This window comes from Mastacembelus armatus, chromosome 11, assembly GCF_900324485.2.
Source record: "Mastacembelus armatus chromosome 11, fMasArm1.2, whole genome shotgun sequence".
NCBI lineage: Eukaryota > Metazoa > Chordata > Actinopteri > Synbranchiformes > Mastacembelidae > Mastacembelus > Mastacembelus armatus.
The window spans coordinates 14196748-14481029 of record NC_046643.1 but is presented as its reverse complement, the minus strand read 5'-3'; the positions used below and the strand labels follow the sequence as shown (position 1 = coordinate 14481029).

The following is a 284282-nucleotide window of genomic DNA, read 5'->3' as shown; positions in this document are numbered from 1 at the left end:
TTGTAGTGAGGACAGCATTATTAAATTTTGTATGGTTCTAGTCACTTGCCATACTTGGTTAAGGTTTGGATAAGATTGTGGTCTGGTTTAATACAGAAATAGTCCATAGTGACACAAGGCAAAGTTTTAAGCCTCACTCTTAAATTAAGAGAAGGATGTTCAACTTTAACCTCAGAATGACAATAAAAAAACTGCTCAGTAGTGCTGAATCGAGTCTTAGAGGATATGGAAGATTCCACCAGCTCCACTTGCTGAAGTAGGTCAGGCAGACGCCTACAGTAAGCAACTGCAGGTTAAGTGCTTGTCTTTGTATTCAGAGACAGTGGAGGTCCTGCTTGGCTTCTGGTGGGAGGGGGGTGGTCTATGTACTGTGTCTACCCACAAGAGGGAGACAAGTCCACAAAAATGCCTAGAGTGCAGTTGGTTAGCCAGTCTCAGCTTTAACTCTTCAGTTCCAGCAGCATCACAGTATGAAACTTACATTTTTGAAGATAAATTCTTTGTTTTTAAGAAATACTTTCCCAACGTGTTTTAAATCATTTTGTTTGGAAAAGGAGATTTGATTTCCTGCGATAAAGATAATATTTTAACATTTCTTAATATGCAAAAAAAAAATATAGTGATTGTGTCAGTCTGAAACAGAGCTTTATGATAGCTGTATGAAATTGTAGATGAAAAGAGAGGTAGGGGTGGGACATTTGACCGACGGGGACAGACAAACATAGACACAAGCAGAGGATAAGGAGACTGTGTGGATGAAGAAGCGTCCCCAGCGTTGACCTGCTCCAGTGCTCTGCAGTGTGAGGTAGTTGGTTGTATGGTTTCGCATAATAAACAGCCTGGAGATAACTGTACAACCTTCTAGCTTTCCCTGCGGTGTCACCTAGACTTCACATAAATGCCCTCACCCTATTTGCCTCTTGGAGTGGTAAGTATGAAGACAGACATGAAAAGGACAAATAGTTATAAAAGTCACTATCTTTTTACAAGGATATTTGAATATAGGAAAAAAATTATATATTTTTTACAATTTAATATTAATGTTTTATGCTAGTAATACATAAAAGTATATTAGTATCTTTTTTAATGCTATCAGCTATACTGTTCACGACAATATTACAAAGTTGGCCCTAGTTATACACGATATAGAGTTTATTCAGTATGTGTTCTGCTTAAAGGTCTGCTGGCTAGACAGAAGAGATGCAGGGACAGTCACTAGCATAGAGACTGTTTACACTATCGGATATAAAATAATTATACCATTCTCCAAGCTACAAAACTGTTTCTGCACTGAGCTTAAATCTAGTACATCTGAAATACTAATCAGGTTTTGTTGTCAAGGTCCAGCTAATCCAGACATCAATATACCCACCTTGCTCTGCAGTGCTGTTTGCTTTTTGGTGCAGTCCAATGGGGTATAGAGCCAACTAGCAATAGCTGTTTGTTTCTGTCCTTTCTTAGCATGCCATAGAATGGCATTGTGCTGGGATGTACTTAGCAATGATAAAAGCAGAAAAATTCCCATTTGGAGAATGCAGATTTGAAGTAACTTCATTGTGAGCCAGAGGCATTTTTCTGACAGTAAACTAGTGTTAGCTTGTTTGTGTTGTCCTTGTGGTTTGGTTCATCCACTTTGATTTTGTTTAAAAGCATAAAACTACAACCGCAGCATTTGAATTTTTATTGAACACTAATGTAACTAAAGTAAGTAAGTAAGTATGAAGCATTTTATTGCAACACACGTCTCTGTTTTGTTTAATTTTGGAAGCTGTTTTTAGTTGATATAAAAGTTCTCCGTACTAATGGTAGTGTGTCTGGTGTGTCCTGAAATACGGGGCTGTATGTGAACTTGCCAACCGCCTCCTTCTCCTTCTTCTCCTTCCCGTGCCCCAACCCCCCCCCCCCCCCACCCCCTCCTTGCTCCCCACCACCCCCAGCCCCACCCCCCTCTGTCCCCCAGTGTGTCTGGCTAGTGGCTCAGACACTCGGTATCCGCATTGCGTTGCAGTGCTCGAGCGAGGAGGGGAAAAAAAGAGCACATATCAGCAATCTCTGCCGAGCACTGCTCTTTTCTGTACTCACACAAAGAAACGACCCCCCAACATGTTCCAACTCAAGAGAAAATACAACCAACACAATACAGCTGCTCGTCACCCGCTATTTTAAAAAGGTGATGATTTCTGCGTTTGTTTTTATATTTAATGCTGACATTTCTACTCATTTTTATTCCTATTAACAGCTCTGCTGCCTTGCTAGTTGTTTGTTAGTTTATTCTTTTGTAATCCAATGCACCACTTCACACCTACGTGAACTTGCATGGAACGGATGAAACTGAAATGAAATTTGAAGTTTTAAATTCTCACACACATAAAGTGTTCTGGCAGTTTTTCTCCTAGAGGAACAAAGTTCAGCTATGTGATTTCACAATTTACTGACAGCTTTTTTTATTTCTCACCATATGATAATGGATATATGGGAATTTCTGCAACAAAGGCGCATAGACTAATATGTGATAAATTTTGTTGATAGCAGATTGCTGTGTTACTGCAATATGGAATAGAGCAGCAGTGTTGTGGTCAGAACGGCTGGGAGGTTAATCACCTTTGGGCTTGCTGTGGCTTTGATCCTCATGCTGTGTAAAATCCACAGCCTCCGTCTGTGAGCTCCCTCCACCTCCCCCTGTTCCCTCCCTTCCTCACACACACACACACACACACACATACACTCTTCATTTCACACAGATGCGCGTGTGCACGAGCACAAGCCCACACCTCACACACATGCGTCTCTTCCTAAACACGTTGAGTCGCTCGCCTAAAAATGCACGAACGCAGCAGTGCAAGTTTAAACACACACAAACAAACGCAGAGTAAAAGACACCCGTGTAGACAGACACAGCATCGTGCGATTGTGGACTGCAAGATGGGCGAGACGGGACGTCACGCCTGGAAAAAATGTAAGGGGTGAGAGTAAGAGAGAGGGAGAGATGGGGAGAGGAGGGAAGGATGAAAATGAGGGGAAGGGCTGAGACCGAGCAGGGGGAGGCGGGGACAGAGTGATAGAGTGTGTTCAGGCAAGAGAAGAAGAAAGAGCGATAACCTGGAGATACTGCATGCTTCCTTAAGTGTGTGTGAGCTTGCATGTGTTTGTGTGTGATGTATGTAGGTGACACAGATTTATGAAAGGAGGGGGTCATAGATGGAGGAGCTGGTTGTTGTTGGGGGTTGGGGGAAGTCGAGGGTGTTGGTACAGCACCAGATAATGGAATCAATGTAATTGTCTGTGTGTGTTTTACTCTGTATGTGTCTCTGTGTGTGTGCAGCATACCTGCCTCATAGACATCGCTTACTCGGACTCTAATCGCCTGGAGAATTAGTGATGTGACTTGGCAGAGGGAAACAGGCACAAAACAGAGCCAGGGACAGCGCCTGAGAGAGGGATAGAAGAAGAGGAGAGACAAAAAGAGGAGAGCGAGAGATGGAGGGGTAGCGAGAGGGAAATAGCTTTTCTGTTTGCGCCGCGTGCTGCACTCAGAGAAAAGGGAGACAGAAGATGGGACAGGATAGGTTTTATCAAGCGTTATTTTCTTTACCACTGGATTAATTGGTGCTTTTTTTTTCCTCTCAGAGAGAAAATGGATCAATAACTCATCGTAAGAGTGCATTGTGTTATGTGTGTGTGTGTGCGTACCTGTTTACTGTACACGCACTTGTATGCATGTGCACACGATCATGAGTACAGAGGTGTGTGTTTGTGTGTGTTCATGTAAGGAACACCAGGCAAAGGCAAATGGTGAGTTCAAAACGACTTGAACGGGCCGGATAACAAATTGAGACGACAGTTCGACTGACCACATCCACCCGCCATCTTCCCTTCATTTGCGTCCACCTTCATGTTCATTGTTTTTGGCATAAGTTATTTTTACATGAGAATATTTCACTTCATTCTCCCTCGTAGCCACTGGTTTTCATCCTCCGGTCTTTGTCTCTGGTGCTTTTGAGTGCAGAAGAGGAGCTCATAAAACTGGGACAGAGGAAAATATCTCAAAGCACAAAGACAAAGAGGAAAGGCAGGCAGAAAAAGGCTTCATGTTCTGTGTGCCTTTATTTGTCTGCATGTGTGTGCACCTGGACACAGACAGATTTTGTAAGTCAGGGATGTGTTCTGGATTGTTGGCAGGCGATAAAGCTGCTGTCTGCACAGCCTTACATGGGATGCAAATGGAGCTTTTCAGCTGTGTACCAGTTATTTGAACCCTGGCTCATATTCCCCATGTGGCATCTGCAGTGTCAGGCTTGTGTGACATTTATTTTGTCTGGGGAAGAGTAAATCAGTGTTGTTCCCTCAAGGCTGAACATCTTTGTCATGGGGGAGTGATTGCATAATCCTGTGAAATCACAAGGCCTGTAGGAAATGTAAGACGACAGTGTTGTCTGCGGCTCCAGGCACAGCTGTCTGTGGATGTTTCGTGCATGTGCACAAGCAGAGTCGAGTGTATCTGTGTGTCTATGAACTGCATGACCGCTCTGTTGGAGCTTAATGCGCATATAGTCCAGGCAGCCATATGTTCATCCTGTATGCAAATCCTGATTTATACATTAAATTTGAGGATTTTCCTCTGCATGCGTCTCTGTCTTCAAACGCTTTGTCCATCTGTCTGCCAGCAGGGGGCATTTTGTTTAAACATCTTACTGCACAAACCTGCACTGAAGAACAGGCGCTGGCTATGTCAGGAGGAAAGACAGTGAAAGGGCCCTGAAAATGAAATGAAACAGATCAATAACACTACGAGAACTGGAATTTATATGTCGAATGATGTATTTTAATATCTGTCTCCTTCTTTTTCAGGGTGTGATCCAGTCCAGTTATGCGGACGTGTCGAGACGAAAACGTTTCATGTCGGGCTTCATCGGTAACAAACAATAACTATCATATATAACATATAAACTGACTCGCACATTAGTCTATTGCTGATGCGGTGGAATATATCTATCAGTAATTAAACGTTATTGATATGTGGGTTTAATGTCTAAAGTTAATTGAATTGTTAAATCTCCATGACGCATATATACGTCACTGAAATATATATTTTTTAATCTTAACATTTCACAATTTCCATTAGAATTAAAGAATTTTAACTGTGCACGAAGCTGTTTGAACAGTTGACGGTTTTCAGTCCAGCAGTGTCTGTGGGTGTGTTTCATTGTCCCTGAGACCCTTAACCTGTGATGATATGAAAGGTCACAGGTGAGGTCCTTGGGAACAAAGGTTCATGCAGCTGCTTCTGGAGGTTGACCAGAGAGAAGGGCAGACAGCAGTGTTATTTTATTTTGAAACATGAGTCATCACACACATCAGATCAGTGTAAATCTGTAGAACAGTCAAACTTTCCAGGCATCATGGAAAGCCCAGAGGAAACAATGCAGTCCTGTGGAAGGGGCCGTATACCTCTTGTCTGACACTTCTGAAAAATGAAACAGTTAAAGGTCGTGGCCCCAATATATGATTCAGACAGGATTTTTACTGAAAATTACAGCATTGATAACCTATAGTCAAGACAAGGAACATGCTGACAGCTCTTTTTTTTTTAAACACAGCCAAGTGCCATTACTTGGATTTTTATTCAACTGCAGAAATTTTACAGGTTCTCACTGCAAAAGAAAAGATATTTGTTCTAGATAAACCTTAAAGAATTTATGTTTTGCATTTTCATTGAGTTTCATGTCACTATAAGGATAATCATTGAATAATCTACCGATCATTTTCTCAATATAAAATATAACCAAAAAGTGGAAGATCCCCATCACTATTCCCTAGAGTTCAAACTCATGTATTCAGATTATTTGTTTTGTGTGACTAACCATCCAAAACTCAAATAAAGTGTCATTTTCTATCAGATAAGAATCTGTAGCAAATTGCAGCAGATCAAACTAAAAATATAATAAATGTCAGAAATAATATGTAGTTGCTGCAGCTCTACATTTACATAATTTCTGTAGTTGAATGATTTCCACATTGATGTTGTTGTTCTGTTTTGTTTTGTTTTTCCAAATATAATAATAAAATGCAAGAAATGGTGAAAACGTGTTTTGTTTTTGTTGAATACCATGTCCAATCAAAAAAAAAAAAACAACAGATACACACAATGAAAATGATTTTCAGACAGTGAAATCAGCTGTTTTCTTTTAATGACCTTGCTGGTGTTTTGTGGCACCTAAGCAGCTTAGGATGCATTTTTCCTCACCCAGTCAGAAACTTCATCTGAGATCTGTGTTGCAGGGATCAAGGAGATATTAGGCTCTTACAGAGAGCATAAATGTAACCTGCACCTTTTTGAGCACTTAACCAAGTTAATGCCATAGTTTGCATCTTTCAGGTGAATAATTGAAAGTGACACAGTCCTCTTTCAGACTCTTGCCCTGACACTCAGCCAGGGTGGCTCAGTGTTCCCTGGCTCTTAGCCCTCCATGTATTTGTGCATCCCAGGACAGTTGACATTGATTGTGCAGGAGACAGACTGAGACACATTAGTACCCAGCTCGCTCCTGTCGCTGAAAAACACATTAACTGGCTGCATTGGGAGCCCTGTCTGGTAACCATGGCAAAACACACAGGGAGGAGGGGCAGGAGGACGGTTGAGACGGGGCAGCGGGTTCAGCGCAGTCTCTCAGGGGTTCTCTTTCTCAAACACTCCTTTCCTTTCCTTCGGCCACGTCTGTCATTTTCTCTCAGCCTCTCTCCGTCTTTTGAACTGACTTCTGTCACTCTCACTCCTTCTCATGAACTTATATACACACAATTTGCATATTTTTCTCCTCTTGCATTCTTCTCATTGATACTGACCTCATCATGCTGTCTTACTTCATACTCCACCCCCTTATCCAAAAACTCTGCAACTAATCCTTTTTTTTTTTTCTAAACTTTCTCTCCCCAGTGCCTTTTCTTCCATTGTCAGCATACATCCCCTCTGTGGAAATGAACAGGAAAGGCAAGAAGAAGCTAAAACAATGTAAACTCTGGCATAAACTACTCATAAAATCAACATATATATTACTTTTGGCTTTTTTAAATGCTTCATTTTATGCATATGCTAATTAGGAATGACAGGTCTATTTTAGTCTATTATTAATTTATAAGTTAATCATTTATACTATGCATCTGTTGTACTTCTGCCACTGTGACATTAAATTTCCCTGTGTGAGATCGATAAAGTTTATCTTGTAGGTTGATCACATAATCTTCAAATAAGAATTAGGCCTGTGCTAAACTAGCTGAACAAGTTTTAACCCATTTTTAGATAGTCTCTTCATGTGAAGATATTGAAAACCATATATTTACTTAATATTTCTTATCTGATGGTTTTGCAAATTAAACATGCACTCAACTCATACCGATTATACACTTCTTAACGTAATGCTAAGAAATGTAACTTTTGCTGAACTGCAGCCACTGTCGCCTCTAGTGGCAATTACAGGATAATGGCACTTAATGGTAAAATGAAGTGCAATAGTGGATCAAGAGAGTATTTTTTTATTAATGAATTATACTTTTCATTTGTAAGAGAAAGAATCTGTCATTTCATTTCTCAAAAGTCACATCATCTCACTAAACCAAACCATTGTCCTTAAATAGACTGTCAGCCCATTATTGACAGAATTTTCTCTTGGTAACTGTAAATCTTAGGCCTCATGTAAAAATATATGCACTTAATTGAAACTGATTTGAATCAAACAATAAATATATCTAAACACGTATATCACCTACATATATTTACTTGCATGCTATTTGTTCCACTACTGTACATTTCAAAGGCTAACAGATTATTAAAATTACAGAAAAAAACATTACAATAGTGTGAAATGCAATATAATGCTGTGACAGCATCCGGCACTCACAATAAGCAGAGATGAACCAAGAGGTAGCTGGAATACATTTTACATTTCTCACTGTAAGTCCAAGCTCAGTTTTGATAGATTTTTCAAAATGAGATGTTAATATTTTACAAATATTTAACAAATCTGAGTGGGTTCAACATGCTCTGATTCACAAAAAGTAACTGAAGACAAACACACACTTCTGCCTTACATCCTGGGTAAGTTATAATATAAATATAAAAATATATATTATAAATGTATTATATCTGATGTATCTGAAGCATACTACATGCTGTAACTAGTCTTCTAATGTGATATGTGATATGAAATGTTTCAAAATACTTTTACAAAGCAAGTTTTCAGTGAGTTTGAAGAGCTCACTTCAAATTCAGGACTATGGCTGTAAATTATTAATCTTCCCTCTTATCTGTCTCTTATTTTGTGAGAGCATCAGACCAAACATAGCATCTTCAATAGATTTGATTAGAGACATTTGTCCACATATCTGTGCTACACACCTCAGTTAAATTTTGCACTTTACTGCAGGTACTTTTCTTAAATCTTACTTTGACCATACTACAGCACATAGTGTTTGCAGGTATTGTTTGGAGCACTGTTTTAAATTACCGGATATGAGTGGGTATTCAGTCCTGTATCTGAGAGCGTGCAGACATGGGCCTGTTTCAGATTATGACATAAGGACTGTAAGTACATTTCGTTAACATGAATATTATACTTATCTTTTTTTTCAACCCACACACAGGAAATGAGTGTGATAGCATCAGATGCTGAAAAATCGCAGATGCATAGTATATTCAAAACAGAAAAGAAAGGTTTCTAATTACTATACACAACAATAAAAAATGTACCATATATATATATATATATATAGATAGATAGATAGATAGATAGATAGATAGATAGATAGATAGATAGATAGATAGATATACACACACACATATATATGTATGTGTGTGTGTGTTTGTATTGAGCTAAAAAATAAATACAAAAAATAAACTTGAGAAAATAGAATTTGTTGGTGTCTTTGGTCAGCAGATAGCTGTGTGAACGGATTAACTAAGTGCCTTTGCAAATGTGGCTAAAAATACTGTATGTGGGCTACAGTCTATGTGAATAACAGCCTGGCATCAGCGGGGATGCTGAGGCGGAACTTAAACCCTGCGCTGCAGTTTCTTTCGGAGCCTTCTAAACGTCACGGACGGCCGGAAGCGGTCGCAAATTTAAACAACCATCATATTCAACAATAAACGCGAACTTTGACTTTTAGGGGCTCTCTGATGAATCAGTATTTTAGGAAAAAATAGGCTAAAACCGTACAGAGGATTTCTTCAAGGTGAGATATACTCTCCGTTAATTGCAGCATTTCATTTGCTTTGAACCGCTAGCTGCTCTCTCTGTCGCCCGTCGGTTTTGAAGCCGACTATGTCCTGGAAAACAATTTGGTCCACAGTCATCGCGACGATTAAGGCCTGAAATGTGTTGAAATTATATGTGACAACAAAGCCCACCGTGCATGGGCCTGTGTGAATTTTTTTTAACAAGTTGCTTATGTTTCAGTAATATGGAGAATAAAACACCAAATTATATAATTTCACGCAGCCACGTAAATTGTTCACGTTATTCCCGCCGCTGCACCATTGCAGTCCAGAAAATAGACCGAGCCGTAGAAACCTATCTTTAAAGTAAAAGCAGCAATAATATCAGCATGCTACATGCATGAATTATTTTCCGAATAATATTTAAAAATATACGCGTGCTGCATATGTATAGATTATATTTGTTCAGTCTGTTTTTTCAGGAAAAGATTGATAAAATGAATTTCTGAGCCAAAAATGTTTTTTTTTATCAGTATTTTTTTTTTCTTAGATGGATTATGATGCGTCACTAAAGCATTTTACAAATACAACCCTTATGCATAGATAATGTGCAGACTTATATAGAAGCCTAAGCTTAAGGCTTTAATTCTTGATTTCAATTATAGGTAATCATTGTGCCATGATAAGGGAATTGATAAACATGTGCATCAGTACTAGTGTTTGTAGACACAAATTTTAAAACATGTATGTAATATATATTATTATAATGGTCTAATTTGTTACTAAGGCCTATATTACCTTTTAAACAGAAAATATGAAGTATTTTCATTTTTCCTGGTGACTATAACAATGACTCCATTTCTTCTTTTGTTTTTACAAAAATTAGGATGGCTGAGACAGAACAAGGAGATACTGTGAGCAATGAAGCACAGTCCAGCATACAAATCTCCAACAACAGCCCTACTAAAAGAGGAAGGGGAAGATCACAGGGTTCAAAGAAGCTAAAGGTCTGTGTTACAGATGTTAACCTAATGGAGCTGGTTTCAGGCATTTCCAATGGTGGGTCTACACTGTCCCAGAGTGGAAGAGTGTGTCCAGAACTCTCTGGCACTCAACAGACGACACACAAACGATCAGATGATAAACATGCTGATAATTCTGTGCAAACCCATCAGGGTGAAGGGAGGCCAAAAGAGTCAGAGAAACAGGCCAATAATGGAGACTCTCCTCTGACAGACCATACTCCCAAAAAAAGAGGCAGGCCAAAAAAGTCTCTCAGTAAAAGTACCGCTGAGAAGGGTGCTGCTGGAGACTTACCAAATGGTGGCTCTGACACACCAAAAATCGGAAGGGGCCGCCCAAAAGGATCCATTAAGCGCAAGTCAGAAAGTTTAACAAGTGGTGATGAGGATGAAGGCAGTTCTGTAAAACCTAAGAAAAGAGGTCGACCAAAAGGCGCCCTCAATAAGAAACCTCGGCTGGAGAAAGAGGTAGAGAGCGAGGGGGAGGCAGAAACTGATGGAAGCCTAAACACATCGAAAAGGGAGGAGGTGGAGGTGGATGGCTCCGAGGAGTTGACGCAGGAAGCATCAAATGGCATCTCGGACACACCTCGGAGAGGGAGAGGGAGGCCAAGAAAAAGTGTTAAACAGAAGAGAAGAAATCAGCGAGAACTGGTCACAGAGGGATCCCAGCCAGAGGTGAAGAGGGGAAGAGGTCGACCTAAAGGATCTTTGAACAAAAAACCTCCTGCATATAAGGTGCATGGTAACATGGGCCGGACTTGGAAAGTGCAAGTCCCGTCCACACTAGGGAAGCGTGGTCGATCAAGAAAACAACCAGGTAAAAGGGGAAGGCCAAGGAAGTATCCTCTGCCGTCACCTGAGGAGCTGAAAAAGCCAAAAGTATGGAAGCCACTTGGAAGGCCGAGGAAATACCCACGTGTTGATCCTCCAGAGGGAGTTTCACCAGCTCCTCGCAGAAGCCGCGGTCGGCCACGCAAGTCAGAGTCTAAGAAAGGCGCCCACTTTCGCAAAAATTTGCCCTCTACTCCAAACTCAACACGCAACCCTACTGATGGACCCCAGAGAAAGAGGGGCCGTCCTCCAAGTACTACAAAAACTGAAGATGCTACCCCAAGAAAAAGGGGCCGCCCTAAAGGTTCAGTCAACAAAAATACCACCGTAAGTAAAACACAGCTCGACAGCGCACTCCCTGACCATTCAAACAAAAAAAGAGGTTCATCTCCTCTTGGGCTGGAATGTGAAGGAGAGCCAGCAGCTAAGCAGGCGGAGCATGATGCGCAGACGATACCCGCCAAGGATGGAAACCATACTGAAGCAGCAGCCGTCAAACAGCATGCAAGCCTCGAAGTTAGTAACCAGGCTTGATGACCGATCCTGGTCTGACCAAAAAAGTTGGCAGTAGTTGCTGTTTAAAGTATAGAACACAGTCTTGTCAATGAAACCATGTTTTTAACATCTTGTCAGTCGGGTAGGCTAGATATTCAGCAGATGCTCTGTTTTCCTAACTTGTCCATCTTGTTTATTGTGCTTGATTTTTTTTTTTTTTTTTTTTTTTTTTTTTTTTTTAGAAATACTTGTCATCTGAGTAAGCAGCAGTAGTACTAATAATCTTTTAATCGAACTGGCATGTAGAGTTCATTATTATAGACAGTTGCTGTTCTCATTTAACTTTAAGATGTAGTTGTTTTTTGTTTTTTTTTTGTTAGTTGAGATGTGACAGTAAAACAGTAGCTGGGGAATGACTTAATGGGGGAAGACCAAACAAATGTTGAAGAGATGAGATAGAGAAGAAAAAAAAAAAAGAACAGTGAAACTATAGAGAGCCGAAGTCCTGGTGCCTTGTCCGGACTGTGGCCTCTGTTCCATGAGCTTCTATCCGTCTGTCACTGACTTGTTTTCATCAAAAAAAAAGAAATATGTTCTACAGCTTTAATTCCCATTTTCTAGGATGAACTGGCAAATCACAGCAGTACGAGGCTCAATAACATTTAGAAAACATTTTTTTCCCCAACAGATATCGGAAACACATCCTTTTGTAAATATGTATATATGTCTTTGAGTTTAAAATGAACCATCACTAATATTCTTATGTTTTATAGGAAGAGAGGAGTAATCATGTAAAGATACTAAAAACATTTTTAACCTATATTGTACATCATGTGCCAATAAATAACCTAAAATGGACCAAGTGACACTTCGGCTCTCTATTGAGTAACTGTGGGGAGAGTTTGGAGGCTTCGGAGGTAAAATATATCTAAATGATGTCACACTTCCCTCCTTACATTTCACAGTTGATCACGTCTTTGTATTTGTTTTTGCCTTAATTGCCAAAGCTTTGAATGTATCATCAGTTTCTCTGACTTCAATCGATGAGTTGTCCTGCACAAATCAGCCTCTCAACTTTCGTTACTTGCATTCCCTGACCGGACAAAAAGCTCTACATCCAGTTCCCTAAAGACGTCCTCCTCCACTTACGCCTTTCAATTTTTTTTTTTTTAGTTTCTGCTGCTGTTGTTGCAGTCGTTTCACTTTTCACTAATGTGTAGCTGTGAAGCCTTTTATGTTTTTTTATAACTTGTGACTTTTATGAGATTAAATTCAAGTGATTGAATTAATTTCACAATTTACTTGTTTTTGAGCACCTTCTGTAAAACATTGTGTGACGAGTTATCAGTATTACTGATATTAACACAACTTAATGGTTGAGTCAAGAAATTGAAGTTTCTAAATGCCAAATTGTGCTTCTGTGTGTCCAGTTATAAAAATGTGAAATGATTAAAATGGAGACTAAAGGTTTTAAAAATCCCATTGAAATTTGAGTTTGGCTTGTGAAGTAAAATCATTTTAAGTGGAATCTTTGAATTTTATGTGTTTTGAAGAAGCTAATAATTTGTGAGATTATAGTCTTGAAATAAAATGTTGATCTTGCCGTTTTATTTTCCAGTGTGCTGTGATGTTTGGATGTGGTATGACTTGAGTTCCTTTCTATCCCTGTGTGGGACTGTAGAGAGCAACCCCAGACCTCAACACTAGACCCAGTCACACACGTGAACATCAAGTGTGGCATATACTGTACCAAGGTGGTTCACACCCACAGTCAGATCATCGTGAGGACTACGAGGGGGTACGGATACAAGTTCAAGAGTGGAGCAACCATCAGCCACCTCTATGTGGATGACATCCAGTTGTATGGCAAGAACGAAAGGGACATGGACTCACTGATCCACCTGATGAGGGTCTATAGTGAGGACGTCTGGATGTCATTCACACTGGAGACGTGTGGCCAGATTATAGTAAGAGGGAAGATGGTAAAGACCAGTGGATTAAAACTACCAGGGGACCACGTAGCAGCACTTCAGGCACGGAGGCTTCCAGCCAAAGTCCAAATTCCACAGACTGTACACCAGGAGGAAAGAGGATGGACGGGGACTGGTGAGCGTCAAGGCCACTGTCCTGCATGACACCGAGAGAAACCAGGAGCACATCAGCAAGATGGCACCCAGAGATGAACTGCTGAGAGAGAGTCTGAGAGCAGCAGACAGCTCAAGTGCTGTGGCATAATTAAGACCCTGCAAGATGGCTGAGGTGGCTGAAAGAGATAAAACAACACTGATCATAGCAGCACAAGGTCACTATAATCAGGGATCTACCAAACTAGACAGGTGTGCAAAGAGGCCTCACATACAATCCAACATATAAAGGTGCGATGCAAAACACAGGCACAACTAAGCGGCTGGCACTGTGTACAAGAGGGGGAGGAAGTGACGCTTTCAGTCCTTGGAAATACGCGCGGAGTGATACCTCTTCTCTGTTTCCTCGTCTCTGATTAAAGACTAGACTGAGCACCTGGTCTTACCTGCCAGGTGACTTCTGATTTCACCAGCCAGACAGGTCGCGATTTAAAAACACATTTCTGGACACGTTCGATGATGTGGCCGCAGTAAAAACAGGTGAGTTCATCATCAACCCTGGTTTGTTTTCTCTGTTGAAAAGTCCAAAAAAAAAAAAAAAAAAAACAAACAACAACAACAACAAAAAAAACCCGGCGCTTAACGTGGAGTCGCTAAAGTTGTAGCTACAGCCTGAAAGTGGATTGTTCACTGGTGTGGATAAGGCTCCGTGTCTACACGGCCACAAAGTGGTTTGACAAAACCTCAATGAAGGTTTTCAGGATTTGTAAAACACTGGGTGGTTTTAATTTGTTGGACTGATCAGAATAGGCCGAGTAAAAATAACAAACACTGAGAAGGCCCCTGTTGTCACTATATGACAAATGAAGCCTGTGTGTTTGTGCGTGTGTGTGTGACAACTGCACATTTATGTAAAGTCTCGGTCTGTAACAAAGTCCAGGCAGTGTCAGGAATGCAGCCATGTTTGCATAGTTTCGTGTGTCTGTTTATTAGTCACAATCACTTCACTTCCTTATCAATGTAGCAGGTTTTTAATGGAGTGTTTAATGTAGTGTTCATTTTCTGAAAATATTCAGTTTGTTTTAGAAAACAGGCTGTTCAGATCTGAAGTGTCAAATATTCCCTCCTGAATTTTCCATGATGATAGTTTGGGGTTTTAGTTTTCAAGAGAACTTACTGGTTTTTAATATTAGGAGGTAAAAGTTGCAGATGCTGCCCCGTAGAGTTTGTGCAGCAGTCATATAGTTATGTCTAGTACAGTATGTACTTTGTGTGAGTTTTGAAAACTCTGTTCTGTGATGTTTTATTGTCTGTGATTTGTACTTTATGGATCTGGCACTGCAGCTTCCCTACTTTTTGTTTTATATGACCAGTCTCATCAGGCTCTGGGGGCCCCCATGGCTGTTTCTCACAGTTTTCTGACTTTATAAAGAATCAACTATTAAAGAATCATCAAAGTATTTAACACTGATGCTCATTGTTAGTTTCAGCACTAACTTATATTCTTTTTATATTTCAAAATATTCAAAATTTGGACTGCCCACAAGAAGTTATCTCCTTCGCATCCCTGCATGTATTCCTCATATATCCACAAATTTACTCTTATTGGATAATGTTGTTTTTGGTTCCTGTCTTAAAGTTGAGCCATGCAGGTGTTGGTTTTTTGCAGCGCTGTAGCATATGAATGGTTTTTAAATCGTATTTGCCTGATCTTCTGTCTCCAAGTCAATCAGTCAGTACTGACAGCTGCAGAAACTCAAAATGTGCTCTAAACACTGTTGACCTTTGTTAGGGGCAGGACGTGCCACACAGGCCAGCACACCCATGGCAAACAGTCGACTTTGATTGTTTTCTGAAGCTGAAGGCAGCGCACGATGTTTTAAATGTTTCTGCAACTTTCTTTTTTTCCTCTCACAGGGAAAATCAACACATGCGGCTAAAAATGAGTTTCAGTAACTGGAAAAAGCTTCGTTAAGTCAGATCCTTCACTGCAACAGGTAGTGACTGAAAAGAGAGAATGTCGGGTCTTGGTGATTTAATTTCAGGGTTACTTGACGATGGGGCACTTTCCTCTTCTTGTCCGATTGCTGAGCCACAAATAGCAGGATGTAAAAAGGCCCATGAGGGCAACAGTGCTGAAGGTAGAAACAAGAATACCAATGAGGAGGAAGATGAATTAAAGGGGGAGGAAGATCAACAAGTGGAGGAAGAGGAGGAGGAGGAAGAAGAAGAAGTGACCAGCTCTGGTCTTGTGGAGCCGAGCACGTTACCGTGGCCCAGAGAGAAAGACAAGATTCAGACAGAAAGCAATGATGGAGACAGGTCAGAAGATGGAGCTTCAGAGCCTGAAGAGAGGGACACTGGGTTCAGTGGAGGAAGTCTAGACCTGTTGGAGGAGCAGAGCCAGGACGAGAGCGACACAAAATGTAAAGCCAAGTGGAGGGAGAGCATGCCTGAGGGCGAGAGGTGGAGGGACGATGAGATCGGGGTGCAGCAGGACAATAAAAGGGACAGCACACTGGCGGATGAGGAAGTGGAAGGAAAGTCATACTTGATCTCTGAGAAAGCTGCTCTGGGTTTCACTCCACAAGTCAAGATTGTGCATCCATCCAGCAAAGAGCTTCCTGAGGGGAGCCAGTACCTCGGGGAGAAGGATGTGGAGAAGCAGCCGCAGGTTGAGCCCGACTCAGCGGGGCAGTTTTACTCTGAGTGGCAGGAGCACGAAGAGAAATACTGTGAGTATATGACACAAAGTGGACTTTATTGCACCTGGTGTAACATATGGTGACTCACTCCTACTGACGTGTACTAAGCATCATCACATAATGTTTGGTCTGAGCAGGACCAACCAGAGACATGGGTTGACCTTACACACCTGCACATTACCCAGTGTTTTAAACAACAAACCCCTACATTTCCTCAGTGATGTAATTCTTCATGTTAATATCTTAACTGTGTATTTTGTTAAATCTTTAATTTTCACTTGATATAACTTAGTGGGTATAATTGCAACTACTTTGTTAATCTATGAAAAATCCCCATTGATCACAACAAATGCAAATCACTTATACTTAGCATTGCCCCTTAGAGTTCTCTTACCAGCTTTTTTTCATTGATTACTTTTCTTTCAGGCAGCCATTGTTAGTGCACAATACAATTAACTGATTTCCATTTTCGGTCTTCACTTGACAAGCTCGCCGCTCGAAAAAGCCATTTTTAATATTTTTAGTAAAACCTGCGCTTTTCCTACGAAGTTAAAGTGTGTGCTGTGGAAAAGGCCCATTACCATAATGATTGTAATATTAAAAAAAAAGTCTGGTTTGAAGTATTTAGGGACATTTTAAGCCTTTATTAGTAAGACCATTGTGAGCTGACAGAAAATGAGAGGAGAGAGGTGGGAACAACAAAACTGGGGATGCTGTGGTTCATTATTGGTTTTTTTTAAACCCTCCTCCCCCAGGCCACCAGGGCATCTTAAAATTCCAATTTCTTAATCCCCTAATCCTTCCCTACTAACTGTTTACTGATTTATTGCCCAAATACTGCCCGCTTTCAACAGCTAATGCATCTAATTAGGGCCAGGACAGGTAAGATTATCATTAAGACAGAGGCTCACAAAGTACTCTGAGAGGAGACATAATCTCCTTGATGTAATGTTCAGGAACATCAGAGCTCGCATGCAGAGAGGTGCAGTTAAGGTTTTAAGGTAGATGTTTACTGTAGGTTTGAGAATATCAGAGAGATGAACAAGTTTAATTTAATAGGTCAGATATTGGATTGTTGCAGCAGATTTTCACTCTCTCAGCCTAGTAACAGCATAATGATCCCTTTTCTCCTTAATCAGATATTATGATGTCTTTAAACGAATCATGCTTTAACCTCAGTGTCCTCCATGTCACCTTCTTGACCCATTAAAACACAAGTGCAGGTGCTGAAAAAAAAATCCTCTTCCTCTTCCTCAGACGTGTGCAAGCATCTGTGCAGTGAGAGGCTGAAACTGGCTGTAGCGACGGTGGCGGCAGGGCTCCTCTTCCCTCTCCTGGTGTGGGGAGGCTACGCCTTCCTTCCCTTTGAGTCCCCGCTGCTAGAGAGCTCCCCCCTCAGAGTGGTGTACACACTGCGCTGCTCCTTCTTCGCCACCATCCCAATCCTGCTCGGTAAGACCTCAGCCAAACGAACTGTCCAAATGATCTAAAATGAAGGTAATAGTGACGCTTGCCTCCCTGCAGGTGTGGTGGTGCAGGGCATGGCCCGGCTGCGTTACAGCGCGCTGAAGCCCCTCTACCAGAATAAAGTGGGCAACATAGAGGTGGCCGTGCATTGGCACTACGTCAACGAATCGCTGGCCCTCTTCCTGTTCTACTTCCTGCAGCTAGCCGTCATGGCAACCTACATCAGCCAGGACCTGGTGAAACTGGTGCCGCTGCTCACCATCATATTTGTTTTCGGCAGGTATGTGTACCTGCACATCACACACATATTGTTCAGTGTTTAGGCTCTAAACCAGGATTGGTTATTTAAAACTTTATTAATGGCCGTCATCATTGTTTCTGAAATTCACTTTCCTTACTGGCCACATACAACAGACTTGTTATGGATAAATGAAACCAATACATTTCACTTAAAAAGTGTTAAAGGGAAGAACAAAAGGGCAATAGAACAATGATAGAAATCACAGCTAAATTATATTAATAGGTTTATTAAAAAATGTTTTTGCTCCAATGCTTGTGGAAACCTGCAGAGGAAAAATCTCCAAATTAAGTAAAGTTAAAATTATATCCTGATCCTTTCAGTAGTTCTCGATATATTTCACTCAAAATCACACATGACAGCACTACAAGAAATTTCAGATAATCTAGAGAATCAGTCGTAAGGATTCACCTGCTCGATGCCAAGACATTTTTTTATGTCCTAATTGGTGGGTTGACCTGCCACCTGCCATTTCTAGAGCCGTGCTGCTAGACATTTAAAATTCCCTGCAATGATTGAATTACTTCTTGATGTTAATCAGTTTTGTGGTGTGTTTTCGTGCTGCAGGCTGATCTACTGGCTCTGCCTCTCTCTGGGCAGCAGCATGCGAGGCTTCGGCTTTGGCTTCTCCTTCTTCCCCATACTGGTCATGCTGGGCGCCAACCTCTACTACGTCTGCTCGTCGGTCGGAGAAGGGGCGGTTTTTGATGTAGCACCGCCCACTACACCACCTCCTCCAAGGCAACGCTGGTGGGGTTAAACGGCAACGTCCAGAAAGCGGTGAGGAGCAAAGAGACACAACTTTAAACACCTTTTAATATCAAGGCAAAAAGACACTCAGGCAACTTGGTTCATTAACTTAGTGGCTTTTAAAGTTGTAATCCTTCAAATTTAAGTCAGTGTATCTGAATTGATTAGAACTAAAAAATTGAGTTAATCCAAATTTCTGAATGATCTGATAATGGAAAAATATGCAGAAAATTGCTTTCTGGTTTTGTAGGCACACTGTCTTGATTGACTCTGTTCTATTCATAATGTGTGGCATGTTTCCTGTGGTTTTGTTTGCCAGGTTCGTCTTAAATTTGCATTCATGTTTAGTTTCCAAGTGAATGCCTGGTCTGAATTTCCTGTAGGAATATCAGAATAGACCACTGCCACAGAAGAGGAAATTTCTGAATGAAGAAAACTTAAATGACAATTGCAAAAATGTTGAATAGTCTTAAAGATCTACTGTAATTATTTCTTTAGGCTTTAACATCAAATCAATAATATGAAGTGAAGCTCACATGTTTAAAATGGCTGCAAAAAGTATTTACATGCAGGAAGTGTCATTAGTCATAAGTGTAAATACCTTTGAAAAGCTCTTATTTAAATGCAAATTAAAACTCTGCACAAAATATTTGTTTTCTCGATGTATATTTACTGTTTCGGCATCATTTGTCTTCCATTATAAACACTGAAATAGCCTGTGGTTTCAGGTGACAGGAAAGTGAGACATAAAATCGGAAAACTGTCAGTAATCTGCACAAAATACACATATCAGACCTAAATGTTTGAGGGGAATATTAAATTGGAGAAAGTATTTTTAGGTACTAGTTGTAATCTTTAAACTTTATTGTTGTACCTGAGATGGTTAAATGGGTTTTTTGTTCTTGATGTTGCTTTAATCAAAGGGTTTCATGGTAGTTTTTTTTTTTTTTTGATCAGTGTATGAATTTGTATTTAAAAAAATTCCAGATGAAAAATGTTTCTTAGTGATCATATTTTAGTTTAAAATAAAGTTATAACTGTGGTAGGCTGTGATCTCGAGGCAAGTTTCAATAGCTTCAAATAGTCGGTGCCCAAACTGAAACCCTGAACAATGCAGTCCGTCTAGAACAGCAACAAACAGACGAAGGATGAACCAGCAGCGTCACAGTTGAAGTTGACAAAGAAAGATAAATATCACAAACATGTTTCATCAAAACAATAACCCTGCAGCAATTCAAAGACCTTCTGACAGTCTTGGTTTCCCACAGTTAGGATTCATTAATTTGAAAAGAGCCAGAGCATAAATACACCCTACAATGTTGACCTTTCACCACCCACTGTTTTTTTTTATTTTTTTATTTTCAGGGCCCTGACACTACAATGCCCTTTAAAGGCTATTAGTGCTATAGAAATTTATATATATGAATAAATAGATTACCCCTCTAATCTTCAAATCTGTAATAATAAAATCAGAACAAGATTTACACCTCCCCATTTGGACTTTTCTCCTTGTATGTTTAGGATTTTAGCAGTAACTTTGGAAATGACAAAGTGAAATACATGAGCAGTAAAATTCACACCTGCCTAATTGTTGCAGCCTGACTTTATTTGGCATGACACGTAGCTAAATTTAACATTTAGGATATTGTTTTGTAACTGAAATGGCCGAGTTAGTTCACTGTTTCTTTTCTCGGGTCTGATGTATTTGTATTCATGTACACGCCCTTAAGTTGATATCAAAATGTTGACTCAGACATGTTAGGACCTGTGCAGGAATTCCCCTGGATTTGTTTCAGAGTAGAAAGATATAGTGAAAGTTAAAGCTGCAGACCCAAACTTCTCTCATCTCCTTTTATCCTTCATAGTTTCCTGAATTTTTAATCTCTAAGGATGAAGGACTAAGGCTGTCAAGATTTTCTTTGTGCACAGTTACCATGGTTACTGGTGTTGTGACACTGACCTCTCTCTCTTTGTCCGCAGTGTTTGATGGCAGGAGCTACAGTTTCTGATGGACAATCTTACTGATCTTTAAAAGTTACAATAAAATAAAGAATGCAGCTAATACCAAAGAAATGGCACAAAGTGTAGATTTTTGATTTAGGCCTAGAGTTTGTCTCCCTCCAGTGGCCAATCACTGTGTAAGCCCTGCCAGAGCTGAAATGTATAGTTCCTTGTTTTATTGTATGACATACTAGCTACACAATGTGTGACTATAAACCCATTACAAATAACAGCAAAATCTTAAGTCACAACAGTCCGGACTCACTCTCCTGTTTGGTGAAGTATCACTTCTTACTTTCCTTCCATCTTTCAAGCCCTTTATTCAAGGAATATTCCACTATTCTCAGGATGTGTGCCCCTGCCCACAGAGCAGACCCATAACCACTCACCTATCAGCCAGCTCTAGGCAAACAGTGTATCTGATGATCTGATGTGACGCAAATAGTGTGAGGACTTAATAAGCACATTTTCAGTTTCTGTCCTGTCTGATCAGGCCGATCACTGAAGTGGATGTCTGTGTTTAGATGACGCAGCTGCTACTGATCATCCATGCAGCTGTATGGGATAGCATTTATCTTTTTAACTTAAATTTATTTACATTTTCATACAAATGTTTTGCAGATTTAGGCCTAAAAACATTTTTGACTGTTTAATTTCATAATTTTGCAATTGTCCAACTGCTGGTACTCGGTTTTATAACCAGGTTTGCAGTCAATACTTATAATTTACAAATTATTTTCTGTATAATGTATGCAACATACACACATATATATATATAAATACATGTTAAGAAAATAAACCAGAGATTCAGTTTAATTTCACTCAATTTGTCTATTTAATATATAAAATATGGTAAAACATACGCAAAAAGGATAAGGATTCAAGGGACTTGGATACTTTGGTACAACAAACACTTTTTTTGTAAAAGCGGTATAGAATTTCAATAACATATCAGTGCATACTTTGTATATGAAAATATACACAAATTGTATATCATTCTCAAAAAAAAAACAAAACGAAATATTTTCTTTACAACAAAAACCCAAAGCAGACTAGCTCAGCACAATATATTAGCTATAAATTTCATCTTTAGTATTTCATATGCTACATTATTCTGAGTTGTTTCAAAACTCATTTGTGATGCATGTCCTTTATCATTACTGTATGCAACATAAGTTTTGTTACCTGTTTCCCATGCATTTACATTTTCAAATTTCATGAATTACTAATTTCCGTTGTTTCCCATTTTTATAAATATATTCTATATCTTAATTAAAATTGCAGCATTTAACTGGTATTTCCTTCATTGCATTTGCTAATACCACAAAAACCGATCGTGCAATTTTCTGCAATTGTTTCAACAAAGGAAACCAGTACTATGTTTATGATAAGGAAGATAAAATATACGAGAGAAAATAAAAACAGTTGGCTATCCTACACAAAATAGCAATAAAATAAAAGCTCCATAATAATATCATTATAATAATAGACAATGGAACTGTCACCAGCACAAATTAATCCAAAAATAGTGAGATTCTAAAAAACATTGTACACAACAAGTAACAGGTGCAGGTTTTCATTTCTCATATAGATTGTCTCGTGACTACACTGCTAGATTGGACAGAGAACCTTTTTGTACATGAACAAACCTGCGAGAGGCAGGATGCTGAAGTGTGGTGTCACATTTCAGTCAACCATCAGAGCCCACAAACCCAAAGCCTCTCCACTGAAAAATGGAAATAACAGCGTTAGCTGGCACTGCTCACCAGCTGAGCTCACCAGTACTTAAAGTAATTGACGTTTCGGAAAGTACTTATTCACTTAATTGCTGAGAGTTTAGATTAGAAGATTGCTACCACCCTCGTGTCTGCCCACTTAATGTGAGGCTTTGGTTAGCTGGTTAGCTTAGCATAAAGACAATAAAAAACAGGATAACAGCTAGCTTAGCTCTGCACAGGCATAAAAAAAAAAAAAATCTTACCAGCACCTCTAAAGTTAAAACTGTTACATCTTATTTCTTTAATTCCTAAAAATAAAGCTAAGGTGTAGAAATGCTAGTTTGTGGTGTTACAGGGCCTATGTGTGGCCCTTTTACTTGGCAAGACACTAACAAGTCTTTCATAGCTTTATGTTGCAATGACAATGTCAGGGAAACCTGTTATTCCACCTGCAACATCAGATCAGTGTGGACGGATGATGACACTAACATTTGTCAAATTCAAACATGAATGTTATTTCTGGAGATGCTGATTAGATGGATTTTTATTAGCATTTAGTCAGAGCCAGGCTAGGTTTTTCCTGCTAACCAACGACTGCTGGATTTAGCTTAAAATGTACTACACACATGAATGACTCTCATTCTGGGTAAGAAAATGAATAAGTTTCCCCAAAATGCCAACTATCATTTAAACAGTTCCAAGGACCAGGGCTTATTGAAAGAGGCAAAACAGTATTAACCTGAAAGTAGCAGAGTGAAAAGCTACGCACATCAATGTTGAATTAAAAAAAATGGCCTGATGATGGAAAACAACAATGCTGGTGGCAGACATGCGCCATCCTTCGTGAAAATGTCACACAGCACGGGGATGTTTGTTCTGGACACTCACCACTAACCCGGCAATGGCGTCAGACACTGGTTTCACACTCTGCACTGTGTGCTGCGAAATCTCACCAAACAGAAACAATTCACACGGCAGCCGCCTGAAAGTGTGGGATTGTTTAAGTAGATAACAGTCAGCAAACAGCAGCTGACAAGCCAGTCTGCACTCCAAACTGCTCTCAAGGGAAAAAAAAACAAACAAAAAAAAAAAAAACAAGCAATCACAAAACCCCTTTCTATTTGTAGACTATAAACAACCCGTGTACACACACTCATACACAAACGTGAAATGGATCAGACAACTAATTTGTGCTAGAAAACATACAAGTAAACACAAACACAGCACTGGGTAGCCAATTTCTTCACTTAATGTCAATGTGAAAAAGGCATAATCTGTGTCTGCTTAATGTGGAAAAAAGTTTACATGATTCTATCAATCAAAAATATTTATAACTAAGTGATTTTTATCTCTTAACTACACTATAAGCGAACAGCAATGTCCTAATAATAATGATTTGATGTCAAGATGGACAATTTTACTTTGTGGGTTATAAAAATGTGTGGTAAGAGAGAATATGACGACACCACAACCAAGCAGGCCTCTGTGAGTGAGGGACAGAAAGTGCACACACCATCAACACTAGCATACAATAGGTTTACTGAAACAAGTCTGATCCACCAGCACTTCTTAGTGTGGCGTAACCCCTGCACCGTAGCTCGAAACATATCAAATTCACACTCATATATGCAAACAGATCCACTGAGAATCAACACATTGCTTGTTTTTAGGGATACCTAGCAAAGTCTATGCAAATATATTCATATGTACATACACGTCGTCGAAGCTGAAAAGCTATTTTACTTTGTCGCCAACTGAAGCGGTAGAAATATAGAAAATGTATTTTTCCTTTCACGTTTTGAAACACAGCAAAGAGCTAGAGAGAGCTAGAGAGGACATCAAAGCTTCTGTATAAGGAGTGATTTTTATACAAAGTCAGAATTTCTACTTCTGGACCACAAACAGACCTTTAAAACAGATTTTTAGAATACCAACAGATAAAGAACACTTGGACTTAGAGAACCAAATACTTCCCTACCCAAAAAAGCCACGACGGGGTCAAAAAACTCATCCTAGGCTTTTAACTGGATGGCATCTACTCCTGCTAATAAGCTAACTGACTGGCTGGATTTCTGGTGCAACAATTTCCATCCATGTTCCAGAGGAGATGAGGTGAGTGGACGGGAGGAGCACCCAGTCTGAGGAGAGACTGACGACAAATTCAAAGCCTGAAAAGCATCGACAGTTTCTAGTTCTTGTCATTTTCCATGATAGTGCTAGTGATAATTTCTTAGCGTCCCTGCACCGCGTGTAAGAGGAATTTGGCTTTTTTTTTTTTTTTTTCTTTTTTTTTTTTAATTGATGAGAGGTTGATATTGGCACTCTGGCAAGGTGCTCGACTCCACAGCTGCAGAGGGCCTCCTGAGGGCTCGGACATGCCTGTGGGTGTACGAGGTTGGTAACTGTGGCAGCAGAAAGTCAGATTCTTGGTTAGGTATCCTTACCTAGAACAGCCTGTTTGAGTCTGTTTGTTCAGTGCCAGATAAGTGCTTAGTCCTCAAACATGTCCAGATAAAGTTATTTCCAATAGTGCAGTTTGGAAGTGACTCATGGAAGAATGGACAGCATACAATCCAAATGACACTGGATTTCAAAGAGCAGGGAGGTGGCGAGTCATACAGCAGACGTCCCATAATGTTGACAAGCCACCAATCACACTGTGAACAATGTAGCAGAGCTCAATGTAAATACATGAGGGTGATGCAGAAACCATGTGAAAGTTAAATGTTTTTATGGTTTTGTCATATCGAAAAAGGGTCAACACCTTATTCCTACCAAAAGAAACCATTATATGGGAGTTCTTTCAAGCAAGAAGGCTTTAAATATCTACTGTCCCCCTATTCAAGGGGCCTACCTGGGATAAAAAAAAAAAAATCCAGCTGCGCAGTAAACCATCCTCCCATCACTCAGAACGTGATCCCCAAAGATCTGTTTTATTTTTTTATGTTTTTTTTGTTGTTGGCAAAGCCTCATTAGTCTGTGAGACGCAGCTGAGTTGTACAATTTTGGGCAGAGGCAGATGTGTGATGATAGTGTCACATGGCAGTGGGGTCAGGGCAGTGGGGGTGTAAGGATGAGTGTGGGTGTGTGGTGGGTGTATAAGTGTCACCAAAACTTCCTGGGGGTGCCACGAGGTGGTGCTGGCGTCTCTATGTGACCCAGGTGTCCAATCTCATGCGTTTGACGTTTCCTCCCTCCTGCTCGGGTTCGTTCGACGCCCTGAGGAGCTCGGCCGACGAGCCGAAGTCAGGCGGCACAGACTGGCCCGCGGAACGCGCAGCGCCAGTTGTACTGCCGCCGCCGCCGCCACCACCTCCTCCTCCACCGCCACCGCTGCCAGCTGCAGTGGCGTCATCACGATCGCTGCCTTCGAAGGAGCTGGCATTGCTGCTCACGCTGTCTGCAGGTGAGCGGCCAGTCGGGGGCTCCAGGCACAGCAGGGAGCCAGGGTACTGCGGCGGAGCAGTCAGGATGGTTCCTCCTGAGTTCAAGGATGGTGTGGTGGAGGAGGGAGGAGGACAAGGGGTGCTCCGATCCCGGCCGGGCGAGACAGGCTCTGATTTAATGCTGACGCTGGAGTTTGTGTTGACGGTCAGCATGGCGCCTTGAGGTATATGGGTGACAGGCCTGAGAACAGGGTCATGGACAACAGAGAGAGGAAGAAAATGGATGATAAGGGACAGAACAAAGAGGAAAAGCAAGAAAAACAACACAAATGATTAGCAGCTTGACAAATGCATATAAGAAACGAAGACAAAAACCCACATTACAAGGCACAGCACCAACAGGAAAAGCCACACTCGATTATTCAACAATTCAGTCAATTCGGAGCCTTTTCAAAGCAACAACCCCACTGCTCCCAAAAGACCAACAAAACAGCCCAGGAAGCATGAAATGATTTGTGTGACAGGGTGGTTCGCAGTGAGTCAGCAATGATGTGGAGAAACTACACATGATAAACAAAAATAATCTCGGGTTAAGAGAACATGGCGGAAACCGGAACTACGTCTCTTTCCTGTTTGACTGCAGACAGCACCAGACATGCTTAGGGGGGAGCCAGCCAAAAGCGCACAGACACACAGGAAAAAGGAAGTATGATACAGTACCGGCCCAACCACTCATCTCTACCCAAGAGCAGGTTGGACGGAGAGCCAACACTGTGGGGAGAAAACAAAACGTTGGAGCCCAAACCGAAGGGAAGAGGTGGATTAAGAGACGTGTGGAGAGAAGTGTGAAACATTATTGCAAGCAAGGTTTCTTTAACAACGGCAATAATGTTAATAATGTTGCAGCATCAGAAACACAAAGACCCTAAATCAATGAACTTTTGTTCCAGCACAGTTAAAAATCCATAAACATGATTTATCACGCAAAAATAAATGTCAGTCAGGACTGTTTTTTGCTTCTATTAAGCCACTTGAGTTAGGCATTAACTTATAGTTAAATTAACTATTAGTCTTACTGAGAAAAATCTGCCTCAGACACTGTAAATATCCAAAACAGCAGCAGAAATACAGATGTTTTCCCATTAAGGTTCCCATCAAGATAAAGATTGAAAAACATACAAGTCATGTGGTTTGTGGTTTGATATTTACACAGTTTCTAATTTTGGAGCACATTAATCTTAATATTTATGCTTTTCTCAATTTACTGCAGAAAAAGCATCAACTTTCTGCTTTATTTGTGCTACTAGTCAAATAAAAATCTAAAATACAACAAGACCATTTGTTTGCCCTAATAAAAATATACTAAAAGGCCTGCTGTGCCTTTAAGACAGTATATACTCCATGCAGTCTGTTTTAGATAGAAGCCCTTTATATATAACAGACAAGGTCATGACATTACACACACGCACACACTAATAGTGGCTGTTCACCTCAGATTGGCAGCCAGACTGGACACCTGGCTAGACAGCTCGCTGCTCTGTTTGTCCACGCCCCACATGCTGTGGACAAGAGGAGAGAACACACTTCAAGGATCTGGTGTTCATGCTACCAAAAACCCACCCGAACCCTGCAGCGCTCAGCTCAAACAGATCCTTTATGCCACTGATATCTGATGTCTAATAACCTTTGTCTTACAATTAAACATTGGTGTTCGCAGTGCAACCAAACTTTAAAGGAACAGTTCCTTGAATTGAATGCCATTTGTTTCTTGTTTCTATACAGTTAGACAACAAAACTGAAAGTTGCCATTAATACACATTTATACATGGTCAAAGTAACAAGTCACCAAGTCAGAAAGCAACAGCCTGCGTGTAACTGTAGATATGTCTAAACAACATGAGGATGTGACTCATAACGCAGACCATTTATTAGCTGTCAAAAGCCTCTGTGCAGTAGTTTGGAGCCACTGAGGCAGACGGTACAGGCTGCACCTAGGCCAAGCTGACATTACAGCTTAGACTTTCAGGAGAAATCCTTTAAGTCTTTTTTTGGTCTGTGTAAACATGACCTTAAAGGTTTTAAAATGCCTTGTGTGTAAAAATGTTTTTTGATACGCAAGTTCAAATATGTTGATTTGTCACTGCAAAATAAATTTGTAACGATCTGATATTACTGCAAAATCCTTAAGACCAGCTCTAGGTTACTGTGTTACACAGTATTACTCTATTAAAATATTAATTTCAAATGAAATTACAGCACAGTAAAATGTGCAAAGAGAGATAGGGTCAGTTCTCTCTTGTCCTCCCTCTAAACACTGCACAGTGTCATTTTTCTGGAGAGCTTAAAAAACTGAACTATGTTCAGACTGATGTTATGAAGAGGCTGAGATGGTGAGATGCTGGTGAGAGACCAAATCACTAAAAAAGGAATGAGTTGCTTGCATATAAGGTCATGGTATGGATATCATGCAAGCTGCCTGAGAGGGGCAGTGGTTAATAATTTCAGCATTTATAAAGTTATCACTAAACTGAAAGTGATTACACCGAGCTGTTTAGCAGAAACATCTCCATCCTGCCATCACCATCAGCCCCGACACTGGGGATGGAGGACGTTTTTGGAAACCAGATTACGTTAGAGTCGCAGCGCCAATGAGAAAATAAAGAAAGGACTTACACCAAGTTGCTGAGTGATGCAAGACTGAGTTGCTGTTGCTGTTGCTGCTGCTGCTGCTGCTGCTGTTGTTGCTGTTGCTGCTGCTGTGGTTGCTGGGAAACAGCCTGCTGCTGTTGCCATGTGGACACACTGGTTGGCAACAACCCACCAGGGGATGCCAAAGCATGTAAAGCAGTTATGTCTGCACTGGTCAGCTGGTACTCTGAGAGAGGACGCAGGATACAAAGGTCACAACAAAAACTTATTTTCTCTGTTTTGTTACCGAGGAAACAGATTTCACTCTGTTCTACATTTACTGAACAATGGAGGGAACAGAATATATTGGTTCTTGTTCGAGGCTGCTCTGGCTTTCTCCTTCTCTCTTTTGGTGTAATATCATATTTTGGCTCCCTGAACTCCCCCAGTATGTTTAGTTCACCTGTGTTGTATGCTGTGGGCATGGCGGAGAAGGGCAGCCCCTGTGCCAGGAGGCTTGGTGTGGCTACAGAGACCACTGGTGTGGTGAGGGTTTGTGCCACCTGGGCTCCGGCTGCCAGCCGCTGGGCGTTCTGCCAGAGAGGACGACAACATGTTAGTCACAGCAGAAACGAGGCACCTCCACATGTGGCCTAAAGCTAAAAATCTGACATGCTGGGAATGAAAATGTGCATGTGGCTGGACTCATAATGACATAGTGAGGCAAGTAAATCTCAAAGTCATGTGGATTTACTATCAGGAGGTTCTTGATGACATGCATCAAAAACTGATTCCTTGTTTTGAGTGAGCCAGAGGTGCTGTAGATGTATTACATTAAAGGCAATTTATTCAACCCTCAGTTAGATGCGCTTCAGGCTTCCTTTTCTTTTTTTTTTTTTTAAAAAAAAAGGTGCATTCCACTCAAATTCAGTGTTTCAATTAAGTTTTTGCGGTTTATATAATTATGCTAAAATCTCTCATAAACAGTCCCAGCAATACATCTCAACTGTTTTACTGTCCTCTATGTGCCTATTATATGATTCATTTGATTAATCATTTCAGTAGTAATAGTATCTACTGTACATGCAGTAGTTGCAGCACTACTTTCCTGAGATCGACAGCATTTCTAAATAAACCATTTGATAAAGTAAATTATAATTGTGCTATTCTTAAGTAGATTGTGACCAAGAGAAGGTGTGACTTTTTGCTTAATGTGCAGCTAATCTTGTATTTCTCCAGTGGATGTCAGTAAAAGCCTAGTTGTTAGCATTCAGAGGTTTGTGGTAACACATACATTTTACTCTTTAACCATTCACTTTAGGAGAAAGCTAATGGGGTTCAAACCTGCTAACAAAATATTCCGTTTTTCTAACAGGCACAACAAACGTGCTGCTACCATCTGTGAAACTGCTACCATGAGGGTTTTATTGTTATATACCTACAATGAAAGGTGCAAATCTTTGAAGAAGCACATCACCAGAGTCCGTTTCAGGTGAACTGTATCATAGTTAAACACATCTAATTCAAAAAATAAAAGGTCCAAAGATCCAATAATTCTGCTCTGGAATTACTCTTCAGTTTTGTGAGACTGATCATTCTGAGAGAAAACATTCAGCCAGAGTTATGGCTGCAACAGCGAATTTACACAGAGAGAGGGGAGATAGACCGGAGAGAGAGGCCAGATTCAATTAACTGCCTTTGTGAAGAAGTGAGGAGGGCGGCAGGGTGAGAGTGATGAAAATGAATCACTGTCCTCTGGAAAATGAGATTCTTGCCTGTCAGCGTTGAGTGGAATTGTAAAAGAGGGGGAATGACAATCACTAGGCACTAGCTGCAGAAACCATCCTTCTCTCTGAGTAAATTCTTAAAATCAATCTTAAAATCAAATTTTATATGATAAGTGTCCAATTAGTAAGTTGTGCTTTCATTTTCTATGTTACTTTAATAAATATAGAATTTTTATAAATTATAATCCCCACATTTGAGAACTAGATAATATTTGACAGTTTTCTGTCAATTGATCAATTCACAATTTGTTTTGCCATTTATCATCTGGTTTCAAATTAAAATACAAGCTTCACGAAGGCAAAAAAAAAAAAAAAAATCCTGAAATATGAAACACTACAAAGTTGTTGGGTTTTTTTTTTTCTTTCTTTGGAGCTAAATTTAGGGATGTGACTGAGGAAGAACAGAGAAATGCCTTTAATGTAATTCCAGTTAGTTTTTTTTTTTTTTTTTTTTTAACAACTCTAATTGACAATTTTGGCGGAAGGTGAGAATGAGAGTCAGTGTGAGTGTCAGTGAAAAGGGAACATGCTTTGCGGCGCCTCGCACCACAATGCAAAGTGAAAAGACTCCCATGCTTCAGTGGTATCATATGATGAAGAAAATGGGCCTGGTTCAAAACTGACAAGATCACTCACTGACAATTCTGCTTTTCTACTATGAACCTCTCTACACACACAGTTTTCTAGATTCTCACACAGAAGTTCATGATCCCAACACTACAAAAATGCTTCAACAACACAACCATGAGCGCTGAACCACATGCAGTCAGGTGGGAACCACCCAAGAAATGTCAGTGGAGCAAGACCAAAACAATAAGAAACTCCTGTACAGTATTGTAACCATGCTAGTAATGGCCGGACTGTAGATAACCATCGACTCATGCGAGTGACTGGCGTGGGAAAAATCACCTCGTTTACCAATTCCAGCTCATCCTCTGTCTGCAAAGGGTGGTAACAAAGAGGGTTACAACTCTGGTTTCAGGTTTGTAACTAAAAGTGAATAAAGTCATCGAAAAATATGAAAACAAAACTTCTTACTGCAATATGAGAGACTACCTTATTGATCTTACTGGTTATTAAGCAACACTTACCATTAAAAAGCCATGTATGCTGTTAAATGTGTCAGGCCTACAGTCAGAGGAGCTACAGCTGTTCCTGGAGCTTTTGATTGAATCACATGCCTCTTCAGTAATTCTGTACTGTTTTAATAATCACAAATAAGCTTTAAATTTTGAAGCAAACAGGGATAAGAAGTATATAAACCCACAATATAGTTAAGTTTTGGGACTGTTAGAAAACAGTTGCCTAATTAAAGATCAAGCATGTAACAGCATTAGCATTAATTTGGAGTCGGTCCTCTGTCCACCTGATGGATGCACGTTCAGTATCTACTCTTTTAGGTCTGTTTGAATTCTCCATCAACTCCTGAGGGAAACCATTTGGGTTTATGGTGGAGCATTTAGAAGCTAACTCACCAGCCAGCTGTAAACTTTCTCTGCCAGTTGCTGTAGCTGGCAAGTTTCCTTTGGTTTTTCACTACAGGCGACATGCTTCACATACTACATAAACTCTTTTGTGAATTTCAAAATGCTCAGAAAAATCAGAATGTGTACATCTGCAATTCATGACAAGTAGTCAACCTCTGCTTGCTGAAGAGTGTAAGATATGAACAAAAGCTCCGGGACAGCAATGAAATTTACCTTTAAGGCAGATGATTTTTATGAAGTACTTTCTAAGCTCAATAATGAACTTCCATCAATGACTTACAACTGTCGGTGGTTAGCATACACTGTGAGATGTGGCTAAAGCAAATGTGGGTTTGTCTTGAGTTCAAAGACAGTTATGAAAATATTCACTTATGAGAAATCTCACCAGTATGTCAGTGGGAGTTCGCTGATTCATCCAAGAATTTAGTAACTTTGCCAGAGTAAATAATGAGATGTTGGACTTCAAATTGGGTCTCTACTAAAAACATAAGAAATGACAGCAAACACCCTCTGACACAATGTTTATCTTTAATCTAATTCGTGAATTTAACTTGATACATAAATATAAATTCCCTGTGCTTTTGTGTAATTTTCCATCTGCTCATTTTTACCATGGAAAGTATGCATTTCTGAAATAAAATAAAAATAATTTCTGTGTCATGTTACTGAACAAATCTTCTAGTTTTCAGAATCCTTTATGTCTTTTGAGTTGTTATCCTTAGTTTTAAACAGTTCCTCTTAATTAAGCTTTTCAATTGTGGTTAGAAGAATCACACCATATATAGTGTTATTCTTTCAAGGTTACAAATGTTAACTAAAAGCATCCAGAAAGCTCAGGTTCAGTTTGGTTAAGCTCACCATCTGCATGAGGCTCTTTCCGCCCTGTGAGGTGATGACTCGGAGGTCTGGCTTGCGGCTGTTGACCATCTGGGGGCTGGGAGGTGGGGGTGGAGACTTGGCTGGAACTACTTTCCCCAGACTGTTGCCGTTGGAAACTGTGAGGAGGCCTGGGGAGGCCCTGGCACTGGTGTATCCATTAGCTGTGGGGAGATAGAGGTGCGAATGGAGAGAAATCAATAGGAAAATCAAACAGGTGAATGCAGGCTGCAGGGTACCAACAGTGTTCACACTCAGCATTGAGTCAATTCTCGAAAGGTTTCTCTTCTATTCTGAGTCTCTGATTTAAAAACCATGTCAGTGTTGAAAAGCCAACGTCTTCAACGTCATCATCGTATCTGAGACTTAAATAGATGAGAGAACCTGTTTGTCTTAGAGACAGGTTATCAAGACAGATTCATATTTATCCTTCTGCTAAAATCTTATGCAATCTCTTCTTTGAAGCTCTACATTTCTGAAAACCACAAAACTATATATCACTTTTCCTCTAAATATCATAATATGTGAACATTAAAAAATAACTAAAAGGAATGGGTGCATTTGTGTTGATGTGCTCTGAGCACTGTAACATCCTCTGATCCCTGCAAGGCACAATCATGATGGTGCAGAGGAGGAGAGAAGAGGATGGAAAGGCTTTATGATGAATACAGACCAGAAGAGCATTCGGTGAAGAAAAAAATAGCTAAAAGGATAAAGCCAGCTCAGTTTTTGAACAAATGTTATGGTACTCACGAACTGGACTTGGGCATCCTCCATTTGAATTATTCAGGTCACCTCCAAGAAGGGCACCTATTGATTAAAGATAAAATCAATAAAAAAAAGGCTCCACATTTTCATATTTGTGGTAAGGTCTCAGAAGCTTAAATCTATTAATTTCACTGTGAGACAAATGGAAATATTTATATTTCACAGGTTATAAACATGTTTTTCTTAAAAAATGGCTTAAACATTTATTTATTTTTTAAAACAATTATTTTCTGTCTAATCGACTAATCATTGCAGGTCATCTAAGAAATAAGGCAATGAAGTAGCAACAAATTTTGTGTTTTAGCTGAAATTGTCAGTGCAAATTTATTTATGACATTTTATTATTTCAACTACTACTATTTTTTTCTTCAAATTTTTATTTTCACTCTTACTCTTTATTGTACTCTCTAGAGCATGCCCTTATTATATTGGGGAAAATAAATAAATACATTTTAAGGTAATTGTAAACCACAGTTATTGATTCCAGATGTTCAGGGTTGAATATGTGTTTGTTACAGCTATAAACTAGTAATTAAAAAAAAGTCTAAAGAGAAGTGCAGCAAATGCCACACACAGTAGATTAGTCCAAAGCAGAGGAATGTACACTACTCCCCAAGGAATTAAACAGCTCATTACACATAATGATAAGGAGCTACACACATCACTATCAACTGTAGCTCTGTGATTATCTAACAACACTGACTAACACTTGATACTGATACAATCATTATTATGTAATTCCTGAGGAGGTAAACATAAGAAACATGATTGAAAATTACTGAAATAAAGCGTCAAATTTTATTTTGAAGCTTTACTGACATCTTTCAGGAGGACGCTGAACAGAGGTGGTTTTCAGGCTGTTGCTGCTGATGTTTATTAAGTGACTTCAGACTTCAGGTGACTTCAGTCTTGCCAAGCTCAGCAGAATATCACTCACTTACCTGCACTGGCTGGTCGCTGTGGCAACCCAGGAGACACCGTGTTTCTCTGAAGAGCCGGTTGCTGTGGCGACAGGAGGTGGGTATCCGTGAGCGATGATGAGGTTACATAGGAGGTAGTTACCAGTGCGTTGCCAGGGTTACTGAATTGCAGTGTGCTTTGATTGGATGCCTGGACTGTAACTGGCATGGAGAAAGTCTGGGGCGGAGCTGCTGACTGCTGCAAAATGGAAAGAGACAATTTTACTTTAAGTTTTAATTGTTTAAAAACTCCTGTATCACCTACATATGGTTTTTGCCTTTAAAGCTGCGATAACTGAAGACTCTTGGGGGCAAGTTGTGAAAAATAAACATTGGTTTTCTCTCAGCCTACACCTAACTGGACCACCATATTCTCACAACTCACTTTCTCTAAAATATCTTTAATTTTTCTATATTTTGCTGAAGGATGTCTCTTGACATAAAAGCACAGTAATAATTTAATGCCACTGGGTCAGTTTGATTTAACTGAAATTATACAGGGGAGTGTCATCAGCATATTGAGGTTTAAGTAGAGCCTTCTGCAAAAACACCCCAGTGAAACAAATGTAAAATAACTGGTTTGAAGAACTTAACATCAGTGGCCAAATGCTGAATATTGACAGAAGCATGTTTGACCAAGAAGTCGTCAGAAGCAGAACAAATAGTAAATGAAAAATATCAGAGCATTAATTATCAAATGCAAGTTACAAAACTTACTCCATAGCGTTTGAAGAGAACATCTAGGTCCTCTGTGCTCTTACGGTACTTGTCATCATTTAGGGGACTTTGGTCAATGGAGTCCTCACCATCTGGCTCTGGACTGTCACAACCATTGAAGCCTTTCTTTCTCAAAGTCTGTGAAGTAAATTAAAAAGGTGATGACTGAGAATAGTGCAAAACCAGCCAGTTCTGAGGATTTCACAGTTTTTATAAAATATACACAATATTAGAAGGACAATCTATCACTGTTTCCGGTGCTGGTTCTATTGTTCTATTTTTCTGTCCTCACTGGATCAGTTTTAGTTAAGCAAGTTCTCAGTTGTCATCCATATATTGGTTTGGCATCTCAGCTCTGTTTTAGGGTTCAGCTTCCCTGAAGTTATAAACATGGCCAAACTAGGATTTACAGAAAGTTGGTACTTTGGTTCCACAAACCCTGCTAATGTAATGGGTTTACCTCAATAATGTCTGCATTGGTCCGGCTCTCGTGAGGCTCGTTGTACTCTGTGTATTTGAGCAAGACCTTGTCCATGTCAGTGCTGGCATACTGGAACAGCTTGTTTGCATGGTTGAAGATGATCAGGGCAATCTCACAGTCGCACAATACGCTCAGCTCGTAGGCTTTTTTCATCAAGCCAAACTTTCGCTTTGTGAATGTCACCTAAGAGAAAGATGGTAACAGGAAAATGGGAAGAGGGTGGTAAAAGAACCCAAAAAAAAAAATGTTTTGAAAAACTGCCATACATTGTTTTTTAAAATCAAAAACTCAATTTTTTTTTAAACCTCGTCCTTTGTAGAACGTTCCGTGATCACATTTCAATATCTTTCAGTTTTCCCAATGGAGAATGAAATGTGTGCACTCATATTACTGGCAGAATCATCAAGTAACATCCAACATTAGTATTTTGCAGGCTCTTTAGCTCTCCAGTCACTGAAACACAGTGGAGTGGTGTTTGTGGATTTTTATGACTCATAGTTATTAGTATTCCAGTAAAAACATATTCTTCAATCTCTAACTCTTGCTTTCAATCAATAAGGAAAAACTGATCATTATATATTATTCTCACTGAACAGCCTTTCTGGCAGTACAGCCATTTATATGCAAAGGAGCTGCTCATAAAAGTTTCCAGTTGTTTACATTATTTTTGGACTCAATTCTCTAATATTAAGCAGTTTTTTAAGCTTAAATGCGAACTATTTAAAACAAAAAGCAAGGACAAAATTTTAAAAGCAACAAGGACTGATGACTAACTTCTCTCAGCCCTGCTGTTCCTACCATCACTAGATGTGGTCCATGTAATAATTTGACTGAAGTCTAGTTTTGATCAGTTTAATAATTTAAACTGGAAGATGATCAGTATTTATTGAAAGAAAGATCCCAAAATCTGTCTGCAAAGTTAAGAATCAGAGCTGTGAGAGGATGGAATTCAATTTAAAACTCCAAAACATTTCTTGGTGGCTCAGAGAACCAGTGATAACGGGGGAAAGTACCCTAAAAATACCAAATTAACATTTTTGTACAATTACTCATCTGGCCGGACTGAGCAAACAAGAAGGATCTCAGTCAAGAAGAAGAGGACAAACCTTAGTGGAGCCGCAGTATACCTAACTGTGATTATGAATTTATACAAAACAAACCAATCAGTGCAGCATTTTATAATTGGGATCTGTATGGCTACATGTGGGAAAAAAAACTGCCACACGACAATATGGTTAGATATTAACAAAAAATGTGGGGAGTGAGAATATGAAGCAAAATACTCTGTGCTGTGACAAAAATGAAGCTCTCAGCAGCGACACAAAGCGCTCTGGCAGATGACAGATCCATCACCCACCCAACACCATCCCGGCTGTGAAGTCGGGTGTCAGAGTCATGCAGTGTAGAAAAAAGGAGAAAACAAATGGAACAGAAAAAAGGCAAATTCTTGATGACACTGTGTTTTAGAGTACTTGAATACTTCCACTTCAGACAAGCACAATATTGGAATGGGACAGTGCCACAGGCATAACGCTAAATCAACAGGAGAGCAGCCATTACCTGACACCTAGAGAAAATCTATATTATAGGGGACTATTTTATATATATATATATATATTCACAGCATTAAGTGCTGCATCAATTTTGACACTGTATTGCCCAGAGGTGTGTAGATTAGTAATCACAGAAACGTGACACTACTTATAACAAGATTTGTTTAAGTCTCAGAGGGAACATTACTCTGAGTTAATCAATAAAATTAATTTTAGCAGCCCTAAGTCAGCATACCATGGAAATATGTGGTATTTTCTTTAATACTAATACACATTGGTGCATTGAGCAAATAGTTCACTTTGACAACAAAAAAAATTCTAAACAAAATCAAAATGAACATGGATGAAAAAAAGTACATTTGAAAACATATTTAGGAGATTGTGTGATACAACTTACAGCTCAAGAACAGTCACAGTACAAACCCACCTTGCGGACAGACAGGATATTTTAAAATCATTGTAGAAGATTGTTGAGTATAAAAAAATCTGCCATAACTAATACTGTGGTAGGGCTGAGTATTATCTGAAGTTTTTTAATAGCAGTGGTAATAATCAGACTGAAATTCTGACAAACGTCTTGCAATATTTTGATTTATATTACGAGGCATGTGACTCAGGATTACAAACACGTGTTTTGAAACCAGACATTCAGTGAAGACTTTTTAGTTTGGTTTTTTGTTTTAGTTTTTAAAACCTGATGCAATGGATGCACTGTATTTAGGCTGAGGTAAAAAAAAAAAAAAAAGACTGACTAAGAAAGATACATTAACACTCACCTGCTTGTTCCTTTCGTCTGTGATCCGCTGGATCTGAATCTTTTTCCTACCCATGATTCTTTGCAGTTGAGACAAACGTTGCAGTCAAGTAGAGTAAGTGTTTCTCGGAGGGTGAGAGATGAAGTGCAGCCTACGATCACTTATTTCAGCCCAAAAAACAGTCAGACACAGTCGTGCATCTGAGGATACACGCACACAGACATTTCTCTGCCGAGGTGTGGTGAGACAACGTGGTTGACGCCTTTTACTGATGAGCAGCGCGAAAGAAGAGAGGGTGCTGCAGAAATGCGTGAGGTTGAGAAATGGAGGAGGTCCTCAGTTCATCACTGGTTCAACAGGGACAAAAGTGACAAACTTCCCTGCAGCTGCTGGGGTGAGGACGTCACTCCTCTCCTACATAAGACAGAGAGAGAAAAAGGCAATTCAAATATCATATATATAATCCTCACACAAACGTCAACAGTGTGAGGGAGAACAGCTCATGATAATGTATTCATAAAGAAATAAAAAAGCACGATTAAGGTATATATTAACGCTTTGTAACAGAATCAAAGGTAAAATTCAGCCACTCACTGTCCAAAGCTGTTTAAAGCCATGAAATATTTCTATCAGTTTGATACCAGTTTAATAATCATTCATCATCATTAAACAGCAAGATGTCACAGTTGATTTTTACTTGATTAATGATTTAAATGAGACATTCTCATTTTCACTTCAGGATTGTAGCCTGATGGCACAACAGTGAGTACTGTCCCTTCACTGCAAGAAGCTTTTGGGTTTGAATCCCATTCAGTCTCTGGAGTGTGTGTGGAGTCTGCATGTTCTCTGGAAGTACTTCAGCTTCGTCCCACAGTTCAAAGACCTACAGTTTGAGGTTAGGTTAATTGGTGACTCAATATTGTTTGTCTGTCTCTATGTGTCAGGCCTGTGATAGTCTGCCAATCTGTCCAGGGTGTACCCAACCTCTCGCCCAGCGTCAGCTGCGAGTGGCTCTAGCCCCCCATGACCCTGAATGTTCCAGAATAAAATAATAGATAGATGGACAGATGGGTTGGATTCAGGTTCTTGTAGAGCACTGTGCAGACAAGCAAAAAAAAAAAAAAAAAAAGTAGTTACCTGAGTCTACAAGATTAAAATGAAAATTTACTTTACATATGGTCACCTAGCTAGCATCATGCTGACAATTAAGCAACACTGGATGAAGAGGGAGGCTGGTCAGAAATGAAGGAAGGATAGACTCAACCAAATACATGGAACTCCTTGAAGAAAGCCTGCTCCAGAATGCATGAGACCTGAGACTGGGGTACAATTTCACCTTTTAGCCCACGAATGACACGAAAGTATACAGTCAAGACATGGTCTTCAGGAAAAGTCTCTGAGTCTCTTTGAGTACCTGAGCCAAATCCCAGACTTAAACCCCACAGAACATGTGTGGAGAGACCTGAAGACGGCAGTTCACAGATGGTTCCCGTCCAATCTCACGGAGCCTCAGAGGATCTGCCAGGAAGATAAACTCCCCAAATGCAGGTGTGCAAGGCTTTTAGCTATTTAACCACTAAGACTCAAAACTGTAACTGGTTCACAAGAGGCTTCCACAAAGCATGGCATTAGGGGTCTGAACTCTTTCAGATTTCAATTTTCGAGTTTCATAAATTTGCAAAAATTTCAAAATTTTTTTTTTCAGTTTGTCACTGTAGGTTATTGAGTATCAGTGCAAGTAAGTCAAAGATAATAGAAAAGATGCTAATGTAAATGATGCTACTTGTATAACATATATATATATATATAAATAAAATCAACATTTAAATTGAGCTCTGGTAGACTGTGATAAGCAGTGGTTATGATTTATTTCATAGCCTAAATTATTACAAAATGACAAAAATAATCAATCAATGGTAAAACAAAAATCACTGGAACAAAGACTTCAATGTTGAGTCATCAGAAAGCGTAAAAGAAAACAGCCCACATGCCTTTCCACAAACATAATGTGTCAGCCCCTTTAGGGCTATTCAGTCAACAATCAATGTTTCTCACTGAAGGAAAATATCACAGCAGGTTTCCATGAGAAGGATGTCAGTGGACAGGACTCCATACAGGTAGCTGAGACTATTAATGGAAATCATGACCGAAAGGACAAAAGGACAAGGTCTCAGATACAAGCGGCTGAAATGAGCTTCCTCCGCAGGGTGGGAGGGCACTCCCTTAAGAGATAGGGTGAGGAGCTCGGTCACCCGGGAGGAGCTCGGAGTAGAGCCACTGCTCCTCCACATCGAGAGGAGCCAGCTGAGGTGGCTCGGGCATCTGTTCCGGATGCCTCCTCTGGGTGCCTCCCTGGGGAGGTGTTCCGGGCATGTCCCACTGGGAGGAGGCCCCGGGGAAGACTCAGGACACGCTGGAGGGACTATGTCTCTCGGCTGGCATGGGAACACCTCGGTGTCCCCCCGGAAGAGCTGGAGGAAGCGTCCAGGGAAAAGGAAGTCTGGGTATCCCTGCTTAGGCTACTGCCCCCGCGACCCGGCCCCGGATAAGCGGAAGAAGATAGATGGATGGATGGATGGATAGATAACTGCAGTAGCAACAGTACAAGTCAAGGCTGCTCTCAAAGCTGTGTGAATGTTTCTCCTGAGCTAAACTGGCCAAACAAATAAAAGCACTTTTGATTGAGGAAGAAGAAAATGTGAGCAACAATCTAATTCATGGATATCATCACAGTACAAGTGTTTCTTTGACTCAAACATTGCACTAGAGCAGTGAAAATGAATGACTATAGGAACTTAATGCATCTCTGTAGGCTGCGCTGGAGGTTGGTTTGTCCTCTTTGTGTGCAGCTTGAATCGCAGTCTGTATATTAGCCATATGTTGAAAACCTCCTCTTCATCTTTTATGTGCAATCTGAGAGTCATGAATAAGAAATGAAAGCTAATGAATAAGAAAGCCTTGAGAACTCTGCCACCTCTGAACAAGCTGGAGATGAAAATGGTCACTCTCGGTCAAGAGAAAAACTCCCTCTCCCTGTGTGTGTGCGTATAAATATATAGTCATTTTCCCGCCTGTATGTAAGAGGCAATTATAAGTTATAATTTAAAAACATATTCAGATTTAATATTCATAAACAGCATACAGTAATATTTAGAAATGAATATATCGCAGGAACAGTGGTTTATCACCCTCTCTTTGGTCAGTTATGTCAAGTCTAACATCTTCAACATTAGGACAGTGCACGCAAAAGATTTGTTTCTGAATTTTTGTTATAAGATATACAATGCATTCAGGTTAGTGCATTAGATCAAACCTTTAGTAATTTAGTAAAGTCAGTGTTTTAACCATTGTCTTGATGCAGCCTCTACACTGATACTTTGCAGTGTTTCTTTGTTTTACACCACTATAAAGCAAATATCTGGTATGAAACTGTAACTGTTTTCTAAAAGCAAATGAATTTGATTGGATGCTTGACAATATTATTATTATCAGTTTGTTTCAGTTGTTTGATATGTGTGTGATTAAAGTTGTTAAGCGAAGGAGAGGAATAGAGTCTGGTTTGAAATAGCAACCACACCTCAGAGTGAAAATGAGACGGTGACTGCAAATGGATCCCAAAGCAAAATGTATTCCAGTCTCACAGCTGTAGTACAAACTCACAGTAAAGTGTGTTAATTATGCGGATGAAAGAGTGACAACTGACAACAAACTAGTTCTACCATCATTTCACACTGTCTACATCATCGGATCTTTTTAATAAACCAAAGCTACACCTAGAAATTACATTACCAATAAAAATATATTCCTCTTCCTACACAAAAGGCTCAGCCTGTGGCAATTGTGTTAAGTTTTCCCTCCAGTCTTGACCTTCCGCATCTATGCTTTCCTGTGGGATCGTTGTTAGGACAGACGGAAAAAATGAAAACGCCACTGGAGTGCACATGAGGCTTCCACAAACCACATTTCAACACTTCAGAGTGTCCAGCTTGAGAATTAATCAGAAGTTGTAATAAAATCCAGCATATTAGATTCAACTCTAAAAATCTCTGTGTAATTTATCTGTGCCATATATTACGTCAGTTGCAGCATATAACGGCTCCAAAAATACTGCAGCCTAACACTGTTGGTGATCAGGTTCAAACAGCAGTAGGTGCTTTAAAACTTTAAAACCAACTTTCCCCCTCAGGTTTATCAGACAGGGTCAAATACCTTGGGTTTGGTCTCTCTCTCTCTCTTTTTTTTAAATTATTCTAGGTCAAGTTTGCATTTGACCTACTATCACTTTGAATGGCACCAGGTGAGTTTTCCAACCATTTATCCATTATTTTTAATAATCATTTAGACTGTTCTGGTTCTGCCTGCTTACCAAATAGTTTTCACTGATTCAATGCACTTATTTTAGCATCAATACACCAATTATTAATTGGACTGGTTGTCAGCCAGGGGTTGACCTATGAGCAGTAAATATGGATTCCTTGTCAACATCATTATATAGTGTTATTATAGTGTTTTCACTTTTCAGTCACATTGGGCTGTCAGTGCAGTTTTTAGCACCACAACAATCCCTGAACTGATGTTACCTTATATAAAAACAACTTTAATTCAGTCAGGCACACAGATATTAATTTAGAGAAAAACAGAAAACCGGCATCAGAGTGTTACTCTGCATCGAGTTGAAAGGGGAAAAAAAAGTTGGATTGGCGCATCTGTAGTTTTCACACACTCACTGATAAACTGTGGTTGGTTGGAAACATTGCGGGTTAGTGCGACAATAAGGGCTGCAACTAGAGCTGAACAATTAGTTTAACTTAATGACAGAACTATCGGCAACTATTTTAAGAAAGTAATTTTTTAAGAAAAATGCTTGTTCACATTGTCACATGCATTGTCAGGTTGCAGCTTCTAAAATAGGATTTGGTGCTTTTCTTTGTCACATAAGTGTAAACTGAATAAAGTTTTTTTTTTGGACTTTGTGTTGGGCTAAAACATAAGATCGACACAAAGCAGGGTTAAATGTAAGCTATCTGAAGATCTAATTTTAGGCATTGTACAGTCATGATTGGCATTTTTCACTTTTTGACATTTCACATAAACAATGTCTTATCTAGATCTAAATCGGTCACAATCTCCCAGAGGCCATTGTAATGTTTTCAAATGTTTTTTTTTTTGTGTGTGTTTTCGGGTTTATCAGTCTAAAACCTGAACATTGCATACAGACCATTAACTCATTTGGATAGCCTGCAAAACTAACATCATATTCTATTACGTAGTTTGTGCTGTGCCAAGGTGAAGCTTTTTAGAAATGAAATCTGTGCATCACTGTAGATCATTCATTAGCTGTAATTGTAAGGCACCAACTATAAACAATTACCACAACAAGACGTGTAGAAATATCCCACTGCTACAGGGGAAAATAATAAAAAAATGCTCTTCCCTATGGACTCTACTAACTCTGGCACTGTCAGGCTACAATATTATCTTTGATTAGCCGTGAACAGAGCAGAATGGGGCTACACTGCAAGGCTTCTGTCTAGCCTCCCTCTCCCTGACTGCCCTCTGTATGGCTGCCCCTCATTACTGTAATTGACACGCTCATCCCTCCTCTTCCCCCTTAAGGCGCTGATGGCTCAATTAGGAGCTGGCCGGAGGACTGGTTGGACGCCAAGATAATGAGGTCGCCGCTTGGCTAAAACTGAGCCCTGCATCCAGTCAAACCAAGCTCACTCTGTGACATACAGGAGCTCAAAAGAAGAAGAAAACACATCAATCTAAACAAGTCAATCTGCAGACAGACGCAAAACCACTACACTGAAGAGTATAATGGTGCTACGGCAAATGAATGGCTCTTAGCAGGACCAGGTATGCCTCATTATCTTCAGAAGACAGGCATTTGGTCACTCCTGTAAAAAAAATGAACCACACATATTATTCAAATCATCCAAGTGATGATTATGCAACCCTTGAATATTCTTCTGATGAAAGAGAGTGCAATAAAGTTCAGGGTAGGCATCTGTCTGTTTTGGAGTAGTGTAATTAGTGGCAGTGACCTTTAGCGGATTATGCACTAGCCAATGAAATGTGCCAAGGCCCTCAGATAAATGGCTGGCGCCTCAAACATGGCTTGCAGTGGGGTTAGCCCATCCACAGCTCTGAGACAAGGGTTTAGGACGGCCTTTATGGCTCAGTCACTGCTCCCTAAGATGGACAGGATCGATTCGCACACATGTAATCTTGTGACTCTGCACCACCTTTAAACAAAGAGGAACATTAAATAAAGAATAATGTATTTATGTTGTCTAAAAGGACTACACTCCTAACAAGTTGATTGTTTAACAATTCCCAAAACACAACACATCACAATATATACATGACGCCTATATATAAAAATATATATATCCTTATATTTGAGGAGCTGAAATCAGAGAACCATGAGTCTATTTTTGCTTGAAAAATGTTTGAAATAATTCTCACAATAATTACCGAGTTATTTTCCATCAGGCCACATGCGAGCTCTGCTTACCCCCACACAACATACAAACTTTTGCTGAGATTGGTACACGTTTCAAGAGATCACCTGAAAGTGTTCCACACTGCAGATGATGCAGTTTGAGATGCAAGATCTGTCTGATGGAACTGTTGACTTTGAGAAAACCTTAGTATAATTTTGTTCATCTTGGCAACCATTCACAGTTCTGTCAACTCAAAGTCCTACCCAAAGGAACTGAAAAATTCAATAACACTGTTATCTTTGGCATTTTAATAAAACAGGTAAAGGTTTTGGGCAACCAATATGTTGATTTTCCAGTGAGACCAGTAGAGAAATAGGACTTCTGCTTTTCAGACAATAAGACTACAGTTTATGACCTGCAGTTCTAATTTTAACTTTTAAAGAAGAGTAACTTTGTGCCAAATTAAAATAAAATATAAGAAGATGTTGTTGGTAAAAATGAAGATGAAATGTGTCATCTATGCTCACAATCAGCACGACTGTCCTACCTGGACTGTACTAGATGTGAGATCAACCTGAGCTCACTCACTTCAAAACCAAAATCAGTGCCACAATTTGGGTGACTAGGGTTAATATTAAAGCAGCTTCATGTTAAAGAAAACAATTAGACTTACAGAAAATAAGGTCACACACTTCACACTTGGCATTTGCCATTAGCATTATTAACAGTTTTCAAAAATCAAAACTGGAGCAACATCAAAATATCAGCAGGTCACCACACACTGGAACTTCAGAAGTGCAGGAAAACACTATCATTATATCCACACAGCAATATAATACCTCTGGTACATGTGCAGCTAGTCTGTTTTCTTCAAAATACCACCAGACTAACATTAGCGACCATGTGGATCTGGTATGTGGAGTCCACAAGATGTTAACACGACATTTTTTTTTAACAAAGTGGGAACAGGACTCAGCTGTATCCTCTAAACATGGTGACAGATGGAGGCGAACTAGGCCCACTGACGACAGACAGACAGGTACCCTACAGGATCTAATCTGACAGGCTGGGAGCTGAGACTGTTACCAAATATTTAGCCCCAATTTTACCAGAACAAAGGCACTACTTTAAGGCACCATAACCGGGGAAGCTGTACGGAACAGAGGACGAGCTTCACCACACGGGCCATTTCACATTTTTCTTGTTTCGAGTCCGACGGACAGCCATTACCTTCCTTACCCTCTCCATATTACTCGGCTACGCGAGCTACAGCACGCACTACTTTAAATCACATTAAGGACGTTTCGTATTCTAATGCAGACTGTGCTTAAGTGTGATATAAATCTGCGCCGTGCAGTTTGAGTATTTGCTATATTTAAGAAAATAAACCAAGCAAGTCTGCCCCTGTGCGAGGAAAAAAGACGCAGGAAGGAAATGTATCACTCCACTTACCCTGAAATATTGCTGATAAAAAGCGAAAATGTGCCAGCCACCGCCCGCTCCAGAGGTGACCTGTCTTAATTAAGAAGTATTAATAAATTACGCTGAAGCCACGTCTCTATTTACATCGATCCACGGCATTTTATTCCATAATGTTGAAGTAACTATACTGTCCACCCAGGCGAAACAGCATACCCAGCGTACGATCGACGTCATTAACATTAGCCCGTGATTGACCCGTGGGAAATCCAATCAGCAGCTGACGTGCGAACCCATCGTCCAATCAGAGCGCAGTGCTGCCGAAGTGGGCTGATCTGCGAGAGAGGACATGACGGAGGTGACGGCCATGTTCTGCAATAGTGTTTGTATCCCTCCGCCTCAGTATTTACCTTTTGCATGATTTTGCATGTGGGGAAAATGTCACTGTGCCTGCTTTCCATAAGGGAGCCCGCTAGGCCATTTGTTTTCCCCGTCTGTAATCACCACCACAGCGGCAACAAAACACCCGCTAAGGCCTGTGAAGGTTGGTCAAAGACAAAATAACATGTTGAGAGGCCTTTACAGTACACATGATCAAATAATAAGCCCTGAGAGATTTAATAATGTGTGATATGGGCTGCAACATAACTATACACTGTAACAAATAGCCTCCTAGAATACAACAGACTAGCACTGAGTATAACTCATTAATAAGTGCTCTCTGCTGTCATATAAATATCATCTACATATACAGTGGGTACGGAAAGTATTCAGACCCCTTTAAATTTTTCACTCTTTGTGTCATTGCAGCCATTTGCCAAAATCGAAAAAGTTCATTTTATTTCTCATTAATGTACACTCAGCACCCCATCTTGACAGAAAAAAAACAGAAATGTAGAAATTTTTGCAAATTTATTAAAAAAGAAAAACTGAAATATCACATGGTCATAAGTATTCAGACCCTTTGCATTGACACTCATATTTAACTCACATGCTGTCCATTTCTTCTGATCCTCCTTGAGATGGTTCTGCTCCTTCACTGGAGTCCAGCTGTGTTTAATTAAACTGATTGGACTTGATTAGGAAAGGCACACACCTGTCTATATAAGACCTTACAGCTCACAGTGCATGTCAGAGCAAATGAGAATCATGAGGTCGAAGGAACTGCCCAAGGAGCTCAGAGACAGAATTGTGGCAAGGCAGAGATCTGGCCAAGGTTACAAAAGAATTTCTGCAGCACTCAAGGTTCCTAAGAGCACAGTGGCCTCCATAATCCTCAAATGGAAAAAGTTTGGGATGACCAGAACTCTTCCTAGACCTGGCCGTCCAGCCAAACTGAGCAATCGTGGGAGAAGAGCCTTGGTGAGAGAGGTAAAGAAGAACCCAAAGATCACTGTGGCTGAGCTCCAGAGATGCAGTAGGGAGATGGGAGAAAGTTCCACAAAGTCAACTATCACTGCAGCCCTCCACCAGTCGGGGCATTATGGCAGAGTGGCCCGACGGAAGCCTCTCCTCAGTGCAAGACACATGAAAGCCTGCATAGAGTTTGCCAAAAAACACATGAAGGACTCCCAGACTATGAGAAATAAGATTCTCTGGTCTGATGAGACCAAGATTGAACTTTTTGGCGTTAATTCTAAGCGGTATGTGTGGAGAAAACCAGGCACTGCTCATCACCTATCCAATACAATCCCTACAGTGAAACATGGTGGTGGGAGCATCATGTTGTGGGGGTGTTTTTCAGCTGCAGGGACAGGACGACTGGTTGCAATTGAAGGAAAGATGAATGCGGCCAAGTACAGAGATATCCTGGAAGAAAACCTCTTCCAGAGTGCTCAGGACCTCAGACTGGGCCGAAGGTTCACCTTTCAACAGGACAATGACCCTAAGCACACAGCTAAAATAACAAAGGAGTGGCTTCGGAACAACTCTGTGACGGTTCTTGACTGGCCCAGCCAGAGCCCTGACCTAAACCCAATTGAGCATCTCTGGAGAGACCTGAAAATGGCTGTCCACCAACGTTCACCATCCAACCTGACAGAACTGGAGAGGATCTGCAAGGAAGAATGGCAGAGGATTCCCAAATCCAGGTGTGAAAAACTTGTTGCATCATTCCCAAGAAGACTCATGGCTGTACTAGTTCAAAAGGGTGCTTCTACTCAATACTGAGCACAGGGTCTGAATACTTATGACCATGTGATATTTCAGTTTTTCTTTTTTAATAAATTTGCAAAAATTTCTACATTTCTGGTTTTTTCTGTCAAGATGGGGTGCTGAGTGTAAATTAATGAGAAATAAAATGAACTTTTTTGATTTTGGCAAATGGCTGCAATGACACAAAGAGTGAAAAATTTAAAGGGGTCTGAATACTTTCCGTACCCACTGTATATCCATAGAAGTACCTCTACATTTGTAATCCATGCAATCCATGTCCCTCACAGCCCTTATAATCTGTATTATAACCCTTTACGTACAATACAAAGTATACACAGTACATTGTTCTCCAGCTCTTGCCTGTAATTCTGTGCATGTTTGAGTCTGATTACAAACTAAATGTCTGTATTTGTAGCTTCCCGCATGTTTTTTCTCTGCATTATGGAAAGCTGCTGAGAATTGGTGGCAACTTCCAATAAAAGCTGATTTAGAGTCACATTGAAAACATAAACGGTGAAGGGTTTTTTTTGTACTGTATGCTACTACAACATCTATGTACTCTGTGTAGGCAGAGTCACATTATAATAAACAAGGAATTTGTGTCATAATACCAAAAATCATTTGCATTGTTTTAGTCTACTGAGATAAATATTATTATATTGTCCACTTTGATTCAAATGGACTCTATTTGCTGGCAACAGTGTTCGTCCTATCATATTCAATGAGCAACAATGACAGGTACATTAAAGTGGTTTTTCACAATATGGCAGGTCGATTAAAGAGAAACCTAGTAGTACTATTCTTGGTATCACTGTTGTCTCCCTGAGTTTTTTAAAACAAATAAATGACACTTTAGGAAAGATCAGGATTCTTGTTATTAAAACAGTGAACATTAACTGCAGATCTGTGATAAAATGCAAACTCTAGGTTCATGCATGCAATCCAGACATGCCACAAACAAGTTCACCACCTCAACCTCAACCTTACTCTCCATTTTGCTATACAAAGGGCACATTGCTTCCTGCAGAAGCACATAACACTGTCACTGCGCATGAGCCCATTTGCAAATTGTTGCCCTGAGGCCTACGAACATGTTAACTTGGTCATGGCAGTTGCCCATCATACATGCATCAGTGAAAAAGCAGCCAGCAGAGTTCATTCTGTAACTCAGATCGCACTGATGTGCACTGACTTTCCAAGGAGCTAAAAAAAACAAAAAAAAAACAGCTTTTTAAAACGTCACCTTTCTAGTAACATGCTGCCTACATTATTCTTCTTTCCTCTGAGTTTCTAGGCAGCCATGTGTCCCAGTTTCATAACAAATGCAGTATCAGACCCAGCGCTGTGTCCTACTGGGAGCACAGAGGCTGACAGATAAAACGCATGACATCTTGGAAAAATGCCTCATGAGGAACATCTTGGATTAGAAACACTGTATCAAAGGCTGGCTTGATTTGTTGTTTCAAACCCATAAGTTAGGCATGAAGATGAGTCTTAGAGACATCAAGCTCAGTAACAGATGCCATACAAACTGAGAGAACAATTACAGAATATGTAGATGCAGGTTTCCTCTTGTGGAGGGAAGACAGCATGCTAGAAGGACCTGAATGACCCCAAGTAAGGCAGTTAAAGATTGCATGAATCCTGTGATGACCTGTAAGTTTTCAGAAGTTTGTAGAAGTCATTTGGATGAAGTCCAGTGATAAGCAAAAACTCAAAGTCTGTAGCATAATAGTGTCCAGAGGCATAAATAAAAAATATGAAATGCGGGATACAAAGGGCAGAGAGACCAGGCAGCAAAGGAATAAAAAGTTCAGCTGAAGAAAGACAAGAAAAAATTGGCCTCAGGCTTCTTTACAGAACAGAGTCGACATCTGTTAAATGTCCTAAACAAGCTGAGGAAAGCGATGGAGTCAAACAGTTTGAACTCTTCAGTGTGATGGGTTTAGATTTGTTGGAAAAGCAGGTTAATTGCAAAGCTGGTGCTTCAATTTTTGAGATACACAGACCCCAAACTGGAACCACTATAGCACTTTAATGAATGCATCTTCAGGCAGTATGGTGGTGTGGTGGTTAGCACTGTTGCCTCACAGGAAGAACAGTCTGGGTTTAAGTCCCATTTAAACCTTGGGCCTTTCTGTTTTGCATGTTCTTCCTGTGCCCTCATGAGTTTTCTCTGGGTAATCTGTCTTCCTCCCAGAGTCCTGGACCTGCAGGTTGGGGTTAGGTTAATTGGTGACTCTAAATTGCCCATAGGTGTAAATGTGAGTGTTTGTCTCTGTGTGTCAGCCCTGTGATAGGCTTACGATGTGTCCAGAGTGACTGCCTCTCACCCACTGTCAGCTGGGACTGGCTCCAGCCCACTGTGACCCTGAATTGGACTAAGCAGTATAGAGAATGGATAGATGGATGTGTTTACCAAAGACATTTGTTATGAAGCTAAACTGCATAAATCATAATTGAGAACGTGACTGCAGAGATTGGATACTTTTAGCAGCTAAACAGTGATGACAGCCAAATAATTTCTTCACATAAGACATGATTAAATGTTAAGATTCACAACTCATCACCTACAATAAGTAAAATAAAAATGTGAAAAAGGAAAGACTATAAATCAAGAAAAGATATAAGCCTATAGCTTCATTTTTCCTTTTTCATTACTAGAAAATGAAGGTGGCTGAATCACATGCTGACAAAATGTCAAGGATGACCCAATAAAGCTCAGACTTAGGTCCTGAGTCTTTATTCTCTTTACAGAAAAGCAATTGAAGCTGATCTCAGAAGAAACGTGTTTCCTGAATGAAAAAAAAAAAAAAATCTTGATAGCTGAAGAGCTGCTTGGCAGTATACACTGGACCTACAGTACTGTATAGGTGTATTGCTGTAAAATCCAAATGTAAAGCCAAACCAGAATATCTATCTCTATAATCTTACAGGAGCATGAAAATAACATGGCATACAATATTTAAATTATTCACACAACTATTCATAATTAAACACAGTCACTAAGTCATTCGGTGCATGTGTAACCTGAACAAAGTGCAGCATAACATGCAAGCCTATTGTTTGACAAATGTGTTTCCATCACTCTGACTAAATCTGAGGGGTCATCATATCCCATCTGCATGCCTGGAAATGGGCTTTACTCTCACAGCGGTAATGATAAAAACAAGACAAAGTGCTCTCCATGCAGGTCTACCCCACTCTGCCGCCTACACACACTCCACGCTACCTCCCACATACACTCCACTCTGCCATCATGTTACTCTTTTATGATCTCATTTTATCGTGGAGACTATAGAGCTACTTGTCACTCTTATTACTCACGAGGGTGCTCTGTAGCACTGGCCATTTTTTGAGAGTTTCAATTACTGTAATGATAAATAGGTTAAAGTATTGGTTTCTTTCTTGCTGAGAGATATTAGCTGTAGGTTATATAAATACTAATGTGACCATGCTGACAGTGACAATGCTACTGTGCTGATATTTGGCAGCACTACATAACTTAGCATGCTAAAATGCTAAACTAAAATGGGGAACACAGTAAACATTACACTGGCTTAACATGAGCATGATATAATTTTCATTGTAAGCATGTTAGCATTAAGACATTAGCATTAAAACATGCTGCAGCCTGTAAACTGTTTGTGGATATGTGCATATGTTTAGGTCAGTGTAATAAAATACTGCATGTGTTGTGATCATTCATTAGCTCTAAAGAAGCAGATTTGAGCAATAATATATAGTAATTTTACCAAAGTAATCTCTGACATCACAGTCTGAAAATGTTCTGAGAGATTGACAACTTGACACAATGCAATACAGATTTCAAATTTCCTTTTTGTCCCTGTGTGGCTTTTCCTGTTCTGGTCTGTTGCCTGCTCCCCTGGTTGAAGAATGAGCCCCCAACACTCTGTATATTGTGTTCCCTCGGTCGGCTTTCATTCTAGTACTGCAGGGAGTCTGTATTTTTCATAAATGTGTTCTCACTGATAAATGTGCAGACTTACAAAAAGACAAATCTCATAATTCAGTTGTGAGAGATTTCACAGATCAAGCTGCAGTGTTTGAATTTTTTAATCTGGACAAGATAACATGAAGCAAAAATAAAACAAGATTACTGACGAGACAACCAATCACAAAATATGATTTATGTTTAAACATCAACTTTAATATTTGTTGCAATGAACCAGTGTCAGTATAATGGCCTTCCTGTACCAGACCTGCTTATTTGCATATTTTAATGGTACTGGGACTTCAGAAACAACTTATACTTTTAACTATCATAGATAAACTAATAATAAAAAATAGTGAGATAATTAATTTAATAGTAAACTGAATATTAGGCTGTCTCCATGTAGAGACAGAAAATTTTAGACGTGTTAATGTTTATTGAGGCTAATTCTGATATTTTTAGACTGAATATGATTAAGTTACACTTATTTAAAATGTTTGGCAAGGCTTTGGAACTGAATTTAGACTCAAGATCGTCATGTGGCCTTTGTCACACATTTCTTTACTCTGATTTGAACACAAACATTGTACAGTGCACTCTTCAGTCGCTTGGGGCAGCAGATGGTTAGGACTCAATAATCCTCAGTGATATGGGTGTAATACACAAAACGTACACACGATGGAAGCAGTGTAATATGGGAAAAAAATCATCTGGCTGTGACGTTTTTGGCCTGATCTCAACTAACTGGTCCTTCACTGATTCAACCGTGGGGCCAAATATCTCACTAATATTTACAGAGATGCTGAGAGATCAGAAGGCTCCAAATTTACCAACGTGACACCCGCTTCTTAAAACCTGTTTATGCAACTGTTACAGCCTGTTTTACCCAGACCAGACCATTCTGCAGGGTGCGGACAAATACGCATAAAATTTTGAAATTATATCCCAGCAAAGATTTTTTTGACGTTATATTTCCTTAAACTCAGATTCGTCGAGAAGAGATACGCTGGATTTGAATTATACAAGACTGAGTTGAATAACATACAGTAGCATCCTCGGTGAAATCTTCTCTAACCTTCTCCATGATCTCCTTAGTTGGACATGTAGACTGTGTACAGTAAAAATGCATCATTTTAATTTGTTTGGTTTGAATTTTTAAGACTTTAAAATAATCATAGCCTGAAAAAAGCTCAAGCATCAATTTTAAGAACCTGAAGTGCTCAAAATATATTTTTAAAAATGTCTTTGTTTTTTTCCTGCCTCTTTTCAACCTTTGAAACTGAGCACCATAGCTGGAAGCATCCCCCGAGTCTGCTGGGCGTCCTCTTATACTCATTCAATTAAACTAACACAATTAACTTCAGTAACATTGAGCTTTCTAACTTTTTTAGGGCTACAAACCAAAAACATCAGTAATTTCTAAAAGTGAACTACGTGCTAATTGATAGATCTGGATGAAGCCAGTTTTTCAGCGGTGCGATGATAATGCTGACTGAAAAAAAGCATGTTATTTTTGAAAAACCTAAAGAATATATTTTTACCTGAAAGTGAAGATTTGTTTGATCACGATCCTCAGTCGGACATGCAAATAATCAAAAGATGAGTGAATTCAAGGACGTTATTTCAATGTCTGTTGGAAAAATGGGGGGGAAAAAATACCTGTAGCTTGTAATTAAAGGAAACTCTTCAAACGCCAAATGAAGATTATTCACACCCACTTACATATATGGATTTTTGAATGGTCACGTTAATACACACATAGTGTAACACCAGTTAATATGTTATTTAGACTAAACGTGTCAAGTTTGGGTCCATAATTATCCAAAAGGGTCTTCTGGTATGAGTGTCGAGTCAAATCCTGCCCGATAAAGGAAACACTAGAAAAACATCCAACTGGATTTCTCAGTAAAATCACTGAATTTCTTTCATTCGCTGTGTGTTTGTCCTTCCGCTATCATCTCTATGCTGCATTGATTTTATCTATGTAAGTCTGCTGGTGTTAAAAAACAACAACAAAAAAAAAAAAACAAACAAAAAAAAAAAGTTGGCATATTCCCAGAGCGAATGGGAGCAAGACAGAACAAATGAGATTTTGGTTTTAAAATAGTATTGCCATTAATTTATTTTTTTGACTTTTATAAACTAAATGATTTATTGCATTTGGCAGAATATGGAACAGTTATTTACCTATTTATTTTAAGTACTGACCAGAACACAAATATCATAATCTAAATTAATGATAAAATGTATTAATTCCAATGTTCATTGAAGAGAGAAGTGTGCTGATCTGAAAATCGTCCTGGTTTGTATTTTTAAACAGTTTTATAACCTACAGGTGATTGATCCATAATGAAAACTAAACCCTGGACATTATTTGTATTTGTTTGTGCACTGACCTCACTGTGATAATAAAATACTGCAGATCAAAATGATTGTATTAGATAACTATCTATGGAGCTCTTATAATCCCTGTGGCCTTTTTTTTTTAAATCAGCTCCAGGATGAAAATAACGCGGCCACGTTGGTCTGGGCCTGTTTTAAAACCATAGTCACGTGTCCATCACTGGCACCGGGAGCGCTCTGTAAACAGCCTGTGTGAAGAGAAGGAATGATTTCTGGCGGCAGAACATATTTCATATTTAAAGACTGTGAACTTCTTACATTTCAGGTTAACTCGCAAAGAAAACTTCAGATTCTTTTCTAAGGAAAGGTGAACTTTATCAAAAGACACGAGCGAGAAAAGACAAGAAATCAAGTTAAAGAGTCACAGTCTCCTTTTGGACTGATCCTGAAATAGCGGCTGAAAAATGATCAACTTTTGGGAAAACAAGAACCATAATATAAAGTCATCACTAGAGAAACTGTCAGATTTGGCATCTCTTCGTATTTTCAAACTCATGAAGCAGCGCGACCATGAACATTTGACTGAACTGTGCTGCAAGAAGAACATTATGTAAATACTGCACCATATTTGACATGACAAGTCCTCTGACCCCAGGAGGTGATGGGAACCTGGTGGTGTTCATCTTGATACTGATCAGAATGAATCTCCATTAATATGCAAAAACAAAACTCAACAAAAAAAAAACTCCAGTAATTTTTTTTTATTTCGTGCGAAAACAACCAGTTTCTTTCTTAAAAAAACGCTTTTCTATAGATCTGAAATAACTGTGCTAATTCGGCAGCATGACTCCAGTCTCATGAAGTCCCGCTTACCTCCAGTTATTATACACCACCATGTCTCATTAAGCTCTTATTCAAATCAGAGGATCCCACTTTGAATGTTGGCGCGACGTGGGGCGAACGGGTGCCAGGTCTGAATGCATTCATGCATGGGCACAATACACACACACTGATTCCTTGTGGTTGTGCAAAAGTATTACAGCTCATATTTACAGCAATAACGGGGGGTTTGCATATATCAGTTATACTGACTGCTATATTGCTCGTCAGGGTGCGTAAAAGCTGGTGCTGCCGCTGCTCACCGACGGTCTACGGTGTCTGGGCTGGCAGCAGTAAAACAATGGAGGATGGTGAGGGTGGTTTGTTACCATCAGGGGCTCTGAGACAGACTGTGACCCAGCAGAAATAAAGACCGTCTGCTTCTCACGGCCTGTGGTACGCGTTAGCAGCAGTAACAGAGATAATGGCATTACTTTTCTCCACACACAGCTTTAAGCGGCACAAGTCGGATTATATTGTTCTTACCAAACACCTACTAAAACCGCGTCTTCTTACAATGAAGGAAATCCAAGGAAAATATTTTAACAGACATTGGTCACACCAGGAATAAATTCTCAGCATGTATTAGAATTAATTATTAACTCCATCCTGACCTGAACCTTAAATAAATCCACTTGGCCTTTTGATATTTTAAGTCAGTATTTGAAATTTGACAGTGGTTATTGATACTTTTACTTTAAATCTAAGCCCCTGAATGCATTATTGAAACTCTATAGCTTACACTGCAGCCTATAATTTACATGTTGATTAGGCATAGGTGATTAATGATATATTGTAATTTTGGTAGCCTATTTTGTAAGCCAAGTCTTGGTATCCAAGTCATTATGTTTTATTTTGTATTTTTGCTTGGTTGTAATGTTTGTAAAATGTAGCACATGAGCGAATGCCTCAAACCTCAGCATTATAGCTTAAGGCAGTTTGTAACACCCATCCCCACATGTTTAGGCTGCTTCTTCATTTAATTAGATCACCATTAGTTATAACCATAACCATTAGTTATAGTACAAGCATCTTAATATGTCCTATATGAGGGATACCTTTCTTCAGTTTGTCCTCCTGTGGTTCCTCACATTTCCAGCCGACAGTGGGGGGAAGTAATTAAGTACCTTTACTAAAGTACTGTACTTTTTAGCCTATAGGTTTGAGGTACTTTACTGTTTCAGACTTTGACTTAAGTTTTCTGATAAATGCAGTGAGTAGTTACTTTTCAAAATAAGATTTATAATAATAATGATGATGATCAAACGCCCAGTAGGAAATTCATAAGGTACCCAGCAGTATGTAAAGAAAATCAAATTGTAAGTGTCAGTGAGGATTAATATTAGCTCCACTTTTATTGGCTGTAACAGTAAAGTGATAAGGAAGAGTGCATCAATAATCATAATCTTGTAATATTATATAACCTACATTTATACATATGTGAAATATGCCATACCTAATGGATACTTTTACTTTTCGTACTTAAATGCTAATACTTTTTGTACTTGTACAACTCTACTGCTTTTACTGTGAGTATTTTTACACTCTGGTAGTGCTACTTTAACTTCAGTAAAGGATCTATAGTACTTCAGTCCAGCACTGTTTGTCTGGTAACACTTTATGTGTTTTTCCCTCTGAGGTCTAAGAATAACCAGTTGATTTTTGTCTCTAATGTAAATTTGGTCTGTTTGGTTTGATTAAAGTTGCCTTAGTCTGCAGGAACAGCAGTTTAAATCCTCAGACCGAGTGTGACCTACAGTTCTCTAACTTTACAATGTAGACAAATGAAATAATGTTGACTTTAAAAGAGGCTAAAACAGCCTAAATAACAGTCATAAATGTGTTTCTGTTACGTTTCAGACCGCAGTCTATCAGCGCGTACAATGGTTTCCGGGCAACGCGGTGCGCGCATGTGTGGTTGTGAGCGCGCCTGTGCGCAGTGGCCACGACCTGTCTGTGTCGGTAATGAACTTGAGTTATCTCAGTACAGCTCAGTAAAAGTGTCTGGAGCTGGTTCCCAGGCGTACAGCTGGAAGAAAAACGCCTCGATTGTTCCACAACCCTCGACTCATCCGTGTGGAAACAAATCCTACTGGTCTGTAAACAAATGTGCCAAACTGGACTCGCACTGGTTTCCACTTGACGTTAACTTGTGTCAGGAAGTGCCACAGCCTTTACAACAGAAATATTTCTTCGTTGAAGAACATATGGGCAGACTGTTAAGCCACAATAATGAAGAAAGGCGAAATTATTTGTTAGCGTTGTTCTATTTCAACATATTTGTTTAATTTTATAACAAGCCACTAGTTTTAAAGTTTTATGCCATGAATAAGAACAAATTCTGGTTCGCCAGGTAGAGAAAAATCCCTTGCACTGATGCAGTGGTAAAAAGTACACTCAAGTACTGCACTGAAGTACAACTTTCAGGCAACTTACTTGTACTTTACACTTTAGATTTTATTCCACTTTTACTACTACACTTCACTCTTTAGCCTACTACACTTTATTTATCTGACACATGTTACTTTGCAGATTAAGATTCTTACATAAAAATGATATGAACTGTGATAAGATAAGATAAGATACGATAAGATAAGATAAGATAAGGATAAACTTTGTTAATCCCTGAGGGGGAATTCAGGAGGATGATGCATTTTAAAGCTTAAACTACCAGAATATATAAAAAAATTACTTCAAATCTTCTTCGTCTCATCCTTTTACAGAATTAAAATGTTAAACGTATAAATTAGCAATAGGTATAGAAACACATATTTAACTTACAATATTCAGGCTAAATTGCTTATGACTGATAAATCTTAATTATCATTTATCCAAAATGTGTTCTTATTAATGGTTTATAGCTGCTCTATAAAGTATTATAGATATCATTTAAACAGACTTATAGCTAAATCCTTACCAGAGACTAAGCTCAACTATTGACCATTTAAACATTCTTGCAGTGTGTGTGCAAAAGCACAGGCGTTTCCACACACTGAAGCAGTCTAGACAGATCACCATGACTGACTTCACTTATTTAATGCAAATAATGAGCACATCTAGGCTATGCATACACACAGATTGAGACCCTATACAATAATGTTTGAGAAGGATCCGTCTTTCAGTGCACTGAAAAGATTTCTGGTGTGATTATCATGATAATTAGACAAACCGGCGCGCCTCTCAAGTCTGTCTACAAGTTTCAGCTGCAGACACCAAATCTTAGAGGTAGTTCAAAGCTAGATGAGAAGTTAAATTGAAAATATACGATTTTTTTGCATATAACCATGAAAATCATAAGGGTTTTACCACTGTAAGGATGCACAACACCAGTGCACTGTACAGCTAAATGTCCACACAGGCCTACTGACAACTTTATAACACAGATAGCCTACTATTGCCTGCAAATAAAAGCGTAAAAAGGTTCAAATCCAGAATGAGGTCTATGATGTTGGGGGGACACGTGATACGAGCAGCTGACAATCATGAATCTTTAGACTAGACATACAAAGAGGTTCCTTGGGGTATCACAAATTCTGCTATAATTTAGGTAGACTTATACAATATCCATTCACACTATTATGTCGCTGGACTACATAATGATATTAGCACAGAAACAGAAGGATAAAATCACACGGATGAAACATACGAACTGACTGTAAGCAGAAATTAGACAGTGACGTTTGGTGGATGGATGAGTGATGGTGCCACCATGCACTTCTGCATGCGTCTGTTGGGGGGCGTGAGAGGCGCTGCATAGGTCCTTATTATAATTACATCGGCCGTCTTGCATAATATCAAAAATCTCAGAGGGTGGGAACAGTGTTACCTCACTGACTCATAAAGGGGGTGGGCCTTGGACGGCATATATGATTTTGGACAAATGAGATGTTAAACCATTTGGAGACAACGGTGGTGGAGATGTAGTCATCCAGGCGGACAGCCCCAACTCCCCCGTTTGGTGAGGGGAGGACCGGGGCTGTGGATGTGGTGGACAGCAGTGTGACGATATGCGAGGAAAAGAACAAGAGGACCCGTTAGATGAAAAAAATGGACGGGGCCGACGGGACGTCACGATGCGCCGTCGCCACAAAGCTCAATACGCAGCTCGTGAATGCGCTCATTTGGCTCCCAGCATGCCGCACATCCAGAGGGACTGCCGGTCACCAGGAGCTCATCCAGACCCAATGCAACCCACCCTGCTGCATCTGAGGAGCGAACAGTAAGAACCGCCTGTTTTACTATAAGTGATTTTGTTGCACATGAGTCTGAGAGCAAACAAAAACCTGCAGGAGAGGGTTTCTGTCGAGCTTAGGCGCGTTTGGGCTGTAACGTGCTGCATTGTGTGTTTAACCCTGTTGTGAAACTAGTGGGGGTTTATAGCCAGAGCAGCCGTTTCATTTTTGTCCAATGAGCCTTGCTCTGTTTTCAGACCAGTTTCAGATAAATGGAGGGTGCGCAGCAGCAGCAGCAGCAGCAGCAGCATCTGAGATAAAGCCTCAGCCTCTCCTCATGGCAGCAGCACAGACGTGTAGTTTCACTTGTGGCTGCAAACACTTTTGTTTGGCACCAGCCGTGTGTCCAAGAGGGTTTGTTCAAATCTGACCACGGGAGAATGAAGCAAGTGAGCAACTTCAGAGCTCAGTGGCCTTTGACTTGTCCCAGGCAGGTCCCAGGCTGGTCCCAGGTGATCTCGGTTCTTTCACAAAGCATTTTGATGAGTTTTCAGCAGCATTTCTTGGTATTAATATTACAACATACGATAGAACGAGGATCTGCTATTGTCCCATGAAATCCCTTTCTCTCGCCTCTCTCCCATCCCTCAGGCCATTTAACCTACATTTTACTAATAGATGACTCCCAGAAAATGCCCCACTAATGAGCAGAAGGTCTTTCCTTTAAATGCTGCTTTGGGAACATAAGTTTAGTGTCTGTGGTGACAATCAAACAATGATCACTTTAAATTTAATTCTGAATCTTTTCAGGAATGCTGACCGCGGATCAGCCATATGCTCTATTGTTAATTTCCCAATTATTACATAAGTTCCCGCTGCACCATTTCCACCTCTGTAGTTCCCCAAATGAGAAAATATTAATATACACCGCTTTTCCTTCCATAACTCACTGTATGTTTTATGAACTGTGATCATAATGTTGCAGTGGGTCTGTAACGCCGGCCTGTGGTGGTGGTGGTGGTGATGGTGGTGATGGTGTCAGTGGCCCCGGGCGGTGCAACCTTTCCCTGCACGGTGTTGTCTTGTGTTGTGTAGGGGCTGTTTGCTGTCAACAGATTACACAGTGAAAATGCTAAACAGCGTGTAAAAAAGTAAAGGTGATTATTGTACACGAACCCAGCAGCGTGCGGCTCTAACACGGCTTCCTGCAGCCTGGGATTATACACTACGGTGCCAGCATAGCGCACAGCATGGGGAGCTCTTACATAAGGCCTGCTTAATCTGTGTGAGTGGGAATCAAACCTCCCTCTCATGGGTATAATTTTATATTTGTTCTAATTATTACTTCACGCTTTTCTAGTATTGAGTGGCCTATATAACTACAGTGAAAGTATTTATGACTGTTGCGCCATGCTGCTGAAGGAAAGCCATAAAAGAAGTTTTTGGCTTTAATTAGTATATTTTTGGACTTTCTCTGTAACATGACTGATGCAATACGACACACGTACAAAGGACTACTGATTGTATTTTGTGCCATCACTGAGGCTCTGGACAGTTTGACTCACTCATATAGGTCCAGGCCAAATGACGCACAGACGAAATTTTTCAAGTCCTCCCCCAGAATGAAGAGACATGGGGGAGTGTAATGTGCAGAACCCAGCCTACGTGCTGGGATGAATCCAGGTTTAAAAACACAAACAAACAAACAAAAAAAAACACTGATAATTGACCTCGCCTATTAAAGTGCACCAACAGAGAAATGATTACATGAGTCAAGTTAGAAGACCTGTGGAGACAACTGGGACTGGTCTGTGAACCACAGGTCTACATCATGATGTATAGCCTGTACTTTGAAATGGTTCTGCAGCAGCATCTCTGAAACCTCACTGGTGCAGAGTCAGTGAAGCTGCAGGTGCAAAGCTCCGAGTGAGCGGCCCTGCTAAGCGACACAAACTGGACTAGTTTGGGGGGCATCAGTGACCTAGTAGGCAGTTTTCCCAGGTAGGGTGTTTTCCAGGGATTTTCTAGAGAGAGGGAGGTGAGATTTCATTCATGTGGATGAGATGCTGAGTTCATGTGTTACTGTTTCAGCTTAAGTCCACAGAGTTTTCTTACGTATCTTTAAGCATTTTTTCCCCTTTTTTCCTCCAGAAACTTAAACCCAAAACGCCATAAATGAAGATCAAAGCTTCCTCCACATCCCAGGTATAAATAATTTTACTTTTGGTTTGTTATGGATTCATGGATTCCTGTCGACACAATGACCGCGTGTGACTTACACTGCCTTGTAGCTCTCACTGCGCTTCAAGAAAATTAGGGAAATGTATACAGGACAGCTTTCTCTCTGCCTCTCTCATCCATAGGCTACACGCAGGAAAATCAAGCGACCACGCAGCAGCAGCACGCTGTGTGGAACTAATTGATTACTCCTGGAAATCATTTTAAAATCCTTTCGGGATCCTTTTGTGGAGGCGACTGTTCCGCTTAAATTTTGCACCATTTACAGCAGCCTTTTATGATCCTGACAATCTATTAAAGAAGATCATTTTTCACTGTATTGCTGCCAAGTTGCTTAAACGAAAACTTCAGGGTAATTTGCCTACAGGGAGTAATGGTCAGCGGTATACCTCTAGACGTAAATTATATTTTAAATTATTATTTCTGATGTTCTACAGTATGGAGCTTTTTTTCCCGCTATGTACTGGTGTCTGCATTGTTCTGGAAATTCATTACAGAAAAATACAGTTTTAATATAAAGTGTAGTCTCCCACTTTACAGCCAATGCCTAGTTTTTAAGTTTCTTTAATTCACAAATGCTTTGTAAATGTTTAAAATTACTATTGAGATCTGAAGCACAAAAAGCAAACAATGAATAAACAACTGCAACAGTAATTCTAACTATTATTAAATTAAAGTGGCAGAAACATAGGGCACACAATAAGAAATGAATCCCACAGCAAACCTGTCAATTTTTAGGCTACATCACTATTATTTTGTCCATAGCAGGTGCAGTCATCCACCACAAATTTTATGCAATTCAAAAAATAAAGTGCAATTGCAGGATTTTGAAAAAAAGCACACACACATATACACACATTTGATTGGGATAAATTTCTGTAGCCAGAGAATTGAATACATTACAACTTTATTTATCCCTGCAGGCTATAAATGTATCTGCAGCAGCCACACAGATCTAAAGGCGCGCAAACACACACACACACACACACACACACACACACACACACACACACACTCTCTCTCTCTCTCTCTCTCACACACACACACATACATACATACACACGCACATTAGATATATAAAAAACTAACATAAAAAAAATTATAAAATTCAAAATATGTAAATAGGGTTGGCTTAAAACCATATGTAGAATAAAAGCATTAATAAATGCGTAAAGGCTGCCTGTACGCGGGGTGAAGTCAGTAGGTGTGCACCTTGTGCGTGTCACGGGCCTGCAAACGTAAAACAGCAAAGTGAGCTCCACTTATGGGTGTTTTTGGCAAAAACCCAAAGCCTGTGTATAATTCATCCTTCTCTGATTTACGCAGGACCTTTCACAAAGCAGCTATAAAATAAAATGTAACGCACGCACTTTTGTGTAGACTACATCTTTATCCGTATTTTCCGCGCTTTTAGAGGCTTCCTGCAAACAACCCGCAGCACCAAGCCTCCAGTGTTCATTCAGTGGAGTGTTTTTTACTGACTCCCATGTGTAGATGGAGGCAGTGGTGAATTTCACGATGTTGCAAGAGAAAAACCATCCTGCGCATAATGGCACGTTTGATGTGTGTGTGTTAATTAGACATCACACCTCGCTGCTAATGCATTAATTGAAACCCAGCCATGCCTGTGACGTCACTCCCTCTGTCCCCCTCTCGCCAAAAGTCATTAGGAAAAAAAAAAAGCCATTTATGGTGAAAAAAATAGAGAAAGGCCATTTATAGATCATTTTCCAGAAAAACACATAAAATAATATATTTGGCTCAGTAGCTACATAACTCTCTTTTTTCACACATTTGTGTATTATGAAAATTGTGTCCTTATATTAAACAAACATGTGAGCACAGTACTTAACTACAAATACAGCTGCTTACATAAATACTTTACACAATTACAAACTCCTAATAGAAATGACCAGATTTCTAAAGTATTGCTTTATAATCTCAATTAAATTAGTAACACAAACATAACCACAACTGCCACAAATAAATTACATTCTGCTATAAAGTTTATACATTTTAAAATTTAATCCATTTTTCTGCACAGTTAGGATGAAGAATTGAGTCTCTTGTAAAGTCATTGTAAGTTACACATCTAGCGTTTTTTTTCTAGCTGTGCTGCATCAGAACTGAAATGTTGCAGTAAAAGATAATTTTCATTTTTTAACACTATGTGCAGGGAATACTCTGAAAATAGAAAAACGTACGCAACACTGACATAATGTTCAGGGTGACAGCAGAGCTGCAGTTTAAGGTGTAAAGACAGAGGAGACTGTAAAATGTACGTTTAAGAATTATAGACATGATTTAAAGATTTATCTGGCTTGCCTACTTTACAATAGACTCAATACCATATAGTAATTACCTACTGTAAAACAAATGCATGTGCTTACATTTTCACAGCTTTGCCTTTTACATTCTGCTATAATATTTTCTTTACAGGAATACTGTGTAAATTATTCCCCTCAGTGCTATTTTATCTCTAGCTTCTGATGCCCTCATAAAGATCTTTATTATTGTTGTCTTTAGTTCACTGGATAGTTGGCTGTAATGCTTTGTTTCAAGTCCCTGTAAGAACCCATTCACATTTCAGTCATATAAAAACACTTAATAGCTTGGAAAATGTGTTTTCCCAGCAGTATCCCCTGTGAATCTTTAGTCATGCTTGTTTTTCATCTCATTTCACTGAGGCATTTTTAACATCATGTGATAAATCATTTGCATTAACACTCCAGATATATGATTATTATTATCATTATTTCCACTTCTGGATCATGTGTGAAATAATATGTACAGTACATTAGTTTTGATTAGGTGAATTAGCTCTTTAAGGACTTTTCCCTTGTCATTGTTTGCCCTCACAGGTGTATCTGAGATGTGTGTACCGGTGGCAGAGATCTGTGTTTGCAGGCCTGAGGGGTTGTCTGTTATCTTTGGTTATCTAGCTGTATGAGTGACGTACATTCTTCATAAAGCTAGATAACCGAAAGTAACAAGAATCCCATTACACGCCTGCATGGAAGAAGACAACAAAAATTTGAAATAAGAAGCACGAAAAGAACCAGCAGAGAGGAATGGACTTGGGCGATGGTCGTTGCTAGCCGATGACGTGCAGGTATGATGCTGTGTTACATAAGGGCTAATTTTACAGGGAGGGGAGGGGTTGTTGTGCTGCTCATCGATGATCTAATGTGCACTAAAAGCAACAAAGACAATCCATATTTGAACTGTTACATTACAAAACATTACAGTTTTCAAAAAATACAGCAGATCTGCTTGTTGTCTATACAAATTACAGTAGTAGCACAGAAGTGGGGTAGCGATTGCGCTGCTGTGTGGATTTGTGTACACTGTGCAGGTGGACAAGATGATTGTGTAACATGTAACATTGTTTGAGTGTATGTGTTACTGCAAACTGCTCCTACAGCACACCGGGTCAGTCAGGTTATCTTTGCCCGTCCTAAATATCCACTTCAAGTGCAGAATGACTGATGAATCTAATAAATATGTACACCTACTCATATTTAAAGATGTACTACAGAAAATGACAATATTAGTTTTATATTCAATATATTATATATGTGCTTTTATCTCACACAAAACACACAATCTTGGTGACTCTTAACAGAAAAAATGACGCCAATCAATAATATCAACACGCTGTCTATTGTCTTACCAGTTTGAAAAGTTAATCATCTTACAAATTTATGAAATTATGAAAAACGCAAGTTAAGGTGGAAAATTCAGAGATGAAACCGCACATTTCACAGTGTCTAGTACAAAAAAAACCAAAAAAAAAAAAAAAAAAAAATCACACAAAACTGATGTTTGTGCGACTTTATTCACTATGCCTCAGATATTTATGCCTTTCACCTCAACGTGTCTTGTATGATTTTTTTTTTGTTTAGAGGCCTCTCAAATCAAATCTGGTTTCTCATGAGGACACTAAGAAGTCCTCACCTGGGTGGTTTCATTTCTGAGCAAACCTGATTGCTTTTATTTCAAGTGTAAGAAGAATAAAGGAGTAGAGGTTCAAAGGACTTGAAATATAAATGTCATTGTTACCTATTTTTAAAGACAAATCTTTGATTAGATTTTCAGATAGATTTTAACCTTTTGTATACTGTAGGAATCTCCTATTTTATTATTCCTCTCTCCCTCTCTCCCTCTCTCCCTCACACACACACACACACACACACACAGACACACAAATGAAACGCGCACACACACCCTCCATAGTACACTGAGGAATTACTTCATCTAATTGCATTTTGTTTTAGGTAAGAATTTGGCCCCCAATCTGCTGCTAATTAGCCTTTTTTTTTTTTTTGCAATTTCAGCAATACCTGCTAATTAGCTCAATTTTGGTCTTAGCTCCGTTTACTTGCCTGAATCCTTTTTTAGAAGGGAAATCTGTTTGCTGTTGTTAGACGAGGTGTGAAACACAATTTTACGACATGGAGCTCGAGCCCATGTATCTCACATAAAAGCTATCTCATATATTCTACATGTATTTTTTTTAAAGCATTAATTTGGATCCAACTAAAAGACTGATCAGTGTTTGGCTTCTTTGTACACAGAGAAAAAAAACAACCATCTCTGCTATTTTTTAGTGAGTTTGGTCAATATGTTTCATTAAGACTGATAATGTGCATGCAGCTCTTCTGGGGCTTAGAGAGCATGTCCTACAGAGGCAGTGGGGGTGAGAGAGCTGAAACAAAACAAAGGACACCTTGAGAGGCAATTAGCAGCACTTTGCCATCATTTGGAGCATCTCCACTCCAGTTGATGCTCTTCTGCAGTTGATTTTCTGCCTTTCTTGCTAAATAGCTCAATGGACTTTGTCACAAACAAGGCAGTTTGGCATCAGTGGGACACAGGGAGGCTTTCAGAGTGTGTGTCATGCATCATCTCATTTCCCATCCTTAGTGCAACTTTGTCGAGCATAAGCAAAAAAAAAAATCTTTAAAACTGGGCTACAAAATCTCGTCTCAGACCTCTTAAACTCAACCAAGACCACATGAACAGCAGGCTAACACAGTCCTTTACATTCATGTATTATGGCTATAAGACTTTTTTTTAAGTCAAAACTTCAAAATTCTGCTTCCCACTTATTAATGTCTATATGTTTGTTAGCGTTTCCTGCAGTGTAATAGAAATTAATCAAGTTTAGGATATTTTTTAAGCTTTTTGATGCACAAAGGATATCTGTCCTAATGAAGTACTTTAGAGTCTTTTTTGTGTTGACCATGTGTTCACATGATTTTTGCATCTTAAAGTGTCACTGTACTTTTTCCACACATACACTTCCCAACACGCTTCTACTTTCTTTTCTGTTTTTTCCTCTCATTCATTTAATTTTATTCTTTTCGTTTTTTTCCCAGCTTGGATTCTCAGATGGTTGGTTCTGATTTGTATACATTTGCATAATGAATGTCATTTGCATGCTCAGGGGCAGACCATACCATGAGAACGGCTGTGTTGGTTGTTTGTGTCTGTGGCATGTGTGATCATGCATGGGCACATATGTGCGTTTGTATGTGCGGCATATATTAAGCACATGTAAATTAGATGTTTTTTACACAAACAGACCATCACAGGGTGCTGTGTTTTGCACCCACACTGTATAAACACTTTGTTCTTCCTCTCTGACGTGTGTGTCTTTGTGTGTTCATGTGTGGGAGAATTCCTCATCTATGTGTGGTGCATGTAGGGCAGCAATCTGACGATCATGCCTCGTTCTGTCTCTCCGCCTCTCTTTCCCCTGTCTTGGTAACTGTTCAGCAATGCACCGACTAGAAGAATAAAAATAAGAGACTCCCCCCCTCTATCCCATAATCCTCCTCTTCTCCGACCCCTCCCTTGCCAGTTTGTCCTCCTCTCCCACATGGCAATTCACAGTGCTGCCACCATCTTAGGTGTTAAGACTGGCACAAAATGGCAGCTGAAAAAGGGGGAATGTGGATAGCCAGCGCTGCACCTTCCCCCACTTCATGTTGGCCCCGATCCTTTCCGCGCCATTGGTTGCCTCAAGACAGTGTTAATTACTGCCAGTGTGTTAATTGTAGAGATCGCCCCAAGAGACATGCAGGAAGGGAAGAGATAGGAGGAAACCGTGGAGCCAGTGGCTTTTGAGTGTCGACAAGCTGGCATTTTTAAGGGCAGCTGCAGTTCCTGCGTCACTTTCATCGTGCCCGTCATCACGGTGCAGATGCTGGCGATCGACCATTTTGTGCATTTTCAAGAAGCTCAAAATGTTTTCGACCACCTTATTTGTACGACATTAGATTGTTGTGATGGTTTTAATTACAAAAGCTCCAATTTGCACTACTGGCATTATTTCTGCATGTGGAGCATCCATCCGGTTTCTATGCGGCACCGATGTGCAGACAGCTTTGTTTGATGATGCGGAAAAAAAAAAACACCTACATGCTTCTTGACAAGCACAAGAAGCCATAATTAGCAACACAGTGGTCTTCATAAATCTCCACTTATCACACTTAGTTTTCTCACAAGTACATTTACTATTTACTTACAATAAAATATATTGCCTTATAGAAAATTTAACATTATCATTATTCTTTGGAAATTAAATACACAAACACTAAAACTGACTAAAATAACATGTCGTCACATCCCCTCATTTCTTACCATTGCAAGAGAATCCTTTTCCCACAGGTCAGTTTTACCACCTATATTTTTAGATGTATGAGCTTGCATTTTGATGCCAACCCTTTGATTTAGATATTTTTTAAGTTTTAGGGGAGAGTGCAGTCTTTCAGCCAATGTGAAAACATAAAAATCCATAAAGTTATCGTGTAATTCAATCAACTGGGTATCATTAAATTTCACTGACTTCAGAATAGGTGGAAGGTCTAAGCTTTGATTTAAGTAACACTTACATAACCTAAAACCATATACAGTCACATCCAACCAAGGATGTCTTAACCCATACAGTCCTTCAGCTGGTGTGAAAACATGAAAAAATCACCTAATCTGGATGGTTTTCACACAACAGTGGCAATGTTGCCAACCTCCAGGCAGGGATAATGAACTGAGTCGGCTCATGTCCTTCGATGTGTTTTCTGACCTGACCACATTCGCCACAACCAGCAGAAAAGGAGGAACCCACTTATAAGTGCAGGGGAGAAAAACTCTACAAAGTGAATGAGTGAGAAAAAAATTGAAGGAGGAAGGAGGGTGGGAAGGCGCTGGGGTGGGGGGCGGACAGACAGGGAGAGGGAGTCTGCGACAGTGAGATCTCAATAGTGAGAGGCCTCCTTTGTGTTTCTGTGTGAGGTTTATTTTGGGGGGCGCAAGGGGAGCTAAGAAAAGAGGGGAAGAGGAGAGGGTGGGGATCCTATCCTGGGCCCTCAGACAAGCGGCACATTGTCCTCCCCAATGTGTGGCGGCACTTGTGGCGTAACGCCATTATTTAGGCCAGTGGAGGGAACGGGGTCTGGAGACCAGCTTAACCAAAACGCCAATTAGAGCCGGATCGTCCTGATTAATGGACGAGGGAGATTGGTAAACAATGCCGGCCATTGTTAACGTATCCCCCCTTCCTCACACACTCATATACAAACTGCTACCCCACTGATTTCTTTCACACAGCAGACCCTCCATCCCTACAGCCTCCGACACACACACATGCAAACACACACACAATTTGTGTACCAGTGCTTAGAGGCCTGCCATTAGCATGCTGCTCTGCTTTGTTTTACTTTCTACATCCTCTATGTAAAGTTTGGGATAGTACTCTCATGCATAGTGGCATAAATATGAATTATTATTCATATCACAGATAAATGTCATTATTTTGAGTAATTTAGCAGTAAAAATTTATTAAATTGAGAACTTGCTACAGCTCAGTTTTCACAATTACAGATCAAACTCTATTTATATCAAAACATGCACATAAGATTTGATTAAAAATATAATACTTGAGTCACAAAAATTCCATGTTGGTTATACATGGACATAAAGATGTAACTAAGGCATCTGTCTTCAAAAGCAGAGCTGGGCTCATATGTTAATTACACACTATGCGATGCTTGGCTCTGCATTTCAATATGTCCTGCTTTATTGTTTTTTTAAGCATATGCACTGAATAATTAGCCACCACATACTCCAATCAGGGGCATGCCAATGTGGGGTTGCCATGGCGACCCCATCAGTTCTTTACCCCCCCGTCACCCCCTCCACCCCCCACCTTCTCCTTCTACTCCTCCTGCCTGGCTGAAAACAGGACGGAGAAAACTAAAGCGTGGGAAAAACACTGTGGTGGCTCAGACAATGATGGTGGGGGTGAGGAGGAGGAGGAGAGGAGGTGGAAAAAGAGGAGAGGAGGTGTGATGCCAGTGATTGACTTGTTTTGGAGTTTAGTGGTTTTTGGGGGTTGGGAGGGCATATTTTACTTTGTCTTGGTTGTTTGTTCCCTCTGTTATCTGTGTGCCATCCTCGGCCAGTGAATCCGAGCTCACAGTAAATTATTAGAAGGTGATACAGTAACACAGAGCTTTAAGATAAACTACATCTGGCTTATCTCAGTTTCCCACAAATGTTTGAGTCTGTGCACATGATCCAATCCAATGAAGATCTGGCTTCAGTCCTACCATAGAGTCGACATATTTAGTAGTCTCTAAGCATACATGCTGATCAAAAAGGCTGACCGTTCCCAATATGAATCCCATACAGTATACGTGTGTCATTAATTTCATACAAAGATGCAGTACTTGTTTAACTAGGATGGCCTCTTGAGATCTGTTTCTTTTGTCTCCAGTCGCAAACTATAAGTGGTGTAAAGTAGAACACAGTGGAATCAGGGCAGCTGGGGAATTGTATAGATTTAAGCCTCCATACTTGGACTAACCTATGGTGTTAAAAATGCATATATATTCTGTTACTCCACATACTGTATTAGTATTATTAGTAAGTACAGAATCCAGAATCTGTAAATCTTATCAGGGCATTTATGACAAAACAGTAATGATTATGTGTTTGGCATCACACCATGTTTTGGATAACTGTGAATAAATATGGTTGTGCTTTATTTTTTTAACTAAGTAACTGAATCTTTTTAACATCTCCTCCATCTCTTCTCTTTAAGGTTCTGATCAGTCTGGAGTTCCCCTCCTCTTTGGACTGCGACTTTGAGTCCAGTGAGGACTACATCACCATTAACTGCTGGAGGACATTGCTTAAATACATTAATTGAGGACAAGTAGATGTGACCTACAACCTGACAGTGGACAGAGTTAAAATCGTCAGGTCTTAAGATTGGTAACGGATACAAAAAAAAAAAAATCACCACTGCCAGCTGCTACAACACGAATGACGACAGAAATAAACTGAAGAAATTTGAGTTGGAATAAGAAATTGACTTCTGGCCATTGTGATGCTGAAACTGTGAGAGTGAAGGACGGCAAGGTGGATTTTGTGTGGGTGTGTTGTGCATGTTTTTGTCGGGAACTGCTCTGCACAGCTGTTCAGGAAACATCTGCACTAGATTTTCATGTAGGTCAGAGCTTAGATCATGCTAAATTTCTCTCTCTCTCACACCACACGCACGCACACACACACACACAGTTAGATGATGACTAAAATAAATGAATTACTATTCATTATTATGTGAGATTTAATGGTAGAAGTTTCTTCTATGACATATTTTGACTTTTATTTGTTTCTAAATATTTTAGCTGGTAATTAAATTTGTCTCATGTAAACTTTTTCAATCAAAATGTTGACAATCTGTGTGACTGAATTACTTGAAACATTTGAAATTATTTTCCTGTAGCAATATCAAAAATGTTTTACAGATTGTATGCACTAGATGTGATTTCTTCAGACAGACACGACAGTGAACTGTACATTTTTAAAATGTCATCATCCTGTCATTGTATTTGTAGTGTTTGTTTAGAGTCTAATGGTTCTCAAAAGGTTTTTTCACTATGCTACTTGATTTGGATTCAACATATTGTGGCTCGTATTTGGTCTTTCTGATTAGCTTCATCACATTTTATCATGTATTTTACGTACAGTACACTAACATTTAGGAATAGATCCACAGAAACATACAAGCAAGAGAGTAGCTGTAACTGCAGGAAATTTTCCAATCAAAACTTTATAATGTTTACCTTTTCATCTATGCAATAGATAATTGATAGGAAGTCCAAAATTTGCACTATTTGTGTTTGTACACAAGCACCCTTGCTAGGTTTGCACATTAGCAGCTATATGTAAGGGTTCAGTTTGTGTCATTTAAAGTGTGTTGGTTTACTAATGTGCACTATAAGAGCACAGGTGCAATATGTGTGCAGTGATGTTAGTGAATTACATGTTTTATTTGGTTTAGTTATTGAATACAGTCCTTGCTAGAATAAATTTAGTCGGCCCATAGATTTAATCAGTAATTGCACTGTCAGTTTCAGAGAGTAAATGCTGAATTTATTCTTCATTTCATTTCCTCTGGCTCTATTTGAAAGCTTGAGATTTTATTGTGAACTAATATGGTGCAATAGTTTTTTTGCAGCTTGTAAAACTATTCAGAGGGAATGACGTGACTGCATTATTATGCACTATGATCGTATGTTTCAGGAATCCTTTAAAGCTCAATTTGCACATGAGCTGATGTGTCCCTACTATGCAACTGTTTGTACTGTATTTAACATAATCAATAAAAGTACTAATGTTTACAATGAGACAATAACTGTCTAAATGTGGATTTATTATGTCTATCATTTTATGTCCTTTACTGTGCATTATAGACATTAATATCAAAATGTCAAAAAGGATACTATAATGACAAACAATTAATACAACAACATTTAATAGTGCAATCTGTATAATTCTTAATACTGGACCATCAAACTACATCTGTACTTGAAAAACTGCATCATGTTTCCTTCTCCATTGTTCACATCCTGAGTTTATATAAGCAAGCTGTAAGAAGTCACAAGTTTCAGTAGTATATTTACATGAACCTGATATGTTCTGGTTCATCGTTCTGCCTAACCTAAAATTTCCTACACCTAAAAATACATTTAAAAGGTTGATGCTACTTAGTTCACCCGCAATGGTGAGTGATTCAGACAGGTAACGAGTGGGTGTTAGTCAGGATAACTGAGCCTGTTCTGTTCATGTTTAGTATCAAAAACATTTAAATATTCAGACTGAAGGTAAATTGCTGCTGTTGAGATACGAACCCCTTCGTTGTGATGCGTGTCATGCATGGGGCTTGATTTACAGAAAAACTGAAAACACTGATTGCAGGAGGAGGTTCCTTAAACGCTTTAGATTTGATGTGGATTAATTCCCTGTGCACTGTGCTTTATAGGGGTACATTAACATGGACCTGGCTTTAGCATAATCCATCTTCTGCTTTTGTTTTCTATCAGTTACTTGTAAAACTTCAGAAAATGTGTTTGTGCTTTTTCAGCAGTAACCTGACGCACTGTCTCATTCTGTTACACAGTCATTTTCTATTATCTCTCAGCCACATTAAAGCTCGACTGCTGGTGGTTTACTGCCTTGCTCATTGGCACACAGTGAAACTCATAAAGAGAACTTACTTTCTCGCTCTCCTACCCAGCTGTTCTCAGCAGGTCTGAAAGTGGAAGATGAGACTTTACTTTGCTCTGTACTTTGACCTAATCGCCTAATGTGACTGCACTTCGCTTTAGAAGAATCATTTTAATATGGACAGGATTCAGATGCGTCATTACCTCCAATTTTGTTAAAATCCGATCTTTGTTGTATGTGGTTTTGTGCTTGATGATAGACAAATGCCCTAAAGAAATGAAGAGTCACTCTTTTGGAAATAGAAATGTATTTTTTGATATTTATGATAATGCTATGCTAATAGCATCTTGTTGAAGATGACTCCCTTTACCATTACACCCAAGTACGAGACTGGAGAATTTTAAATTACATAAACTTGATATATTTAATGAATAACACATGAGCTAACTTAGAAAGACTGCCTTTGTGTATATTTAAAGATTGGGTTCATTTCTATATATGAGAATTTAAAAATACAAAAAGTTTCAGGGGGTTAAATGGATCCATTTGTAATAAACGAATGTGTTAGTCAGTTTTTGGAATTTGAGTAGGCGCAACTCAGTTTTATTGTTTGTTAATTAATTCAGGATAATTATGTGGTTTTAGAGTACTGCAGTTAAACTAATGTGTCTGACAAACACATGCAAAAAACCCTCAGAAAACATCTGGGGGTAGAGCCAAACACACAACATGTTCATATCAGCACTAAATACTAAACACAAACACAATGACTGATCAATGTTTACACGCGCCGTACACTTACAGAGAAAAATCTGTGTCACATCTGGACGATGTATTGTGTCTGGGACAATGCGGCACAGCTGCTCTTAAGGAGGACCAGACCAAAGAATCCATCTGCTGCTGTGCATGCAAGCAGCATCTGGATACATCTGGATGGATGAGCTCCTCAGTTTACAAACACTCTCGGGCTAAAGGTCACATCAAGTAAAAGATTTTAAAGTTTTAGTTTCATGCATAAGACACATAACACATATGAATTATTGATGTCTTCATAATTGTTTTGTACTAAATGTTGTACTTCACACATTTCTAAAATGAAAAATAAAAACCATGTTATTTTTTTACACTCACCATATATACTTCGGCTGTTTGCGTCATTAGTGACTGTCCTCTAGTGTCAGGAATGTGCATACTAGCTGAACAGTCTGTGACTTTGTTGGATTATACCTTGTCTTACAGTTGATGCCATCACTGTCCACACCTTTTAATACGTATGGACTTAACTGACTTTTACCTATTTCTGCCCTTTAGTCAGTCACAATTTAAAAGCTTAACAATGAATAGGTACTTTAAAATTGAAAGGCACAAAGATGCTGATGGTAAATATCAGCTCAGTTATTACTCTTAAGAATTGAAAGATATTCTTGGAGAAACTGCCAAAAAAAGAAACTATTGTACTTGAATATTTAACTGTGTAGAAGACTGTTTTTGTTGTTAATGCTATGGTCTTGTGAAATAATCTATAATGTTGGCTATAAATCTTAACTAATAAACTCTAACTTGAAAATAACTCCCAGGGTTTGTACCTTGTTTATTATTTCATGAACTGATTCTGTTAAAAACTGTTTTGTTTCTATTCTCCTGTGTGGCCAATCTAACAGATCCTCTATGAATAAAAAGGTTCAATACAGGCAAACACTGGATTTGAAAAGACTGGCAGACCTCCTGGTGTGAAAAAAATACAGCTCTTTAGTACAGCTGTACAAATTATACAGTATGTTGTCTCTTACAGTATGATTTAATCCATTTTCACCAGGCTAAAGCATTTCTCAGTCGTCTTGCTTTCTAATGTTAGGGTACGCTACAGTTTGACAGCTTGAAGTTTAAACATAAATATTTAGGGTGTCTGAATCGATTTGCATTACAGCAGAAAAATTTAGTACTTCTATTCAAAGTCCCACTGTTACTGCAAGCATGAGTACAACTACAGTTGCTGTAAACATGGGAAAGTGTAGACAATGAATGAGAGGGGCCATATGACAGGTAGGCCCTCTGCCGCAGTCAGCGCTGCAGACCGGCCTCCAGACAGCAGGAAAGTTACGGGAACCGTCTGATTATAATGGAATCAATAACAAAACAAAAGCTCATGTCTGGGAGGAAAATCGTGGGAAGTGCCGCCGAGGGCCTGATTAGCATTCTGTATTGCGAGTCCCCGTAGGCTGTCTCCTGGAGCCCCCCGACCCAGCAGTGAAGAATGGCTGCACGGGAGGGGAGGGGGCAGAGATGGAAGCGAGGTCGCAAAGGGCCAGACGGGGGATGCGGAAAGTCAAGGAAGACAGTTTCACAAAGACAGGCATGGTGCTAAAGGGGTGGGGGGCAGAGGATGAGGGAGGTGCAGGAGGATTTGTGGCTGCCACTGTGAAAAATCAGGCAGAGTGAGGGAACTGGGTTCAAGTTCAGCGGGAAATCCTCGACTGTACGATAAGGTAATGAAGACAAAATGTCTCCCAAAGAATCCTGCCTGACTTTAATTATATCTACAACCCATCTGACTTGTCCTACCTCGGTCCATATCTACCTGTTACTGGTGTGTAGTGTTCTCATCTGACAAAAGGAAGAAAATATCATGTGGTGGCTTCCTCAGATTAAACAACAAAATTAAGTTCAGAGGAAATGGCATGCTGTAAAATGTTGTTTTATCTCTGAATATTGTACTGAAATTAATAAATACACACTACTGACATTAAACAAAAGTACTGCAGCACTGGAACTAACAGCTCCGCAGTAAGCGCTTCATTTACAGATTAATAATGTAGTGTGTAAAGGGTCAAAACCCAAAGACATTTGATTTACTGTCACAGAAATAACACCTCACATCTATAAAGTGAAAACAAATCACTGGTTGGCACTGCTGTTAGAAGAGAATTACTTAAATATAAATAGTTAATCAGCAATATAAAATGTTTGTTTCAGCTCTAAAGGAAGAGGCTACATGTGAAAGACATCACTAGGTGAATATAATCATACAAGTGACTCAAGAAAATTAAACTATTAAATTTGATCTGAACTACACAAAATATTCCCCAGCAAGATGTAACCCACTCATCCTTACAATTAATTATTTACAATACATGAACATTTCTGACAACAATCAAAAGCTGTGAAATACTCTATGCAAAAGGTTAGCAGGGGATTTGTTCTATTGTTTACTTATAAATCCAGTTAGGCAAAGATCACATGTTGAGACAAACACAAAATACTGGATACGTACTGCTCAGCAGAAGTGATGATGTGCTGCTTCTTAGTCTTTACAAAGTTTGTTTGGATATTATTATACTTGAAATTTCATAGCATATATCTTTAGCACTAATTACATTCTAGTAGCTGATAGGCAGCTCTGTAGTTGCGTAATTATTTCTCAGGATTTGTTTATGCAATGTTCATTAGGGTAGGGTAATACGTATTATGAAAACACCTTAAAATATAATAAATAAATTAAGGTCTTTGGCCTGTTTGAGGTCAAAAATTAAGTGTCACATGAAAAGCTCTGGTGGACAATGGTCACTTCCTCCCCGATTTACCACCTCTCTACAACTGACTGTTGTGTGTGTTGTATCTGTGATGCATGGGACAGCCTGAAGGGAGGAGGCTGCTCTGCGTGACCCTTGTCGATGGCCTTTTAAATCCACAAGTTGTTTGACCTTTGATCCCTTTAATTGTTGCTCTGTGTCCTCACAGCCATTGGGGATTTTCTCAAAGACACCTGTGATAATCTGCTGTTTTGTTTTCATTGTGACACACCCTCCTGATCTAATGCCATTAATTCTTTATGAAATGGACTAGAAGAATTAAGTCGATCCTTTGCTTAAGGGAGTCATTGTGCCAATATAAAATATTACATTACTAGTAATACTCCTACATTTGACAACCTATCTATCTAAAAATATGGAAATATTACTAAACAAATATACTTACAGTATCAAAATTTGAAGTATTCAGAAAATTGCCCTCCCTCATACATATGTTATTAAATAGCCTATGACATAATTAGTGTGTTAATCCTGTATGTGTAAGAAGTGTTTTACTGTTGTAGATGGTTGAAGTGGCTCTATAGTTTTAATTATTTTATATAATGTAGAGTCCAGTGGTTCACCAACTAAGCGGCTGGGCCAAGTCCACAGTGTCACACAGTAAGTCTGATGGGTTGCTCACTGGGTAAGAATGGGTTGGGGTGATAATCTGCTAAACTTCATTCATTTTTTGACTTGTTTCTATTTTTTTTTTCTTTTTGTGTGACATGTTTAGAAAGTCAGTCTTTGGTAGAATTGCTGTGTGACAAAATGTGACAATGAGCCTCATCGGATGATGCTTTTTGTTACAGTAAAGTATCACAAGCTAAAGCAGTTAGGGACCTCTGTCTTCTCCTTTCTTAATAAATGTAAAAGTTTTTTGATATATTTTTTTTTAATGTTAAAGCCTAATCTGAAAAGAGACTATAGCTAACAGGTAAATGTGGTGATACAAAAAGTTTAATATTAGCCCTTGAAATGCATTAACTGTAATTTAACATTATGCTCGAATAAAGCAGAGATGTGTCAGAAATCAGCAGTTGAGAAAACACATTTAGATACTTCTCACCACTGTAGACAATAATTACAACAGAAACAAAAACACTATGAATTTACTCACTATTTTGGTGACGGTAAAAAAACAACAAAATCAGAGTCTTTGGAAATGTCAGAAAAACGCTCCTGATTTCAATCTTAAACTGGGCTGGGGGTGTATGGGTGATCAAAGCTGGATAAAGAGGTTGTTGACCTGCTGGTTTGCTGAGTTTAACCTCTTGGCCTCGTTTTGATGAGAGCTCAGAGGTCGTGACTCAGTGAGGAGGGGTCAAGGGGACGTCTTCCATGGGTGGCCAGACAGGAGGATGAAGTGTGTCGTCCATCCTCGGCAGGCTGTGGAGATTTATGTCCACACGTGCACACTCAGATGGACACACACAGCTAACCTAACAGCTAATTTTTAAATCTATGCAAGAATGCACAGGCAGTGTGACCACACAGGTTTAAAGGAATCTCTTGACTTTTCGTTTTTTGTCACATTACCACAATAGCTCTTAAATGTGTGACAAAAAGATCATGCATGGGAATGCTCAGCTGAACCTCTCTCCACAAATGTACATTGTCTGAAATTTCTTCTTCTGTCGAAAAGTCATCCACTCACTGGTTTCCCACAAAAACAGTCTAGTGGGTGCTATTGAACATTCTGCGAATTATCCCTCAACTTTCTCAGACCACTGACAGAGGGGCGCCAGGCTCAATGGGAAAACAGCATCTTATAGATTGCGATATAAAACCGATCCATCCAGACAAAGACAAAGGCACAAAACATGGCTAGAAATCAGCCATGAGTATGTCATGGCACGCTGGAGGGCCTGACTGCTTAATTAGACATATAAAAAGGCTGGGTCAGACAGAGCAGACAGGCAAAGAAAGGCAGGCGAGATGAGGCCCTTCAAACTGTCTGCATCACACTGTGGGTGTGTATGCGTGTGTGTCTGGATAGTGGTGTGAGAACGTGTGTCGTTTGCATGTCTCAGTCTTGACTGTGCAGGTCTGTGCTTAGGAATGTGTCTGGCACATGTGTGTATTGTGTTGAATTGTGTTGAAGTAATGAATAAACATGTTTGAGGTGACTGGTGGTCCTCTGTCACGGTGGAGGTAAACACGGTCACCTGAATCATTGAAAATGACAGAAGCTTTAAGTCCTGGAAGAAAATCCTTCTCTGTGCCAGGTGCTCCTTTTCTTCATATTACTTATACTGGAATAAAAATACTGCCTGTACTTTAAACCAGAAGCCTAGAACATACATGCAACACAGAGGGACATCAAACTGTCAGATCTTAGTCTTTGCTCATTTTCACAACTAAAGGTTAAGATGTTAAAGTTGTTAACATCCCTAAATTAAAGTTCTCCGTAAAATTGTTCATATAACACAATGTCTGAACAAATCATTGGTGAAAGGGAAACGGACGTAGACAACAGACATCTCTTTGTTTTAAAGGTGAACACTGATTATGTGCATTTAGTCTGTTCACAGGCGTGGTGTAGTAGTACTGCTGTCTCACATCTGATAAATCTGGCCCATATAAAATTAAGATGAATAATCTGGCATAATCTTGGCAAATAACTGAACCTGCTCTACATCCATTCAGCATTGGCATTATTTAAACTCTGAAACAAAAATGCCTGTAATGATTGATATTCTCTGTATTTATAGTCTTTTGCTGAAAACTAACATGACATGAGATGTATTTGTCACCAGCTTTTATTTATTCTCATATTTTGACTGTCACTTCAGCAGAGCACCCTCTGCAGGTTAGTAAATATCATATGACTTCTTTCCACTGCAGTTAATGAGCTTTTATTGACATTTCAGAACCTTTCCCAGCATGAAATATCTGCACTGCTGCATGGGGTTTTTATCTGTTGTTTGAACGTTAATCTGCATGGATGTGTGTATGTGCACATGCTGCAGACACACTGGTCTGGCCTACTGTTTAAACTATACAAGTGCACAGGAAAGGATAAAGAATGTGTCTCAAAAAGTCATTAATGGTGAAAACAAGTCAGAGCCACTTATAATAATCACTTATTCTTACTCACTCATTGTTGCTTGTGAGCAGACATGTCGCAGTCAATCTGAAGCGGAGTCTGAGGGTGAGAACCGACTGGGAGCCCTCCATCCCAGCTGCAGCTATTTGTTGTCTGTGAGACACAGAGAGGAGGTCAGAGGTCAAATAAGTTCACAGGAACTCAGGGCTTTCACATGTTAATGCTTCTGAGCAGCACAAGAAAAAAAAAAACCCAGAGAGGTGATTATAACGTTGTCAGGACACAGTCACAACCTCATGCTTGATGGACACATCTACTTAACTGGTGGACATGAGGGACGTTGGCCAAATGTTTAAAATTATTAATGTCCTTCAAAATGACATGAAAATATGGACATCAGCAAACACTAGTGACATGGAAGAGAAAATATGATCAACCAATTGAGTCCAAACTCACCCAAAGCCACCAGAGCACTGGAGAGGTCAGCTGGCTTTGTCAAAACAATTAAGATAAGATATAATTATGGGCTGAACACATACCTCGTGTACAGTGCTAAAATAAAATTTTGAGGTGCCAGTGCTTTGAATATTCAAATTTAATGTTACAACATGCTTTTCAAAGGGAAATATTGTTTTTTTTTTTTTACCCTACCACATTTATCTGACAGCTGGAGCAACTAGCTACTTTACAAATTAAGATTTTACAAGTAAATGCATCTCATAAAATCTTATTGTTATGGATGAAACTACCCAACAGGATCTAAAATAGTTAACACTGGCTTCACCTCAACCTGCTACAGCACTAAAATACTAATTAAAAATGAATGCATCCATATTAACAATCCATTAGCGTGATATAATATGATATGAAGCATGAAATGCTTCTACTTTCAATACCTCCAGTACATTTTGCAAATATTCCTCTGCATAATTAAAATTTCAGTTAAGATTTTAAAATCCAGAACTTTTTTTAATATATTTTCTTGTAAGAGACAAGCATATTTTGTTTTATTGTTTAATCATCTAGTGACAACATGTGTCACAAGGCATTATGGGATGTTCTCGGAGTTTAGGATGCCGATCACGTAATTGCAACACCTCAAGTCCGGGTTTTTACCAGGGACCTTTCGTGCATGTGATAGGCTATATCTCCCTCTCCTCATTTCCTGTCAGTCTCTGCTGTAGCCTATACAATACATACAAAAACGTCCCCAAAATGACACACACGGACACACACGTCTTACCCACATCTGTGAGAGATAGTCTCACAAAAACATGGACAACACAAACACTCTACAATCGTGGAGTTTTGGCCACAATGTTTAATCACATGAACTGAAACAGAATCTGAATTTGCTAAAAGGAGATTCCCATGCAGTTGATTTGAAGATACAACTTCAGTTCAGAGTGCCCCCAGCTGGAGCTCCACAGCACTGCAGGACAGGGGGTCCGACAGAAGCATCTTGATGCTTAGGGTTTCATTAGATCTCCTAAAATAATCAAATCTAAACAGATTTTTTTTTCAACCTATTTAAATAAGTTTTGAGTAGAGAAAGCTTATGATTACAATGACTTCTGAGTAGAGTTTTAGAAATCCTGACATTCATGAAGTCATAATTCTCAAAGCTCATAATTTGGCTGAAACCAACATTTCCTGGCTTTCACAAGCAAGTCAGTATGAAATAAACAGAGAATATTAAAAACACTAATAATATTAATTGTAAAATAAAAATGTGCTTAATTTTACCAGTTTTCATTAGCACTGGTTTACACTATTACTGTTACACAGAACTATATTTATTTTTTATTTGCTGTAATTGTTTTGGTGAAATTTTTGATCATTCCTCTCTTCAAGTCTCAAAGTAAAATAAGTAGAGGTGACTCTGTAGGTGACCTGCTCACAGATCAAATTAAAAGTGCGACAACTTATCACTCAAAAGACAAACAGGTTGGGAACCACTGCATTGGGAAATAGTGTGATGTGATCTATAAAATATAAAACAAAAAAAAAAAATCATTAAGAAACGATCAATGCATTAGTTTAATTTCCAATGTGATCAAATGGCTCCATTGTTTCTTAGGTTTGATCATATGCTGCTGAATTACGAGAAAACCCATCAGTTAATCCTATTCCCACGATTGGTTTCCAATTCAAGAGCCATCCTCCATATTGCCTTTTGGTGGGTTCAAATTATAAACTATTTGTCTCTCTGTTTTCACACGCCTGCCTGTCAATCAGTCCTCCCACCCCCAGTGCAAATTGGTGCAGTGTGAAAACAGCCACTCCCTGTGCCCTGTGGGTCTAATTGGCTCAGATTAAAGAAGCCATTATATCGGTGGAGCTGATCTGAGAGCTGGGCTGCTGACTGCAGGCAGCCCACACTTTTATCATGCTGAGAAACCGATACAGCTGCATCCAGCTGCTCCACCTTCCACATACACTCACTTTTTACAGAGATTTTTCAGTCATGGCAGAATTGCATTAAAAAATAAGTATGTGAGAATGTAATTACTGTTTATTACTGAATAATAATTCTATTTATTACATATTAACCAGTAACCAGTAATGTAATCTATGGAGTTTATAGATTAAATTACAATGATACCTGCACACTATAAGTTGCTTTGATTAATTGGTTCAGCTGATTGATTATGGTACACTGTAATGTGTATCACATGTGAGAAGACAGAAGAAGAAAAGGAAAGAAGGAAAAAATAATAAAATTCATATATTTAAATCACAAATCCTCTAGATCTTCACACAGTGACACCCTCTTACTACAGTTATGTTCTTTACCAAAATGTTTTGTTTATCAAACAAAATTTTTTTCAGCTGATGAATGACACAGTATCTCGAATATGATTGACAGTTCAGCCTATTGCAAACATAAACATCCTGTTGGGCTAGAAAAATAGAGCACCGAGTGATTTGTTTATTACTAATCCTACACTGCACATTTATTTTTGTTCTGCTTAGTGCTTAGTCTGATGACAGTTTTTTTAATACACATTTAAAGCTACTATTTATAATGTATGTATGTATATGTATTATTTGATTAGAATACTTGATTAGGTTTAATTAAAAACAGTCAGGCTGTAAGCTAATCTGAAAAAAAGCAGTACCCACACTACTTTGTTGTTCCCTCTTTCTTTTGTAGAGAAGTAATTGAACAGATAACCTTTGGTTCACATACAGCAATCACTGGCAATTAAAGATGTTTGTAAAAGGAAATAATTTTGAGTTCCTTAAGCTAATCTTATCTAGGGCAGAACAAAGTTTTTTCAATCACACACTTTATTATGAGATTGATTACTAGATCTGTGATCAATGGATAATGAAAAGACCAATGCAACACAATAACACCTGACAGTGTGTCCTGTAACTCCTGGTCATCCACAGGCTTTGTAGTAATTTCTTTTTTCATTTTATAAAAATATTAAATTTTATTTCAATATCTGTTTAAAGCTGTTCCTTTATTTTACATAAATATATATTATACATATTTGAAATATGTTAAAATCTCTAAGGAATTTGTCATGAGGATTTTTAAAGGCAAATTAAGTATAAATCTACAAATGTTTGCATCTCATACCATTTACTACATAAACGTAAATACAAGAGCCATCATTTTTTAGCAATGGGAAAACACCTATTCTACTATGTTTAATGTATTTCTGGCACTATGGACAACACATATACACACACATACACACACACATACACACACACATACACACATGGTACGCGCCTGAATATTGTCGAAGTAATACCAAGGGTAGAAGGGGGCACCGCACAGACTCCAAAGGCACAAAACACTCTGCGTTTGGTCAAATTGGAATTCACAACAGAGAGAAGCCACAAAGGTTGTTTGTATCCCAGTGAGCGGAGACGTTGGGGTGAAGGGTTGTGGGTAAAGCTTACTGCTGAGGTTCCCAGCCAACTTGGCACGCCTTTCCAGCTTCTTCCCAACCTTCTGTCTTTTCACTGTGCAGACAAACAGAATCTTGTGAAATCTTGAACTAACTATCTAATTATTACTAATATGTCCAGTCCAAATCATCTTCTCTGAAAATCTGGCAGAAGAATCACAGGATATCCAGTCTCTCTATGTAAACTGTGTACCACACAACCTGGGAAAATTTGTTCATGTCCTAATAAGATAAACAAACTTGCAACTGATTAGTCGACTGACAAAATTAATTCAATTAATTAAAATTAATGTCCAACCATACTGATAACAGAATAGCCATTTAGGTCATTTGTCAAGCAAAAATCTCCTGATTCCATAGCACCCTACACTACTCCAGTCATTATACCATTGTACTTCGAATATATTTGTTATGGGCTGTTGCTGAACAAACCGTGCAATTTGAGCTTGTGATGGGTCTTTACATTGTTCTGATATTTTATGAACTGATTAATATGTGACAGATTAAAGGAAGACAAGAATAATTCTGCTCACTCCAGCTCACATTTTCTATATTAAGACATTTTTTAAAAATTACCTATAAAATAATACACAGTGAAACTAAAGCATTGGTTGCATCGAGCAACAAAGCAAAAACAATTACACCTCATTCCCTTTGAATCTCACCTCTCCCTGCAGTTCATACCAACGGTCATTTTTGGGTGTCACGGACCTTGCACTTGGGATTTGGGGAGGTGGACCCTCAATTAGCAAGCCACGTGTCGTTTGGAAAAAAGAGGAACTCCATGAGGAGTCCTTAAAGACTGGCCTCTGCTCTCTCTACTTTGACCCTGTGACCTCAGGGTCATGGGCCACAATAAACTCCCATCTGGAGCTGTGTTATCGGCTCTATGACAAATGGGACGGACACCAACCTTCTGCATTCAGACTGAGCTGCGTGACGCTATTGAAGGCCTGAGAACTATGGTCCTGCTCCAACAGGGACATCTCTTTGAGCATCCACCCAGCTTTATGAAATCACCCTCTGATCGGGTCTGATAATGTGGATTCTTTTTTTTAATTGAGCTCGAACAGAAGGAAGGAGGGTTGCACACATATACTGCACACTAGGGGAGCTGCCTGGAGCAACTACAATCCTGCATTTTTGTCCACTAAAGCAGCACTAACATGGATCTGTTTCAGGCTAAATGCCTTGTCTGCTCCAATGAAACAGCTCTCACACGTGTTGCATTCATACAAAACTAACATACCAGTTGTGGAATGCTGTAAGTACAAATAGTCAAATAATATAGTTAAATGCAATTCTGAGGTACTGAAACTCAGATGTAAATACTGAACCTGTTATATTTATTAAAAAAATGTTACTAACGATTATATGTTTTATTAATAAATTGAACCTGCAAAAAAAATTATAAGGTTTTATCATAAGTTCACATAAAATAAGACTTTTTAGGCCACAGGTATAAATAATTATAGTATCCTCACCTGTACCAACTGCAATATTAAAGTGATGCACAAATCAGTGTGCTGATAATCAGAGTTTAACAATATACATTATTCTAAAATGGGCAATTCTGAATAATAAGTACTTTTAGTACTCTATATATACATTCATGCTACAATGTCTATTTGAATTTAAGTATTTTTTATAATGCATGATGGTTTCTTAACGACAGAAAATAAGAGTACGCTATTACATTTTGGTATTTCTACTTTTGCATTTTAAAAGATCTGAGGGATCATCACTAACTTCAAATGAAGGCTTAGATAGCTGCATATGGCAGGAGATTAGTGCAGGTCTTCTTCTATGTTTAGTCAGCATATCCTAAAAGTGTTCCACTGAACCGCATTGTTTAGGAATTAAAAGTTTGACGAACAAAAACAAAAAAACAACATAGCATAGACAAATTTTGTACCTGGATAAAAATGCTGCTTGAGAATAAGTAAATTTACAATAAGTTAACAGAGATATTTTCAGGTTACAAAGACTAAAAGCAAAGTGTGGGCCCTTTGTTTACTATTGGTTTTTCCAATAGCATATGAACAGAACAAGTAAATTCACACACAGAACTGCAAGAGTCAAAGCTGAAGCATCCAAACAACATTCATACAGAAACAACTGCTCCTGAATATCTCCAGTCCATCAGACATCTCACTAAGGACCATATCTTGGTAGCAGCTTTGTTTGTCACAGCCTCTCGGGTTGCTAATATGGCAGTGATCAAAATATTTTGGAAGGCCTCAGCTGTGATACTTCACTGTTACCCGACATTTTGCCATGTTTCCAACAAATCACGGCACAATGATGCCATCTGGTGGCTGAATGACTGTGGCTCTGACTTCTCCACAGCCTCTTACAGGAGCAGCTACTGATTTGAAACTGTTATTAGAGTAAAACACTAATTCAAATTCACATACACACAGACAGAGCACAAAAATATCCCACACAGTAACAAACACTCCTCTGTTAGATGTTTATTTGTCCAAGTTAAACAACGTGTTTGTGTTTCACTACCGGCAGGTAAGCTAGCTCAGTCACCTGCGCCAGGTAAACACAGGTAAACTCTATATTCGCATTGTTTTTTCCTGTTGTGCATTATCTGAAGACTTTACATGCAGGACATTGACAACTTTGGCCTCTAAAAACACATATTTACAAACATATATTGACTTACTTTCTGTGTTCCTTTTCTTTCTTGCAGGTTGTTTTCTCTCAAGTTTCCGGCGGCGTGACCCGACAGTGACGTAACAGGTGTCAGTGGTCACGTGATCTGGGTTGCCTAAAGTTAGAAAAGTTAGAAAGACCAAAGTGACACAGTCCTGTTCAGTTTGATTATCACTTTCCATGTTAGAGGGAAAATTAATTGCACCGCATTGCATTATTGTTATTGTTTTGAAGGACTGAGTTGCAGGTGGATTGTTTATTTATTGTTGTTAATTGTTTATTTGTTAGTTTGACTTTGGGCTTTTTGTTTGTTGTTGTGTGCATATCACTGGAGGTGCTAATGTACATAGGCATAGCACTATTTGAAATGACGCCCACACTCAGTGCTAAGGGTAAAATAAACAAAACAATTTATTCTTTGCTCTGTTCTACAAAACTTTATTACAACATAAAGCTGACGAACAAAACAGTGTCTGCTGAAAAAGTATGGTTTCTCAGAAAAATACGGATGGCAACAACAGGTATGAAAAGTAATGTAATGAATGTATAGTACTTATTGACTGGTTCCTAAAGTTGATGTGCTTTGGAGTTGGATTCTTTGAAAGAGCAGTGACTTACACTACTCCTACAACACACTGGACACAAAAATCTGTTGGATACAAAGGTCATGAAGACATTAGCACCATTTCATTTAAAAAAAAAAAGATCTAAGAAGGAGGACACTTAACTTTCTGAACAGCAATTGATTCTTTCTTCTTTTTTTTTTTTGCCAAAATGACTCATCAAATAATTAAAGTGTTGTTAGGTCTGCCAGTTAAAACAATAATCCTTTAAAATCTTCTTAAATATAGTAGATATTTAAAAATAATTAAAGTACATTAATGTTTAACTCCCTAAAATAACAAAGACAAAGGCTTTCTATGCACTCAGGCTTCTTGGCTAACATGATGTTTAGCTTGGCCCTCGTCTCTTTGCTTTTGTGGTTTATTTTGGATTGTTTGAGCATTCACTGGTAAAAGCACTCCTGTTTTTTTTTATATATATATATATATACTTTGTCACGTTACAACAGCAGAATCTAAAGAAAAAAAGACCAGGAAAGTATGACTTAAAACTTGATGTCCCAATATTGTGGTGTCTCTTTAGTAGCTTCAAATTCGTCTTCTATCACTGCAAGGTTGTTGTTGGTTGGAGATGTCACTTCAAGCTGCTGAATTGGGCCTCCAGCCTCTGAAAAGAAATAGAATTGATTAAATCCTCAGTATTTTACTGTGTGTCATATGTAAATCCTTAAAAAGTTATGCATAATATCCATATTTTATTTACTTTTTGTCTCTTGCCCTTGTTGGACTAAATTTCTGTTTTTTGTTTTGGTTTTCTTGTTTTTAGGACTATTTGTGCAGATTGTATGTGACAGAATAAAACCAAACCAAACTAACAATAAATCATCCACATACTACACACTATAAATCCAATTAATAATCACTTTCATATTAGACATAGTGCACAGGAGAATCACTGATGATTGGTGGTAGGAAATAAAGACTCTAAAGGGTAACCTCAGGGTTAAAATATTCTCTTATCTTACCAGGGATGCACAGGATTTGGGGCCTCTCCCACCTGCCTCCAGACAGACATCTGATCAGAGGATTTAGTCTCTGTTGGAAACCACTGCCACAGTAATAACGCACCACAGCACTGGTCTCATATCTCTGGCGTATTTTTCCAAATATGGAGGCGTTTCTGACTTTTGGTGGCAGACCACAAGAGGCTGTTGGAAGAGTTCAGACACTTAAGGTCCTTCTCAGGGTTACATAAAGAATTGCTTGTTCTAACTGGTGGAATATACTGAAATTTGTGGGTGTACGAGCCCCGACCACCACATGGGGGAGTTAAAACCACACTGAAGCATAAATGATGAACCCTTAGTCTCTTTCATATTACTCACAGGTGCCTTTCTTGCAGGTGTAGGCCAGGTGATAGTTACAGGGCACATCACTCCAGCGCCCGTCATCGTGCCACACCATCACCACACAGTCCTCTCCAGAGAGAAAATAGCTGTCTGGCTGCCCTCTGTACCAGTTCTCATATAGCTGTAAACATGGAGAAATTAGATTTCCAACTCTGTGGCACTAATGTTTGACTAAAATTAGTTAAGCTTTGTTTTTAGTGGAATAATCTCTAAAATATTAAAAATGGAATCAAATCAATATGTGCCAGTCAGGGTGCAGGTTTTCTCAAGGCCTTGAAAAATGAATATTATAGTAAGTGTGTGTGTCATCTTGCTAAATGTTTGGTAAGGCTTTTAATGTTTTTCATAATAAACTTCTGTTTGGAAATGCTCCTCGATCTGAACAGTGTTGGTCTGCTGTGATGCACTGTGCAGTGTTTGGTGTGGATTTCTTTTGGACGAGCTTCATCATGCTCCTGGATTCTGATATTCCTCACCAGTGGATTCCCATCAGACCAGCGGAAATCATCCTCGATGGTCTTATCATTCAGACCAGTCCACTGATATTCTTTGTAGTTGCCTGGCAGCCATGACAGAAATGCATTATATAAGAATCCATAATTTAATTTAGCTCAATATGTACTGGCTTCTGCTGTCAGGGTGAACCTACTGTTGATGTAACTTTGTTCCTCAGGGGTCATGATGGAGACCAGATGAGCTCCCTGCATGCGACAGTGCTGCTCTGCGACCTCCCAGCTCAGACGCTGGCTGAAGTGACGATAGCAAAAACCGTGAAACTTATCCCAGCCTGGTTCACATCGCTCCAGGTCTGGAAGAAGCACAGAGGAGGAGAAAGGAGGTAAAAAAAAATTAAAAAAAACATACTGTAACTGCAAACATAAACATGTGAACTGCCCCAGTGGTGATTTCTCTAAGTAGGAGCATGGACAGATTAATGGTCATACCCACAAACTCACCAGTCTGACAGAAGTCTCCTCCATATGTTGGCAAACAAAGACATTTAATCTGTCCCCCCTGGTCTGTACAGGTGCCTCCATTCAGACAGGGGTCGTCCACACAGGCATCTGAAACAAACAGAGGGCAGGATTAAATTATTTTCCTGCAAGTATAAATAAAAGCAAGAAAAAAGGTGGATTTGGTGTATCAAAAATATTCAGTGAGGAATACATCAGCTCACAAGACAATGTTATTGTAAAAATAATGAAATTCTGTAAAAAATCTATTGTATATACATATTTATATGAATGTGTTTATGTTTAATTAAATGTATTTGTGTATGCAGAAGAAAATAAACATGAAGAAAAACACAATCCAGGACACATCTTCAGATTAAATACTGCCAAGGCATCATGATCCACAAGCCCACAGACGCCAACAGAGGCCAAACGTCACGGTGTCAGAGTCTTCAGGTCCAGCTTTTGCAGCAGGTTGTGGTGGGTTTTCCCAGGTCGTCTTTTTGTCTTCGTCTTCCCCTCTTCTATAATCATCTTTTTCTTGTGTAGTATGGAGCATTAAGGATGTCAAATGATGCTACACTGTGTAACTGGGTCCCACAAGTGAAAAATGACCTAAAGGGACACGTCATCCAAAACATAACTCAACTTTTATCATAATAAACATAGTTTCAGTTTGAGTTTTGGTGTTGCATTCTCTATTTCACCCTTTAGTGCATAACACTAAATAGTGTGTTTATCATGTCAACACATTAAACTTACATATCCCAACACTGTTTCTTTGAAAATGTATAATTACACACAATAATCAACTAAACATGTTGTGATCTATTGTGATATTAATCTCTATCAAGGTATTTTGTCTGTTTCTAAACAAACAATATTTGTTTTGTGTTTTGGTTAAAGTCCTAAAGAAAAAAAAAAGGGTTTGAGCTCCAGACAAATTTTCTAAATTTGTAAATCAAAATGGTGGCATGTGTGTTCAAAATGAAATTGAAACATTTAAGAAGTGGAATCAGTTTGTCTGTTTCCTTTGACACACCATAAACAAGAACTCTGTGGTGTCTGTCATTATACTGAACACTCACATGCTGCTATTTAGACAGCTCTTTCTGAGACAGTGTGTGTTTGAATCAAAATAACTGCTTTGCACAAGCCTAATGGCAATAATATGCACCCAACGAAAAACCATCCACCAGCTTTGCTAAGAAATACACAGCTGGAGTTTAGAAAAACTTTACCCAGTTGTCAGAAGGAAAAATGAAACCTTGTGCTCTTACCCATGTTGACATTTTTAGAATAATCAAAGATTTTCCAGGTTTTTCAAGTTTGGAGAAATTCTCAGACATTCTCAGATGTGTTATGTATATAAATAAGATTCCCTTGACTCGTTCTCTTTTCTATATTAGAATGGTGACCGCTTTCCCCCAGTCCACCCCTGCTAACTACCGAGGGAACAATAAATATACATTATAAACTAAAAAATGTGAGGCTGAGGGAAAGCAAAATCTCGGACGTATAAACTGATGGCGAGACAAGAAGCAAACGTCGATAAGTTGATTTTATCATTCTTAAACCTAAAAAACACAATACTGTACAAATTGTGAATGGTTGTGGTTAAACAATAAACCATGATGTGACTATGACACATTAATGACTCATAGAGAACATGAAAATATATCATTATAAGACATCAACATTTATCACCGTCTGTGCTTTCACACATAACATTCCTCTGTGTCATACAACTAAAGTCTTCAAATCTGTGAAAGAGAATTCTTGATAATCTGAAAGTTGTGGACTACATATAAAACATTATTGCTATTGCATTGGTCAGTGCTATTACATCCAATGTAAGTGTTGTCACAGAAAAAGTCCTTTAATCATTTTACTACAGAGTATTGCAAAAAAAAAAAAAGAGTTCTGACAGCAGGAAGAAAATGATTGTGAAAAGAATCATTTCTGCTTGTTTGATGAAGAGAGTCATTATCTGAAAGTAAAATTTACTATGAAAAGATTTATCAGTGCTATAACCATCCCTCTTGCAGGAAAGCCTTGTAGAGTAAACACTGAAACACTCATTCAAACATAACAATATATTAGAGTACTTCACAGAAGTCAATCTTTGGATGAAGAGGAGGAAAACATCATGCACAAGACTGGATTACTGTCAAATGTCAGATGGGAGTTGTCCCAGTGTAAGTATCTTGAAGGGGGGTTGGGATCACAAAGAGAGAGGTGAGTGTTTTAAGGTGAAAGTGGAGGAGTCAGAAGGGTGAGTGGGCTTTCTGAGACAAGTGAAACAAACGTGGAAAGTCATTTGAAAAGGAGGGGATGTGTTTTACAGAAAATGAGGCAAAGGCAGGTTGGGGCAGAAGACAGACCAGGAGTTTTAGTGCATCATTGCGTCGAGCAGCAAGAGGACGGATAGGCTGATGAGAGTGACTTTAACATTACCTGAAGCTTTCCCTGCACCGCCTACAGCTGCCCTCTCATTGGGCAAGATAAGGAGGGTGGGTGGCTGGGTGAGACTAAACTCAGCATCCAGCAGACCATGATCCACTCGTGGTATGTGGTGCGTCACCTGCTGAGGCTCTGCCGTCTTGTGGAAAACAGTTGGTGTTGATGTGGTTGGGCTCCAGGTGCGTCTGGACCAGTGTGTGGTAGTCATGATGGTGCTGAGGGCCATTTTTGTGGTAGCAGCATCGGACTTTGTACTTGAGAAGTATTTTGGACCTGCTGTAGAGGTAATGGAAGATGTTTTAGTGCTATACTCAATATCATTCAGAGATTCTTGGGGTCTGTTTGTGGTGGTCAACAGAGCCCAGTTGGATATTGTAGAATGGAAAGGAAAGACAGTGAAATCTTCCTTATGGGTTGTGCCAACAGGGGCAATGTTGGCATTTTCTGCTAGAGTGGGAGCAACGTTAACATGTTCTTCTCCAGTTGGGGCAGCATTAACTGTCTCTTCATGGGTTGCGTCAATGTTAGCTTCCTTTTCAAGAACAAGAGTTGGGGCAATGTCAACTTCCTCTTCAAGGAGAGGATCAACGTTAGTCTCGTCTTCAAAGGTTGGAGAAAATGTAGTTTCTTTAGCGGCAAGGTCTGGGTCAACATTAGCCTCTTCTTCAAAGGTTGGAGAAATTATAGTTTCTTTAGCGGCAAGGTCTGGGTCAACACTAGTCTCTTCTTCAAAGGTTGGAAAAATGGTAGTTTTTTTAGTGGCAAGGTCTAGGTCAACACTAGTTTCTTCTTCAAAGGTTGGAGAAATGGTAGTTTCTTTAGGGGCAAGGTCTGGGTCAACATTAGCCTCTTCTTCAAAGGTTGGAGAAATGGTAGTTTCTTTAGGGGAAAAGTCTGGGTCAACATTTGCTTCTTCTTCAAAGGTTGGAGAAATGGTAGTTTCTTTAGGGGCAAGGTCTGGGTCAACACTAGCCTCTTCTTCAAAGGTTGGAGAAACGATAGTTTCTTTAGGGGCAAGGTCTGGGTCAACCTCTTCTTCAAAGGTTTTAGAAATGGTAGTTTCTTTAGGGGCAAGGTCTGGGTCAACATTAGCCTCTTCTTTAAAGGTTGGAGAAATTATAGTTTCTTTAGGGGCAAGGTCTGGGTCAACACTAGCCTCTTCTTCAAAGGTTGGAGAAATGATAGTTTCTTTAGGGGCAAGGTCTGGGTCAACATTTGCTTCTTCTTCAAAGGTTGGAAAAATGGTAGTTTCTTTAGGGACAAGGTCTGGGTCAACCTCTTCTTCAAAGGTTGGAGAAATTGTAGTTTCTTTAGGGGCAAGGTCTGGGTCAACATTAGCCTCTTCTTCAAAGGTTGGAGAAATTATAGTTTCTTTAGGGGCAAGGTCTGGGTCAACATTTGCTTCTTCTTCAAAGGTTGGAAAAATGGTAGTTTCTTTAGGGACAAGGTCTGGGTCAACCTCTTCTTTAAAGGTTGGAGAAATGGTAGTTTCTTTAGGGGCAAGGTCTGGGTCAACATTACCCTCTTCTTCAAAGGTTGGAGAAATGGTAATTTCTTTAAGGGCAAGGTCTGGGTCAACATTTGCTTCTTCTTCATGACTTGGGAGAATGTTAGCTCCCTCTTCAAGAGTTGGGTCAATAGTGGCTACCTCTTTGAGGACAAGGGTTGGGGCAACTTTGACTTCCCCTTTAGTGAATTGGCTAATTTTAACACCTTCTTCATAGATTACAGTAGCCAGACCTGGTTCCTGCCCACTTGCCTCTTCATAGGCTGTGGTTGTAGTATCCAAATACACTCTGTAACCTGAGTCCGAAACTGTCAGATATTGTGCTGTGGAATCAGTAGGCAACTGAGAAGTGTTTGTGGTCTCTGGAGACTCAGTGGTATTCAAACCTGCTCCAGAAATTAACTCATCTTCAGACTTTGTTTGTTCTTCCTCACTTTCCATGCTGAGAGTGTCATCACTTTCTAAGCTTGTACTTCCTTCCTGTCTAGAAGTGGAAGACTCCCATGATTGTGCTGCTGTGGAGATGATATCAAAACCTGGACTGTCAGTATTTTGTGGCATTGATGGGAGTGTGGGATCTGGAACAGCAGTCTCTGACTCAATAGAATAGTTGCTAGCTGAAGCCGAAGGTGATGGGTGAGTAGTGAAGCTGGACTCTGATGTAGAGATCAAACTGACTGCTTCGACATCAAGGTCACTTTCTGGAAAATAAACATAACATATGTTTGGAAATGGAAGTATGAAAATATCACTGAGCTGCTGATGTGGCTGCAGAATATTAGTATTGTTTATATAATAATAACTCTATACCTTGAGAAATATCTCCAGACCCATCAAGATTGAGCCATAGTGAAGTTGATTTATTGATGGGAGATTGGGTAGTTTGTGTAAGAAGTGCTCCTTCCTCTCTTGGTAACTGAGTTGAGAGAGACATATGAACAGTAGTTCTATCTTTTGCTGCTGCCTCCTCCAGCCTCACCTGGAGCATGTTGTCAAGGGCCATTGTAGCAGACTCCAGGAAAATCTCCTCCTGAGTTTGGTTCCTGTCCGACTGACTAAAATTTGCTTGTGTTATGTTTAAATTCAAGTTCTTTGCTTGTATTTCTTGGGAATCCTCACCTGATTGTGTATGCTCTTCAGGGGACGTGTCTGGTGCTGTGTGGGTTTGTATGTGAGATTCGTATGTTAGATTAGGAAACCCTGATGTGCTTTCAAGCTCAGATTTTTGAGCGGTGAAGTTCTGATGGGAGTTTGTCTCATTATAAACACTGGGCAGTAATGATGTGTTTTGTGCCAAGTCTGAGCTTTCTGTGCTGCTGACAGTGCTGTTCATCTGTGCTGTAGGATGCTGGGAGTCAGAGTTCATTTCTGTAGGCAATGAACTTTCACCAAACGGCTGAATAAGGTCAAGTGTGGATGTGATGTGGAGAGGAGACTCTGTCTTGTCTGTTGGGTATGTGGCAACAAGGTTTTCCTCAGTGGAAGGACCAGAGGAAAAGGGAAAAGATACAAGTTCGCTTTGAGCCTCTCTCTCCACTTGCTCTGCATGTTCATGTTGGCTCAGTTGCAGCTCTTGATCTGTCTCCATAAAAATAACATCTTGTCCAATGTCTTCAGGTTCTGTGGCGACGTAGTCCACAGGAGAGTCAGTGGGAGAATTTCTGTAACCTGTAAAAGGCAGATAATTAATGAAAAGAAGATTTTAGATTTATAAAAAAAAGTTGTGTTTCTACCTCTCTCTAACTCTGATCAGTGTTCACTGCAGTCTCCTGGTACGTATTTGCCCAAATGAGTAGTAATAGGAAGTTCACATGCATGTCCAATGTATTATACCGATGCAATTTAAATTCTTCTTCATGTGCAATACACCTTTCTGACATAAAACACTCACCTTTGAAACAATAAACATCATGAAGGCTGGATGGCTCTGGGAAACCAGTTTGGTTGCTGAAGCGATAAAGGGTTTTGACGCCTGCCTGAGGCCCTCCACAGCGCTCCCTGGGGGTTGTGATAGGGTAACGCACACTGCCATCAGACAGCCAGCCGGGGCTGCAACGGTCCAGACCTTCACTCCATGCTAAGTACAGCTGCGCAGTTGTAGCGAGCGATGCCTCTGCAGCTCTGCAGTATGACTGCGCTTCATAAAATGACAGCTGCTGTGGGGTGGAGTTATAGAAGACCACTCCTACCAAAACAAAAATATTTTTAGTTTCATTATTTCTTGTTACAATATCTTTTAATAATCTTGTCATGGATATATAGGCTAAAAGTGATACATTGCAATGACACATATTATTAGCCTATTTTTGTTGAACACATATATAACTGTTTAAGTGGCATACCATACTGTATATGTGGTGGCTTCTACAAAACAATAGCTGCAGGACAGGGATACCCAAGATAAAGTATGGTTGAGGTAATTTAGAGGCACTATTATATAAATTGCCCATGTAAATTGTCCATCAGAAAGTGAAATTCATTTTTCACCAGTAAAATTTCTATGGCTTACAAACAATTCTCAGAAATACATATAATTTATACCGTTAGTTTCTTCCACATAACAGTAAACGTCAAAAAGATCATCTTGGTCCATTGTTCCATAATTTCTCACTCCTGGTTGCCCGTCCATGTCTCCATAGCAACCTTCACGAGGTAACTGGATTGGGTACCTGCACCAATGGACACAATCAGCATTTCTTATGTAACAGTGATTACAAACTCATGCCAGGTAGATAAATCTACAACCCACAGAAATTCAAATTCTAGTGGAGACTCTGCAGTTTGTTGGGCTGACGTTTGGAGATAATGGGAATCAAAGAATGAACATTTTCATGAACAAGTTTCAACACATTGCTTGAACAAGCAGATGAAGAAGTGATGTGATATCTTACCTGACAGACTGGTCTGCCAGCCAGCCTGCATCACACTGCTCATATCCATCATAGTAAGCTGCCAAAAGCTGGTCAGGAGTGGCTATTTCTGCTCCGATGGCCTCACAGGCCCTCTGGGCCTGATGGTAGGAAAATGCATACCGGCCAAAGGCATCTCTATAGTGGAAAACAACACCTAAACACATAACCATAGTCATTTATGTGACAAGCAACAGCATATAATATCATAAATGCCTATTGTTACAAAGTTTTTGATTAAAAAAATTATGAAACTAACAGACAATATAACTTAATTTGAAGAATATTAAATAATATTTGCTTAAATTCTTATAATCCATAGACAGGCCTCTATTAGACCATACTCAATAACAGACTCTTGACATCACTTTTCAATATTTCCAATTCAAGCTGAGCTGATCTCATTTTACATCAGAAGTAGCAGCCAGCATATTAAACCTATGGATCAAACTGTATCTACAGAACTACTGACCAATTTCCATGTGTGTCAGACACTCATTGTTTAAAATAATCTGTACTGTCATTTTAATAAAAACCTAAAAAATGTGATTTTTGCAAGTGGAATTTGTCCCTCAGTAAACTCCAACTTATCAAATCTTATGTATTAGGAAGATTAATTAACAGTGTTGTATCTTTTAACAACTAAAAGTCTTTACAGTCCTTTAGTCTTCCACGTAATTTATTTACCTTTAACCTTTACTTGAACAAGGTCACTAGTGTCCTCCAGGCCCTGCTGCACCTCACAGCGATAGTATCCCGAGTCACTGGAGCGCAATTCTCCCAGCCAGAGGGACAGGTCATCAGGGGAGGAGGTGTAGTTGAGCAATGCAGCACGGTCTCGGTATACCTCACTGACCTTCACCCTTTGACCCCTCGCCACCAAGATCTGTGTTTCCACACCACCGGACACCACAGACCACTTGACCCGTGGTACAACAGGGGAAGAGGAGGAGGTGGTGGGTGTGGATGAAAGAGACACTAGGCAGGGGATGGAGATGGAGCTGCCCAGTGGGGCAAAAAATGCACCAGGGTGGGGGATGGTCACCTGGAGAGACCGGACGTCATCTGCAGAAAAAGAACAGAAGACACAGAGCGTGAAGAACAGAGCGACTCTTGAAAATCATCTCAGTACTTGCATTAAATGCACCTTGGTAACTGAATGACTACATCTGATATTAGAAAACTTATATTATTTTGTTTTGTTTTTTTTCTGGTCCAGATTATTTAGGACATTAAGAATCATTATTATTCCCATTAAAGGTAAGAGAAAAAAAACACAGTCATACCATATGCCGATGGAGTTTGAGTGGGGAAGGCCAGAGTAAGATGGCAGACCACACACAGAAGTGATAGTATCTGGACATGTCTATGGAGATAAAGAGGCAGTAAAAATGAGATATATCTTGACAGAGATGAAAATTAATAAAGAACTACTCAAGTAAACTCAGGGAGGAAAGGTCACAAAATGACAGATTATTTTTCCTTTCCCATTTCCAGTTTCCAATTTCACACATATTTAACCTTTAATAGGCAGAGCAATATCAGATACTGTAAGTCATGTATTATGTTGGTTCAGCTAGTCAGGGGAAACACGCTCCATTGATTTTAACAAACTGATTACTGTAATATTAAAGGTCACAACCTGCACACCATCATTCTGCAGTACCAGATCTCCTTAGAGTTTTACCCAGGTACTGATGTGTACCTGGGTAAAAAGACAGTCTCAAGGTTACCCTGTAATGTTCTCAATCTTAGCCATTTCTTTTTTGCTATTTTGTGATTTCCCGACTATCTACAATTTGCAAAAGGTTTTAGACTCTTATCCATCGTGCAGTAACATCAAGGACGTGTCTGATCAGTCTCAAATTCCATTTCTGTAACGTGACAGCAACCTGCAAAAAATACAACCAGAGTCATAAAGAACTATCTTCAGTGACAAGAACAAGGGGTCCTGTAATACATGGTCTGGCCCACGCAGAACTGGAGTCAGTCTGGGGTGACAAGTTCTCCAAGATGGTTTGAACAAACTACCTACCAAACACCTGGAACAACTGTTTTAAAGACAATGGATGGTCACACAATTATTAACACGATTTTGTTTTTATTGCTCTTCATATAGAGTTAAATAATGAATGAGAAATACTACATATCTATGGAGCCATGAGCAGAAGAAGGTGTTCCTCATATGCTTAGGTTGTTTCAGAGGAGCCATTTCGGCTTTCTTTGCTTTAAACAACCCAGAGAAATGCTTCACAAAGAAGTCCCAGACCAGAGTTTGACTGCTGCCTCCAACACAATAAAACTCTTGATGGGCAAATGTTAAAAAGAGCTACCAAAGAAATCAATATCAAAGCACAGAGAAGGTACTGTCTGTGTTATGTGTCAGCCTTGTTCCGTTTTATATGAAGATGATGTTTTACAAAAAAAGACATAAGATGTGTAAGTTATGAGCCTCTGAGCCTCATACTCAAACACACAGACGGTCATCAGAATGTCCCCACATTGGTACAGGAGCTGAAACCTGAAAAAACAGAGTAAATATTACCCAGATCAGAGCCTCTGGAGTGAGTTTAACAAGCACAAATAAAGTCAACTTTTACTGCATCTGCAAGTCAAATTCGTCCTTTGCAAGGAGTCGGCACAAACACAGCTCACTAACTTGTGTCAAATGAAATAGCCTTCTTTGATGGCAGAATAATTGTTGTCTGTTTCCTGGCCAGCTGGGCGGACTCCACAGGGCTGGTATCACTATTAGTATTCTTGACAAGAAAACGTCTCACAAAAAGCGAGCAATGGGCCAGGAGGACAGCTGCACACTGTGCTTTCACTTCAGAACGGCTCCCTTACAAAAGGCTTCAGGGAAAATTAAAGGACACGGCACTGGCACACTTGCTTGCTTTTTCTCCTTCCTTTCTCTCGCTGTTTTTTAGAGCTGGAGATGGAACTTTTAAACCACTAAGAATTGGTCTGGAGCCGGCTCCATACAAAAGGAACAGCTACATTAGGGCACTGAACACTATTTTGATTAATGGCAGAGGAGCTTCTGCTGGTTTCTACTCCTTAGTTTGTGACTCTTTAGTTTGTATTTCTCAGTCTTTGCCTTCACCAGGCGATCTGCAGTTCTGCTGTTTTTAATGAGGGTAACAGCAAAGACAAGTCAAGCTAAAATCAATGCCACCCACTGGATTCACAGGTCTAAAAACTGCAGTCAGTGCACTATCCACAAGCAGAACTAATCCAGTTGCCTCCCCCTGCAGACACAGATAAGTAAGCAAAAGCAGGTACCAAGTCATTGTGTCGTCATTAATAAAAGATGATGATCCAGACACCCCTTGTGCAGACTAACATTTTGGTCATTAGTAAAAAAAGAAAAATACAAAGTTAAAGAAACATAAAGAATTTTAATTGTTGTGAGACATAACAAAAAACAAGAAGCATAGAATTAGATGCTGAGACTCCTGTTAATGTTGCACTGAAAATAAAGGTTTGCTTATTGTACCTTGTGGGTGGTCTCTGCAGCAAACTGCTTCAAGGTCAAGTCAGGCGTACCTTGTCTCCACCAACAAGCCAGAAAATGACTGCTGGTCCCAATTTAGCCAGACCAAACACGCAGAAAGACTGGTTGGACTGATCTAAGCTCTGTGGAGAGCTGAGCTGGAACGGACTTTGGCACTAATGAGTCTACAATGAAATACAGTAGAGATCTTCCAAAAAGCACACTGGGTCTTTGCAAGGTAGGTTTGTCATTCATATAGGTTTTGTTGCGTTATTCTTTTCTTTTTCGTCTCTAGCGTTTTCAAATATTAATTTTTAGACTAGAGACCTATTACTTCCTATTACTTATACTTAACATCCTCAAAATTCAACATGTCATTTCACAGGCAACTGTCGTAACAAAGACAGCAGACTGTCTGATCCATCAGTTTTCACTAACTCCCCTTATTCTTCAGCTTATTTACATTCAGTAATACACAGACACCATCTTATACCCGCTTATTCTTTTTGGGGTCACAGGGATCAGCTGGAGCCTATCTCAGCTCTGTTCAGGGGAAAGGCAGGGGTACACCCTGGACAGGTAACCAGTCCATCACAGGGCCACACAGAAACCTGCTAATCTAAATCTAAATTCAAAGGTTGGCAAATGTGGCTTAAATAATGAAACATTTGAGACACAATAAATTTACCATTTAGCATTTGGCATAAATTTTTAATTCCTGCTTATCTGTATCTATGTGAGTAGAGGTTGAATCTCTGCCCAACAATCAGAGGATACGAATTTACCTCGGACAGATTGTTTATTTTTTTATTTAATTTATGGATTACTCCTTAAGATGTACTATCGATTAAAAGTACTGGCTCCCACAAGAATCAGATCCTGTTCCAATCTGTGTCAATCTTATTTAAAAAAAAGAATTTGCCAAACAGGCAATCACCACCAGAAGAAAGTCCACCATAAAAAGTATCTCAACACAAGAATAAATTTAGTGTAAACTGAAGCACCATCTCTGTGAATGATTCTTGATATCCGGATATTGTCCTTTATGTTAAGAAAAAAGGTTCGGGTGAATCCAGAAACACCCAGTGATGTGGACTTTCAGGTAAACAGTCATCTCCTCACTATGGACCTTAACATAGTCTCTGTGTAGTTACGCTGCCCCTGGCTGACCCAAGTCAACTATTTACTTAACACCATTCCTCATCAAATGTAACATGTCTACACATCCAATAGACAGAACTTATTCACCCCGACCTTCTGCACTTCAGTACACAGACATCTCCGATATGTCTGGCTGGTTGGGAAAAGCATATGATTCCTCACCCAGTGTTCATATAGGAAAAAGTCACAGGGCATTTCAAACAAACACTCGGTCTTAGACCTGAGTCAACCAAGCCACAGACAGACCACAGCCTGTGCATGTCTAACCTATGATAGTGCAAAGGCCCACTTGATTGTTAATTCTGTGCCTCCCCAAGAACACTGGTCCTATGGGGACAAAAACCAGTTTCTTGAAACCTCCTGACATGATTAAGTGACTTTGCTGCTTAACGCTCATTTTCTCAGTTCAGAGAAAAAAAGCGCCAACAAAAAAAAAAAAAGCCAAGCAATCAGCTGGGTCCAGTCTTAGTCCCTTGATGTGTTGCTGACAATAAAACAATAAACTGAGTTGAATAGAGGCAAAAAACAGAGAACTGAACTCCATTTTCCAAACAGTAGCTCTTTAATTTGAGGCTCATAAGCAGTCAGCTATTTCAACACCAGCATACATTCAGAAATTCAAAATCTGTGTCACTCCCACAATTCAAGAAGTGTCTGCTTTCTTGAGGATTTGGTGTTAACCAGACACATTTGTGCGTCATTACATCGGGTCTGGTCAACTCTTAACACAGTCTAACTTCTTCACCTCCTGCTTCTGCTGCAGACATTTAATTGTGTAGATGAATTTCCATCACACACTTTTAGCACTTTTCTTTATAGACCATTAGGGGTTATTAGTGTTATTGTGTTGCCCCACCTGACATTACTAACTTGACTCAAACCAGTGTCAGATGCAACAAATAATCCAGTGAGATTTTACTCAGAGGTTTTTCTGCTTCAGGTTTTGATGAGGTCGTAATGACCAGCACTGATTATTATAAAAACAATTTGTCATCATGGGCCACACTTTGTAAATGTTTGGTCAGAAACAACTATTTCCTCCAGAAGCAGACACTGGACCATTAAACATTGAGACCAGTCTTTAAAAACGCTTTTTTTCTCTCTGTCTATCTCTCTACCTGTCCGTTAATAAGATCCCCCTCAGGCCTGAGCTGTTCCACAGAGAATGAACAGAAGAGGATAATGTGCACTTAAGAAGAAAAAAAAAAAGTTGTCTCCCTTTGTTTCCTGATGGGTGCAGCATCCATGCTTGTCTCTGAGACAACAACAAAAAATAAGCATTTAAAATGAAAATAAAATAACTTTTGGAGTGATCTGAGAAGCTTATTTTAGTACATGTCTTTCAGTTTCATGGAATTTGCACATGCAAACCTGTGTGAAACATCTTTGGTGCTTGACAATGATCAGAATGTCAGGAACAATAAAGAGACAGTGGAAGTGACTAAGCCCTCTGGAAACACATCAGTCAGTAACGAGGGCTAAAGTGGTGGGTTTTACAGAAGAAGAGCGAAAACACAAATTCTATGAGAAAAAGTTTGACTTAACTGCGTCAAACATGATATTTTCAGCCAGTTTCAGGACCTCTACTGAGGACAGCAATTATTGCAATGCAATAACCTGCAGATGAGGGAAATGTTGTTAAATGTTACTATAATTTAGCACGTTGTAAATCTAAAATAACTTTAAAATGACAAAACCGCATCGTCTGAGCAGCTATAATTAACACAACAGCCCTTAACCTACCGCATTCTTAACAGCATTTCAGCTGATGCAGGGTGGACCGACTTCTTGGATGTAAAAAGTATTTCCCTTCAGCTCCTCTCAGGTTGCTGCAGTGCGACTATCCTGTCAATGGAAAGTGGCTCTGGATGCTCTGCGCAGGTATACTGGAGCTGGGACTGCTGTCCGACCGGATCCGAGGCTCGGGAAGAAAAGGACGGAGCTGAGAGAAAGTGAAGGCAGATATGACATCCTGAACTGCCCACTTTTTCCAGTCTGGATGGAGATGGCGCATGCCTATCGAGGGGGACTGGGAGGGATGGCATCTAAAATAACCACTGTTAGATGCTATGAAGTGAAGATGACATGACCTATATGTTGGTTTTTTCCCCCTGCAGGGAAACGACAAATGCATTGAGCGTCATTTGGATAAACCAGACTGGGTCGAGTCAGCGCAGCAGCTGCTGATGCTGCAGGTACTGATATTGCAGCACAGTCGCCTACAACTCTCTCTCTCTCGCTGCTACATCACATAAGTTAACTACTGGGCTTTTTAAAATCACACTGACTTGCTATGCATAGAGTAATGAGCGGTTTGCGACATCTTGCAGAGGAACAGTCCTTATGTGACAAACCGCAGCAGCTGCTCGGCCATTTCCAGTTTATTCCGCAGGGCGTGATAAAAATCTGAATACAAACACAACATAGAATATCGTTCCATACTGTAGGACTGCCGCAGGTAGATTACCTGTTTTGACTGAATGAACTAACAAATAGGTTTATATAAGTGGTGCTGAGGGCCAAAGAAGTCTGCATTAGTGGCCCTGTCCATGGCTGGATTAATAAGCCTTCCAGCCCAGGGGTAAAAGATGAGCTGTGGGCCCCTTTGACCACACCACCCCCACAGTTTTCCCTCCATGCATTAGGCAGAACAGAGTCTGCACCAGCTTACTGTCCCTTAATCTCCAGGTATAATGTAGAATATGTTGTCCAACTAAGGGAAACATGGTTGTTACAAATGGCCACACTCACTGGCAACGAGCCTGTTGTTATTGGCAGGGGTGATATATGATTAATTGTAAAATAATGGGAAAAACAAGAAAAAGACTCTAGAGTCCTGTTAGCAGCTCTGTAGACTGTACTCAGGTACAGCAGTGCTTTGAGATAACTGCTAATGCTCATTATCAGTGTTATCACAATTGATCTCAAAGAGCAAGACAGGTCAGTACTGCATTTTGTGGAAAGCCACCCAGGTGTCAAGGTGTTTCACCAAAAGCCAACAGGCAGCGTGAATGGTGCTTTGTAGTGGTCATGAATCAGCAGTTGGTGCTGTACACTTGAGGAATCTGACACCCAGATACCAGCAGGACGGTCTGGGAAGGAAATTTCAAAGCTCAGAGAGCAGACAAAGATCAGAGGTGTGCTGTGATCCAGCATTATGTTTCAGCTATGACTGACTGCCACAGTGACCAGTTTGACTCAAGTCCAGTCAGCAGTTTTGCTAAATGTAAAACATCATCCTCTCTACTGGTTAAAGATGAAGACATGTCAGGTCTAAATAATAAAGTATAATAAATAAAATAAAGGTCTAAACTGGGCTTGTTGTTACATGTTCATTTCAAGGCCATTAATGAACCTTGAACTTCAGCTTTTACTGAGACTGAAACTTTTCAAAGAAAACATGACACATTCTTCCTTTATCAGAGGTAAAGTTGGACAGATCAGCAATTAAACACAACGTTGCACAGTTAAAAGTAACTGACCCAAAAATGTTGGGAAAGGAAATGTTTTCTTTTTTTTTATCCTGCAATTATGTTGTGTGGCCACTGTTTGCCCAAAATTACATATTCTGACATTTGGCCAAAAAGATGGAGAAGTCATTAAAGTGCTTGGAAAAAATGGAAATTTGAACATGTCTGCTGGGCTTCATCATCTAATATTATGTTTGAAAGCTCTAGAACAGCTACTAAATGGAGTTTGTGTTGGTCAGACAGGTTTTCTAAAACAGTCAAATCTATAACAAAAAAATGAACCTTGAAAATGTCCAACTAGATACAAATTCAACTTCCATACACTACACTCTAAAATAAGCTCCATGTAACAGTAATATAACAACATAGCACAGGAAGGGGCATTTATACATAATCTAACAAATGAAAAAGCACTTGTTGGACTCCAAAAGAATTCTTTTTCCATTTATTGTAATTTTTTCTGTTATTTCTTGAATAACTAAAGTTATTTCACTTTGACTTTATGACTGGTGTCTCTGAGCAGAAATGAGACCAAACATTTGATATTTATATACATAAAAATATATTTAAGAATATGATTTTAAAGTTTGAAAGCTTTTCGGAGTATGCGATACAGTTTAGATCTATATACTGCAGCTTTGCAAATGAAATTAATTTAACTGAACTCAAATCTTATAAATCAAGTCTGGAAAAGAGAATTAAAATCCAGTAGCAACAGTAAACGCACCGATTTACATTTTCTTTAAGTTCTAAACTGTAACCTATTGAGGTCACACACAAGAATCCACTGGGAACAGACTGAATTCAACCGAACACAGTTAAACATACATGCAAGCCATGTCTCCGACCTGCATACAAGCTAATGTTACATTTTCCAGCAGCCTTCAAACATCCAGCCTATAATTAGACACTATCATTATATTGCAGCTGAGTTTAGATCATCATGTGAGTCAAGAGCAACGCTCCAATTAAGTTTTAAAGTGCCTTCAGATGTACTGGTGATGTTCAAGTGATTCTTTCGTTTTCTGTAAAGCAACTTATGAAGGAGGAGGGTATTTTTACAATGATGCTTTTTATGGGCAAAAGTGGCACAGCACATTTGCAGCCAGCTCTTCATGCAGAGAGAGTGAGAGAGAGAGAGAGAGAAGGAGAATGAGAGCCAAGTGATGAAAGTATTTGGGGTAGTTTTCTGATGAGGAAACAATAACGCTGTTGTTGCAGACCTCGACTGACACGTGCAGCTAACGCTACCAGGTGGGAGTCATTAGTTTAGGTGACTGAGGAGCAAACATGACTCAGCTAAAACACAGGGCAGAGTCTGCAGTTTATTTTTATGTATTGCTAATTCTGCTTGAGTCATGTTCAGTGGTTTTCTTTAAATGGGTTACCAGGATTGCTGTCAATTTACCACAAAGTAGAAATTACAGGATGAGTATTCTTAAAACTTAATCTAGCCTGCACAAGTTGAGAAAGCCATAAATCTTTGCTTTGTGTGTATAAATGGAAAAAGATAAAGACAAACAAAGCAAGACAAAGGTTCCACTTCAACGTTCACATTTTACCTTGCTGTAATCCCAGACTAAAAACTATACAATACTCATGAGGTGCCAGAAAAGATGAGATGACCAGCTATTGAATCATTTTTCCTCCTATAAAGGCAAAACCTCAAAACCCTGTTTCCGCTGACTGGTTGCTTTTATTCCCTCTTGGATACAGAGTAGCAGCGGCAAACTGGTTCAAGAAGGATGAGTCTGGGAAAGCTGCTGCACTCATTGGCCAAACCAACAGCAAGATGTTACTTCACTGACCAGAAAATTGGGTATAGAGAGCCACTGTGACATTTTGATGCAATTATATAATCTGTGCCACATCATTTTTTGTGTCAGTGCCTGAAAGTGGTGCTAGTTGCTTCTGCAGCTGGAGGTCTGGCAACATGTTAAATCGGTGTTCCAGTAAATCAATACTTGTGGTTAAGCAGTAAGGGGAAAAAGACACTTCATAACTTCATACAGACCACCTCCCTCAAAACCTACAGCTCAAGAGTGAGCTTCAGTAAGACTGGGTGTTTTATCATTACATGGATAAAACTAGATATTTAGCGCTGTGTGTATAGGCCAAATGACTTCAGATCCTCTAATACAACCCCATGTGCTAAATAAGTAGTCCCACAAAAAAGCAATTCTGTAATTCTTCATTCATTAAATTCTTCTTCACACTCCCAAGATGTAATTCTGGATGAAAAAGACTGCATTAATTAACTATATATTTTAATTTCCACCCTCAAAACAGCCCATTTTAAATACATTTATTTCTAAAAGATATAAAAATATGTATATAGAATAAAGACTTGGAGGGTTAAATTCTTTGTGTGTTCTTGAGTTGATTTGACAAAAATGATGCAGCTCTTTGACTTATTGCACCCATGTCAGTTTTCATAGTGGGTCATAAACTCATAGGTTAAGTCACATTTAAAATCTGAGACAAAAACTGTTTTAAAAAACTATAATAACCTGCAGTGCCAACACAGAAAATGTCAAATGAGGTGAGTGAGAACTTGGTTCAAACTAGCCAGTCTGTATGGTCTCCTCCCAGGCCATTTCCTTCACACAGTTTCCCAGACACTTTGGAAAGACGGACTCATTTGTCTAAAGGTTTTGAGTTTTGGAGAGCAGCATGTCTGGACCTCTGTATAATAATATGACTATTTTCAGCCTTATGAGTGATCCAAACAGCCTGCCGTCATTGTCATGATTAACCCTGTCAATACTACAATAACTGATTTTTTTTTTTCAGTCATACAGATGCATGTTTTTTTCTGCAACACTAATCAGCAACTATTTTACTTTCTCTTGGACAGAAGCTACTGTTTTGTGTTAACTTGAATGAACATCATGTCAACCAGAATTCATTGCTCTCCTGATGTTGGTTTTTTAATTACAAGCTTATTTTACTTTGTCATCCTTCACTAAGTTGATGCTTACAGAATCCTCAGATACATGTTAACGCCCATTTATATCCATTCAGTGAAATTTATTTAAGCGCTTTCATGGGTATGGGATTTTTTTTTTTTTTTACTGTTCTCTTGCAAATTACTGCTCTGGCCATATCAAGGCCAAACTTGTAGTAAATGAAAATATCCACTGGGCTCCACTGCTTGTGAACTGTTAGAGCAAACGACATGCTTATTCAAATTTTGTACCGAATATCATACCTTGTGCTGAAGTATGTCCATTACACAGTACAACACAAATCATTAAAATTATTGGTTTACATGTGACATTTATTCATAGTACAACAAAACAACCATAACAAAAACTCTGATACCTCTGCAAATAGAGAGTGATACAGGAAACATTTAATCTGGTCAGTACCAGTACGACCTTCGTTGCCTTCTGGTCTCCTGAATACCTAGTTTCTCCATGACCTCTTCCCCCAAGGTTTTCAGTGATGGTACAAAGGTCTTTGCTAGAGTGTCCTCGGGACTGGTGTCTTTAGGACCATCTGTAAAGGCAAAAATGAAGGGAAGTCACATGCAATTTACGAAACAGATCATGAAAAGCAAAAACAGTATGAGCTTAAGGAAAATTGCTAGTTAAAACTAGAACATCTACCATAACAAGCATGTTCTGAGACTATTTTATAATTAGGCAATTTCAACATGAAACTGACAAAGGTAAAGACTTTTTTTGAGCAAACTACTAAATCCCAGTGTCCTATTGAACTTAACCCAAAATCTTCGTAACAGAAATGATGTGTTGAGAAGTTGTAGGGTTGCTCAAGATTTGAAAATGCCTGTGCTTCCCACTTGTCTTCTAATTCAGTATACATTTTTCTATTGTAAAACAAAGAAGAATCAAACTGCAGCAGTCTGAAACCAAGCCTGCACAGGGTGGAAAAACACAAAATGGCCAGTTTTATGTCCTGACTGCAGGTGGAATGAACAGCATCAGTTTGAGGTGCTGAGAAGAATATGCCTCCAACCAAATCCATACACAGACACTTACCTTTCCACTGCTCTGGCACAATACCATCTCGTCGCTGTACAACAGGTTTCGGGATGATTCGACCCGTCCTAACAGACACTCGTACTCTCTCACCCTCTTCTGTGAATTTCCACTCTACTTCAGTGGGCTTCCTGCAAGACCAACACAGTTCACCTATTGTTAATGCCATGACCTGCGATGTGCATATGCTCCACTTTCATACAGCACTATAATTCAGGTCACTATACCTGTCTGAGGGGTCAATGAGGGCAACATGATCGAGCAGGAGGGGAGCCTCGCTGGCAATGTAGGTTCCACGGTAATCAGGAGTTTTTCCAACATACCTGTAATGCTATGAGAGAGAACAATAGTTCACTGTGGCTCAACTGGAAAAACTAAACTCGTCATGGTCACAGATGTGCCTTGAATCTGCCATGTTCTATCAGACATCTGGCTCCATCTGGTGGAGCTAGAATTTAAATACATTGTATGACTCCGCTGCAATAGTAATTAACATGAAAACATTTGAGTTAATTTTACATTGTGGTGAAATAAGAAAATAGGTAACGCCATCTTGATATGCCCAGAGTCAATGTAAACCAAGTACAGTCTCTGTAAATCAATTGCTACCGCTTATCCTGGAATATACAGAGTAATAAGACAACTACATTTTTATATATCTAGTTTCCTCTGATAGAAATATTACTCCCTTACTGTGTTCAGTCCCTCCAGGATGACCCAATTTCTGTGTCTGAAGACCTGGATCACTTTCCCCTGCTTCCCTTTGTCCTTCCCTGCAAGAATCTCAACCTGGGAAACACAAAGAACAGGCAGTTAAATTGAGAGTTCATTGTAGAGACACACAGATTGTATGCTACTTATTAAGATTTTAACACAGTGCTTGTTACCAAACATTTATAATGTAAAAAAAATGCTAGCCTGAACATGTACATTATAGTGCAGTGCAGTACAGTGCAGTACAGTGCAGTGAAGCACACTAACTTGTAACATCATTATCAATACAAAGCACCATTATTCCTTGTTTGCAGAGACAATTGTAATTCCTGGTCTATTCAAAATGACTAGAAAGTTGCTTTTTACTTGGCTTTCTCCTCTCGTGGACATGAAACATGGCTCAAGTTACTTCGTTTCCAAATAAAGTTGTGTTCAGTCTCTCACCGTGTCCCCTCTGAGCACAGACCAGTCCTCGGGTGTTATGGGCTTGACGAACACCTTTTTCCTTTTCTTCCCCGGAGGATTCAGCCTCTTAGCAGCCACAGTCCACGGTCTGTTGGTGCCGTATCGGTAATCTCTGGGCACGACAACCCTGGCTGCCATCGACAGGAGAGCGGTCAGCCTCATTGCGCTGCAGAAACGACATAAAAAGTCTTGTTGGTTAAGTTAACGCTGTTTCCACTGACCCAGGCTAGGCTAATGTTAGCTTGCAGAGTAATGTTAGCTCGTGAATGACAGCGGCTCAACATTCATCGTTATTTCCTTAAACACCTAAACATACAAACTGAGACTAACTATCCTATAAAATAAACCCCCCAGCTAAAGGACCAGCAGAAAAGAAAACAGTGAATGACATGCTGAAAAATCCTACCCTCGCTGGATTTCAATGTCACATGCAGAGGCAATACAATCATCAGCACGCAGCGCCACCTGTAGGACTGGAGGGCGAGGCCTGGCAGCACGCATGCGCAGTTAGAATTTATGAGTCCACATAGCACTAAATCAAAATGCCACAATAAGCATATTCGAAATTAACTGCACAAAGAAAATTAAGCTTTGATAAATCCCATCTCCGTTATATTGTTTTGTCTTGAGGTATAATCATTGGCTTTATTATAATAATGCATTTTATTTGTTGGCGCATTAAATGGAGGCAGGCAGTTATCACAAGCCATACAGTATTATTGTGCTACTGTGGGAAGGTTGGGACATATTTATAGCACTCATACCACAAGACAAGAGACTACAATTTCTGAAAGCCTGCAACTGAACATGCAGGTACAAGGACAGGATCATTCATCTTGTGAAGAAGATGTAGTGGCTGTCCCATAGAGCATTTAAAAATCAATACTAAAAAAAAAAAAATACAAAAAAGTTTCAGTGCAGCCTTTTTGGAATATTACAAAAGATGAAATGAGGGTGGATTTAAAACAATTTGTGTCTACAGCCAAACAATATATTTAAAGAACTCAAACTCAACCAAACCCCTTGACAAATTTAAAACTGTCAGGACGTGTTACATAAGACCAAAACTGGTTCAGTTACTGCAGCCTAAAGACCCTAACTGTGCCGCAAGACTCTCTTGGGAGCAAATTATTTATGACAAGTGCACACAGACACACACACACAAAAAGGTTCCACAGTTCATTTCATACATTTGTAACACAGTGAAAAATGTGATGCGAAAGAAATTATGTCTGGTTGGTTTGAAAAGTTAACTGGAGGTTTTTCTCTGCTTAATTTTTTAACTGGGGAATGCACACTATAAAAAGTAATGTACGACTCAATCACATTGGCTAAATAGAATACAATGACTAAGATCTGATTGTCTTTAGTGCTTTACACATAGGAAATGAATAATCTGCAATAAGCAAGCAGGGCTAAATGTATATAAACATGACAAGTTCTTTGTAATCAACATGTTTATTAAATGGACTGGCAACTACAATAGTAAACTAAGCAGCAGATCAAGATGAGTAACAGCTTCTGAAAGTAGAGAAGGCTAAACCAAGAATTACACTTTAATACCAAATGACAAAGATGGAATTAACTCCATACCTGAGTGTGGCGCTTTGAGTTTCATTCTTTTCATATTAGTGGTGTGGTCATTGGAAGGTGGCCATCTTAATCAGAACAGTCAAACATGTCACTTTTAAAAATCAGTGATTTCCCTTAAATTCAGAATATTGATAAACTCTAGGCTCATGTTGCCAAATAGAGGAAAGAACACTGAAGCAATGATTATAACATCTAAGTAACATGGTGAGAAGGCCAAGTTGAAAGAAAAACAACTGAATTTAAAAAAAAAAAAAAAAAATCAACTGTACTGGAAAATAACAATACCACGTATTGACCAAAATGTTGTCAAAACATGTTTGAATAAAACACCTTTAAACATCACAACTTTGTTTCACAGCCAAAATAATAAGACCATTGAAGTAAAACAGAATGATATTCCAGTTAAGAGGGTCAAAAACCAAAGTAGGAAAACATTTTACAGATGGTTCACTCTGTAAAGTCTCCCCCCCCCCCAATTTAATTTATTTATAAATCACAACTTGTATACATCATATCTTGGCATTAACAATGTCAGTAATACATGTCAGAGCTGAAAAAGAAACATGTGGTACAACCAGTTACTGACTGCAATCAAGTGTTTTCACAATTACATCTCCAGTATCAAGCAATGGCAGCATAATGTTAGCTAAATAGAAAACTAGAATAACACAAAATTGAGAGTTGAGGTGATGGATTTAAAATAATTTGCCAGAAAATTTCCCCAGAAAAAGTGGCAACTTTTAACCCCCCCCCCACACAAAAGTCATTACTCCACCTTGACTTGAATAGTTTGGAGATTGAGCTCAGATACAACATTCAGGAATGTCTTTCTGCTTTCAATACCACACATGATCACCTAAAGTTAGGGGTATGCAAAGTAACTGTTTAAATCCTAAAATAACTCCTCTCAAATGGGGATTACATACTAGGTACGCTCAAAAGCCAAAAAGGCCACATTTGGGATCCTGGGAAATTAATTACATAATTTGGTCACCTGCAACAAAGCATACACTGACTACACCAAAAGCAACAAAATCTGTGTTGCATAAAACATCTTACAGCAAACTAGTCAATGATTAACGGGGCAGTGGATAAAAAAATAAATTCTCAAAAGTGCAACTTATCATGTATCCAATGACTGAATAAACAATTTATATGATGCTGAGAAGCTAGGTGAAACAAACAGAAGTAAAACATAATGAAGTAAAGCTGAGAGCATATATGGAAAATTTGTTCTTGCTCCTGTTTTAAAACCATCAAATTGGGAGTATCTGTCAAAGTGTATTTTTTGTTTTCCTGTTTTATTTACTATATATATATATTCAGTGTTTATTACCTCTAAACTGAAAAATGTTTGACACCTAGCATTCAGTCTTTGTAATTATGTAATTGCACTTAGAAATAAAAAATATATACACACCAAAATCCCATTTATAAATGAGCCTTAAAGTGCTCAGTTCAATTGTTTGAAATCAGATTAGCAAACTTTTTGTTTCTGGGATATATGATATCCCAGAAATGGCAAATGAGAATTTGTTTGTCTCTTAATACAAACATGTAGGTTTTTAAAACTCTCTATTAATCAGGTGAAATCTGGCATCCTGCAGGTCATCATGTTGATGCTTAAATTCCAGAGAGAAATGTCAAAGCTTCTGGGATTTCTTCTCCGAGTTGCTGTTAAGCACTGTCTGTCGCAGGCTGCAGGGTGGACAGTGAAGAGCAATTAAAGGAATCATTACACGCTCTCTTTTAAACTTAGTATTACTGATGTCTATGTTTTTAATACCACAGCTTCTGCCATGCAGCCACTGTTCTTTTAGTGGGACTGAAAATTAACTTGCTGTAGGCTTGAGATAATAGATCAGGGTGAACACCATGCTGCCCTAAATTGTCAGAAATGGTGCTTGGGATGTTTGTCTCCACAGAACTTTTCTTATTTCACTGCCATAAACGGGATATACAGCTGGATATCGGCATTGCTCTGTAGATTCAACACCATTTTGATTCAGAAAGTCCAGATTTGATTAATTTTGGGTTGGTTACATCAGAAAAATGCATTGTACTGGCAATAACAAAACCAATAATGTGATGTTTTCCAGTTAAAGAACAGCAACAAAGAGTGTCTCACCTTATCTGCTGTTAGCTGACCTCCTGCTGGAACATTGTCCTGGGCCTCTGGTTTTGACTCACTCTGTGAGGAGGGAGTAGTTGGCTTGGGTCCAGCCACATCATTCAGCTTGGCCTCCGTATTAGACTTGCTGCTGTCGATTTTAGAGTCACCTTCAACTCCTGTATCCTTCGGCCGCTTTGGAGATGCCTTCCAAAGGTTTGAAGTGTCACAGAAAAAGATACAGCTCAACCTCAAAACCTTCTATTTGGACTGTGTTCAACTGAAAAGCTCAAAGCTTACCTCTGTGGACTCCTCTGCTTTTCGTTTAGTTCCTCCCCTCTCGTTCTTCTCGTCGATGACCAGGGCCCCTTCATCTTCATCACTACTGCCCTCGGCATCTGCTTTCTCTGAGCTACCTGTATCCCCTGCTCCTTCTGACGTGGCATCCTTCTTCGAAGACTACAGGCAGAGATGTAAACAGCAAGAGGAAAGGACTATAAGGTCTAGAGTGAAACTCAAAGACCACACAGAAATGTCTAAATGCTGTTTTAGGATAAGGCAGTGTTACAGACCAATTCCTAAAACTGGCCTCTAAAAAATAAATAAATAAAAACAGACAGACAACCCACCTCATGGCCTTCATGTGTGACAGTGGGGTTGTTCTCAATCTCCCAGAGTCCCTCAGCAAAGCCTTTCCTCTTGTTTGCTTTTCCAAACTTCTCCTTACATTCATCATATGGGAACAAATCCTTGGCCCCCAGAAATGCCCTATAATGGTCAAAGAATACTCAACAAATTTTCTCAATGTATAAAAATGTTTCAAGTTTCTGCCAACAATTAGGCTCTGCTGCACTCAGACTGACAACATTATCACAAAATACGCACGTCTCATGAGTTCCAAAGAAGAACACCTGGTACTTGTTCGAGGGGGACTTCACGGCTCCTTCAGGTAACTCATCAATCTATAAATTAAGAAAACAGCTTTTTAAAAAAGGATGGCAATCTTTCCAAAAGAACGTTTTTCTAAAGTGCTAACTCTGTAAGTAACCAAAACACATACTGTATCAGCAGTAAAGAATAAAATTTCTGAGGTCCAAGTTGTCCATGTTTTTTCTAATTATCGACTAACCATATAATCTATAAGCAAGAGCAAAAAAGTGAAAATGGTGAAGACAAGGTTATCACGATCTCTGAAATCTTAAGATGACATGTCTTGTTTTGTTATACCAACAACCCTCTACCCCCAAAATATTAAAATAAAAGAGCAAAGAGCTGAAATGTTTCAGATCTGAATGGCTTGGACCAGAAAATATTTAGCATTTTTAATTGGTAAATTACTTAAACAGTCATCAATCAATCATCCAAATTACTGATTAAAATTGGCAAATGAACTAACAGTAGCAATCCTAATGCTAAATTAGAACTATATGACTGGACAGTCATATGACACTCATCATTGCTAACAGAGGTTTCTTACCAGCTGCTAGAAAACCCCCTCTGATTTAACTCCTCATGTGGCCATGACAGCAGAAGTCACTGCACTTTTTGCTTCCCTTCTCATGTTTGACATCTCTGCAGTCCATGCTTTGTCTCTGTCACGCTGCCTATGTTTATTTGTGTTTTAAAAAACAGCCCAGTAGACACAGAGGCACAGGAAAGCACTATTATGATGGCTGAGCATGACGCCCGTTTGCCTCTGCCAGACCTCGTGCCACAAAGGCCTTTTGGCATTTCCAGATAGGGCCACTGTGTCACGAAAGGTGGGGCAGGGCCTGTGGCCTCCTGTCACAAGGCTTTGGCTGATAAGACTGAGAAAAGATCAATACAGACACTCACCTCACTATTTTTGGGCTAGTATACAGATTCATTAGCCAGCTCTTATTTAGATGCACTCTTAAATGAAAAGTGAGTTTTTGTACAGATGCAAGTTGCATAAATTCCTTGTATGATTGACTGCCAGGATGGGATATGTAAGTTAGATTAGATTTATTGGTCCCACGCAGAGAAATCCTGGTGTTACCGCAAGCAAGGAAATAAATAAATCAAAAAATTGTATAATAGAGCATGGAAACACATTCATTTTACCTGCCTGGATATTTTACGTTTCTATAACGGGAAATCTCAGAGACGTTGCATTTTAGATCAACACCAAATGTGCCTTAAAACTTTATGGTTTCTCCCACAGTGAAAGATTAGGAAACACTGACACCAATGTTAGGTTGGTGTGTATTTACGGAGCGAGCAGACATTACGTTATGGTATTATACCACTGTTTTTATTAGCCCGGGCCTCATTTAAACGTAATGGAAGTAACGTTAGTCAATGTGAACTTCACAGGCAGAAACACTTAACTTGTCGCAACAAGTGTGGGCAGACAGGCATGTTTACACCGCACTCCTGAAGCACATATATGTATTAATAGCAATGCCCCCTTTAATGAGTAAAATAAATTAAACCGTATTTAGCCGGTAGCTGGATCACAGTCCGTCCAACTTTGACGTTCGCTGCCGGCCAGAGGTGAACGACGTGACCGTTAGCTTTCCGTTAGTTTCCCAACCGCGTTTTAACGGTCACCAAAACCCTAAAGTTGGCATTAGCCTAACAGGCCCCCCTCCCCTCCCCTCCCCTCCGGGAGACTAAAGCGGCACCGGGAGAGGCAGCTAGCAACAACATGCACATTTATTTAGCCGAGCAGGGCAGCGAGGTGTCTGTCTGCATGATGAATCACCCCAAAGACATTTACAGCTGGCTGGCTGTGAGTAGATGCTGGGTAGCGTTAAGCTAGCACGGCCGAGCTAAGCTAACTCATGGTAGCTAACTAGTGTTAGGCCTCGCAGGTAAACAAGTGATAAGAGCAGACAGTCAGATTTAACGTTAGTGAAATTCACACCAAACCTTGAAGCTGTTTAGAAGAAATCCAATGTCTGGTGCTTACCCGTGCAGGCCAGTGTGGATACCCCTTCATTTTAGCAAATACCAGATCTCCAGGTTTGTATTCCTTTTGCCTGTTGGACCTCGGCATGTTTCTTGCAGAAATGGCTTGTCAGATATAACTAATGTTATGTGTAATTAAAACACAGCGGTGGTTTAATTTGCTAATGTGTGCGGATTGTTCAGCACCTGCAACAAACAAGCCAAGCGTCGGTTTGTCATCCACATTAACCAGGCGCGGAAATCTGGTGCGAAGACGCGGCGAGCGACTTTTTCTTTTTTTTTCGCGGACTCTGTGGACTGTAACCGAATAACCACACCGCGGTCCTTTATGTCTGAATAACGTTACAAAATGCACGACAAAACGCGATCTCTGTTGGGCTAACCGCTATCCCACAATCCCTTGGCTCGTCCCTCGGACTGTTTGGGTTTGAAATTGAAACCCGCTTCCCTCTTTACAGACGCGCCCCCAGAACCTGATGAGTTTGCAGAGTTGGCGCCCCCATTGATAGAAACATCGTACTGACAGCACATGTCCCAGGTCAAAAATAATAGCAACAACTCTAGGAGAGAATAAACGTGTTAGTGAATCGGCTATTAACTTAGTTAATGACAAAGTTTATTTTATTCAGAGGGAGATTCAGTTTAACCTCTTAAATATTTACTTTTAGTCACTTAAAGGTGAACCTGCCAGGGCGCACCTGGCTGATCTGCCGGGTCCATTTCTTCCTTCTATCTGTAAACACTGGACCAAATTCAAACAAGCTAACTTAAACATTAGTTTAGGAATAGGCCTATGCAACAAACATAAAGCTGATGATACATAAGCTGATCATACAATTAGATTTGAGCACTTATTAAAGGACTTTAGGAAATAAATAATTGCTTATCATGTCAAGTCAAATTGTGCTTTCATGCAGATTTTCAATTAAAATCCAAATTAAATCAGAACAAACTACTTAATAGCTTTTACATTCTCAGTTTCAATTCATTGTCCAGACATGTTGATGTACCAGATGTTAGTTTATAGCTATAATAATGTAAAAAAAATAACTAACCTGCAGGCTCAGTGATTTAAAAACTGTAATATTGTATGGGTGAGGAGTCAAACCAATTGTGATTCGTGCTACTGCAAAGTTCAAGGTGATTTTTAGTGAAGTAGTCTTAAATTAACCAAAAACATAAATGCAATGAGGTTCCTTTGGAGACATATACTCAACAGGCCATATTGTAAAGGTCAGGCACTTAATGAACACTATTCCCTAAAATGCTCCTTTGTTTATTGTTTTTTTGTTTGTTTGTTTTTCTATCAATCACATCTTTTGCCAAAGAAATATAGGCTATAATTGACAATTTGCAACTCTAAAGTCACTGCACAAAAAACTGCAGAGACAAATATTCTCAGAAATATTGTCAGTTTCAAAATCCCTAACACATGTGATTGTTTAACATTTAATTTCTAAACCATGTCCATCAGTCTGCTGCTTTAACAGCCTCATGTCCTTCTGGAAGTCTTTCCACAATATTGTAGGACCTGGTTACAGGGACTGGTCAGCCTCTTTTGTTTGCATGACAAGACTTGACTCATAATCTGTCTTTCAGTTTATCCCAGATTTGTTTAATAGGTTGAGGACAGGGCTCTGTGCATACCAATCCAGTTCTTCCAAACCCAAAATAAAACCATTTCTTTATCAACCTTGATTTGTGTACACAGACACTGTCATGTTGAAACAGGAACAGGTCTTCCTCAAACTGCTCCCCGAAGGTTGTGCACATACTGTGACTAAACTATTACTCTAAAGTGTAGCACAAAAATGTTTCATTACAGGAGAGGCCCCAGGGTAAAATTAACTCTAGGCCCCTGTTCAGTCCCATGACTTTCCCCATCACATTTCAACATAGGACTACTCTAATTTACAGGGCCCCAAGATTAAGTAAAAATGCAGCAGTCACTGTAAAACCTCTTCTGTATCAGTTTATATTCATCATTTCAGCAGTTTTCTAAGTTATTAATCGAGCTTCAGGCCAACTGTACCATTGAAAATACTCCAAGACCAAAACGGACACAAAAGTACGGTACACTTGTTTTGGCTATATCTATACAGTATCAGAATTTGTGTGTCAAACATGGGTGGACAATGAAGACAGAGAGATGACTTTTGGATTTTCTATGGGTAGCATGTTAGACAATTATTGTGCTATGTTGCTTAATTTGTTTTCTGAAGAAAATAATTAAATTGTATTTTTGAATCGCCTTTCAGTTGCAGATTACTGGGGTGGGTCATGACATTTGATAGTTACCAAAACTGTGATTGTTAGGTGAGTACTACCCTAATGGTTTGCCATCCTTAGAAAATGTATAAAGCAAAAACAGATTTTTAAAACTCTGGGATTTGTCATGTATTTATTTCAAGTAGCTGTTCAGTTATTCTGTTTTTCTGGTATACTGGTCTAAATGGTGATTTCAATCCCTCTCCACAGAATAAAACTATAGGGTATAGAATTGAAGTCGCAATACATTTATGATTTTGTTGGTTTGAAACTAGTCCCTTATAAACATGTTAGTGTATCTGCGGCTCTAATAATTAATTTATATACAGTCTCGGTCCGCTGGGGGCGTAAATGCCCTTAGGCTATTTACCAACTACAAATAAACTGAAGAAGAAGAAAAGGCTGCGCAGAAAACTGCGCAGTTGTCGTTTCTTCGATCATGAATGATGGAGGCGAATGTTTTGATGGAGTCCAGGTACTGACTAACTTTAGCTTAATTTGTTGGCGTAACATCGCACTGAGATCCCTCTTCAGTGATGTTTTATGTGCAGTGACAGCTCCGAGGCCTATTTAACTTGGCAAAACAAAAAAGCGTTAGTTAGCCATCATCGTTAGCGGCGGTGGCCTAGCTAACATTAACGTTAGCTTTGTGAAGTTGGGACAGTAGTTTAATTTTACGAGGTGACTATTGGGCCCACTTTTACCCGCTATGCTCTCATGCCTCTGCCTGTCTATCTGGAATGACTTTATCATCAGTGTGGCTAGAAAGTTATTGTACCTTTAATTGACCTCAGCTCTTCGAAAAGCCAGTGTGAGTGCGGCTTCTTGACACCAAATCGAGGAGAAGTGGTTATCCATGTCCACGAGTTACTCCCGATTAACGACCTTTAATAAGAGAGGTAAACATGTCTTTAGTCGCCTATGGCAGCAGTGATGATAGTGATTCAGAAGAAACCTCGACCTCTTCCGTCCCGGAGAGCAAAGTAAGCACAGGAGGGCTCTTCTCGCTCCTGCCTGCTCCTAAAACGCTTGGATCGGCAGGAAGGGTCGATAGACCGAGTAGGGAGATAAAAGAGGCCCCCTCAGCAGCGGACAGCACGTCACACGATGACACGCACTCTCTGCCACCTAAAGGAGGCTTATTTTCTGCTCTGCCCAAGCCGAGGAAGCGAACAGAGACTGTCAAGATCACTGTACCACAGATCCAGAGACACGACGTGAGTACTGAGTCTTATACACTGTGGCTCCTACGCTGTGCAGTCACGCTGCAATTCATAATCTATGAATTCTTGTCCATAGTCAGACTCTGACGACGATGAACCGGCAAAGAAGAAACTACAACCTCAGGTAAGAAAATCTCTCACTATTCACAGATAGCAGAACTGTTGTCCTTATCCTGATTTGTTTAATTATTATGTCAGGAAATCTCAAACCTGTTTTAAATGAGTTACTACATAAACTTATTCCACAAACATCAAAATAAACTAGTCCCTAACCTCTCTGTCCCAGATAATGCAGGAATAAATCAGTTGTCATGTCTGGCCGCCTTCTGGATTGTCAACATTATATGATGTTTATATGCAACTAACAATACTGAAGTGCCATTCAGAATGTTTTGCATGTAAACACTGACACACCTTAGAGAAAGGGCAATATATGCGAGACACGCCAGTTTAGATTTAACTCTGCCACATCCCTTGTTTTTGTCTCCACTGATGTTCGCCTTCAGGGTGCAGGTTCAGGCCTGTCCTCCCTTCTTCCACAACCCAAAAACCTGACAGTGAAAGAGACTGACAGAGCCCTGATTCCTCACACACTCACCAAGCGACAAGAACCCAAAGGACCTAAGCCTGGAACCCCTGCTCCGGGTCTGCTTGGTTCTAGTGCGTCTCCCTCTGCTATCAAAGCCGCAGCTAAGTCGGCTGCCCTGCAGGTGGCTAGACAAATAGCCACTGATGACCAGGATAATGAGGAGGACATAACTCCACAGAACTACTTTTCCCTAGGCGAGAGTTCCAATCTCCTCCCCGCAGTGGTACCTAGCTTAGACCCTGAGCCTGGAGCCCTCGCAGAGCCTCGAGCCCTTGCAGAGCCTCTTCCATTAGCACCTGCTGATGCTCCTGGTCAGTCAGATGCTCCTGGTCAGTCAGATGCCCCGCTTGACTTTGGGGGGAACCACGAGGGAGCTGCTGCATGGGGAGGAGGTCAATATTCTCACTACCAACAGCCCATGACAGTCCCAGAGGCTTTTCCTCAGGTAACTATGATTTATATAGTCAATAGTACAAATACTTCTGAGTGGCTTTAGACTCAGATTAAACATTTCCAGCTGTCAGGAGTGTAGATAAACATGTATGAGCATGACAGAAGAGAAGCAGAATCACAAAAACACTTGCTCTACTTCACAGGGATACTATAATGAACCATACTACATACAAGATCCTGACCCTGGACTGGCAGAGGCTGAAGAGCCTGGCCACTCCGCCATGTTTGATGATGAAGCGGTAAGAAAGTGTGCTGCTTTTTGTTGTCATACAACTGCGTACTTCATGTTCTTTCAAATTTTACTGCTGTACTCTGGTATGTTGTGCTTGTGTTTTTGTGTCATTTGACAATACCTTCGAATGTAAAAAAATAAATAAATTTGGCTGTATCACCATAACTTCATCACCTCTTATTTCCCCTTTGCTTCAGTTTATGCGGCTGCAGGGGAAAAGAAACCGAGGCAAAGAGGAGGTGAAGTTTCTAGAGATCAAAGGGGACGACCAGCTGAGTGGCAACCAGCAGTGGATGACCAAGAGCATGACAGAAGAAAAGCAGAACCGGCAGTCATTCAGCAAGGTAACCTAACTAAATGTCTGTCTCTACAGGCTCAGAACTGAGAGGTTTGGGTGTAATCTCCTTTCTGTTGGTTCATGTTCAGCTTTTTGGGCTTAAGTCTTTAATTTGAGAAAGAGGAAGATGGTATAAGTTTGCCTACCATTAAATACACACAAACTCTTCTCAACGTTTCTGCAGAAAAAAGGGGAACAGCCTACAGGACAACAGCGGCGTAAGCACCAGATAACGTATCTAATCCACCAGGTGAGTGCTGCTAAAGCTCAAATTTCACTTTTTGCTTTTGTGTAAATTTGATCAGAAATGCCTCAGCTACAGTGTATACTGGCGCTTACAGCACAGGAATGATTTAGCAAAATTCAAAATGCAATAAATGATTTTCACTTGGTTTTGAAGGTGAAGCAGAGCAGGAGTCAGTTCTGTACCAACAAATCAAATGCTTGCCAGTAGCTTCTATAACTTCCAAAGTACTGTGCTATTGAGTAAATAATTCTGGGGGTTCTATCACCCAGCTGGTTTTGTGTGTGCACACCACACATGGTATTCAAAGTGTGGAAGCGCATGCAGGGAGGGGTTTTATTTGCATTGTTGATCTAGTTGTTATTCAGAGCTCAGACTGTATTGAGGAGAGCTTTTCGCCTGATCCCTTTAATTGGACTTCCATACAGATACAGATGCCACATTAAATTGAATGAAAACAGATTAGGCCAGGTGTTTTTTTTTTTTTTTTTTTAATATCTATCTAATTAAAAAATATCAAGTCAACATTTACTCATTTGGAATATGTTATTTGTATGAGATTTAGTCTCACAAAAGCCTATGAAGAAGTTTAGTAGATGTTTTTTTTTTTTTTTTTTTTTTTTTCCTTCCTCCTACAGGCAAAGGAACGTGAGCTGGAGCTGAAGAACAACTGGGCTGAAAACAAGCTAACCCGTCGGCAGACCCAGGCCAAATATGGTTTCTAAATGTAATGATGTGGACTCACATGTGGAAACTGCATTAGAAAATAGAGTAGAGCTTTCCTGACTTCCCAAACAAAGGTGATATTGTGTTTAGGGGGTGGGGTGGGGTAATGTATAATGTACAAATACCTTAATACAGTTTTTTTTCATCCTCTCCCCCCCCCCCAACCAAAAATTCTGTATTTGTATTGTTAATATTCAGTTGTTCTTTTGGTGAGCTGTTCGATAAGGCGTTACTCCTACATCAAAACTCCAATTATACACCTGTTAAAACTCTCCTTTGACAGTAGTAAATAAACATCATTCTCACTTATTTCTAAACTGGCAATGAACTATGTAACTGTTTTTGAGGTACCTTTATTACTACTTCGTTCAAATATCTGAATCACTGAATTTTTGCAGTAGGGTTAAGAGGAAACTAACTATATTTTCTTCTGCTGCTCCAGTTTTCAGAAAACTCTGCTGTCAGATTAGATCAGGATTCCTGTGTATGTGGCTGCCAGTGTGCCAGAACATTTTAAATAAGCCGTTAGGGGAAACTCCATGAACTGTACAAAGAGCTGAAACTAAATACTGGGATTCTCTTTAGCTTTGGATATAATTGCAGCTTTCTCTTTCCTTTAGAATGACATAACAGTGCATCTTGCTTCAAACTGCCATACTACAAAATAAGCCTTTTTTATAGGTTTTTATTGAGGCACTGGCATCAGTGTTAAGTCTGTTTTCCTTCATGTTTATCAATGCAATAGGTAGATAATCCATCAGTATTCTGCAAGAAGAGTAATGTGACCTCATGAGCCAAGTTGTCTTTATATATGATATTACTTCATGCACACTGGATTTTGCAAAGATCTCCATATGTAAACTAGGGCTAGGCAGCAGCTCACTGTATCAACACATGCACAGTCAGATTGGCCTCAAATCCTAATCTGATGTTTGGCAGTCGTAAAACTAAATGCAGACAAACAGACCAGCGGTGCAGGTTTAATGACAGTACAGGGCCTCACCTATCTTTTAAACATATCTTTTGTGAGCTCCACTGGTTCCTTTTTGTTGCACATTATCTACGGCATCCCTTAAAATGATACAAATGTTCGTTTTAAAACCCTGTATAAGTAGCAGACATCTTTAATGTAGGCTGATCTTAGTCACATGCACACTGAAGGAAACCTTTCGGTGGTTTTGGATAATTTAATTCTTACAAATTAGTTGGCTAATTCTACAAAAGACCATTTTGTTTACCTGATACTTATTACTTCCTACTGTTAATGCATGCTGTGCAGTAAAAACTGATGAATAAATATTTTCCTGGCTCCATGCCTGTAAATGCAGCTAGTTAGTTTTTGTAATGTCTGGTGTCACAATGTTGCAGCTATTCCATACAATTAAAGATCATTTTATCCAAATGTAATATACTTTAGTTAACCAACCCTGCATCTTCCCTCATTTTTTGCCTCCTAACATTATAAGAGGTGAAGCTACTGGAAGATCATTTATTTTTAACAACACTAAACACTTTGCAGTGATCCAAAATCATATAAAATAAATTCTTACACATTAGCTTTTTGTTTTAATGACATGTCCAAAGCCTCCAAAGGAGAACTCTAGGTTCAGTGGCAACACAGTGATCGTTGACTAGCTAAAACATCTGCTTTGTGTAAACGAAATGCAAAACACTTTCAGAACTACACGACAAATGTTTTAATGTAAGTATAATGTGTGATGAACGTAAACAGAACCCACTGTAGTCACATGGACGTCATCACCTGGAGTCTTTTAATCTTTTTTCGAGCTGTCACTTGGTGGTGCTGTTGTGTCCTGAGTTTTCTGTGTAGTGGCCACTGTTTCATCCCTAGCAGAGGCTTCTATTGAAGCTTTAACTTGACTCACGGAGTCTTTCGCGACCTGAGCGTCTTCTGCTGCATCAGAAACTGCCTTTACAACAGCTTCCTCCTCCTCAGCAGCCTCTGAATTATCTGCAGCTGCCTGCTTTTGTGCTTTCAACTGCTGCAGATAACCTGCGGACGGGTCATATGGTTCCAGTGATATGGGGATGCGAACTGTGTCCAATCCATTAACCTGGAAGAAAAAGATGTGAAAAAATAAGCAGTGTGCTTTTTGGTAAAATTATAGCCAGGTTTCTACTACTTAATAAAACACAATCTAAAGCTTAAAGCCACACTTGCTATGAATGTTTCAGAATAAAATTATACATGTGACGCACTTTCAAATGTCTTACCGTAATTTCACACCAGTAGTCACCTATGTCCTTAATTGGCTCAAATGGAAGATTGAGGGCTTGAGGTGGCACAACAACTCCCAGCTAAGGAAAAGTTTATTAAAGTGTTCAGCAGGAGCACTTAATGTCAAACAGGACACTATTGAGTGTTTGAAATTGATAGTATTATACAGGCAAATAGGTAAATAAGGACAAAGACACTCAGCAGGAGTCTGTCATACCCTCTTGGCAAACTGTCTGCAGACGACCTCTTTAGTGAGCTGGAATTCATCGGATGTTTTGATTATCCTCAACTTGGAGCGTTTAAGGAACTCCACTGTCTGTAAAAACACCAGGAAACCTTTGTCAGACAACTGACAGCTTTCAGTCGGTCGTTTCTTTCTTAATGGCGCCTCAAGCACAACACCAGCAAGTGAAGAAAGTCTTTGAAAAATGAAATCTTTTGCCAGGGTTTTCATTATATGACATATAAGACTCACCAATTGTCCCGTGCGAGTTTGGATTCTTTCCTCTGGCTTCCCTTCACGTAAAAGCTGTGGATAAAAATGATGACAATGCTCATGGATAATCATTGCTAACCCATATGAGTGAATAAATGACTTATAAAATGAAATACACACTCTTAACTCCTCAGCAAACATCTGTTTGTTCTCTGGCGAGGGATACACTGCGAGGCCTTCAGGAAGCAGTTTATTTCGGCCAACAGACTTTTTCACAAACACAGTGTCTCCTCGTCCACCAAGCCCTGCCAGAACAAAGTAGAATGTGATTTTAAATTGCTATGACAACTCTAAAATCAAAAATCCCAACTTTATGTGACCTTTGAGAGCACCTGAGATACCCACTTGGTACTGTCTGAGTCAGGATGAGCTCCATCTTCTCTTTGGGAGCATGTTTGGTGTCTTCAACTATCTTGTAGATTCTGTGTCTTCGTGGATGAAGCTTTGCCGGGCTGTCTATTTTGGACAAGGGGACTTGCCACCATCGCTCCACCACGACTGTGTTCTGTGGAAGCATCAAATGCCCAGAAATGTGGTCTGTCATGTCAGTGTGAAAAACATGTAAGTGACTTGTATCCTGTGAACTGATGAGGTGCAGAGATGAGTTTTTTCCACCCCAGTACTTGATATTTAAGTTCAATTCTGATCACCAGCTTAGTTGTGTAGGTGTCTTAGAATAAAGGTGGGTGCCAAACAATTTTTAGACATGCCAACCTTAAGATAGTTGTTTTTATTAACACCATTTTATTTATTCTATTGCCAAGTCAAGAGTTGTATCAGGTAACATGCTGCACTCAGAAACACATAACTCAATGTGGGATTTCATGTCATAAAACAACATCGCAATCACATCATATATTTCTAAAACAATAAATTTCCAGTTTATATAGTCAACAGCCAATAAATACATGGTACATAAATAAATAAAGTATGATTTAAATATTTGATTCAAATGCAGAGACACTGACCTGAGCCGGAGTCAGACAGAAACTCCTGACAGAAAACTGGCTGAATAAATCCTGAAGGACACGGCGGCCTGAGCTCCACATGTTCATTCAACAGCGAAAAGCAGCAACCTCCAAATATTTTAGTCACACGACTCGCTGTGACGCTCAAAACAGTCCTTGGTTTAGTACCGACAACTTTAAATGACTCCCGAACCACCAGTCAGTTCACCGGAGCGAGCATGCTGGCTACAAGCTAACTAGCGTCGCTGCTGTGACGCAACAGGACCCCGCTAACCGAAATAGGAGTCCCGAAAAGAGCCTGACTTAAAACCACTCACCTTAGAAAATCCTAAAATCTACAGCCACTTTTGTCTCAACTAACCATGCCATGTTTACTTCCAGTTTATTTAAACTTTAATCAAACTAAGTTATTCTGTATGTTTAAAGCTATTTCTGACGCAGTTCATTCAAGGTTAAAAGATTATTTTGCAGGTGATGACTATTAAAGTATAAAAAATAAAAGAAAACATTATCTATACATCTTTATTCAAGCTCTCATCTCAAGCCACGTCATATTCATCTAATACAACATCAAATTGCTGACCACACAACTCTTGCATCCAGGGTTAATTAAACACAAATGGAATACAGAATTTTGAAAGCTGGTGTTAAAATAATTTTGCTTGGAGCTGCCTGCAAGTTTTATCTATTATCTATTTTACCACAATAATAAAAATAAATCCTCAGCAGCAGGGGCAATATCAGCAGCATTACTTTCAAAATTTCACTCTTTTAAACTCCATTATAAAGTTCAATTCCTTGTTGAAAGACATAAACCAGGATATAAATCAAACATCACCAGCTGTGGGTTCCTCAGAATCACCTATCCCGCCGTAGAAAGTGGTGCGATTTGGTATCAAGCGGCGTCTTGCTGACACAGCCTTACAGCAGGTCAGTAGAGCGAAACAACCACCACAAACAAATATCAAAGTCACAGTGATCCACACCAGGGTGGTAACAACAAAGGCAAACTGGTAGGTTGTCTTGTGGCAGTACTGATCTGTTTCAGGTGAGTACGTGGGAGGATATGTAGAATAAATCCAGGCACTGCCTACAAGAAAGAGACAGAGCAAATGAGATAAAACTTCACAATAAAACAAAATTATAGGCACTGAGAACCCATTTTCTCAACCAGCTTTTTAGTGTCAGTGATTTTATGATGGAGTACTAGAGTAAATGTATCTACTTCTTATTAATGACTGATTTCTGCAAGCATGTGGAGTCTACAGAAATGTATTTTGATAAAAGATGTAGCATGTATCTTATGGTTCTCCCACCTGCAATGAACCAGCCAAAATTAAAGAGGTGCAGGATGGTCATACAGGTCGAGCTCAGGATGTAGACAACACCCTCTTTCCAGCTGCTCCTGATGTAGGTCAGTGACAGAGAGAGGAGGCTGCTCACTCCCATCACTATCAGATAGATGGGGATGTAGGGCTGCACAGGGCAGCGGTTCAAATGAGTAGCCCCTATGAAAAGAATTTGAATATCAATGAATATGAACCTTTTTATTAATGTTAAATGACACTAACATAATGTTTGCTGTGAAAAATCACAAAATAATAAACATACCCAATCCAATGGCTGCTATCATAACCATCCACCAAATTATATTCACCACAACTACAAGAAAGAGCAAGGGACAAGGCACAAAGGAATATAACAATAAGACAGATTTAAAAATGTAAACAGAAGACATGAATATGATGAAAACATCTAACCAATTGTCGAAATCAGCACGGCACTCTGAGGCCTTAATTCCACCTGTGGAGACGGGTTCATATCTATAGTAAAAAAACGAACAAGTCTTGTCACAATTATACACAAACATCAGCAAGAAAAGGAGCTGCAGTAGCAGTGTTATACTCTACCTGTCCAGCTGTGAGTAAAGATGTTTTAAAGCCTTTTATTTCCCCCAGTATTCACTAATTGCAGAACATTAGACAACTGTTAAAACGGCGTTTAACATAATTTGCTGCTTTGACAGGATGTTAAGACAGATTGTCTCAAGCCAGAGAATTTCAGCAAGTGTTTCGAAACGTTCTCTTAGTCTAACTAAGAGGAAATGATCAAATATTTTACTGTTATCTGATGCAAACAATGTGCATGCAAAGTTGCCACTCATGTGGTTTAACTATTATTTCTTGCAAACTGCTTTTTTTTCTGAAATTTTAGGTAATGCAACTCCTTAAACATGATCAATACATTTTAATAGGATTGCATGGTGCAGAATATGAGCTCAATTACTATAATGCAGCACAGGACAAACTAGTGCTCGCTTCACACAGGAAAGGAGTACTATCAGCTCTCATCAATGTGGTAGTAAATACAGCAGGCACTTTCAACACACATTTTGCTATCTAACATTTTCTATAGAGCAGTAAATAATAAAAAGAGTGCACCTGCTTATATTTAGTTTTGATTGTATTTGTAATTAAATAACAGTTTTATACAACAAACAATATTCAGGAAAATAGAAAATGTTTTTGAGTGTTGGCTGTGATCTTTTTCATCCAGCAACTCAATATTGCACTTCCAGAAAAAAAGTATCAAAATCTATGCAGCATATTGTCTTTTATTCTATGTATTCCTTGTCCTTGTCAAAGCCTATTGCCTACATTACCCACAACGTATATGAGCTCCCCAACACCTCTAATCAGGTGACTGATGTTTAAAATCTCCTCCCTATAATTAAGTAAATATGCAGAATGCCCCTTTAAAAGTGTTAAAGGTATAAAACACTTTTAAAAAGTTAAAGTTTCTACTTAATCATAATGAAATAGCAGTGTGACAGTTGAATTGTGGTTGTGATGCAATGGTTCACACTGTTGTTCCATATCTGGCTGGGCTGGTCACCACCCCACATACTAATGAGCAAGTAGAGGATGTTAGTGCCAACACAACCTGATGCCAAGCACCTCAGCAGTGGCGTAGCTACAAAGAAACAGAGAATGTGACTGCTTACATGTTTCCTGCCAATAGCCAGTCAAAGACACACAAAACCGCAAAGCTTTCCAGGAACCTCTTCAGTGTCAATAAACTTCTATGTTAGGTGTTGAACCGGTGTTGTTTCCCAGCTGAAATGGTAAATTGTAATTCATTTGACTTATTTTGGCTCCTAAATTACCTAACTGGTGACGGTTATTCATAAAATGTATGAAAACAGCAATTTTAACACACTGTAACTGTTTCCACAGCAGTTTATTACTGCACAAAATTCTACATGTTGACACTTATGGTTTATTTTCATGTGACTTTTATTTTGCTCCCAGTATCTCTGGTGAATTACACAATGCTGTGGCAAATCATGGCAATTTCAGTAAAGCTGAATCTGAAGTACAACTGTTGTATTTGTTGTCCATACTGATGCCTCGCTACCTCACTTGCTGTCACTGACCAGTCTGCACCCTCAGATCAAGTACATGAGCATGACGTTGGCCCAGACAGTAACATTAAAATGTTTGGTCATATCAGTTTTCAGTGAAGAAATTGTTTGTGTCCAACTTGCCTTGCTAGAAACTGGGTCAAAGGCCTGTCGTCTTTTAATGACGTCTATGAAATTGAAGTCAGTGATCATTTGAATAATGGGAGCAGCAGGGAAATCCATGCATATGATTCCAAGGCGCTGGTTCAGGTCGGTCTTGGCTCTCAGGTAGTCGTACAGCTGTGCATTAATGCGCTGAGCGACAGCTCTTGGAAACGCAAACACACCAGCTCCACTGCTGTAGGTGAGAAAGATCTGGGCCTTGTTTCCTTCAGGTGCAGCCTCCAGGTGTTCGTAGACATTCTGCCATTTCTCCCCCACGTGCAAGAGTGTGGGAATCTACAATAGAGCAGCAAATATTTAATTACTCAAAAGCAGACAAACAAGCTGCAGTTGTGAGCATTGTTACACTGCAAAAATCTCCATCATCGTCTAAACTCTGGCTGGAGGATGTAATGACACAATGTGTTCTGTTTGTCCTTTTCTCCCTATGATTTGGGCTCAAGGTCGTGTTAGTGTGTGTATATGAGGGTTTTCATACCTTCCAGTAATCTGCTATGTCCAGGGAACGATATCGCATCCCCAAATCTGGCCCAGAAAAGTCTTGCAGGATGATAAGTTTCCCTCGAGCTTCACCCATGGTTGGCACAAGCCGACTGTGCCACAGTAGGTCCCAGTGAGCGTAGCCCTGAATGTAGTCGACCACAGGACTGTAAATATCATTCGTCTCACTGAACTCTTCCTTTACCCGCATCAGCACTGTCTCACTGGGATACTCTCTCAGAAAATCAACCACACCCTGCAACACTTGGCCAAAATGAGCCTGCTGGTAGGAAACCCCATGGTGGATGGTGAGGTTTCCATTCACGTTTCGCACACGGATGTCGAGGAATCGGACGCCTGCTCGGAGCTGAGAGGGCAGGCTCCAGGTCTGGCATTCAGCATACACACCGCCATATAGGGCCATGGAGTTGTGGGTCCCAGCCATGGTGACCTCAGATAGCGACTGATCATCAGGGATGTTGGTCATCCAGGATGGGTTGAGGAACTCTGGGTTGCGGGTGTCATCATAGTCAGGCCTCTGAATGGCACCATAACTCAAACCAAGTAATCTAAAAGATTTGTCAAGATTCGATTTATCAAGTAAATGCATCAACCTTCAAACCTCAGTCTCCTTGCAAGATGTTTGTCCAAGTTAAGAATAAATTGAAATCTTAATGCTTGTGACTTAGGGTGCAATAATAATAAAAATAAGAATTTCATATGAAACGAGCAAGTGTCTTCTTCATTTTAATCTTGTGCACATCTTCATTACCTTATTATTTATTAATTGATTCCACATATAATGCTATTGAATAGTGTTTTTCTTTCTCCTCCTTTATTGGGTATATTTATTGGTTGGGGTGGAGAACAGGTTTTTGCAACTGCACTTGTAAGGATACATAAAGATGTGCTGAATTAAATTAAAATCTAAATTGTGTTAAGAGTTATGTGTGTGTCTGTGGCATGATGTCAAACTACTCACCCCAGCAGGACCATCAACTCACTTAACATCTTGTGCATTTTCACTCGACCTCCTCTGATGTTAGCCATGTCTGATTTTTCAGTTCTGACGACAGGGTCTATGACCAACAAAAGAATAATAAGACCAACATTAATTTCAATGGAATCAAAACTGGCCCATAAGATCATTTGATTAACCTTTTCAATAAAAAATAGACACTTTTTACAGCGTATTTTCCTGATGAAATGTAGATAGATTAAGATGTTTAAAAATAAAACTTTGTCTCTCTCATGCTCCCATGACTTTTCTATTCTACACTCCTGAGTACTGGATTCTTAGTTAAAATAAAATGTCTAAAATATACAGACAGGAACAGTAGTGCAATTTGACTAGAACTTAATGTACAATAATATTTGTTCAATATCTGTTGAGAATGAAACAGATTAGATAGTAAAACTCAACTTTCCCTGACCACTATGTCTCTCCCAGACAAATATGCACCTGCATATTACTAACAAAGAAAAAAACAACAGTGGAAACAATTCGATCCTGATCCAAGCCGAGTTCGACCTCAGCTCACCCCTCCAGGCAAATTCAATGGCAGGCTTAAACCTTTCAAATGCCAAAACTGAACCCACTGCTGTGTCAGACCTGCTGATGTGGCGATGTGCTGATCTCATCTGCTCCACTTCATACCTGAAACCAGAAGGTGTTTGGCGTCCTTAGTCTGGTCCGGCAACTTAGGAATGACAAAAAGAGAGAGGGACAGAGAGAGGAGTGAAGGGGTGAGAGACAAAATGAGTCTGTGTGTCGACCAAAAAAACGAGAGGCGCAGCTGAGTTGTACATTAATGCACTGGGGCGGGAGTAAAGGGGTGTGTTTGTGTGTGAGGGTGGGGGGGTTTGAATGCTGTGTGAATTATTCTGATCAGGTTCCTCATTTATTTTGGTTTACAAACAAAAAGCATCATTAACTTACATGTTTTCCTTAACCAATTGAAGTCAAGGAAAGGATAAAAAATATTATCATGTGAGTCGAGTCTTTAGTTTAGGATGTAAAAATAATAGTCACACTTCACTTTGTGACTTTGTGTTGGCCCTGCTGTAACACTTCCATTGTACTTTAATTTATAGTTTGTGATTGACAGAATGTTGTGCATTTGTATTATTTTTCTGTATTTGTTGCATTAAGAACTATATAATATTGACTGAAGTAGTAGAAGATGTACTTAAATCAGTAATGTAAATTTGTAATATTCAGAGTAACCTATTAGTGAAAATGGAATATAGTTAGATTTTTCTAGATGTGTTGTCATTAGTGTATAATCACTGCAAAATACCAGCTGTTGCATTTGCTTAATCTTAGAACAAGAATTTGAAATCTACAGGATCTCCTTTCACAGAGGTTTCCTTGACCCCTCAGAAGACATCATGCTCTCTGAGTTTGTGTCCTCTAAAGGAATGAGCTGTACTAAGATAAATTAATGAAAAAAAAAAAGAAATCAATTTAAAGTATATTAACATGTCATTGTTGTGCTGCCATGTTTCTAGAGCAGCCCAGAATAGACACATAAAACACCACAAGATGTCGCTAAATCTTTCACATTTACTCACATTTAAGTAAATATACCACAGTGTAAAAATGTACCATGTTTAGATTTAAAATCATACTTACATATAGGCACTGGGGTAAAAAAGAAAAGAAAACAAATCCATATATCTGCTGGGTATAAGCAGATTGATGGGTGACAAAAAATAAAATAACACCACCATGAAGTGCAAGTAGTGGCTATTATATTATTCAAACATAACTGTATGCACTATATTTAAAACTCTCAACCTATTGTGAAAGCAGTTCAATAAACTTTAGATCACATCACTGACTTAACCATCTGCCAGCAGCTACTGAATTAGACAAATGCAAGGCAGCACCAGACCTTGGTGATCCACTGCTTTATGAGACATGTCAATACACTTTAAATTGATTTTTTTTCATGAATTCATCTTAGTACAGCTCATTCCTTCAGAGGACACAAACTGACACAAAAGAGAGCATGATGTCCCCTGAGGGGTCAAGGAAACTCTATCTGGGCAGTGTATGTGACGATACTTGGAAAAATCTGCAGCTGTTTCCCAGTTTTCTTTCACGTCACTATGTGGGAAGTCAAACATTACACAACAGACTTGCCCTTGTCCTGCTGAACAATATTTATTTAGCTGTAAGTACTGGTTGTATACTCAGAGTGTAGAGAAAACAGCATTCCTGCAATTTTTATTAAATTATCAGAGTTGGTAAATCCAGGTGAAACCCCAAAAATGTTTTCCTTAACATTTACCAAATTATTGCAAACTTCCAGTCCTTTTATATACTATACATTAAAACTGGAAAAATGCCTAAAGTTACACAACACTATCCTCTATCTTGCTGTCAGAATTATGCTGACACTGAAAAATGATTGTGTATGACGACTTACTGTTGTGCAGTCTCTAGTGAAGTCAACATGAAATGATAATGCAATGCAAAATGGGGCCCGATTATTCACAAGAGACAAGTGCAAATTTAAGGAGCTGAGATGGAGAATATGCAATAACAGAAAACACTGCCATACCTCTGTTTACATCACCTTCATTACAGGAGCAGCAGTGGCTGAAACCCATAGAGTGGCACTTAGATATATATATATATATATATATATATATATATATATATATTTCAGTTGCTCCTGTTCGGGGTCACCACAGCAACTGATCCTGATCTGCATGACTGATTTGGCACATGTTTTCAGCCAGATGCTCTTTCTGACAAAACCCACTGGTCTTCCAAATATATGTGTGTGTATATATATATATATGTATACATATATATATATATATATATATATATATATATATATATATATAACCGGCCACCTGGTTATGGCGTTCCATGTACGCTCTGCCTGCTAGCATCTTACAACCTGCTGTTATGTGCTGGATTGTCTCAGGGGCATCTTTGCACAGCCTGCACCTGGGGTCCTGCCTGGTGCGGTAGACCCCGGCCTCTATCGATCTTGTGCTCAGGGCCTGTTCTTGTGCTGCTACGATCAGTGCCTCTGTGCTGTCTTTCAGTCCAGCTTTTTCCAGCCACCGGTAGGACTTTTCGATATCAGCCACTTCTTGTATCTGTTGGTGGTACATGCCGTGCAGGGGTTTGCATCAGGCTTCTGTTGCCTGAGATATTCACTAAGTATTCCATCGCTTGGGGCCATCTTCCTGATGTACTCATGGATCTTGGTCGTTTCATCTTGGATGGTGGCTCTGACGCTCACCAGTCCCCGGCCTCCTTCCTTCCTCTTAGCGTACAGTCTCAGGATGCTGGATTTGGGGTGAAGTCCTCCATGCATTGTGAAAAGCTTCCTTGTCTTGACATCAGTGGCTTCTATGTCCTTTTTTGGCCAGCTTATTATGCCAGCGGGGTATCTGATGACCGGCAGGGCGTAGGTGTTGATGGCTTGGACCTTGTTCTTCCCATTTAGCTGACTTCTTAGGACTTGCCTTACTCTCTGTAGGTATTTGGCTGTGGCTGCTTTCCTTGCGGCTTCTTCTTGGTTCCCATTTGCCTGTGGGATTCCGAGGTACTTGTAGCTGCCCTCAACATCCGCTATGCTGCCTTCTGGGAGTTCAACTCCTTCAGTCCTGACAACCTTCCCTCTCTTTGTTATCATTCGACCACACTTGTCCAGTCCGAATGACATTCCAATGTCGTTGCTGTATATCCTGGTGGTGTGGATCAGTGAGTCGATGTCTCGCTCAGTCCTGGCGTACAGCTTGATGTCATCCATGTACAGGAGGTGGCTGATGGTTGCCCCATTTCGCAGTCGGTATCCGAAGCCAGTCTTAGTGATGATCTGGCTGAGGGGGTTCAGGCCTATGCAGAACAGCAGCGGGGACAGAGCATCTCCTTGGTAGATGCCGCACTTGATGGAGACTTGTGCTATCGGCTTGAGGTTGGCTACTAGGGTTGTTTTCCACAGTCCCATTGAGTTCCTTATGAAGGTTCTTAGGGTCCTATTGAAGTTGTACAGTTCCAGGCATTCCAGGATCCATGTGTGAGGCATTGAGTCGTAGGCTTTCTTGTAGTCAATCCAGGCGGTGCACAGGTTGGGTGAGTGATACAAATACTGGAGTCATACCGGCTCGGACGTCGCCCGGGTCAACAAGGTCCGCGCCAGGTGCTAGGGGACCAGGGCAACCTGATGAGAAATGGGCTACTGGAACAAGACACTTGTGGACGAGGGCTGATATATATATATATATATATATATAAATATATATTATATATATCTATATATATAAATATATATCTATATATATAAATATATATACATATATATATATCTACATATATAAATATATATATATTTATATATATAAATATATATATATACATTAGAGCAACATTATTTTGATATTTTGTTTGTTTCAAAGTATCTGTAATTTTGTTCCCCTCTGCTCCTCTGTGTTACGTCACTCACTCTGTCAATTAAGTACTATGCAACAAATAAGCCTGATTTCATTATGGATTAATATTTTTGTTTCTGTCAGTGTATGACGTACTGACTCCCACACCTTGATACTTCTGTGTTGACATTCACTGGAACCCAATCATGTTCAGCATAACTAAACATACTGAGCATACCCAAAGGATATAATTACTCCACCTATCTTTGATTTAGACTTCCTAAGAAATTGAACTGGTGTGAGTTACTCTGGACCCATAGAGTGGCACTTAGATATATATATATATATATATATATATATATTTCAGTTGCTCCTGTTCGGGGTCACCACAGCAACTGATCCTGATCTGCATGACTGATTTGGCACATGTTTTCAGCCAGATGCTCTTTCTGACAAAACCCACTGGTCTTCCAAATATATGTATACATATATATATATATATATATATATATATATATATATATATATATATAAAAATCCCGTCTCACCCCTATGGGTGGTGTGTCTTCCTCAATCTCGGGTCCTCTACCAGAGGCCTGGGAGTTTGAGGGTTCTTCGCAGTATCTTAGCTGTTCCTAGCACTGCGCTCTTCTGGACTGAGATCTCTGATGTTGTTCCTGGGATCTGTTGGAGCCACTCTCCCAGTTTGGGGGTCACAGCCCCGAGGGTGCCGATTACCACGGGGACCACTGTTGCCTTCACCTTCCACATCCTTTCTAGCTCTTCTTTAAGCCCTTGGTATTTCTCCAGCTTCTCGTGTTCCTTCTTTCTGATGTTGCTGTCACTTGGGATCGCTACATCTACCACTACGGCTTTCTTCTGTTGTTTGTCCACCACTACTATGTCCGGTTGGTTAGCCATCACCTGTTTGTCGGTCTGTATCTGGAAGTCCCACAGGATCTTAGCTCGGTCATTCTCCCTCACCTTTGGAGGCGTGTCCCATTTTGACCTTGGGACCTCCAGCCCATACTTGGCACAGATGTTCCTGTACACTATGCCGGCCACCTGGTTATGGCGTTCCATGTACGCTCTGCCTGCTAGCATCTTACAACCTGCTGTTATGTGCTGGATTGTCTCAGGGGCATCTTTGCACAGCCTGCACCTGGGGTCCTGCCTGGTGCGGTAGACCCCGGCCTCTATCGATCTTGTGCTCAGGGCCTGTTCTTGTGCTGCTACGATCAGTGCCTCTGTGCTGTCTTTCAGTCCAGCTTTTTCCAGCCACCGGTAGGACTTTTCGATATCAGCCACTTCTTGTATCTGTTGGTGGTACATGCCGTGCAGGGGTTTGCATCAGGCTTCTGTTGCCTGAGATATTCACTAAGTATTCCATCGCTTGGGGCCATCTTCCTGATGTACTCATGGATCTTGGTCGTTTCATCTTGGATGGTGGCTCTGACGCTCACCAGTCCCCGGCCTCCTTCCTTCCTCTTAGCGTACAGTCTCAGGATGCTGGATTTGGGGTGAAGTCCTCCATGCATTGTGAAGAGCTTCCTTGTCTTGACATCAGTGGCTTCTATGTCCTCTTTTGGCCAGCTTATTATGCCAGCGGGGTATCTGATGACCGGCAGGGCGTAGGTGTTGATGGCTTGGACCTTGTTCTTCCCATTTAGCTGACTTCTTAGGACTTGCCTTACTCTCTGTAGGTATTTGGCTGTGGCTGCTTTCCTTGCGGCTTCTTCTTGGTTCCCATTTGCCTGTGGGATTCCGAGGTACTTGTAGCTGCCCTCAACATCCGCTATGCTGCCTTCTGGGAGTTCAACTCCTTCAGTCCTGACAACCTTCCCTCTCTTTGTTATCATTCGACCACACTTGTCCAGTCCGAATGACATTCCAATGTCGTTGCTGTATATCCTGGTGGTGTGGATCAGTGAGTCGATGTCTCGCTCAGTCCTGGCGTACAGCTTGATGTCATCCATGTACAGGAGGTGGCTGATGGTTGCCCCATTTCGCAGTCGGTATCCGAAGCCAGTCTTAGTGATGATCTGGCTGAGGGGGTTCAGGCCTATGCAGAACAGCAGCGGGGACAGAGCATCTCCTTGGTAGATGCCGCACTTGATGGAGACTTGTGCTATCGGCTTGAGGTTGGCTACTAGGGTTGTTTTCCACAGTCCCATTGAGTTCCTTATGAAGGTTCTTAGGGTCCTATTGAAGTTGTACAGTTCCAGGCATTCCAGGATCCATGTGTGAGGCATTGAGTCGTAGGCTTTCTTGTAGTCAATCCAGGCGGTGCACAGGTTGGGTGAGTGATACAAATACTGGAGTCATACCGGCTCGGACGTCACCCGGGTCAACAAGGTCCGCGCCAGGTGCTAGGGGACCAGGGCAACCTGATGAGAAATGGGCTACTGGAACAAGACACTTGTGGACGAGGGCTGATATATATATATATATATATAAATATATATTATATATATCTATATATATAAATATATAAATATATATTATATATATCTATATATATAAATATATATACATATATATATATCTATATATATAAATATATATATATATATATATTTATATATAAATATATATAAATATATATATATACATTAGAGCAACATTATTTTGATATTTTGTTTGTTTCAAAGTATCTGTAATTTTGTTCCCCTCTGCTCCTCTGTGTTACGTCACTCACTCTGTCAATTAAGTACTATGCAACAAATAAGCCTGATTTCATTATGGATTAATATTTTTGTTTCTGTCAGTGTATGACGTACTGACTCCCACACCTTGATACTTCTGTGTTGACATTCACTGGAACCCAATCATGTTCAGCATAACTAAACATACTGAGCATACCCAAAGGATATAATTACTCCACCTATCTTTGATTTAGACTTCCTAAGAAATTGAACTGGTGTGAGTTACTCTGGCCAGATGTAGCTCTATGGACCTTTTTCACAACAGACATTTTCACTTGTCGCAATACAAAAAACACACTGAAAATCAAAGAGATGTCCTGTCCTGGGGGACGTAGGACAAGACAATTGACATGCCAATTCTGGTGTTCTCTGGAGAACACCAATCAAACTGTGTGGTGCTGGGCTTGATTCTGTGCTGGGAGACATAGCATGTATGTATCTGATAATAACTAGACTACTTGTGCATCCTGATTGGACTCCAGGTACAAGCCTTAAGGAGAGAGCATTTGTCCCCCCCCCCCCCATGCCAAACCATGCCTGCTGTGGTGGTTGTCTTGGTTTTGCAGGTGAAACGTCTACACAATTACTTGTGCTTCCTAAATGGACAGATTGATGTCCCTGAAGTTTAAGTGACTCGTTACACTGTGATGTTTAAATGTGCGTAAAATCAATTAAAAAAAAGATAACTTCTGTGGTATCTCTCCACCCATACCGGTTTGGAAGGTCTGGGAAGCTACAGTAAAAACAACATGATAAAAAGGATACCCTGCCAGTCACTACCTGTGGTTGGAGCTTGCAGCTTCAGTGCATCTGGAAAAACCACCCTCATCCAATCAGCAGAGAGCATGCGTGAGTCACTTCCTCGTGTTTATTCCCTTATTTGGCAGGAAGGGGCAGTCTTCTGTTGACTAAAGAAGAAAATGGTGGAAAGGAAAGTCAGACGGCTTCAGTAGACAGAGGGATACAAACAGATTTATCTCTGGTGAGTAAATAGCTGTGGACTCAGTGTTTTCTTATCTCTTTTCTGAAGGATGTTTGAATTCTGGATGATAGCTGAGTCATAAACTGAAAGTGGTAGTAAGTGAATGATTGTGTTTACATATGTCTGTGTGTGTGGTTGGAAATCAGGAAATGACAGAAACGAGCTCGAACATACAACAGCAGCATATCCTCAGATAAAGTTAAAGGTATCAAAGAGACGTTGTAGGTTGTTTGAACTGTTAAAAATGACAGCTGGAAGGTCACAACATGTAATCTTTTGTTTATTTCAAGTCTTTCCTGTGTTAGTATCAACGAAGGCACACCCACTGTTGCCCCTGAGTAATTTTTCCAGCAGGACAGCATTGAGAAAGATGATTAATGTCGAAGCTATGAGAACGATGCAATACAGCTGGATTTGGGTCTGTGGTCTCAGAAACTAGTAGCTGATGGTTGCATATTTCTTAAGTGCTTTATTATAAACAATACTCTAATAAGCTTTTAAATATAAAGTTTAATCTAAATATTTTCAGGAGTAAAAGTTGCTTTTAAGCTAAAAGGATAAAAACAAACAATGTTTATTTGTTAGCTGGGGTCTGATGGGAGTTTTATGATGAAAATAATTTTTACAGTGCAAGAGTCCCCCTGTGTATATCACTGCAAACATTGCGACCTGTTGCACATAAATGCTGGTAACATTAGAATGTAAGATGACACCTTTGCAATATGGCATTCAAAACCAGCTGGTGAAATGTGAGCTGTAAGCCCAGCAGCCTGAGAGTTGGTCTTCAGCTTCATTTTTAGGGCAACACAAGAAGGAGTAATGTGTTGAGCTAAAGCTCTTGTTTAATATATCTAGGAGGGTCATGGTCAAACGCTCTCCATAGAGAGTATGGATTCAGTTTTACAAAACATATTCTGTTTTTTTTTCTCTCCAGACTCACTGTGTGTGAACTTTAAAGAGGCAGAAGAAAAGCGGCAGTGATGGCTGATGCAGAACAGGTTAAGAAAACTGCAGTCAAGGTGCTGTCCTGTGTGGAGAAGGTGTCCTCCTTTGCTTCCTCCATTGACCCCATTTTCGGCATTGTCTCCTCCCTGGTCGGGGTGGCTCGCAAAGGTCTGATGGTCGAGGAGGGGAAACCTCTGGACAAAGACTTCCAGGAAATCCACAACAAGCTGGAGATCATCTCTGAAAAGAACCAATATTGCCTGAGGAAGATCCGCATTGATGAGGTGAACGAAACCCTTGGCAAGTATGAGGAGTACATCAAGCACCAGTACAATGCATTTAATGAAATGGTGGCACAGGTGAAGAAAGATCCAGACAACCCTCAACGCTACATGAGGAACTTTGAGAAGATTTATGAGAGAGACAAGAGTGACATGAGTCTCAATGTGTACTACCGCAGTGTGATGGGTTCTGGCACAGTCTTTGGAAGACCCCTGCTGAAGGTGTACCTGGAAAACTGCGATCGTGACCGTAGGATCATGGAGCACCACTGCTCACACATCACCCATCTGTTCCACATGGGCCTCATTGCACTCATGGCATACACAGCTGTTACAGAGGATGACGAAGATGAGGTGCGGGAGAAGTGGGCTAAGAAGGTGGAGGACATCCAGCAGAAGATGCAGGAGGTGCTGAGCCAGTGCAAAGACTAGTCCTCCTAAACATGAACCAGCAGAGAGCGGATGTCCTCTTGGCCTGAAGACAACAATATTGGGAACAGTGTCTGTACTCTCAGCTGTGGACCAATAAAAAAAGACAAATTATGGAATAACATAAATATATATGGAATAACATAAATATATATGTATATGTATACAAAACCAAAGCCATACTTTCATTTGGGCACTTGAGCTGTATCTGATATTCCAGCATTTGTTATTGCATTGATATAGTATGTTATTTTTTTTGTTTCAAAGAGACCAATATATGTTTTTGCTGCTTTGTGTTGTAGTACATACCAATAAATGCTGACATTTTATACAATTTCTTCAAGTAAAAGGTATAAATTATTAGTTAAGTTGTATAGTTGTGAAATTAATTTCATCTACATTAAAAACAACAACTTGTACATTAAAGCTCAGGCCATCGTAGTTAGTAAAATTTGTAATGAAGCCTGCCATGAGGATATAGGTCTGAAATGTCTTACTGCTTTATCTTCATACAGCACACACATACCCGTCTGCTAGAAAAACCTGCTGTCAATAGTTTGTTCGAAAATACTTGTAAACGAAACAGAAACTGTTTGGGAAATATTCAAGAAACAATAAACCTGAGCTCATAAAACCATGACAAAACATTCCATTACTTTAATGATTGCATTGTTGATTGTCCATTATACTGTCTTCATGTAAGGAAATTATTGAAATGATTTTGTTGGTATGTGAATACTAAGGAAGGTTTCAACCAAGGATTGGATTGGGCTGACCAACCTCTTTGACCTCCAGACAAAATAAAAAGGTGGGTTTGGCAGTGATGTCACAGGACGTTTAAGGCTAAACAGGTGCCAGTAAGAAGTTGCTATAATGCATTAAATTACTTCACAAATTGAAATTCTGGTAATAAAATATGTAAATTAGGGAAAGTAATTCATCCTTTGCTTTCTGGTGAGCCTGTAAAAAAACAAACTGCATAACTAAAAACAGGCCAAATCTCCAAAACATCGGTTTGAATTGTAAAGGAGATCCTTGTCAGAACTGCACAGACATGGTAATAAAAAAGCTTGAACTTGCATCAAATAGATTTCAGGCTGAATTTTTGGAAAATGTATGAAAACACTGTAGATGATATTATACTATTAACTTCACTTACTATAGAGGTAGAGCATTTAGTATTAAATAAATAATAATTATGAAAAAAACAATAAATGAATGGGACAAATATACAATGTTTAATAGGCTATACTGCCTTTGCTTAAGCAAACAGCTATTTACATAACTGGCTCCATGTTTGTCTTGACTCACTGCCACTATGTGAACAGTGGCAGTTCTAACTAAAACTATCTTTGAAAAAAAAATAAATAAATAAAACTTCCTTTGAAAAAAGGATATTTTGCAGTATTGACAACTGACACTGAATTTAAAAAAAACTTTCTTCTGGGTATAATGCTCATTCTAGGACATTTTATTTTCCTAAAGTCGTGTTTTTCCAGGCCATTTTAACATTCTTACTCCTATTCCCTTAATATTAAATAAATCTAAATTCAAGTTAACATCCTAAATACAGCGTTTCTCTGCAGCCCGCACTGAGTCCCCCTCACCGCCAGAGTACTCTGTTTTCCAACCGCAGCTGCTGCACTGAAACGTAACGTGATTCCCCTGTTTGTCTCCGCAGCCCTGCCCCAAAGGCCTGCGGCCACTTCAACACAAATATCTGCCCTGGACGTTTACCTGGCGCCGTGTGCCGCCTGCAGACTGTTACTTCTGACACAGCAAAGAGGCTCTGGGAGCTGAGGAAAACTGTTTGTCCTGCTGTCGTTAAAAACAACCTTAAAGTCGTTTTCGGTGAGTTTCATCTGCTCAACGAGCAGGAAAAAAAGCGGTGGTAATAAGTGTTTTTCGTCCCGGATACAGCGGCGGATTTAGTCTATAAAGTCCAAGTGTTTGGACAAGAAAATGTATTGACGCTACATATAACCAGCAGTTTAGTGTGTAGTGTAAAATACAATATGTAAGAGACTTTGTGGAATAATTGCATAAAGACAACACAGCTTGGTTTCCGGGGCGTAACCTTCCTTTGAACTCAGTTTGTGAACTGATGGTTAAATAATCTGACTTACACATATTTTTCTGTATATTATTCCGTTATCAGTGTTGTGTGTTTTGCTGACGGCCTTCAGATTATTTTGATTTTACCTGCTCTCTTTATTTGTCTTTGTTCATCGACTTGAATGTAGTACCTGAGTAAATTCAGTACATTGTTGTACCACAGATAGTTTCACTGGACTTATACATTATGCATGAATGTTAAGTAGTGCATAAACTGTCCGCTGCTGGGTGATTATTACCATGAAGTAATAAAGGTAAAATACCAGTTAAGCATCTTTAATGTGCCATTATTAACATGACTTTTATTTCTACTGTATCAGGAATCCTGCATCGAGATCAAATTATACTATTTTCTGAAGGTAATGTCTGTGGCTGTTTGGCCACCATAGCCAATCTAATTATATATTTCTGAGACAGTGAAAAAACAGTCAGCAAACGTTAATATTATAACATTAACTAACCATAAATAAAGCAATAATGATCAGCCAAGAGGTAACAGTTGATAGTCATGTATTCTGTGTCCACTCAAATTATATATAGCCTATATATATATATATATATATATATATATATATATATATATATATATATATATATGTGTATATGTGTGTATATATATATATATATATATACGTATATATATATATATATATATATAAGGATCTGATAACATTTGTTTTACCTGCGACTTTCTGTTTCAGGGATGCCTCTCCACAGCATTTGGCCCTTGTGTAGAATGTTTTGTCAGGACTGAGGAAAAGGCAGCAGGATGGGCAACGAGGACAGCCTTGAGGATGTGTTTGTTGCTGTTATTCGCCCCAAGAGTCAAGTCAGTCTGAGCTCAAAGGAGTACAGAGCCAAAGCCTATGAGGTAAATGTGACGAGTCTTGATAATTGGTCTCCTGAACATCTGCTCACAAAAGTACAGGAAAAAGTATTAAATGAATGAAATAAGAATAACGTCACTACTTGTTTCCTCTGGTGCTTGTAAAGATCCTGTTGATTGAAGTGCCTCTGGAAGGGAAGGAGAAGAAAAGAAAGAAAGTCCTCCTGGTGACAAAGATCAAAGCAGGAAGAGACAAATCCAAATCCATATTGGATTATGTCGATGAAACAATCAGACCGATATCCAATAATCAAGGCTCCTTAGGTGAGTCACTGACATTTACTTTCTTGGATATGTTGAAATAATGAAGTTCATTTCAGATGCAACACTGCTGGGCTCATTTAAGCCTGTGGTTTGCTAGATTTTCGGTTTCACGAGTCGAACATGTCCAAACACTGGCATTACCTTGTGTGTTTAACCTGAATAGTTTTTAGAGGTTTAGGAACCACTGCTCTAAACACAGTCTTGATTTGCAGGAAAGCGTGTGGTTCACATGAAGAAATTTCGTCTTGATGGAGACAATGAAGGAAAAGAAGTCTCACTTTTTGTTGTGCCAGTCAGTGTTAAAGGTTTGTCAAAAAAAAAAAAACGACATCTTTTACTAAACTAACCAAACACATTTTGTAAAACATAGTTTAAACTGTGCATGTTGTGTGACCTTCTTCACTTTTTTTGAACAGACAACAGCAAGTCTGTCTACAGTGCTGGGAGTCCCAGCTTCTACTGCTTCCAGGATATCATGCGGGTCTGCAGTGAGACCAGCACTCATTTTTGTTCCATCACCTCCAAGATGCTCCTGGCCTTAGACAAGTGAGGACATATTTGGAAATATGCTCCTTATTTTGCAAGTAAATGACAATGAGATGAAGCTTTAACTTTGCCTCTTTGATGACATCAACAGGTGGTTAGCAGAGCAGCACACGGTGCCTCACGCCATTCCCGCTTTGTTCCGGCCAGCACCCGTAGAGCGGGTGAAGACCAATGTCAGCAACCCAGCTTACAGCAGTGAGGGCAAACTGAGTGATGAGGGTCTGCACATGGGCTACACTGCCCTGGAGATCAAAAGCAAGATGATGTCCCTAGAGAAGGCTGACATGTGCATCCTCAACCCACTCTACAGTTCTGATCTGCAGTACACCAATCGGGTGAGAGACAACATCATATATTTGGGAGACAGGAGGTGTTTACAGATCAAGTGGATTTTTTTTTATACAAGACTCGAAACTCTAGAAAATCAATATGATTGATATTTTTCTTAAAGACTGGTTACTTCAGAGGCTGAAGAGACAGTGCATTTCCAACTGTTTAAAAACTGTTCTTTTGATAGAAACATCTCTCTTCCCGCTTAAACTTACACCACCTTTCTCCAGGTGGACAAAGTTATCATCAATCCATACTTTGGGCTTGGAGCACCAGACTACTCCAAGATCCAGATCCCCAAGAGAGAAAAGTGGCAACATGGCCCTAACTGTGTGACAGAAGACAAGTGAGAGCTTATTCTAAAATGAACCCCTTGCTACATAGTGCCAAATCCTGCTCCTCATTTCATCTCAAGAATTAAATGTATTGAGTTATACAAAACTTTTCATAGGGATCGCCAATGGGTAGATGACTTCCCCCTCCACCGCAGTGCCTGTGAAGGAGACACAGAGCTACTGTCTAAGCTTCTGGACAGTGGTTTCTCAGTCAAGCAGCTGGACAGTGACCACTGGGCACCCATCCACTATGCCTGTTGGTGAGTCGCCTAAAGAGAGAAAGTCAAAAGTATTCATAAGTTGTTATTTTATTTTGGTTTGCCTTGTTAATGGCAAGAAATAAGTCTGGGTTAAATTTTGTTTGGTCCCATCTAGGCATGGTAAAGTTGAGGCAACCAAGCTCTTGCTACAGAAAGGTAACTGTAATCCAAATCTGCTGAATGGCCAGCTCAGCTCCCCTCTGCATTTTGCAGCCAGAGGAGGCCATGTAGAGATAGTCCAACTCCTGCTGCAGCACCCTGAGATTGACCGGGTATGACATACCATGATCATGTTGTGTTTATGCTTGGCTTTCTTCCCCTTCTTTGTTTTGCAAAAGCTGGAATAGGCAATATTGAAATGGCCTTAATAATTTAAACATAATATTGGTGCCATTAATGCAGCTACATGCACAACTTTCCATCTTCCAACACATGCATGGATGTTGATGCATGATGGGAGGTTACACTGTAAATCTAACTTGCATAATAACTGTGTTCTATATTGGCCATTTATACATATATATATATACATATACATATATACATATATATATATATATATATATATATATATTGATAATGACTGTGAACAACAGCACATTGAAGACCAGCAGAAGAGATCACCTCTGCAAGTGTGTGAGGAGAACAAACAGAACGAATGGGAGGAGACAGTTAAGCTTCTGCAGCAAGCCAGCAGCAAACCTGTGAGTCACACATTACACACTGATTACTGTGTATTGTAATGCACATATTACACCAAAGTCAATTATTATTGAAATTATTGGATTTAGAAAGCAAACCAGTCTCATGCCTGTTACAAGTTTTTTTTTTTTGTTTTTTTTTTTTGCTGATGCTGATCCCTTGAAAGACAACTAGACAAAATTTGTTTATTTAAGTTATTGTATGCTGTAAATGTGTGTGGATTATTTTGCTTATGACACCAGGTCAGGCTTTGTGATTTATATTTATACCTTTGTATCTGTACACTTTGCCCAAACTGTGCTCAGTTTGTCTACTTCTAAAGGACACAGTGTGAGTAAAGAGTGTTTTGTGATTATGTTTATGAAATTAAGTTGGATTATGAGAGGAAAAGAGTATAAATAAATATTTAATGTAGGACTGTGGTTATACAGGAGGGATGTGATATTAGCTTTTGACGTTTCCAATGCGGTTTAATCTGCTGGTCACTAGAGGGTGCTGTTTATTCAAGGTGTGCACCAAAGGTTTTTGAAGTTTACATTTAAGAAAGAGCAAAGCTCTTTTGTTTTGTTTTGTTTATGATATGTATGTACGTCTGTGTATAGTACGAGAAGGTCCGTATCTACCGCATGGACGGCTCATATCGCTCTGTGGAGCTGAAGCACGGCAACAACACAACAGTGCAGCAGATCATGGAGGGTATGCGTCTTTCTCAGGAAACCCAGCAGTACTTCACCATCTGGATCTGCTCCGAGAACCTTCGTGAGTCCACAATTGTGGCTGCTAGATGCAGTTTTAATTCAGTAACTAAAAAACATATTTATAGCTTTTATAGTATAAAATATTTTTTAAAATTTTGACACAAAATCTTTTCAAAAGTAATTCACTTTATATATTGTCATTTTTCTTTTTATCCTGCTGCCATTTACTAAATCCATTACAACAACAGGATGTTTGTGTGTGTATTGTGTGTCAGACCTGCAGCTGAAGCCGTACCACAAACCCCTGCAGCACCTGCGGATCTGGACAGAGATTGTGACAGACCTGACAGTGCTAGATCCTCAGAGAGAAACACCTCAACTCTTCCTTCGCAGGGATGTGCGGTTGCCTCTAGAAATTGAGAAAAAGGTAGCTGACATTTTATAGGAAGCTACTAATTTCTGTCTCTTGTGTTTGAGAATCAGTCCTCATTTTGCTACTTACTGTTATGTTCCAGGTTGAGGATCCGCTGGCCATCCTCATCCTTTTTGATGAAGCACGTCACTGCCTTTTGAAGGGCTTTTTCCCTGCTCCAGACAGCAAGCTGATCACTTTGGCCAGCCTCCTCCTGCAGATCATCTATGGCAACTATGAGAGCAAAAAACACAAGCAAGGATTCCTCAAGTAACACTGATTTCAAAGTCTATTTGTACATCAATAAAACATTTTCTATGTTTGTATGTCAGGCAAAGTAATACACACCATCTTTGATTACATGGCGTAGGTTTTTTTCAAGGCTGAAATGCTTTCAATGCTGCTGTATTTCAATAAAGAAAACCTTTTTTTTAATTTCAACAGTGAGGAAAACCTAAAGTCAATTGTACCAATTTCCAAGGTGAAAAGCAAAGCATACCATTGGACCAACAGGATTCTTCATGAATACAAAGTACACTTAAGGTTTTTATTATAAAAATTTCTTTCAGCCTTTTCTATGCAACCCAGCTGTTTCCTAAACTAATTCAATGTACATTCTGACAGGCTCTGAGCACCAGCGAGGGGGTAAGCAAAGAGATGCACCACCTGCAGCGACTCTTCCTGCAGAACTGTTGGGACATCCCAACCTATGGGGCAGCCTTCTTTACAGGCCAGGTCTACACCAAGGCCAGTGCCAGCAACCACAAAGTAATTCGTGTCTATGTCGGGGTCAACACAAAGGGGCTGCACCTAATGAATATGGAGACCAAGGTATCAAAGCATGTGTTTAAAAACAATCTTTAGTTGCATGCCAAATTTTTCTTCAAATGCAAAGGTGATAACTTTAACTGGAATGGACAGAGGTTCCCATTGACTGTTGCAATTAGCCAGAGACCTTTTATGTGTACAGAGCTAAGACATCCCATTCAGCTTAAAAATAAAATTCAACCACTATTTGCCCATATTTTTGTTTATATATATGCAGGCAGAACTAGCATTGTACTATGTAATGTTTTAACCCCTGTTATTGGTAATTGCATTTCTTGAATTATATTTAGGGTTGGGTTAATGCATCATTATTATTATAGATAATTTAAACACATTTGATTTGTAGGAGTGGTTAGCACACGGGCATGCTTTAATTAAATGTGGAATGATGTTCAGTATTTGTTATGTGTTCTCTCATAGGTGCTTCTAATCAGTTTAGAGTATGGCATTTTCACGTGGCAGCTTGGACACGCTGACCAGTATTTCCAGATATACAGCGGTGACAACAAAATGAACTTCATTGTGCACACAAAACAGGTAACTATTCTAATATGTATCCGAAACATTTAATTGGTTCTAGGTTTTTTAAAAAAATATTGCATTTTTGGGAAGAATGTTGAAAGTAGAACTCTAAAACCTGCCACAAATAAACACTGTAACTTTAAGTTAATTTATAAAACTTAACATTTTAAAATATTTTCATATTCAGCTAAAGTTTGAAATGTTCAGACACTGAAATTATTAACATCAAGTTAAAATATGAAACACTATCTCACATTCATTGTTTCCTCACAGGCTGGCCTTATTGTGAAGCTTTTAATGAAGCTGAGTGGACAGCTGACTCCAAATGATAAAGCTGTTACAGACAAATATGCTTATGGCTGAAAATCCACTGAAGAAACCAGAGCTGCCAAAGATCCCAGTGCAGGTCCTTACTCATTATTATACAACTGCAGTAACTCTGGCTGAACAGCAAATCAAGCCTCTCTCCAAAAGCCTTATTTTTAATATTAGGCTTACTTTCCAATATCTTTCATTTTCACATTGTGTGTTGTAAAAGGTCATATATTTTCCTTGCATGTAAATATGTTTATTATTTAATGTTTTGTTTTAATAAACTCATTGATGTAACAACATGAATTCAATTTTATTTCAAATTTTTAAACAACATATGACGTGTGAAACATATTCAGTTGCATATGGAAAAATAAATGGTGATTATTAGGGCAAATAGCTTTAAATTTAGTAAAGAAGAATATATGATTGTTTTGTATCATCCAGACATTTAGAAATTATTTCAGGTCCTCAGCCAGAGATGGCTTTTGATTTTTGTGACATATTACATTATATAATTTTGTGGTAATATAGAGGTAATATATATTGTAATGTTGTATTTAAATACTACAGGAATAACATTAGCTAATACCCTTGTAGCAGTGTTACTGAATATATTTAGCTATGTGTATAATATAGAACATAAGGCTTATTTTGTGACTAATAAGGCTACAAATTAAATATACCCAACAGATGCACCTAATCTAATTAGCTACAAACATGAAATTTAAAGTTCACTTAATCTATGTAACGTTAGCTCAACGACTTGACTCTGAAATACTGTTTAATCTACAGTTTATTTTTTTCTACGGTTAATTTGTTGAAATAAAAATTATTTTCCTACTACTTAATTTTCCAATTTCCGGTTGCTTTTATTAATATACAACTGCTAATGTCATAAAATATAAGGATATCTCTTGATTAACGTTAGCTTGAAGTTACCATTGCTAACTTAGCTAAAGTTAGCTAATTTTCAACAAAAAATTATCAGTTTTACTAAGTTAACTGTTGCTCTGGACTATTTCGGTACCTCTGTGAAACAAACGAAATACATGAAATTATTAACCCGCCCGGGCCAATGAGCTTTAAAGAAAACGACTACGTTGAAAGCAGAATAAAAGTTTTTATAGTTAAATTCTCTCAAAAATCCTTAAAACCAATGACACCGACCATGTTCGTCCTGCCGCGGTGACATCATATAGCAAGATATCGGTTCAGGTACCGTCAGCCAATCAAAGCGGCAGCTGCTTGACGGAAACGTGGTTAGCAGCCAATAAAAAGCCAGGATTGGTCAGGCGGGGGCGGGACCAGTGACGGCAGGTACAGACAGGGACATATCACTAACGGTCCTCACAGTGAGCGTCAGATTAACGCGTTTTTCAGCTGGTGAACCTTTGAAGAAGTGAACATTTTTTGCGATAAACGGAATGTACCGGCTGTCTAACTAACGTCAGAGTAGTATTTTGTAGTGGGCGAATAAATTGTTGATATATATTCAGCCGAGGAAGTTAAAATGTCGATGCATTTGTATGAAATGAGCAGTAAACTGCTCGGAGACACTGTAGGTAAAATGAATGATAACCTGACTTCTATAGTCCTGGCAGCTTCTGTCATCACTCTGACTCTGGGATATATGTCGAAAATGCTGCTCAAACAGTCCTCTGATCAGGATCTGGTAAGTTAACATAACACAATTCTGTGTCAAAAATTGTTCTTGAAATGCTTTATGACTTTGTATTGATCATTTATTGTTTCTTCTTACAGAAACATCCTCCATACATACCCTCCAGCATCCCATTCCTAGGTCATGCCATTGCATTTGGGAAAAGCCCCATTGAATTTCTTGAAAATGCTTATGAGAAAGTAAGTTAAATATTACAGTAGACCTGAAACTTCTTGTCTGCAAAAGACTAATGTTAGTTTGTCATCAAAAAAATTACAGCTCTGAAAATGGGATTATTATCTGATCAGTTCAAGCAAAAATTCCAAAGATTTGCTGGATTAAGATTCTCAAACATGACGATTTTCTTTGCATACATTATATCTTGGGTTTGGGAAATTATGGCAATAATTCACAATTTAAAAAAACAACAGTAGGAGAGTTAGATTATTTAGCATTCTTGCATATTTTTTTTGTTCTTACCTCCAAGTACTGTATCTCTTGCTGTATTCCTGCAGTATGGACCTGTGTTCAGTTTCACCATGGTGGGGAAAACCTTCACCTACCTGCTGGGCAGTGAAGCTGCTGCACTGATGTTCAACAGCAAGAATGAGGACCTGAACGCTGAGGATGTCTACTCCAGACTGACCACTCCAGTGTTTGGCAAAGGAGTAGCCTACGATGTGCCGAACCCTGTGAGCATGTCAGAACGATCAGAACAGATTCAAATTAATAACATCAGAATGAACCAATGCATTTTTCTATTATACTTTAATATATTTCAGATCTTTCTGGAACAGAAGAAGATGTTGAAGACCGGCCTCAACATTGCTCGATTTAAGGAACACGTCAAGATTATCGAAGCAGAGACCAAAGAATATTTTCAGAGATGGGGGGACAGCGGGGAGAGAAGTAAGATCATTTACAGATCATTTTATTTAAACCAGGAATATTAGAAAGAGTTTTACAGTTGTCAGACGGGTGTTTATCATTAAACTCAAAAGGTTTTCTTGCCTGTGTCAGACCTGTTCGAAGCTCTGTCTGAGCTGATCATCCTGACAGCCAGCAGCTGCCTCCATGGGAAGGAGATCCGCAGCATGCTGAACGAGGAAGTGGCACAGCTGTACGCCGACCTGGATGGAGGATTCACCCACGCCGCTTGGCTCCTCCCTGGCTGGCTGCCCCTGCCCAGCTTCAGGTAGGGTGGAGCTTAAGATAAACATCTGAACACAGTCAGCACCGTATCTGCTACAAGCTGAGAGCGAATTTGATTGCGAGACAAATCTGAAAAGACATTAGTGAAGTCAAATATTTCAAGACCAGAGAAAAAAACATTTCCAGGTAAAGATGTAGCAACTGCCCTGTAAATATTAAACTCTTTGACTTGTTTTGGTTAGAAAGAGAGACAAAGCTCACAGAGAGATCAAGAACATCTTCTTCAAGGTGATTCAGAAGCGCAGGAGATCTGGAGAGAAAATGGACGACATCCTCCAGACTCTCATTGATGCTACTTACAAGTAAGACACCTTCAGTCTTTCAAGAAGTTCCCTCCAAATATAAAATACCTAATTTACCATATGTCATTCACAGCGGTTGCTAAAATTATTGTCAGAAGCAACAAAAACCTAACTGTACTTTTCTAACCCTGAAGATTACTTTTCTCTTCCTTCAGAGATGGACGGACCCTGGACGATAATGAAATCGCAGGAATGTTGATTGGTCTCCTCCTGGCCGGTCAGCACACGTCCTCCACCACCAGCGCCTGGATGGGTTTTTTCCTGGCCAGAGACAAAGCTCTGCAGGAGCGCTGCTACGCAGAACAGAAGGCTGTGTGTGGAGATGACCTGCCCCCACTCAAATTTGATCAGGTAACAAGTCCATTTGCATATTTTAGTCCTTGACGCAGATGGACATACTCCAGATAGTGTACACATGTTGTGGAATAAGTGAGGAACCTTTTGGGCTTTGATGTAATTACAAATGATTCCTACCATAAATAGTCCTAACATTGTCCTTTTGGTGTGTCTAGCTGAAGGATCTCATTTTGTTGGAGCATTGTTTAAAGGAAACCCTGCGCCTCCGCCCGCCCATCATGACCATGATGAGGATGGCCCGCTCGCCTCAGGTAAGAATACAAGGATGAGTTTACATATGTCCCACATTTGTACCAGTTACAGGTCCTCCATCCTAACCAGTTGTATTTTAGAAGTGCTTGATTCTGTTTTCAAACATCCAAATAAAGTAATAAAAGCACTAAAGCATTTTCTGTTTAGACTGCAGCAGGATATACCATCCCTGTGGGCCACCAGGTGTGCGTCTCCCCGACTGTCAACCACCGTCTGCATGACGCCTGGGTGGAGAGAATGGAGTTCAACCCTGACCGCTACCTCGGTGACAACCCTGCTGCAGGGGAGAAGTTTGCCTATGTGCCATTTGGAGCAGGTAAGAATAAAAACTTCTAAACAAAATATTTTGTATAAATGAAATCCTATCAGAGCCAAAAAAAAAAAAAAGAGGTAAGCACTGAAAGACAAACTGACTAAGATTGGATTATACATATTGTGTAAGTTGTATTGGTGGTACCTTACGATTCAAAAATGTACAATGCATTTTGCTGCTCACTGGCATCATTGAAAGTGTATAAATCAAATCTGAACTGTACATCTCTGTTTCAGGCCGTCATCGCTGCATCGGGGAGAACTTTGCCTACGTTCAGATCAAAACCATCTGGTCTACTTTACTACGCATGTATGACTTCGACCTGGTGGATGGATATTTCCCCTCAATCAACTACACTACAATGATCCACACTCCTCACAACCCTGTCATCAGATATAAGAGGAGAAAACAGTGAGACAAGAAAGACAACAAAGGATTATAAGAGCAAAGACATAAGTGAACAGTGAAGCTCTAATTTCCTAAAACTTGGATTTAGGAAACTTCAGATGAATTCACTTTGCTGTCTAATGTCAAACCAGTGCTTTTATGCTTTTCTTCGATTTTGTCCACAGTCCAGCCCAGTGTCCGTATGTCAACATAAAGCAGCATTAACATTTTTAGATGCCTGTTTCCAGAGAAATACTATGATTATGTAGACTGTGACTTGAACACTAATGTATATTCACAATGTGAATACAATCTGAACTTTTATTAACCCTGAGGTCAGTTTTGATCTTGGAAAGAGAAATTAAAAAAAGGGTGCAATTAGCCAAACAAAGACCCCATGTGGGTGAGCAGGGTCTTTGGATTTAAATTTAAAGCAACCCGATTAGACATTTTCCAGCTGGACATCAATCAGTTAAGCACAGTGACCTTCTGTGTGTCACTATTTCAGTATTTCATTGCATAAACTGGTGTTCATAGATCTGAATGAAAGCAACACTGTGTGCAACAGCATTTGTGCTTTCCAAAATGTCCTTATCCATATATATTTAGATTTTCACTTTTAGTAAAATATCCACGTACAATGACACCTACCTGAAAAATAAACTTTCAAAAGTTTATTTAAGTTTATTGCTCTTTTGTTACATTGTACCTGAGCCAGATCCTAGAAACCAATGCAATAAAATAAAATATGTTTTGGCTGTTTGCAAAAAAAAAAAAAAAGAAAAAGAAAATGCAGACAAACCCTCTAACAAATGCTGAGTGATCTGAAACTCTTCAGTGAGGTGAACTGGATGGAGAAATTGACCTTTTTCTTAGAACTGCATTATAAACAATATGTAAAATACTAGAAAAAATGGATTATACAAGACCTAAAATATTTTTTTAGCCAATTGGCGAACAAGAAATTAAAATACAATATTATTTCAAATAATGTAGTCCTCTTTATTCAGTTTTTGACAAAATACCCAGAAAATTCAAAGCTCCTACGCTTTACAAAAATACGCTCTCTACAAATGTCCTCTGTAGTCTGTCTGGCCTAAACAAAACACAGTGTAGTGTAGGATATCCAGTAGCAGCCTCCTTAACAATAGACCCAAACATTCTCTACGTAACGCTCCATCCATACGACACAAACATAAATTAATCACAAAGTTTTAAATTATCATTAGACAAATATACATGATTGTAGCTCATCCACAACAAAGAGGCAGATTAAATTACAAACATAGCTGTTTTTCAAGTGCTGGCGACAAAAAGCCTGAATACAACATGTCGTACACTAATTAAAAAGGAGTTTTGGTCCACATGGAAAGATACAGTCCACACCAGAAAGATAAAAAACAACAGAACGCTCAGCACATGAAAAGGCAACTGAGTTTCTTCAAGCCAAAGTAACTTGTCAGCATCTATCTTCTCAAGCCAAAGTGCAATTGGGCATATGAAGAAGCACCTGCAGAGAAAAGAAAAGTTAAATGTGTAAAACAGCAGGAGTGCTGGTAACAGTTTTCATCCCTTTAACGTTTGAATATTAAAAACAACAGTCACATGAAAACTCTATATCAAACCTATGATTTCTCCCTTGACTATATTTGAAAATAGTTTTCATTGTGCCTGAATTTAACAAGCAGTCAAAAGATAACTGTGGAAAATGACTTATTTAATTATTGAGTAATATGAGCTACTTAATGTCAGTGTTAGTTTAGTCTTATTTTGAATTAAGTCATTTTACACACACATGGCCAAGAATTAAATTCTCCAGATGAGAAATCAGGTTTCTCTTTTCTCCCTGCCCTGATTAGAAACAGTTTTCCATATAGAAACATATATGACGTTAAAGAACTACAGAGATTCTTGCAGAAAGATGAGAGTAACCTATTTACTAAGAGCATGTAAACCCAGTGTATGTTTAACCTGATGTCACACTCCCCAGCCTCCTTTGCAGGGCCTCCAGTCTGGAGATGTAGTCAGTGAGGGCTCGGTCAGGGTCATAACTCTGCAGGTGGGAACAGGTGAGAGGTCCATGGTCTCCAGCCAGGTGAAACCTACACAACACCAATTCAGTTCTTATTAATTATTAATTATTATTATTATTATTGTTTAATTGTTACTAATGATCTGTTTGAGTAGTGGTTTATTCCAATCTGCTCATCTATAAGTTCTGTACAGTTGTAATTAACAGTATCTATTCACAGTCATCTCTATGTCAACAAGAATAGTTGATTGACAGAAATGTTACCCAGTTAAGGGTTAATTATTAATAAAACTGTGAAACATTTTGTTGCTTTTTTTGTGGTTCTATTTTTGCTGTTTTGACTAAAGATGGGCAAATAAAACAAAAAAAAATTGTTGACACATCAGTTCATAATAACAATAGTTATTTGTTGAACCTCTACTGCAAGTTGTACCTTTGCTGTGTGGAGGAGTGGGCTGATCTGGGGGATTCACGTCCACTTCTCCCCCTGTTGCTGGAGACGCCTCCTCCTCCTCCACTTCCTCTTTCTCTGTACATGTCCACACTACCTGGGTGAAGATATGGGGAGTCCCTCATCTCTGTACCTGAGAAACATTAACAATAATATATTGACAGTCACTTCTAAATTATATTCAACATGCTCCATAGAAGTTATAGAACATGAAATGTTTCGGTTACCTGATGTCTGTCCTACTCCGTTCTTGTTCCCGCTGCAGGAGGCTGTGGAGGTCATCCCTGTCGCCTTGTGCCATCGTTTGACCAGAAAACGCATTCTGGATTAACGTAAAAGTAAATCATTTTAGAATAAAATACAGTAAAAGCTGCAATCTCTATTCAAAAATTCAATAAAGAGCTAAAGAGAGCGCTAAAGTCGCCTGCCTGGAGAGGGCGATAGAGACTCTGACAGCAGAGCGGAAGCGCATCAGCCCACGGCGACGCTGGCTGAGGGATTCGAGGCTAGAGGGCGATGGCCGGCCACCCATCCTGGACAGCAGTGAGAGTGTGGCTTCCTCACACTCCTGGAAGCCACCCAGTAGCAACAGCAGATATTTCTTCTGGTAGATCAGCGCTTTGCGGAAGCTTTCTGACCTCAGGTACTTCCCATACATCCTCTGGAAGGGAAGAGACAAAGGGAAAAGAAGTGAGAGGATGAGCTTGGTCTGCCATTTATCTACGTGTCCATGTGATTCACGACTATACAAACTACAGTGATTGTTTGCGTGTGCTGTTATTAGCTGACCTTCAGCGCAGCATTGTCAGCCCCAGGCCCGCTGATCTCTCTCATGGTGTCGGACCTGATCTCTCCTCTGAGTTGGGCCACCTGAGCCTGAGCCAGGCGCAAGGCTTTCTCCAAGCGGACCTTCTCTCGAGTCCAAGCCTCCCTCTCCTGGGACAGCAGCATATCTGCTGAGTCTGCTGTCAATACTCCTCTCCTGCTGGTGGACTGCAGGAAACAATAGAATTTTTATTTTAAGTACACTACATGGAATGACAGGTGGTAAAAACTGACAGGAACCTACGTAAGCTAGTTTGAAAAACTGGTTACTTTGATTTTTACATAAATAAACAATTTCCTACTGACACTGCAGAGCTTTAAGTTCCTGATCTAAGAGCTGGTATTTAGTCTTGGGTCTACCACTGTCCTACTGTCTATCACTCACCCTGTCTCCTGAGCCCAGACCAGCCTGCCGGTAACGTCGGAGTTCTTCTTCCAAGCGGAGTGTGTGGTTCCTCAGGTCGTTCTTCTCTTCGGTAAGACGGCTGACGAAACCCGTGAGTTCAGCATTCTGCCTCAGCAGCCGCTCAGTCAGGGAGCTGGAGGAGCCTCCTGTGAGCAGGGACGCACTCTGTGGGAACCATGAAGGAGACTGACAGGTCAATTTACTGGAAGAACAAACCAGTTGATTTTTGCTTAGCAGCACAGTGAACATTTTTCACTTGGCCAGAATACCATGACTGAGTGAACTAAACAGCGTCATATATGTTTTTGCATCAGTTTGGCCTTGCATCCAGAAATATAAGACAGATTTAGTGTGTAGCAGCAACAAGACCAAAACCAAAGGAAGATTAAAAAAAAAAAAAAAAAAATAAATAAATCAATCAGACCTCTGGGATGGACGGTAGACCTGGGGATTCCTGCAGCATAGTGATGACTTCATCAATGCTGGACTGCACCCAAGACAATTCTTCACTGTCAACCTCAGCAGTCAGCCTGTGCAGTATATATATATACAAATTACATGATCTTCCATATTAAAATCCTGCATTCTGTTCACACATTTATATTTTCTGTATATAAAGATAAATTAAATATGACTTAAAACTTATTACAGCTGCTTTAATTACCTGCCAGTGTTCTTGTTTGCCATGCTGCAGACCTTTGAGGAAATAAGTTGGAGTTGTCCCACAATCCTGTCAACTGTGCGCCAGGGACCATGATGTGGTCCACTGGTGTGAGCCATTGGAGACACCTGGTGAGAAGACATGAGGGAGCGAGCCGATGGAAGGTGTCCATGTTTCTGCTGGAACACCCAGTCTTTGGTGCGGTCTGTGGACTCACCTGGCCAGGCGGCCTGCTGTTTGAATAGACAGTAACTAGATTTAATCCTGAAACTATGTGTCATTAACAAAACACTGCTCAATAAAAAGCACTATAGAAAAGTTACTACAAAGTGAGTGAAAATTACTCATGACCTGTTGAGCTAATACTCACACTGTGGCCGTCAGCCTGCAGAGATCCACTTTCCTTCCTCTCTTCTCCCGGCTCCCCTGTCTGGTTCAGTCTTTCCTCCAGTCTTTCTTTCTCTTCTTCCAGGCTTCTCCTCCTCTGCAGCTCTCTCTCCAGCTGTTCCTGGGCCTCTGACATTTGTGCTTCCAAGCTCTCCAGCTGAGCCTGAACCTCCTGCAGCTCCTCCTTGTCCCGTCTCGACCTCTGATTCGCCAAAGTCAGCTCCTCCTCTTTTCGTACCACCTCGAGTTTCTGGGCCTCCACCTGAGTGAGGAGATGCACCACCTACAGACAAAAAATACAACTACAAAGTATTAGGACAAATTGGTTCAACATGCTAATTATGTTTTCACGTCTACCTTTAGGTTCTCTTGTTATTGGAGTGACAAAGCTCCAGTAACAGCAAATGAATGATAATCCCTGATTGTTGACACTAATACAGATCATATATAAATGTGTACGTTGTCTCCCATCCTATAAAATACAGAAAACCACAAACATCCCACCTGTGCATGCTTCTCATCCAGCTCCCTCTGAAGTCTTTCTAGCAGACTCTCTTCCTGTTCGAGCCCCCTCCTGTTCTCAACTCTCTCCTCAGTGGAACGGCTGTGGTTGGAGGAGGCACCAGTTCGTAGCTCCCTCTCTCTCCCCAATGCAGTGCTCATCTCCTGGGCCTTGGCTCGCTCTGTCTCCAGCTGGACCTGGAGCTCCTGGAGGCGACTGTGAAGACTCAGGCGCTCCTGCTCAGCTTGCTGGGAGAGTTTGGAAGAGGCCTGGCGTTCCTGGTCCAAAGCTGAGGTCAGCTCTCCCACACGGTTCTTCTGCTCTTCCAGAGTGAGGTGAAGGTCCTGGAGGGAAAAATGAAAAGACAATTTTAGACACGTTGAGATGGTTATGGTAACACTTACACAATAAAATGTCATAAAAACTAAAGTGGTTCCAAAGTAAATGCCCAGTATTTGGTCCATTTTTACCTCCAACTCCTCACGGTTGCGCTCCTCAGTTCTCCCAGTTCGACACTTCTCCTTCTCCGTGACCCACTGAAGATCTCTGCATCTCTTTCTCTCCTCCATTAGCTGGTCATTCAGTGCATCCACCTCAGCAGCCTTCTGCGACACCTCGGCCCTATAGACAAAGACAATCGCAGTGAGACGAGGCCTTATGGTTACTGTAGTTAAACACAATGAGTTTAGGTTTGTGGAAGACATTTTTGATGGAGTGCAAACATTCACTAAGGGAGAAGTTCAAGGACTGTTTCCCTAACAAACAAAAGAGATAAATCTTTCAGGTCGCCAGATCATTAAAGCACAAAGTTAATATGATGTTTTATCATCTGTGAACAGTCAATCCAACCTGAGCGTGTCCAGTTCTTTAAGGTGTTTGTGCTGAGCCTTGAGTGTTGTTTCCAGCTCTAGTTTAGTCTGGGACAGTTCACCCTTCAGCTCCTCCAGCAGCAGCCTGTCAGCCTCTGCTGCTCCATCAGCTCCTCCTTCTTCCTCCCTCTGCTCCTTCATGCTACATTCACCAGCCAAAGACATGGTAGGCTGGCCACCTGAATAGCAACAATTACAGAAATCTCAAGCCCAGGATTTCCTTAAAGCATGTGACTCAGCCATGTGTTTATAATACCGGTAATAAAATATATCTCGACCCCTCTCACCTTGATGAAGTTGTTCTAGTTGACCACGGAGCTGATGAATCTCAGATATGAGACTGGCTCTCTCTGCGGTGTGGAGTAAACCCATTGCCTCTCTGTGGTGGGCGTCCTGTATCAGGGTTACAGAAACATCTGCTTTTTAATCAATTTTTAGGGAATTCAGGGTCAGATGATAGATTCAGTTGTTGAGTTTTGAACTGACCAGTTCAGCCAGTCTGCGCTCCAGCTGATTGAAGTGGATGATGGCATCGCTGGTGTCGAGCAGGTCTAACTGGTTGTAGAGGGCATTTTTTAGCACGCTTCGCTCCCTCAGAAACACCTGCTGCACTGCATCCAAGAGCTCCCCACGCCAATCCACACTGCCTGGTGTCTGCAGGATGTCAGAGACATGTAGAGAAGAAATAAGAACAGACAGAAAAGCAGTCCTCCATTTAACATCACTGAAATAACAAGCTGACATTTAAATCGTGCTTTGATCCTTAACATTTTTGATTTGCTGAGATAAACCATTGTCAAAGCTCTTCCTTCTACCTGTGTTTCCCTGCGTGTCTGCATCTGAGTGATGAGGCCTTTGAGAGACTCCACAGTTGCCAGCAAAGCGTCTCTTTCCTTCACCCAGCCCTGGACGCTGAACTGGCTGCCCGGCTCGCTTGCTGAGAGGGGAAGCTCCGACAGAGAAAGGACCTGCATGCCCTCCTGGTGAACCTCACGGAGCAACGTCTAAACAAACGTCACAGAGAAATGGTTTTGGAATTAGTTTTATTCTTTTTCCAATTTAGAAAAAAAATAAATAAATAAATAAAAAAAATCAGGGCTTTAATTAGGGCTCAACGTTTAGAATAAGTGGAGGTTGTACCTTGATCCTGTCAGGCAGCGGGTCATCAGTTTCTCTCCTGGCGCCCTCTGGTGTTGTTCTGAACTCCTGCTGCAAGCTCGGGAGCTCATACCCGGTCCGCTGGCTGTAGTCTGAGCTGCTGTCTGCAGAGGACAAAGACTTTCTTGAAACTAAATACTGAAAACAGTTAATGACCACAGAGCACTCATTTCTGTCTGACAAGGTAACCTAAATATTCAGTGTAAATACCAAAAAACATTTTAAACACGTGTCAGTTTAGTTTTGCTTTAAGTAACAAAATGAATTTCCTCCAGTATAAGAAGCAGTTACTAAAGTAAACAGAGCAGTAATGAATGTGCTGTATCGTACCACTGGTGTATCCATCTTTTAACTGTGGCAGAGGACGATCTTGTCTTGATGTAGAGCCCTAAAAGGAGAAAATATGACTTACATTATTCTGTATTATAGATAAACACAATGTAAATACAGTCATTACTTAAAGACCATTAAACACCATCTTTTTTATTTTACTTCTCTCACCTCAGTACAACGCAGTTTGTCAATAATAGCCTTAAGGGCTTTACACTCATCCTCCAGAGCCTGTGTGTCCCTCCGCAGGTTCTCGCTCTCCGAAATGTGCCGAGCCTCCATGTCCAGGATTTCTGCTGCATGGAGCTCTTGCATCTGTACGATCTTCTCCTGGAACTCTCCGATCACCTCCTCCATCTCCTCTTTGGTGGCAGACTTGGCTTCTGGACTGAGATCAGACAACTGGAGAGGTTCGGTCTGTGTGAACGAGTCTGTTACAGCCACGTGTTGCTGCTCAGAGCTGCTGTTCAGCCGCGAGCTGTGAGATCTGTTGGAGGACTGGCTGGAAGTGGCAGAGTTTTTCCTGGACACAGATGATTTATCTTTGGCGTTGCTTCCCTTACCCGTCGGCTGTTTGCCTCCTTTCCTTTTGGGCTGGGTGGTGGAGGAAGACGAAGGAATGGACTGAGGTTGAGGAGATGGAGAAGGAGAGGGAGAGGGAGAAATAGATGGAGGACCACAGTCTGCTGTTTTTGTCAAGGCTGTCCGTACCTCCTGCAACTCCTCTTTGAGCTTAGAAATGGACAGTTCACGGACGTGCAGTTCGTGCTGCAGTTTCTCATTGTGTAGCCTGTAGCGGCTGAGTTCTTCTTTGGTGGTATCCTCAATATTTATCACCTCTTGGAGCTCCTCTTTGAGTTTAGAAATGGAAACTTCACGGACTTTGAGGTCTTCCTGAAGTTTCTCGTTATGCTGCCTACAGCTGCTGAGTTCTTCTTTGGTGGACGCCGCAGCGTTTCTGACTTCCTGGAGCTCCTGGAGAAGCTCTGTCATGTCCGTTCGGTCTTCTTCAGCTTTTACCTGGTCGACAGTCAGGGAAGGGATCAAAAAGTGCACATACAGCCAGGTATCATAAAATTATATGAGGTATTCATAAAAATCTAAATCATACCAGGCGTTGAGAAATATAATTACATTGTTAATACTGTACATCAAATTTCAATGTATTAAACTGAAGTTAAAACATTTCTGACTTACTTGGCAAAGTTCTCCTTTAAGGTGAGCAATGGTCATTTCCCGTTCCTTTCAAAAAACAATCGCATTTAATTAAAAGGTACTTACATACGTACACATAGTCGGTGAAGTTATTTTTAAATATGGCAGAAATAAAACAACAGTTGGACTGTCACAATAAAGGTATGATAAATATGATGCTACAGCCTGCAGCCAGTTAAAGACTGACAATGGGAAAACTGCTGACTCGGCTCTTTTGAAAGGTAATGCAACCCACTTACCAGTGCCTCTACAGCTCATTAATTAAAACATTATATGTTGCTTGTTAAATCTTTGCAAATGAATGAGTCTTGTGGTTTCAATATACAATCTTCAGTTTTGAGATTTAGCAGTAGGTAGAATTTTTGTTTTGTAACCTTTGGTAACCGGTTCCAATTACAGATTCACCGTACAGATAAGAAAGTGTCAATGGTCTCAGTTAACTCACAACAATCAGGTGAATATCAAGTGTATTTCAGAAAACGTTAAACAATTCCTATGAATTTAAGTTACAAAAGTTCAAAATATCAATTTCAGTGTAAAATTACATTGTTGTTAACACAGAAAAAACAAAACTGGAAAGAAAAATACAGAGGATATGATTCTGAAGATTCTTAATGCCCATCTAGCTCTGTACCTGCAGCAGCTCCTGTAGCTTCTCCAAGCTCTCCTTGCAGCTGCTCAGCTCTTCTTTGGTGGTGGATGCCTCATTTTGAGCCTGCATGAGTTCTCCTAGTAGCTGGGCCAACTTAACCTCTTCACTGCCACTATGTGATACCTAAAGTGACCAGATTGTAGCATTAGAAAAGACTTGCCAGTTTCCTTGCTTCTGTCTAAACACTGGCGACTGTGTATTCCATCCTACCTTCTGAAGTTGGTCTTGTAGTCTCTCTATTGTTACTGTTTTTTCCTGGAAGGAAAAGCAGATGATTGTCAAACATCACAAATACTACCACCAGAAGCATGAACATCGAGAAGTAGTTTAACATGTCGTACTCGGAGATCCTCCTGGAGTCTGCTGCAGCTCTCTTTATAGTTGTTGAGCTGCTCTTTGGTGTCCGAGGCCTCGTCTCTGACCTCCTGCAGCTCCTGAAGAAGCTCTGACACAGCCGGCTGGTAATCAGCAGAGGAGGCCTGATAAGAAGTTAGAGCAAAGATTCAGACCCGTCAGAGTCATATTTCGCAAGAGACAACGATTGATTGACTGCACTGTGGTCAACCATTGGTGGTAAATCATTAATGTGAGCACAGGTAAAAGTAGGCAGCGCTCCAGTTCAGAATCAATTAGCCAGACTTTACACATAAACACAAATATTGCACTTCCTTGTATTTCAAGATGTCAATCCAATGAGGCACTGAGGCCCTGGGATATATGCTTATTTCCAGGGCGTTGTCTATATAAGTTACCAAGAGTTAGTTTTTATTATTGCCACCCAGATGACATTTTGGGATGTTATGTGTGACCGAGCCCAAAAGGGCAAGTATGATCAAGTCTTACCTCCACTGTGGAAGAAGTCCTCTCGTGAGTCTGGGCCTTCATCTGACTGAGCAGGTCCATGAGCACAGCGAGCCTCCTCTCATACTCCAGCACCTCCTCCTCAGAGCTGGAGAGCAGCTGCTTCTGGAGCTCCTGGTCTTTCTGCATCCCACTGAGTCCCACCTCCAGCTCCCGAAGCTTCTGGGTCAGATGGACCACCTTCTTCATGGGAACTGGTCTCACTTGATCTAGTGCACTGAAATTGATTTTAGGGATACCAAAGTCACCAAAGTCATAGTCATGTGGCTCCACATTTGGTTTCACATGTGGGTCTGCATGTCCCTGCAGGTCCTGGTTTTCTCTGGATCTTTGTGACTGCTGTTGGACGGCCTCCAGGGTGGCTTGGCTGACCAGTGCTGCAGCCACTTTCGCTCTCAAATTTTCCTCCAGTGTTGAGACCTCTTGTTGAAGACCGTCGGCATGGCTTTGTGTCTGCTCCACAAGGAGGCGACAGCGGCTTATCTCACAGTCCTTTTCACAAACCAAGTCCCTGAGCTCCTTGATTCGCAGCTCTAATTCTTCCACTCGGGACATTGCGCTCTGCTCTAGAGCTTGAACTTGTGCCTGCATGACTAGAACACCTGCGGTTTTCTCCCTCAAAGCTTCTTCAAGCTCCAGTTTTTGCCTCTCAGCTGAAGCTTGTGTACTCTCTTTCAAGATTAGATATGTGTCTAGCAACTTCCTGTGCTCTGTTTTCAGTGTATTAAACTCTATGGTTGCCAAGTCCATTTTCTGCTTTATTTCGTCATATTCCTCTTTGCTTGGCGCCCACACGCCGCTCTCTAGTCCTCCCTTTGTGTCCTCGTCTTCCTCTGCAGCCTGTTTCTGCTCGATATTGGCTAGTTCCTGCTGAAGTTTGTCAATGACTGCATTCAGCTGGTCAAGCTCCTCTTCATTATTCCTTTTCAGACGTTCTTGTTCACTCCGCAGGCACTCCACCTGGGACTCCAGGTCTTTTATCATTTCGTCCCTCTCATCAATTTCCTAAAGGATAAGACACGGAGATTATTACACCATAAAAATAGAAGCTTGAGGGAGCCCAGGGGTGTCCCACTCTGTGGTTAAACCTCAGAGTCCCTGCAGTGCTTGGAAAGAGTCTTTGAGTTTGCATTGGCGTTTTTATTGAAAATTTCCAAAGTTGATCAAATTGAACACACTTCACAGAGACTCTGAGGTTTAATAAGCCACTGTACATAAGCAAATGAATGTCTCACAATCACAGATGGAGCTGGGGATCTACTTACCAAGACAACCAAAAAAAAAAAAAAAACACAACCCAAAAAAAAAAAAAAAAGGCAATGAAAACAATAGGGATGGGAAACCAGAGAACACACACACTGATGCAATACCACGGAGCTATGCGTATTCGAAACCAACTGTGGTTCTATTTCGTATACGCATATTGTGTTACCTTATTATCAGAGGCTGTTTCCATGTGTTGAAGCTTAGTGATCTGTTCATTAAGAAGTGCTATTTCCCTGTCCTTCTCCTCCATCACCTTCAAAAGTCAGAGATTATAATGTGGGGGCTATTAATAAACATGTCACATGAAAAAGTCCACTCAGAGTCAGCCTGGTGGTGGACTTCTGTAAACTCAAAAACTGAATCAAAGAAATGTGTCGCAGCTGCAGTGAGTCTGTCATGGCAATCGTGTGCAAACTGTCCTAAATATGTGAGAACGAGGATACAATACAATACAACTGATACCAAATAATTAACCAGACAAAATGATTCCTGGTTACAACTGACGCAAACTTTTCTGTTGTATTATTAGGCCAAAACATCTGACACATATTACATTGCTCAATAGTTTTAAAGTCACTTGTAACAAGTAGTTACAGTTGCAAATGGAAAAGTGAAACATAAGATTAAATATAAAACACATCAGAATACAGGAAATGTAAAATGTACAATTTATTACTATAATGTCTGACTATATCTCAGTCTGATTCTGTCTAAACTGCCAAACTTCACAATAATAATCTTTTCTTATTTACCTGCAGTAAGCTGTCCCTTGTTTCTAGGTACTGCTGCTGAGTGTTGATCTCCTTCTTTTGAATCTCCAGCTGCATGTGAAGCTGCTGCACCTCCTCGCTTTTGTTCTCCAGATCCTCTCTGAACTGTTCAAGCTGCTCCTCCAGGTTACGGATCTACAGTGACAGATAAATATTTTTGGTTAGCTACTAATTATTTATTATTCTTGCAATTAAACAAAAACCCAGGCTTAGACTGCATAAGTGCAGCAGCAATGGTTGGCTTTATTCCTTGGCGATAGAGGAGGGTAATAGTGCTTTAGAAAGATTCTTTACACGTGCAGTTTAATTTTAGCTTTTGCAGAATTTATTTATCACACTACAACTTACAGAAACAAATATACAAGCATTTCTACATTTATATGTTTGTATATGGATATTATGAGATGATGTCTGTCTCTTTAAAAGGTGTTTAGCAAATGTCCACACATATGACTGTTTCTTACCAAAGATCTGATCACGTAAAGTGAAAACTGATATAAAAATAACCTCATTGGCTGCTTCAGAAATAAAATATAAAACCCTTCAAAGCTCAATGTAAACAGCAAACTACCTCTTTCTCTTTTCGCTCCAGAGCTTCTCTCTCTGTTTGTAACTGAGCCTCGAGTGTGGAGTGTGTGGCCTCAGTGATGGATGCATGCTGCTTCTTTTGTTCAACCTGCGACACAAACATAAAAACGTGAACAAGGAAGAAAGAAACTATTTAGCTCAGCAGTAAGTCACAACATGCACAAAAGCACGAGTCTTGTAAATGAACAGATTGTTAGCAAAGCTACACATGATTAGCTTTAAAATAATGTACTTTATCCATATTGTCTTCAGTATCTTCTACTTCAGAATTCAATTTGCAATTAGTCAGCTGAGCAGCAGCCAAACAGGAGCAATTCCTACACTGCTCTTTCTGTTCACTCACCACAGCCCTCCATGAACACTGGGGGGCAATCTTGACAGTTGCTAGCCATAGCTCAGTGTCATCACCAACAGAAAACTGCCAGAGCGGCTGAAGTAGACACACCCACACATTGTTCTCCCTCTTTGTGTGTCCTGTCCCTCCTCCTGATCCTCCACTAGTTTTCCTCTCATCTATATGCTCACACACACACACACACCCTCTGCCACGCTCATTTGCTATTGTTCAGGTTGTCCTTTTTTGCTGTCTCTGCTTCAGTCTCTAGCATATCCTTCTCCCCCCTCTCCCCCCTCTCCCTCCCTAACCTTCTCCAGGGACTCAGCGCTGGCCAGCAGGGCCTGCTCCAGCTCACGGATGCGGCTCTCCAGCTTGTCTATCTCTTCGTCGCGCTCTCCCAACTCACGACGCAGTTGCTCTGTGCTGAGCAGCAGCTCACTGCACCAATCCGCCTTCTCCTTCAGCTGGGAGGTCAGCTGGTCCACCTGGTAGTGAGAAGGAGAGAGAGAGGAGGGGAGAGAGGAGGGGGAGGCATCGTTTTAATGAGATTCCTTCTCAGACGCCACTCGCTACAGCATAGCTGGTACATGTACAGCTGGAAGGTCAGCTGATCCACCTGAGAAAGGAGGGGGCCAGGAATGAAAAGAGATGCAGGGACAGAGGGTGGAGAGAGATTTCATTCAAGGGGACACAAATCACAAAGTACATTGAGCAGAAAGACGACTTGCAGGTATCTGTTCCACCTGTGAGATGGGAAAACATCATTTCAATGAGGAGGAGGAGGAGGAGGGTCAACAGGAGGAGGATTTCTGTAGATTGAACTAAGACCTAGGAAATGAAAATCATATGTTTTTATTGAAGAAACAGTATCCAGGTGGGAAACTGTTCCCCCTTGATTAAACAAGAAAATATCACTTCATCAAGAGGTGAATGATTTTCATGAATAATGTTGCATTAAAATGCATTTTAAGGAGCTCGTGCCAGAGAAAACCGAGATTCCATTCAAATCAAGATGAAACTGCAGATGAAATACATCCATTCATTGGCAGCACCTCATTAAGTATTAATAGGAACAGAGTGTAGGATGGACTCTTCATGAGGGACAGCAGTGCTAAATGATCTATTTATATTGGTTTAAAGCTACACATTATACAAATCTACTCTGTGGTTCAGTTGTGAATGGATTTAACCCATTTTCTTTTCTTTTCTCCACAGACACTTATTTAACCAATTTTTTTAAAACTATGTCTAATTTAACGATACTGTCTGAATAACAGAAAAAACGAAGGAAAAAAACTGCTATTGTGGCAAACAATGTTCTAGCAACAAATGAATGGACATCTTCTCATTTGATTGGTACACTTTTTTTTTTTTTTTTTTTAAACATAACTTCTATTTCATATTGAACTAAAACTTTGCACAGCCCAGACGAATGCAACATCAAAAAGCTTAGAAAACATGGTCTAATTGTGACAAAAGACAAGGAGGAGGTTTGTTCACTTAAGGCTGATCTGCATTACATTTAAAAAAATTCTCTTGTATTTCTTTACTGTTTTGCTGTTGGGTTTTACATGGGGACATAGGTGGTAGACACGAGAGGATGGAGAAAGGATGATGTTTTGAGGTTCGGATCAGATGAAGACGTACAGTAGAGAAGTGCCAAACTGGAGAACAGAGAAAGAAGGGGGTGCCAGAGATGGGCAGGCCATTAATCACTACAGGGATTACTAATTGCTCTCTGGGGTACACTTGACTCTATGTGTAACTAGAAGCAATACCTTAAAGGTTACGCCATCCACCTGCAGGAGCAATGGGAGAAAAAAGGCAAAGGCAAAAAGGGTCAGAGGATGGAGAGATTAAGGGCAAAAAAGAAGGAAACGGGAAGAAAAAGCACTTGTGATGAAAATGTGGCAGGAGTCCTTGTATTAGGGAAATCGCAGAAGAGATTTTCAGGGTGTTTTAGCCTGTGGGTTTAAGGCAGAATACAAAAGCTATAAACATAAAACTGCAATGAAAAGCAAACTATAGCACAAATCAAAGCTGAAATCACAGACTGTACTCTTTAAGTCTTTGTCTAATGTGAGAGGGAACATACTGGTTACTCTGGCCTTTACACTGGTCTGTTCAGGCAGGTCAAAGATAATTAACAGCTAAGCTAAAGAGAAATGTCAAAGAGCATTTGACCTACAGTACTTTGTCAAATGATGTTTCAGATTGGGCCAGTGATCCCAGAACAAATCTACTTCTGAAGAACTGTTTTAATTGAACAGTGTAATGTATTTATTATAAACATGGTGTCTTATTAATACACAGTCAAATGAATTTGTAGTGTGCGAGTATCCAATCGATGGTTTTAGCAATAATTAACGTTGTAATTCCATGACTGTGCTGATCAAAGCTAAATTCCACCTTGCCTGGGGTGAAGTGGGGGCCAGATGATGATTGGATAGAAAAATGACAGTAAATGACATAATTCTTGAGAGGCCAAACGGACAATAGCACCACAGGCACAACAAACATGCAGCATTACATGAAACTGATGGCACTTACTGATGTGATGAACGCACAAAAAGAAATGTCACTCTGCTATTTGACAGGATGACACTGAAGACTTTAAAAGGCACATTAACAATTCTGTTACTGCTCCTCAGTGAGGTGAATTAATAAACTGGGAAAATGTTACCATCCAAATTGAGGACAGGATCAAATGTCAGATATTTTAGTATTGTTGACTAAAATGCTCTGGACCTTATCTTGACTTGACATCAATGATTACATCAGTGACTAGCAACCATATTTGTAGAAACTAATCATTAGTTCAGTTTTAGTTCTATATTCACAGAATACTGTGTATCTGAGAGTCACGTTGGAAATAAATCCCACTATTACACAATTTACAAAGGATCATGAGGACAAACAACTCTGCTCCCTCTTTTCTCACCTGCGTAACACTCCCCCATATTTGGTATCATTTCTTAGGCAGTAGAGGTAATTCTACCAGCCATATTGTTCTGCTACGTGACTCTGAGCTCAGTGCTGTCGCAAAAATAGTGTTATATTCAGAAAATAAGCATCTCTATTACTGCCTGGTCCTCTGGCAAGATCAGAGATTTCTCCTGTTACCTCTTGGTTTCTTTGTTCAGCACTGCTCAGAAGCTTCTGTGGATTCTTCAGCTGCTGCTCAAGCTTCTGGATCTCCTGCTGGAAGAAATCCCTCTCATGTTCTCGATCCACAGCTTGTTCCTGGACAACGAAATAAAGACACCGATACATAAACAGTAAATACCCCCCATAAACATAAATTATTATTTTAGCTTTTAGCTGACTAGGGTTTAGCCTAAACCTATTTTTCACAGTTACTTAATTCCTGTTTCAAAATATCAACCTGCAGGTTAACAGTAAACCTTTATTTCCCACTGTCCAAATCAGATTTGCACACCTGTAAAATAAACTTTTTACACTTACACTGGAATCATAGAGGTGGTGGTACAATAAATGATTAGAGGTGTTGCTTCCAGTATAGTTAGACACAAGAAACATAATTACTTTGTTTCATGTCACTATGATTATTTCCAGTGATGATGAGGGACAAGAAGCTACAAGACAATCAGATAAAGAGTCTTCCTGCTTTTTTTCAAAGAGGAAGGACACAGAGAAGTAGGGCTGCAACTTACAGTTGTTATTGATTAATCTTTGGTCTAACGTAGTGAAACATAAAACAAAGTGATGGTTTTTGATTGCTTGTTCTGTTCAGTCTAAAAGCAAGTAATCAACAAAAGAAAAGTAGATTCACATTTAAGAATCTAGAAACTGATTTGCCTTATGAACGCAAGAAATGAATTTAATCAATTAGAAAAAAATCATAACTTTTCTTTTTGTTGGCCAAGGATGGCCAAAGATAAAAATAATTATGTTGTAACTAATGTCACATATAGAGAATTTAAAATGTTCCAGACAACAACCTCAGCCAGAGCTACATGACATCAGAGGCCATTTTTCCTCTCACTTACATCGAGGAACCTCCTGTTCTTCTCCAGCTGTTTCTCCAGAGCTTGGATCTGTTGTCGGAGATCTCCGCTCTCTGTCTTCTGAGTGTGTTCCAGCTCAATCACTTTGTTGACCTGCTCCTCCAGCTCCACCTCCAGCAGCTTCACCTGCTTTAGGAGATCTGTGTTTTCTTTCTCCGCCTGGCGCTGGACCTCCACCTTCTCTTTCATCAGCTTCTCCGTCTCCTCCAGCAGGTCTACAGGATACCATGGAAAAATGAGGAGGGGTGTTACTGCCTCATACTTAAATGTGCTTGAATTTAGTTATTTAGTCATTAAGGTTTGACTTTGATGCTGAGATGGATCTGAAGAGTGTGAAGTCTGAGCCATGTGATGAGGCTTAATGTTAATTTAGCTTTTTCTCTTCTTGCATTGTATATGTTGTGGCCAGGTTTACAGTTTCATGTGAATAAATGGCTAACCTCAAACTCTTCTAACATCTCAGTCAGCTTCCCAACATATTGCCCAGTTACCAAACATGATCCCCCATCATGATTCCTCTTTGCCTTTCTGCTGCCACCAGTGAACACCCCCCACACCGGTCCACCCAGGATCAACCTCCTCAGGATTAGTGCAAAAGTACCAAGGTGAGAGAGTGCAGATGACAGATCAAACACATGGACAGTCCAGACATTGCAATATCCATGCCCAGTCAGCATTTACAGGCAGGGGAGAGGATTTCCTGAATCGTCAATCATCTCACTCTGCATCTGAAGATCTAATACACATATGACTATTAGAAATGCACCTTAGCTTAGAGTTAAGATGATTGACAATTAGGAAATAATGATTGTATACAAATGTCAGAGGATTATTTTCATTTCATCATGCTAAAATGAGAGCTACTGTAACACTGACTCCAAGACATTAAAAATGACAAACCAGGACAAGAATCAATCAAAATGAAAAGCCAAAGCGACGGTTAGTGACTGAACTCAGTGAGTGTGTGAGGCCATAGCAAGCAAGCTCCAAGCTTTGCTGGTGAGTTGCTGGATTAGGGTTAGGGTATACTGTCACTCCAGTAGACAATTAAAAGGACATATACAGATATGACTGAGCCATGCTCAAAGTGGACACACCTGCTTCAGGTGCTGCAACCATTGCAGCTTCAACTAGGCCTACAGGAGAATAAGAAAGCACAGGAATTTAACATGCTTTTTGTTTATGTCATTAGCAGGAAAACTGGAGAAAGACAGAAAGGTGACGATAGACCGGCAGTGCTTTTCTATCTGTTCCACAGTAGGAGGTGAGGGCTGCTGTGAAAGGAAAAGGTTTCTGAAATAGTCTGATTTGGTTTATTAGACACAGAATACTCACCATTTTATCAGTCAGTCTACTCATGGGATACCTTTTTGATAATACAGATGTCATTTAGTGAAACATTAACAGATGTAGTTATCAAGCTCCATGTTTCCGGAGCACATCTTAGAGAACACCTCTACATCTATGACTTGTGTGGTGAGTAACAGAAGTAAGAATTAAAGAAATGTAAGAGTTGCCTCAGCAACGTTACTCTGACTGAACAAACACTAAAAATAAACATTTTATTGACTTTTTGACCGTAGGTTTTGATGTCTGTCACTGACTTAGCTGCCCAATTACCATACTCATAAACAAATCTTTATCATGGCTAGGGCCATAGTGTAACGCTACATAAGAAATCACTGTGAGGCCCAGTTCATCTTTAAATCAAAGCTGTATCCCTTTCCAAGAAACCAATACAGGTTTAGATCTAGGAACTGTATACTGTAAATACACTACAGTAATATATACAGTACTAAAAAAAAAAAAGAGGTAAAAACAATATTAGTCACAGTTACTGTCCGACTGATACTGACTCTGGGTTAATATTTCACACAAACTGACAGTGTCCTGTGTCATTTAACAAACAACTTGTGTTCCTAACTGTGGTGAGTAATTTAGCATACTCATATTTTGTATTTAGCCATAAACATTCCCCCCCCCCCATTCTTAAAGGAACTCTGGGATACATACGAAGCTCACGGGGCCCGGCGTGCTCCCTCATGGCGTCCTGTTGCCGTGACAGCAGCTCTCTCTCCTCTTGCATCTGAAGCCTCTCCTGCTCCAACTCGTGCAGCCGGCTGCTTGTAACCTGCAGGGAAAAGGATATTCATTCAGACTATGGGAGAAACAACCACCAAAACCCTGGATATGTACGTTACATGATGACAAATGACCATAATGCTAAAACGCAACAAAACTAGGTAATATCTTTTAAAAAAATGTATTTTACTTTAATATATTGAGGTTTTTTTCATCTGAGATTTAAACTGGAAGGGAACCAGAGCTAAAATTAGTATAATTAACATATGACGCATTACTCACTACTATACCATGCTTGAGGCAAGATCCAGAAATCTTCGCTGAATGTTGTCAGATCATGTGCTGTCTCGTGAAACAGTAATTATTTTTCCTTTAGCTCTACAGCTGAAATGCCTCACCTGCAGCTCTTGCTCCAGGCTCAGCTGGAGTTCTTCCTTCTGATGCAACTGCTCCTCCAACGCAGCCCGTTCACCCGTGTAGCCATCAATCAGACCTGAGTGTGGACGAGGTGAGAGGAGGACAGTTATAAAAATAGAATAAAGAATAAAGAAATAGAGTAATAACTTAGAATATCCCTTTCATAAAGTTTTTTCATCTTCCCGATGTCCCTTTCACACAATCACTCAACAGAAGAATTTAGAGGAATGACTTCAGGCCTTGCTGTCAGGCTTCAGTCACACACACACAAACACGGCATCCAGATGAATGAGCACTTAAGAGAGGGATACAAAATCCAAGGTTACCAACAACAGAAAAGCAAAAACAAACAAAAATACAAAACAAACATGCATACAAATACAGAAACGGATACAAAAATACAAAAGAGCATATCTGACAAATGTTGGTTAAAACAAAGCAAAGATTGGGCTGTAAACACAATAAAGAGCTCTATGATTATTGTACTGCTCAGTCACAGGTCATCGAGCATTATGCACCAAGATGGCATTCAGTTCACACAAAGGAGGCGTGAATATATTAACATAGTGGTACAAAACCATTAAATCTTGTGCTGCAACTGCACTGGCATAACATGAGAGCAACTCTGAGGTAAAGTTTTTGTTTTCGGACTTGATTTTGCCTGTTTGAAACCTGGGCTCATTTACTGTAGCTCTCTGCATTTCCTAAAACTGAGAGGGTGGCAGATGGTGAATATCACCTGTAGTGTCTTTAGATGGTTTTATTCAGACATGTGAACAGGACCTAAAGCTGTTTGTAAAGTTTACCTAAGGAGGGATCCCTCTAAGATACACAGCGAACAGATGCACATGATTACAGCTTTAAGCAAAAAAAAACAAAAAAAAAAACAACCCCACTGTCCATTAGCTAAATGGTGCTGTCTTTGACCTATATCACATATTCTCTACAGCAAAAAAACATGTCAGTGTGACATCATATCCACCTTCTCCCTCACTGACAGAGAATAAAAGCAGATTTCATAGCCTGTTCAGACGTCTTGCTGAAACAACAGTGCCATCAATCACTGAAGAGAATGTTTTTCCAGGCTGAGCTTGTCTCTTGAGTTGTTTCAAAACCTGTTTGAAAAGGCCACACCCTGAGTTTTTAGCTGCATGGATCATCAACACAATAGGAGATGAATTATTTCTCTTTCACTTCATTAGGTGTATGTCCAAGACACACACAGGCTTAGCAGATTTCAAACACTCCCTCAAAATAAATGAAGAAATATGCCACATGACCAGATAGGAATGACAGCTCTGTATTTATTTTACATGAAACGACGGGTTGACAGCTTGGGGTGTAAAATTGATTCTCTATTAGCGTGCAAGATTAGTCGAGCAATCAAGTAGCAGAGCCACAAAAAATTAATCAGAAATCAATGAATGTCATATTTTATGGTTTTACTCTCTAAAATGTGAGGATACCTATAACAATAACTTAATAATAATAATATGTTTTTATCTCTACAGATTAAATGATCAAGAAAATACTGGCATCTTAGTCTTTTATAGAAATTATAGACATATTCTCTCTAAAGATGTTCTTTCATTTTTACAGCTGGCCATATGGTCTTCCTCTTCAATAGCCAGTCCAATAAAACTATAAAGCTATTTTGTGACAGCAAATAGTTGCTATTATATGTCTAGGCTTAAGGAAGCCTAGCCCATCAACATGACATACTAATTAAATAAAAGATAACATAAGATTATAAGTGACTAGAAACTCACCATTGCTGAGTTTGCCTCAAAAGTCAGAAAATCAAAAAATAACTGTTGCAGACTTGACAAATTCTTTGAAGAGGCTAAAACAGTCCAGTCAGCTCAGTTTGGTGTGTGTGTGTGTGTGTGTGTGTGTGTGTGTGAGAGAGAGAGAGTGGATGTGGCTCTAACAAATCACCCTCATGGACCAGCTGTCTCTGACATGGATGTGACATTGAATTATCTGCCTCCCAACAAAATCTGTTATATTTAAACTGTTCAAGGGGCGAAATTTCCCACTAAGAATAACATAATAATAATATTGATAATTAAAATATTTGACTTTGCTCTCACACAAATATCTTCATCTCTTTCTAGACACCCACATCATTTTGTTGTCACTTTTGCAATCAAATGTTCACAAACATATCAGGGACAGACACACAAACACTAATTACCATTTGTCTACTTCTCACCACAGATGGTCCTTTACTATTCCTTTCAAACAGCTGATCTCTTCACTCCCACTAACACCCCCTTCCCCCAAACACATGCACACATGCATTTCCAGTTCAGTTCCTCATGTTCTATAATGCAGTGCTCTGTTTTCTGTAATCATCCTGACATACAGACGCACATTATCAAATCACCAATTACGGTCCATAGGGAAATCGTGGGTACATTTCTTCCCATAAACAGCCTTATTTGATGGTAATATGTTCTAGAAGGCCTACAAACAGAGGAGGCTGGTGCTATGGAGACATTCTCGACCACACACCAATTGACAGAACTCAACTTTATACTGTTATTTTGTAAAAAGCACCAATTCCAGCAATTATTATTTCACATTTAAAAAAAATTATGAAAAAAAACTGACTCTCAGCGCGGTGGAGCTCCAGGGCCAGCTGCTCCCGTGCCTGTGCCTCCTCAGACAACCTCTCCTGCAGCTCCTCCTGCTTCTGCAGCAGGTTGGTTATCTCGCGGCTGTGGTGGAAGGACTCCCGCATCAGCTCAGTCTGGGTCATCTGGGCATGCTCAAGCTGAGAGGAGAAATGGAAAGAGATGGTGTCATGCAAGCAGAATTTGGAGGGAACACCAGTCTTTGCATTAAATCAGTACAAACCTTATGAATCTTCAACCAAAAGAATATTTTTACCCTAAAGGAGCATTCCACCAACTTTAGACATAATGCTCAGTTGAGTTGTTCTCAGGAGAAGTATTAGGTTGCAGCTGAAGGTGTCAATAGGTTTTCTCTGCTGGGGCAAAACACTGTGCATTTGCAGAATAGTGGACAATGCACACAGTATTAATCAATAATGACATTTAGCAAAATCAGTGTGAATGTGTTGTAATTGTTTGGATAGTTCAATAGTTAATTTGCACCAGTCAACTAAATCTGTCTTTCACAACCATTAGATTAGCCCTATACATCAGTCAGTTGTCACACCAATTGTCAGGGCTGGTAAAGAAGAGTACAGCTGCACTCACCTGTCCTCTGACAGAGGAACTTAATCTTTATTTCTGTCAGTCTGCCAATAGAGCTAGGTAAAAATGAATGGAATTACTATAGGTCCAATCCTTTTGAGGCAATATGACCATACCATGTTTTATTGCCCACAGAGAAACACAGCTCATTGCTTTCAACATCTATTATTTTAATGTGATATATATAGTTATATATTTATTTCAACCAGATCTTCCAGCCCATTCAGAAAACAAATGTTTCCTATGTAATAAATGAGATGAGTTTAATATGACTTGAATTCACTTAAAGATTGACAGTAATGTTTAAAAACAGATGAATCAAGCTAACTAAGTGTTTTGCTGTCTCATGCTTTCTTTTGTCACCTTGAAGGATATACAACAATTAGACGTGGTTTGACTAAAGGTTTTATGCATCATGTGCAACATCTCTGCACAAAAAAGGAAATGTGTATAACTGTTAATAACAAAATGAGATTATGTGTAGGTTTGACAGAAATGTAATGTATTGAACTGTAATGTCTATTATGATTATGATTATGTCTAGTCAGGTGACAGGTGCCATCTTTTCCTTGTGGAATGGCTGGTGGTTATATCATCATTATACAATAAACCAGAGGCACAGTCACAATTATTTTACAGTCAGTCTCTATCGATTTCAACATCTACCTGAGCAAAGGTCTTATTGTAACATTATGGGAACCAGGAAATGGTAAAGTGACTCTGCCACACATAAGTCATACAATCTTTCACCTTCTCATTCAGAAGCAGCACAGAAAGTGCTGCCTTTTGCCACCACGAAATGAATTTAACTTGCATCTGCATATGGACAATTAGAAAATATACCTATAAAATATGAAGCAATATCAAGTTTTTAAAATTACAAATGATTCTTAGTGTATCAATTTAAAAACCGTCCAGTGCACAGTACAGCTGTTGGTAAAACTTACTGTGTAAGGAGGGGTGGGCAGGGATATTTTGGAGATGACCTTAAGAAGGTGACCATTACTCCTGTGATTGACATGTGAGATCTGTGTCTGCACCACCACTGCATTTTTCTCATTTAAGGTGCTGGAGAGTGGGAAAGGTCGGGGAAGAGGTACACGAGATTCCACCTCGTACACATCCTGGTCCTGCCCCTCCACCCACAAGCTATTCTGTAAGCTTGAGTTCCAGTAAGAGCGGTAGGAATCCATGTTAAGGGATGGATGAATGAAGGGAGAACTTCAAATTATGTTTTGTTAGGCTGGAGCTCTTTTCCTTGAGTCATCAAAAAAGGTTTCCATTAGCAATGATCCGTCAGGTTTAGAATAGAGTCCAGTGGGGAATGAAGCACTGAGCAACGCTGCGATCAGCTCCAAGCAACAGTTTCTATGTGTTTGCCACACACACAAGAAGAGTAAATAACATTCAGAGAGGGTGACATTCACGTCATCTTAATCACATGCTGCCTGGTTGAGGTAGAACAAGTTCCGGGTAAATATTGAATGAGAAAATCCTCCTATAATTCTGAGAATTTTTATGGTCCTAGCAGAGAGTGTCATCCTCGGCAGCAGGTGGAAGCCACATCTTTGACGAGCAGCTTAAAGGACATTCCTGGGCATGACTGCAGGAGGTATGAAAATTCAAGGGCATGCATTTCTTCAGTTTCCTCTCCAGCCCTCTCTCTGTGTTTTTTCTGACCCTCTTTCATCAGAGAAGAATCATATCATGCCGCTCTGTGAAGCTCACACCCCCATGTCTGCTCCAGCGCTCTCTCTCTCTCTCTCTCTCTGGAGATTCATTAACAATACTTTGCCACCGTAGCAACCCTGACCTGCAGGGAAGCCTCCCAGGGGCCCCTTTTAATTGTTTAGTCCAAGCAGCAACCAGCCCATGGTAAAATGATAGTGTTTGGATCTAAAGTCGCTCCCTCTTTCCTTCTTACTTCCTCCTAGAACTGGCATTTCTTCACCACGCATGCTCCTTGCTCATACTATGATATTACTCATTGACGCTGGATAGCTCTCCTGTCAGGCGAGGTTTACTTACCCCAGGCACTCTTCTGTAACTCTCTTACTTTTGGTTTCCCGCTGTGTAAAAAAGATTAAATCTCAGACTTCCAGGGCAGTTTTTACCACTCAGACAAGGTGATATTTCTTCCACTTCCTACATGGCTCGCACTCAGCAGGATACTGTTTGGCTACAGTAGGAGGGAAGCAGGTGTGGCTTCAGTGGGCCAGGTGGATTTGCACACAGATCACACACACACACACACAATAACTACAGACAGAACACACCCTCTACACAAAAAGTTGTCAAACTGGATTCCCTTCCCTATATAGCCCCAGAAAGAAACAATTAAAGCATCCTGACATGCTGCCTCTTGGTCCCGCCTATTCTTTCTGTTTGGCATGTCAACCGTCACACTTGCTGCACATGAACAGTTTCCACGTCTCACTGAGGCGTCTCACCAGCAGATAATGAGATGTGAGCAGCGAGTGAGCAAACACCGTCGCACTGTCGCAAATAATTTACAGCAGTAGTTCAACAGAGACACTTAACATTCCTACCCAGAGTTACATCGATCTACGTTTACGATGCTGCTTCACAGGCAGGACATGACGATCCAACACTCACGATAAGACTAATGTACATCAGATCAATGGCACTGGACAAACCATTAGACCCTTTAGAAGTTTATTGTGCCGTTAAGTGTGTACATGAAAGAGATGTGTGTGACATCTAACCAGGTTGTAGAAACTAGAGTTGTTCCTTCCCCATAAAGAATCAATAATTAAATGCCAGAAAATAATAAAAAAAATGTCCATCACAATTTCCTAGAGCACATTATTGCATATATGAAGTGCTTGTTTTGTTTAGCAAGTATTTCAAAACTCAAAGTTAATTTACTTTACTACTATAGACAGCAAAGAAAACAAGCAAATATTTATATTTTAAAAGCCAGAACCAATGTATTTGTCTGGTGTTTTTTTGCTTAAAAACAACCATTTAAAAATTAAATACAAATCAAATCAAATAATTTCTGCTCTATTCGTTGCAAACATGATTTGCTAAAATATTCACAGTAAGTAAACTATATCCATGACTTAAATAAAGTCAAAAGAAACCAATTTTAGGCTGCATGGGAAAAACGCTGTTTGGTAACAAATGGTTCAATACATTTTCTAATCCACCAGCATTCATCCTGTGGCTTAAATGGATACTGGAACAACACTGATGTCATGCCTGAACATTTTTACAGGTATTTTTAGATCAACAAGATAAAAACCCATCTCAGCATGAATAATGCATGAATTTCAGCCAATGGGAAGATGTGCTGTGCACTCAGTTACAGTAACACATTCAATGGCCTAGTTTAACTGGCCCGTTCTCTGTGGGCTGGCACTGGGCACAGTGTGTGCACTACATGAATAACCTGGGGGAGGGAGGGCGGAGTTGTTCTGTACAACTGGATCACGATAGGCTGGTCGGCCAGACAAAAGCAAAGTGTAAATACGGCTCGTATCTACAGGCAACCACTGGGAATGAGAAAGCTCTTTTGTGCGTGAATTCTAGACCACCACAGATCTAGGCCAGCTCCAAGAACAGGAGTAGAAACCCAGTGTTGAGTACAGGCATTTAAATGTCTTGACAAAAGCTAAATGTGTCACTAGAGCTGTGAGGCACTGGCACACACAGTACACATACTGTACAGTCATAGGAGTGGCATCACTTACCTCATCAGTAAGTAAATACAATAAGCTTGTTTATCAAAATGTCCAACAATTCTTTTTACAGTAGGCAATTTGTTATGTTTTGCAGAATAAAGTATTTAAAAAAAAAACATTATTACTGAAAATTATCATTTTTCTTCCTGGATATCCAGCCCTACTGTGAATATTATAAAATACTATCAATTATTTTGTATCTTACAGTAACATATATATTTATAACCTGACCACACTGAATTTATACTTTAAGGGACTTTATTCATTTTTTTGTTGTTGTTTTCCTGTGACTTCATGTTATTTTGTTATTCATTACTATTTATTTATTCTGAGGCAGTCTCACATCCAACTGATACAATACGGGGTGATATGTTAAGTGTAATGTTCCTTCATTAATAGTTTCTGCAAAAACATAATTTAGTTTACATTTTTAGATTTAACACGGAAAGAATTTGTCAGGGAGTAGAAAAAATGTCTGTACCTGGTTGGTGGTGTCCGTGATGGCCATCAGCATCTTCTTCAGGGCCGTTTGGAGTCGGCTGCTGATGCCCAGCACATATTCTTCGTTCTCTAGCTGTGTCCCTGCCCCCAGCAGCAGGTTGTCCATCATCTGCTGCGCCACTTCCAGACCCTTATCAGCCTCTGCCTCTCTGGACCACACATTCACATCATCTTTGCTGGTTTCACTGCCCTGGCAAATCTCTGTGGAGTGACCTGATGTGACCAGGGGAATAGAGAGCAGAAACATATCACACACAAACGTTTATCACCAAAATCCACTCACATATTTTGTGATTAACAGGTTTATTACAGCTTCTTGAGGCACCTGCAGGTACCAATCAAAAGTGTGAACATGCTTTGTTATTCAGTTCAATGGGAAAGTGTCGGTAGAGGACAAATGCAACCTGTCCAAGTCCTGCAAAATAAATTTAATAAAAAGAGTAGACGTTGATTATTACAGAATTGATTTTTTTTTTTGATTTGAGGAATAGTAATTCTTTATGCTTCTCTAATCACAATAGTTACAATATTAACTGGACAATTTTAAATTAGACTTTTTTTAAAACTTGTGAAATAAACAAGACAGGTATGAGTCTCATGATCAACATCTCATGTACACTGGTCTATATGAGGCGTACAGTTTTGTGGCAACAGTGACACCTCTGTGTTTGGTGCTTTTGTGTATCTTACTGGAATATTGCAGCTTAATGTCATTTGACTTATTTACATAAAAACACATGATAAGATAAAAGTCCTGCCACTGCTGCACATACAAAACGTTATGTAGGTCTACAGTTCAATTAGCACCAACCACTTACATATTTATCAGCAATTTAAATATGAGCATGTGATAAGACCAGCAATGACCATCCCCACGGCCTCTATGAGTAAACTGCAATCCACTGTTACAGTGGAGTGTAGATATGGTGTGTGTGTGTGTGTGTGTGTGTGTGTGTGTGTGTGTGTGTGTAGCACACTGGGAGATACAGATGTTTTAGATAAACAAATAATTGGGGTTTAGTTTCTATAAAGGTATTTGTACTACATGTAATGTGGCTGGGACTCAACTACAGTTTCCCAGAATAAAACTGGCACAAAGGATAAGTATAAATGTTTGTTGTCTCTAGCTTCCATGGAGTTACCACATTCAGTTATGTCTCATTGAGACTGCAGGAAGATCTGATGTGTTTCTAACATCTAACTTAAAAGTCTAACTGTGTGCTCTTATTTGCATGTTTAAGTTGAACTTGTTCGTAACCACTGTAAATGTGCATTTGTACACTATGTCATGGTGATTTTTTTTTTCATTATTCAAATTCAATGAAAAAAGAGAGGTGGATCCACTCTGTTTATGGCACAGTATTGCTTTGTTGCTCCACACAACATTAGCAGATGTGAGCTGTCAGTGTTGTGTGTAGTACTGTGATGTGTTAAGTAACTCAAATGAATTTGAATTCCAGGATTTCTGAATTTAAATGCTTCTAATTCTGAGATTAAAACTGGCTGGTTTTCATACATTGCTACAAAGTATAAAAACAAACTGAAACACAGATTTTAGATGCCAGTTTGAGAGTAGCACCGATAAAATCAACTGCAAAATGTTTTAGTTGTGCGGGGTTTAAGTTATTAGGTGCACTCTTCAACATGTTGCCAAAACATGAAGACCTGTATCTTCCCAAACTTCAGATCAACTTCAGTGTTACTCACCTGCAGGATAAGGTTTGACGGATTGTGTGCTTGCTCTCTGTGTGGTGGAGTGAGGCATTGCAGCCTGTTGTTCTCCACCGGAAGCATCCCGCAGACTTTGCATGTGGAGGCCCATAGTTTCCTCTGCTGCCGCCGTTGTCTTCAGCACGTCAACCAGCACCTGACGCAGCCTTTGGTTGGCCTCACGCAACAGGTTTCTAAAATCGTGAGAAATGTATAATTAATACTAACCACAGTGTAGAACAGTTATCTGAAGTGGTATTCAAGGTTAAAATTACAATAATGACACACTTCAACCTTTGACAGACCACACCCTACAAACTTAACATACTTTGGCTTTAACTGGAAATCAACATACATTTTTTCTAAGTTGTGTACAAAAATGAAAGAACAAACAAACATGCAGCAAGTTATCATGGACAAACAAAGCATAGCTTGAGTATGAATGTTTCTTGCCACTACCTTTCAGTGTCTTTATCCAAAGACTCTCCATCATCCTGCAATGACAATTTGCGTCTACCGGCCTGCTTCAGTCCTGGGCCACCTGCATCTTCATCTTTGTGATCTTCTTCTTCTTCACTGTCTTTTTCTGTTTTTAAGGGCTGAACAGGCAGGAGAGAGAACACAGACAGCAGTCCCGTCATTGCAGAGTCGCAGCTGGATAAACAGACTCTCGAAAACTCTCAACAGCAATGGACAGTGTGGCTTTTTGTGCTAGCATTAGTAAAAGCGAATTCAAATAAGGGACAGCAAGACACACAGAGACACACTGCCCTTTTACAAACACACAGGCACACATTTCTAACTCCCTTGGTGCTAAGAGAAACACTACTATCCTTGTGCTGCTATGGCAACAGGTGCACCTGAGGCACAGACTGACAGAGACGACAGCTCCACCTCCTGTGGAAACAGCAGAAATGCAGCTAAGCTTATGCTGTGGGTTCACACTCACAGATACACTGTGCAGAGGTCACAGTGTATGAGTGAGACTGCCACATATTGAGTGACAGCTTTAGAGCTTTCGTAACAGAAAAACATTCAATAGTTGAGACTCAGAAACTAGAAAAACAAAAACTCCTCTGAGGTATAATCTTGAGAGAGACTTCTGGATTTCTGTTACCTTCCCCATAACAGCCATAGTAAGGTTTTTTTTTTTTTAATGTAGAAGCTCTGCAGTGTTCATCTTATAGTGGTGCCTGTTTACATAGAAATTATATCACTTAGTTCATTTTAGGAGAAAATAATACACATGAACATCCAAATGATTGTGGTTAAAGAAACTAAAGTGGGATTTAAAACTAAATTATTACCACCAAGAATGTGTTGGAGCATCTCATCTCACAAAGAACATTGAACCTGACAGTCCCTGTTATCACACAGTTAAGGTTAAATCAGGCATTAAATTGTTAGTGAAAGCTTGGCAGGCCCTGGGATTAAATCTTCAAGGAGTGCTTTGGGGAAAAAAAAAAAAAAAAATCCCAAATCAACATGAGGAAACCAGGGCGTGAAGAGCAGACACATGAAAAGGTATACATGATCGATAATCTAAAACATTATTCTTCGACAGCAGCGGACAAACAAATGTGCTGACAAAACACTTCTCCTCTGCTTTTGATTTTTTTATTGTGGTGTTACTGTTAAATCTGATTGAATGTATTTAATACCTGCATTGCGACACTGTGCATCTGAAAATTGATGACACAGCAGCAATGAAGTCTCTCAGATGAAATGAATGGTGACATAAGGAGTGGTGACAAAGGAGAGTAAATCAACACATTAGGTGTGACAGCTCAGTTAGCGACACTGACCTGCTCTGACGCCGTCTCGGTTTTCTGCAGCTCCTCCTTTAACCTTATGATCTCAGCATTCCTCTCCTCCAGCTCCCTTTCCAGTCTCTCCTTCTCCACCTCCTCCAGCCAGGCGCCCGTGCTGAGAGAAGCTCTGGGAGTCTGCTCCTCATTCTCCCTCTTCTCCACCTCCAACCGGGTCTGCATGGAGGTGCTCGTCTGACAGGCAAGCTTGTTGATTCGAGCCACCTCAGACTGCTGGGCAAACTCCACAGACATCTGAACTATAGCCTGTCAGGAAATATAGATCCAAATAAAAGCACTTTGCAATAGCCCAGATTTTCTTTAAATGTCTGAGCTACAGTTCACCAAAGTTTATCATCACACAAATCTAATAAAAACAACCAAATATTCATATTTCTGAAGCTAACTTTGGTCATTTTTGTCAATAAAATTATTTATTAACAGATTATTGATGTTTCGACTATTTGTTTTGGCTCCGATTGTATCCTTTTACAGTATATTTTTCCTCAGTTTAACTATACAATTTACCAATATTACCAGATTTATTAATACTTGCTACAGCTGAGAGTTATATAAAAATACAACACATATCCTCCTACCTTAGCCACTTCCTCTTCCACTCTCTCCTGGTGTTGTTTTCCTTCCAGAACGACCTGTCTGGCTGCCCCGAGGCTCTCAGTGAAGCTTCCAGCGGCGTTGATACTGTTAAGATCCTGCTCTCTCTCTCCTCGCTGTTCCTGATGCTGCTCTTTTTGCCTCTCCTGCTCCCTTTCTTCTCTCAGTCTCCTCAGCTCGCCGCTGTGCTGCTCTTTGAGAGCAGCTACTTCTTGGACATACTTGTGGTAGAGCGCTTTCCTCAGCGCCTGCAGCTGTGCTGTCAGGCCTGTAGACCTGGCAGGCCAATGCAACTCAACACCTCCCTCTGACAGTTCCTCCTCATCAGAGTCCTATGAAGAATGGACAGGGTAGAAAAAGCTACATGTTACAAAATATAGCAGATAACAGTAGCTGTAGCAGCTGTTAAAATGAGGAACATAAGATGGTAAGTTGGGGAAAATTAAAGTTCTTCAAGACTGTTTCTAAAATAAACAGATCCTCTTTACTGTAGCTAAAAGCACCACCCACCACTCTGACCAGTGATAAATACACCGTTTTGTTCTCTCCACCCTCCAGTGCTGATAAAGAGATGTCTTCCACTACATTACAGCTATATTTTCCCCAAACACACTACAACTCTGTCTCGTGATGAATCCCTGTCTTGTCGGTTTAACAGTCATTCAGCTTTTTTGGCACCGCTCATCTCAACCAAACATAGAGAGAGCGAAAAGTATATCAGTGTACCCCCCCCCCCCTTAAAGTTCGCAGATGAGATAGTGAAAATGGCAAGCTAAATACTTAAATGGACTGCAGTTCATTCACGCAAGAATCCTCCTTTCATGCAGCCGCCAAGATCAGGGTACATTCACTTATTCAGGAAAAACATGCTACACTGGCAGGTTATGTAATGTCCAACCCTTTCAATTGCTAGATATACTGTAGGTTCGCTCATGATGCTGCTTCTGGAGCAAAGCTGGAAATTTGGGGCATGTTACAGCCTAAAGGCTCTAACTGCCCCCCTCCCATCCGCCTTTGCTGTCATAGCATCTTAATACGAGTACATGCGTCAGCCCATCCCAAGATATGATGCATGTGACATTGGGGGCTTAGATGAGGAAAAAAATGTAGTGGCCAAACCTTTAGTTTCCCGCTGTGCTCTTCCATCCCGCCAGAGCTGGACTCTACATCACTAGACAGGCTGGAAGACAAAATGCAATGTCAAAGTCAGTTATCCTATAAACTCAAATAGGTTTTAACGTTTTCCTTCTCTTTCAAAAATGTTTCTTAGTAGCCACAAGTGTTTTATTACCATTTTAGAACTGCCTGTTTAAATCTCAATTCTTAAATAAGACTGTATCATATTATTACATAATGTATGAGAGAATCAAGAGGATTTTTTGTCACCCTTCTTTAAAAACAATTGAATCACTAATTGTGTTATCAGTTGCAGTGTGACTAACCAATTAACTGTTCCAGCTGTAAACATAACATCTTATCCTTAAAAAAAAAAAACTGCATGAATCAATGGACAAAAACATAAAACACATTGAATATAATATAATATAATATAATATAATATAATACATATAATAATGATATATGTGTCACATGTTCTTTAGGTCTGGGAATCCTTTTCTCCTTTCTTCATGGTCAGATTTGAACAAATGGAATTTAAAAAGTTCAGTCCTAGAAAACACACACTGAGCTGTATTTACAAAACCAAACCATGGAGGGCAGCAGCATCTCACTTTTTGTAATAGTGGGACTCAACTTCTCTTCAGCTATGACAAAGAGTTCGGCCATAATAAAATATTTTGGAAGGACTTTATGGGTATTGTTTCTGTAGCAGTTCACCCACTGACAAGAAGCCTGAACCTGTTTTAGAAAATATACTGTAAGTTCAAATATTGTTGCATCAACAATCAGCATATGAGAGATTCAAGCGGTCTCAGTACTTATTATTCAATGCAGGTAAAAACTCCCATGTTGTAAATTTCTATCTTCAAACACAGAATATATGTGGGTGATACACACGATCAATGTGTGACACTTGAAGAGAGTCATCTGTATAGTTGAAAAGGTGCTTTTAATGATGCCTTTATAGTCTGAGAGCTAAAATCTTGAGTATTTCATTAGTTAAGGCTGTGTTACACAGGATGTACAGACCAGTAGCAGTAGATCAGTCTGCTCAAATACATGCACTACACGAATAAATCACATGAAGAACTATTAACATGAGATCTACCAAGTTAAACTGTAAATGGGAGACATTTGAAAATGCCCAACAACAGGAGGTCACATGGTTCTAGCAAGAGTGCTCCTAACTGGTTAATGACGGATTAGGCAGCATTTGTAGTAACATCCCATAAAATTTCACATTGTCATCACCTGTCACGGCTCTGAGTTCCTGTGAACTCCTGCAGTCGCTGCTGCAGCAGGTAGAGCTCTGTAGCGTAACGCTCCTCTGTCTCTGTGGCCTGCTGCTGGTAGTGAGCCCTGAGGTGCTCCATGTCCTGTCGGTGACTCTCCTCCAGCTGGAGCTGCTTCCGCTGAGCCTCGGCCTTCAGACTCTGCAATTCCTTGGCAAGGGAGCTATATGTCGCAGTAGCATGCTCCTCCGTACCTGACCAACACGGAGGAGATTCAGTGTGCTCAACTGGAAAGCATTTAAGATTAGAGTCAATCAGTTGAAATGTTAATGTTCCTCCTGGAAAACGGGCACCTAGTAAATGCTGCATGAACAGAAGGTAATGACAGAAACAAGTAAAAACATACAACAAAAAGTAAGAACATTTCACAGTTCTGCATACAGGAAACTTTGTCGGTCAATAAATGCTGGAGGACTAATGGCTGAAAACCAAGTTACTGTCAATTTCTATTTATAATTAACCTCATATACATACATTGCCAAATACACCAGCAGAATCTAGCGCCATATTAAACATATATTATTTATTATTATGAATATTTTAGTCTGTAATTTTCTTTTGGTTTTTCACTCAGTCACCTGACATCACTCTGATTTTTTTTTCCTAAAAATCTTCATTAGACAGTGTAACTCCAGATTTACCTTTACTTGTAGAGGGGCTTAAACTGGCAATCTGTATGTGCAAGTCAGAGATCTCCTTCACACTGCTGCTCTTCAGTTCATCATATGCCTTCTGCAACTCCATCATCTATGAGACCAAGAGAGTTAAAGAGTTTCTGATTTACCATCTTAACAGTGTCTCCATTTCATACTATATATGAATGCACCCAATATATATACATCTGTATACAGAGACTCTTATTTTGGTATGTGGTATGGGGCATATACCTGATGCCAAGTGAATTATACTATTGTATCTTTTAATTTTACTAGCGAATTAGTGTCTAATATGTAACTGGGCTATAGTTTATGTCTACAGATGTGTAAGTTCTCACCTTGTTGCCATCAGCTCTCAGCAGAGTCTGGCATTGTGACAGCCGGTGATGTTCCTGCTCAATCCTCTCCCTCACCTGCTGAAGATTTCTGTAGAGCTCTTCAAAGAGAGAAACAAGTTTATTTTTACATTACATGAAATTTTACTGACAAATATTTCTGATTTTTGAATTTTATTTGAGATTTCTGTACATATGTTACTGGACTTTTGAGTTAGATATTTAGACTATTAGACATTGGATAAAAAAATACTTTAAATACAAAGTGAATATTTTACTCTCAGTCAGGTTTTATTATCTGTAATAACTGTTTTATATTATATTTAATTATATAAAGTGTGTACCTCTGGCCTCCAGTAAGACAGAGGTGGATTCACTAGTTTCTGGTCTGAAACTGAAGTCCACTGTAGGGACGGGACGGCCCTCTGTAAGACTTTCCAGAAACTCTTTGCCGAACGTTTTCTGAAAAGACTGGAAACAGAATAAAAATGTTGCATGATATGCTAACATACCAACAAATATTGATAAAATTCAGTCTGAAATTTTCAACTACAGTATTTGTCTTCAATAATTACCAGAATAATCTCACTGCATTCTTCTGACACAACTTGTAACATGTTCTGATATTTTAAGATTTTGGGTTCATCTATAAAAAAAGCACAAGCAGAGAAGTATACATGATTAACACAGCCAATTACACCAAAGTACACAACCACTATTAGATTTATTATCCGACAAAAATACATCAGGAATGAAGGATTAAAACACCCAAAGTGACCACTGCTTTGCTTCAAACGAGAATAAAAGACATGCACACACAAAACGCAACCAAATATACATCTGCCCACCCAGGTCACCACGATCTTTCTGGTTGTGCAGTTTCAGCTCCAGAGATTGAGTGTGGGTGACCGTGTCCTCCTGCAGCAGCTCGAGCTGGGCAGCGTGGATCTGAGACAGGCTGATGCGCTGGGCCTCCATCTGCAGTCTGCACTCACCCTTCCCAGAGACAAAAGGTATCATCACATTAACTTGGAATAATCCACAGAAAAACAAGCCTTTTCCTTGTACTGTAACTTTATATTTGAAGGTTTAATATTCCTAAAAACATCATCAGCACAACACTGATTAAAAACACTGGAAGAGTTTAAAGCATTAGATACATAATTTTTAATTAATTACAAACTTATTATTAAATTATGCCATGTGATATTTTTATTTGCTAAACAGAATAATTCTACAAATCCCAGTTCTACGACACAACAGTGGTACAAGGCGTCTGTGTTCAGGATGAGAGGTCTGCTATTATCATTTCTGTAACGGAGAACAAAAGGCACATAGCGGGGCCTCTTTTGCTAATTACTATATGCATTATGCATTAGCACAAATCTGTTAAGGTTATGCAATTGTGAAATTGTGATTCTGTTACCTTTGACGTCAGTTGTTTTTAAAGTGCACTCTACATTTTAATTAGGCTGCGCTTAAAATCCTTTGTTATGATCCAATCTCCCTATCCGCACTACATCTGACAGAGTAATGTGGGGAGTTCTTTCAAAGCTGGAACCACTCAGATGTTGCTGCTTAAAATATGCAGATAAGAGACAACCAGTTACTAACAAACAGATGGAAACTGTGTTATCACTGGTCCAACTCACCAACAACAAATTTAGAATTACTCCGAAGATAGAAAATTATACCTGTTTACTCATATACATAATCCTTATTGAAGAAGCAGCACCTACAACCTAAACTCATGCTCCATTTATTGGGGCCTCATGCAAGAATCCCTCTCACAGATTAAGTGGCATATTAAGGGATTTAAGCAAATTAGTGAAATTCACAAGTTGTATAAATTTACGTCTCATTTACAGTGGTGATACTTTACTTTTCCCCACAGCAGGACAAAACTCTTGAATTAATTGTAACATCTAGATCTGAAAGAGCTTGGAGATTAAATACAACGCAGAAATCAACTAGGATATATAAATATAAATAAATATGAGACAAAACTGACTAAATTCTCTTCACCATGAAAATTATTTGGTTCAAATTTTGGCATAGCAGCTTGTAGAGTTCATTATCTGATTCCGACTGCTAGACAAGCTCTTCTTTAAATAGTCAGGTCAGATTTTGTGGGTGAAACTTGCCCAGCTTTATATGAGGAGTTGGGGACACTGTTTACAGAAATACGCAAAGCTCATGAACAAACGAAATGATCTCGCACGAGGCTCACTGCATTTCAGCTGTTTGAGCAGCTACTTATTGACCTTTCCACCACGTTGTATGATATATCAAAGCATCTAGTGACACTGTAAAAGCAAAGGGCAGGATGTGAGCTTAGGTGACATTTACATGCTCAGTAGTCTCTCCTTCTTCCTCTGTCCGCTGACACATAACAGGCTCAGTGTGGCCATCTGTCTCATGTCTGGTCACCTGAAAAAAAAAAGCAAGCAACAAAACATACTGTACTTTTTGCAACTGTCTCAAATATTTCACTACAGATTCTGACAAAAAAAAAAGAAGAGACATTTGTGGACAGAAAAACAAGTTGCACCATTGTGGATCACTTCCTGAGAGGGAGAAAATTAACTCTGCCCTAAGAACGTGTTATTTAAATGGTCTAATATATTTTGTAATGAAAGGATTCTGAGTCTGTGTTTATTAACCTCTTGTATAAGCTTTATAGGAAGTTGTTCATCATGTACGTTTGATTACATGCGGTACTTCATTTTTAAAACACATGCTTTAAGTTCTGGCATTTACTGTACCAACATACAAGAACATAAACGGAACCTTTAACCTTTAATAATTCAATATTAATCCCCCATGTTGAATCAATTACAATTTGTTTACGTTTGGGGGTTTTTGGTCACATCCATAAAAAATAAAATTCTTTAACATGTAGTTTCCAACCCAGGAGGTGCAGTAACAATATGAAACATAGAGGTGAAATGGCAGACAGAAACTCTTTTGCCTAGTGTAACTGAGACACAGATTTGAAGAGACACAGACACATAAGTGACTGGGGTAAAATGGCTTCTCACCTCAAACCCTTCACTCCCTGCAGGATGGAAAGAAACTAGAATGTACACATTTCTACAAAACATCAATGATTCATAGCTATCAGAGGACTGTGGGTGATCGTTTTGAGCCCTTTACACAACCAACATTCAATTTAGATTGAGGATGAGCAGCATGAATAAAAGCAGATTATAAATGTTACTACAGTGGAATATTGGCAAAGTTGTGACATATTGCTTTGCTATGTTTTTATTTGCTCTTTCAATTTTTTTCCTCACAGCTCCACTAAAGATCACTGAAAGCTCTGCAAAAACTTAAAAAAAATTATGACTATCTTTTAAAACAGCAGTCTGACTATGCCAGCTTTGAGACCAAGCCCACAAACGTTCAGCTAATTTGCAATCATGACTGTCACTAGAGAGAAAACATGTCTGTGCTGAAATGGCTCAGTCATATTCTCCCCAATGTTAATCCAACTATAAATGCAGCCTGTGCATTTTTGATAAAGCTCATAACAATATCCAGCACAGTATCACGTTCATGCTCATTAACATAGGCGTCATTTTAACTACACTTGCATTTGACATGTAGTTTTCAATCCCTCAAACATGTAATTTGCCTTCAGGGGTTAATGACATTTATCTTAAAAAGGCAGAGAAAAAACTGTGGTGTCGTTTCAGTGAAGAGTGATGCAGTAGTTGCATGTGAGTGCCTACCTGTTTGTTGTTGTAGTCTCTGCCTCTGTCTCCCTGGTGTCCATCGGTGGAGTCCTCCTTACCGGCCCTCTCTTCTGAGCATAACACAACCTGGCTCTCCATCTGAGCCTGCATCTCCTGCTCTGCAGCACTTGTAGCTCTCTCTTCCTCCGTCACCCCCTCCTCTTCCTCCTCCCTTGGTCTTTCTTCTCTGCTGTCTGAAAGAGAAGCGCAGAGTCTGCGCTCCTGCTTCGACCTCTGTCGTCTCTTGCGCCTGCTTGACCCTGAGGCTGTGGACTTTTGTGGGGAGGATCGTTCAGGTCCCTCCCCTGAGGACAGGATTGCTGCTGGAGATGGAGTTAGAGAAAGCCTCTGGAGCTCCAGCGTCTGCCGCATGCTGTCTCTCTCAGCTTCAGCTGCCTGTAAGATGGACTGAAGAGCCTTTATCTCTTCTTGCAGAGATTGAATCTGAAGGTGATGATCCTCAAAAGAAGAAACTGCCTCAGCAACTTGTTCTTCTTTCTGGAGCTTAGCTTTTCTCTGGGCACCCTGCCCTCTCATCTGCTCCCTCATAATCTCTTGCTTCCTTTCCAGTTCTTTTCCTAGGCTTTCATTTTGAGCGATGACCTTTGCGTTTTCTTGTCTCAGTTTCATCAGCTCTTCTTCCCGTTGTCCCACTTTGCTCTCCGCGAGCAACAGTTGTTCTGTAACTACAGAAAGCCTCCCGGCTAGGCTTTCCTTCTCACTCAAGGTAACATGAAGTTTTTCCATTAGCTCAGTTGTATCTTTTTCTATTATGGTTGTACCATCTGTTTTTGGGTCTTCCATTTTGATATCCCTGCTGCTCTCCTCCAGCTCCCGAATCTGTGACTGAAGGCTGGCAATTTTCGCCTCAAAATCAAGTGTCTGCTTCAGTCTCCTCTCTTCTAACTGCGACTTCGCCTCAACGAGACACGTGTACTCTTCTTTCAGCTCCTGATAGTTCACCTCAAAATTCTTTTCAGCAAAAGAAAAAGTAGTTCTCTGCTTTTCTGTTTCCTCTCTAAGCTCAGCTACTTCTTGTTGTATTTGATTGTTCTCTGCTGTGAGAGCCTCAATTTTCATAATGTTTGAGCGCAACTCTGCTTTCAAATTGTCATTAGATTCTATTAACGTCTTCTTTTCTGATTCCTGCTCTTTCCATTTGTTCTCCCAATACTGTTCTTTCTCCTTTGTCTGGTTTTCAAGCACCTCTGTCTTTTTTAATAATGTCTGAATTTCGTTTTCCATTTTAACCCGTTCCTCTCCTCCTTTTCTCAGTTCCTCAAGCTCCAGCTGAAGCTCTTGGAGCTGCTGGACAAGCTCGTCTGCTTTGGAGCTGTGCAGAGCTAGCTTTAGATCCTCCTTCAGCCCAAGAATTTGGTGCAAAAGCTCATCTCGCTCTGTGGAAAAACGTGCCTTCTCTTTCTGCAACAAATGCAGCTCTTCTTCATAACCGATACGCAACTCATCCAACATTCTCTCATGCTTGATAGCAGCTTCATTGAGCAGGTTTTCTGTGTTCAGGAAACTCTCCCTCTGTAGTTCTTCCCGCAGATGAGTGAGCTCTTCCTCGTGACTAAACAGAAGCTGAGTCCTCAGCCGTTCCAGCTCTGCCTCCTGTGACTCTGCCATGCGGTCAAGCACGGCATCTTTCTCTCTCTCCAGCATCTCCAGCTTGATCTTGTAATTGGTTATTTCGGATTCGTGTTTTGTTTCTGCCTCTTGTGCAGCTTCATGAGCAGCAGCCAACTCACTCTTCAGATTCTCAATGGTCTCCTGGAGGCGGTGCAGTTCACCCTGTTGGCTTTCCTGAGAGGTAAGATTGCGGGAGACCAGCTCCGTTTTTTCTTTAAGAAGCTCCTCAAACCTGGACTGCAGGTTGAGCTTCTCTTGGGAAACTTGGCTTAGCTCATAACTGGTTTTATCATGCATAGCTTTGGATTGTTTTAATGTCTCCTGAAGCTCCCTAATCTTAGCATTAAGAGAGTCCTTCTCAGCAGTGCTAACAGCGGCACTTTGAGACAGCTGTTGTGCTTTCAGATGCTCGAGTTCAGCACAATGTTGCTTGGTCATTTGCTCCACTTTCACTACATGTTGTAAATTAATCTCCTGCTTCATCTGGACAATTTGCTGGCCATACATCTCATCCAGCTCTGCCCTGAGAAGGTCGAGTTTCCTCATGCTCTCTTCCTTGACTTTTTGGATGGTGTCACTCTCAGACAGGCTGCCCTGGTGACAGCATTTTTGCAAGTCCTCTACTGTGCCCATGAGTTGCATGATTTCATTAGATGACATTCGTTCTTTTTGTCTGGAGGTGGCAAGCTCACCTTTACAAATTTCTAACTCCACCCGCTCTTTCTCCAAGTCTAATTTACAACTGTCCATTTCACTTATACATCTTTCTAAGTCAGACTTAGTGTTTTCCAAATCATCCAGGCATCTTTCAATTTCTGCTTCTTTTGTGGCCATTCGCTGTTGGAGGTCACGCAATTGTTTTTCAGAGGACTCCAGCTCATCCTCGAGCTGCGTAAGAGAGCAGTCACGTTCTGAAATGACTCTCTCTTGCTCTGCTATAATTAGGTCTTTCTCATCTGACTGGTGTATAATATTCTCATCCGTAATCTTTCCCACATGAGCCAGTTCCTCTCTGAGCAAAGTCAACGACCGCTCGTGTTCTGTGATTATTGCAGTTTGGTCTGCAATCAATTGATTTTTCTCTTTCAGTGTTTGTGCAAAAGACTCCTTGGCCACTCCAAACTCTGCAATAACTTTTTCTTGTTCAGTAATCAGCAGGTCCTTGTCATTTATGCTTTGGGTATGTGATTCTTCTGACCGTCTCCCTGACTACAAAAACAAACAAACAAACAAAAAAATAATGTTAAACCAGCAACACTAAGAACAGTATGTACTCACCTACATTTAACTCTACTAAAATATATGTGTGACAATCTACTGTACAACTATAGCACTAACTTCTCACCATCTCCATCTCGCTGAGCTTGTGCTGGAGTTGACTGACATGCTCCAGCTGCTCACTGTTTCTCTCCTGGTGCTTCCTGACCTCGACGTTCATTTCCTCCAACTGTTGCTGGTAGTGGATGAGCTGCTGTCTGGCCTGAAGAAGATCCGCTGCTGTGCTGCTGTGGCTCGTGTTTCTCAGCGCCTCTCCCGCCTGTAGCTGTTTGTCAAATCGGAGGGTAAATACGACACAGAAAAAAAAAAAAAATTACTTCCTATTTACAGTATGCAGTATTTCATCCCCCCACACTAAAATATAGTATAGTACCAAGAATTCCCACCTGTTGGAACTGAATTTGTAGCTTTTGGCTCTGTTCAGTCAACTCCAGGAATTCTTTCATGATCTCATCTTTCTCTTCACGCGCCTGCTGAAGGTTAGCTGTGAGCTGGGTGATGATGCCATCTCGCTGCTTTAGAGCAGCTTCGAAGTCCTGGAGCTATAAATGTAAAATGGAATTAAGTAAAACGACCTCATACGCTACTTGGTTGGACAAAGCCATTATAAAGCAGCAAGACACGGGTATTTTAAAATGGTGAAATAAGTATCTTACTCTGGGTATTTTTAGAATTGTAGCCTTAGTGTACAGAAGAAGGGGAAATGTAAAAACCCAAAAGTATAATCAATAATACAGTAATAAAACGTTTACCTGTTGTATTCCATCAGGGCCAAAGGCTGCCCTGACCTCCTCAAGCTCTGGATTGAGCTCCTCCACTGGCTGGGTCTTGGCGGTAAGTGCATCCTCCATATCCTGCATCATACCTCCTTCCCTCCCCTGTTGCAGGAGCTCCACCTCCTCCTGCATAGGAAAATAATAGTAAGAGCTAGAATGGCATGTACAGGGTTTTGTCAAGGGATACAAGAGGTTTCAGGAGCGAGCTTAGCACGTAGTCACCACCCAAGGAAAAATGGCAGTTAGTTGCAAGAGCCTGCAGCAACACTGGAGTCACATGAACGTGCAGTAAATATGTTATACATGGTTCCCATATAAAAATGATGGATGTTTGATTGAAAAGAGGATCACTCTGGCCAAAACCAGCTTAACAAATATTAGTTAAAACACACCACTGAAGCCCAAACCAGTTTAGACAACGTGCGTCTAGTAAGGTCCTAACAGTGGAAGTTAATGAGGCCTACAAGGTAACACCTTTAAATTCTTACTACTATCAATAACAAAAAAGTGAAATTGTAAGTCCACTCCAGTTAAGCATGTTCTTGAACAAAACTGCTATAGAGTATTTTAAAATGCATTTATATTCTTGAATTTTGCATACTACTAAATTAGATCAGCCTCTTCTAAGTAAAAAATAAGGAAATCAAAGGAGCAAACTTTGAAATTTGACATTTTCCTCTTGCAAAATAAACGACTGTATTGAACATAACGATTTACTAGACTGCAAATTTAGCACAGCTAAAACTTTGTTATAAATTCAATGTTGTGACTATAACTAAAATTTGTTCTGACTTAACTAATGCAGGTTAATGCACTAATACTCAACCCTAACAACCCACTCTCACTCTAACTGCAGTTGTGTCACTTCAACCTTTTCTAGATTGGCTCCTATCAGAACCACCACTGATCCTGGTTTCTGTCCCCTCTATACAAATATCACCTCTGAATCTGAAGAGAGCACTTTTTTGTGTAACACCTTCTGTCCTCTCTCCTCCTAGCACTTCAGTATACTCTCCCTCCTGTTCCATCATTTCCCTTACCTCACTTCATTCTCCTCCAGCGCTGAGAGATACTTTATGCCTCTAAAATGTCACAAAGCCCTGCAAAAGACTAATCTTCTGATCCATTTGTGCTTTCAAAAAGGTAATTTATCTTCAAATAACTAACGTGTACACAGGTATATAGTCAGGTAAGTACAGCAGAAAACAGGCATGATTAGTGAGATACGGGAAACCTTGCAGAAGAATATAATGCTAAGCAAACAGAGTCCAGCAGGCAGTGGGTTTGCTAGCAAAGGCAAAAGCAGAGGCAAAGGAACCATTTGGTTGTTTTACTGTACCCAGATAAAATCCTTCGAAGACATCATTAGATTCTCTGTCATCTCATCAAGGAAACCATTTACCTGTTAATTCACAATGCTGTCAGTAAAACATTAAGGTTTGGGGGGGAAAAAAAAAACCTACATCATTTCAGAAGTCGTCCCTGGGCAGATTCAGGCACTTAGTCTGATGGTTTGTGTGGTTTATTGTTATTAAAAAGATTGACTAAACTCACATTTAAATCATCCTGTGCTGTCTTAATTTTAATTTAGATTTCTTGCCTACTCAGAAAATATTTTTGATATTTTAACAAGTAGCATCAAGTCACCTGAAGGAACAAAGCAAAAACAGATCTGGAAGAAAAGAGAAATATAGATGATACCACTTTTATCTTTGGTAGTTTCATCCTGTTTTTATTTGACTGGTTCACAGCTTAACAACAGAAAAGGTTATTAATAAAACAAATTCTTTCAACACATGATAAAAATATCACATGTGGTCAGACTCAGCAAAATCACATGATGAATTCATGATACCAACTACACTGATCTGCTTCCATCCATCCCAGACTCCAGCACCATATGCTGCCAATTTAGTTAACAAGCTACATGTAAATTGTAGGTAATCAGCCACATGTAAAATCTTCCTCAGTCTGTAAAATTCTGCAAAAATATTCTCTGGCTTTCAGTCCATAAACAATCTCAGTCACAGAATCATGATTAAGACTTTCCAAAACAGAGCACGAGCTGCAGGTGTGACCATAATTCCCCTATGACACAACCACACTGAGCAGCCCCATGGAGAGATGTTTCAATATGGATCGTAAAAAGTTCTCTCACCTCTGAGGAATAATCTTCAGCAGTAGTGGATACTTCACTTTCTGGCTGCAATAGAGAAGAATATAGGAATTTCATCAATACAGCATATATAATTTAACAACAGGTAGTTACAGATAGTTACAGCATCACATTGAACAAATATAATCACTTAATTCTCCTTAAAAACTCCGTCCTTATGTCCTATTTCAGAAGGCAAATATGGCTCTAACCTACTTCTGTCAAACTGAATTTAACTTTCAGATTAATTCTTAGTTCATAAATTTAAACTCTATGTGGGACAGAACATGAGAAAAATGACATACATCCCTAGACAAGACTATGAAATGTTTAATATACCCTCTGTGATAACAAAACCTGCTCCAAGTTCCTGCAACTGCTGAGGTATCAGTGAACACATCTACTCCAGGTGGCTGTGATGGACAATGAAAAATTTTGATGCTGTTGTGCTTCTACAGCAAACAATGGAAGGTTTAAATAGTTAATAGTTTATCTATATTAATAATTTACACATACTGCCCTGTACAGTCTCTGAATATATGAATTTCATTTGTTTGTGTAACAGAAAAGCTGCCAGTTGTTTGCTGCAGAGAGGATGTGGGTCACTCCCAAGGTGAAAAACTCGCCTTGCAGCAAAAACATTTATACATTCAATCAACCTTAAGGTCCGCTGAAAAGTGTTTCAAGGCCACAGGAATTGGTCACACAGACTTATGCATCTCAGCCTGTTTAAAGGCAATGGTCTGTTTCCATGGCGACCGGTAGTTTTGTGGGCATGTACCACATCAAACGTACAGAGGGATCAAGGACAGAGCGGTTGCACGGTGATGATGAAAAGGCATGGAGAGGGCTCAAATGATGAATAAAAAGGTTTAAGGGCCCTCAGACCTTTGAATATTTTCAACTGTGATTTTCCGCTGACTAATGTAACAGACTGAATATTTATTCATCAGAATCTTTACTGAGACAAAATGTTCAGGCTGGAACATGGGAATTCATTCATCTATGTTTGTTGTCCTTATACAACAAATACCAACTGAAATTTCTAAAGTTTTGATAAGAGGAAAAAAAAAATACAGTTGCTGGTCCTTTTTTAATCAAAAGAAGCAGTGATTCAGGGCATGTCTCATCCTTGTTGTCTAGTGTCAAATAATGAGGATTATATATGTTAGTGACATGTGTCAGCTGCTGAAAGTCTGATCAACCCCTGGAAGATAACATAATATAATATGTATTGCTTTTTTTAAATGACCAAGAAGCTGCAACCTATTGTAAAAACACCTGTGAAAACTATGAAAAAAAGAACAGCATCTTCATTATATTATATAACTACCAGATTTAGGGTATGCTTTATCTAAAATCTCTGCTTATCTTATGTGTTTGTGTAAAAAATGAATAATATCAGGATTAGCCTTAAAGATCTAGTTCCAACCTCTTAGTAAAATCTCTCCAGATGCAGTACATCTAAGGCTCTAAAAATCTCAATATATGTATTAAATGTATTTCAAAAACTCCACATTTTCATCTTGAGGTGTCAAGTCATGCTCAACAACAATATGGTGACATCGGAACAAAAATGACAGGGAATTTGACAGGATGGGAAGAGGAAGTGAACTGAAGCAGAAAATCAGGAAAACAGCAGGAATTCCCTACAGATTGAGAGAGAAATGATCTTTCTCATAAACTTCATCCTTCAATAATGCTACACAAATGAATCCTGCAATTCTTCATCTCTACCAGGACTGTGTTCATTTAATAAACACCAACTTTCTGAACGACCTCAGGTAACATGTATTTTTTTATTCATTCTTTCTTGTTGAAGGCTGCTCTGTGCTCCCAGCGAGAATAGTTGTCATGACAGCTATAGAGGCTCATTGAGTGCCAGGAGACAACAGAAACAAAGGCTGAAGCTGATCTCAGCCAAACCTGGGTGAGAGACGGGGTACACCCTGGACAGGCTGCCAGACTACTACAGGGCTATACACCCAACTGACACTTACGGGCAATTTAGAGTCACCAATCAACCCAACCTGCATGTGTCTTGACTGTGTCGGACAAAGCCGGAGTACATGGAGAAATCCCATGCAGGCACAGGGAGGACATGTAAATTACACATAGAAAAGACCATGGGACAAACAGGATTCAAACCCAGAACATTCTTGCTGTGAAGTGACAGCGCTAACCACAGCTCCACCTCTTCCATGCTGCACCACTTAAAAAGTACATATTAACAATAAAACAAGTGAAATCCATAAAATGGATTAATTAGCTAAGCCATCTGAGGAATGCTGATTTCTAAAAGATCAAAGATATGTCAGAAAATAACCCCATCAAAGTTACTGACAGTTATGAATAAATATTAAAAATACCTGTAAATATATAATTGGTTTTTGCTCCGTATTATTGAACAGGGATTCTATATGTGCCAATATTTCAAGGTTTAAGGTAAACTTTATTATCCCCTGAGGGGCAATTTGATTTACAGCCAGCAGCAAACACAAACATGGAGAAACACACACCATTAAAAATATTACATATTATTCACCAGATTAATAGCAGCAGGAATAAATGACCTCTTAAATCTGTTTGCAATAATCACTCCTGATAGTAACATAGTGTCAATGGAAAGTGTTAAGTATGTACCTCTATGGTGTAGGTCTGGTCGTGCTTGACAGTCTCTCCGCTCCGCAGTGTACTAGCAAAAGTAAACTCTGTGGTGGGTGGAGCTTTATTTCCTTCTTGCGATGCATCTTGTCCTCCACCTGAGACCTCTCCTGCTCCCGCGGATTGATCCGGCTCGGCCTCCACCCTTCCCTGTGAATCCCCCTCCGAGTCCTCCGAGGTCTTCTTTTTCTTCTTCTTTTTCTGTTTCTTCTGGGAGTCCGCGTGAGCTTTTCTCTGGCGGTACTCAGCCAGCTAGAGAGAGAAGAGGGAAACAGGTAGTGTTAGAGGTAAAAATCAAACAAGGTCTTTGGAAGTTTAAAAAAAAAAACAAACTTTAGCAAACACAGACAGCCCTTCTTTCAAATTTCTACATCTACAGTTGTAGCTTCCACTTAAATCTTTATCTAACCCTAACGTTCAGCCTTAAGATAAAGAATCACCTAATGCACAACTTCATTAGTCTACCTATAACAAAGACAAAAAACGACCTACTCTGAAGCTACACAGCTTGCTGAAACTCAGGCGCAACATTGTCTGCCCACAAAGGTGTCTTCCCTGCTCCCAGTGAATCCTCCTCCATGTGTCCATCTGACCTGACACATGCCTCTCGCTGTGCCAAGCGCTAATCCCAGCTAAAGGGATTATATATTTAAACTATGTCAATGATCCTAAAAACAGACATTAACATGTTTTCCTGTTATTTTATAATGAGCATTAATGATTAATAATGATGACTATATTAATTTATTGTAATATTTCACCAAATGAGACTGTAGTATCCAACTACCAAACCATATTTTATATACTGTCATCATCTCATTTGTGTTACACACACACACACACACACACACACACACACACACACACACACACACACACACACACACACACACACACACACACACACACACACACACACACACAGAGGGAAATAATCATACTAACAACATAGCCTGGACACTCAGTACAACTGGTATCCATTATGTATGAGCAGTCTGGGACAGCAAAGCGGTGGCACAGGCAGCTGATCAGTAAGAAAGCAGGGACTGCAGGTGTCACACCACAGGTGCTGCATGGATTGCCTTAGAAGTACTGTAGATGAGCTGTTGCCAAGGATACAGTGTTCATGCCAGCTCACCTGTCTGGAAACTGTCGCCGTACGCCTCGACTAACCACACACATTACAGATTAAATGACTGGTCAGTTACTCACCAGAAAATTCAGCTGTTTTGAAAATCATGTAATTTTTCATGTCAAACATTTGCTACTCTAGTTTTGTTATATGTGATAGTAAAATGAATCTCTTTTTCACATTTACATTAAATCACACTAAAAACAAACCTTGTCATGAAGTATTTTGCTAGCTAAACAATAAAATAAGAGAAATAACAACCTAAGAGACCTAAACAGAAACTAAACAGATAAGGAAACTCCACAGGGCACCTTTAAGAGCAGTCAACTTATATAAACTGATTTTAAATACTTGACTCTAGATCTGCAAAATGATTGATTAATTAATAATTATTTTCTGAATTAAACTAGTTTTTGTCTATCAGATGTTATAAAATAGCAAATAAAAAACTGCAGCCCTGCTCTGCTCTCACTGAGATTCATTGCAGATTTTATGTGCCTCTCTAGAGATCCCCACTCCTGTAGCTGCAAAAGCAGCACAGAAGATCTGGTTTGGCGATACTGTACAAATAGTTCGAGGCTGGCACGACAGAGCTGGGAGTGGGTGTCATGGTCACACCCCCACCTACAACACACAGCTCAAAAGCTCAAAGGGCTCCTGATCTGCGCCTCTGCACCTCCACAAGTTCCACCCCTCAACCAAATATACCCACATATTTGTACTTTCAAAAGAGGTATACCCATCAAATACCAGGGTACGTAGAGTGAGATATGAATGAATGCCAGTCTGACAGAATAGGAAATCTGTTTGCTACAATGACAGAGAATTTCTAAAAACACAACAAGGCTGATTATTTCTGACCTAAACCGAGTAAAGCACAAGCAATAGAGTGTGAGATGCAGAGAACCTGCCAGCAGAAATCACCCTGAGTATCTGAAAAGTCTAAGGAACCTCAGCCCTTCTTTGAGCTGCTTATCATAGCTGGCTGCCCTATTTGGCCGGGCAGAACAGAGCGATAGCTGAGCATATGGACTACTGGAGCCTGCATAGCTGCATCACCATCTGGGGAACAGAGACTACGTAGGTGTATCACCATCTGCTGTCTGAAAACATTCACACAGGCATTTTTTTCCCACTGCTATGTATCTGCATCTCATAGTAGCCGACTAACAGCATCAACAACAACATTAAAAAAACTGTGTAGGATCTTGTTTACTGGTGGTAAGATCTGACTGTCAGATTGAAGGCTGAAGTATATCTAAAGCTTATGTAACTGGAAACTCTGGGGACATTTACATTTCTGCAGAATATGTTTCAGTTTAAGGACATTACAACAATAAGCAAAACATGTTTTGTAACTAAACCGAGATCCCTGTAAAATAACGCAAAAAATGTTTTAGCACTGCTGAAAAGTTCACTGATGCTAAGAGGAAGCTCACAGCCTCCTATGTTATGTCATGTGTCAATGACAGTGCCAGAAAAATTGTGTTAGTCATCACCGAGATAAATTCTCCACCTTGCACACACAGATTAAAGCTGACGAGCAACAATAGCTATTAAAACAAAGAAACAGCTACTGAAGCTTCATCTGCCGCACCTGGTTCATCACCAGTACAACAAGGTGGAGTTGCATCTGTGAAATATTCAACAGACTCGGGACACAGATGCCACAAAACGTTCAGCAAAATCTTAAAGACAACAGATGAAAGATGAAAGCTGTTTTGACTGGTAAGGACGGATATTCCTGTGGTTTCTCCTGTAGCAGCAATAAATCTGTGTGTACTGTTAGTCAACAGCGTGTTCAACTCGGTGGCAAGAAAATAAATCAAGGGCAGTCAATACAATACACTGAGGCAAGGCAGTGCAGCAACAACACAAGGACAGCAAGGATGCAGCTTCATCTAAAATCACTATAAGACATATGTTTTCATTGTTCAAACAGGTAGAAGTCCTCCAACACATTTTTCCCTGCCTGATGGGTCTTTTAGGAGATGTGGTGAAAACTTCCAGCAGTGTGAAATGGGCCTCAAATATATTTTAATACAACTCATCCAACTTGATGCTCAGTAAGTTCAACTAGATGCTGAATTCAGCCTCTAGGACAATGGTTGTCCCAAAACTCCTCATCCACGCAACATATCCTAATGTTGTTCTCTGTTTGTTCAATCTGTTCAATTCGCAATATCTATTTCCAAACTGCAGTTCATCTGAAGGACAATCGTCACTTCAATCTTTAAAAATGTGTTATTTTGTGCAAACCACAATGGCATAAAAAAAACAAACCTGTAGTACGTGACCAAACAAGTCAAACTGAAAAACTGCAAAAACCATAAAAAGCCTTCTGGTGTGAAACATTTCAAAAATAAACTCCTGATCTGAAACAAACAAACTATTGGCACTAAAGCTGTGATGAATGAGCTATATTGGGCAAACAGATACTAGTTTCTATTTGAAAACCTCTGACAATGAAAGCCAGACAGGCTGAAACAGTATCAGTTTTGGTGTGCAAATGCAGGTTCTGATGTTTCCATGCTTCTAAAGGTTTCCTACAAGATCCTGACAGCAACAACAGTGAAGCAGGTAAAAAACAACTTTTGTATATGAAAAAGGGGTAAAGCGCTATTTCTGTCAACATGACTCTGCACAGGAAGTTGGATTCGAACGTCATTCAGGTCGTACCTAATTAAAATTGGGCAGCTGTTAGACCATCACATTCAATTAATCACCTGGCAATCCCTTCTAAAGCAGTACGCCATGACATTAGAGGGTTTCAAACATGCTCATTCTTTTGTCACTGAATTACAGATGATAAATACTGTAGCCTTAAAGTAAAACGCTCACATACCAATGAAAACAGTTAATTAGCTACATAAAATGTGGTGGTCACTGTCGATTCAACACACAGCAGAGCTGTGCAGGATATGTCCACTACAGTCAACTGTAGGATTAACTAAGGTAAGTAGATCAACTGGTACCTTGCTGGCCTTAAAACTGCCAGACTGTAACACTGACATTTACAATATCTACCAACCCTGAGAAAACCTAATTGTATTCTGAGCAGTTTTTAAAGGTCTCTCCAATTTGGGGAGAATATATCTTCACTCTTGGAAATGATTTGTTTAAGGCTATAATATATGGCAAAGCAATTTGTACATAATCACAATGAGGCACATTTTATGCATCATATTTTTCTGTTCAAAAGCACAAAAGCAAGTTCAAAAGTAAATCATTACAAATCTATGAGAATGTGCATCAGATATTCACTGCACTAACATATCACATTTTGAATAGGCAGAAAGTCACATCAACTCATTATATAAATAGCATGTTTCAATTAGACACATCAAAGAAAGAAATAAGCCTACCATCCTCCATGAACGATGTCTGCACAACATGAGCCAAATGAAACACACACTTCAGTGCTCTCACCTGAGCCAATCAGTACGGGCAGCCAGAGGTTTTTGGACAAAAAATATTTAAAACAACTAAAATGGCATCACATTCCAATGAAAAGGGAGAATAAAGCCAAGCAAAACACTGCACTAGACAGTTTACATGATTTTTTTTTTCAGTAAGAGGAACAGTTAGGTGACTTTACACAGTCTGGGTTTAAACAATGTCAGCCCAAAAGAGGGAAGAGGTTAGTGAAACAAATATCAAGAAGAGAGAGTGTTCAAATCACAGATAATTGCAATGAGTATATGAGGTTCTTTGACCTAAGGCAAAATCTTGTACCATCTTCAGCTCAACACAGTTTCAGAAGATGAAACTCATGGGCGTATCTACCATGTAACAAGAGCCTGAGTCTTGCACAAGTAACTCCATAATGCCAGTAATGCAGACATTAATGCGATCAATTTTTCCACAGAGAAAACAACAGCATATCTGCAGCTAATAGCTTGGAACAGTAGTCTGGCCACACCAGCCGACATTTTGCACTTCGCTCATTGTCTGGTATGACTCCATAGTCACATGCATGGGACAGACATCATTTTAAGCATACCTCACAATAGATGACAGTTTTGCCTTCATTCCAACATGAACATGAACATGACCCTTAATATACCTGAGATGAATCATTGCTTTTAAAGATAAAATCATTCATTGAGCAAAAAGGAAAATTACAGAAAACTATAAAATCTTGGAAGATCTTTGTAAATTATTTAAGTTTGAGGGAAAAACACAATATGAAGATTTGGACTCATGTATTATTTAATATGTATATGAAGTTTAAATGTTTGTTTTTATAGTTTGTGAGTTTCAAGAGGCACTGAGTATAAAATCTAAACATGACTAGTTAACTATTTCAGCATATATCTACTTATCAAATTCTGTGACGTTTTCCAGACATAAATCAATCTATACTTAAACCTGCCAGATCCATTCTGATTATGTGATTTTACTACACTATAGGGGTTTATTTCTGGGTTATCCTGGCCAACCATTATCAGTATGTTTTTATTGTGAAGTTTCTCCCCTGCATGTGAAAACACAGTGGCATGGTACTGTGGAGAAGACAGTACTGAAAACCTCCCGCAATACAAAGAGACCTTATAAAAACCAAAATACCAAAGCCAGAACTAGGGAGATGGTCTTCCTTAGTCTCCCCCACTGAACAGGCCTGAAAGCCAGAGCACCTGGATCACTTAAAACCAGGAGCAACCAAACACACCATATCACTAAACTGCTACACTGCAAATACTGTATGCTCTCTCTCTCTCTCCCTCTCTCTCTTTTGGAAATATGCCTGATCTAATTATCCACATGCCTTTAAGGTTTTTTTGATTATCATATTGTGCATTATCTGCTATTTTAAAGTGGAGGTCAACATGTCGAACACTGGTCCGACCAGCTTCACCTGATTACATGGTATGTTGTTAAGATTTCCTTGCAGGCATGTTACTGACTTAATTCATGCTCAGGGTGTTTGGGCACAGAATTATCAGTAACTGGTGCAAGGTCATGAAATATCTCATGATCACATGGCTCACACAGAGCAGTGTACCAATGTCTTTCGTTGCTGTTTATCACACAAAACAAGGCCTCCTTATATGAATAGGATAAACAATTCATTCAGGTCTACAAGGCAAAAACGGAGCAGCCTGATCCTGCTGTTTTATATTCATTAGTGAATGGACTGGGAAGGGGGGGTCTCTTGACCTCATTAATGATGCTGGTGGCTGATAAAGAGGCACAGGTTTGACATGTGGGTCAATGTTTGGTCTGTCTGGGGGGGGGGACATGTCCTGAAAATCCTGTTACACCAGCCTGTCAGCCTCACTTCTGGTGGCGTTTATAATCCTTTAATAAAAATGAGACAGCTTCAGTTGTGGGCGATTAAGTCAGCACTACCTGAGCACTGCTACACGCCAGGTAAAGAAAAGTAAAAGGAAAACTGTAACGTTTCAGACCATGACAAAGGAAGCTAACAGCTATGCTAACCCACCCCCCTGTAAACCAATCCCAGCTGTCAGAGCAGGGCGCATGTTTGCTGACAGCTGAAAGGGGGATCTGAAGGGAGGGGGTAAAAACAGCTGACAGACCAAGCGGAGACAAGTTGTCCACAACATTAAGTCGCCACCTCACACCTCTGCAGCAGTGACAGTGACTTATGCTGACACAAAAACTGAGGATCCTACCTTTGCTTTGCCGGCCTCCAGCTTCTTTTGCCTCTCCTCGTCTTCCATCTCCGCAGTTCCTGTGGCTAAAACAAGAGGTAAACTGCTTCATACGAAACAGCAGCGATAAATATCCCAAACCTGACGATTTTATAGGTCTAGTCTAGTTTCCAACTCGCTGCAGGAGACTTCCAGTAGGTGCTGTCTCGTTGTTGCTAGTCTGCCGCCATGTTTTCCACGTAAACATGAGACCCAACTATGATGACGTCGTCTAGGTGCCTTCACGGCCACGCCCCTAACATCCACTAGTGGTGCCTTCACGGCCTGTCAGAATTATCGGAATTAATGCAAGTTCACCACAGTGTAGAAACTGTATCTGTGAAGTATGGAGAAGTGGTGGATGAAATATTTCTTGTATTGAATAGTGCTGCATTTATAAAACTACGCAAAGGATAGGTTCACATTTCTCAACTATGTGTCAAAACAATATTAAGATGTCCCGATAAACTAAAGGGGCTTTTCCTTCTGCTAAAATTCCTCCTTCCTTTCATAAACAGAAACATTCAAGTAAAGTACAAGTACATGAAAACACTTAAGTACAAGTACAGTACTTGAGTACATGTACCTAGCTACATGCTGGCTAGTTAAATCTTTAGTAATCCATCATATTTTAAAAGCTCATCTATGCCTATTTATGTAAAGTCCTGACTCAAAAAGTAACTATAAATGTTAAAAATATTTCTAATATTGATTTCTAAAGTATATGTATAAAGTGCGCTTAAATTGAGTTACATACAAAAGTGTATAAGTGCTTTTGCAAATGTACTTGCAGTCTAATGATTGACAATTGTTGTCTAAACCTTCCTACATTTTGTTTTGTTGTAATCACTTTGTCTGTTTTCATGTTTTAATCCCTGAGAAAGAAAAAAAATGAATACAGTCTTAATGTAGAGTAATTTTACTAATAATCCTTAATATAATGAACACATCTAATGATAATACTTTGCTTAAATTGATAAATTCCCCCATAAAATGCAGCCTGAAACGTCTGCTCAGTTTCTATGGTAACAGAAGGAAAGGTTGCCAGAGCTGTCCCAGTTTAGAGTTTTCTTTTTTAACGCTAAATGTTTTGAAATCAAAGCAGTATTTTCTCCTGATAAAGACTTCACATTGAAATGTAAGCCCTTAAAGAGGAAATATTTGAGCTGTCTTGGCTGAATGAGAGAGCAGGTAACATGAGAGACAGGATTCAGTTTCTAGGACAGATGGAGGGTGATAAAAGAAAGCATGGCCAATATTCTACTTACAGTATGTACTCCATGTGGAATTGATCTGAGTCTACAAAAAATCTACACATAATTAAAATGGGTCGTGCCGTTGTATTGTCAGATTGTGATCATTTTTTTAATTGTTTTACATAAATCAGTGAAGTACTGGGAGATGTGAGCAGCAAGCAGAACGTTTGCAAGGCTTATGTAACTTTTACTAGTTTTTCCTTTGTGTAGCTTTTAATGTGTTATGTGTAAAGGATAAAATACACAGGCTTTACAAATAAACTTATTACTTTTTGCTTCCAAAGAAACATGTGAGCTTAATTATTTCATGTACATTTTAACAGAAACATTGTTATTATAAACAGCTGCTACTGAATACCTTTTCGTGTGTTTTGTTTCCCTAAAAGCTGACATATTAAAGAAACTAATTCTAAAAAACACACAGGATGCAATGTATGTGTATTTGTGTATATACGACATAAACTCCCTCTCAGGTTGTTAAAACATCCAAGTTCACCATCATTACTTTAAATTAAAGTACTTTCCAAGACCATAATCCTGATGCTTTTGACTCAACATGATTTGTATTAAATATAACTTTGTCAAAGAAAACACACTAAAGTTCCTAAAATGTTAATGTTTGTGTTCTGCTTGTTAAATTGCTGATTTGAAACATACCAGCGGCTGCAGAAGGAGAGGATGCTCTGTGTCTTCGGCTGACAGGAGCTGAGCAGCTTATTGTCTGGCAGATCTTGAATTCCACCCATCTTCTTTTAGACATACTTATCTATTTTCTCCCACCTGTGAACACTTGCTGTTTGTGCACCAGCATCTATAAGCGTCACTGAGCATTTGAAAGTTTTCGTCAGTTTCTAAATTATTGATTCACTGATGGAGTACTGTGTCAGCAGTTACCCAAGCAACTTTACCAAGACGACCACAACAAATGGATCAGAACAGGATTTAATGTAATATTAACACAACAGCAGAAGAATTTTTACAAAAAATTCAATAAACATTTCCAAAAGGTTTAGAAGGAACAAGAAAATAGATTCATTATCACTATAAACTTCAGGCTTACAGCTGTTCTTCTTTCTACTTTTTATTGAGCAATTTATTTAAAATTTTCCACATAAGTACATGACAGTATATGAAAGTACATACATTATATTGTCATAACTGATGTCTGCTTGGGGGATAAACAAAAGATGCATATAACTAATTCCATCTTAGTGCATTAATTTATCAGCATCTACATAATAAACTGGCAACTGTATAATTGTGGAGCCCATGAAAAGTTACTAAGTGGTAAGATAAATGCTTTGTTGATGGTTCATTGTCTTTAGTTAGTGTTCAGGGTCAAATTCAACTGCAGCTTCTCTCATCATTTGCTCCATGTGCAAGATTATTAAATCACACAGCAGCTTGGACCATAAGAGTTGCACCCTATCACATAATTATGCCAAAAGTCAAAAGTGTTTTGGACATGTGTGATAAATATGAAACTGGGCATATAAATGAGAAAGAAAAGTGTCTTGTTGATGACTGGGACAAAATAATGAGTCACTTCAGTCTGAGAGCAAAGGAGTGAAAGCTCGTCTGTATAATGAAGATATGCTTTAAAATATTCATAAGTGGTGGGACTCATTGGCACAGAGAAGCAATAGGTTAGTTTGGGTTTCAGTGCTAAGATGTAAGCCACAGCATCTTGCAAATGCTTATTTGTATGTAGTGAGCAAATATAAAATATCAGCTGTGTCTGACATGAAATTAAGAATTACTGACTGTTATAAAAGGGATGAAACATCCTATTACACTCTCAGGTTTTATACACCTGCTGTTCCAAACAACTATGCAATTATTCAGGGTCTTCATTTTATATCATTAAGTCACGGTCGCCTATTAAGCTGGTAAGTGCAGCCACGAACAGGTAGAAACGTGTAAGTCCTTTGCTTCCACCTGGTGTTTGTAAGTGAACGGAGAAGCCATTTAAACTCCAAACCTGTAGATGGCGGTAATTAGCAGCACAAAGCTTCGGGAAGTTCTCAAATGTCAAATATCGCGAGATTTTCTCAAAGTTTCATTTTCCCGGTCGTGTCATTGATGTCCACAGCAGAAATGTGTAGTCGAAAAACAGAGAAACTAAATCCAAACGGTAAGTAGATATGGTGTTTTATTTCATTTGTGTAAGATGGTAGTCATTCATTACAAATGCACAGGGTTGTAACTTTTAGTGGTTACAACCGTGTGGTCGTTCTGATTAGTCATCTGGTGAATGTTTTATGTAGTTTAAGATTTCGGGGGATTTATTTAGCCGTGTTGTTTGTCAGAAATATTTCCTATATAAGTATTGACCAGGAAAGCTTATAAATTATCTGGGGCATGGTTCTGCCCCAGATAATTTGAAGTTAATGCCTTCAAATTCGTGTGTCACAGTTGTGCTAACTTAAAGCTTGTAATCAGGTGAAAGTGAAAGAAGGTCTGAGTTTGGTTAATTAAAATTATGGTATAATTTGTGCTACAGCGCTGAAAAGTAACGTTATTGTTTTTATTTAAGGAGCCTGATGTTTTTGCATGAATCCTAAATCCTTAGCTTCATTAATAAAATATTCAGTTTTGTGTCTTTGACTAAATGTCTGTGTTTATGTTCTTTTAGATCCAGTGGCTCTGGCAGTGATGTTACACTTTAGCCCTCGTCACTGAAAATGGCAGCAGTACCCAAAGTGAGGGCTCTTTTCAGCCTCTATCCATCAGTGACATTGCTGCGCAGCTTTTGTCTAATTCCAGCAGAGTTTACATCATCCTCCCTCCACAGAAGCCTTTGCTTTGTTACAAGGAATCACGAACCAAACCCACAGGTGAGCTCAGAGAATGAATCTCTGTTGGAGAATCTCAATCTCATGGGGGTTGATGTGAAGATGGCACGCCAGCGTCAGCCTGGGGTGCTTCGAAAAGTCTTCACTAATGAGCAGGGCCTTGCTCAGTTTCTGCAAGGTAAAGGAGCCAACCGTAAAGTGATCGCCAGCATCATATCGCGCTACCCCCGTGCTATCACCCGCTCAATTGACCACTTGGAAAAGCGATGGCAGCTGTGGAGAAACATCTTCAAGACAGATACAGAAATTGTTAGCATCCTGGATCGTTCCCCCGAGTCTTTCTTCCGCTCAAGTGACAATGGAAACTTGGAGAAAAACATAGATTTTCTGATCTCACTGGGACTGAACACCAAAGACCTTCACCGGCTGCTGACCACAGCACCACGGACATTCTCCAACCGTTTAGAGCTCAATAAGCAGATGGTTGAGTTTCTGGAAGATATATGTGCAGAGCTCGGTGGGGAGAATCCAGAGCAGTTTGCTAAAGCAGTCATTTCAAGGAACCTCTACATTCTCATCAGAAGCACAAAGAGAGTCAAGACAAACATTGAACACCTGAGAGCTTACCTAAAGTTGAGTAATTCAGAGCTACTTGCTCTCCTTCAGGGTCCTGGGGCAGAAATTCTGGACCTGTCGAATGAGTATCTGAAAAAGAATTTCAACAGCCTTCAGCAAAGGATGACTTTACTTGGCTGCCAGAAAAATGACACTAAAAAACTAGTTATTAGCTATCCAATGATTTTATACATTGGGGCAAGCACGTTGAGCTCTAAGCTGGACTGTCTTCTGAAAGGAGGAATAACAATAAATCAGATACTAGAGAAGCCCAAGGTCTTGGAGTACAGCACACAGAACATTATGGGGCGACTAGAGGAGTTGAAGAGAGTGGGCTATGACTTCCAGACGAATGGCATCAACATCCTGGACACTAGCAGAAAACGGTTTGATGCAAAGATGGGAAAACTTTCAGCCCCACGAGATGAATGAATGTAGTTTGCCTGCCTGTAATGTTAGACTCTGATGCTGCTTGTACTTGAACATGGCTTAAGGAAAATCATTTATTTTGGTTTTTGCATTTATTAGTTCATCTTGTCCTAGAATGTACCTTCTGACCTCTCTGATGTGCAGTATGCACTTGTTTGTTGGGCTGCATCTTAGAAATAGTCTCTTATTAGTATATCTACCAATACATTTTCTTTTTTAACCCTTAGGTCTCTGACATATCAGAAAAGTGAAAAATACTTAAAGGTACAGGTATGACATAAGACAATGAAGGTAGCAAATCCTTAAAATGAGGATAGGGACTGTGGTATTTTTACCTGAAAAATAATAAATAATAATAAAAACAGTTGTCAATTAATCTTCTGTTGAAAGACTAATTGATTTAGTTCTATTATCTAGTGGTGCAGTGATATTTGTATAATTGATGACTGCTCCTCGTTGTGCTCATTAAATACCGCAGCATTTCTTTTACTGGTAAGGGATATGTAAATTACTCTCCATGCTGGAAAAGATGCTCTTGAATCTTCTGCAAAGAAATAAAAGTAATATGCAAACAAACCCATAACGAATCTTCTGCAAAGAAATAAAAGTAATATGCAAACAAACCCATAACGTGTGACTATATGTTTCACTCATAGTTCCAGTTACTTCTGTGTTCAAGGCTCATAAATCTCATACATTTACCAATAAAAGGTATTGCTTTTGTTTGTTTGTAGGAATATAAAATGAATCATGTTACGCATCTTCTTTTAACAAGAATAACCGGAGTGTATTTTATGAGCTACAGAAAATTCAATGTAATTCACTGGTCAGACTGGGGAATGTGTTTCCCGTTACCCGGAACCAATGTTGTTTGTTGAGTTCATCACGGACCTTACCGAAGAGCTGCACAGTTGTTTCCTCACGCTGCTGGTTGCTGTGCATATTCACCTGTGAGTGAAGCATACATGTAATCCAAGTTAACAGTTTCCCTTTGGTTTTTAACTTTATACGATATTTTAAATGGTTATAAAATGTGGTTAGCTTAACACGTTAGCTAGCGACAGCTTTCGTTAGCCATTAGCTTGTTAGGAGGAGCATTGATTTCATTTCACTGTTTAAAGCAAAGTATGCTGCTATGAATTATTCAGTTCCACACGGAGAGTTTATACGGAAGTTAGATATAGTACAGATAAGGTTAAGAACTACAGTCACAACCCGATGTATGGTCATGTTTCAGAAAGAGCCTGTGAAGGTGTGATGGAGAACACGACGGATGGCACCACTGGAAAGGGGACAGATGTAGCTGTCAAGGGTGAAGCTGCCATCAAGCCAGAGTGAGTAACGAGAGAAAAAAAACAGTCACACTAGAAACAGGTGGAAATCGCTGCTAACATTGCAGCTGTCAAAAAACACTGGGCATCAGTAATCACATCACTGTCTGCTTTTCTCAATTGCTTGATTTAATCTTCACTGTTAAATGCATTAAACCCACAGAGGTTTAATACATTTTTTGTTTGTTTTCAGAGACCATCCTTGAACTGTCCAGCATGTCATTTGTACATTGCTTTGTGGGACAGTAATATTCATTAAGTGTCATTTTGTTGTCTGTATACACTTTATACTGAAAATGGAAAACCACTTTCTTCAACGTTGTGTTACACTATAAAACAGGTTTTATATTTTTTCTCTCTGCAGATTTCTAACAACCAAAGAAACATTTCATGGGTTTATAGACTCTGAGTGGCAGGGCTCCAAAACAGAAAATGCTGGGGAAAAAGACACAGTTGAGACAGAAGAGAGTCTGGAGGAACCTGAAGCTAAAAAGCTCAAAGTGGAGCCTGAGGAGAAGAATAAGACAGGGAAGCCCGATGGTAAACGTCTTCGTGGACAGAATAAGTCCAGACCACACACAAAGCCCACCACATACGACGAGAAACGACTGTGTCTCTCTGTTATTCGGGTATAAAAACTAACGCACCATGCACAAATGCTACATACCTTTTTCATGGCTTATTTCACCTGAGAGTTATTGTCACTATGTCTCCCAACCATTCAGGACAACAGAGAATGTCCCTTTGGAGACAAATGCCACTTTCATCATGACGTGGCTGAGTACATGGCCTCTAAGCCCGCTGACATTGGAGAGACCTGCTACCTCTATGACACATTTGGGAAATGTGCTTATGGTCTTACATGCCGCTTCGCCGGGGGACACACCACACCTGACTTCCAAACCATGGAGAACACAAATCTAGTTCAGGCTTATGAAGGCAGGAACCAGGTGAAGAACAGCTTGAGCAAAGAACTCCAGAATCGTCTGAGGAAGCGCTCGGTGGCCTTCGAGAAGTCAGCAGAGTACCTGAAAACACTTTCAAACAACAGAGATAGAAAAGAATTGCAAGCGAACGGTAAGAAAACTACAGAGGAGCTGGGGTTTGTCAGCAGAACCAATGTCTTTACCCTTAATTTAACAGCTGCTATGTTACTCTGGGATGCAGCTTATTAAAATGCCTTAGATTTTTCTTTTCAGACACAGATATATTCAATCAGTGTCATTTTGTGTAAAATAAAATGTGAAATTTGAATTGATTTGAATTTGATTTTAAAATCCAGTCTTGTGACACATCCAGGTGATGCCTGTGCAGCAGAAGTATCTTCAGATTCAACATCTGGGGAGCAGCGTGTGTCTACAGGAGCAGAAGCACAGGTACAGTACAAACTTTTACTCAGAGCACTACTTGTCATTTCTGCCAGTCAGCTGAAAAAGCTAAATGGTGTGTGTTGCTTCGTGTTTTGGGGAGTATTTTGACATGGTTGTTTTTTTTCCTGTTTGTAGTCTTGCCCAGATAAACAGCCTCTAGTAAAAACTATTGGCCCACTGACTGATGCAGATGCCATCAAGTTGCGCCAATGTGAAAAGAAGCAGGTATATGTCAGACATCTTTCTTCCAAAATTCTATATTTCCTGTAGTAGTTTAGTAGCTAATTTTAATTAACACTGAAAATTATGTAATAATTTTTCTTGTTATGTGCAAGTTAATAAAAGTCAACTAAGAAGCAGGTATTTGTACAAATTAAATCCTGCCAGTAGCATGGGTTAATGGGTGAGGAATACATTTTTGTGTTTTTATGTTTAGGTGGACTTTCAAGACAAGCTCTACCTTGCTCCTCTAACAACTGTAAGTAGTCCCAGTCTGAACCAAGCACCAGAGTTTAATGTATTATTGATCAAAAAAATTGGAATTTCTGTCATTCTAGACAATCATTTATTAAAAACCAACATAAAGAATCAGTAATATACCATATTATATTAACTACTACATTTTGGACTCACTAAAGGATTCTGTCTGTTTCCTCAGTGTGGGAATCTGCCTTTCCGTCGTGTTTGCAAGCGTTTTGGTGCAGACATCACTTGTGGAGAGATGGCAATGTGCACAAACCTGCTGCAGGGGCAGCAGTCAGAGTGGGCCCTCCTGAAGAGGCATGAAAGTGAAGATCTTTTTGGCGTCCAGGTCAGGTCGCCATAGACTAACTTTATTAAAAGCTTTCAGAATGCCGCAGAAATGTAGAGTGACTATTTACATTGCTGCAAATATGGCCTGTGGATTTTGGTACTACTTCTTCTGCATGAACGTATGTGTTGGTGTGTGGCGACAAAGCCCCAGTTGTGAAGTCTGAATTGTGTCTCCAGGTGGAGGGCTGCTTCCCCGACACCATGACGAGGTGTGCAGAGCTCATCAACAACAACATTGTTGTTGACTTTGTGGACATCAACTCTGGCTGCCCTATTGACCTTGTCTACAAAAAGGTAAAGCTCTTATCAAAACAAGATTACAAGGAAGTTCCACTGTATTTCTCACTCCTTCACATTTTAAATTCTAGCAGCTTTACCACGTGTGGTCCAGGGTGAGATTAATGAGTGTTTCCAAACATTTCTGTGTCCTCATACATAATAAAACCATATCTCCCTACAGTGGCTGAGACAGAGTCAATAACATGTGCAGGTAAATAATGGAGGCCTGTTAAGGTGAAGACAGTATGCTCATGGCTGAGAGCTTGTGTTGTGATGGTGCTAGGCAGGAAATAATAAACCTCAATATGACACTCACTGACAGGTGGTGTTTATTTGATTTCCCTCACCAGGGCGGAGGCTGTGGCTTGATGACCCGCACCAGAAAATTTGAACAGATAGTCAAGGGAATGAACTATGTAAGTCTGGGGGTATCTAGTTAATGTAAAGCATTTATTCAAAATAAATTGCCAATATATCTCTACCATGAAACCAATATGTTCTTTTTTAATTAAAATACATATATACACGTTTTTGCTCCCAGTTTACAGTTGAATTAATTTTTTAATTTTACCTCAAGGTCCTCGATGTCCCGTTAACTGTCAAGATCCGCACTGGTGTTCAGGAGAAGTCCAACACTGCACACAAACTCATCCCAGAGATGAAAAACTGGGGCGTTTCCATGATCACAGTAAGACCTGCAGTAGTAGAAGTATAATATTCAAAGTTGTTTCACCAGTAAACTGCATAGTGAGGCATATTATTTATAATTTAAAACATTGCATAAAAGAACTTAAGTTAAAAATGGTTACTAAAAATAAAAAAGGCACAGTCTAGTGATGACACATCACTGATTTTCTTGTTTTCTTAAAGTTGCATGGCCGATCCAGAGAGCAGCGCTACACTAAGTTAGCTGACTGGGACTATATCTCTACCTGCTCCAAACTGGCCAGCCCTGTCCCACTTTTTGGTATGTGGATTTTTTTTTTTAAACATTGTACCTGCATGTCAAGCAGATTATTTTAGTGGCACAATACAGAAAAAAAACAACCTCTTCTGTTGTAAAACTCAATTCATGCAATTAAAAAATATCAAGGTTGTAAAAGGCTGCACATGTTGTACAGCAGCCTTCTATCAGTCAACTATGCTGACTTGTTTTTATTGTTGCAGGTAATGGAGACATTCTTTCCTATGAAGATGCCATGAAAGCAAGAGACACTGGAGTTTCTGGTATTATGATTGCAAGGTTGGTTTCACTTAAATGATTATATTCACTTTAAACAAACTGGTCTAGCTCTCAGCATTTGAGGGTAACACTCATACTTGCACGCAATATTCTTTTAAAAATACAATTTAACTTCACAGAAAGCTTCAGAGAAAAGATTTTTACCATTTCTCTTTGCCAGTGCATATTTAGATTTTTAGCTATGATGACATTTTTATGTGATGTTTCTGTTCTTTTGTCCACACTTTTATTTGCTATGGTGCATCTGCAGTGTATTTCTTTTTCTCTCTTTTTTTCTTTAGCTAATAACTAAAGGAATAGCAAATCTACAATAGGATCCTGACCAGATAATTTACCAGAGATTAATTCACGTAGTGAATTTTAGTTTGGAAATTGAACAAACTGTTAAATCAGCGTTGGAGGTTTGACTTTTGTTGTTGCTGGCTGTTTTCAGGGGTGCTCTTATTAAGCCCTGGATCTTCACAGAGATAAAGGAGAGCAGACACTGGGACATTTCATCCAGTGAGCGCCTGGACATCTTAAGGGAATTCACCAACTTTGGGCTGGAGCATTGGGGCTCTGACACTCGAGGTGTGGAGAAGACCCGCACCTTTCTACTGGAGTGGCTCTCCTTCTTGTGCAGGTAGGCACTAGCAACAACATGCACTTCATTATATTGTATTTTTCTACCATAGACAATAACAGTAAACAGTATTCTTATATCCATTACTGAAATATAATCTGGTTATTCATGCTGGCTACTTAATATGTGGAGTGGAGACAAATGCAACATCATGTTCTTTCTTCCTCCATGTTTCTCTCTCTCAGGTATATTCCAGTAGGCCTGTTGGAGCGAGTGCCTCAGAAGATCAATGAGAGACCCCCATACTACATGGGTAGAAACTACCTGGAGTCACTGATGGCCAGTCAAAATGTTGGAGACTGGATCAGGATCAGGTGAGGAGACAATTTAACATCAAGCTACATTAATTATAGTGCTAAATTAATCTTATTCATCATTATAATTTTTTACCCTTTCTACATTCCAGTGAAATGCTCCTTGGACCTGTACCGAAGAATTTCAGCTTTTTGCCCAAACATAAAGCCAATGCCTACAAGTGATTTTTCTTTGTCTCACTACTTAAAAGAAACATCAATTTTTTTTGTTTTATTTTTTTCTCATAGAATCTGAAGAGAATGATTTAAAGAAAATAAAATTTGTTTTAAATGATAAAGGCTATTGAATGGTCTGTATATTTGATTTGTGGTGTTGTGATACAGCACATCAGCATTTGTGTACTTGAAATATATGCAATAAAGTTTTTTGCAACACTACAGTATTTCCATTTTTTTTTAAAGTACAATTTCCTACCACTTACAGAGAGATTGTGTAATTCATGTTTTGCCCTTATTAAAAAGTCCAATGATAATCAGGATCTATTAAATGTCGACATGTGATATCACTTGAAATTCAACAGTGAGAGGCCCTACTGTGACTTCACAAAACACAATCAAAAAGGTGAAAATCTATAAAGTCTGGAAAATACACTCAGACATTTTGGTTGGTATTTGCTGCATGTTTAAAATCCAATGCAGTTTAAAACAAGCTTGACCACAAATTCTGTGTATATCAGTTTTGACTAACAAAGACTGAAGAATATAAGCTCCTATAAGGAGAAATACTGTATGTTGCAGAGCTATTGAACATTGGGGGAGTGAAGGGTATGAATAAAGTGTTTTTGAGATGGTTCACATCATATCCAGAAGACTTTGGAGCCTCCATGATTGGCAGCACATCATGAGTACCTTGAGAAGGAAAATAAAATAATAAGTTGACAACATGTATGCACCAAAAATGAGACTTCCAAACCCATGAACTTACCCAAAACTTTAACATCTATTAACTGACCCCTCAACAGAGTTATTTGGAAGCCAGATTCACTGCAAACAAAATCTAGATCAGTAGTACTCTGACCAGAACTGTGGGACTTGCTCCTTGGAAGGGCATCTAGAAATTCCACTTGGAATTCATCATCTGCGCCATTGACACAGGCTTCTGGACTAAACTTGTAATCTTCCACTTGGAATCCATGGTGAGAAAAAGGGTAATTCATTCTTCAGGTGTACCTAATAAAGCGACCAAGGACTTTTATATTTTGTTTCAGTTTTCAAAGTGTCAAAAAATGTGCATAGTAGGCTATGTGCCTATAAAGTCCTAACTTTTGCCATACAGTCAAGCTCCAAAATAATAAATGTACAAAAAAAAACACCTACAGAATGAATTGTTGGTCACATCATTTATTTTAAATAACATTTAAGAAACGTGACCTAATTTTGGTCTAGCTCTCTCCCCCGAATCAAACTGCGGGTGTCAGTCTCTGATTAGTGCCAATTAGCAGCTGCCAGGTGGGACTGATTAGCTCCAGACCAGGTGTGACAAAGAGGCTGTGCACTTTATAAGGCTCGTGCTGAGAAGGTGGAGGAAGACTTGTGCTTGGAGCCATGGCTGAGCGCCGGCTATGGCTGTTACTGATGCTGACAAGAACTCTGATGGTCTCAGTTTGTGGTTTGGCTCAACTTAATGAAACTCAACTTTTAAATTCTTATGAGCCAGGTAAGTTGCTCCCAGTGACTGGAGGTGTGTTTGGTTTTTGGTTACATGCTAACATTTGAGGGAACAAATTACAAACTACTGGTTAAAGTGAAAAGAATCTGTAAGAAAAGTTAACCAGGGTTTCGTTATTGTGAATGTAGTTGGTCTGGTGGCTAACTGGTCCTTAACTTTGATGTTTGTGCTTTAAGACTCATGTTAATTGAGGCTGTATTTGTAATGTATTTACCAATAGCTTGAAATGCCTTAATGTGTTTGAATCAACTCATTGTCATATTGATTAATCTGTTTTAAGTTCTGTGAGTGACTTAAACCTGAAAGAACAGAAAAACCTCAGTTTCATGGTCTGTTTTATTCAGATATATTATAATTTGCTATGGCTATCATGGGGGAAGGGTTTTTGTTTAAGGACTTCTCTAGTCGTTTTGTTGCCCAGTTCTACACCAGTAAAAGTTTAGTTTAGTCTCTGACATTAGGCACATCTACTCCTCTATCCCACAGATCACCTTGTTGACTCTGATGGTGAAGATGGTCCTGAAGTGGAGGGTGGGGCCACCAGTGACAAGCTTCACCCTTTTTCTCACCATGGATTCCAAGTGGAAGATTACAAGTTTAGTCCAGAAGCCTGTGTCAATGGCGCAGATGATGAATTCCAAGTGGAATTTCTAGATGCCCTTCCAAGGAGCAAGTCCCACAGTCCTGGTCAGAGTACTACTGATCTAGACTTGGTTTGCAGTGAATCTGGCTTCCAAATAACTCTGTTGAGGGGTCATTTAAGAGCTGTTAAAGTTTTGGGTAAGTTCATGGGGTTGGAAGTCTCAATTTTTGGTGCATACATGTTGTCAACTTATTATAATTTATTTTCCTTCTCAAGGTACTCACGATGTGCTGCCAGTCATGGAGGCTCCAGAGTCTTGTGGATATGATGTGAACCATTTTGAAAACACTTTATTCATACCCTTCACTGGCTGCCATGTCAAACATGTAATTGGAAAATAATTCTCTAATCTTTATTAAAGCCCAATATGTAATTGAATCCTCCAGTTTTGATTGCCTGGAGGTCAGTGCATGTTTTATGCAAAATCTGTTTTTAATTTTCAGACCGAAGGCTACACTGTGAAGCTGCTGTACAGTTTGCCTGGTCAAACCAGAATGGCTACTGCATCCTGTGTGGGAAGTCCGGACTCTGGCCTGTTGCCTCACTTAAGTAGTGAACTAAAATCCAGGTGCCGTAAACCATCTAGGACACCACCTAACGTTCCGATGCAGCCGTCATCACTTCCGCCACTATCAACATCAACAACACCACCACCAGTGCTATCATCAGCAATACCAGTGCTGCCGCCATCATCAAGGCCTCTTCCTGTGCTGCCGCCGCACTTGCCATCGCTACAACCACCAACACGACGGCCACTACCAACACGTCCTCCACACCCATCATCATTTCCAGTGTCGTCGCTCTCGCCATCGCTACAACCACCAACACGACGGCCACGACCAACACGACGGCCACTACCAACACGTCCTCCACACCCATCATTTCCAGTGTCGTCGCTCTCGCCATCGCTACAACCACCAACACGACGGCCACGACCAACACGACGGCCACTACCAACACGTCCTCCACACCCATCATTTCCAGTGTCGTCGCTCTCGCCATCGCTACAACTACCAACACGACGGCCACTACCAACACGACGGCCACTACCAACACGTCCTCCACACCCATCATTTCCAGTGTCTTCGCTCTCGCCATCGCTACAACCACCAACACGACGGCCACGACCAACACGACGGCCACTACCAACACGTCCTCCACACCCATCATTTCCAGTGTCGTCGCTCTCGCCGTCGTTACAACCATCAATAGCACAGCCACCGTACCCATCTTGGCCGCTTCCAGTGCCACAGCCGTCGCTCTCACCATTACAACCATGGCCACCAGTCCCATCATGGCCACTACCAGTGGCGTCACCAAACTCATCATGGCTGCAACCGCCTTTCTCACCATTACAACCATGGCCACCAGTCCCATCATGGGCACTACCAGTGGCGTCACCAAACTCATCATGGCTGCAACCGCCTTTCTCACCATTACAACCATGGCTACCAGTCCCATCATGGCCACTACCAGTGGAGTCACCAAACTCATCATGGCTGCAGCTGCCACACTCACCATCAAAACATCCACTACAGCCACCATACTCATACCCACCATGGCTGCTTCCAGTACAGCCACCACTCCCATCATCACTACAGCCATCAACACCACAGCCACCAGACCCATCATGGCCACAGCCACCTCTCTCACCATCAAAACTGCCACCCCAGCCAAAACCACTACAGCAACCATACCCATACCCACCGTGGCTGCTTCCAGTACAGCCAGCAGACCCATCATCATCATGGCCGCAGCCACCGCTCTCACCATCAGAACTGCCTCTACAGTACCCATACCCACCATGGCTGCTTCCAGTACAGCTGCCACTCCCATCATCACTACAGCCATCAACACCACAGCCACCAGACCCATCATCAAAACTGCCACCCCAGCCAAAACCACTACAGCCACCATACCCATACCCACCATGGCTGCTTCCAGTACAGCCGCCACTCCCATCATCACTACAGCCATCAACACCACAGCCACCAGACCCATCGTCACAGCCGCCGCCCTCACCATCACAACCATCAACACTGCCACCACAGTCACTGTACCCTTTGCCATGGTGGCCACTTCCAGTGCAGCTATCACGGCCATGGCCACTGTATCCATCACCATTACGGCCAGTGCCACTGGCAGTCTCACCATCGCTACCACCACCATTAAACCCATCAACGTTGGTGCCACCACTTGCGTCGCCATCACCGACGCCACCTCCTCTGGTGTCAATCACACAGCGTGAGTGCAAATTGTCAAATAAATGGGATGAATGCAGATGTTAGAAGGCATATAACAAAACTGAAAAAAATGCATGAACATGGGATATTGACACTTTTTTAAAATATACTGCACTTATTTCAGGTTGTGCTGTCTCAAAGAAGGAGCGGGTGAGATGTGGTAAGCCTGGAATATCGTCCTCATACTGTAAAAAGATGAGATGTTGTGTGGATTTTCAGACCTCTGCTTGCTACTATCCACTGGATGGTAAGAATTCCCTTTTATAAGTAACTTAGTGTTGCATTTCTAACTTGCATGTTCCAGACTACAGGTAACTCATGTGATATTCATAACTGTCTCCTCACTTAGATTGCACTGTGGATCAACACTTCGTTTTTGCAATTCGCTACGACTCTACATCTGTCCGTGTCGACCCTACCAAACTTGTTATTCCTGGGAGTCCAAAATGTAAACCAGTCATTGTTAATGACAAGGTTGCCATCTTTAAGTTTGGAGTCACAGAATGTGGAACACACTCTTATGTAAGTTATCTCCTGCTTCACTCCAGCTGAAGTGGCAGAGGTTTGGGGAGGGGAAAAAAAACTTGGTCCTTGCTTTGTTCATACCCAGAGCTGGATTAAGGACTGATTATGCCAGACATGGAGGTTCTGACTAGATATTACCACTACTTATTAAAGGGAAATGGTTTAATTTAATGCTACAGACCTTGACTGCAGTTTCAGCATCCAAGTGCATAGATGAAATTTCCAAACACTAGAAGACATGTTGAAGATCTATGAAGACACTATGCATGCTGACAGTCTTCGTGCCTTTTTTCACCTAAGAAATGACTCTCTCTGTAGGTGGTTGGTGAGACAAAGATCTACCTGGCTGAGGTGCAGACTGTTGTCCAAGCTCTGAAGCTCAAGTATGGTGTAATTACAAGAAGCGATCCACTTAGGTGAGTTGGTTTAACTGTGCAGGCACAGCTCTACTGAGGGATTTTCAATATAGGCCCTAATGTTAGTTCTAGTAACTGGAATATGCTGTAGATTTGTTTTGTAGTAATTGCTTTTATCACTTGTATGTGTGCCACAAATAAGCAGTATGTCTTTTGTAGGTTCCTGATTGAATGTCGCTACACCATAACTGGCACCCCAGTAGCTGATCCTGCTCAGCAGTTTCTGGTCAGTGTTGGCTACATGGTTAAGACCCCAAGTTCCAGCTGGCCATCGGCAATCATTTCTGCTGGCTTATATGGTGTTCAGTTGAGAATTGCTACAGGTAGAGTATTCATGCATTATTCTCCAAACCACATGGACTGTGTAAAACCTTGTTTGGCTACACTGAGACTGAATGTAAGTAGATGTCAATGGTAAGGACTTGTCAGCTTCAAGATTGCTTATTGTCTAATTCCAACAGATCACACTTATAAAAATTACTTCTCCACTTGCCATCTGCCCTTGCGACGGCTCCTTGGCAAGCCAGTATACCTTGAACTGCGCCTGAAGTCTCCAAAACCAGATGCAGTAATTCTTGTCAATTACTGTGTAGCCTACCCTCAATCTGCAAAGAATGCATTGGTGCTTATTTATGAAGGGTAAGAGTTACTTTCCCCAGTGAAGCCACTGTGTATATTAACATCCTGTTCACTTATACATATGTTATGTTTCTTTGTAGGTGCACCAACCCTTATGATCCAAATGTGTCCATCCTTAAAGTCCATGGCCTTCCCCAAAATCGCCACCAGAGGCGCTTTGTGGTTGATGCCTTCCAGTTTATGGATCAAAAGACAAACAAATACCTCAATGAAGAAGTGAGTGGGGGGAGGAATGCTAAAAACATTCAATCCTCAGTGACACCTGTAATATTTAAGTTGAGGTTTGGATTGTTGAGTGAAGTGTAAAGGACCCCTTTACATTAGCATGATCACTTCACAGAAATTGCATCCACAGCTGGAGTAACATTGCAATGATTGAGGCAGCTTAACATTACAGGATGCATGAACTCTTTTCTTCTTGCACCTGCAGATCCATTTCATGTGTTCTGTTGAAGTTTGTAGGCCAGCAGAAAAGCTGTGTGAAGAACAGTGTTTTGATGGAAAGGTGAGTCTGGAATGAGTTTTGCAACTTTGAAATTCATTTAAAAAAATCTAATCTAAAATTTCTCCTTCTAGACACCAGAGGTTTTGGTGTAGAAGCACAATGAAGATGAACTAACAATGAAGCTTGACTAAATAAACTTTCAGTAACAGTTCTTGATGTCTGATTCAGATTTGTCAGAGTACATCCAGACAAGGGGTATGAGGGTTTCATTGGGGGGGAGATTGGAAACATGCAGCTTGTTCTACTGCAATCAAATGTCATAGTACAGCATTCATGATGTAATGACAGGTGGACAGTCTCAGTCCTAGGTCATAAACTACTCAGCCATAACACTGACCACCTACCTGGTACTGTGTACAAAGGAGGCAATTGGTCAACACTTGTCACTGCAGCTTCTGTACGTTTCCTTCCATAGTCGCTGTCAGGAACAGCAGAACATTTCTCCCTTTCACTGAAAAACAGAAGTGAACAGAGTAAAAATAGCTCATGAGTTAGAGCAATGAGTAACTTTAGACAAATAGACTTCATGTCTCCTAGAATCCACTTCTGAGCTTTGAGACCAGACACCAGGTGCTCACTAGTAATTTTTTCATATCAGCAGTTTAATGCTGTCCTGCAAAAAATTCAAACCATCTACTGCAACACTATCAGCATACAGTTTCAGCACTGACTTCAGTGTTTGAAAAATAAATTACAAAATCAGATGGGCCTAACTAAAGGACATAAGTCATCTTAACTCCATGTCTAATATTTTTGTCTTGGAGCTGAGAAGTTAACTCTGCCTGCCCAGTCTGAGGAATCATGTATCTGCTTGGTGCATGTATGTGTTTAAACCAAGTGATATTCAGCACATCAGACATTTTCTGTTTAAAAACGTAAAACAATATTAAGTCAATTGTCTCAAATTTCTATTCCTTAATAACTTTGTTTCATATAGTACACAGAGCCGTCTATCTTCCAGAGGGGGAAGCTCTCCTCTTTAAAGCGTCTCTGGACCATATAGATGAACATGACGAAGCATCTGCCGCCGGCCCACAATTCATTGCGCCACACATACAATACACAGTGCACTTCACTGTCCACTTTCTGACTTTAGCAAAAAACGAAGAGGATCCTGTGACTTGTGGTGGTTTCGCCGTCAGAGCTGAACGTTTGACACAGCTGTCTGAGAGGAATCACGCGTGGCCGTAACGGGAATAAAATACGACGTAAGTCCGCACAACCGAACAGCTAAGTAGTTTTAATGCTTCGTTTTAAAGCCTCTTCTCCTTCAGTATAACACCAGGTCACACAACAACTCATGGAAATACGTATTTACTTGCTAATACAGTGGACACAGCTTTTGACACAGTGGACCATGTGATCCTGTTACAAAGGTTAGAGGACTGGATAGGCATCTCTGCTACTGCCCTTAAATGGTTTAAGTCCTATCTTGAAGACAGGAAGTATTTCATTGAAGTTGGTAACTGTGTCTCAGACCAAATGGTGTTGGGGTCCCCCAAGGGTACATCTTGGGACCCCTTTTGTTCAATCTTTACATGTTTCCTTTAGGCCAGTTAATACGCAGCAATAATGTACCATACCTACCATAACTATGCAGATAACACTCAGATTTACATTTCACTCACAGCTGGTGAATATGGACCAGTCGATTCACTGTGCAGCGGTATTGAACAGATCACTCTGTGGATGCAAAACAACTCTCTCCAAATAAACATTGACAAGACTGAAATAATCATCTTTGGGCCTCAGAAACAAAGAGAAAGTGTCAGCAGTCACCTCGAGTCTCTTTCTCTAAAATTTAAAAATCAAGTTAGAAATCTAGGGGTAATCATGGACTCAGACTTGAATTTTAACAGCCACATTAAATCGATAACATCTTCAGCATTTTACCATCTCAAAAACATTGCCAGAATCAAAGGGATCATCCATGCTTTAATCTCTAGAAGGTTAGATTACTGTAATGGCCTGTTCACGGGGCTCTCAAAACGAGCTGTAAGGCAGCTACAGTACATTCAGAATGCTGCTGCTCGGGTCCTGACTAGAACCAGGAAGTACAACCACATTACTCCTGTTCTCAGATCTCTGCACTGGCTTCCTGTCTCTCAGAGAATAGACTTCAAAACAGCACTGCTTGTGTATAAGTCTCTTCATGGCTCAGCACCACATTACATCTCTGCCATGCTGATGCCATATGAACCATCTCGAACTCTGAGAACATCAGGGACAGGCCTTCTGCTCGTGCCCAGAGTCAGGACTAAACAGGGAGAAGCAGCGTTTCAGTTCTATGCAGCTAAAACCTGGTATAGTCTTCCTGATGATGTTAGACAAGTCTCATCTCTGGCAATGTTTAAGTCCAAGCTAAAAACCTTTCTTTTTAGTGTGGCATATAACATATGACCTGACTAGACCTGACAGTGTTTTATCCAAACCGATCTATCTGCCCTCAGTTTCTTTTAATATTAATTTTTAACTTTTTATTATTATTTCTTGCTTATGTATTTTTAACTTGTCTTTTATTTCTGTAAAGCACTTTGAATTACTCTGTGTATGACTTGTGCTATATAAATAAAATTGCCTTGCCTTGCCTAATAATATCACAGCGCTGACACTGAGCTGACACTGATTCACCCACATGTTTTTAAAGCCTTTTTTTTTTAAAGCTTGTTACTGATATTTTACTGGGAAGGTCCAGCTCAACATAACTGCTATAGCTAAGATATATTATTATAGATTATTATAGATTATAGCTAAGATTAAATTTGAATTAATTAGGCTTTAGATGCTTTTGAATGGCCTTATAGAACAGCACAAAAACACAAACACCAATAAAAGCAAATCTCGTGTGTCATTTCTGTGTTAATCTGTGTCCATTAATGTGATTTTATCCAGAAAAACAAAACCTGCCAGAATTAAATTTATTAATAATGTTCTCCTAAAAGAAACGTGTGTAAATAAATGTAAATGCATATATACCTGTAGGCTTTATTTGTGTAAATAAATATATGTTTTTCTTGTTCTGTTAAATATTGTTCCAAATATACAGTTCAGTTGGATTAAGAGGTTATTCAGGGTTAATAAATAAATTAGAGGAAATACTCATTCACACTAATTATTAGTGTCTAGTTCTTGACAGTTTCTCTTTATGGTGTTAAGTAAAAATGATAAAATCACAGTTAGACAAAATAACAGGCCAGTCAGTTGTAGGAATGCTGCTGCAAACTTCCTGATATGAAACGTGCAGTTTTGTCATTCCCACCACTTGTGTGCATGACAGAGGAGCTGCAGGGCTAGTCAGCAGCGGGGGTGTGGTCTTAGTCCTCATGTTAAATAAAGGGCTGGAGGTGGATTCTCACACAATTCCTTCTGTTAAACCTTCAGCTCCTCCTGTCGCTGGAAAACATGGCTCATCTCACAGCGCTTTTCAAGTACGTGGATGAAAACCAGGATCTTTATGTGCAGGTAAGCTCATCCTTGAGGTTTGGACGTAATAGTTCAATGTAAGACTGGCTGAGTGTTGCATTTATTTTTTAACAAACATAAGGATTTATCAGAGTTGTCCTTGTTCTCCAGCGCCTTGCAGAATGGGTGGCTGTGCAGAGTGTATCTGCTTGGCCAGAGAAGCGTGGGGAGATCAAGAAGATGATGGAGATGGCAGCCAAAGACATTGAGAGGCTGGGGGGCACAGTGGAGCTGGTGGACATTGGCAAACAGAAGGTCAGAGTGTGTGACAGTGTGTTGTTTCACTGTTAATATATGTACAAGTTAGTCTAGTGGACAGTATGACTGTAGCTACTGCATTTTATAGTTATTATTTCTTATGTTGTTTTCTTCATGCAGCTTCCCTCTGGAGAGGAGATCCCCCTGCCCCCTATCATCCTGGGGCGTATGGGGTCAGATCCAGGCAAAAAGACCGTGTGTATCTACGGGCACCTGGATGTTCAGCCAGCCAACATTGAAGACGGCTGGGATACACAGCCTTTCACTCTGGTGGAGAAAGATGGTAAGACCAGATATTTTTAAGTTTTGCTTTTAGTTACAATTGGTGCAAAATAACACTGAAGCTGTTTCACAATGATCCAGAAATTTTGCACTTTCAAAATGAAAGTGCTGTACTGTATGTTACTGAAGAAGTCTGTAATTCTGTCTCGGCATGCAAGAGGAAACATGTTATGATGAACTCGAGTTTTTCTTCCCAGTCATCTATGTAATGATTACACCACTTTCTTTTTTGAATTTGTAAACCTTTAGTATCAGATCTCAATCAAATATATGAGGAAAATGTAGTTTAACTGTCCAAAGTCTAGAATACAGAATAAAATGAAACTGGTGATTAATCATCATTACATAGATGTAGCTTTGTGTTTAAATGATCTCTGAGCTTTTATCAGCTTTGTCTTTGTGTGATCATAAGTTAGCTATACATTTACAAAGTCCAGTCCTCTCAGCACAGGTTTTATGGTGGTGCCTTGTTGTTTATTATGTTTCATCGGCAAACCCCACAGGTCAAGATGAACTGGTGGTGGCATTTTTGAAAAGACTCATATATAGATTCAACTTCTCACATTTTATATAGTGAATATCGATTTAATGGTGGCTGATGTTATTCTGGGTATGATTATACTTTAATATTTATTTCAGCACCTAGAGCTTTACTTCACTACACAGATTTGGTGAGTCCACATATTAATGCAAATGCAGCCCTGAAATATTTTTTAACTCTGAACATGTTTTCTGTGTTGTGTTATAACAGAAGGACTTCGCTGTGGGTGAACACTTTTAAATTCATTAAACTCCTCTATGACGTGAAATGTAACTGACCTGGGCACATTCCTTTTTTACTGTGGTAGATAAAGCAGTTGAGATTAGTCTGAAATCTTTTTTATCCCATTATTAAGTCACACATGCCCTTTATTTTCTGATTACATCAGCACTGTGAGATACTGGAGATGTTTTGTCTTGTGTTTTTTCTGATAGTCAGCTGACAGAATCTAGCACATTCACTTCCTCTTGTCTCATTTCTGTCTGTTCATCTTTTGCTGTCCACAAGTAGCAGACTCAAGTTCTACTTTTTATGACGAAGAAGGGTGCCTTAACTTTGCAGATACTAGTAGCAGGCACTAAAAATGAACACTGGATTACAGGTAAAGTTTTTAGTCTTAGTGGCCCCAAGAGATTTGCTAGTCAAACCTGATGGTGGCAACAGTTTCCCCTGTCACCTAATTGCCTCTGCCGTACATGTAATTATGACTCAGCCTGTCTGCATCTGTTCAGCATTGTCAGACTTGGATCAACTTTCATCAGTCTAAGCTGTCAGCACCACTTATACTGAACTGACCTGTTGTACCTGGGCTAATATTCCTAAACATTTATTTTTGCAGGTAAGCTTTATGGAAGAGGTTCTACTGATGACAAGGGTCCGGTCTTGGCCTGGTTTAACTGCATTGAGGCCTACCAGAAGCTCCAGCAGGTAACACTAGTATTTATATTTGGCTTTTACTTTTTTCTCAATGTGAAGTAAAATCTAAGACTTGTCTTAGAGGAAAATCACATCTTTGACTTTAGATTCAGCAGCAGCCCCCTCAGTGTTGGCTAGTTGCTGGTGGCACCCATCCACACACTCACAAGCAAAACATTACCTATTTTGTCTGTCAAGCCAAATGCCTTAAATGATCGGAAGTATGCCTGCAGTGATGTCGGGTCAAGAATATCTGTCATCTTGATGTCTCACCAACAGGTATCATTAATGCCAGTTTTACTCTGGAGATGATGAGAGTGGACAAAGTATGGTTTCAGTTTGGATCTATTCATAAATAACTTGAAGCTACTTCTGCATAAATTCTCAGTCTAGGTGTGGTCGAACAGGGGAAACTGCCAGAACATTTACAGGTTGCAATGCTCTTTGGGAAAGATAAAATCTACAAAATGTTTCAGGTTAACTGGTTGCTGGAAATGTTTCTTTACATATGCACAAACAATCACTGCAGTATATTAAACAAAAAGGAGTATCATGTTTTTATGATAATTGAGGATAATTAGTATACAGAATTGTTTGACTTTGTAACAAACCTGTTTCTAAATACTGTGAAAAATGGGGTTCTCTCGCAAGTTTAAACACATAAGAATTAAATTTAATTTATATGCAGTATTATTCTGTGGATATTATTACTATAATATAAAATATTGTATTTGTATTTTTAGTTAAAATTAAATATTTACTGATAACACAATAAAGCATGAATTGATACTAAACATGGACATTGAGCTAGAGTACAGCTGATTTCACAGAAGTATTTTTGATATGATTCTGCATGATTCAATGAAATAATTTATCTCTGTGTTAAAGTACAGAGCTGATTTGGTAATTACCTGTTGATTGATTTAGAGCTGTCAGCCGGATATGTGGTCAAAGGTCATATTTCATGACCATCATGTATTTATTAAACCAAGTCATGTTACTTGTCTGATGTCTTAACTTCACTTTTCCCTGAAACTGTAACACATATGTGTGAAAAAACATCACATTTACATTGAACATGCTAAACATTAACTGAGGTGTTTCAGTTAACACACCCAGGATTTTTTGTGATCAGGAATATATGTTATTTTCCAAATGAAAAGAATTGGTTTCACAGTTTTTGAACAATATAAAGTAAGAAGATGAAGATGAATGTGGGTTTAAGATAATTGGACAGCTTCAGAATAACCCTGCAGGTGATTCATCCTAATGATCTTTGTGTAGTTCTACAGATTTCTGTGTGGTTCAGTCTCCACAGTTGTTTTCCTTATATTTTTGATTTATGTTGCAGGAGCTGCCCATCAACATCAAATTCTGCTTTGAGGGGATGGAGGAATCTGGATCCAATGGCCTGGATGAGCTTGTCTTTTCTCGAAAAGACACCTTCTTAAAAGATGTGGACTACGTCTGCATTTCCGACAATTACTGGCTGGGCAAGACCAAACCCTGCATCACCTACGGACTGAGAGGAATCTGCTACTTCTACATTGAGGTGGAGTCTGACTGCACTGCTGCTTACTGTATATTATTAATAAAGTTAGCCAAACTGACAAAAGCAAACCTAATCCTACTGTAATACAGTGTTTCAGTGTAACAGAAGTTCACACCTGCTTTTCTGAGAATTTCTGTTTCGATGCCTCATGGTAAAATTATGGTTTATTCCTAAATTTAAAGGTGGAGTGCTGTGAGAAGGACCTGCATTCAGGGGTGTTTGGCGGCTCTGTTCATGAAGCTATGACCGACCTTATTGCACTTATGGGTAAGTCAAGCTGCTGACTGAGCAATAGCCACATTTTTAAGTATTTCTTTGAACTGTGGGAGTTTCAACCTTGTGTTTGTCACTTCCTAAACAGCCTCGCTGGTAGACAGTAAGGGGAAGATCTTAGTTCCTGGGATATATGATCAGGTAGCCTCTCTGACTGAAGAGGAGAGAAAGCTGTACGAGAAGATTGAGTTTGACTTGGACGAGTACTGCAAAGATGTTGGTGTTTGCCAGCTGCTGCATGACACCAAGGTAATAAGCTGATTTCTGTTTTTTATGACACTGAAATTAAATAAAAAAGTCTTACCTAATGGTAATTTGAGGTGTACTACATTTTCTCCCTGTAGGAGAAAATCCTAATGCATCGTTGGAGGTATCCATCTCTTTCTCTCCACGGTATTGAGGGGGCTTTCTCTGAAGCTGGAGCCAAGACTGTTATCCCCCGCAAGGTCAATGGCAAATTCTCCATCCGTGTTGTTCCTGACATGGACCCCAAAGTTGTGGAGAAGCAGGTAGATCCTGAAATACTGTCTAACCCTACTTCTTTCATCCGGTAGTACTCGTGACTGTTCCAAGGTGTGGTGTGGAAAAAAGTCTCAAAAAGTGCAATTTAAATCTTGACGACTTTGCCAAATGCTGCATGTCACAAAAGTGAATTTTACAGAGCAGTCTCACAAGACCTGAACCACCAAAGTGGATTCGTTTTTCAGAATAGCCAAATAAACAGTGTGGAGTTCCTGCAATCGCAAAAGACATGCAGGGTTGTTGCAGTTTTAAAGATGTTAAAAATATTCTGTCTTAAAAGTAATAGTCTCCTTAGTTCTCTTTATGGGCAATGAAATGGTTACTTATCTTTAGTTCTGTGATTTCACCATTATTTTTCTTCTTCATCATCAAGGTTGTTGGCCACCTGCAGAAGAGGTTTGCTGAACTGGGAAGCCCCAACAAGCTGAAAGTGTCAATGGACCATGGAGCCAGGGCCTGGGTGTCTGATTTCAATCACCCACACTACATGGCTGGTCGAAAGGCTATGAAGACAGGTACAGAGTCTCTAAGCACAAAGCATATTTTATTCTGATCATTTAGGAGAAAAGTCAAAGTAGTTTTTTAAAAATCATTTTCACATTTTATTCAAATTCACTATTCTCCTTTCTTTCATCATCTTTGCTGTGCCACAGTCTTTGGTGTGGAGCCTGATCTGACCCGTGAGGGAGGAAGCATCCCTGTCACACTTACCTTCCAGGAGGCCACAGGGCGTAACGTCATGCTGCTTCCTATTGGATCCTGCGACGATGGCGCGCACTCCCAGAATGAGAAGCTCAACAGGTATGTCACAGATCACATGGTTCTTCTGCCCAAAAAGATTTTCATAGGAGTTGAAGTTCTGGTCACTTGATTAAACATTGTGAAGTATAAATAATTGGATTCAATAGTGAGAAAATGAAATAACAGTAAGACCAGACCAGTTTTTGTTTTAAGGGTCTCACCCTGTAGTTCAAGATCTTTCCACCTGGCTATTCTGTTGCTGCAGTTAATAAAGACAATTACCATTTAAACAGGGTTATCATTGTTTTTTATACTTAATTTATTGTTATTTCTCCATTTTCAGATCCAACTACATTCAGGGAATCAAGATGCTTGCTGCATACTTCCATGAGGTTTCTCTGCTGGAATGAATTAATATTTTGTCAGTAAAAATGTAAAATAATGTCGATCCTCATTACCTGACCTATAGCCTTTGTGCAATGAATTACTTTCCACAGTAAACGATTTTATACACACTGCCTCCTAAAAATAAAAATCTTTGTTATAATGGTTATCCTGTTTCATTAACACCTTATGACTAATAATAGTAATAATAGTTATTAGTAGAGATATCCATGGTGCATTAACAACCAGTGCAAGCACTCACATGCTGAAATCCATTTACTACATGCAAGGCTTGCTGTGCAGCCAAACTCAGCTGTAAACAACTATTAAACTTAGAAACAAAGCAGACTGCACAAACTGCATAACTCACATCTCCACAATAACAATGCATAGCTGTCTTGAATCATAAAAGTCCTGCAGAGAAAGAGACCAGCATCTTAAATGCTGTATCCATTTATAGAGACTTGTAATAATGCTCTAGTGTAATGACTGGATATGAAAATTATTAAAACGTGTGTATGTTAGATTTTTTACATATTGACAGATACCAATAGCCAAAACATCACTGCTACAAAACATCAGCACCATGATTTAAGCAATAAGCACTGGTTGTTTGTATTTTGGGTATTTTATGAAACAGCATGTTGGGTCCCTGTCCCTTTAATGAAGGAGGCGGTGTTTGTGGGGAGCAAAGAGGAAGTGCTTCTACGACAGGACCGGGTTTCCGGCATTAATTCATTCAAAACAATATATGTTTAAGTGATCTACAACTATTATACTGACCACTGCTTTTATCTATCATCATTTTATGTTCATCGTTGCTATGTGATTTTCATCTCGTCAATAAAATCCTAAATAAATCATTTAAATTGGAAATTGGGGGATATAGAAGGTAACCTGGCAACACAAGCTGTTATTTTTCCGGCGCGGGAAACTTGTAAATAACACACAGCGGAAGGACTTTATCTAATGTGATTAAGTCACTACAATGTGCGTTTTTCGTCGGTGAAACAACAGTTTTCGCCTCTGAAATTGTAGAAATGCGACCAAAAACACGCTAATAACGTAAGCTAGCTTGTTGTTGCCGTATGTTTGCCCTGACGTCTTATCCTAAATGATGTTTGCATCGACACAACTTTAGAGGAGCGTCAAAGTTTTAGTCGACCCTGCAGACATGGATCGCTACAACCAGGTGAAGCTTCTGCTCAAACGGTGGGAGCAGAGTTTTGTCAAACAGCACCGGAGGAAACCGGACAAGGTGATTTAACTAACGTTACGTGTTAGCATGTAAGCTAGTTAGCCAGCTACAGCTGGGAAACAATGCAATAACATTTTTTTAAACCCATATCGTGTTTTATATTGTTCTTTCATTATGGTTATTTTTATCATGCATTTCTCCCACTTTTCCAGCTTCTATACATTACATCTATACATGCAATTGAATCCAACATATTTTGTTTATGTCATTCTTCCATTTGTTTCTGTTAGAGTTGGGAATGACAAGAAAAGAATCTGTATCACTTAAAGGGACAATACTCTCAAAATGAACCCTTAAACTAATGAGTTTGCTGATATATATTAATTCATTTGAAGTAAATTTCTTTAGCTCTTGGTAATAATAAAATATTGTAATATTCTTTTATTTATAGGAGGACATCGACCAAGCGCCAGAAGAGACCAGGAGTGAGTACTGCCCATAAATTGCAAAAGAGATAAAGATAATGAATGAATACATTGCCTTGATGGTGACATCTAATCACACTGTAGCAAAATTCATCTGTTCAGGGACAGAAGAAAATCACTGTGTCTTTTTTTCCCAGAGCTGTATAAAGAGTATCGCAGTTTGAAACAGGCCAAAGATAGCAGCAGCAGCAGCAGCAGCAGCAGCGATGCAGGTGGCGGTCCTACTCAGGAGTCAAAAACTACAGCTGAGGTCGACACAGCACAGAAGGTACTTTAGGAAAACTGTCTGTTTTTGTGTATAAATACAGAGGAGACTTGAGAGCGTATCAGTACAGACAAGTTAAATAACTAGTCTTCTGCTAAAGTCTGAATGATAATAATAAATCAGCCCCCACATAATTTATTTTCTACCACAGTTTCTCTCCATACATCTCATACTCTTAGATCTTTCTTTATTCAATTCATTCTCATTCTTTATCTTTGTCTGTGTGTTGCTTGTTTATGCAGGAGTCAGATTGTTGGGGTGCACATCTGAATCGCAGTTTGCTGCCAGCGTCTTTTCCCAGACCGACATCCCAGGACAGAGACAGTCTCAAGGCTTCTGCACAATATTATGGAATGAAACTGAAAAACAACCTGGTTGGACTCAGTAAGGTGAGGCACACTGTACCTGTAAAGACATTTTCTTAATGATGGACTGGTCACAATAATGATAATTACTTAGATTTTAGTATAATTGCTATGATTTCCTTTTGTTACTCCAGGAGAGACCTGCCTCTCTGAAAAAATCCACCCTTCCAGGTCGGATACCTCTAAACACCTTAAAAGATGAACAGTGTGGACAGACAAAGATCCCTGTTGCTGGTCTAACCACTGCCAAGACAAGTTCCACTTTCCCTGAAGGCAGCCCCTTCTCACCAAGGTAATTCAAGTATGTAAATGATAACTGCATATTATAATTGCATTATTCACTGATAATTATAATAATAATAATTATACAGCAGCTTTTTTTTGTCAAATATTTGAACTATTTGCAACTTTTTATCTGTATAGAATATTTAATATTTTTTAGGAAATGTTTCCATTTTAAAACTAAGTCTTCTATCATAGTTTTTTTTTTTAATTGGAAATTAAGAAGTGAATACTGAAATGTCTTTTACTTTGTTTTAATGACTTGTGCATCCCAGCCCTGTTCCCCTTATTGACAGCAGCCTCTTAACTGTTGATATCAATATAAAACAGTTAAAAAAGACTGAGTAGACGTGGCCTATAGATGTTTTGTGTTAGCGTTCCTTGTAATTGTTTCTTTGTTTACACAAGAGTTAAGACTTGCCTGGCGTCCCTGGCTTCAAAGATCCTTCATGCAGTGGAGCCAGAAGAGCCGTTTGCACCGTTTGAACCTGTCGGGGAGTCTAATGATGAACCTGCTGGTGCTGCTAGTGGTAGTAATGATAAGAATAGCAGTGATAGTATTAGTAAAGGCATTAGTGCACAGTTGCAAAATACCTCTGGCTTAACTCCTTCTCAAGCCAAAACATCTTCCTCCTTGTTGTCATTATCTCCATGTAGTGTTGGAACTATAGGAGAAAATGTAGGAGCCACAGGAAAGTTAAATCAAAGTATAGGAGCTTCAGGAGACACAACAGAAGATGCTGAAACATTATCAACACCACATCGTGATATAGGTTTTGCAGGTGATGGCACATCAGTTGGCCTGAGAGGAAGTCCACAGGTTCTTGGAGGTTTCAGAGGAGGAAATGGGGGTAAAGGAATTGGAGGAAGGCCGTCTCCTGCCACCAGGCTGAGTTTTGTTGATAGGAAGTGGCTAGAGAGGTGTCAGGTGTTTGGAGAGATGGGTGCAGAGGAGAGGCCTGGAGCAGGTAACCGGGAGGTAGATATAGAGGAAGGAAAAGCAAGAGAAAGGGAAAGAGAAACAGTAGGAGAAATACAAGCAAATGAAAGAGCAGAAAACGGAAAAATAGAAGACGATGGAGAAAGAGGGCCAGAAGAGTTAGGAAGAGAAAACAACGATGATAGTGCACCTCCTCAGCATCCTTCTGGAAAAAGTAAAGGATGGAGAGAAAGAGTGAAAAGGAAGGGAAGTGAGGAAATGGAACGAGGGCTGATGCCTGAAGATGATGGTGAGACTAGTGCCAAAACCAAAGCTACAACAAAAAAAGGGTGGAAGAGGCAGAGAGAGGGGCAGGAAATGGAGGGAGAGACAATAGAGGAGGGAGTGAAAAAGAAGAGGAGGAGTGTCAGAAAAAAAGATGAAAACTGCAATGTAAATGGTCCAGCTAAAGGAGGGGAGAAGAAAAAGAGAGGCAAGAGTAAGGGAGATAAAGATGGAGAGGGAGAAGAGGAGAAAGAAACCAAGGTACCCAAAAAGGTAAGTGAACATAATGCAATGCATACTTTATGGTATTTTATGTTATTTTGTACAAAAGTATTAAGTGAAGATGATCACACATAGTATTATTTCTGTCAAGGTTCCCCAGGAGAACTTGTTAGGAGAAATAGAAGAGGAATTTGTAACTAAGAAAATGTGTCAGACTCAGGATGTCAGAGCCAGGTAAGATTATTCATGTCCTCAAGGCTGCAAAATGCTAGAGGATACTGTAGCCTGTGTAAATTCCTTCTTTCATTTGACAGAGCCATGAAAGGTGCGGAGGGAAACTTTGTGAAGATAAATTTGAAGAAAAAATCTCATGTCAAAGGATATGCACTTAGAGGTATCGCTCTACGCAAACAGGTAGGTTTTGTGTCCTGTATTTTTGCCTGTATGTATGCAGGACTGTCCTATTAAAAAGGTGTCACATCACCATCCTTGTGAGGAATTCACGTTCAATTTTGTCCCAGAAAATTTAATACCAATTAACCAAGTAACAAAAATGTCTCTGTATGTGATTCAGTTGTACATGCAGAAGTTCCAGCTCAAAGGTGAACGTTTTGGTGGAGGTGGTGGATATTTTGGCAGAGGAAGGAGAGGAGGCTTCAGAGGGGGGCTCAGTCGACAGGGTGACACCTGCTACAGGTGTGGGGGGACTGGACACTGGGCCATCAACTGCAAGGGACTAGGTAATACAGGTAATACAGGCACATACACAATACAAAATTATCTATGTAAACTACTGTGGCAAGTAACCTTAGATATAGGAGATCAACAATTTTTGCTGGTTATCTGAAATATATTTGTCTTTATTAAAACTACTACCTCCGTGTTGATGGGGATAAACAGCACATTATTTATTTATTCTATAGCACCTCCACCTCCTGTTTCTGAGGACCAGTCTGCTGAAGAGGAGCCGTTTGAACTACCAACTCTGGAAGAAGTTGCCAGGGCAACGGGAACACTGCGCCCTGAGCTGCTGGGTACACATGTGGAAATTATTGTCTATATAAATAAATAATTTCATTTTTCAAGTTGTTCTTTAATGAATAATGCATGCAGGCAGGTATAGATATTTTTTTGATTTTTACTTACTGACAAATATTTAATGTTTATAAAGTTTTGTTTGTGTTGATCCTGATGTGCTGTTGTTTCAGTATCATCTCCCAGTGTGAAAGAGGAGCAGTCGCACCAAGAAAATGAGGCGGATCGTAAAGATAAAGATGAGGTGTTGTTGAATGTGATTCGTCCTGACTATGAACGCCCTGCTCCTCCACCACCAATGGAGCCACTTTATCCTGTCACAGATGATGGGAAAGTCCAAGGTAAACATATTAGTGCTGTATTTGCAAAAGCAGGTTGAATAAAAATAAACCAAGATTTACTCAGTTTTGTTTTTTTTTTTTTGTCTGTGTATGTATGTTTAGCAACGCCCACAGAGGTGTATGAAGCTCTGAGAGACCTTGGCTATCAGTCATTTAGACCGGGACAGGAAGAGGCCATTATGAGGATTCTCTCAGGTGTGAACACACAAACCCACCATTTCTTTCTGCATGTATATCTGTAATGATATACATGTAAATCTGTGATGTTTTTCTGTTTCATCCTCTCGCCTTTCTTTAGGTCTCTCTACCCTCGTGGTGTTGTCAACTGGGATGGGTAAATCGCTGTGCTATCAGCTCCCTGCCTACCTGTATGCTCAGCGATCAAAATGCATCACACTGGTCATTTCACCGCTTGTCTCATTGATGGATGATCAGGTGATTAAGACAAAATGAAGAAATCAAGTAACATTCTGCTGTTGCTGACTCAAGTGCGCAGAGCAAATACACTTGTCCTATTTGAACAGTGACGAAGTTTTTTTTCTGTAAATGTCTCTCGTGTGTTTCCAGCTGTCTGGCCTGCCAGCCAAGCTGAAGGCAGCCTGTATCCACTCCAACATGACAATGAAACAGAGAGAAGCTGCAGTAGAAAAGGTAACACACATAAGAGTCTCTCCAGTAGAGCAGTCAAACAAGATGGAGTTGGTCCAGTTGTGATGGATTTTGTTAGATTTTTCATGCATGGAGGTGTTCTGATAGTACAGCAACACAGTTTAAGCTCAAGAGAAATCTCAGCTTGAATGAAAACTGTCATACCCTGAGTAGTATTTTCATCCCAGACTGTATGCTCTCCTCTCCTGTTTCTCCAGGTGAAGTCAGGTCAGGTGTGTGTGTTGCTCCTCTCCCCGGAGGCTTTGGTTGGTGGAGGAGGTTCAGGGTCAGGGTGTCTTCCCTCAGCTCAGGAGCTCCCCCCTGTGGCCTTTGCTTGCATAGACGAAGCTCACTGTGTCTCTGAGTGGTCACACAACTTCAGACCTTGCTACCTAAGGCTCTGTAAGGTGGGTTACTAATTATGTGTGTGTCATAGTATTGTCATAGTATTATTTAGTAAGTCAGCAGCTAATTGTGAGTATTGTTATTGTTGTAGTATAATAGGTATCGCAGAACAGTATGTGTGAAGGTCTGTATGTTTGTAGGTACTAAGGGAGCGTTTGGGAGTGCAGTGCTTACTGGGACTTACTGCTACAGCCACACTTTCCACTGCTCTGGACATTGCTCGACACCTGGACATCAATGATCAAGATGGCATAGCAGTCCGATCTGCAGCAGTGCCTCCCAACCTGCATCTGACTGTGTCTGTGGACAGAGAGAAGGATCAGGTGTGATGATTCATATGTGCTGTATGTGTCTAACACAAAGCATAATTACAATTCAGCTCCTAGATTTACAGCAGTTCTGTATAAATGTATAGATTTTCACATCCAAGCTTCAACCTGGCTACTGGTGTCTCTTCCTTACCTTTTTAGAAGCCTATTGGTTCTGCCGGAAGATATTTGCTCACTCCTGCTCTGTCTTCCCTGTCTCTATTTTAAGGCTTTAGTGTCCCTGTTGAAAGGTGATCGTTTTGGTTGTCTGGACTCCATCATCGTCTACTGCACCAGAAGGGAGGAGACAGTTCGTGTAGCGGCGCTGCTCAGGACCTGCCTGCAGGGTGTGCTGGTTAAAGAAAACCACCAAAACAACAGCAACCAGACCCAAAACAACCCTGTAGGGCAGAGGAAGAAAGAGCTGGGTAAGGGTGGAATAATGTGGATGTAACTAAAACGGAGAGAGATAAAAAAAAAAAAAATGCTAGAGGTAAAATGTAAAATTGCTATATCAGACTTGACATTTTAACCTACAACCTGACTGATCATAGAAAATTGGTAAATTAGATAAGTCAAAAACCATATAATTCATGACATGTTAACCTTCTCTCACTTAACATTTTCTCTCATCTATTATTTTTCTATATTAAGCAAGGAAGAAGATTCGCAAACCGCTGAAATGGCAGGCTGAGTCATACCATGCCGGCCTATCGGCATCAGAGCGTCGTCGCGTCCAGAACAACTTCATGTGCGGGGAGCTCAGAATTGTGGTGGCCACAGTGGCGTTTGGCATGGGCCTCGATAAATCTGATGTCCGGGGTATCATCCATTACAACATGCCTAAGGTGGGTATACTAGATTAATTCTTCTGAAGCGCTGGCTCTACATTATTCTTCGTAATGTCTGACCTGTGCATGTAACAATCATAAAGTTAACACGTGAATTGAAAATGTCATTTGGTGAATCCCTTTTGAGAACTCATTTTCAGTTATTGTTTTTGTAGAGCTTTGAGAGCTACGTTCAGGAGATTGGGAGAGCAGGGAGAGACGGAGAGCCTGCACACTGTCACCTCTTTCTTGACCCTGAGGTGAGACTTCAGCCATTTATGAACAAACCTGGTCTATGCTGCAAGATTTGTTATCTTGAACTTGACCACAGCAATGTTAACTTATTTAGGAGAGCGTGTTTTGCAAATTTATCCAAGGTTTCGATTCTAAATTTATTTACCGAGTGTCTGTTTAGGGTGGGGACCTCCACGAGCTCCGGCGTCACATTTATGCAGACACAGTGGACTACTACACTGTAAAGAGGCTGGTCCAGAAAGTTTTCCCTCCATGCAAATGTAAACAGATACACCAGAAACAACAGGAACTTTTAGAGGTAATTTGTCTGGTTTTTTTTCTGCTGTTCCAAGAAATGTTTCTTTAGTCCACTCAAGCTAAACCCCTTCCATGAAGTTAAAAAAAAAAAAAGTGTCCATCTATGTGTCTAGGACATTGAAGACTCTGAGCTATTGGAGATGATGGATGTGTGTGATCAGGAGAGCAGCTTGAACCCTGACACTCAGCAGAACATCACACATAGAGACGAACCAGAAGCTAATGCAGCACAGGTATTTCAAAAGGGAAAATGGTTTTGAAATCTCTATGTTTGTTCTTACTTTTTAAACCAGTATAAATGCAGCCAATAGTGACGCAAATAAGGATATTGAAAAAGTGACGTTCATAAGCTATGTGTGGTTAAGCTGCCCCTCCAAGACGATATGGGTGAAGAAAAAGGAAAGGAGGAGAGGAAGAAAGAACAGGCAGCTAAAGATGTGGGAGCTGATGGTCCAGTCAAACACCAGGAGGAAGGTGAAGAAGACAGCAGTGATTGGCCCAGAGAGAGAGTGTGTCACACCCATGAAAGAGCAATTCCCATCCAGGAAACCGTCGAGGCTCTGGACATCACAGAGGAAGGTAAGTGGAAACACACTAAGACAATAAAGGGAATAAGTAAAGCAGAACTTCAGTGAAAACACAAAGAAAACAGCTTGGTGCCTACATCATACAAAAGACACTTCTACATGCCTTCTTTGAGTAATGATTTGTCAAACAGAACAAGGAGACATAATAAAAAAGAGCAAACAAATATAAAAGTTAGTGCCACTGAAAACGAGAAAAGCTGTAAAACAGCTATTTACAAAACACTGTGCTGTGGGATATGTAGTGGTCATCTGTTCTACAGTGAGATCTGAAATAAAGATGCAGACTAGGAAAATGCCTTTGAGTTACATTCTTTGCATTCATCGAGTGCAAGCAGTCTGTAGGAGTGAGACAAGAAGTAAGAGGGCATAGTAAGCTTTATGAGTTTTACTGCTGCACTCCCTAACCTCAGGTTGGGCTAATGCCAGTTCAAGCCAGTTTCTGTACCTGGGAGTGCATAGCAGCTGTATGGGAAAGAAACTAATTAGTAGGTCAGCTCTTCAGTTCAGGACAAAATGTTCTGGGCAAAAAAATGCAAACAGGACAAACAGTTTCAACAAAATTCATATTAAAAATATTTCATTACAACTGTTACTTACCTCTTTGTGTGTGCGTTTGTTTCAGGCGTGGAGACACTGCTCTGCTATCTGGAGCTGCATCCCCAGCGCTTTGTTGAACTGCTCCACCCGACCTTGTCTGTGTGTAAAGTCAGCTGCTATGACGGACCAAGGCAGCTACAGAAAATCACCAAAATGTATGAAATGTTTGTTGGTTTTAATGTTTAACAGAATCAGACAGCTGAAAAAATACTGTTCAAAGTTGAGGTTTGTTTTATTATATTTGGAACCACTTCTTCCTCACAGCTGTCCTCCAGTTGCTGTGGTTCTGGCCAGAAGACGGATGGCAGGCGAGCGAGTGGAGACGTGTGACCATCTGGAGTTTGATGTTGTCGAGGTTGCAGACACTATGGGATGGCAGCTTCCTCTCGTGAAGAGAGGACTCAGACAACTGCAGTGGAGCACTGATAGAGGTTTGTTTGCAAATGTCATAGTTAGATCAGTGCAGTTTAACTGGTAGCCATTGTGGCGTCCTGCTCCAAAGTTAAATCGACTATTTCAGGTGGTGGACGCAGTGGCGTGCTTGTTGAATTCTCCTCCCCGTCTTTCTACTTCCGGTCCTATGGGGATCTCACTGCTGACGAGATGGACAGAGTTTGTTGGTTCCTCCACAGTCGAGTGCAGGATCAAGAGAGAACACAGCTCTACCAGCTGACCGCCTGCTTCAAGGCCTTCAAGAGGTACACACTTTTTAAAACTCAGCCATTTTCAGTGCAGGTTTATTTTCACACTGGTGGAAAAACATTAAGATCCAGATCACTTTGAGTGTCCTCAAGGAACATGGGTTGCCTATGTCTGCTGGACAAGATGCTCAGTTCGTTTCACAGATGAAGGCAAGATAAGTTATATTTGGTGAGGTGAATAAAACATTTATATTTACTTTGTGTGTTGTTTGGCAGCGTTGCTTTCCAAAGCGTACTGTCCTGCATAGATGACTTGGATGAGAGTCGCAGTCTGCAACTGAAAGACCTTCTCTCTGAGTATTTTGACAAGAGGCGAGACCGTGACCACACACTCAAACCAGTGGACATCGAGGAGCTGGACAAGTATAAGGTAACACACGCAATGATTATCAGCCGTGTTAGTTGTATATATGTCCTGTGTCTGGGATACTATGAATATTATATTTACTTGCCTATTTGCTTGTAGCTGCTGGACTGGGAAAATCAGATCAGAGCAGACATCAGGAGCTTTCTTTCCACCCGAAGTGATGAGAAGTTTTCTGGAAGAGCTATTGCTAGAATCCTGCATGGCATAGGTGAGAGCACATAAACATGTTGTCACGGTTAGAGACACAAACACATATAGGCTATATATACATATAATTGTATTTCTATCTCTGTGAGGACACTCATTGACAAACTGCATTTTCTAGGTTCTAACCTAATTTTAACTATAACCCTAAAACAAGCCTCAAACACAGGTTTGAACAGATAATAATTGATAATGTCCAAGACCCTAAACTATCTCCCAGGATTGACAAAAGAAATTATTCAGGAGTATTTCTTCCAAAACCTCTTATCTGGACCCTTTCTAAAGTGCATTAATGAAATCCATTCCCCAATTAAGGACTTGAATATTCAAAAGTTGAAATCTGTCTTTCAGGGAGTCCTTGTTATCCTGCTCAGATCTATGGCAGAGACAGACGCTACTGGAGGAAGTACATCCAGTTTGACTTTAACCAGCTCATTAGACTGGCCACTCAGGAGATCATCCACATCAAGTGACTGACCCAATATACACACACATACTCACATCATGTCACTTATTTATATTCCATCGTGTTAAATTCTTTGTTTTCTACATTATTATAGTTTTGTACATATCACTTTAAAAGTTTTTCTTTGTTGGCATTCATTAAATAAAATCTATTTTTTCAGCTTGGTCTTTCAGTAACATTTATTTAAAACAGCTCAGGACTATTTCATCTAAAGGCCCGAAGACAAGGATAGTTTTTTTTAATCTATTTTCAGATTTGCATTTACATCTTTTGAACAGTAGCACTCTACATTTTTCTCTCCCAACAGTCAGAATCACTACACACTAAAGTAGAAGGGGCTGATATTTGCTAACTCAAGTTACGACTGAAAACAGCTGCTTACACTCGGCCCACTTATAGTTAAACTGAATCTCTTAATTTAACCATTTAGTTAACTTTAAAATGGCTGAATTACATCATGATCAATGGGTAAATTGTTTTAAGGTAAACTGAATCACTTACATTTTCACATTAAAAATCCTAATAAATTGACCCCCTAAAATACCATTAAAAATCTAAAAATAGTTTGAGTTGATCATGATTAAGGGGAAAGTTAATGGGTTTTTAGGTTAAACTAAATCAATTTTAATTTACCCATTAAAATACCTTAATTCCATCATGATTAACGGGGTGAAACAAATTGTACCAGCTACATCTAGTCCTTATGCCAAGTTAATTGTCTCCTCTGCTTCATTGTATATTATGAACATGACAACAATATTATTCATTTTATTTTCTTCTAATTCTCAGCAGAAAGGTACATAAGCTAATTTCCTATTTCTTTGAAATAGCAAGTTTATGATTAAAATTATATTGTGATGTAAATTAACCAAGCTAACAGTTATAACATGCTCTTTAAAATAAAAACCAGTAGTGCAGCTCCACGGCTGAGGTAATAGTCTGAGATTCCTCTTTACTTATTACATTTTCACAGTGGACTCTGATCACATGTCATAAAATGTCAGGCAATCTGTCCAGTGAGCGTATAGATACATATTCTGGGAAGTCTGTGGCTGAGTAAAATGTAGTTCCCATTGCTGTTTCTACCATCTATTAACTTTGGCGGGTGAGTAATTTAGAGTTAGATGCTACACTAATCACATATCATGAATATTACAGGCACGTAACCCCAAAATAAATACAATGTTCAGGATTAAAAATGTTACTTCACCCAGTAGAAACTGAGCACATCCACATGATTACACATACCTGTGAGTGAAGCAGGGAAAAACTGGGCCACCAAGTCGGAGTTAGTGTTGGATGTTTCACAATCCACAGACACTCCTGGGGAATGTTAAGACACTTTGGCAGCTGCAGACTGGATTTAAACAGAAAAGAAAACGTGAAGTTTGTTGAAGTACATTTGGTCCTAATTTTCTGTTCTCATTAAGAGATCCACACACACACTGAGTTTACACAGTTTGTTATAGTAAGACTGAAATAATGGATTCACATCTTTTCCAGTCCCATTAATTCATGCCTGACAAAGTTCTTCACACACACTTTATGAAGCTGTAAAATTACCCACCTATCTTAATTTTCTGCCTGTGAAATCTGACAGTGTCTATCAACAGAATTGTAAAAACTGTATTAGCCAATATAATGTATAAGGAGCTCAAAGGTCCAGCTTTAGAGGTAATTGTGAAGTGTTTTATTGGTAAGGTTACATGACTTTAAGAGCTCATAAAACCTCTTAAAATACACTGTAGAAGTTCAAAATTCTGAATGTCAGTCTGTAAAGCTGACGCCAGATTAATCTAGTTTTCCTCTGTCAGCATCTACATACTGTAATATTTGCATTTAGCTTTTAACAGCTCAGACTATCAGTCTACAACAACCTAAGTGTTGGATGGATCATTCTATTTGAGACAAATTTAGATGCGGGTCCTGCCTTACACATAAAGCAAGACTAAGGACACATACATACTGTATATTAACATTAACATATCCTCTGACATGAGAGTACGGTTGTATCAACACATTACAACATTATCACCTTCATGAAGGGTCATGTGCAGGATTGTTGCATTCGACTGGATTAGTCTTTCAGTGCGGGATGGGAACGAAATCAGTTTTTACGTCACTGGATCCAAAGTGCAAATGTGTTTCAAGTCCTCATCCACCTGCTGCTTAGGTAGAAGACTCAACAACAGACACACTAAAACACACTAACTCACTGTCATTTAGAGGTTGGACAACATTTCTTCTGCATCTCTCTGCCATTTTATATTCTGTTTAAAAAAAAAAAACAACAAAAAAAACCTCAACGCTCCTGAAAGTCCTCCTTCCAACTCTCTTAAGGGCCAAGATGCTTTGTGAATTACTGATTTTTACCAGGACATAATGGAAAATTATTAGACAAAGTCATCATTCTAAGAATATTTAAAAATTTTGTTATTAAGACAAACTCTTAGTAACAAAATTTAAAAGGAAGCTTAGTGAATACGGCCCCTGATCTGGTTCACCATGCAACAGTCCAGCATTGATACTATTCTTAGTATTAAGTAACTTCAATGTCTGTAAAACGTCTGCTGAGTGAATATATGTGTGTGTCATCAAACTGGTTAAAAAGTTACAGCAAATTAGTTTTTTTCCCCAAGCATTATTGATTTATTTGTTTTTATTATAAAAACACTCATATGTACAGTTTAACAGGCACTCAACTATAGAAGTAATACATTCAACTTATTCAACTTGTATTAAGTTTATCCTCAGATAAGTGTTATTTCCAGCTCTTATGACTGACTGTGTTACATGGGAAGATATTTAATATTTCTGCCATTTCTACCATAGGTGCACCTAATGAAATTACAACCTACTGTATTGATTAAGTGAAATGAATTGATCACTGAAGAGTCACTGGGAGACTATTGTAAAAGTGAACAACATTGGAATCATGGTCAAATAACCATATTTGTGCTGAAGGGGTTTTGGAGTTTAAGGCATTTGAGTGGCAAAGATGTCACAGACTTTACAATCTGGGTAGAGCAGTGGATAAGCATGTGTCTTGACAGAGTCCTTGTATTAAAAACTGATCTTCGATTCGTAAAGTGACAGCAGCAACATAATACCCCACCCGCTCAGGAGACCGATGTTCTGTAGAAAAAACATCAGCCAGGGTCTGTTGTTACTGACATGGATGATGGTGGGGAGCTGAAAAAAGAAAAAGAGATGGAGTCCAGAGTGAAGCTAAGATACTCTTAGTATATCATTTATGTATTACTTATGCAAATTTGTAGCCTTTTATAGTCTGTGAACGCAAACACTCACCATATCAGCCAGTCCCACATAGAGAAAGAGTCCTGCAGTAACAGCAGCTATCCACTGTTGGGCAACGAGGTCAGTGGCTACAGACAAAGCGATGTACATGCTGATGAATGACACCATGGCAGAGCCCACGTTTAAAAGCAGCGTCTTACGGACAGATAAGCCAGAGTGGAGCAAAATGGCAAAATCACCTGGGTCGAAACAAAAACAGGACGATGATCAGGAATCTCTTATTAAAAAAACTGATCAAACTGGAAGCTGCCAGCCTTTGGGTGACTTTACCCAGCTCATGTGGTAGCTCGTGGCAGAGTACAGCCACTGACGTAGCCAAACCAGACTGCCATGACATGGAGAACGCCGCACCCAACGCCAAACCGTCCGCAAAGTTGTGGATCCCATCACCAATAGTTATCATGTAAGGGAGGAGACGCTGCTCTGCAGAGGCAGATACAGTTACAGTTAATGGTGGAGTCGCCACTCAAATATTATAATTTGATGATATTATACTTGTCTTTCCAGTGGTGGGAAGGAACTGAATACATTTAGTCAAGCACTGTACTTTACTCACATATGTCCATTTTCTGCTACTTTATACTTCAACCTAAGTTCATTTCAGAGGCAAATGTTAACATGAGCTCCACTATTACCAGCTGCAACACTAACATGACTAACAACAGTGCATCATTAATTCTAATCCAATAATAGAATATAGAATATATATATATATGTGAAATGTGCCAATCTGTAGAATGCAGTTTTATTTCTGCAACATTTTGTATGCAGGACTGGGGTATTTACACTTAAATGTAAAAAACATAAATGATCAGAATAGTTCTTCCAGCAGTGTTTTGTGTTTTTAAATAACTTTACTCACCTCTGGTGCACTCTTTCGGCTTCTCATTGTTTTCCCCTTCAACCTGAAATTTATACATTACACAACATGTAACTGAATACACTCCATCCTGTAACAAGGCCTGTTATTGACATATGTGTCTGTCTTTGGACACAGCTTTACCCATTTTACTTTTTTATTCACTGTTAGCTGAAGGCTTTTCATACACACTGAGAAAACTTCCAAGAGTGTAACAAGAAATAGCAGTTGTACCAGTTTCTAGGACGCTGTAATGAGACTCATTTTGTAGTACTATTGTTGTACATTTCAATGGATGAATAATGTTGAATTTGTACTTCACTGAGAGGCAACACAATTAAGCAATTTCATGTACTTCTACAATGACAAAGTCTGTTCTGATTCTGAATATGTCTATTCTGTGCAGGTGAACTGGATACCCTTTTCTCCATCAACTCAAAACCCTTTGCTTCCATTGTGGGTCATTCCTCCTTAAGTTTCATTGTGTGCAGTGTGATATATGTTTCTCACCAGGTCTGCTTTTGATGCCGACTGCGACTTGGCTTTTTGTTTTCTTTCCTGCTGATACATCTCTAAAACCCGGCCATGGTCACAGTGGTGGGGCTCTGACTCTTCCTAAAAGAGAAGTCATAGGCAAAACTGCATTTAGCTCAAAGGTTGGCGGAAAAGAAAAACTCTTCGAGGAAAAAAAAAAAAGTACGATCTGAAAAAGTGGGACAATATATTGGACAGGTATAAGATTATATTCATGTAAATGTAGTGAAAAGAATTTCCAGTTTACAGTTAAAATAAAAGCATTTGAGAAACATTTTTAAAAATTAAATGTCAACACACAGCACATTAAAGGTAACTACAATATGGCACAGTGAAAGATTTTATACTCAAAGAAAAACTGCTTGTTTTATTTCTAGGCCAACTGTCTGAATCACATCACATCTTTATTTTATATTATTCATAACCTACTTTACTTTGGAAGATTTAGCTATGGAAAATCCCACTGAGGTCCCGTACTTAAAAAGACAGTGTTATTTTGGGAAAATATTGTAAAAGCAGTGTGTTTTGACCATATTTATAGCCTTATGAATGTTGTGCTGTGTGTGATGCGAGCAGTTTTCTTACCACATTATGAATATGATTGTGGTGATGGTTATCTTTAGATGTGATCATAGAGAAAATGGTTTCCATCAGGTAAAAGTAGTAGATGCCACCAATCAAAACCAAAATCTTGTAAATGTAGTCTTTACTTTCTTCATGGTCACTGGGATGTGAGTTGTCGTTGCTGTCTGAGTGTAAATGCACACCTAGAAACTGGACACAGAGGCCAAAACTAGTATATGCTGGGTAAACTAACATATAAGCCATTATTATTTTACCAAAATCATTTTTGCTTTACCATCTTTCAGTTTGCTTGTGGTCTAAAAATCGTTTGACACACATTTAAACACTCACCATCGGTAGCAGGTGCAGTAAGGCATCTCCAGTTAGTGAGCCTACAGCCAGACTAATACAAAACTGGATACACAACTGGAACACACTCGTACATGAGGTGCACAGCAGCAATAAAATGCCAGACATGGATGCCAGAGTTATCACCATGTTTGCAATGGTTGAGTAGAGGTATCCTGAGAGGAAGACAGAACAGTGACATGGGTGCTGGTCATAAAGATGTTAAATATAGTCCACTAGTGGAGGTAGAATTGTTGTCAGCGCTGACCAGCATGTCATTGCTGCTGTCACCAAGTGTTCACACTCACTCTCAGCCTTTGTTAGCTTATCTGATTTGTGTGGGTCTGAGACGTCTGCACAAGCTCCGCTTAGGATCTGCTGGACGAGCGCAGGACTGAGCCGAGCCATGTCAGAACGGCCGAGGCCAGAGCTGTTGTCTGCAAGACCATAGATCAGGACCAGCTCTTCAGCTGAGAAACAGCGCTGGCAGAGGAGAAAAGAAAACATTCGGTACAAATTCATAAAAATTTTTCCTATGTCAAGCACGACAGTAAACAGCAGTTGGCTCACATATGATGTATGTGTTGGCATATATAACACACCTGATCCCATGTGGTGTTTCCTCCGTAACCCATCAAACGTTCATGGCCACTCTTCTGTCCTACATCACTGTGATAGTAATCAGCACGCTCAGCCTTCTGGTGGTGGTGGTGATGTCCTATGTTCAGACTGCTCATAAGAGAGCTCAAATCTGTAGAGCACAAATACACACAACCCTGTGACTGATGCAGGTTTCCAGGTTTACATTTACAGTAACTGGCTGATGACAGGACTAATGAAAATAGAGGCATGTCGATAAACAATAGTGTTTATTAATTAAAAAAAAAAAAACCCAAACACTTAATGTATACATATGGTAAATAGCATCTTATACTTACTGTCTGACTTACATTTCTGAGTGGTTATTTTAGTTGCCACACTTACATGTTGGGTTAATTTTAATCAGTGTTTCGATGCATGCATGTGTGTTTCCATGGTTGCTGTGTTTGTGTGGGACATTTACCCCCGACTGTAAAATTCTTCGACCCAAGTCGGTCCATAATGTAGTCCAGGAAGAAGTGCTCCTCAGGCAGGGACTGGCTGACAAAGCAGTGACCTTGTAGAGCGTGATAGAGGATGCGGCCCAAAACGGCACCCACTTTGTGTCTGTGGTCTCCCGATGATGCGACGACCTCTGTCATGATGTCACTGGCCGTAACACAGCTCTGGTTACCATGGTGATGAGGGAGAAGGACAAGTAGAAAAAGGTTCAACAGAAGAAATTTATTACTCAACCATAAATGTTGCATTAATAGTTTTAACAGCTCCTGAATGTAACTTCAAATCAGCTTTAATTAGTTTAAAACAGGCAATTAACAAATACTGATTATTTCCTTTTGGTCAACAAATTATTTCATCTCTAGTATTGCACTTACCTCATTGTATACTGGCGCATAGTAATCGTGAAGCCTTTCAGGCATCGCTTGAAGTTCACGAACATTCATGTAATGGTCGTCAAATGTGATTTTCTGTAGGAAATACTCAGTCTCCTCTCTCCACCTTCCCTGCGTTATTGCTGTGCAGACCAGGCCAGGAGAATAAAGGTACAGGATGCAGCCAGCGCCAAGATGAGTGAACTGAGATACACTGATGGTTTCATCATTTCTGCCTTCCCCGGCATCATGTACGAAGTTATTATTGATCAAATGATGAACTGCACCTGTTAGATTACACTAAGTACCCAGACAACAAAGCATTCACCCAGAGGAAAAAAAATACACAGAAAACATGTTTCATGGATCAACAACCTTATAAACTTGATTAATGTCAACAGAAAGACATCCAGAAATAAAAGCTACGTGTGAATAACTATTATAATTATTACTGGTACTACTTTTAACTAGAAATGGCAACTATAAACTATACTATATACTATTTATTTATGTTCAGTGGATTTTCCAGGATAATGAATGTTTTGTTTTTTTTCCACCAATAGATGCCGCTGATGAATTTTTAGATGTAATTTCACAAAACTCGCAGATCAACAACTGAAATATTATTTACCTACACTGTACATAAAATAAAGATCTATTTGCATGGTTAATTAATTAACTGAGGTAAGAGAAAATACACTTTTTCTTGTCATTTGGGTGAACTGCCACTAAACCATCAAACAAGGAAACAAAGGCTGTGACCATAACACAAGCTGACAAGGTCAAACAATATGGATAATCCAGTCTTTTACTGTGGGTCAATCAAAGTTTATTATTTTATTAAACCTCTTTCAGGTTACTTGTTACAACACTACAGATAATTTATAATATGTTACAGGCCTTTGTAACTCACAACACTCACTAGATCACTTTATTTCAAATCTTTATTATTAATATTGTGAGCATTATATTCCAACCTAGTTTTTCATGTCCTGCAGCCATTTGAGTAGTTTGACATCAGTCATGCAGATTAGAGCTGACTGTAGGAAGTCCAAGAATTTTGGTGTCACTCCCAGATAAGGGGTTTTCTACATGTTTCCTAATACATTATATGTATAATACAGTAATTAATTTCAGTCTGTTTCTAGGTAAATATGTAAAATTGAACTAAGAAATCTGCCCTGTTAGTTTAGAGAACTTACAACTACTCTAGGCAACTGCATTTCCCATGAGCACTTCGGATGTCATTATAAACTCAGTCTCAAAGTGACTGATTACTAAATATTTGCATTAGACCAAGATATACAGAAAGATTAAGAACAATTGTTTAATTAATTTAACTAAATATTATTAATTTTTTTAAAAAATCTGTAGTTTTAACCTTATGTTAAAATCACTGGACTGGTCACGGTTTGACATGGTGAAATACAGATAATTACATAAACATTTGCATTGTGTCTAGCATAATAATATAACGATTACAGTGCACTAAATATGTCAGGACAGCGACGTCAGAGAAAATACTCAACTAAGAAACTTGTTTCATAACCGCTAAGTGTGGTGCGCATCGCATCGCATCCAAGCTTAGAAACTTACTCCCCATAAACAAATATTCTACACTAATCATAGGATCTTTAAATCAATAAGTTTAACAAACATAAAACGGGGGATATCAAGTATTTTAACCAGGTCTGAAAAAAGAAGTGTACGTTAATTTATGACACTTGATTCTTACAGACCCACAAAGAGGCACAATTTATATGACAGTAACTTTGTGCGCATTTTTTATGCAAACATGTATATTGCGTTTTAAAAAGAGATTTAAAAAAAGATCCCTGATAACTTTTGGACCTCGACCTCTGTGTACAGCACCTGCACGTAACCACCTGGCTGTAACCTGTCTGCAGTTACCCTAATAAAAGTTACCTTTTCACACGACACTTCGCCGCATTGCACACGTTTCTCCAGGATATTAAAGAGGGAGCGGACGGACTCCCCTGTCAGAGCCCGCTGTCCTGGAGACACGACGCTGACCACAGCTCCATATGCTTCGTCCACAGCGGTAGACCCCGAAACAGAACCGAACAAACCCCAACAAGCAGTGAGATAGAAAAGGAGCAACGAAGAGGAAAACATTTTAAATTACTTCTATATACTAACAACTGCTGAAAACTTTGCAGAATAAAGGCAGACAAAAGCTGATTCAGTCCCAGTGTATTTCTACAGACACATTGAGCTATATAGAGCTCAGCTCACAGCCGTTATCAGCTTAAAGCCACTGTAGTTTCACTGGACCTCGACTCTGGATTGTGATTGGCTGAGACGTGGCTCGTGCCATCCTATACCTGTCTATTAAACCCACTGTCACCTGTACAGGACAAAAACGATCAGCACATCACATGCAGACTTGAGACTTAGGCAATACTTGCTTTTATATTCACCTTATTCATACTTAATGACCAATAAACCTCAAAGGTTCTATAGACCATCATCTGAAGGCCTGTTTTCAGTGACCACACAGACAATCAGCACCTGGACATTAGTTTTAAAGAAACGTCCTTGCAGCTGTTTCCATATGAATCTGTCCAATGAGCAGTTCATGGATCAGGAGGGAAAACGGGTACATGCCTGTATCCATAGCCATCAGCATAACTAAACTAACTCATTAATGCTGATAATGTTCTCAGGGGAGGCGCCAGATCTAGATTTGCCCAAGGCCCTATATCGCTAAATCAGCCCCTGAGAGAGAGAGAGACAAATGATACAGTGTGATGCACAATATCCTGACATTCAACACCAAGGTATTCCAAAGACAAACTTGATTTTAAAGTAGCCATTACTCTTCATTTTTTTGCCTCCTGAAAAAGGATCAGTGCACTTAGAAAGTATCAAAAGAACATTCTATCCTAAGTTTGTCCATCTAAATGCCAGCCATAAAAACTAAAGGACAGAGGTTAAAGAGTTTGGGGATTATTGTCTTTCGTCAAGCTTTAAATGCTGAGTTGGTGGTGTGTTGAAAGGTTTATAGAGTACATAGCTAAATGCTCTTTAACATTAAATGCACAACTGTAGACCCGAATTACCATTATTAAGCCAAACACTAAAAAAAAAAAAAAAAGACGAGACAAGCAGTCTTGAGCTTTACCTTAGCAGGTTTTTAGTTTGATTAATCTCAACGGGTTAACATCATGTTGTTTGCGAAGGTATAATAAAGAAAACTTAATGCATGACATCAGTGTAAATCTACCTGTAGGACACTTTCTGCAGACATATCTCTCGTCCCTCTGTCTTGTCAGATTACTGCAGTCATCTCTGCCTCAAGGTAAAACATAGTGAGCATCAAACAGGGCCAAATATACAAGCAAAGATCACGTCATGACAGTTTTAGGTTAATATCCACCTCATAAGATGTGCTCTTATTAAATGATTTAAACTACACACTCCAAAACGTAATGACATAATGAAAGAAAAAGCATAAGAACAAGAAAAAAAAAAAACATTTTAAATGCAATATTCCACCCAGTAGTATTTTTATTTCAGATAGACCACTTAATGTTTTAACAAATTATCTTATAATAACTTGTGAACATTTGTAAGCAGCAACTTCATCTAGAAAACCTCTGGTTATTTATATTTTCATTTCATATTATTTTAGATTGACACTGTTCATGAATGCATTGATTTATTTTATCAAAAAAAAAAAAAAAACTACAAAGTGTGTAACTTACATTAACCACCAGGTGGTGGTGCTGCTGCTCGGTGTAACATCACTGACATACCTGTTTTGTACAGTCCTGTGGTATCTCTATGTCCCTAATCATGCCATCTAATGGCTGTTGAAACTAGTTTTGAAATTGAAATTAATTTCTGCTTATAAACAATGAGACAAGCAGTTATGGGAAATAAAAAAACATCTCTACCAACAAAACTGTGCAACTGCCTTTCATTTCTAATAGGAAAATACATTTTTCTGCTTTTTCCTTATTTGTAAATATTTTGTAAATTTGTAAAAAGTTAAATCTCATTTTGCGCACACTTTATTTTTCATTCTTTGCACCTTATTGTTGTCCTTTAGCTGTGGTAACAATTGAATTTCCCCACTGTGGGATCAATAAAGAATTATCTTATCTTAAAGAACGAATTATCTTATCTTATATTTCACTATGGCCAGTGACTGCTATTGTTCAGTGTGTTCAGTTACTAATTCTAATCTCATTACTGCATGAAATCAAAATCGGACTGTTGGGGGAAAGCTGTTTCCATCAACTTTTTGGTTATTTGCAGTCAGTCCAAATGAACAGCAAAATTACAGCAGGGTACAGTAAACTGGTCTAACTACTCTAAACAATCAGTCATTCAATTTCTCTTTAGTTTGGACTAAAACAAGTCATCAGGTAAAAGACAAAACACATTTTATGTGGAATCAATACTTTATGTATCAGAAATGCATCAGTCCATAACTTGTTTTAATACAGTACTATTTTGTTGCTTTTCTGCCATTGCCTCCAGTCTGAAACATGAACTGGCTCGCTGTCGGCCGCAGAAATCAATGAAGGGAAGGAGATTGGGTTGATTAGCTGCACATCACTTCCCACACATGAAGAGACAGCAGCACACACACGAGCTTGCTTACGGCATGGGACCACGGACATCTGCCCTTGCACAACGCACACACAGACATGGTGACCTCCGCACTACTAATCTTTGAGACAAAACAGTGTCCAGTGACCTGGTTTCACTGCCCCCCCCATCATCATGTCACCGTCTGTTACGTTTTCTGTCGTGCAAACCTGTAGATGTTCTCAACACACACATTCATCAAGTCTATGTCTGTACAAACAAAAACTCTGGCAGCTGAAATCACGTTTGGGTGTATGTATGTGTATAATCACACAGAAGAAATGCATGATTCATACCTAAAAGCCCACAATTACAAAGTGCAAGCATTGAGTATTTAAAGTTTCATTTTATGGCATAAAACAAACATGAAGCTAAAAAGTCTTGCACAAAGAATTTCCTCTCACGGTCTACACTACTAACATCCAGCTCCAGCCCACCCCCCCCCCACCCTGCGTCTCATACACGCTCACTGGCTGGCCTGAGCCCTACTTTCTTTCTGATGCTGATGTTTCCATTACAGAAATAAAAGCATGACGGCTAATCCAGTTACATGTTCTCTGGACGGCACACACCCACACGTACACACATGCTTGTTTTCATTCTTTGAGGGGACTTAACAGTGACATACATTCATTTCTTGGAGACTTCCTCAAACCTTAACCATAACCACTACTTGCCTAATCTAACCCCAAGCTTACAGACATACAATGATTTACATGGTTCACACATGCAAGGAGAGGACAGGGTAAGACGGAAAGTAAAAACAGAGAATATGCCCTACATGCATGGGCATTCAGATCATTCAAATGATTATACTACCTAGTGCAATTTTCCTGTCTTGCCAATAAATGTATTAACTTCCTGTTTTAACCCTCACATGTCTGACTAAAAGTTTGTTCTGTGGACATTTGGAGTCCACAACATGATTTGGAAAAAACACGAATCACACTTGCACACTTTTCAGGTACTGTACATACAGTACATGTGAGGTTTGTGTGAAACTACTCAAAATCAGTAGCAAGCTGGTGAAGATAATGGTGACCAAAATGATGATGATAATGCTACTCCATAACTGCTGGATGTGTAAACAGGCAACTACCACTGCCAACAACTACAACTGCCAACACATCAAACATAAGGAAGTGCAATCATTGTAGGGGTATAATTTTTAATCATATATGCTGTTTGTGCATCATTTGTACAAAACCTGCACACTCAAATTGAAGGTAATATAAACACTCACTGTTCATTTTGACTCAGAGTGAGTTCTAGCATGCATCTTTCATTCCCTGCATGAGGTGAGCAACTTTGCCTAGTTGGAGCACTATTTGCATAATACATGTAGTTTGTGCAAATCTGCATGTATTTAGGATTTCTTTTGGTGCCTCTCTCATTTACAGTTTCCCATGGACCATCTGAGCATACTTGTGTGTGGTTTCTTAATTCATGCCAGGATTTCTTGCAAGAATCCTTCAAAAGGCACCCATGCATACGTACAGCAAAGGTTGGTCAAATGCTAATGATTTATTAATTCACAGGGTTAAATCTTATGTGATGAAATTCTTCATCCTTGCAGATGGAGAGAGACTGATTCAGACAGAAAAAGAGGTGGAGAGAGGGAAGAAGAGAACAAATGGTAATGACACCCAGTAAGAGGGAATTAAAAAAAAAAAAAAAAAAATCAGTACTTAAAAATAATAACCATGTCATGGCCTGATTGGTTTGGTTTTCCCATATTTAACTCAGTGGACTGGGAAATGAGAGAAAGGCAGAGAGGAATGGTGGCTGGGGAAAGAAGAGAGGGGAGATGTAGAAAGGGCAAAGAGAAAATGAAACAAGGCAGTGACAGAATGAATGAAGGACAAGAGAAAAACGAGAAGCGGATTAGGAGAAACTATACATTTGTCAGATGAAACGTAATTATCACAGATCATAACTGTGTCAAACATCAGGAGGGAGTTGCCACACTATCTGTGTATATCACAGTTTCATTTGCAGTTCACCTAAGCGCATTAAGGTTATGAAATTACCACATGTCCAGACACAAACATTAGCACAGCCAGCTATATATTTTACTTACAATATGCAGCTGTTGCAGACGCCAAATCGGGCACCATGAGCCACTGTCCAGTGTCCAGTGTCCAGTGTCCACCACCAAGTCTGTGCACACAAACATTCAACTGGTGGGCATTAAAATAATGCGACTGCTCTGCTTATACCCAACTTACGGTAAAAACAGCACCAACGCTAACTTTACATATCAAAATTCATTACACAGCACATAAGTAACAAGTGAGCCCTTCCACAGACGGAGTAGACACAGTCCTATCACTGAGGATTTACATCATTTACAGAATATTTTTTCCAAAAAAACGTCCTAAATTTAACACAAAGAGCCGCAGAACTCGGCTAAGCTAGCGTTACATTGCTGTGGTAACGGTTAGGCCTAGCTAACAACTAGCTGTTAGCTAACAGCACACCTGTAGCCCCAAACCAGTGACCGAGAACCGCAGTCCCGGGGAAATGACAAGATTAGTGGACAATGAAAACTGGTGGGCAATAAAATAATGAAACTCACCGGTCACGAAGAGACTCAGCTCCCATCATCCACTGCTGCGGCAGCCCGGGTGGTTTGCTAATCAACTCACTTGGCGTGATTAAAGTTCTCGTTACTGAAAAGTAGCAACATAAAACCACAAATCCTCTGCTCATTCAGCTGCTGTTACAATCACACTTTTTGCTTGCTCTCACTTTTCCTCTACATTATCTCGGTCAAGGCTGAGCCACAATCATCCACTTAGATGGCGCTTCAGACCGCCATGTTGCCTGGGGCGGCCTGGTCCATGTGCCCAGGTTTTGTAGTGCTGAGAGTAATATTTCATAAGTAAGACTTTTACCTTAGGATATGTTACTCTTAGGTGTTGATATTTATTTATTACAATAAGTAATATATAGTTAACAATATATAGTTTAACAGTCTGATTGTGTTAAGCAGCTTTTAAGAAATTTGCTTGTCAGGTAATACCACAGAAAGATACAGGTGTCATGTGTTCTCTTAATGTGTAACATTAGGCCCTATACACAGAACATGTAGCTGAAGTGTTGACACTGCAGAGGCACAAAGAAAACCCCAATGAAAGCCTGGTTTGCCTCATTACACCAGCCTTTAGTCCAACCTCAGACAAGGAGTAATGAGCAGCAGGACAGCCAATCATCAGCTTAAATGACTGCAAGGGAAAGTCATGTTACTTTCAGATGATGACGGCTAAACCTTTGTGAGAAAAGATAGGCCTTCCCTCTGGGACAAATGATACAGGCGCCTCTGAATAAAACATAACATGGGCTGCATTTCCAAACTGAATTATTCTCGTTAATTGATTGTTATTACACATACATCGGTCAAGATGTAACTTCTGAAGGCTTTCCTGTACTTTTTTTTTTATGGGTAATAATCTAATCTATTATTCACATTGAAATAATCTGTCTTCCTTTAAGCAATGAGGCTAAAACTGATTTAGAAAGCTGCAAGCCCATAAAGAAAATACTTAGAGTGCAAAAACTGTAACATGAACTTTTGATTTCATGCTTCTGGTGCATGCATTTGTGTGTGTGTGTGTGTGTGTGTGTGTGTGTGTGTGTGTGTGTGTGTGTCTGTCTGTCTGAACTCTGATTTCACACTTCCAGCAGGCTCTGAAGCTTACAATGATCTGCAGAGAGAGGGAAAGAGAGAAGAGAAAGAAGACTTAATATGAATTCAGAATTATAAAACTCATAACACCCATAGGTGAGTTTCAGTCCTGATTGAATGTTTATTGACATTAAACCAGTGTCACTGCTGACAACAGTGGGAGGTGGAGAGTGAAAAATTTCATAATAAAAAACATCTCTTGCAGTTTTTATTGTTAAGCATATCCAATAAATCCGAATAGGATTTAGGTCTGGATCTTGTGGGTTTGAGGAACTGACTTCCAGGTCTTGGGTTGAGTCATAGTTTACTGTTGTTATGGCTCTAGCCTGGGTTATAAATCGGGGTCTATTTACCCCAAATTAAACCCCATATATGTAAGAGTTCACTGGGGTTTTTTTATAATTTTCTTATTATAATGAATATGCTAAAAGCAACAATGCATTAGTCGGTCTCAAACAGGGGTAAATAGTACTTGTTTGGGAATATTTTCAACAAGTATTAATATCAGCAACACAATGCAGTGGGACTAAGTTAAAATAAACTACAGTAGTGATGAAGCTGGGAGTCATAACAGGCTTTCAATACACAGAAAATACTGGGTAGCAGGGTCAAGTTATTGCTGTTCTTGGTGTTTTCATGTGATTTGTTGAAGAAAAAAATGACACTATCACCAGACTTATCATTCAAATAGAAGATTCTATTGTCAGATCCTGATGAGGTTAGAAGAAACCTTATCTGACCGAATAACCAGATAAATGTAATCCACACAGATTGTGGCGTGACAGTAGTACAGAACATATAAAGCAACTTTGGTTCATAAGATATTTCTAGTTTATAGACTCTTCAGTTGCTGTCAATCACTGTTCTGTTTATTCCCAATTTCTTCTTTTTTATACATTTATTAAAGGTTACACTGATTTATCTCAGCAGAAATGTGCTGACTCAATCTCTCCCTTTGGTCGACAGAGATATTACACTCAGACTTTTAGAGCACATCCTGCAGCAGTAACAATTTACCAGCTGACAGCATATGACTGCTGTGTTCAGGCAGAGTCAGTGTGTTATGAACTGAAACCACTGCATCGACATGTTACCAGCTAACCTACCAAACAGTAATCATATTTTTATTATTGGAACTCAGTTTATGTTGCACCTTACAAAACAATGAATGGCCCACACTACAATTATTGTCTCCTGTTTTGTCTTTATTTCTTATTTTTTGTCCATTGCTCTCCCCTTTTCTCCTCTTTTATTTACCTTTTGCACATTTAATTACTCTTTTTTTTTTAACTTTTTGTCATTTTATCTCACGACTCCCCTCTTGTTCCCCCCTTGTTGTTCTGTCATTACCAAATCTCTGTTCTGTGCTTCGTGATCGATCACATCCCCAACCTGCCCTCTCTTTCCCTCTGCTGACTGTTGTGTCATCTTTATTTTTCAAAATCAAAGAAATACCAAATAAATTACTGCCATGAACATATAGCTCATCATAAGTAATAAGGAGAAAGATTTCAACGTTCAAAACAGGAAACAATTCCCCAGTATTTATCCTCTTTCTTTACACAAACACTGTATTGGCCAACACAAAATTTCAAACATCTGAATCAAATCCTCATATGAACTCTGATCCCAAACAAATGGGTTGTTTGCTTTTTCTGCTGGTGCTGTTACAAAAAGCTGCGTCCTCTGAGTGAGCTGTCTTATTTTCTTCACATTCACAGGTGAGTTAAAGAACCGCAGTGCTAACAACTGGTGAAAATATTTGTTAGGGATAACTTAGAAAAACCTAAAAAATATTCAGCTTTTGAGGCAGATTTGGTTAGTTTCCCAATTAGTCATGTCTTCATCTTTTGTTTGATAAAATAGTTATGTATAAGAAAGTCAATGAAAGTGAAAAGAGTAACACAATCATAGTGTTAAAATGGTGATTTTTCTTTCTGAAATTATTTTTGGCAGACTGGAATAGCAAGAATAATGCCGAGGTGATGTGTGAAAACTTCCTTTTTTGACTTTCTGCTTCTGTTATTTTTTTTTTCCAGAGTTAATTCTGTGCCTTTTATCCAGCTGTGACAACATTGGAAACTGCATTTTTAATTTTTGATTTTCTGACGAGACCACTCAGTCACGATGAGGAGCTCTGTGGTGTTTTGCCTGGCTGTCAGCTTTGCCATGTTTGGATTTGGTAAGAAAAAAACATGAAGCTGAAGAAGCAACTCTTTTGTTAATACTCCCTCTTTTTTTTCCTAAAAAGCACAACCATGTGGAGCTAAGTCAGAGAGATTACATGTCTCACAAAGAGTAAAGCATATCAGGCTGAAGGAACATCAGTGCTGCTGTTTGTATGTGCTGCTGTTGTGTCATGTGCTCATTTCACACTGTGCAAAGGCGGTGATAAATATTTATTCAAAATATTTTCTATGATGTTTCAGGACATGCAGTTTATTCTGTGCACACTAGCTTTTTGGTTTGGGTTATTGCCTTAAAGAAACGGTTTGATATTTGAGGGAATACACTTGTTTTCTTTCTTGCAGAGAAAGAGACAGATGTAGAGACAGACAGAGTATATCATAATTACTCCACTGTCTGTACAGCACATATTAAACTATGGCCACAAGCTGCTTAGCTTAGCTTAGCATAAAGGCTGGCAGAGAGAAAACAGCAAGCCTGGCTCAATCCAAAGCTAGCACATTACACCTACCACATTTCTAAAGCTTACTAATTAACATATCAGGCTGAATGTTGTTTATTTAATAAGTACAAAAACTGTAAGACTGTAAACTGTAAGTGTGAAACAACACAATGTGGTTGGGGGTTTGAAAATTACTATACCTGGCCAAGAAATAATCCACTACACAAGCTCCTGTGAAACACACCCTGTAAAAAAGCAAAGCAGATTTTCAAAACTATGCAACTATTCCTTTTAAGGGGGGTTACTATGCCTTTACTAAAGCTTGATCTCAGCAATGATCATCTCTAAGAATAGCAGTGAAGGGAGGAAAATCTGAATAATTGTTCAAGTACCATAATTATCACTCACCACAGGGGGTCTGATGATATAACAGGCTGGAACTCTGTGTTTATGCTGGACTTCAGACTGAAGATTTAGCCCGAATAACGCAAACACCTTCTCGTCTCTCCAGGCCTCTCACTGCAGTGTTATTCCTGCCCTGATGGCTCCACTAGCAGCTGTGAAGTCAAACATGATTGTCATGAAGGTGAAGACAGCTGCCTTAAACTCACCAGTGGAGGTAAAAGTCATAAAGGAAACAGCTTAACAGTATTAAATCCAACAATACTAAAATCCACCATTAAATGTCATGAAATAAAATTTTATACAGTTGATGGGACAATAGGAAGAAATGTGTTGGAGATGATTGGAATTTGTATGTTCATAGACTGATGTAGTGAAAGAAAGCAAAAAGCTGTTAGTCTTCTAGTAAAACCAATGCAAAATAACAGTAGGAAAATGATTCTCATTGTTTCTTAGTCTGTACAATGTTGCGTGTTCAGCATGGGCATTATCTGTTATAATACTGACTAATACTGTGTCCCTTACGGTGTATCCCCTCAGAAAAGACCTATACTGGATGTCTAAGGTACGCAGACTGTGACTTCATGACTCTGGCGGTCATGTATTCCCTCCCTGACTTCAACTTCTCCTGCTGTCAGAAACAACTCTGCAATGGCCAAGAGAAAACTTGGATTCGGAAATTTAAGGATTTTTTTGGTTAAGGAATGAAAGAAAAGAAAGAAAATAAAGTTTAAATAATCACTGCGTCTTGTGTATTTATACAGTAAATGGATTCCTTGTCAGTAAAGAGCAGAAGTTTATTTCTAGACAGTTTGTTCGATCTTTAGCTGCATACAAAATTTTAGTTTAGCTACTTTTAGAAAATACAATTATGGGACATTCATCAGCAAGAGACATACTTTTTAATGCATATGTAGTGTCAGTAACAACAGTCAACCCATATATATATTCCATCACTTCACGAAAAAACAGGGAGAAAGTGGGAAAAACAATAGAAAACCTACTCTGCAGATAGACAGGTCAACAACATGATGATGTTTGTGGCTCAGTGGGCTGTAGCACAAACCATGTCCACTCGGCGCCGTGTGTGATGGCTGCATTCAAACCTGTGATTTCAAAAGCTCTCAGCAAGAGCCTTAAACCTGCTGAAGCACAACAACAACAGACTGAGAGCAGTCTGAAGCACAACATCAAAGTCCATCCTTGTTTGAGTATCTGCCATCCTTGAATAATAATTAAAATGACATTGAATTTTTAAACAAGCTGCAGTGTATCCCTACAGTCGATTACAGATTTATTTCGAGAGGATCGGGATGTGTGTATGTGTGTGTGTGTGTGTATGTGTGTGTGTGCATGTCAGAGCCTGTTTCTGCAGCAGTAAGTACAATGTCTTAATTGACTTTAATTACAAGAAGGACAACATCTGTTACCTGACATTGTGTGTGTATGTGTGTGTATGTGTTTGTCTGTGTGTTTATATGGTCACGAGGTCCTCACAAGTCACAAAATAAGATTGATTGATAGCATATATCCTAAGAACTAGTCAGGAGTTATAGTGTAGCATTACACACCAATGCGCTTCAAAAAACAATGCCATTGTGTGCAAAGTGTCTGTGTGCTATAACCCTGTCCAGGTGGCTAGATAATTAAAAACATTTCTCACGCTTGAATTTACCTTGAAATCTCAGTGCTAACATCTGGCCGAGTAAGGGAGGAAAAGCCTAGGTGTGTATGATGCGTGGGTGGCTGTATTAGGTGGAATCAGTGATAGTTCGGTTATGTAATCAGACTATAACAAAGATGAATAAAGAAGATATGTACAGTATTAAAATGACAGGTTAATGTACTGCTCCTAAAAAAATCCAGGAAAATACACAAAATGTGATCAAATGCAAAAAAAAAACATCTTCACTGTTGCGGCCACCCATATGCAGCATAAAAAGCACAGTGCAAATACAGAAGATGCAACCAAATAGAGAAAAGCGCCATAAATACATAAAAGAAAAAACACACAAGCAAGTGCTGCACGTTGCACAGAAAAAAGGTTGCCAGATGAACACTCCCTGCACACACACTATATTATAGGCAATAATGTTCGACTCATGCAAACAAAATATTAGTATTTTATCAATAAAAAAATATCTGCCTCTTACAGGTACGTGTGTGTGTGTGTGTGTGTGTTCAAAATTCATCTTTAAGGATTGAGGAATATGCTTCAGAAACAACGAGGGGAAAGAAAGGGGAAATAACTGATGTCTCAGGCTGTCTGATCAGCCTGTAAGACTGACAGGGAAGAAAGCTGGCTGCTTCAGAGTCGAGTGCATTTCACAGACGAACCGACAGCATGACACCCAAGGAAAAAGCAACAGCTGACACGATGTAAAGTCTTTGTTGAAGCGCTGAAATATACAGAGCTGGATGTGAAGCCTTAAGCAGCACATGTGTGTGTTTTAGCTGAGATCCACAAACAGCAGCCATAATAAGACAGAGTATCAGCTGCTTTTTGAAAGGTAGAAGCCTGTTTTTAATTAACAGCAGATGTTTCTTAGGTGTTGAAACAAGAAGACGCCTCTGCGAATAATTGAAGTTTAACATTTTTGAGAAGTATTCTTATTCAGACTTTGTGATGCCTCAGGAGCTTTCTGCTTCTTTCCACCCCTCTGCCCTCTTCTTCCTCTCTCTCATATTGAATCTGAAACACAGTTATTTTTTAAAGAGTGTTTTTTAAAACCCAGTGATTACTAATTTAGAGTATTACAAGATTTTTAGTGTGTTGTCGGTTGCCATGTGCACTGGCTTGAGGACAAGAAATGACAGTCCTCCCACTGCTGACTCTTTTTGTGATTAATGCAACCAATTAAACTTGATTTTTTGCACTTCCTCTAAAATCTGTAAGGCATTTTGTTTGTGTGTACTTATTTATTTTATATATTGCTTAAAACTTTTTGGTCTTCAGAATGTCCCTATGTGTTTTTCTTTCTCTCATATGGCATCATGCATCTCATTTAACAGAAAACAGCTTGTTACATGTAACATAACAAAACTTACTGTCACTGGGCTAAGAAGAACATTAAATATGGTGCTGGAGACAGATGTTCATTGGTTTAGCTTAATGTAAAGGCTGGAAGCAAGAGGAAATAACTAGCTTCTTCTCTAAACAACACCACTTGTGTTAAAACAACACAACATGTTACCGTATATCTTATTTGTTGAATTCATAATAGAAAGGAAATGTTAAAACAACTAGCTGGATGAGGGTATAACGTGTTGCCTGGTGAGCTTCACGTGTTGGTGGTTATATTTTTGATTTTTAGTGAGATGTGAGTAACGTTCTCAAATTAGCACATTATATCTAATGTGTTTTACCACATTACAGTGTAAAGACATAAATGTAAAAATGTCAAGTTGAGATGATTGAATGTGGTATAACATTTTAACGTGTCAGCTTCAAAGCTGTTCATAGAGGCCGGCTAGCTGTTTCCAGTGTTCGTGCTTAGTTAAGCATATCGACTTCTACTGTAGCTCTAGCTCCAAACCTAATTAACAACAGAAAGTTCAGTCTAACTTTCATGGTTACCTGCACAATTTTTGTTGTAACATGTTTCTAATATTCCTCTGGATCTTCACCAGGACAAGAAGGTAAGAAGCAGATACACACTCCTTTTTAAGTTTTACATTACATTACACACAAGTGTCAGAAGGCTGTAAAACTGTTGTTATTAAACACAGAGCCACAGGTTCACTACCTGTGTGGCTCTATAATTAGTTTTACTCATCTTTTACTAGTCTCTGGTTTGTATCTGTACCAATTCTGGTAATCAATGCAGCAACTGGTTTTATTTTTCTTCCTGTTGCTGTTGCACGGCAGGCTATCACCATGGAAACCAGAGCCATAGTAGGCTTTGTATAATTTTTTGTTTTTTCATATATATAATCTCCTTTAATCCTGGACCAATTAGTTTCAGAAGAGGACAGAGAGGAGGAGCGTCCTCCTCGCTCTCTCTTCTTCCCTTGATGATTTTCTTCCCTAGTTTCTCAAAATCTGCCTTAATTTCTTTTTCCATTTTTTTTTCTACATCTAATTTTTGCACATCAACTGTGGCATATAGATGCACATAAAAGCCCTCATACAGATCAGCCCACATTCATTTAGCTTTCCATTAATCCAGTTATCTATAAGAAATTGTTGATTTGGCTTCATCTGCTCTCTCCACTTATTCTGCTTTTACTTCTACTGGGACAAATATTATTAAAACTGCAATACAACTCACTAATTAAAAATCACAACAATTCAAACAACTTTCACAATCACACACAGATTGAGTTGGATTTCTGAAAACAAAATTTTTTCCTATCCATTCACTCACCTACCCCTTCTCTCTCTCTCCCTCTTTTTTGCTCTCTTGGGGGCCCTCAGGCATGTGTGTGTGGAGAGATCCCATGGGGTGCGTGTCTCTTGGGTATGTGCAACATGCACACACAGGGAGGACACACCATATGGACACAACACACACACGTGTACACTCCTTGTCCCAGTCGGGGGTACAGGCTCAGATCTTGGTGAGAGAGAAGCACAGCGGGGGTACAAGGGGAAAAGATTATACCTCAAGGGCTGACACACATAAATACAACACACACACACACACACACACACACACACACACACACACACACGCACACACACGCGCACACGCACACACGCACAAATACAACAAACTAAACCCTGAACTTTGCACAGTGAGATGACAATTACAGTATGCAGGCAGAAAAACACAAGTTAAACCTCACATAGAGACAACACAGTGTACAAAAATGTAACACTTACTTTTATGTTATCTTGGATTATGTTAGAGCTGATTTACCACTAATCACACTATTTCAATATTTGATTTTTTCCAGCTATCGGCAGCTTTTCCATTTTCATTTGCACATTACCATGTGGTCGAATACTGTTCAGCTTGATTGTATTTACTGTAGTAGGAATAATGTGTGGTATGAGTGTGCGTCCTTTTGAAGACTAGACAAAAGGCAGCTGGATCAGACATTGTCACGCCATCCAGTGGCCTGTTATCAGCTGTTGTTGGGTCATTATGGCCATAGTGCATCTATTACAGACTCTATTATAGACTCAGTAGGTGCTTGTCATCAGTACATGTTGTAATATGTGGACAGCTAGTGGTTGTAGTAAGAATGGCTGGATTAAAGGATGAAATGAGGTGATGTAGTATCTATAGTATAGCAAAAGATACACAGCCAGAACATCGTTATACTACTGTTTGACTGTTGTACCAGTATTGCAGTAATGAATAAGTACTTCTAGTATTATCAATGCAGTGTTTGAAAAATGTAAGAATCAGATGTATAAATAATGGTTATGATTTATTTAAATAAAATTATTAATTTTATTTAAAAAAATATGTTGGGGAATCTGTGTTGAGGAACAAGGGCCTCATTCACACTCTATTAGCTTCACAGTGAGTGTGATTTTTCAATAACTCCAAGGCTGGTTGTGGGTGTCCCTTACATCTGCAGGCAGTTTAAATAATTTCCTACAGTCTCAAGGTAGTAAACATAGTCTTGCTTTAGATGTGTTTGCTGAGAAAATTAAATGAGTGATTTAAAAAGTAGGTGTACCTTCATTAAATTAGTTCTGCATCTAATCTATATTTTTATTTGTAATATTTTATTTGAGTCATCAAACTCATAAATTTCAGTTTATACACATAAATAAAAATCCACATTGTCTCTCTTGCTCTCTCCCTCTCTGTCTTGCACACGGACATTTTTCTTCTTTGTTTTTGTGATATGTAATGACCACTCGAGCATAGAGGGCGAAAAGAGCTGAGGTCAAGGGTGAAAAAGGGGGCGGGGGGTTGTCAGTAACATAACATGGCTTTCCCTCAGTGAGCACCACCCTTCTAAAGGCACCGAGCACACTTCGGATCAGCAGTGGACATCAGTGTGCTCAGTGATGTACCCGACAGTGTTATCAGCGCTGAACTCAGATCAGCTCACATGTCGCTCTGACGGAACAAGAATTGTTGCAGGAGTCGTGTCAACTGAACCGTGAGATGACATGTCATGTATGTTGGTGAAGCTGCAGCCAAGTGTTAACAGTGCATGATCACACTCACTGTCTTTCAGCTTTAAGAAATAAACACACAGAAGTGATGTGGCTTTTAAAAACATTTTGCCAACATGATCAGAACTTATCATTGTATTATCGTGGATACCATCTACTACAGCAGAGATGTCAGGTAAAATATGGGATTAGGGGTTGGATTATTTTTATGTTTAATAATATAATGTAAGACCTATATACTATTTTATGATGTCTGAGAAATTGGGGGAGTCTCTACAATGACCAAATACAGGTTTATTAGGTTTAGTTGTTATATGACTATTTTTTAAACAATTTTCTGTAGAGGTCTTGTCTACATGCACAATTTCATTGGAATAAATAAACAATGTCTTTGTTTAAAACTATGACAAACATGGACTTTAAAGCAGCAGTGAGGAGAATTTTCCAAAGACAAGTTTACATGGACAACCATTAGATTTTGGATTGCCTCTCGAAATATAATTTTTCCTCAATTATGCCTGGTAACAAAGAAAAAGACAAAAAGGTGACGTCCTAGTGTGGTGCACACACCCTCCTCTAGTTCCCATATGGACCCTCTCCTGAGAGAAAAAGCTATCAGGGAGGCGTGTATGTGTGGTTTTTATGACGTGAGTGTGAGAGCAGAAGCGAGGCCAGTGCACCAGTCTGGAAATAGGGGACACATTAATCTTATTTGTCATAACCTGTCCCTTGAGATGCTTGGACCCCCCCTTGTCCCTATACCCCCACCTCCCACACACACACACAAAAACCCACAAACACGGTGACCCCCTCCTGTGTGCTATCGGTATCTGCGACGGACAGAGAGAGTGAGGCTAATTACATGTGAGAGTTAAGACGGTGGAAACAAGACAAAGACCATACTGGTGCATGTGCCTAAGACCATGTCAGTGTGTGCACCAGTTTTGTTTAAGCAATATAATTCACTTTGTGTCCTTTGCTGTTACTGTATCTCAATAACACAAATTACTCTTACCTTTTATTAGTCCATGTTGGTGTCCAAACTTTGTGTGTCTGTCTCATTGTGTGTGTGTGGGCAGGACAAAGCCACATTGTGCAGGCCTCTCACTCTCTTTCTCTCTGCTTTGTCACAGCACTAGTGTCTTCCAAACCCTGAGGTCTGTGATGTAAAATCTGCAACAACCTGAGAAGAAAGGAGAGGATGTCAGAAATAATTTATAAAAACACATGCAGGACACTTATTTGTTTTGTTTCATTGGCATCTAGTTGGTGCCTTCACAGTGAACTTGTTTATTTGTTCAGGGTTGTCAGATATACTTGATACATTAGAAGTTTAAATTATTTTCAAATGGCCAGAAATACAATGCAGAAGAGGGATGCACTTCAGAAAGGTCCAAGGTATAAAAAGGTCTGAGTTGTACAGTATGTGCCCTGAAACTTTGCTTTGTATTTGCCTTTTGAGCCACATTTTGCTTTTGACCTTTACTTTTAGAGATGCTATTTTCATTTGAAGTTTTATTAACCTCCATTTTACTTAAATGTCAAAAGAAATCTCAATAGGGAATATCTTCAATATCACATGTTAAATAAAGGATAAGCTGTGGTTGTGATATGGTGAATCTTTCTGTTGGGAACACACACAGGACTCAACATATTGCACAACGCTTTTCCAGGACACCAAGCTTTATTCCTTGCTTATTGGGTCTGTGGGTGAACTTAATCTTGGACTTTATTGTGTCATTTTTGACACTATGTACAGCACCATGTTATCTCTCCCTTCACAGAGTCATATAAAGTAATCTAAATGACAAAAAACGAACGAAAGAACTAACTTATATTAGTAAAGTAGAGATATGGAGCTATTTTGGTTTAATTTGTCCAGAATTTGAGATATCTGGTCCCTGACATATCTGCCGTCACCCTCAAAGAATACATGAATATAAATTCATGTGTGGTGCTCAGCGTATTGAAAAATTAAATTTTAAAAATCCAATAGTGACAAAAAACAGTGTCCTTCTTACTCTGGATAATCCACAGAACAAACTGTGAGCACGTTTCATGAGGATTTATATTTCAGTCGAAAGTAGCAGGAATATTTAAATGTTGAGTCCCTTAAACAAAACTCCATTGACCTACACTGCGTTTGGATAGAGACAGAAACCTAATACACACGTCTTGCCTAACTACTAGAAGACAATGAAAAAGTTGTTGGAGATAAAACATTTCTGCAGGATGGCACTGACATAACACTGATGACAATTGTTAAGAAAAAGCTGTCACCTCATGACATCTGTCTATATTTCTTTCTTTTAATCTCTTTTTCCCCCTCCCTTACCTTCTCTCTCTTGTCTTTCCCTCCATTTTCTCATCTCACCCTATTTGTCTCATCTTTTTCTCCCTCCCTCTCCCCTTTTCTCTTCCTCCCCCCTCAGGCCAGACTGCAGCTATCAGATTTCTCTCTGCTTGGTTCTTTTCAATTAGACCTACTCTCTTCCCCCACCACTCTCTCTCTCTCCCTGTGTTTGTATCTATATAAATCTGTTTCTGTGTTCAGTGTGTATATGCGTCTGTGTGTGACACCTTAAGAAAAGACACCATACTGAATTCTATTAAGAAGCCACTCATTTTCCAACACTCGATATGCATCAAGTGTCTGCCCACTCGTCCTCTCGTCTCCTCTCTGACTCATTCTATCAGGCAGATGAGAACATTAGTGGTGACAGCTGATTGCATTATAGGCGATATCATCACATGAGCAAAGACACACATAAATGCGCCCCCATCAATACACACACACACACACACACACACACACACACACACACACGAAGACACACATCTTTCTTTCCCCTTTAAAAGGTACGATTTTTTTCTTTGGAAAAAAACAAACTTAAATGAAAAAGAACAAATGATCTGTATTTCTTCGCAGGTGATAGTTACTGTGATAGCATTTACAGCCAATAAACAGACTGAGGCAGAGATGGAGAAAACATAAAGTGTTTTTGGGGTATTAATTATCTCAACCGTGATGGGTTCAGATAAACCTTTGTTCCTTATTATTTTACTCAACAGCAGTGGGTTGGTTACAATTCTAAATTAGTGTTTTAAATATGTTCAGCTGTCACTGTATTCTAGTATTAATATATCACAGGGTAACAGAGATTAGAGTTTAGAGCAACACATGACTGATACAAGATGTATATTATAAAGAAACTATTTCTTTTACTACTGGTTTTGGAAGACAAATATTGTTTTGGTGTGATTGTTACTTGATTTATGTAAATGGGAAGCTTTAAAGACCTCTGTAAATGCTTTAGAGCAGTTCTTCATTGAAAAACAGGTGAAACAACTAAAATGGATGGATTAACAAATAAAATCATAATGTCTACAGTAACTAAGCCTGCATGTCATACTGCTCAGTGTAGTGGTAAATTAAATTAGTATTTACAGTCAGTCAAGGGCTGGTCATAAAGTAGCAACACTCCAGCAAAAAGTGGAGTAAAAAGCCTGCTAAACACAGACCTCAATAATGCTGTCATCAAAATATTCCAATTTTGACAAGGATTCAAATGCAGACTGGAATAAAGTACAGCGGATTTAGCAACCAGAATCTGGAACAACAAAGTATTGTATGAACAATGAGCTCTGTGGGTGAGGAAATGATAATCAAACCATTGGCCAGTGCAATTTCAGCCCACCAGTGCCAGTGTTGGGGAATACCCAGTACAACTCCAGAATAAGCACCCAGCTGTGACAGCATCTGTGACAGTAATATGAGCAACATGAATGAAAACATGACTGTTTAAGCTCCATATTGTACATGAATACTGCTACAACTCCTACGTGTAGTCAAATGTGAACACAAAAAGCCTTTGTAGTTACTGTAAAGAAGGTACTTTCAACTTTGGACAGCTGCCTTTGAGACATTCAGCCAGTTTAGTTCTGCAGCCCAACAATAATCTTTCTTTCAGATGTACAAAAAAGGTGCAGGTGAAGGAAACTCATACATCTCCAGCTTGTGTTTCCCGGTGAACCATCGATCATTGACATGAGTAAGACAGCTTCCCCTTGTGCACCATGGGGTGGGTAAAGAAGCCAAACTTGGAGGTCAGCATCACACACACTCCGTTATATACAGTTAACTGGAGGTACCCTAAGAGATTTTTTAGTGTAACACAAGATTACCGTTGATGCTGTTCAGACTGTATGATACTAGAGTCAGTTTACTGCAGTCTAGATAAGGTGTGTGAGTGTGAGAGAGAGTGTGTGTAGTCTATAAGACAGCCTGGGGGTTAATTAGAGAATAGTAAACAGAACACATGTGGCAGCTTAATATCCCCTCTGCCTTACAGCTCATTTCACACCCCACCCGCTCTGATGCTCTCTCTCTCTGTTGTGTGTGTGTTTATCTGTATGGTCGGGGTCATGGGCGTTCCTGCGCCACCTATCCCAGAGGAACCACCCCCCCCACCCGCTGTACACACCCACCCACACACACGCCCACACGCACAGCCATGGTGGCAATGGTGCAGGTGTGTGTATGGTTTGGAGGTAATTTAAACCAGATGAGGTGGTGTCTTTCAGCCTGTGGCCCTGTCACTTCATCAATAACGGAGAGATGGAGGGATGCAGGAATGAGGAGGCGGATGGATGGGTGGGCGGAAGACAAGAAAGGGGGAAACCATTGTCTCACAAAAAGTAACTGGAAGATGACAAAGGATTATGGAATCTATCTATAAAGTTTGATTCGACCAACACTGCCTACCAGCCCAGACAATTTTGCTCTGTCCAGTCAGTGCAGGTGTATGAAAGTTATGCAAAAAGAAACAATACGTGAGAGGCAGGAAATAGCAACAACATATTAGAACCAAAGAAAACTATAAGAATTCATCTGACTGTTATTTTGAACGTCTGGTCTATAAATAACATACTGGAGCCAAGTAGCCAAATGTTCTTTCAACTGTACTTCACTTGTAGGTAAAAGAAAGTAAAATATCCCTAGCTTCACAGAGTGATGATTTCAACATAGCAATATTAAGATATATTTTTTTAAAGTTTAATGGATAGAGCTGATGTCATTTTATAGCATATGTCAAAGCTTCTATCTTCCTAGAATACATTTTTTTATAAATACATATATGCATAAAGACAATATATCTGAATTTCACCAGTGTTATCCTTTAATAGCTACATATAGATGAAAACTTTAGTAATATCATTAAGTGAAACAAAGTCCTGCAGAAATAGAAAAGTTTTTACAAAAACAGAAACTCTCTGTGCTTAAGCTGGGAGTCCTTGTTGTTGGAGCTGAAGGCAATTATATTCACTCATCCATCACACACTTATTCTGGCCTGCGTCTGTTCATTGTCATACTACTGTCTGTTTATGATGCCTCTTATTTCCTAATTATAACCACAAATTTCATAGGAGGCCTGGATGCAGCATTTAAAACGTTTACGCTCGACAACAGGGTGCTTTTCCCCCCGAGCGTTGTAGTCAGAACTTCTGCAGTTCTTCCAGCGTGAACTAGCGACCGAGCAACAAAAGACCAATCTGTTAGACCAATAAATGAGCAGTCAGGTGTGTTTTCTGTGTGTGTCTCAGAGCAGTAAATGAACACTCTCTCTATCTCTCATCTATCAAAGACCTGACACCAGGAGCAGCTGTGAGAGCGTGCGCACACACACACACACACACAAACACACACACCCTTTCTACTATTTTAGCAATTTGGGATAATTAGGCTACTATACAATGTCCGCCTGTGGTCCCCAGGGGGCCGATGGGCTGAGTGTGTGTGTGTGTGTATTTCTCTGGGTGTCTGCTAAGGATCAGCTGTGTTAAGCGTCCTGTGACATCTAAACTACTAATTCATTGCTACATTAACAGCATTGATTAACATACGGCTATAGACACACAGACACACAGACACACACACACACACACACACACATCTGGGAAATCCCTTGTGATGTTTAACTGTTTTCTGACAGCCTGCAACTAGGTTTTGTCTGACTGTTAAAAAAACAAAGGCAGTCTTCACATAAACAGCATACACGCACGCAAACATTTTTGTAATAAAAAAATAAAAAAAAAATCTGCCTTTAGACATAAAGTATCATTGACTCGATATAAAAAATGTGCTGAGCAAGCTGTGGTTTTGTGCAGTATACTGTTCTTCTGCCACTAAACTGAACTTTGTCCTGAATACACTGACCTCTGCAATAAACATTTCAATGGGATTGAGTCTTGCTGAGATCAAATTTTGGCAACTGCAATTTTAGCACAGAAAAGTAAAGTTATTTTAGTGACCAAACAAATAAAACCAAAATAGAACAATGATTAAAGTCTGACCAGGGACATTGGATGGATTTTGAGTTGACTTGGCACAACAGTACAACTAGTCAAATGGCAACTCAGTAATATGAGATAGTCATGTCTTCGTATTTAACTTTAACATGATGAGTTATTGTACAGCAGATGAGACATAAAACATAAAGACACTCTGTCCTAAGTGGAAACACACAGTAGCGCCAGTTGTTGTAGCTGCAGACAAACACCTTTTTGTGGCAGGAGAGCACAGGGGAGCAAAAAACATCTGTGTGTGTTTGGTTTCAGAGCCAATGACCAGAAAACTGAGAAATGGCGAGTTTAAGTGTGAATGTGCTTCCAAATAGAAAGTGTGTATGTGCATGAAAGATAATGATGTATAACTGTCTCTGCTGCTATTGAGCCTCAGTGTCCTACTGTGACAAGAGCCAGGTGGTGGTGAGAGACAGAGAGAGAGAGAAATCAAGCAGTAAATCAATAACATCTTGATTGGAGATGATTATGCTCCTCGTTCCCTCTCTTCCTGTGTATATGTCTAAGTGGGTGCATGTTTTTTTTGTCATCATGATCTCCTTTCGTCTTCTCCTCTTTGCACAATTGGTCCAATCAAACATACACACATACATACACACATCCACACACTTATACTGTACATACACACCTCTTACTGTGTTGCTGATATTGTACAAAGAGTGAAATATGATGCAGCCTCATGTTAATGTTGTGTCCAAAGCCTAAAAAGGAAAAAATGACAGAGGACCATTGTTGCTTTTATTGACCCAGCAATAAAACAACTATCTGCATTTTCTCTTGCCTCCTTTCTCTTCTTCATTTGTCCTCTAACTACCTGTTTTTACTACATCTATCTCTCTGCTTATCCTTTATGTCTCTCATTTTTTGACTGTCCCTGTGTCTCTTGCTGAGAAAAGCTGAGACAGAGTAACACTGAGATAAAAAATCAGACAGAGATGAGGTAAAGATGGAGAAAGGAAGGTAAACAGACAGAAGAAATAAGAGATAGGAAGACAGCGCTCCATGTCTGTGATGCTGTGTGAAGCTGATCCCTGCTTGGCCCAATTCTTACTTCCCTCTATCTCTACACCTCTACAATCCTTTCTCTCTGTTTATTTATATTTCACTTAGCTATCCATTATGCTATATGATTCATTGTTAAATTGCCAATGGCAACCTGGTTTAAGTAAGACTTTAAGACTTTGTTAGGTATTGAAATTTACGCTTTGACCACCATTGCAGTGGTTTTTTTTTAGGATCTTCTCTTCCTTTATATCTTCTGCGGTAATTTTCTCCTCTCTGCAGGTAGTGATTCCACTACTGACATGTTCTTCTGCACCCTACAATTACTGTCACATCTCTAAAGATTAAAGACAGAAAGGTGAAATGATAAGCAATTAAAATCTGATGTGATTTTTTTTAACAATGCTTCGCGTATTTGTCTGATATTCATATTCACATCCAGCAGGTTTGAATCTTTTTTGTTTTGTTTTGCTTTTATTAAGCAGTGTGAGAAAGTGTTTCCATTCAATAGTTTCATCCTAAGTTGTGCTTTGCAAAACTTCAGCTGCTCTAATGCCTATTCTTAAAGTACATTACAGTTTTGCAAACAAGCCAACTGTACAGCAACTCAAAAACACAAACAGCAACCAGTTACAGTGTGTATAAGTGCAGCAAACACTTGTCTTGTGTTTCGATATTGGTCATTTGATCCTATTTTAGTGACAGTTTGGACGTGATCAATGGCTTCAGAGTATCACCAAGTAATTTAGCAATTCCTAAAGGTAAATTAAAGCAAAAAGTTTTAACGCCCTCACAAACAATGAAGATTTTGAGAATAAATATACCACATGCATGTCACCAACAGAAGCAAATACTAGATGGGGTTTTGCTTGAAGTAACAGTAGTTATTATGGGACAAGGAAGAAAATGTTCACTTGCTCCATCTCCATGTAGATGTTTACAGTCTGGATGTGACTACAGCCAACTGAAATATGACTCAAGATACATTATTGATCTAACTTTCTAATGTGATACCTTACAAGAAATGGCGCCAGTCTCTTTGACCATTGGTCTTGTTCTATTTCTGGTTTATTGTGTTTGTGTGACAGCCTTTCACTATACTCTACAGGGTTTCATAAACTGCTGATCAGTGTTTAGCTCAAGAAAAAAAGAAGCTGAGTGAGTTCAGAGCAGACAGAGTGAATGTCTTGTCTCCTATATTCGGATCTTTAAATTTCAGTTTTGTGGACCTAACGTCTAACATGTTAGAGACAGAATCATCCACCAAGGAGCAATGTCAGGCATGTGTATGTGTGTGTGTGTGTGTGTGTGTGTGTGTGTGTGTGTGTGTGTCAGTGCTTTCTGTAAGTGAAATATCAGCACAAACACAGTCCTGCTCATATCACACCTTCCTCCTCCACCTCTGTGTTTGACCTTGTTGCTGCTGAGTCTGAAGGGGGGATGGGGAGAGAAAGAGAATGTTTGGGGTTGGCGGTCAAATCTCTGTCTGTTAACGAGGTGTCATCTGCAGACTGGAGATCCCACACATCCGCACAGACCACAAGTTCAATGGCCACTGACCTGCTAATCACACTGGTCCCTCATTATGTGTTTATTTGTAAAAAAACAAAATGTGTGAACTCTCATCATCAATGTTTGACCATTAATGTTCTCCATCAAAATACTTCAGAATAGGCTTCCTCTGGTCTTTTTTATGTTAGCTCACTATGTGACACACACACACACATACACACATGCAAAGAATTCTCCTCAGGGTCAAAAATTCGACCTTTTGACCTTCATGGTCAAAGGTCTCGACCAATCAAGAGTCTAAATGTGAACAGAAGGGCCAATGGACTCCCTTGACTGTTCATTACAGCTCCCTCTCTCTTTCTGTGTGTGTGTCAGCAGGTTAAGAGCCTTTCCATTGGAACCATAGAGACAGAGTGAATAGACTCTAATGATTGATTTTATCCTCCCCCCCGCACCCCCCCTTCCTGTGTGTCTTTCTCTCAACACCAAAGCTGAAATCAGTCACAAAGTGCAGGACATGCTTCATACACACAGTCAACACAGTCTGACCTTTAATGTCTAATGTCAGCAATAGGTGAGGATACAGAAAATAATTTTTAAAAAATATACATTTTTATGCTTGTTTTGTGATAAATGAATATTTTAAATGAAAGAATGTTCTCCAGATTTCCGGTTTTTTTCCCCGTTTTTCAGCCTGAAAGTTTCAGTTTTCTGGTAGCTCTTCTGTATTTTTATCAAATATATGCAGAAGACAGCGTGGGGTTGAATACAAAGCTGAGATCTTCTGCTTGATGAAGCATGTTTTTAGTAGAGTTTGCAGAAAAAATTGTGGAAATCGTAGTTCCTGTCAGATGGAGGCTGTCTTTCTCAGCTCCTTCCCACTCAGTGACTGCACATCAAGAGGCTAGTGTATCATCAGCTGTTGTTACTCTAGTTACTGTTCTTCCGAGTTGTCATTCTTGCCTGGTAATGATCTTCAGCTTTTATTTTCTAGGCTGAGGTCTATTAATTCTCTATTTAAAACCCCAAGGGCAGAGGAGACCTCTGTGTGTGCAGCTATCAGCAGGGAGCACATCGGAGTCTCTGCAGGTCTGACGGTCGCTGATAAGGGCTGCATGATTAACACACACACACACACACGCACACACACACACCCTCACACACACACACACACACACACACACACACACACACACACACACACACACACACACACACACACACACACACACACACAGAGGGCTGCTGGTGGTAGTCTATTGTTGGGGGAACAACAGACGTCTGGGTGAGTGCTGATAATCAACCATCAAACCAGATTTTACAAAGCACTTTCCAGAAAAGCGTGACAACATGGAAAAAGTGTTCACATATTCTACTTAAGTGCAACACAACTAACTGAATAAAAGCATCAAATCACACACATGTAGTAAAAACACTATAAAAAGCTGGGACTAAATAACATGAAAAAAAGGTTTTACAAAGAATTCTCTCAACAAATATCCTTAATATGTTTTGGGTAAATATAATGCTTTCAACCAGCACTGCAAATTCATTTTGCCAAATGAATTGTGAGAGGTTGCATTAAATCTAAGACCAAATCTTCCGAAAATCCTTTTGTCCCTGGCATTACGCTACTGTGCCTGTTTTTACTTTTGCTTTCTTGAAAAGATAACTTACCTATAAAACTATCGGAATGATTTCACATGAAACTGTATCCACTTAATAAAAAATTCACTCCAGAAACTGCAGTTAAAGCTGCAAAGATCAGTTGTCTACACAGGTCAGGATGTTTTAGGTAAGTAGAGATCTTAAAGGCCTGCAGTAGAGCCAACATGAATACCTCTTAAACTTCAATAATATGTCAAGAGGACCTACACCTCAAGCAAACTGACGGATTCAACTTTGGGTGGGAGCGGGGTCTGAAATGGAGATGTTCTTAGTTTTTGGTCCTTGATTTCCATTTTGATTTTTAATGGTTGGCAGTAAACCTTTCCCAGTGTGCTTGAACAGCTCCAACCTGAATTCCCTTTACTGTTTCCTTGTTCATTTATAGTGGAACTGCAGTGCAGCCTCCAAAAGTTGTTTGGACAATGTCAGATGACCAGGATTAAAAATTTGCATAGAGCAGGAGGTCAGCATGACTTTGCTGAAGGTGGCTTTTGAAGCCCAAAATTTAGTCAACTAGTCTACACTGACTTAACTACAGCCTCCCATTAACTGGGCTGACCTAAGCTTACTTAACCAGACTTCCACTGAGCTTTGTGACAAAGTTGGTCTAAGAAACTGCAAAAGAAAAAAGCTCTCAAAAGTGCTCAACCCTAAGACCATTAAAGCATGCCTTTCTAAAACTTCTCTGTCATTTATTCCCCATTTATCCTCTGATCCCCTCGTCTGTTGTCTTGACTCCTCCAGAGCCTGTCCATGGCTCTGCTGGTATACGTTTTCCTAATTTGTCCTCTCCTCCGCCTCCTCCAACCCCCCTTCAGTCATGTCCTATGCCCCTTGTGTCATGGAAATCCTTTGTTCTCCCTGTGTCCTCTAACACATGCACACATGCATGAACACAGATGGAGTGAGAGAGTCTATTTAGGCAGTCTCATCATCTCACTAACAGTGATAGTCTTTTGTTGGAAAATTGTCTGACAAAACAGGAAAGTGAGAAGGGGCATATCAGTGAAAACCCCCAAATATCTTACTAGATTTGTTATGGTTAATGAGAAGAAAGTAATAAAAAATAACAGTTCGAAATATCTTTTTTGGAAAGAGAAGAGAGAATTTTTTCCTTCTCTTTTCCTCACTTTTCATGGGCAAAGAGATCAAATTTAATACCCTGATGAAAAAAAGATAATGATAAAAAATAAAGATGAAAGACTTTTTGATGTAATAATGACATCAAAGCCTTTTATCCCTTATCATTAATTTGGTCCTTTTTTTTTTTTTTTTGGAAAAACCTTCAGTGTGGTCTTTGTGGTTTCTGCGCATTACACACATAACTCCTGCCTTTCATCTTTGTCTCACGCTGAAGGAAACCAAGATATAATCCAGTTCTCCACTACTAGAGTAGATACAGGATAACTCAGTGAAATAACTGCATGGCTTAGCAACTCTGACACACTGGAATCAGCACTATTATAGAGAGGACGAGAGAGACTAACTGGGAGTGAAGAAAATGTGAGAGAGAAATATTGGCTGGTGCATCTTCATGTGTATTTGCTCCAAACTTCAATATGATATTTCCCTCTGATCCATTTACTGTCCTAGCTGACCAAGAAAGTCTGGCACAATAATCCACTGACTATATTGCATATAAGATTAAAAAATAATAATAATATAAATAAATTGACATTGACAGCAACAGATAATTCAGCTCCACATTTGTGTCACATCACAGAGATACTTTTTAAGCACAATGCAGGACCTAAAATACCTTTGTGGTTTTCTCTTTATCCTCCAAAATATCCTGTTTTTAAGTTTCTGGGTATTAAAACTGACTTTAAGAAAAGCTTTAACCACCTAATGCAGCCAATAACTTTAGATTTTTCACAGTTATGTGAGTGGATAGGCTGATTATACACTTGCTTTACCTTCTTGCATAATATTTTGTTTTGTCTTGGTGTTATAAGTGTGTTGAACTCTTCAGCTAATTTACATCCAGTTCTGGAAACAAGGACTGTCTCCAACAATGACTATAGGACTTTTACTTTTAAATATATATTGAATGCCTACAAAAATGGAGGTTGATCTCATTAAAATCTTATGGATTAGAACTCACTACAGACGAGACAGAGAACAGCACACTGGGAAAAATGATTTTAATAGAGATTCTGTTTTATAACGTGTTTTTTTTTTTTGTACATGTTTTGAAAATGGCTGATGCTCCTGTGGCTGTTTGGATGATATCAATAAGCTGTCAGTCTGCGTTTAAATTATCATGCAAGGACTTAGATCTAATCTTTGTGTTGACAATATATTTTGTGCTGAAAAAAGATGTGCCAAATTAGCATGCAAAGAGGTATGTCAGCTGCTGATATGACCTGACCTGATTTGAGCATTTTGTCTGTGATCACAGTGATCCCTGGAGGGCTTGGAAAGACACGTTTAAAATGAGTGGAATGTGTGTTAAAATGTGCTAACAAATTTTTGTGCTTAATATTTCTTTACTCTGTTTGCATACAAATGCTCACTATTGTTTCCAAACCATGTAAAACTGATAACACAAGCATAAAACCATCCGGGTTTGACACAAAAGCAAAGTGTCTCCAGTACGGTCTATACTATGATATCCAGACACTGAACGTGTCTAAGATCAATGTGTTGAATCCATTTCAAAGGTAGGTAAGCTCATAATAACAGGTTAGCTTTAGTATGTGTGTATACAATTGTTGTGGGGATACACACGGCTACAACATTGCAAGCCGCCTATCATCTGGGGATGAGGCTTGAACAAACAAAAATAATTCTGGATTATTGTGTCTTAGGTCTTATTTTTGCAGCTGTGGCCATTGTTATTAACATGGAAAACATCTGATCACCGGGAAAGATGGGTCAAAAAAAAAAAAAACTGCAGAAAAGTGCCAATGTTATCACAATAAGTCTCTCATTCCAATAAAATAAAATCATTCTGTGAGACTTGGCGTGTGGTTACGTTTAGATTTAAGGTGTTAGTAAGAGTCAAACAATGGGAGTTGCATTCAAAAAGTTTTGTTACCAAAACTGATGCTCACACACGCCCACTTCTTGCAGCAACTGACATATATGAGATATGAGTTTATCTCTTCAGATCTCTTTTTCAGTCTTCATACAACTACTTCAGTTTTTTTTCATATGTAAAATGAATGCATCTCCAAGAGTGCCTTTGAGGAGAGACTGTCTGAAAATGGACCCCACTCTCCCCATTTCAACTACTCCTCACTCCTGGCCCCTGGACATGATGGCAGGCTATTCACCCCAGCTTCAAGGGTCGCCATTCCTAAAGCAATAAAAACTCTTGCTCTCAGACATATTTGGACGACACTGTATGAGCTAGTTTGTTTGGACCCTATATGGCTAAGGTTAGTGGGCTGGGTTAAGATAAGAGTAATCCTCTGGGAAATGAATGCAAGGCAATGCAATATATTGAAAAGTGACTAAATCAAATGTTTGTGTTTATCTTTTTGGTTGCTTGTGTTGATTCTTCATCTTATTTTCTGTTCACACGACAGCAACAGATTACAGATTCAGGTGGTTTTTATGTTTTTAGATAATAATATAAAAACTATATACTCCATAACATTCTCCAAGCTTTGACTGTATACATCACTAAGCCTTCGAGAAATTCATTTTAATGAAGCTTAAGATGACACAGAGGAGTCTGACTTCTGAGTTTAACTTCTGTAAAATTCACTGTCCTAAATATAAATGCACAGAAAATCTTCAATTTTCCCATCATTTAAACATAGCAAAACCTCACATGTTAATATGAGCGAGAAAATACTAAATAATCTAAAAATCTAGGGAGAATAAAAAAACAGAACAAAGCCAGACGTTTGTGTTTCATTAGGGAATGCCATGACTGTGAACATACTGTTGCTCGCACAAACACAACAGCAGCTTAAAAAGATAGCACAGGAGGTTTAACAAGCAGGTTACTTCTTCGCCTCTTGGGCTGATAAAAATGTTTGTTTCCATGGCAACAAAGCATTGTTATTTTACAATCCACTCTTAACTGTCACCCCTTCAACTTTTTCTCCATTTTCTATTTCTCTGTTCCTTCCATCACAGCATCCCCTCCCCTTTTTTTATCCCTTGGTGTTTATCCTTTTATCTTGACCTGCATCTCTGAGACTTTTTTTCTTCTCTCATCTCTCCATCCCCATCGTCTTTCTACATGTTTCTCTCTCTGCTCCTTTTCCACCCCCCCCCATCCATCTCTATTTCCTTCATTATAAAGCTAAGAGGATTTGGTGTTTGTGTGTGTGTGTGTTGTGTCCGTAGACCCAATTAACCTCTGAATCTCTTCTCTCTGT

At 39.6% G+C, this 284282-nt stretch overlaps 20 protein-coding genes and 2 long non-coding RNA genes across 39 annotated transcripts; 13 read left to right on the top strand and 9 right to left on the bottom strand.

Annotated features, from left to right (window-relative positions):
* The first annotated feature begins 9086 nt into the window (after positions 1-9086).
* Positions 9087-11786, top strand: LOC113125931 (serine/arginine repetitive matrix protein 2). Its single transcript, XM_026299606.1, has 2 exons — positions 9087-9228; positions 10098-11786. The coding sequence occupies exon 2, from the start codon at positions 10099-10101 to the stop codon at positions 11599-11601; it is 1503 nt and encodes a 500-aa protein (XP_026155391.1). The 5' UTR covers positions 9087-9228; position 10098; the 3' UTR covers positions 11602-11786.
* LOC113125933 (transmembrane protein 79-like) lies at positions 10109-21479 on the top strand. 3 transcript variants are annotated; one of them, XM_026299610.1, is made up of 7 exons: positions 10109-10218; positions 13181-14186; positions 15564-16381; positions 17609-17803; positions 17876-18098; positions 18684-18896; positions 20847-21479. In XM_026299610.1, exons 3-6 carry the CDS (start codon positions 15664-15666, stop codon positions 18874-18876), a joined length of 1329 nt encoding a protein of 442 aa, XP_026155395.1. In that variant the 5' UTR covers positions 10109-10218; positions 13181-14186; positions 15564-15663; the 3' UTR covers positions 18877-18896; positions 20847-21479. The 3 variants fall into 3 exon arrangements, with proteins under 3 accessions (XP_026155395.1, XP_026155396.1, XP_026155394.1); XM_026299611.1 differs by lacking the exon at positions 20847-21479 and adding an exon at positions 19186-19522; XM_026299609.1 differs by lacking the exon at positions 20847-21479 and having other exon boundaries at positions 18684-19171.
* Positions 21480-21795: 316 nt separating this feature from the next.
* Positions 21796-46074, bottom strand: LOC113125929 (myocyte-specific enhancer factor 2D homolog). Of its 5 annotated transcripts, XM_026299600.1 has the most exons (13): positions 45884-46074; positions 38004-38396; positions 35654-35857; positions 35194-35331; positions 34459-34675; positions 33503-33559; positions 32732-32913; positions 31296-31325; positions 29063-29192; positions 28645-28846; positions 27462-27530; positions 26692-26742; positions 21796-26212 (listed from the first exon to the last, which is right to left on the bottom strand). In XM_026299600.1, the coding sequence occupies exons 2-13, from the start codon at positions 38055-38057 to the stop codon at positions 25735-25737; spliced, it is 1812 nt and encodes a 603-aa protein (XP_026155385.1). In that variant the 5' UTR covers positions 38058-38396; positions 45884-46074; the 3' UTR covers positions 21796-25734. The 5 variants fall into 5 exon arrangements, with proteins under 5 accessions (XP_026155385.1, XP_026155387.1, XP_026155386.1 ...); XM_026299602.1 differs by lacking the exon at positions 26692-26742; XM_026299601.1 differs by lacking the exon at positions 31296-31325.
* LOC113125936 (uncharacterized) lies at positions 42137-44400 on the top strand. The gene is made up of 2 exons (XR_003295216.1): positions 42137-42279; positions 43599-44400. It is a non-coding gene; the product is annotated as an uncharacterized LOC113125936 (long non-coding RNA).
* A 40744-nt stretch (positions 46075-86818) lies between the features above and the next one.
* LOC113125886 (versican core protein-like) lies at positions 86819-102694 on the bottom strand. Its single transcript, XM_026299478.1, has 14 exons — positions 102524-102694; positions 97410-97489; positions 96811-97188; positions 96106-96280; positions 95756-95883; positions 95106-95399; positions 94025-94882; positions 91702-93915; positions 89248-89355; positions 88941-89099; positions 88768-88850; positions 88268-88412; positions 87908-88090; positions 86819-87549 (listed from the first exon to the last, which is right to left on the bottom strand). The coding sequence occupies exons 1-14, from the start codon at positions 102538-102540 to the stop codon at positions 87428-87430; spliced, it is 4944 nt and encodes a 1647-aa protein (XP_026155263.1). The 5' UTR covers positions 102541-102694; the 3' UTR covers positions 86819-87427.
* A 4815-nt stretch (positions 102695-107509) lies between these two features.
* mrpl24 (mitochondrial ribosomal protein L24) lies at positions 107510-111111 on the bottom strand. 2 transcript variants are annotated; one of them, XM_026300721.1, is made up of 7 exons: positions 111027-111111; positions 109840-109920; positions 109413-109599; positions 108948-109043; positions 108482-108585; positions 108255-108385; positions 107510-107751 (listed from the first exon to the last, which is right to left on the bottom strand). In XM_026300721.1, exons 3-7 carry the CDS (start codon positions 109593-109595, stop codon positions 107615-107617), a joined length of 651 nt encoding a protein of 216 aa, XP_026156506.1. In that variant the 5' UTR covers positions 109596-109599; positions 109840-109920; positions 111027-111111; the 3' UTR covers positions 107510-107614. The 2 variants fall into 2 exon arrangements, with proteins under 2 accessions (XP_026156506.1, XP_026156507.1); XM_026300722.1 differs by lacking the exon at positions 109840-109920 and having other exon boundaries at positions 111027-111110.
* Positions 110876-116536, bottom strand: LOC113126612 (hepatoma-derived growth factor). The gene is made up of 6 exons (XM_026300720.2): positions 116072-116536; positions 114022-114098; positions 113766-113904; positions 113437-113595; positions 113155-113343; positions 110876-112724 (listed from the first exon to the last, which is right to left on the bottom strand). The coding sequence occupies exons 1-6, from the start codon at positions 116156-116158 to the stop codon at positions 112704-112706; spliced, it is 672 nt and encodes a 223-aa protein (XP_026156505.1). The 5' UTR covers positions 116159-116536; the 3' UTR covers positions 110876-112703.
* Positions 116537-119243: 2707 nt separating this feature from the next.
* prcc (proline rich mitotic checkpoint control factor) lies at positions 119244-122470 on the top strand. The gene is made up of 7 exons (XM_026300716.1): positions 119244-119555; positions 119638-119685; positions 120068-120595; positions 120747-120842; positions 121033-121179; positions 121357-121422; positions 122055-122470. Exons 1-7 carry the CDS (start codon positions 119244-119246, stop codon positions 122139-122141), a joined length of 1284 nt encoding a protein of 427 aa, XP_026156501.1. The 3' UTR covers positions 122142-122470.
* mrpl9 (mitochondrial ribosomal protein L9) lies at positions 122304-128649 on the bottom strand. The gene is made up of 11 exons (XM_026300719.2): positions 127756-128649; positions 127606-127668; positions 127457-127507; positions 127162-127353; positions 125846-126935; positions 125223-125382; positions 124998-125122; positions 124857-124910; positions 124599-124697; positions 124378-124461; positions 122304-124217 (listed from the first exon to the last, which is right to left on the bottom strand). Exons 5-11 carry the CDS (start codon positions 125930-125932, stop codon positions 123915-123917), a joined length of 912 nt encoding a protein of 303 aa, XP_026156504.1. The 5' UTR covers positions 125933-126935; positions 127162-127353; positions 127457-127507; positions 127606-127668; positions 127756-128649; the 3' UTR covers positions 122304-123914.
* Positions 128650-129066: 417 nt separating this feature from the next.
* Positions 129067-131674, bottom strand: LOC113126610 (1-phosphatidylinositol phosphodiesterase). 2 transcript variants are annotated; one of them, XM_026300717.1, is made up of 4 exons: positions 131569-131674; positions 130894-130990; positions 129910-130480; positions 129067-129707 (listed from the first exon to the last, which is right to left on the bottom strand). In XM_026300717.1, the coding sequence occupies exons 2-4, from the start codon at positions 130959-130961 to the stop codon at positions 129294-129296; spliced, it is 1053 nt and encodes a 350-aa protein (XP_026156502.1). In that variant the 5' UTR covers positions 130962-130990; positions 131569-131674; the 3' UTR covers positions 129067-129293. The 2 variants fall into 2 exon arrangements, with proteins under 2 accessions (XP_026156502.1, XP_026156503.1); XM_026300718.1 differs by having other exon boundaries at positions 131524-131666.
* Positions 131675-138853: 7179 nt separating this feature from the next.
* rpz2 (rapunzel 2) lies at positions 138854-141298 on the top strand. The gene is made up of 2 exons (XM_026299588.1): positions 138854-138998; positions 139933-141298. The coding sequence occupies exon 2, from the start codon at positions 139979-139981 to the stop codon at positions 140654-140656; it is 678 nt and encodes a 225-aa protein (XP_026155373.1). The 5' UTR covers positions 138854-138998; positions 139933-139978; the 3' UTR covers positions 140657-141298.
* Positions 141299-142312: 1014 nt separating this feature from the next.
* On the top strand, positions 142313-149169 carry krit1 (KRIT1 ankyrin repeat containing). Of its 3 annotated transcripts, XM_026300901.2 has the most exons (18): positions 142313-142504; positions 143089-143127; positions 143470-143639; positions 143762-143918; positions 144131-144223; positions 144335-144464; positions 144556-144799; positions 145025-145140; positions 145246-145389; positions 145505-145661; positions 145986-146093; positions 146694-146850; positions 147065-147216; positions 147305-147471; positions 147646-147733; positions 147826-148032; positions 148450-148566; positions 148825-149169. In XM_026300901.2, the coding sequence occupies exons 3-18, from the start codon at positions 143538-143540 to the stop codon at positions 148912-148914; spliced, it is 2229 nt and encodes a 742-aa protein (XP_026156686.1). In that variant the 5' UTR covers positions 142313-142504; positions 143089-143127; positions 143470-143537; the 3' UTR covers positions 148915-149169. The 3 variants fall into 3 exon arrangements, with proteins under 3 accessions (XP_026156686.1, XP_026156685.1, XP_026156687.1); XM_026300900.2 differs by lacking the exon at positions 143089-143127; XM_026300902.2 differs by lacking the exons at positions 143089-143127; positions 148450-148566; positions 148825-149169 and having other exon boundaries at positions 147646-147744; positions 147826-147968.
* A 1039-nt stretch (positions 149170-150208) lies between these two features.
* On the top strand, positions 150209-154031 carry cyp51 (cytochrome P450, family 51). The gene is made up of 10 exons (XM_026300383.1): positions 150209-150538; positions 150628-150726; positions 151042-151218; positions 151309-151435; positions 151547-151721; positions 151921-152040; positions 152196-152391; positions 152553-152648; positions 152797-152965; positions 153199-154031. Exons 1-10 carry the CDS (start codon positions 150377-150379, stop codon positions 153375-153377), a joined length of 1500 nt encoding a protein of 499 aa, XP_026156168.1. The 5' UTR covers positions 150209-150376; the 3' UTR covers positions 153378-154031.
* Positions 154032-154330: 299 nt separating this feature from the next.
* On the bottom strand, positions 154331-207391 carry akap9 (A kinase (PRKA) anchor protein 9). 5 transcript variants are annotated; one of them, XM_026300958.1, is made up of 55 exons: positions 207167-207391; positions 200375-200647; positions 197735-197779; positions 196916-196978; positions 195553-195702; positions 195187-195342; positions 194868-195065; positions 191888-194731; positions 190503-190583; positions 189002-189149; positions 188729-188799; positions 188498-188624; positions 188157-188254; positions 187804-187909; positions 187122-187389; positions 185871-185931; positions 184736-185083; positions 184134-184403; positions 182788-182927; positions 182326-182522; positions 180599-180831; positions 175803-175965; positions 173168-173262; positions 172701-172818; positions 171785-171823; positions 170670-170902; positions 169783-169902; positions 166968-167144; positions 166306-166410; positions 165717-165869; positions 165131-165217; positions 163681-164703; positions 163179-163316; positions 163048-163092; positions 162820-162960; positions 162168-162212; positions 161142-161990; positions 160971-161028; positions 160623-160744; positions 160298-160486; positions 159969-160136; positions 159770-159875; positions 159463-159661; positions 159084-159234; positions 158616-158957; positions 158095-158394; positions 157728-157957; positions 157488-157593; positions 157043-157228; positions 156622-156825; positions 156261-156493; positions 156060-156154; positions 155815-155965; positions 155321-155451; positions 154331-154859 (listed from the first exon to the last, which is right to left on the bottom strand). In XM_026300958.1, the coding sequence occupies exons 1-55, from the start codon at positions 207212-207214 to the stop codon at positions 154816-154818; spliced, it is 12471 nt and encodes a 4156-aa protein (XP_026156743.1). In that variant the 5' UTR covers positions 207215-207391; the 3' UTR covers positions 154331-154815. The 5 variants fall into 5 exon arrangements, with proteins under 5 accessions (XP_026156743.1, XP_026156744.1, XP_026156745.1 ...); XM_026300959.1 differs by having other exon boundaries at positions 157728-157954; XM_026300960.1 differs by having other exon boundaries at positions 187122-187356.
* Positions 207392-210506: 3115 nt separating this feature from the next.
* Positions 210507-212853, top strand: mterf1 (mitochondrial transcription termination factor 1). The gene is made up of 2 exons (XM_026300840.1): positions 210507-210574; positions 211076-212853. The coding sequence occupies exon 2, from the start codon at positions 211125-211127 to the stop codon at positions 212280-212282; it is 1158 nt and encodes a 385-aa protein (XP_026156625.1). The 5' UTR covers positions 210507-210574; positions 211076-211124; the 3' UTR covers positions 212283-212853.
* A 307-nt stretch (positions 212854-213160) lies between these two features.
* On the top strand, positions 213161-218626 carry dus3l (dihydrouridine synthase 3-like (S. cerevisiae)). Of its 2 annotated transcripts, none has more exons than XM_026300838.2 (16): positions 213161-213229; positions 213517-213613; positions 213975-214239; positions 214336-214687; positions 214910-214986; positions 215116-215205; positions 215417-215458; positions 215639-215791; positions 215971-216087; positions 216423-216488; positions 216650-216760; positions 216943-217039; positions 217240-217315; positions 217749-217937; positions 218123-218251; positions 218344-218626. In XM_026300838.2, the coding sequence occupies exons 2-16, from the start codon at positions 213537-213539 to the stop codon at positions 218414-218416; spliced, it is 1914 nt and encodes a 637-aa protein (XP_026156623.1). In that variant the 5' UTR covers positions 213161-213229; positions 213517-213536; the 3' UTR covers positions 218417-218626. The 2 variants fall into 2 exon arrangements, with proteins under 2 accessions (XP_026156623.1, XP_026156624.1); XM_026300839.1 differs by having other exon boundaries at positions 213206-213246.
* A 1169-nt stretch (positions 218627-219795) lies between these two features.
* On the top strand, positions 219796-224983 carry LOC113126283 (mucin-5AC-like). Its single transcript, XM_026300251.1, has 14 exons — positions 219796-219908; positions 220407-220700; positions 220780-220889; positions 221007-221176; positions 221221-222647; positions 222697-222807; positions 222931-223053; positions 223156-223328; positions 223650-223747; positions 223907-224070; positions 224209-224386; positions 224467-224602; positions 224817-224891; positions 224963-224983. The coding sequence occupies exons 1-14, from the start codon at positions 219797-219799 to the stop codon at positions 224981-224983; spliced, it is 3192 nt and encodes a 1063-aa protein (XP_026156036.1). The 5' UTR covers position 219796.
* Positions 224984-225918: 935 nt separating this feature from the next.
* Positions 225919-233984, top strand: cndp2 (carnosine dipeptidase 2). The gene is made up of 12 exons (XM_026300878.2): positions 225919-226099; positions 228273-228353; positions 228465-228608; positions 228732-228894; positions 230273-230361; positions 231701-231901; positions 232084-232168; positions 232263-232423; positions 232519-232683; positions 233070-233211; positions 233350-233497; positions 233781-233984. Exons 2-12 carry the CDS (start codon positions 228294-228296, stop codon positions 233845-233847), a joined length of 1425 nt encoding a protein of 474 aa, XP_026156663.1. The 5' UTR covers positions 225919-226099; positions 228273-228293; the 3' UTR covers positions 233848-233984.
* A 739-nt stretch (positions 233985-234723) lies between these two features.
* recql4 (RecQ helicase-like 4) lies at positions 234724-245042 on the top strand. Of its 2 annotated transcripts, none has more exons than XM_026299533.2 (28): positions 234724-235079; positions 235471-235504; positions 235642-235772; positions 236012-236158; positions 236269-236426; positions 236825-237893; positions 237994-238076; positions 238157-238256; positions 238417-238582; positions 238766-238876; positions 239051-239218; positions 239321-239413; positions 239517-239653; positions 239786-239869; positions 240085-240273; positions 240412-240594; positions 240809-241007; positions 241234-241427; positions 241586-241669; positions 241825-241962; positions 242075-242194; positions 242327-242540; positions 243171-243300; positions 243410-243576; positions 243666-243843; positions 244063-244216; positions 244313-244421; positions 244769-244890. In XM_026299533.2, exons 1-28 carry the CDS (start codon positions 234996-234998, stop codon positions 244888-244890), a joined length of 4746 nt encoding a protein of 1581 aa, XP_026155318.1. In that variant the 5' UTR covers positions 234724-234995. The 2 variants fall into 2 exon arrangements, with proteins under 2 accessions (XP_026155318.1, XP_026155317.1); XM_026299532.2 differs by having other exon boundaries at positions 234725-235079; positions 238417-238591; positions 244769-245042.
* Positions 245043-247790: 2748 nt separating this feature from the next.
* Positions 247791-254114, bottom strand: slc39a4 (solute carrier family 39 member 4). The gene is made up of 12 exons (XM_026300557.1): positions 253905-254114; positions 251982-252278; positions 251570-251771; positions 251109-251257; positions 250815-250989; positions 250510-250682; positions 250180-250368; positions 249571-249675; positions 249064-249106; positions 248472-248624; positions 248193-248380; positions 247791-248075 (listed from the first exon to the last, which is right to left on the bottom strand). Exons 1-12 carry the CDS (start codon positions 254112-254114, stop codon positions 247947-247949), a joined length of 2013 nt encoding a protein of 670 aa, XP_026156342.1. The 3' UTR covers positions 247791-247946.
* A 5913-nt stretch (positions 254115-260027) lies between these two features.
* LOC113126583 (uncharacterized) lies at positions 260028-263468 on the bottom strand. The gene is made up of 3 exons (XR_003295319.1): positions 263324-263468; positions 263116-263160; positions 260028-260305 (listed from the first exon to the last, which is right to left on the bottom strand). It is a non-coding gene; the product is annotated as an uncharacterized LOC113126583 (long non-coding RNA).
* LOC113126581 (CD59 glycoprotein-like) lies at positions 261910-264059 on the top strand. Of its 2 annotated transcripts, none has more exons than XM_026300673.1 (4): positions 261910-262007; positions 262326-262468; positions 263427-263534; positions 263858-264059. In XM_026300673.1, exons 2-4 carry the CDS (start codon positions 262414-262416, stop codon positions 264016-264018), a joined length of 324 nt encoding a protein of 107 aa, XP_026156458.1. In that variant the 5' UTR covers positions 261910-262007; positions 262326-262413; the 3' UTR covers positions 264019-264059. The 2 variants fall into 2 exon arrangements, with proteins under 2 accessions (XP_026156458.1, XP_026156459.1); XM_026300674.1 differs by lacking the exon at positions 261910-262007 and adding an exon at positions 262008-262038.
* The last annotated feature ends 20223 nt before the right edge of the window (positions 264060-284282 follow it).

Excerpts from the sequence above, each read along its gene's own strand:
- rpz2 (XM_026299588.1), top strand. The coding sequence starts at position 139,979 with ATGGCTGATGCAGAACAGGTTAAGAAAACTGCAGTCAAGGTGCTGTCC.
- akap9 (XM_026300958.1), bottom strand. The coding sequence starts at position 207,214 with ATGGAAGACGAGGAGAGGCAAAAGAAGCTGGAGGCCGGCAAAGCAAAG. Across the intron at positions 165,218-165,716 it reads CAAGGGACAGCTTACTGCAG|GTGATGGAGGAGAAGGACAG; the intron begins GTAAATAAGAAA and ends TGACTTTTGAAG. Across the intron at positions 156,155-156,260 it reads GTCTCTATCGCCCTCTCCAG|AATGCGTTTTCTGGTCAAAC; the intron begins GCAGGCGACTTT and ends ACGTTAATCCAG.
- LOC113126283 (XM_026300251.1), top strand. The coding sequence starts at position 219,797 with ATGGCTGAGCGCCGGCTATGGCTGTTACTGATGCTGACAAGAACTCTG. Across the intron at positions 221,177-221,220 it reads CCTAACGTTCCGATGCAGCC|TGCTATCATCAGCAATACCA; the intron begins GTCATCACTTCC and ends CACCACCACCAG. Across the intron at positions 224,892-224,962 it reads AACAGTGTTTTGATGGAAAG|ACACCAGAGGTTTTGGTGTA; the intron begins GTGAGTCTGGAA and ends TTCTCCTTCTAG.
- prcc (XM_026300716.1), top strand. The coding sequence starts at position 119,244 with ATGTCTTTAGTCGCCTATGGCAGCAGTGATGATAGTGATTCAGAAGAA. Across the intron at positions 119,556-119,637 it reads CACAGATCCAGAGACACGAC|TCAGACTCTGACGACGATGA; the intron begins GTGAGTACTGAG and ends TCTTGTCCATAG. Across the intron at positions 119,686-120,067 it reads AGAAGAAACTACAACCTCAG|GGTGCAGGTTCAGGCCTGTC; the intron begins GTAAGAAAATCT and ends GTTCGCCTTCAG.
- LOC113125931 (XM_026299606.1), top strand. The coding sequence starts at position 10,099 with ATGGCTGAGACAGAACAAGGAGATACTGTGAGCAATGAAGCACAGTCC.
- slc39a4 (XM_026300557.1), bottom strand. The coding sequence starts at position 254,114 with ATGTTTTCCTCTTCGTTGCTCCTTTTCTATCTCACTGCTTGTTGGGGT. Across the intron at positions 250,683-250,814 it reads TAAGCTAACAAAGGCTGAGA|GATACCTCTACTCAACCATT; the intron begins GTGAGTGTGAAC and ends TCTTCCTCTCAG. Across the intron at positions 250,369-250,509 it reads TACTGCACCTGCTACCGATG|TTTCTAGGTGTGCATTTACA; the intron begins GTGAGTGTTTAA and ends CTCTGTGTCCAG.
- LOC113125886 (XM_026299478.1), bottom strand. Across the intron at positions 95,400-95,755 it reads TTATGTGGAAGAAACTAACG|GAGTGGTCTTCTATAACTCC; the intron begins GTATAAATTATA and ends TTGTTTTGGTAG. Across the intron at positions 93,916-94,024 it reads GTCTGGAGATATTTCTCAAG|AAAGTGACCTTGATGTCGAA; the intron begins GTATAGAGTTAT and ends TTTATTTTCCAG.
- LOC113126581 (XM_026300673.1), top strand. The coding sequence starts at position 262,414 with ATGAGGAGCTCTGTGGTGTTTTGCCTGGCTGTCAGCTTTGCCATGTTT. Across the intron at positions 262,469-263,426 it reads CTTTGCCATGTTTGGATTTG|GCCTCTCACTGCAGTGTTAT; the intron begins GTAAGAAAAAAA and ends TCGTCTCTCCAG. Across the intron at positions 263,535-263,857 it reads CCTTAAACTCACCAGTGGAG|AAAAGACCTATACTGGATGT; the intron begins GTAAAAGTCATA and ends GTATCCCCTCAG.
- krit1 (XM_026300900.2), top strand. The coding sequence starts at position 143,538 with ATGGGCAACGAGGACAGCCTTGAGGATGTGTTTGTTGCTGTTATTCGC. Across the intron at positions 143,919-144,130 it reads CAATAATCAAGGCTCCTTAG|GAAAGCGTGTGGTTCACATG; the intron begins GTGAGTCACTGA and ends CTTGATTTGCAG. Across the intron at positions 148,567-148,824 it reads TCATTGTGCACACAAAACAG|GCTGGCCTTATTGTGAAGCT; the intron begins GTAACTATTCTA and ends GTTTCCTCACAG.
- dus3l (XM_026300838.2), top strand. The coding sequence starts at position 213,537 with ATGGAGAACACGACGGATGGCACCACTGGAAAGGGGACAGATGTAGCT. Across the intron at positions 214,240-214,335 it reads TGTGTCTCTCTGTTATTCGG|GACAACAGAGAATGTCCCTT; the intron begins GTATAAAAACTA and ends CCAACCATTCAG. Across the intron at positions 217,040-217,239 it reads CAGCCCTGTCCCACTTTTTG|GTAATGGAGACATTCTTTCC; the intron begins GTATGTGGATTT and ends TTATTGTTGCAG.
- LOC113126610 (XM_026300717.1), bottom strand. The coding sequence starts at position 130,961 with ATGGCTAACATCAGAGGAGGTCGAGTGAAAATGCACAAGATGTTAAGT. Across the intron at positions 130,481-130,893 it reads GAGTTGATGGTCCTGCTGGG|ATTACTTGGTTTGAGTTATG; the intron begins GTGAGTAGTTTG and ends CAAATCTTTTAG. Across the intron at positions 129,708-129,909 it reads ACATAGCAGATTACTGGAAG|ATTCCCACACTCTTGCACGT; the intron begins GTATGAAAACCC and ends GCTCTATTGTAG.
- cyp51 (XM_026300383.1), top strand. The coding sequence starts at position 150,377 with ATGTCGATGCATTTGTATGAAATGAGCAGTAAACTGCTCGGAGACACT. Across the intron at positions 150,727-151,041 it reads TTGAAAATGCTTATGAGAAA|TATGGACCTGTGTTCAGTTT; the intron begins GTAAGTTAAATA and ends GTATTCCTGCAG. Across the intron at positions 152,041-152,195 it reads CTCATTGATGCTACTTACAA|AGATGGACGGACCCTGGACG; the intron begins GTAAGACACCTT and ends CTCTTCCTTCAG.
- mrpl9 (XM_026300719.2), bottom strand. The coding sequence starts at position 125,932 with ATGAACATGTGGAGCTCAGGCCGCCGTGTCCTTCAGGATTTATTCAGC. Across the intron at positions 124,911-124,997 it reads TGTTTGCTGAGGAGTTAAGA|CTTTTACGTGAAGGGAAGCC; the intron begins GTGTGTATTTCA and ends TTTTATCCACAG. Across the intron at positions 124,218-124,377 it reads ACTACTGGTGTGAAATTACG|GTTAATGGATTGGACACAGT; the intron begins GTAAGACATTTG and ends TTTTTCTTCCAG.
- LOC113125929 (XM_026299600.1), bottom strand. The coding sequence starts at position 38,057 with ATGGGTAGGAAAAAGATTCAGATCCAGCGGATCACAGACGAAAGGAAC. Across the intron at positions 35,332-35,653 it reads CCAATGCAGACATTATTGAG|ACTTTGAGAAAGAAAGGCTT; the intron begins GTAAACCCATTA and ends TTTACTTCACAG. Across the intron at positions 26,743-27,461 it reads AGTCTGGCTGCCAATCTGAG|TGTTGGCTCTCCGTCCAACC; the intron begins GTGAACAGCCAC and ends TTCTCCCCACAG.
- recql4 (XM_026299532.2), top strand. The coding sequence starts at position 234,996 with ATGGATCGCTACAACCAGGTGAAGCTTCTGCTCAAACGGTGGGAGCAG. Across the intron at positions 236,159-236,268 it reads ACCTGGTTGGACTCAGTAAG|GAGAGACCTGCCTCTCTGAA; the intron begins GTGAGGCACACT and ends TTGTTACTCCAG. Across the intron at positions 244,422-244,768 it reads TAGAATCCTGCATGGCATAG|GGAGTCCTTGTTATCCTGCT; the intron begins GTGAGAGCACAT and ends TCTGTCTTTCAG.
- LOC113125933 (XM_026299610.1), top strand. The coding sequence starts at position 15,664 with ATGTCGGGTCTTGGTGATTTAATTTCAGGGTTACTTGACGATGGGGCA. Across the intron at positions 16,382-17,608 it reads GGAGCACGAAGAGAAATACT|ACGTGTGCAAGCATCTGTGC; the intron begins GTGAGTATATGA and ends CCTCTTCCTCAG. Across the intron at positions 18,099-18,683 it reads ATCATATTTGTTTTCGGCAG|GCTGATCTACTGGCTCTGCC; the intron begins GTATGTGTACCT and ends TTCGTGCTGCAG.
- cndp2 (XM_026300878.2), top strand. The coding sequence starts at position 228,294 with ATGGCTCATCTCACAGCGCTTTTCAAGTACGTGGATGAAAACCAGGAT. Across the intron at positions 228,609-228,731 it reads TGGACATTGGCAAACAGAAG|CTTCCCTCTGGAGAGGAGAT; the intron begins GTCAGAGTGTGT and ends TTCTTCATGCAG. Across the intron at positions 232,169-232,262 it reads CGACCTTATTGCACTTATGG|CCTCGCTGGTAGACAGTAAG; the intron begins GTAAGTCAAGCT and ends CTTCCTAAACAG.
- LOC113126612 (XM_026300720.2), bottom strand. The coding sequence starts at position 116,158 with ATGCCGAGGTCCAACAGGCAAAAGGAATACAAACCTGGAGATCTGGTA. Across the intron at positions 113,596-113,765 it reads TCACACATGAAGGCCATGAG|TCTTCGAAGAAGGATGCCAC; the intron begins GTGGGTTGTCTG and ends CTCTGCCTGTAG. Across the intron at positions 113,344-113,436 it reads AAGCAGAGGAGTCCACAGAG|GCATCTCCAAAGCGGCCGAA; the intron begins GTAAGCTTTGAG and ends AACCTTTGGAAG.
- mrpl24 (XM_026300721.1), bottom strand. The coding sequence starts at position 109,595 with ATGAGGCTGACCGCTCTCCTGTCGATGGCAGCCAGGGTTGTCGTGCCC. Across the intron at positions 109,044-109,412 it reads CTGTGCTCAGAGGGGACACG|GTTGAGATTCTTGCAGGGAA; the intron begins GTGAGAGACTGA and ends TGTGTTTCCCAG. Across the intron at positions 107,752-108,254 it reads TGTGCCAGAGCAGTGGAAAG|ATGGTCCTAAAGACACCAGT; the intron begins GTAAGTGTCTGT and ends TTGCCTTTACAG.
- mterf1 (XM_026300840.1), top strand. The coding sequence starts at position 211,125 with ATGGCAGCAGTACCCAAAGTGAGGGCTCTTTTCAGCCTCTATCCATCA.